Source organism: Bacillus rossius, assembly GCF_032445375.1.
Source record: "Bacillus rossius redtenbacheri isolate Brsri chromosome 4 unlocalized genomic scaffold, Brsri_v3 Brsri_v3_scf4_1, whole genome shotgun sequence".
NCBI classification, from domain to species: domain Eukaryota; kingdom Metazoa; phylum Arthropoda; class Insecta; order Phasmatodea; family Bacillidae; genus Bacillus; species Bacillus rossius.
Window position 1 is genome coordinate 9,585,314 of NW_026962010.1, and position 227,254 is coordinate 9,812,567.

Here is a 227,254-nt window from a genome sequence, read left to right on the forward strand (position 1 = left end):
GATCGCTGAAGCAGCCTTGAGCGGGCTCCACGTGGCTTAGTGCGGCTCAGGTTGAACCCCGCCATGCTGCAGGGATAGGGACCCGCCTGCGCCTGACGCCGCCCGTCTTTAGGGAGTTTTGGGCAGAGGGAAACACAACGAGGTTTGAGCTTATTGTTGTGCACCGCGCCACTGTCTATATTTGGGAGAAAATATTTTTCTTTCATGTACGAATTAGTATTTTTAATTACTTGTGTATATTAGAGTTGTTAAAAATTGTTATGAGAGCTTTGTTTTAGCTGTGTGACTAAATATTTTTGTTGGAATAATGCTTTTCGCACTTCAGTTTGACAGTAGTATATGAATGGGGCTCTTGTGCCAGGCTTCAAGGCTTTGAGCCGGAGCAGCTGACTATCAACTTGGATTGTGACGTCAAGTGTCCATCTTGGATGACATTGACGACCTTCAAAGTTTTACAATATTTGCACAATTTTTCCAAATTTACTGTTGTTTTTTTGGAAAAATTTCTTCAAAAAATCTTTAAAAAATCCCTACTTCATAGGAAAAATTCCCGTTTTGAGGGATAATTTCCCGTTTAAGTCCTTAAAAATTCAAAAATTCGGACTTAGAAAACCTCAAAAGACTTTTGCTTTAGAAAGTACACAAATTCTTAAAAATTGCTTAAGACTCCTAAACGCCAGCCGCCCCTAGGTCACGAAGTCAGGACCTTGACTTTGACCATAAAATTCAAATTCTTTAATTTTCGACTAATAAATCCAGTCAGATCCTGTCCCCACTAGGTAGGGAGTGAGTGGCAAGTGGTGTCGATGAAAGCGCAGGTGCGCGCGGAGCAGACGTGCGACTACGCGCGCTACGGGGTGGTGCCAGATGTGGTGGCCACAGCGCCTTCAGTGCAACTCGACGTGACGTTCTCCTCCGGCGAGGCGGCGCACTGCGGCAACGAGCTGTCCCCGGAGAGCACGCTCTCCCCGCCGAAGGTGCAAGCCCCCGTCGACCCAGCGCCCTTCTACACACTGCTCCACGTCAACCCCGACGCGCCGCTCGTGGCGCCCTACCTGCACTGGCGAGTACCCGCGCCTCTGTAGCGCCGTTATATCATTGTAGTTTATTTATCTTCAATATAACTATCGTCTACATGTTTCACAAATTTTATAAATAATTATTTAATGGTTTTTAAAAACTGAAAAGCTATTTTTTTATGTCAAACCTAACATTAACTAAGAACATATAATCCTGCTGTGTGCAGTTTAAAATTAATCATTTGTGTTAATCCTTTGTCATGTATTACTTACTTTTTTGTATATTATTCATAAATCAAAAAAATTTGGATTTCCCAAACACTTTTAATCTTAGGTTTCTATGATAACTAGGGTCTGCACAGGGTTGTACTCAGACTGAAATTGGAATCGGTAGAAGAGGGGATGAAAGAAGATAATTTTGGTAGTATAGAATACCTCTCAGTGAAATTGGTCGTTCGTAATTTTTTATTAAAAATAATACCTCTTTAATAGGGTTTTTCATCGCATTGTCAAAACTGTGGAGTATTTTTTTGTTCGTTCAACAGTTTATTTAGTTACAATTGGTTTTTACGGGGGGAGGGGGGTTATTACCGCCATCGCCCTTCCAATTCGACACAATAGCGCGACAGTTGAATATTGAATCAATGTGAAAATGCGATTGTAAAATGTGTGACAAACAGAAACAAACAACTAGATGTAAAATATTTATTGTCATTACAATAGCACTACGTATTCGAATATACGACCATCAGCAATGTTTCCTTAATAAATTTTTTGTTTTGTTTCAGTGAACCATTTTAGGAATAAAATTTGTAGATTCCACATTAAACATTCTTTTTGAAAAAAAAATTAATGATATCATAATTTAAACACTTCAAAACACATATAGTAAAGTAAATATGAAAAAAAAACAGCAATGAAGTGTTTTTTTTAATGATTCTTCAAATAGAGAAAATGGTTTTAAAACCTTATTATGGACGTACCCAATTGCTAGATTAATCTGCGTGTCGTAGAGAAAACTACAAGAACGGACAAACAGGAAATGACTGCACAAACACACACAGAAACCCAGTCAAAATTAGTCAATGTTAAATGCACAAGCAGCACAGAGAATTCCATGAAAGGATTAGTCATAACAATAACACAGCTCAGACGAACCCACCCGGCTAACAACGATGTGACAGTTGCGACAAGAACAGCAAGCAAATACAAACAACAACCTTGGACAAAACAGCGACAAGCAGATGAACCCGACGACGATTCAAGACAAATGACCTGGACAGCATGCGTGAACCCCCCAATGATGAAATCAAGCAAGTATTCTGTCATTGCGACGATGGCAACACGGACGAACAAAGTGGCTTCTGTGCAGCACGGTGTGAAATAGCAATGGTGTTAAGTCCAGCATGGCGAATGTGCAGGCTGGAGGTGGACATCCCCGGTAGCGGCCTGCGCCAGGGCGACATCTCCGCGGGCTCCACGGAGGCGACCTACCGGCCCCCGCAGCCCTTTCCCGGCGCGGGCCCCCAGCGCTACGTCTACCTGGTGTACCGGCAGCCCGCGCGCTCCGCCGGGGACTCCCTCGCCACTGACGAAGAGACGGAGCTCCGATACTTCTTCAACGTCACCGGCTACGCCGCGAGTCGCCGCCTGGAGGGGCCCGTCGCCGGCAACTTCTTCCTGGAGCAGCTCGGCTAGTAGTGCTGCTTTGTCAGAATTCACATTTCAAACTGTAGTTTTTGAATAATAGGATTTTGTGTTTCTATGTAGAAAAAGTGTGAAATTAAACTAGTTATTCTTCGCTATTTTATTGTTAAGTGCTGAGTCCTACACCATTTTTGATATCAAAGTAAAAAAAAAATATTTTGCAAACATGTTCTAACAACAAATGTTTTATACAACATTTTTTCGGTAACAATTCGCGTAGATGACGGCCAAACACCTTATGTTAAAAACAATTTGTCGTATGGAACTATGAAGGCGTGCAATTCCTATTTTTCTCTTATATTATAGCATTAAAAGCACCATGTAGGCCCCCCGAAAATCGAGATAAGTACCCATAATCGTGCTCTATGACATGACTGCCGAAATTAGCGAATTCCCACAGAGCTTTCTTTTCAATTTGTACTTGTATCCATTCGCACATTACTATCGCACATCAAATTGCAATGATTTTGCTAACAGTTGTTCTGATGTGGGTCTAGGTATAATTAATGATATCTTAACTTGGTTAGTGTGATTATAATTTAATATATCAAATGTACAAAAAGGGGACGGGGACGAACTGGGTCTGTTATGCATTTGCATGATTGCCAATTAAGAATACATTTATTAAAAACCCATTAATCATAATTAGTGCCTCCATCTGTCACTTATCAGTTAAGAACCCATAAAAACAAACTCATTTTATTACTTAAGGCCATATTTCACAGATTTTTTTATTTTTCTATGTAAAAGAGTTGTGCATGGATACTTTAAAACTGTAGTCGTTTTTTGTTTAAGAACCATAATTTTCAATATATTTCACTTCTAATTTGATAATTTAGGGTTTTTGTGTACCGTTTTTTTAATTGACTATCCATTTTTCCCTACTAAATTGTATTTGATGTGATCCGTACCATCTGCACAACAAAATAACATATTATGAAAGCGATAAAGCAAGTTGCCGAATGTGTGTTGTTGTCTTAAGTGATGCTTAAATAAGCGCAAATATTTTGGTAAAAATCACCATTTATCTCTCATCGGAAAATTTTCAGATTTTGTTAATCGATAGTTTGAAACTTAATCTGTGAAATAAAATCTGTTTCGAATTTCTTAGTAATTTGTAGCTCCCAAAATACATCCAGTTTTGCAACACTGAATTTGTTATAAGTCAGTTGTCTCCAACACTCTTCTCTTGGACTGTACAGTAGTTGAGCCTCGCGGAACTGTCTGCCCCCCTCGGGCAGCAGTAGGCTGGACTTTGACCTTGAAGATTAGTCACACAAACAAAGACACTTTCCAAGATTCAACTGGCAGAGTGAGCATCAGCTGGAAGAACGTAAAGTGATGTGAACTTTGTGGAAATAAATACTATTTTAGCTTTATGTATTAAACTTGCTCATCGAGTTTTTTTTAATGCTAATATTGATGGGCAAACAAATCCCGGGAAAACCTCGGGCTTCTCGTCCACGTAAACGAAATAAACACGCGAAAGCTGCGAACGAGATATGGAGGAAAAGAAGAAAAGCAAGTAACATTGATAATGAGGAAGAGGGGCAAGCAAATATATATTAATAATCTGAGTTTAAACGGAATAGAATAACAATTACTTTAACATGAAACAATATAGTTACATATTTGAAGTAATAAATATATTTATATTGAATTGAGTTGTGTCGAAGTTTAGAATTTGAAATATATTAAAGTTAATGTCAGCCCCATAGCGAATTTATTTTAAAATGTAAAATTAAGCGCATATTTTTGCAAATTGAGTATTGCAATATGTTGCTTCAAACTTAAAGGTGGAAACCTATTTTCCCATACGGATTTTAAAAAGTGTTCAATTCTAATTTTTAATTGGTATTTTACTTTGTTTTTTGTGGTAGTTATGTATGTTCAGTTCTACATTTAATAAACGCAATTTTTTAAACATAGGTACTGAAAATAGCTATCATTGCGTACTCAGTAGATTGCCAGCTAATGGTGCAAGAGGTTGCGGGTTTGAATAACGGCCAGGTTTAGTTCTTTGTGGTCATAAATTTAAGTTACTTTAGCCGTTCCCATTAGTAATGCAGCTTATAAACTCAAGTATTATAGTTAGATAATGTAAAGGTCAGGTGAATCTTGATTTCAGTTATGCTTAAACAATCTGGCTATTTATGTTAGTACATATCGCAGGAAATTTTCTATACTGTTTTTATAGCTTTTGAGCAGTACATTTAACTTAGTTAATTATTTATTTCTCTCAATCACAGCGTGAGTAAAATTATAAATCATAAAACTGGGACTGTATTTAGAAGTATAGAAATACTATAGCATCAAGTTCCTGCTCTGAATACATTCATAGTGTCAAGCCTTATTGCAAAGTGCTTTTTACAACGAGTCTCCAAAAAACTCAACGCACAAAGTTTCACAACATAATAAAGTATTTTCTCAAAATAAACAAAGATTGCCTTAAATTGTATAATAATATTTCAAATATATATTTTTAAGTCATTATTTAACATTTGTCCATATTACTTAGTATGACATTGTATCATTGATATTACCCGCCTGCCATGATCAGGTAGATTTCGAATAAAGGCTGTCTATTGTAGCCGTTCTCACGGTGCGACTTCCGGAAAATATTTACATAGTTTTTCGTTTTATGGTCCACAGACCCCAAAACCATAGTCAACTTAAAAGTTTATATATATACATCAAATTTTTATGGACACGATAACAACCACAATTGTTTACATATAACTTCCAAAATGATACATAAAATATAGTTAATGGGTAAAATCCGACCCAATGGGTAGAAATGGGGAAGTGTTTCCGAAAAACAGAAAAACCGCAATAACTCCCATAATATGATGAATATCACATCCGCTAGAGCGTCTAATGAATTGTAGTGAAAATACGATTTTTTTTTGTTTGGTCGAAACTAATATTTTATACAGCCAATTCAGTAGAGAAAATGTGTTTTCTCTTCAATTTATATAGGAAATTTTCTTCATATTAGATACAACATGTACGAGATGATTATTACAGAGGTTTAATAAAGTATGCTTGATCTGTCTTAGTACGACTATGACGGCAATTGTTTCGGTTTGGGATTTTAGCACTGGAAGTAGTAAACATTTAAATTATTTAATTTTTTTATCTGAATTTGCAAAACATTTTTGTAAGTGTTGGAATCTTGGTACTTAAGGCACGTGCCATTTAAATTTCTAATAAATATATGAGTAATTTGTAAGGAATCGTTACTGTTTATTTCGAGGATTCAGAAATTCAGATGTTTATATTCCGAGTGTTTATATATTGTATGCACACTCACAGTAAAAATCTATGTAGAAACCTATGATAGATTTTACATTACAATTCTACAAAATAAATATGTTACTGGAAAGGAAATGTTTTGCGATCTTGGAAAATAGAAATCTCACAAATAAGTTTAAAATGAACCAAATTATGCTTATGTACTGTAAAAAAATGTTTGGCATCTTAGTAGTTCCCAAAATAAAATGCTGCATATAAAATACTTTAAGTGTGTGTTCTCGCAATTTCAAATTCTTGCGCATTCTAAAATATTCAAAAGCCTAAGAGTCATTATATAGTATGGAAACAATTTGACCATTTTTTTTGTATTAGGTTTTTAGTTACATGCAAATACGTTAAACTTACTATTAAAAAATGCAGGAGACATTATATTTTTTTATTAAATATATATGGGCTATAAATAAATTAATTCATATACAAAGTTACAAGCCAGCTAATGGTTCTCTATCATTCTTTTGCGGAAATTACCGTTGCAGTTAATCAGTTTTCTGTGCCTGTACAAAATATGCTGTATGTTATAGTTATACTTGAACTAAGTTAGAAATTATACCTCTTTCTTCTGCATTTCTCTTTCTTACCGTCAAGCTTTAATCACGAAGTGTTTTTTTTGTTTTTTCTAATGCTTCTTCAAAAGCCGCCCCCAAGCATTATCAGAGTAAAAAAATATTTTTTCAGAAATTGCTTATCTAAGGCAGTTTAGAATGCACACGTATATCCTAAGTTTTTCTTTCAAATGTCGGTTTTGTTTATATATTATTTTGGTTCATATTTGCTGAAACTCAATATGCAGGGTTACATAATTTGATTGTGTAAATTTCCTATGCTTTTTTTCTTCAAACCCATGATTCAGTTGCCCTGCACAATATTCGTTCATATCTGAACGAGATTTTGTGAAAATTTGCCGCATATTCATGATTGAACAGTTAATAACGTTTACTGAATTGTTGGTCTGGCGAACTCAAAGTACTCGTTTTCTCTGAATCTCTCTTTCGTGTGACCACGATCCTTTTCGGTGTTAATGAGTGCTATTTTTTCATGCTAGTTAACTGTTATTCTATATTTGAAAATACCTGAATTTTTAGTGTTGTTCATTGGAATTTCATACAGAGGTGATGGGGCTGCCTTGCGCGGTGCTGTGTTTCAGCCAAAGATTATCCACCTGTTTCAGCTAACGCCAATGGAGCTAAGGGACTCCTTGTCAAGTGATCGCGTGCCATATTTTCTGTCCTCTTCGCTTTGGCGTTTTGGTTGTCCCTCAGTTCCTAGAAACTCTGCAGGTAATCTTGGAGGAGGGTGTGAGCGGATGATGGTTGTAAGGGTTGCAGGGAGGAGGGTTGCGGGGTGGAAGAGGACGGCATTAGGGAGAGTACAGTCGCGCCTAGAACATTGTGGCCGGGCATATACCAGACTTACGGGCAGGTCGACAGGCCGGAGACGGAAGGAGGAAATGACAAAATCGAGGAGGAGAGCCATGGAGTTCACCGAATAGCCTTGCAAACAGTTCTGGAATATCGTCATAGAGGGCACTGTCGTAGCTGGGTAGCTGCTGTCAATCAAGCAGGATTAGCTGCCGCCACTGTGTCTGGCTACAGCGGTTGGGGTTGGGTTGGGCCGTTTTGAAGAACAAAACATGATGTTGTGAGAGGGAGGGGGTGGGGGAGCGATCTCGTCCTGTGACGTTGCTGGGATGCGTAGGCGCAAGGAGTGTGTATGCGCGTCCGCTATTTGTGATTATCAGTTGCTAGCGCGTGCAGTACATCTAATCACAGTACAGTAATCTGTCAAACTCAACTCGCCATAAATCAAAAACCATTTAGTCCAACGACATCCAAATTTGTCAGTATAATTGTGAACTGTTTTGCCAACAATAATATCCGTTGATCTTCTTAAGGTAAATAATTTCATTTAAATATATATATTAAACCTAGGAGGCCTTAAAAAACCTAACCGTGACGTGTATCTGATTTTTCATTGCGAAGTATTTTAAAGAAAGAAAATAAAATTTTTTCTGCATGCATAATATTGCTAAATTTATAGAAAAAAAAATTGTATAAGTTTCAACATCTGTTCCAAAATGCTTTAATTTAAAACAAAAATATTGTTGAACACTTTTTTATAGTTAGGTCTTTTTTGCAGCCGATTTGGATAGAATGTCAAAGAAAATATACACGTTATATAGAAGTCAGTAGTATATGAATGGGGCTCCGGAAACAGGCTTTAAGGCTGTGGATTGTGATTGTCGGTCCGCCATCTTGGATTGTGACATCACGGCGGCCATCTTGGATGACCTTGACCTTGACCTTTGACCTTGACCTTGACCCCGGCGACCATTTTGGATCCGCCATCTTGGATCCGCCATCTTGAATCCGCCATCTTGGATGCAGCATAATAGGACACGCCATAATGGGACGCAATGTAACGGGACACGGCATAACAGGACAAGTAGATACCGGCAGCCATCTTGGATCCGCCATATTGGATGACGTCATTTTGTTTTCTCGACCTTTCCGCCATTTTGTTTTCCGCCATTTTGAATTATGACGTCACCGTTGCAATTTCCGTTACGCCCGCCTAACGGTACATAGTGTAACGGGACAAGAAGATCACGGCAGCCATCTTGGATCCGCCATCTTGGATCCCCCATTTTGGATGACGCCATTTTGTTTTCTAGAAAATTACGGCATTGTGTTGTCCGCCATATTGGATGATGACGTCACCATTGCAATTATCGTAATGGTCGCCATCTTAAGATTTAGACGCCATCTTGAAAATCTGTAATTTTAATGCTAGAGATACGGGAAAAAATTTAAAAATCATTAAAATAATTAACTAATCGAATTAAATAATAAAAAATCCTTAAAACCACCGTTGCACTTTTTGGTGATGGCCGCCATCTTGAAATCACCCGCTGGAGGTCACCATCTTGTTTTCGTCTGCTAGAGTGTGTTGATACCATGTTGGTATAATTATCTGGTCACCATACCTTTGTCCTCAACTGTTGACATTGAACTTAGACCTTGACCTTGAACTTTTGACCTTGACCTTGAACTTTGACCTTGACCTTGAAATTTGACCTTGACCGTGAACTTTGACCTTGACCTTGAAATTTGACTTTGACCTTGAACTTTGACCTTGACATTTGACTTTGAACTTGAAATTTGACCTTCACCTTGAAATTTGACCTTGCCCTTTAACTTTTATCTTGAAATTTGACCTTGACCTTGAACTTTGATCTTGAAATTTAACCTTGACCTTGAAATTTGACCTTGTCCTTAAAATTTGACCTTGACATTGAAATTTGACTTTGTCCTTGACATTTGACTTTGTCCTTGTCGACCATCATGGATCCGACATTTTATGTTCAGTACATGCTACCAGGAGCTACCACCTGCTGGAGTACACCATCTTGTGTGTGTACTCGTATTATAGAGTACTTTTCCATCTTGATGACTTTATTCTTACCCGCTACAGTGCAGTAATCATTTATTACCGAGGTGCTCCCGCCATCTTGAAATGGGACCACCATCTTGAAATCATGTAATAATGTAGCTAGAAAAGCGGGGAAAAAATCCAAAAATCATTAAATATCACTCATTAACTTACATATTGATTCGATACGCTCCAGTCCTTGGTTCGATCCCTGTATGATGCAAAACATTTAATTTTATAAAAAAAATAATAATTTCAATAAACCATGTTCAAAATTCTTAAAGAGACTTTAAATACTCTACTACCATCATCCTATCAGACATCAAGACCACCATATTGGTAATTCGTAATTGTAATGCTAGAGATATGGGAAAAAGTTCAAAATTCATTAAATAAATTTGTAATCTATATACTTATTGATTAGATCGACTAAGGTCCTTGGTTCGATTCCTGGCTGATACAAATCAACTTTAATTTTAAAAAAGTATCAGAAAAGTGTAAGGTTCGAGAAATAAAACACCTCAAAGTCTTTTACAAACATAATATTTATTACACAATTTCTATCCTGCTACAGAATCACTTGCGAAAGCCAGCAATCTTATAAACATTTAGCCCTGCATAGACGTGCAACGACTACTTCTTAGCTCCAAATGGCTCCAAATGCTCCAAACGGCCTTCAAATGGCTCCAACAGCTCCAGCAACCTCCAAATGCTTGACAGCTCCAAATGGCTCCAAATGCTCCAACAGCTCCAAAAAAAGGCTCCAAATGCTCCAAATGGCTCCAAATGCTCCAAACGGGCTCCAAATGGCTCCAAACGGGCTCCTAATGCTTGACAGCTCCAAATGGCTCCAAATGCTCCAAACGGCTTCAAATGCTCCAAATGCTCCAAACGGCTCCAAATGCTCCAAATGTCTCCAAAAGGCTCCAAATGCTTCAAAAGGCTCCAAATGCTCCAACAGCTCCAAAAAAAGGCTCCAAATGCTTGACAGCTCCAAATGGCTCCAAATGCTCCAAACGGCTCCAAATGCTCCAAATGTCTCCAAAAGGCTCCAAATGCTTCAAAAGGCTCCAAATGCTCCAAACGGCCTCCGAATGCTTGACAGCTCCAAATGCTCCAAATGGCTCCAAATGCTCCAAATGGCTCCAACAGCTCCAAAAGGCTCCAAATGCTTCAAAAGGCTGCAATTGTTCCAAGAGCTCCATCCTCAATTGGTTCCAACTGATTCCAATTACTTTTCTTATCGAACTTGGCATGATTACTAACATGTCTTTATTAGTATACATTTTGACTGGCAGTGGTAACGTATTTTGCACCTTTAAGTTATAAGTTTTATTTAGAAATCAGATTTCGATAAATGGTAGATACCATTTGGAAAGAAAATATATTAATTTATCTTCAAGTTTATACACATACATTTAATTTAAGCCATTATTGTATGTAGCAAGCTTCCCTCAGTTCTTTGAGTATGAAGGATATTTCTTTAATGTTCGAATAGTTTCCTGCACAAAGCGATCCATGTAGTAGTCGTAGCCTGTCAACCAATATGTTAGGATCTTCCCATGAGGTATAATCAATCTCTTCTGCTGCGTTCATCATCCTTGTATGTTTATAATAAATATAATTATCTTTGGTGTCTTTCGTTTTAACACCAACCTCAAGGTCACTTTCGTCATCGTGCCAGTGATTATCACAAGCTTGATCAGGATAATTTATTTTATTACGACGTTTCCATCGTTTTGGTCTCAAACCACAATCACAGTCTTCGCTCTTGCATGATTTTGGTGCTTCAGCACAGTACTCAATCATGTCAGCCTTAGATGTGTCAGCACAGTCTTCGTTCATGCCAGCTTCTGTTGTGTCACCACAGTCTTCAATCATGTCAGCACCACAAACTTGATCAGGATAATTTATTTTATTACGTCGTTTCCATAGTTTTGGTCTCAGACCGCCACCACAGTCTTCGATCTTGCCTGCTTTAGGTGCTTCAGTACAGTACTCAATCATGTCAGCCTCAGATGTGTCACCACAATCTTCAATCATGCCCGCTTCAGATGATTCATCAAAGTCTTCGACCTTGTAAGCTTCAGATGGTTCTCCATCTTTCTCATTTTCATGGAGACGACTAGATATTGGAGTAAATATATTTTCATTTCTAATGTGGTTACAACTTCCTTCGTTTGTTTTAAATTTTAAATTATTATCTTGATCTAGATCAGTAATTTTATCATTAGCTTTTTCGCCTTCGTTCCTCTTCCGCGATGTTGTAGCCCAGTCTTCGTTATCTTTATTCATCTTAATTGTACAGGTCTTGTAATGTCTATCCAAGTAATATCTTCTACCAAAGGATTTCTGACACTGACTGCAATGAAATGGTTTTTGACAAGGACCCAAATTACACTCGCTTCTCTCATGTCGTTTAGCATTCTTTCTCAAGGTAAACACCTTGCTACAGTATCTACAGTGATGACGTTTCGATACAGCAACAAATCCCGAATCAGGATTCATATTAGATACTGAGACTAATGCCAGATGCAAACTAAGAGTTTTAAATTAGATATATTACTTAAATAGAATTTTTTAATTATTTCATCAGCGAGAATTAATTTATCTCATTCAAAGGTACTTGTTGCAAGTAGTTCTGCTTTTCAACAACAGATGTCGCCACATGTTACTTGCAGGTAAATAATATTTAGTTATTTTATGCGGGATGCGGGATGCTCAATAACGATCGCAATAGAACGATGGCTTCGCTAGACTCCAAGGAGAAGGAAGTTCGTCCATCCTGTTAGTGCTTCTTAGATTTCTCAGAGATAATTTGACTGAGTAATGATATATGTATATTTTTTTTAAATTTCCACCTGATAAAAATATTACAAGTGATGATTAAGTAGCAGAAGTTCACTAATTATATGCAACCTTGAATAAAAAATGGCATGCTTCATTAAGTAAAAAAATCATTCATGCAGAGATAAATTCCTCATCAGTAACCAGAAGCACTCGGAGAAAACCATCAGATGTCTAGTCAGGAATAATCAGAAGCACCCAGAGAAAACCATCAAAATATTGTCAAGAATAATCAGGAGCACACGGAGAAATCCACCATAATACTGTCAAGAATAAACGGGAGCACACGGAGAAAACCGCCATAATATTGACAAGAATAATCGGAAGCACACGGAGAAAACCGCCACAAGTTTTCTTTGATATCATAAAATACAGGAAATAATAATAATAATAATAATAAAAATAAATTAATAAAAAATTAAAAAAAAAAATTTAAAAAATACATAAACAGATTCTGCTAGCTTGTGAACTTCTCATTGTTGAACAAAGATATAGTTCTAGTACAAGCCAGAATTTTATGTATTTTTTTTATTTTATTTTTTTAAATTTTTTATTAATTTATTTTTATTTTTTATTATTATTTTTTCCTGAAATTTTATGATATCAAAGAAAACTTGTGGCGGTTTTCTCCGTGTGCTCCCGTTTATTCTTGACAGTATTATGGTGGATTTCTCCGTGTGCTCCTGATTATTCTTGACAATATATTGATGGTTTTCTCTGGGTGCTTCTGATTATTCCTGACTAGACATCTGATGGTTTTCTCCGAGTGCTTCTGGTTACTGATGAGGAATTTATCTCTGCATGAATGATTTTTTTACTTAATGAAGCAGGTCATTTTTTATTCAAGGTTGCATATAATTAGTGAACTTCTGCTACTTAATTATCACTTGTAATATTTTTATCAGGTGGAAATTTAAAATATATATATATATATATATATATATATATCATTACTCAGTCAAATTATCTCTGAGAAATCTAAGAAGCACTAACAGGATGGACGAACTTCCTTCTCCTTGGAGTCTAGCGAAGCCATCTATATATTGCGATCGTTAGTGAGCATCCCGCATCCCGCATAAAAGAACTAAATATTATTTACCTGCAAGTAACATGTGGCGACATCTGTTGTTGAAAAGCAGAACTACTTGCAACAAGTACCTTTGAATGAGATAAATTAATTCTCGCTGATGAAATAATTAAAAAATTCTATTTAAGTAATATATCTAATTTAAATCTCTTAGTTTGCATCTGGCATTAGTCTCAGTAACTAATATGAATCCTGATTCGGGATTTGTTGCTGTATCGAAACGTCATCACTGTAGATACTGTAGCAAGGTGTTTACCTTGAGAAAGAATGCTAAACGACATGAGAGAAGCAAGCGTAATTTGGGTCCTTGTCAAAAACCATTTCATTGCAGTCAGTGTCAGAAATCCTTTGGTAGAAGATATTACTTGGATAGACATTACAAGACCTATACAATTAAGATGAATAAAGATAACGAAGACTGGCCTACAACATCGCGGAAGAGGAACGAAGGCGAAAAAGCTAATGCTAAAATTACTGATCTATATCAAGATAATAATTTAAAATTTAAAACAAACGAAGGAAGTTGTAACCACATTAGAAATGAAAATATATTTACTCCAATATCTAGTCGTCTCCATGAAAATGAGAAAGATGGAGAACCATCTGAAGCTTACAAGGTCAAAGACTTTGATGAATCATCTGAAGCGGGCATGATTGAAGATTGTGGTGACACATCTGAGGCTGACATGATTGAATACTGTACTAAAGCACCTAAAGCAAGCAATATCGAAGACTGTGATGGCGGTCTGAGACCAAAACGATGGAAACGACGTAATAAAATAAATTATCCTGATCAAGTTTGTGGTGCTGACATGATTGAAGACTGTGGTGACACAACAGAAGCTGGCATGAACGAAGACTGTGCTGACACATCTAAGGCTGACATGATTGAGTACTGTGCTGAAGCACCAAAATCATGCAAGAGCGAAGACTGTGATGGTGGTTTGAGACCAAAACGATGGAAACGTCGTAATAAAATAAATTATCCTGATCAAGCTTGTGATAATCACTGGCACGATGACGAAAGTGACCTTGAGGTTGGTGTTAAAACGAAAGACACCAGAGATAATAATATTTATTATAAACATACAAGGATGATGAACGCAGCAGAAGAGATTGATTATACCTCATGGGAAGATCCTAACATATTGGTTGACAGGCTACGACTACTACATGGATCGCTTTGTGCAGGAAACTATTCGAACATTAAAGAAATATCCTTCATACTCAAAGAACTGAGGGAAGCTGGCTACATACAATAATGGCTTAAATTAAATATATGTGTATAAACTTGAAGATAAATTAATATATTTTCTTTCCAAATGGTATCTACCATTTATCGAAATCTGATTTCTAAATAAAACTTATAACTTAAAGGTGCAAAATACGTTACCACTGCCATTCAAAATGTATACTAATAAAGACATTTTAGTAATCATGCCAAGTTCGATAAGAAAAGTAATTGGAATCAATTGGAACCAATTGAGGATGGAGCTCTTGGAACAATTGGAGCCTTTTGAAGCATTTGGAGCCTTTTGGAGACATTTGGAGCATTTGGAGCCGTTTGGAGCATTTGGAGCATTTGAAGCCGTTTGGAGTATTTGGAGCCATTTGGAGCTGTCAAGCATTTGGAGGCTGTTTGGAGCCATTTGGAGCATTTGGAGCCTTTTTTAGGAGCTGTTGGAGCATTTGGAGCCTTTTGAAGCATTTGGAGCCATTTGGAGCTGTCAAGCAGTTGGAGGTTGTTGGAGTTGTTGGAGCCATTTGAAGGCCGTTTGGAGCATTTGGAGCCATTTGGAGCTAAGAAGTAGTCGTTGCACGTCTATGCAGGGCTAAATGTTTATAAGATTGCTGGCCATCGCAAGTGATTCTGTAGTAGGATAGAAATTGTGTAAAAAATATTATGTTTGTAAAAGACTTTGAGGTGTTTTATTTCTCGAATCTTACACTTTTCTGGTACTTTTTTAAAATTAAAGTTGATTTGTATCAGCCAGGAATGAACCAAGGACCTTAGTCGATCTAATCAATCAGTATATAGATTACAAATTTATTTAATGAATTTTTAACTTTTTCCCGAATCTCTAGCATTACAATTACGAATTACCAATATGGTGGTCTTGATGTCTGATAGGATGATGGTAGTAGAGGATTTAAAGTCTCTTTAAGAATTTTGAAAATGGTTATTTAAATTATTATTTTTTATATAAAATTAAATGTTTTGCATCATTCAGGGATCGAACCAAGGTCTGGAGCGAATCGAATCAATATATAAGTTAATGAGTGATTTATTTAATGAAATTTGGATTTTTTTTCTCGCTTTTCTAGCTACATTATTACATGATTTCAAGATGGCGGTCCAATTTCCAGATGGCGGGAGCACCTCGGTAATAAATGATTACTGCACTGTAGCGGGTTAGAATAAAATCATCCAGTTGGAAATGTACTCTATAATATGAGTACACACCAGATGGTGTACTCCAGAAGGTGGTAGCTTCTGGTAGCATGTACTGAACATAAAATGTTTTATCTATGATGGTCGACAAGGACAAAGTCAAATTTCAATTTCAAAGTTAAAGGTCAAGGTCAAATTTCAAGTTCAAGGTCAAATTTCAAGGTCAGTGCCAAATTTAAAGGTCAAGGTCAAAGACCAAGGTCAAATTTCAAGTTCAAGGTCAAAGTTCAATGTCAACAGTTGAGGACAAAGGTATGGTGACCAGATAATTGTACCAACATGGTATCAACACACTCTAGTGGACGAAAACAAGATGGTGACCTCCAGCGGGTGATTTCAAGATGGCGGCCATCACGAAAAAGTGCAACGGTGGTTTTAAGGATTTTTTATTATTTAATTCGATTAGTTAATTTTTTAATGATTTTTAAATTTTTTCCCGAATCTCTAGCATTAAAATTACGGATTTTCAAGATGGCGTCTAAATTTTAAGACGGCGACCATACTGATAATTGCAATGGTGACGTCATCATCCAATATGGCGGACAACACAATGCCGTAATTTTCTAGAAAACAAAATGACGTCATCCAAAATGGGGGATCCAAGATGGCGGATCCAAGATGGCTGCCGTGATCTACTTGTCCCGTTACGCTGTGTCCCGTTAGGCGGGCGTAACGGAAATTGCAACGGTGACGTCATAATTCAAAATGGCGGAAAACAAAATGGCGGAAAGTTCGAGAAAACAAAATGACGTCATCCAATATGGCGGATCCAAGATGGCTGCCGTGATCTACTTGTCCCGTTACGCCGTGTCCCGTCATGGTATTAGGAAGAAAGGAGGTAAGGGCATGCGCATCTTCCCTCCCTCCACTCCCAGGCCTCTGACGTCACCTGGCGGCCAGGCCATGTGCCTGGAGGGGCGGGCGCTGCACGTGTTTACCAGGAAGTTGTTTGCCACTCTTGGTACGCCATTGTCTGTGATTGACCTCGTGAATTGTTTAGGAGACAGCAGCGGTTTTAAATATACTTATATATAATATTATTTGTATTAGTTTATTATAAGTTATAATTCAACTCACATATATGCAAGACTTTATTTAGAAACCATGTCATACTGCTCTGTCTTTGGGTGCAACAATAGCAGTAGGCGAAATAAAAGTGTGAAATACTTTCGTTTTCCTACTTGCTCTGAAATTCAGAAGTTATGGATAAACTGCTGTCGAAGGGCAGATGTAATTAATGTCAAAACCGGTAAGTCATATTATAATACACCACTTTTAATATTGTTTACACGAGAATTAAATCGTTTCTATGTTGTCAATAATCTATGTACGTGTTTTGTTCATTTTCAGCACGAGTATGTTCCGCTCATTTTAGCGAAGAGTGCTTCTACAAAAGCTTACGAGAGAAACTGCTAAATTACTCACCGGTGAAAACTCGAAAATTAAAGAAGGACGCAGTGCCTAACTTGAAGCTTCCAAACGTTACCTGCACTGTACAGTTAAATAGAACTGAAAGACAGAATATCAGAACAAGGAAGAACTTAGTAAGGGAAATTCTACTACATGCAAACAGAACAACAGAGTGAGTAGTAATTAAAATCTGTATACTAGCATTAATTTGTCGTAGTAGTAACATTAATTCAACATGCAGAGCGATTTTTAATGATGAAGAACACATTTTATATATCTGTCTAAAACATGTTTATGGGTATTTTTTGCTGGCTTGCGTTCTGTTTTTATTTAACAAATAATATTTCCGAGAATATTAATTTTTATTTTATTTTTTACATGCTTTTATATCATCGTGATAATTTAATTATTTAATTTTTTTTCTGGTATTAATTCTGTGAAACCCACAAATGAATTACTCTGCTAAATTTAACCGCATATAATTACGTATTTATTTATCGTTGCTGTAAATTTTATTCTCGTGAAAATTCCCTTACAAAGTGAATTAACTTTTGAATTAGGCTTATATATGACCTTAAAATTCTGAAGTATAAATGTTTAGAATTGTCCCATATTGTATTGTAGGTCTATATACTGTTGAGATAATGTTAGTCCTATTTCAATTACTGCAAAGTGATTATTAAAGTATAATATAAGTTTTGAAAACTAATACATATAATATAGCATTAATGAATTTCAATAGCTCTTATATGTTTGTAAATAAAATTCAATACAATGAAATTTCATTTGTCAACGCTTGGTTTTTACAGGCTGAGTCCGAACACCGAAGAGCATGAATCACTGCCGCCTGTCTCTACTGCCTGCCAAGACTCGCCTCCTGTTGGTTCCGAGGATGATGTTCGAAAACTTCACGATAGGATTCGAGAACTGGAATCACAGGTAAAAGAAACTTTGATTAAAAATGAAGAATTAGAAAAAGAGAAGACATCTCTGAAGGAAAAAATAGAAGCAATTAAAACACTGCACACTGATTCTAATATTAAAGTGCAGGAAGTGTTAGGGAGATTTTTCACTCCGGGACAGATTCGTTTGATTTTACAGAATAAGAAACGAAGGATTTGTTGGTCTGCAGACGATATTGCTGCTGCCATTTCTTTGAAGAGTGTAAGTGCGAAAGCATATCGATACCTTAGAAACAAGCTTAATTTTCCATTACCTGATTTAAGTACTCTACGGAAGTGGGCTTCGCAGTTAGATTGTAACACGGGCATTTTATACGATGTTGTGGCTTTGATGAAATGCAAGAGCAGGGAACTTGGAGATTTTGATAAAGTCACTGTCATTTCTTTCGATGAGATGAAAATTAGTAATCAGATATGTATGGACAGGAAAGAGCAACAGATTCTAGGTCCTTACAATTACGTACAAGTTGTAATGGCTCGTGGCCTCTTGAGTAACTGGAAACAACCTATTTACTATAATTTTGACGAACCCATGTCTGAAACAACACTGAAGAAAGTGATCGTGTGTTTAGAAGAAAGCGGTTACAAAGTTTGCGCGGCAGTAAGCGACATGGGAGGAGGTAATCTAGCTGTTTGGAAGCAACTCGGCATATCTCCTATCAACACATCATTTAAAAACCCTCATGATAGCACCAGGCTAGTTTATGTTTTTCATGATGCGCCACATTTATTAAAACTAGCACGAAATCATTTCATTGATAAAGGCTACGTCCTTCAGTCAGAAGTTATTGATAAAACATCTATTGAAAAGCTACTGTGCAAATCAACACATGATCTCAAATTAGCACCGAAACTGACCCAAAATCATCTTGATGTCCAAGGGAGTGGAAGGCAGAAAGTCAAAATTGCTGCACAATTATTTTCAAACACGGTTTCGTATTCACTGAAGTATGCATATGCTAATAACCTTATTGAACCTGACGCTAGTGTGATCTCAACATCAAATTTTCTCAAATTATTTAATGACTGGTTTGACATTTTTAATTCTTCTGTTCCACAAACTGCATACGGGAAAGGTTTGGTTCATCAGGATAAGATTTTATGTGAAATGACAAACACAATCGAACTGCTGAGAGTTAAAGGCGGGAAACATAAATTGCCTTTTCAGAAGGGAATTCAGATAAACAATCAATCTTTGAAAGATTTATTCGCCTACTTAAATAAGTCACTGAACGTTCGGTACATCACGACTGTTAAACTTAATCAAGATGTATTAGAATGCTTTTTTTCATATATCACCAGTAGAGTTTAAATACAGGCTAAGAAACTATGTATTTGGTAAGCATTCTGCTGCAGTTTTTTCTGAGAAACAAAATACCAACGAGAGACCTGAAGAATCGTGCTTGCTTGAGGTCGCATCTCATGTTTGCGAAGGAGAAAAATATGTGGGTGAACGTAACAACTTATTACTTCAAAGAGAATTTGACGTAGCATCAAAGCTGCAAATGGAAACTTTAGCTGCAAGTGACGGTGTAGAGGAATTTCCTTTCGAACACAATGAACATTCTGAATTGACGGAACATTCGATAAGGAACGAAGGGTTAAAATACATTGCAGGCTATGTTGCTCACCGCTTCAGAAATGCACATCCTGAGCTCAGCTCTGTGAAATTGACAACGGGAAATTCTTTTATTGCTACACAATCTGCGGGAGGCTTAGTGAATCCCGAAAATGAATTTCTTGAAAAAATTTCTGTCGCAGAAAAATGTTTCAACGCTTTTCATGGTCCACTATTTTCCACTGATAAAAATATATTTGAACTTTTGACAGGTGTAATTATGAAAGAAATAGGGAATACCTTACCTTTTAAAGTTGTTCACTGCTTCGTAAGGACAAGGACGTATATACGCATCAAGCATTTGAATATAAAAAACAAAAATGAAAAGGACAAGAAGAGGAAAGAAATAATCAAAATGAAAAAAATTATTAACTAATTTTGTTGAAAACGGTACACTACTGTCACATAGGCTGTCAAGGTTTCTACGGAGTTTAACATAAACTTTATGTTTTGTGTAGTAAAATTTTTTGAATGCATTATCTTGTTCCGTGAGTATGCACATGTCGAAAATAATAAATATTTTTGTTAATTTTTTATGTTTCCCAGGTATTGTTGTGTTCAAATAAAAAAAATTGTGTTTCGTAAATGTATACTTCTTTCATATTTTTTTTTTTGTTTACTATAAAGTTCTACTTTGGTAAGTAATTTTTGTAACACGTTTGACTTGGCCTACATGTTAATGCAAGTTCTAACTACTTCAGAAACACTCATATATATAATTGCATTAATTAAGTAAAAAATGTATTTGTGATCGTTCGCAACGTTGTCGGCCGGTTCAACATTGTACATACCGCTGTCACCAATGAGGTAAAATAAACCACAGTAGCTGGCTGAATAGGGGCCGAGCGTGTTAGCCGAGCGGAGAGACAAGCCAGGTGGCCGCCAGATGACGTCATGCGCAGTAGCCGTCGAAACTCGTCGGCCGCTTGCCTGCCCCCTGGTGTCCCGTTACATTGTGTCCCGTTATGGCGTGTCCCATTATGCTGCATCCAAGATGGCGGATTCAAGATGGCGGATCCAAGATGGCGTTTCCAAAATGGCTGCTGGGGTCAAGGTCAAAGGTCAAGGTCATCCAAGATGGCCGCCGTGACATCACAATCCAAGATGGCGGACCGACAATCACAATCCACAGCCTTAAAGCCTGTTCCGGAGCCCCATTCATATACTACTGAAGTCATCTGCAAAACGAAAATGCAAATTTTGAAATTTGGTCTCATTTTGTATAATATTTATATATGTCTTCCAGGTCATGTAAAACACCTAACAATACTTATTTGAATCGTTAAATGCAGAATGTAAGTAAGCCACTTTATGCATTAACATTTCAAAGTGAATTTACTAATTTTCCAATTAAATTTGTTTTTAGTGTGTTTATCACTATGCATTAAGAAACATATATTTAAAAAAAGTCAAAAGATAGGTAATATATTAAAAGTTTGTATTGATATTACCTTTTGAAACATATTAATTTGGAATTAGTAACTTGTTGACACTGGATGATTCATTTTTCTAACTATCTCGTGTACATCTGTAAATAGATATAAAAAATCCATTTCAGCAAAGCCTACAGGCGTACGTATATTTCAAAGTGGAAGTGATTTGAAGATTTTTTCCAAACTCCTGGAACATTTTAAAAACTTAAAGTACATAACATCCTACTATAGATATGTTACCCAATATTAAAATATGTCTGACTAAACATTTTCTTGCATTCCAGACAGCGAAACTATTATTAATGTTTTTTCTCAACTCAATGCATTCAGCATTTAATGTCTAAACGAATTTAATATTGTACCTACTAAGTACAGTAGTTATGTAATTGTTTTCAACCTTCAAACACTACTTTTCATCCTTGCCACTAACACGTGGTCGTACAAAAATATCCTTTGGACAAAGGTTTAAATATTTTAAAAAAAGGTAATAAAAATAATATTCGATTAAATTGATACTTATTAAGATTATTGTTTTTTATAATCCCAACTTTGGTTTTTAATTGTTCTTTTTATCAACAATTATTTCAGGTTAACGTTTAGGAAAAGTTTGTAAAGTTTTATAAAAATATTTGTTAAAAAAGTAATAACATTTATAGACTTCTATCGTTTTTATTCCCACCCCATGCAGTAATGGTTTGTAACATAAAATGTACTTAGGAAAATATTTGCAACACTAAAAATGTAAACAAAAACAAAAAATAACTCCATAGAGTACATGATAATAAGCTTAAAATTATTCTCATATTCCCAGAGATTAGAGAAAGTTACAGATGGTGCATAAACACAGTTTGTAGGTATCTCTGCTGAAGCCAGGGGACGTAAGGGGGAAGCAGGTCGCCGCCATATTGTTCCGCGAAGAAAATCGCATTTTCTCATAAGTGATGTATGTATGGTGTTGGAAAAGTGCATGAATATTAAACAAATAAAGACTGTTGACTCGAGAAAAATGATTGTGTACAAGAATATGTAGTAAACTACATTTCTATATACTAAGTGGAAACTTTTAGCGCCAAATTGGTAGTGTTTTACTGAAATTAGGACAGCTGTGTTAACGTTGGATCGTGTTGGATGGGAATTCGAGCTCTTGAAGTGTGTATTTACGTGAAATGTCGTCTTGTTCAGCATATGGGTGCACGAACAGGTGTGCAAGGAAGGGGGCTGAACAGCTGGAAGTAGAAAAACAGAAGAAAATAACTTTTCACAAGTAAGTTTAATCATTGTCCTCGAGTGTTCAGGTTAGGTTAAAACATGCCTCTTGTTTGGGCCTAGTATAAATATTTTTTAATACTGGATACAGAATATATACATACACATTTTTGGCAAAATAGAAGTATGCCTACTTATAAAATCATGGTCATGTAGTTTTGCATTTCTATTTTTGTCGTTTTGCAACGCAATCTTGATAATTAACGAGATACAGAAGTATGTAGGCCTAGTTTATGTTTCATTAGAAGTGTACTATAGATGACAGTCTTATTGTTATTACATTTATATAAACCAAACAAATTAATTTAACATATTTTACAGACCTAATCAGCAATTTTTTTTAATTCTGTATTGAGTTGTAACATTTGTTAAAAAAAATAAAAAGCTACAGTTTGGAATAGTATATGAATGGGGCTCCGAGCCCTGGGTTCTGGGAGTGGTGCCTGGTGCCGAGCCACATCTCTGATTCTGACGTCACGGCGGCCATCTTGGATAAGTGTAACGGGACACAACATAACGGGACACCTTGTAACGAGACACAACGTAACGGGACAAGTAGATTTCGGTGGCCATCTTGGATCAACTATCTTTAAATCGAGCCCCCCACTCATGAAATTTTCTTCTCTATCGCCATATTGATTTTACCTGTTCCGCTGGAGGCTGCCATCTCGGATACCGTCGACTTTGTTTCTGTTGTTTGTTCCTAGACAGTGCCAGCGTCGCTCTTGATTTTTTTCTGTTTCACTGGAGGCCGCCATCTTGGATACCGTCGACTTTGTTTCTGCTGTTTGTTCATAGATAGCGCCAGCGTCGCTCTTGATTTTTATCTGTTCTACTGGAGGCCGCCATATTGGATACCGTCGAGTTTGTTTCTGCTGTTTGTTCATAGAGAGCGCCAGCATCGCTCTGTCTCGTCACATAAGGTCGATGTTCCATTACCTACCATACCTATTATGGTCCTTATCGACATATTAATTTTAATTTTTTATGCAAAATACATTGGCAGCGCTGTGATTCGAACCAGCTCTGCTCTGATCTTTAGGTTGGAAAACATACGCCTTTAACCGCTCGGCCATCGAGACATTTACCGGACTGAGAATTAAATAAGGTATATAAAAAAATAACATGCATATCGGGACTTGAATTTTTTTTTAATTTTAAATAATAATAGCACTACCTGTTCGAGACAGAACCACCATCTTGTATTAAGACGTAACTGTTGCAATTATTGTTATGGTCGCCATCTTGAAAATCTGTAATTTTTATGTTAGAAAATCGGGAAAAAATTAAAAAATAATTAATAAAATTATTATATCGAATTAAATAATAAAAATCATAAAAACAACTGTTGGACTTAACGTTACGGTCGCCATCTTGGATTAAATAATTATGCATGTTACATTACACCCGTCATCTTGGTTGAGAACAATGCCATCGTTACACTTTATGTTATGACCGTCACATTGAATCCAATTAATGTTGCATGTTTAGTTACAGCCGCCATCTTGAAAATCTTTATTTATCATCCGATTTTAATGAAAAAAAGTTCAAAATTCATCAAAAAATTAACTTATTAGAATTCTGATTGAAAATATCGATTCCCGTCCTTGGTTCGAAACCAGTGAAGGCAAAAAAAAACATCAGATCCTTCCTCAACAGAAGCCACCTACAGACTGATCTACCAAGGTACATATCATAGCTAATATGACGTCATGTCCGCCATCTTGTCTTCATTCGCTGGAGACCACCATCTTGTTTTCGTCCGGTAGAGTGTGCCGATACCATGTTAGTATAATTTTCTGGTCACCATACCCTTGTCCTCAACTGCTGGCAATGAACTATGACATTGACCTTGAAATTTGACCTTGACCTTGAACTTTGACCTTGACATTGAACTTTGACCATGACCTTGAACTTTGATCTTGACCTTGAAATTGGACCTTGAACTTGAAATTTGACCTTGACCATTAAATTTGACCATGACCTTGAACTTTGGCCATGATCTTGAAATTTGACTTTGTCCTTGTCGACCATCATGGATCCAACATTTTATGTTCAGTACATGCTACCAGGAGCTACCACTTGCTGGAGTACGCCATCTTGTGTGTGTGTGTACTCGTCTTATAGAGTACATTTCTATCTGGATAATTTAATTCCAACCCGCTACAGTGCATTAAACATTTATTACCGAGGTGCCCCCGCCATCTTAAAATTTGGACTCCATCTTGAAATCGTGTAATTATTTAGCTAGAAATTCGGGAAAAAATCCAAAAAACATCAAAAAAATCACTCATTAATTTACATTATAAATCGCCGGATTCCTGCCCTCGATTCGATACTTGAACAGTGACAAGTGTAACTAAATATAAAATAAATTTAATATTCTGTTTTTCCATTACCTTTCGCGGAGTTTATAAATCATCCTCTCTTCAAAAATAAAACACAATTCAATGTACGACACTGTTCGACGAATTAAATACGTTGCCGATAAGCCTAACATAAAAGTCTAGTTTTTCGATAATCTGAATAACCTCTAAACCGTTCATGTACAAAGCCATACGTACATATAGACCAGGCGTCTTCGGACCGACAGACCGGTCATAATCAATGTCAGACGTATGGACCAGTTATTTCCGAACATCACGACCTTCGTCATCGTCAGCTAATTATATTCAACTAAACCAACGGATCATGATTTTTACGCTTACAAGAGGACCAAGAATCCAATCAAAAAGGCAGCACTATTAACAAAAAGGAAGCACATTTTGGAAGCAAAATCAAAAATAAAGGAAGCACATTTGGAAGAACCATCAACGAAAAGGCAGCACATTTGGAAGCACAGTCAACGAAAAGGCAGCACATTTGGAAGCACAGACAACGAAAAGGCAGCACATTTGGAAGCACCGACATAGAAAAGGCAGCACATTTGGAAGCACCGTCAACGAAAAGGCAGCACATTTGGAAGCACCGTCAACGAAAAGGCAGCACATTTGGAAGCACCGACAACGAAAAGGCAGCACCATCATCGAAAATGCAGCACATTTGGAAGTACCATCAAAAAAGGAAGCACATTTGGAAGCACCATCAACAAAAAACGGTAGCACATTTGGAAGCACCATAATCAAAAAGGCAGCACATTTTGGATGCACCATCATAAAGGCAGCACATTTTGGAAGCACCATCAAAAAAGGAAACACATTTGGAAGCTCCATCAACAAAAAAGCAAATAGGAAGCACAAGTTACGAGAACTAAGTCTTAGTTAGAAATCAGAATACAAGAAAAAAAAACATTAAATTTTTATAATATAAATTATTTATTTCTTTACATTATACAAATGACAGTAAAACAAGCCATTATTGTATGTAGCCAGCTTTCCTCAGTTCTTTGAGTATGAAGGATATTTATTTGATGCACGAATAGTTTCCTGCACAAAGCGAACCATGTATAAGTCTTAGCCGGTCAACCAATATGTTTGGATCTTTCCATGATGTGTAATCATTCTCTTCTACCACCCTCTTCCTTGCACGTTTATAATAAATATTATGATCTCTGGTGGCTTCCGTTTTACCTCCAACCTCAGGGTAACTTCCATTTTTGAGACAGTGATCATCACAAGCTTGATCATATTTATTTAATATATCACGTCGTTTCCTTCGTTTCGGTCTCAGGACACCGCCACATTCTTCGATCTTGTCAGCTTTAGGTGCATCATCACAGTCTATTTCTTTGTCAACAGCCTCAGAGTCACTGTAACAATCACCGTAGAAGGCATCGTCTTCACCCAGATTACCGTAAGAATTCGATGTTGATGATGTCGAAGTATCTTCATCGTCTTCATGCTTCCTTTTTAGGAGTCCATCATTTTTACAAAGTAGGAAAGATCTACTTGAATTCGGCTGGAATATATTCTCATTTTTCACGTTAAGGATTCGTCCATTTTCTTCAGTCTTCCATAAATCATCAACCTCCTTCAATTTAAGTTGTTTGTCAAGATCGGAAGAGCCAGGAAAATTATTGTAATGCAGATACCTCTTCCTTAGTCTAGTAGATTCTTCGTTGTCCTCTAGCTTGTAGGCAGGCTTGGCGTTACAAGTTCTGTCATTTATTTTTAAGCTCTCTCCACGTAAACGACTTGCTACATCGAACACAACTTATCATATTGCGTAGAGGATTTTTTTAACACCGACATTCTTCTCGTGTTGTCTTTTATTCTTTCTCAAGACAAACTCTTTGCTGCAAAACTTACACCTATGTTCTTTCGATACAGCGTCAGATCCCAAATCGGAATTCATATTAGTTACTGAGACTAATGCAAGATACCAATTGAGTGTTTTAAATTAGATCCATTACTTAAATAGAATTTTTTTCATATTTCATCTGCTAGAATTAATAGATCTCATGCAAAGGTACTTGATGCATGGAGTTCTGCTTTTCAACAACAGATGTCGTCACATTTTGCTTGCAGGTAAATAATATTTAGTTCTTTTATGCGGGATGCGGGATGTTCACTAACGATCGCAAAAGAAGGGTGGCTTCGCTAGACTCCAAGGAGAAGGAAGTTCATCCCTCCTGTTAGTGCTTTATAGATTTCTCAGAGATTATTATTTGACTGAGTAATGATATTTTTTTTAATTTCCACATGATAAAAATATTACAAATGTTGATTTAGTAGCAGAAATTCACTAATTAAATGTAACCTTAAATAAATTAACATGACTAATTAAGTAAAAAAATCCTTCATGCAGAGATCAATTGCTCATCTGTAACCAGAATCACTTGCAGAAAACCATCAAAAGATTGACAAGAATATTCAGGAGCACACGGAGAAAACCACCATAATATTGTCAATAATAATCGGGAGCACACGGAGAAAACCACCATAATATTTGACAAGAATAATCAGGTGTACCCCGGAAAACCACCATAATATTTAAAAGAATAATCGGAAGCACACGGAGAAAACCGCCACAAGTTTTCTTTGTTAATATAAAATTTAGAAAAAAAAAAATTAAAAATAAAAAAATCACAAAAAATTGAAAAACTGAATCTAGCTTGGACTAGAACTCTATCTTTGCTCAACAATGAGAAGTTCACAAGCTAACACGAGAAGAATGACGGTGTTAAAAAAATCCTCTACGCAATATGATAAGTTGTGTTCGATGTAGCAAGTCGTTTACGTGGAGAGAGAGCTTAAAAAGACATGACATAACTTGTAACGCCAAGCCTGCCTATAAGCTAGAGGACAACGATGAATCTATTAGACTAAGGAAGAGGTATCTGCATTACGACAATAATTTTCCTGGCTCTTCCGACCTCGACAAAGAACTTAAATTGAAGGAGGTTCATGATTTATGGAAGACTGAAGAAAATGGACGAATCCTTAACGTGAAAAATGAGAATATATTCCAGCCGAATTCAAGTAGATCTTTCCTACTTTGTAAAAATGATGGACTCCTAAAAAGGAAGCATGAAGACGATGGAGACACTTCGACATCATCAACATCGAATTCTTACGGTAATCTGGGTGAAGACGATGCCTTCTACGGTGATTGTTACAGTGACTCTGAGGCTGTTTACAAAGACATAGACTGTGTTGATGCACCTAAAGCTGACAAGATCGAAGAATGTGGCGGTGTCCTGAGACCGAAACGAAGGAAACGACGTGATATATTAAATAAATATGATCAAGCTTGTGATGATCACTGTCTCAAAAATGGAAGTTACCCTGAGGTTGGTGTTAAAACGGAAGACACCAGAGATCATAATATTTATTATAAACGTGCAAGGAAGAGGGTGGTAGAAGAGAATGATTACACATCATGGAAAGATCCAAACATATTGGTTGACCGGCTAAGACTTCTACATGGTTCGCTTTGTGTAGGAAACTATTCGTGCATCAAAGAAATATCCTTCATACTCAAAGAACTGATGAAAGCTGGCTACATACAATAATGGCTTGTTTTACTGTCATTTGTATAATGTAAAGAAATAAATAATTTATATTATAAAAATTTAATGTTTTTTTTCTTGTATTCTGATTTCTAACTAAGACTTAGTTCTCGTAACTTGTGCTTCCTATTTGCCTTTTTGTTGATGGATCTTCCAAATGTGCTTCCTTTTTCGATGGTGCTTCCAAAATGTGCTGCCTTTATGATGGTGCATCCAAAATGTGCTGTCTTTTTGATTATGGAGCTTCCAAATGTGCTACCGTTTTTTGTTGATGGTGCTTCCAAATGTGTTTCCTTTTTTGATGGTACTCCCAAATGTCCTGCCTTTTCGATGATGGTGCTGCCTTTTCGTTGTCGGTGCTTCCAAATGTGCTGCCTTTTCTTTGTCGGTGCTTCCAAATGTGCTGCCTTTTTGTTGTCGGTGCTTCCAAATGTGCTGCCTTTTCGTTGACTGTGCTTCCAAATGTGCTGCCTTTTCGTTGATAGTGCTTCCAAATGTGCTTCCTTTATTTTTGATGTTGCTTCCAAAATGTGCTTCCTTTTTGTTAATGGTGCTGCCTTTTTGATTGGATTCTTGGTCCTCTTGTAAGCGTAAAAAACATGATCCGTTGGTTCAGTGTAATATAATTAGCTGACGATGAGGAAGGTCGTGAGGTTCGGAAATAACTGGTCCATACGTCTGACATTGATTATGACCCGGTCTGTCGGTCCGAAGACGCTTGGTCTATATGTACGTATGGCTTTGTATATGAACGGTTTAGAGGTTATTCAGTTTATCGAAAAACTAGACTTTTATGTTAGGCTTATCGGCAACGTATTTAATTCGTCGAACGGTGTCGTACATTGACTTGTGTTTTATTTTTGAAATGAGGCTGATTTATAAACTCCGCGAAAGGTAATGGAAAAACAAAATATTAAATTTATTTTATATTTAGTTACACTTGTCACTGTTCAAGTATCAAATCGAGGGCAGGGATCCGGCGATTCAATATGTAAATTAATGAGTGATTTTTTGATGAATTTTGGATTTTTTCCCGAATTTCTAGCTAAATAATTACACGATTTCAAGATGGAGTCCAAATTTCAAGATGGCGGGGCACCTCGGTAATAAATGTTTACTGCACTGTAGCGGGTTGGAATTAAATTATCCAGATGGAAATGTACTCTATAAGACGAGTACACACACACAAGATGGTGTACTCCAGCAAGTGGTAGCTCCTGGTAGCATGTACTGAACATAAAATGTTGGATCCATGATGGTCGACAAGGACAAAGTCAAATTTCAAGGTCATGGTCAAAGTTCAAGGCCAAGGTCAAATTTCAAGGTCAAGGACTAATTTCAAGGTCAGGGTCAAAGTTCATTGCCAGCAGTTGAGGACAAGGGTATGGTGACCAGAAAATTATACTAACATGGTATCGGCACAATCTACCGGACGAAAACAAGATGGTGGTCTCCAGCGAATGAAGACAAGATGGCGGACATGACGTCATATCAGCTGATGATATATGTACCTTGGTAGATCAGTCTGTAGGTGGCTTCTGTGGAGGAAGGATCTGATGGGTTTTTTTTTGCCTTCACCGGTTTCGAACCAAGGACGGGAATCGATATTTTTAATCAGAATTCTAATAAGTTAATTTTTTCATTAATTTTGAACTATTTTTCATTAAATCGGATGATAAATAAAGATTTTCAAGATGACGGCCGTAACGAAACAATGTGACAGTCGTAACATAAAGTGTAACGTTGACATCGTCCTCAACCAAGATGACGGGTGTAACGTAACATGCAACATTTATATAATCCAAGATGGTGACCGTAACGATAAGTGCAACAGCTGTTTTTAGGATTTTTTATTTAATTTGATTAAAAAAATTTATTAATGATTTTTAAAATTTTTCCCGATTTTCTAACATAAAAATTACAGATTTTCAAGATAACGACCGTAACGATAATTGCAACAGTTACGTCATAATACAAGATGGTGGTTCTGTCTCGAACAGGTAGTGCTATTATTATTTAAAATTAAAAAAAAATTCAAGTCCCGATATGCATGTTTTTTTTTATATACCTTATTTAATTCTCAGTCTGGTAAATGTCTCGATGGTCGAGTGTTTAAAGGCGTATGTTTTCCAACCTAAAGATCAGAGCTGAGCTGGTTTAAATCACAGCGCTTCCAATGTATTTTGCATAAAATTTAAAATTAATATGTCGATAAGGACCATAATAGGTATGGTAGGTAATGAAACATCGACCTTATGTGACGAGACAGAGCGATGCTGGCGCTCTCTATGAACAAACAGCAGAAACAAACTCGACGGTATCCAAGATGGCGGCCTCCAGTATAACAGAAAAAATCAAGAGCTACGCTGGCGCTATCTATGAACAAACAGCAGAATCAAAGTCGACGGTATCCAAGATGGCGGCCTCCAGTGAAACAGAAAAAATCAAGAGCGACGCTGGCGCTGTCTAGGAACAAACAACAGAAACAAAGTCGACGGTATCCGAGATGGCAGCCTCCAGCGGAACAGAAAAATTCAATATGGCGACAGAGACGAAAATTTCATAATGAGTGGGGCGCTCTATTTAAAGATGGCGGATCCAAGATGGCCGTCGTGATCTACTTGTCCCGTTACGTTGTGTCCCTTTACGCTGTATCCCGTTACGCTGTGTCCCGTTACGCTTATCCAAGATGGCCGCCGTGACGTCAGAATCAGAGATGTGGCTCGGCACCAGGCACCACACCCAGAACCCAGGGCTCGGAGCCCCATTCATATACTACACTTCCCTGCAGTACTCCTGACGTACATAATATGAGACACTCAGGTCTGTAACTGCCAGGCCTCCCTTTATCCTCATTCCATTATGTTCCCTAAATAATCATGTTTTGCCTGCTTTATTTTACTTTCTAGCTCCCTTCCCATCTGCTTCATACATTCCCAGGCTGTTGTCCTACCACTACTTTTCCACTTTGCATACTTTTTTCTACATTTCCTATACAATCTATACATAATTGCTTTCATAGTCTTCCACCATACTCTTAATCAGTGCATCAATTGTACTTACACCCTTTCTAAGACAAAACCGTTCAGCAAAGATATAATTTTTGGTTTGAAAATAATTGTATAGGCTTCCCCTTTGTCTATGATAGTTTTCAACAGTTTTAGAGAAAATAGGAAATAGATAACTTTGGTAGGTCTGCTAGCATGTTTTGAAAGAGTTGAAACTACCAGTATGACCAATATAATTTTTTTTTTCTTTCAAGAAAACAAATTTTCTCCCTTTAATTTTTAAATGCACATTTTATCGTGAAATCTCGATATTCTTTGTGTAAAGATGTTTGGTGGCCCTTACATAATGTTGCTAACAAGTGCAATGGTATCTTTTCAGGTTTCCGAAAGACTTGGAGAAGCGACAGCAGTGGATACAAGCTGTGCGAAGGGGAAAACTGGGAACCGTCAGCTACGAGTGTTTTATGCTCTTCTTACTTTGCTGACGAGTGTTTCGACAGGAAATCTCTGTGCTATGTGAGACTATGGGAGAATACTCTTCCAACTATATTTCCTGCTTTTCCTGTACCTATGTGTTGTTGAAAGTGCTTCTTTTACAATTTTGCTTCAGCAGTTCTGACAACTTAAATGAATATTTTGCTTGTATGACCGTACTTATCGATACAACAAATTATTTCAAGCAACAAATTTTTTTGATTGTAATGATGGGATCATAATTTAATGAGCAGTTTCGATGTTTTGGGGTTTAGGTAACTAACTTAAGTAAATGTATTTTTGGTGACTACACCAGTTGTCGTAATGATGAAGTAAATATTAAAAACGTACATAGATTATACCACGTTATATCACGTTTCCCTAGTGAACTATTTCGACATTTTAACAAATTCAATTATACATTTTCACACGCTAGAGTTACCAAGACTAGTAGTCCTGAGAGTACCGTTTCGTTGAAATACCTTACCGAACTACGCCGGAGCAGTTTAAGAAAAACATTCCCTGAGATTTTTAGAACATTATAAATGTAAATGAACTTTTGAAATAATTGTGTGCACCGTAACGGCAACTAGCTTTGAACATTATTTCTTCCTTTGTCATCATACGGATTGTCATTTTTATAGTGTGCTGTAGTGACCCAGTTGCTATTTCTTTTTATTTTTGAATAAATATCAATTAATAATCGCAGTAATTTTATATGTATGAATCTAATCCTTACCATAGATAATGTATGTATTGTGCTAGCTGTTAAATGTCGTTCCACGCATATACTAGAGGGCCGCAGTAACCGTCATGTCAAGCCACTTTGTGGGGCCTTAGAGGTTATATACAGAGTTTAAAGTCTCTTGGCCATAAAGAGCTATTTCTGATGAGTAATTTCACAGGAGTTCCTTTCACAATTTAGGTGAACACTAATTAAGGATGTTTTAAGTTTAATTTTTTTTTTGGGGGGGGGGGGGGGGGGGGTGTTTGTACGTGAGTTTGCATGTGAAGAACGTAATGTTTTGGAAACAAGAAATTAGGCAATCAAGTTTGAAAGTCAATGTCGAATGAAAAATTTTTTTATGACTTGTATTATAATTTATCAAAAGGGAAATTTCACTGATCAACCAGAAAATTAAAGTAAGAAAAGTGCATAGAGACTGACAGGTATGAAAGAGATCCCGATATAATGTTGAAATTCCACTTTAGCATTAGGCCACAGCTAGTATCAAATAATTGTGACCTATTTTAAAGGTATCTAAAACAGTATTTAGTATAGTAGCCTTCTGTAGTTTTTAATTCTCTGCAACATCAGAATTTTTAATAAGTAAATGAGTGTATGTATATGCAAATAATTACTTTTAAGAGAACATGTATAGTAAACAATTCAGAAATAATGCTATATTTGTAAAGTATATGCTAATATGTTTATCTATGTTATAGTAGTGAGTAAAAGTTGGCTTAGGCCTACTACATGTTTTTATTCAGTTCAATGACTGCAAGTAATATCATAGATTGTGTAACTTCTGTAATTATATGAGTACTATGGTAAATTTTTAACATCTGTAATTGTACGAGTTCTTGTATTTACTGGGGAAAAAAAGAAAAAAAATTGTGTACATTTGTGTACCTACTATAATGTCATAGCAGATTTGTATGTCTGGATGCTCAAAAATTATAAATTAAATTTATGTGGAAAGTTGTCAATGTACTGTCTGTCATTAGATATGGTTTATGGTATGAGCTGTAAGTGACAATTTTAGAGAGAGAAAAATTCTGTGTAATATCAATATTGTTTGTAGAAGAATTTGTACTGCATTATTTTACTGAATATGAAGCTGTTTTATCTATTTTCATTTTGAGCAATTCTCTGTAAATGAGTAACTTCATAAATTTGCACAACTTATATGCACATTTGTAATATTTGTTTGTTGCCACAGTATATCAGTCTAGATGTTATTACAATACAAATTTTGTACTACAGGATTCACTGGCATTAAAATACATATGTCTTGTCATTAGGTACTCGTACATCAAGTACAAATACAGATTATCATCAACTTTCATCTTGAGTATATTAAGCACTTTTTTAATGCACGCTAGTTTCAGGACTCACCACTGAGAGTTTTAATTTTCTATTAATTGTAATGGAACGTTGTCCCAGAAATTTGAAACTACTGTATACAATCGTTTCACGTAGACAATCCAAGTAGGCATCCTCAACTTTCTCAGGAACTTGTACTGAACATTACTTGTGGTACACTGCTTTAATGTATGTATCACACAATTGCATTGGCAAAACATTGTTATAGAATCAGTCGAATTAGTACTTAGAAGTATTTGTTTCATTTAAATTCTTTAGTTTTATTGTTAACTTAATGAAATTGTAATTGTGCATTGTGGTCCTGTGAAAATCTAGGAATAGCTTTTTGTTTCTGCTTGTATCAAATTTTCTAAATTAATAAATTTATAATGAAAACATTTATGAAATTGTGGTAGTTATTTTTATTTTGCTATTTCTAATAAGAACAATGATTTTTAAAAGTTAGTTGGACCTCTTCCCCCCCCCCCCCACCCCCTCATCTTATAACAGGGATGGCGAATAGCCGTATTGAATACGCATGCCAAACACAGTTTTGCCTCTGCGCAGACATGTAACCTAGCGATAAGCGGACAGTATTTTTAATTGATAGCAACATAGTTTGTGTGTGTCTTCTTTCCATAGATAAAACCATTGGAAATATGTTTAATAATTAGGAATTAAAAAAAATTCTCGTACCGCACTACAGTACAGTTTATGCACCAGGTTAAGCCAACTCAACAAACAACCTTAGGAGCATATGTAGGGTTTTCATAAATGACAGAAAAGGAGAAATACTGTATTTTGAAAAAATTGAATCTAAGTTATATTCTCGATTCTCCAATTTTCTGAGGACCAACATTGTCAATCCATGAAATGTTATAGCTTGAGACCAGGGTAGAGTAAAAGGTAAGGTATCTATGACAATTTTTGCCCAGAAATAGTGCAGAAACAATAACTTACACAAATATACAATTATGGTGATAGTCTACTCTCCACTCTTTCATACCCTTCCCAAAAAATTGTGTTGTAGGAAATCTAACGTAACATTTTCCTTAGATTGTATTTCTTGTTTTAATGTAGGTAACCCAAAAGTTTTCCGATGCTGGAGTATGCAGCTGCAGTATGGGATCCCTTCAATTAAGGAGAGAAGGTTCAGAGGAGGGCGGTTAGGTGGGTGAAAGGATGAGAATGAAGGTAACTACAGACCATCAGTGATGATGAAGGAAATGGGGTGGAGTACATTGAAGGACAGGCGAAGGGTAGAGAGGCTGTTCAGGGTGGTGAAGGGGGAGGGAGGATAGAAAAGTTTAGGTTCCCAATTAGTCAGAGGTGACTACAGAGGGAGAGGGAACAACAGTGAGAAGATCCGAAGGGTTTGGAGGAGGACGGAGAGGGGTAGACAGTCGATGGTGGTGAGGGAGTGGAATGTACTGAGGGGGTAGCTGGTGAAGGTTGGGGGTGTTGGATTGTTTAGGGCACCCAGGTCTGGAAAGGGAGTGATGTATAAAACTTTCCACCGGGTGAAAGCCCAATTGCAAGCCATAGTTATTATTATTGTAAACAAAACTCAAGGGCGAAGGTGAGTCCAAGGCCTAATTCTGCACCCTTCACAAAGGATCACGACTAATGTGCAATGGAATAAAAAAACCGGGGTCACTTTGATAAAGTAAAAAGCTGAGAAAAAAATTTGGACTCTACACGTGGTGATGGCAATCATTTGCGATTCAAATTTAGTGCGAAAATCCACTTAATGATTGACATAATAAACCTTATCATCAGAAACTAAGGCTTTATTAAGCACAAAACATGACTTAGATTGTTACATGAATTAATACATAGATTTGAATAAGAGGTAATATTGAAGGTTAAACAATGTTCATGCAAAGAGGTTGCTAAGAGGTTAAAACCAATATCACCACAATGATATGTTCGGCAAGTCAGTAAATCAGTTAACCTCAATGCAATTTCTGTCGGAAAGACCAATTATGTTACAAAAAAGGGGAATGACATTACATTTCGAATCTATATATGGCTATATGTTTGTCAAACGTAGCTGCGGTCGGGATTAGTCTATAATGTAGTCAAGGTCACATGAACTTTTAAGCTGGTTGATAAATATATGGGTTCATTCTCCTTTATTATAGCATTTTGGGGTTACCAGATACAATAATTTAAAATTTTCTCACGGAAAAATACGCTGACATACATACGATGTCTTGACGTTGTATTTATTTTGCTTTCCGTCACATTATGACATCTTACGCACATACCAGCTGTTCGCGAATGTAAACAAATGGCCGCCATCTTCTTACGTGAACAAACTGGCCTCACTTTTCAGAGCTTATGCTCCATCTGTAACTTTCTCTAATCCCTTGCAGCAATGGTTTGTATTATCAAGAATGTTCTCAGACAAAATGTTTTGGATGAATATTATAAGATTTAAACACAGTTTGAACGGATTTTATGGTATGCCTAAGAAGGGAACTGTAACTTTTTTTTAATTATACCACTCTTATTTCAGTCCCTTGCAGCAATTGCAGCAATTGTTTGTGTAATCCAAAAAATTTTTACACTTCAGTTTAAGATTAGAATTATTAAATTAATAGAAAAATCGTACGGATCCGAAGTTGTGCCCTTGCTATGATTTTTTTTTCTCGTTCTCCAACTCTTTTTTTCAACCCTTTGCAATATTTGCTCGGATCGTTAAAAAATAATTTTTGACAAAAGTTTTAGATAAAAATTATAAGTTTTACAAAAAAATTGAACTGATTTTATAGTGTTTATTCTAAGGGAGTAATGGTTTTTTATAACTAACCCCTATTTATATAACCCCTTTAAAAACATTTCGTCTAATATAAAAATGTTTTGGACTAAATATTTAGATCAAAATTAAAATATTAACAAAAAAATGTGAACGGATTTGGTAGTGCTTCTACTAAGGGCGTTATGAATTATTTTTAATAATTCGCCCCTATTTTTTGACCCCTTTCAGAAAACGTTTGTCTAATCCAAAAATGTTTTAGACAAAAGTTTTAGATAAAGATCATAAAAATAATACAAAAATCGCATAGATCCGAAGTTGTGCCTACATTGGGAGCTATGATTTTTTATTGTCCTCAAACCGTTGTTTTATCAACCCCCTGCAGTTATGGTTGGTCGTATAAAAAATAGCTAAGAAAAAAAATATTGCATTACTTGTACAAATTTTAATAAGTTCAAACGAATATGATATTTCTCATTTTATAGGAGTTACAGCGATATTTCGGGTTTTCGAAAAACCTTGCCCAATTTTACCACTTTGGTTTGATATTGCCTATTAACGAACTTGATCGAGATTTTCCACTTTCAGAATTTATTTATCATTTTAGAAGTGATTGGTAAAAAATTTCTGCAGTTATCGTGTCCACAAATTGTATTTGATGTCTATGGACCATGAAACGAAAAACTATATAAAAATTTCCCATAATTCGCACCGTGGGTTCGGCTACAAAATGTAGTATTTACTTGAAATTTACCTAAAAACAATCAGTGTAAATCGTGTCAGTAGTAATAAATGTGCTGTAAAAGAAATTTCGTGAAAAGTTGCGTATAGAATTAGGATTAAAACAACATTGTTTACATCCTATTTTAAGTAATAATATTACTCAAAATAAATTATTAATATTTTACGTTTGTTTCGTTTTCCATGAAATCTTAAAACATCGACAAATGTGCATTTGGAAAAAGAAGGGCAGCAAAGTGTTTTCAGTTAATAGTTGTAAGTTTGTATTGTAAAAGTAAATACGCAAGGAAAACATTTTAAATGAATCTGTTTGTAAACACCAAATTGAATTTTCCTTATGTGGGGTTGGCCTGAAATTGGTAAAAAGTATGTTAAGCAAAAATGTAACTCGTTGGATCACATATTGTAGAACCAAATGTATTGTTATCATTAGTTTTGCATGGATTTAACACAAAATTACATAAATTAAATATGACGTATTTGTTAAGTAACATAACAAGTATGCTGACAATATTTTAGTGTTCTCGTCGTATTGTTTTAAATGGAAAATTACCATGTTAGGTTTAGCCATTGTTTTCATTTAAAATCGTAATTTTTCAGAGTACACCATCGTGCCAGTTATCAATTGTAATATGTTGACATATTTTGACATTGTCTGCAGTCTTGTTGTAAACGAAATACGTTAAACAAATTTTCATAAAATTTCATAAACTGAAATTCAATTTCTGTGTTATAACAAGCACATGATAAATATAAAATAAATGAAAAGGTCTCGTTGCGACCTCAACTTATCATCCTTAATTAAAGTATTAAATTAACATACCAAAATTCGGTGTGTAAATAAATGCATTTTTGTTGTCAATTCCATTTGATTTTTTTCTAGTGTTTTAGTTGCAGAGCAAATCGAAAACAAAATATTATTATTTCAATTCAGTCTGCTAGCAAAAACCTCCCAATTGTAAATATTTGTGGTAAAATTATGATATTGTATTAACACAAATAATACAAATAATTCGTAACAAAATGTAGAATTAATGAAGTGGTAGTTAAATTGCTGGAATGAGCCTATGGTGAACCTAGCATCCAACCAAATAGTGGTCAGTACACACTTCGAACTTTCTTGTGCGAAAATATGTACCCGTAAATATTTTGAATGCATATTTAGAAGTTTTGTTTGAACCAGTTGGAGTTTATTCGCTCAATATTAATTGTTTAGGCATAAGGGAAAATAATGAAGGCCAAAATAGAAATATAGTTGTTAAGAAGACTACGTCATTATTTTAGCGACATGATGCAAAACAGGCAATATTTCTTCGAAAGGCGATTCGAGATTTTTTGCATTTGTGGACGTTGCCGGGGATCTCCCGTTTCCCCCTCCCTTCTCAATCTGTCGCTTCTGCATCCTTCAGGGCATGCAGATGACAACGGGCGCCCAGTTACAAGTCTGCCCTCGGGGTATGAGACTCTGTACCCTACTGTGTTCGTTAGTACTGCCGTCGTTGTGTTGTTCATATTTATTTATTTATTTTTTCCTTGTTGGTTCAGACTGTGTTCGAATACATCTGACTCGGTCTTGTTTTTCTTTGGAAATTATTTTTTTCTGTTTTTAATATTTGATTTATTTATTTGGTTTTCGAAAAGTTTTTCATGACTAACAGTTCAAAACAGAAATGGCGTATGAGTAGTATATAATAGGGGCGCCGAGCGCACGGCTTCTGGCTGTGGAGCCGAGAGCCGGCTCCGCCATCTTGGATTGTGACGTCACGGCGGCCATCTTTGATGAGTGTAACGGGACACAGCGTAACGGGACAAGTTTTACCTTGACCTTTGACCCTCAAAATCCGCCAAAAATGGGCAAAAATTGCCCAAAATTCCTCAAAATTCGTCAAAATTTACATTTCTGTGAAAAAAATTCCGCCAAAAATTCTCAAAAAATTCCACAATTTAAAAATCAGGATTTCGAAAATCCTCAAAAGTCGTTTTGTCCTAGAAAGAACCCAAATTCCTAAAAGCGGCTTAAAACTCCTAAGAGCTAGCCGCTCTAAGCCGCAGAGGTCATGACCTTGAAAATTAGGATGCCATGACAGCCATTTTGAATGATGACGTCACCGTTGCAATTTCCGTTACGGCCGCCATCTTTAACTTTTTTATTTATTATCCGATTTTAATGAAATTTTTTTTTAAAAATTAATAAAAAAATTAAATTAATAAAATTTTAATATATTTTTTATAAAAAATATACTTTTTAGACACGGAGCTCGGAGTCCTCGGTTCGAACCCGACGAGGTCAAAAAAACTAAAAATGGCGACAGACTCCTTCCCTCATGGTGGGTGCTGGCAGACTGACTCCCACCACTTTTTATCATCATCTAGTATGACGTCATGGCCGCCATCTTGTCTTCGATGCTGGAAGCCATCATCATTGTATCGTCGGCTAGAGTGCGCTGACGCCATGTTAGTTTAGTTCTTATCCGCTAGAGTGCAGTAATCATTTAGTACTGTGACACCCACCATCTTGAAATTTGGCCGCCATCTTGGAATCGTGTAATTATTTAGCTAGAAATTCGGGAAAAGTTCCAAAATTCATTAAATAAATCACTCATTAACTTACATATTGATTCGATCGATTCCTGTCCTCGGTTCGATACCCGATCGATGCAATAATGTTTAATTTTATGTAAAAAATAATAATTTCAATAAACCATGTTCAACATTCGTAAAGAGACTTTAAATCATCTACTACCATCATCCTATCAGACAACAAGACCACCATATTGGAAATTCGTAATTGTAATGCTAGAGATTCGGGAAAAGTTCAAAATTCATTAAATAAATTTGTAATCCATATAATGATTGATTGGATCGACTTAGGTCCTTGGTTCGATCCCTGGCCGATACAAAACAACTTTAATTTAAAAAAATACTAAAAAAGTGTTAGGTTTAAGAAAATAAAAACACCACAAGTTCTTTTAAAAAAATTTTATTACATAAATTCAATACACTACTACAAGTACAAAAAAAAAACACTGACAAATTACTAAAGCCTTTTGGATTCCTCGATTCAAACAGTCTTCTTATTGTACGGACTAAGCCTTTTACATGACTTTAAATGTCTATCCGATCCGGTCATCACCGCAGCCAGAGACGGACTGAAGTTCATATCACTTATATAGTCTCATTAGCCGGTACAACACATGAGTCAAATCAATAACCATGTTCATTATACGTCTCGGAGCATTTTTTATAATGACGATGTAAGCTATCGAGACGTGAAATTAGTTTATTGCACTTATTGCACTGAAATTGTATTCTTTGAACATTATAAGAACAACCGCTTCTTTCATGTCTGCGAGCATTTGAGGTGATAGTAAATGATACACCACAGTATTTGCACAGATGCGAAGTACGCTCTTCATTAATTGAAGTATTCAATGCTGATGAAACTTCAGCTAATGGTGGATCAGCACATATCGAAGTCTCCTCCAGTGTTGTCAGAGGCGTTGTCAACGGGATCTGCTCCAACATCGTCGGCGCCGACGTCATGGTTCCCGTAGTCGATGGTACATCCTCCATCGAGTACGACGTTAAAGTCGGCAAAGATGCCATCGAAGTCTCAAGAACAAGCAATTACACGTCTTATGCACCAGAAGAAACAAACTAGGTGATCCGTACACCGTCGACGTCAGTAACAAAACTGAGCGTCCTGCTGTCTAGGACTCGCTTATATACATGCACCGTATGGAATAATACGCTAGTCAAACCAAGAACATTTTACTAAAATACTAGAGTCAAAACAACATTAAAAAAATAGAAGCACCATCAAAAAAAAAAGGAAGCACACTTGGAAGCACCTTCAAAAAAGGAAAAAAAAAATTGGAAGCACCATCAAAAAAAGGAAGCACACTTGGAAGCACCTTCAAAAAAGGGGAAAAAAAAATTGGAAGCACCGACTACGAAAAGGCAGCACATTTGGAAGCACCGACTACTTAAAGGCAGCACATTTGGCAGCACCGACAACGAAAAGGCAGCACATTTGGCAGCACCGACAACGAAAAGGCAGCACATTTGGAAGCACCGACAACGCAAAGGCAGCACATTTGGAAGCACCGACTACGAAAAGGCAGCACATTTGGAAGCACCGCCTACGAAAAGGCAGCACATTTGGAAGCACCGACAACGAAAAGGCAGCACATTTGGAAGCACCGACAACGAAAAGGCAGCACATTTGGAAGCACCGACTACGAAAAGGCAGCACATTTGGAAGCACCGTCATCGAAAAGGCAGCACATTTGGCAGCACCGACAACGAAAAGGCAGCACATTTGGCAGCACCGACAACGAAAAGGCAGCACATTTGGAAGCACCGACAACGCAAAGGCAGCACATTTGGAAGCACCGACAACGCAAAGGCAGCACATTTGGAAGCACCGCCTACGAAAAGGCAGCACATTTGGAAGCACCGACAACGAAAAGGCAGCACATTTGGAAGCACCATCATCGAAAAGGCAGCACATTTGGAAGCTCCATCAACAAAAAAAAAAAGGCAACAAGGAAGCACAAGTCACGAGATCTAAGTCTTAGAAATCAGAATACAAGAAATAAAAACATTAAATTCTTATAATTTAAATTGTTTATTTTATTGCTTTACATTATACAAATGCAAGTAAAACAAGCCATTATTGTATGTAGCCAGCATTCCTCAGTTCCTTGAGTATGAAGGATATTTCTTTGATGCACGAATAGTTTCCTGCACAAAGCGAACCATGTAGAAGTCTTAGCCGGTCAACCAATATGTTTGGATCTTTCCATGATGTGTAATCAATCTCTTCTACCACCATCTTCCTTGCACCTTTATAAATATTATGATCTCTGGTGTCTTCCGTTTTACCACCAACCTCAGGGTAACTTTCATGTTTGAGACGGTGATCATCACAAGCTTGATCAGATTTATTTAATATATCACGTCGTTTCCACCGTTTCGGTCTCAGGACACCGCCACATTCTTCGATCTTGACAGCTTTAGGTGCTTCATCATAGTCTATGTCTTTGTCAACAGCCTCAGAGTCACTGTAACAATCACCGTAGAAGGAATCGTCTTCTCCCAATTTTCCGTAATATTTCGATGTTGTTGATGTTGAAGCGTCTTCATCGTCTTCATGCTTCCTTTTTAGGAGTCCATCATTTTTACAAAGTAGGAAAGATCTACTTGAATTCGGCTGGAATATATTCTCACTTTTCACGTTAAGGATTCTTCCATTGTCTTCATTATTCCGTAAATCATCAACATCCTTCAATTTAAGTTCTTTGTCGAGATCGGAAGAGCCAAGAAAATTATTGTCGTAATGCAGATCACTCTTCCTTAGGCTAGTATATTCATCGTTGTCCTCTAGCTTGTACGCAGGCTTGGCGCTACAAGTTCTTCCATGTCTTTTTAGGCTCTCTCTCCGCGTAAACGACTTGCTACATCGAACACAACTTATCATATTGCGCAGTGGATTTTTAACACAGTCATTCTTCTCGTGCTGTCTTTTATTCTTTCTCAAGATAAAATCTTTACTGCAAAACTTACACCTATGTTCTTTCGATACAGCGTCAGATCCCAAATCAGAATTCATATTAGTTACTGAGACTAATGCCAGATACCAATTGAGTGTTTTAAATTAGATTCAATACTTAAATAGAAATTTTTTCATATTTCATCAGCGAGAATTAATATATCTCCTGCAAAAGTACTTTATGCATGTAGTTCTGCTTTTCAACAACAGATGTCGCCACATGTTGCTTGCAGGTAAATAATATTTAGTTATTTTATGCGCGATGCGGGATGCTCACTATCGATCGCAAAAGAAGGATGGCTTCGCTAGACTCCAAGGAAAAGGAAGTTCGTCTTGCATGTTGGTGATCCACAGATGTCTCATGGCATAATATTAATTTGACTGAGTAATGATATGTGTTAATTCCACCTTATAAAAATATTGCAAGTTTTGATTTAGTAGCAGAAATTATCGAATTAAATGTAACTCCAAATAAAATGACATGTCTCATTAGACAAAAAAAAATCCATGCAGAGAGCGGTTTCTCAGAATAGTCAGAAACACTTGAAGAAACCACAGGAATGATTGCAAGAACACGAGAAAACCGTCAAAATATTGACAAGAATATTCAGGAGCACACGGAGAAAACCACCATAATATTGACAAGAATAATCGGAAGCACACGGAGAAAACCGCCACAAGTTTTCTTTGTTATCATAAAATTACAGAAAAAAATCAAAAATAAAAAAACACAACAAATTCAAAAACTGATTATGCTAGCTTGTGAACTTCTCATTGTTGAGCAAAGATAGAGTTCTAGTCCAAGCCAGAATCAGTTTTTGAATTTGTTGTGTTTTTTTATTTTTGATTTTTTTCTGTAATTTTATGATAACAAAGAAAACTTGTGGCGGTTTTCTCCGTGTGCTTCCGATTATTCTTGTCAATATTATGGTGGTTTTCTCCGTGTGCTCCTGAATATTCTTGTCAATATTTTGACGGTTTTCTCGTGTTCTTGCAATCATTCCTGTGGTTTCTTCAAGTGTTTCTGACTATTCTGAGAAACCGCTCTCTGCATGGATTTTTTTTTGTCTAATGAGACATGTCATTTTATTTGGAGTTACATTTAATTCGATAATTTCTGCTACTAAATCAAAACTTGCAATATTTTTATAAGGTGGAATTAACACATATCATTACTCAGTCAAATTAATATTATGCCATGAGACATCTGTGGATCACCAACATGCAAGACGAACTTCCTTTTCCTTGGAGTCTAGCGAAGCCATCCTTCTTTTGCGATCGATAGTGAGCATCCCGCATCGCGCATAAAATAACTAAATATTATTTACCTGCAAGCAACATGTGGCGACATCTGTTGTTGAAAAGCAGAACTACATGCATAAAGTACTTTTGCAGGAGATATATTAATTCTCGCTGATGAAATATGAAAAAATTTCTATTTAAGTATTGAATCTAATTTAAAACACTCAATTGGTATCTGGCATTAGTCTCAGTAACTAATATGAATTCTGATTTGGGATCTGACGCTGTATCGAAAGAACATAGGTGTAAGTTTTGCAGTAAAGATTTTATCTTGAGAAAGAATAAAAGACAGCACGAGAAGAATGACTGTGTTAAAAATCCACTGCGCAATATGATAAGTTGTGTTCGATGTAGCAAGTCGTTTACGCGGAGAGAGAGCCTAAAAAGACATGGAAGAACTTGTAGCGCCAAGCCTGCGTACAAGCTAGAGGACAACGATGAATATACTAGCCTAAGGAAGAGTGATCTGCATTACGACAATAATTTTCTTGGCTCTTCCGATCTCGACAAAGAACTTAAATTGAAGGATGTTGATGATTTACGGAATAATGAAGACAATGGAAGAATCCTTAACGTGAAAAGTGAGAATATATTCCAGCCGAATTCAAGTAGATCTTTCCTACTTTGTAAAAATGATGGACTCCTAAAAAGGAAGCATGAAGACGATGAAGACGCTTCAACATCAACAACATCGAAATATTACGGAAAATTGGGAGAAGACGATTCCTTCTACGGTGATTGTTACAGTGACTCTGAGGCTGTTGACAAAGACATAGACTATGATGAAGCACCTAAAGCTGTCAAGATCGAAGAATGTGGCGGTGTCCTGAGACCGAAACGGTGGAAACGACGTGATATATTAAATAAATCTGATCAAGCTTGTGATGATCACCGTCTCAAACATGAAAGTTACCCTGAGGTTGGTGGTAAAACGGAAGACACCAGAGATCATAATATTTATAAAGGTGCAAGGAAGATGGTGGTAGAAGAGATTGATTACACATCATGGAAAGATCCAAACATATTGGTTGACCGGCTAAGACTTCTACATGGTTCGCTTTGTGCAGGAAACTATTCGTGCATCAAAGAAATATCCTTCATACTCAAGGAACTGAGGAATGCTGGCTACATACAATAATGGCTTGTTTTACTTGCATTTGTATAATGTAAAGCAATAAAATAAACAATTTAAATTATAAGAATTTAATGTTTTTATTTCTTGTATTCTGATTTCTAAGACTTAGATCTCGTAACTTGTGCTTCCTTGTTGCCTTTTTTTTTTGTTGATGGAGCTTCCAAATGTGCTGCCTTTTCGATGATGGTGCTTCCAAATGTGCTGCCTTTTCGTTGTCGGTGCTTCCAAATGTGCTGCCTTTTCGTTGTCGGTGCTTCCAAATGTGCTGTCTTTTCGTAGTCGGTGCTTCCAAATGTGCTGCCTTTTCGTAGTCGGTGCTTCCAAATGTGCTGCCTTTTCGTAGTCGGTGCTTCCAAATGTGCTGCCTTTTCGTTGTCGGTGCTTCCAAATGTGCTGCCTTTTCGTTGTCGGTGCTTCCAAATGTGCTGTCTTTTCGATATAGGTGCTTCCAAATGTGCTGCCTTTTCGTAGTCGGTGCTTCCAAATGTGCTGCCTTTTCGTTGTCGGTGCTTCCAAATGTGCTGCCTTTTCGTTGTCGGTGCTTCCAAATGTGCTGCCTTTTCGTAGGCGGTGCTTCGAAATGTGCTGCCTTTGCGTTGTCGGTGCTTCCAAATGTGCTGCCTTTGCGTTGTCGGTGCTTCCAAATGTGCTGCCTTTTCGTTGTCGGTGCTGCCAAATGTGCTGCCTTTTCGTTGTCGGTGCTGCCAAATGTGCTGCCTTTTCGATGACGGTGCTTCCAAATGTGCTGCCTTTTCGTAGTCGGTGCTTCCAAATGTGCTGCCTTTTCGTTGTCGGTGCTTCCAAATGTGCTGCCTTTTCGTTGTCGGTGCTTCCAAATGTGCTGCCTTTTCGTAGGCGGTGCTTCCAAATGTGCTGCCTTTTCGTAGTCGGTGCTTCCAAATGTGCTGCCTTTGCGTTGTCGGTGCTTCCAAATGTGCTGCCTTTTCGTTGTCGGTGCTGCCAAATGTGCTGCCTTTTCGTTGTCGGTGCTGCCAAATGTGCTGCCTTTAAGTAGTCGGTGCTTCCAAATGTGCTGCCTTTTCGTAGTCGGTGCTTCCAATTTTTTTTTTCCCTTTTTTGAAGGTGCTTCCAAGTGTGCTTCCTTTTTTTGATGGTGCTTCCAATTTTTTTTTTTCCTTTTTTGAAGGTGCTTCCAAGTGTGCTTCCTTTTTTTTTTGATGGTGCTTCTATTTTTTTAATGTTGTTTTGACTCTAGTATTTTAGTAAAATGTTCTTGGTTTGACTAGCGTATTATTCCATACGGTGCATGTATATAAGCGAGTCCTAGACAGCAGGACGCTCAGTTTTGTTACTGACGTCGACGGTGTATGGATCACCTAGTTTGTTTCTTCTGGTGCATAAGACGTGTAATTGCTTGTTCTTGAGACTTCGATGGCATCTTTGCCGACTTTAACGTCGTACTCGATGGAGGATGTACCATCGACTACTGGAACCATGACGTCGGCGCCGACGATGTTGGAGCAGATCCCGTTGACAACGCCTCTGACAACACTGGAGGAGACTTCGATATGTGCTGATCCACCATTAGCTGAAGTTTCATCAGCATTGAATACTTCAATTAATGAAGAGCGTACTTCGCATCAGTGCAAATACTGTGGTGTATCATTTACTATCACCTCAAATGCTCGCAGACATGAAAGAAGCGGTTGTTCTTATAATGTTCAAAGAATACAATTTCAGTGCAATAAGTGCAATAAACTAATTTCACGTCTCGATAGCTTACATCGTCATTATAAAAAATGCTCCGAGACGTATAATGAACATGGTTATTGATTTGACTCATGTGTTGTACCGGCTAATGAGACTATATAAGTGATATGAACTTCAGTCCGTCTCTGGCTGCGGTGATGACCGGATCGGATAGACATTTAAAGTCATGTAAAAGGCTTAGTCCGTACAATAAGAAGACTGTTTGAATCGAGGAATCCAAAAGGCTTTAGTAATTTGTCAGTGTTTTTTTTTGTACTTGTAGTAGTGTATTGAATTTATGTAATAAAATTTTTTTAAAAGAACTTGTGGTGTTTTTATTTTCTCAAACCTAACACTTTTTTAGTATTTTTTCAAATTAAAGTTGTTTTGTATCGGCCAGGGATCGAACCAAGGACCTAAGTCGATCCAATCAATCATTATATGGATTACAAATTTATTTAATGAATTTTGAACTTTTCCCGAATCTCTAGCATTACAATTACGAATTTCCAATATGGTGGTCTTGTTGTCTGATAGGATGATGGTAGTAGATGATTTAAAGTCTCTTTACGAATGTTGAACATGGTTTATTGAAATTATTATTTTTTACATAAAATTAAACATTATTGCATCGATCGGGTATCGAACCGAGGACAGGAATCGATCGAATCAATATGTAAGTTAATGAGTGATTTATTTAATGAATTTTGGAACTTTTCCCGAATTTCTAGCTAAATAATTACACGATTCCAAGATGGCGGCCAAATTTCAAGATGGTGGGTGTCACAGTACTAAATGATTACTGCACTCTAGCGGATAAGAACTAAACTAACATGGCGTCAGCGCACTCTAGCCGACGATACAATGATGATGGCTTCCAGCATCGAAGACAAGATGGCGGCCATGACGTCATACTAGATGATGATAAAAAGTGGTGGGAGTCAGTCTGCCAGCACCCACCATGAGGGAAGAAGTCTGTCGCCATTTTTAGTTTTTTTGACCTCGTCGGGTTCGAACCGAGGACTCCGAGCTCCGTGTCTAAAAAGTATATTTTTTATAAAAAATATATTAAAATTTTATTAATTTAATTTTTTTATTAATTTTTAAAAAAAAATTTCATTAAAATCGGATAATAAATAAAAAAGTTAAAGATGGCGGCCGTAACGGAAATTGCAACGGTGACGTCATCATTCAAAATGGCTGTCATGGCATCCTAATTTTCAAGGTCATGACCTCTGCGGCTTAGAGCGGCTAGCTCTTAGGAGTTTTAAGCCGCTTTTAGGAATTTGGGTTCTTTTTAGGACAAAACGACTTTTGAGGATTTTCGAAATCCTGATTTTTAAATTGTGGAATTTTTTGAGAATTTTTGGCGGAATTTTTTTCACAGAAATGTAAATTTTGACGAATTTTGAGGAATTTTGGGCAATTTTTGCCCATTTTTGGCGGATTTTGAGGGTCAAAGGTCAAGGTAAAACTTGTCCCGTTACGCTGTGTCCCGTTACACTCATCAAAGATGGCCGCCGTGACGTCACAATCCAAGATGGCGGAGCCGGCTCTCGGCTCCACAGCCAGAAGCCGTGCGCTCGGCGCCCCTATTATATACTACTCGTATGTCCAAAATAATTCACTAAATCATGGTTGTTATAGTAGTATTACAACCAGGCACTATAACACACATCCGCGCTTATTGTATATTGTATTTTTTATGCTATTGTAAAAAAGCTTTTTTATTTTGTGCATTTTATGCTAATTCTGTTAAATATTTTCGTTTTGGTGCTTACTGTTCATTTGTTCTGGGGTATGTGTAGTTAGCAGTGTTTAGATTAAAATAGAGAAAGTGTTTTGTGGTTCGAATCTTCATAGAGACGCGGTTTCTTTAAAGTTAACTAGGGTCTATTTTCTTTAAAATTCAATTAACGTATTTTTAATAAATAACCAGATGTATAAAAAAAGTTTTAATTGTAATTTTATATAATTTAAATTGTTGTAGTGTTATTTGAAAGCAGTGTACTTCGCCAGTGTTCAGTCCATATGCACTTATTTCAGATGAAAACCAAGATAATTTTTTTTTCTTCAAATAAATGAAAAACTGTCGTTGAAATTAATATTGTAGTTAGGATGATTATATAAAACAATAGAGACTTCAGTAACACGTGCATTACAACTATGCCATAATAACAACTTCCGTGACATCACGTGTGTGGTATTAATTTTACGAAAATACAGCAGTACGCATTCAGAAATGTTAATAAATTTAACTAAAATACACGTAGTATACTAAAATAGTTGCAGCAAAGACTTAGCATCGCTAACGAAGTGCCTATTTAGTTACGAGTAGTTTTCTGGGCACAGGAGTTGTACATTTAATTTTAAATACTTATTTATGAAACAGCTATGCAAGTAATGATTAGGCCCGTTTGACCGTGACACACAACCGTATAAGTATCGCAAAAAGGGAAACGTATGACACTCTAAGTTCGTTTTACATTCACACGTAAGTGTACTCATATTCGCATCCGCAAGCGTAAGAGAGATGGAGAAATGGGCAAAGCCAAACTCTTGTGCGTGCGTTCTTCCATGCAGCTAATAGCAATGCACTATTTTATCACTACGTATACCATGTACATGTCCATTTTATTCTTGTTTTTGAATAGTCATGTTAGGGTCCGCGGCGGTCGAGGGGTCAGACCCCTCGCCTCCCACCAAAGTGATCTGGGTTCGATCTCAGCGGGGCAGAAGCCCGGAATTTCGCATATAGGAATCATTTCGATTTCGTGGTTGGCGGGGTTTCTCGGGGATCTCCCGTTTCCGCCGCCCCGCTCATTCAAGCGCTTCGCCATTGCAGGGCTTCATTGCTTATCATCCCTTAGGGCACGCAGATGCCTACAGGCGCCCAATAACAAGTCTGCACGCGGGGTACGATACCCTACCCTCAGGCACCTTCCCCATACGATATTTATGTATTTGCTAGTTGTTTCGGCTTTATTATTTAAGACGTCATTTCTTCTGTCTGGAATATCAAAAAAAGTCTAGTTTGGTGTACACCTCTCTTTCGGGAATACCAGTTTTGAACGGCCAAAAAAGGCTGAGTAACGACGATGGCTCAAGTAGAAAAAAAAAGAAGTCAATAAACAAACAGAAGTATATTTGCGGCACACTTTTAACGAATGGAAATATTTAGTTTTAAAGCTAGATTAAGCGCGAAATTCCAACAAGTAATGCCTTCGGCATGTCGGTTAATCTACATACATCGTGACTTTAAAACCGGTGGATGTAGCAATTATTTTATGAAATCTAGGTTGTTTACCTTGTTTGTTATGTGCTAATGCACAAAATTTTATGTTTTGATACAGTGTGATATATAAAACATATTTCTTTGAAACCAAAAGTGACATTTCAGTAGGGCAAGGTTGCCTTAAGGTCTCTTTACACACACCAGTGCTGTGACAGTGCCGTGACAGGCCCGCGAGTGCACCAGCGAGGTGAAAAAATTTCTTCCAGGAATTGGAAGGGTGTTGTTCAAACCCAACCGTGGCGTGACCGAGGCAGTGCAGACAGTGCTCTCGCCGACGCCGCGCCGTGGTCGTCGTATTTCTTGCCACCGATATATTCTCGTTTCACGGCCGCGCCACTGGCAGATTTGTGAGTGTCTTGTAGTGTTTTAAACATGAATGACGAACAACTCATTGAATTAGTTCGTGGCAATACCGTTTTGTATGATCTGTCAAATCCTAAATACATGGACACAGAATTCAAGAATACCCTGTGGACAAAAATAGGAGCGGAAATGAATACAACTGGTAAGTAAATACATGTATATATAGTAATATTTCATAGTATTGGCAATGCAACTGCACTTAGGAATATTTTCGTCACTGTACATACTGAAAATATGGAAAATGAATAAATTAATAATATGTAATCAAATGGTACACAATTGGTATAAGTAAGCATAGTATCAAAATTGTAAGTAGTGACATATATGATCATATGTTTTGCACAGTGTACTTTAGTTGTGACTATAAGTTTAGAGTATAGGCTATCTAGGTATTTCTTTGCCAAGGCAGAGACCCTGGCTCGGAAGAGAAATAGTTTGTGAACAGTTCTCTGATACGAAATGCACCTGTCGTAGCATTGCCTCCTTGCAAATGTAAATTACGTAGTGTGTGACCTCCTCCCCCCCTGCGCAAATCCACTTCCTGAGTAACGTAATTAAACGTATTTCTATCGTATTTCTTAATGAAGTTATGCAGTAAGCAAGTGGCCAGAATTATGTCATCTACGTACTTTGGTACGGCTTGAATCCGCCTATTATAAATTCTAAACTTTTGAGACAATATTCCAAACGCGTTTTCTGATGTCCTCCTGGCGCGACTCAAACGACTGTTGAAGCTACGCTTACTGTCATTCAACTCATCTCCTGGATAAGGTCGCATCAGATAGGTTTTGAGAGGAAAAGCCTCATCAGCTACAAAAACGTATGGGACGTGAGTATCAGTGTTTGGTATGGTAGAATCTGCTGGTACATTCAAAGACCCTTGCTGAAGTGCTTTACCTAAATTTGATGCTGCAAATATTCCCCCATCACTATTCTTGCCATATGCCCCTACATCGACAGCAATGAAGTTACAGTAAGCGTCTACAAGTGCCAACAAAACTATAGAGAATGTCTTTTTGTAATTAAAGAAAAGTGATCCAGTGTTTGGAGGAGCCTGAATAGTGACGTGCTTCCCATCCAACGCTCCTATGCAGTTTGGAAAATTCCAAATCTCACTAAAGTCCTTAGCGATGTTCTTCCACATGTCCTCTGTGGGCGTAGGCATCAATTCGTCCATTAAAGTTTCTGTAATTATTTTGCATGTTTCTCGTACGATCTTGTGGACTGTACTATGACCCATGCGATAGCTAAACGAAATCGTGTTTAGCGCATCACCAGTAGTCAAATACCTGAAACAAAAATAAAATGTATGTATCCACTTCATGGGAAACCATTAACATCATGCATACGTTTGTGTACATTGAGTTCAAATGTCAAAAAGTCCAAAAATTCACTAAATAATATAAAAGTAATTTAAAAAATGTAGAATAGTTAAAACCTTTTAAAAGTTTTTAAAATAAAAATTGTAAAGTTTGCCACAGTCCACAAAAAATGAGCTAAATAAAACATTTTTCCAATACAAACCACAATATGTAACAATTGTTCAAGTTGTCACAAGATATTCCTCCATGTAAACAAATGTATTAATATGTTACTACATTGCCCGCTATATATCAAAATCTGAACATTCTTAAAAATGTTCTAATATGTTCGTAATAGCTTAACCCCCACACTTCCTGAAACAGTATAAACTATATTTTAAATCCTTTAAAATAATTGCAAAGAATTTAATAATTTAAGCACAAATTTCTGAAATTAAAACAAATATTTCAACAGACCACAAATTGTTCCCAGATTAATGAAAATAGTTCACCACAAAGGTTTTTAAAAGGTTTAAAACTTTTCCGACATTTTTGAACCGTTTTAACATAGCGTTTTAACATTTCTTGTAACGCAACAATTTGCGCCGATTTTGGAATGACGTTCTGCAAATAAACATATCGCTATTAGAAACATAGTACGACTAAACTTATTATTTGTTAGGTAAATTAATAACACAGAAATGTTATCTAACTTAATTTATTTGCTGTGTGTTTCAGGCCCGTTATGTAAAACTAGATGGGGAAACATCAGGGATAACTTCAGAAAGTCGTTGAAGAAAAATAAAACTGTGAGTGGTCAAAACTCCAAAAATGTGAAGCTTTACAAGTATTCTGAGCAATTGAGCTTTTTGAAGGACTATTTCCAGGAGAGGGAGACAAGGAGTAATATTTATGCAGCAGCAAGTAACGAGGACCTCAGAGGCGAGGTTGACGTAGATGAGTCTATATCTTGTCACCACGACGAAGGTGCTGAAGACCAAACAATGGAAGCCAATACGTCTGTAATTGTACAGTCACAAAGTCACACTTGGACCAATCCAAAACCAACAGGTTCAATTCAAAGTGTAATACCACGGAAGAAAACAAAACAGTCATTACCAAATACTGCAACCCCAAAAACTGCCGCTGCTACAGTGATGGAATATCTCATAAAAAAGAATGAAAGTGGGAACTGCTCTTCACCGCCACTACAACATCCCATTGATGCTTTTCTTTGTGGAATAGCTCCAGCTTTGAAGAAATTGCCGCCTCATTATTGGCATTATGCTAAATCAGATATTTTTGCTGCCATTCAAAAGTATGAGTTCAAACTACTTCTAGACCAGCAGCAAGTTCCGCAGTCGTCTGGCTCATCCCACGGATCCAACCCTACGTTTCCGGAACAACCTTCCCCTGCAGGAAGCTCTCATCACTCTTCTTTAGCGAGTGCATATCAAACATCAACACCATCTACTGATGAAGCCCAGCCAGCCACTCCAGTCAACTTTTCATTGCAAGAGTATTACCAGAGTTATTCAGAATGAAAATAAGCACAGTTTGTGACATTTTCATCTTTTCTTCTCACAGTCGTAAATTTAAAATATTTAAATGTAAATTGTTTTCATGTATTTGTTTTCGAAGAATATTGCACATACTTATACTAACATACATATTAGGTTTTCATTTATAATGTAGTGATAGATTCCTAATACAGAGGATGGTCCTTAACTACAGGTACAAACTTAGTAAGAAGATTATTTATAAAAATTTAAGTAGGTTGATACATTCAACCATTCCAAAATTAACAGGGGTAACCACCCTCTAATAGGATGTAACTTATGTGTCATCGGGATAGTGGAAGATTTGACGATGTTTTATTGAGTAATAATGTGAAGTTCACAACAATGGTTCTCTTACTGCAACTGTGTAAGATGCATAATTTATGCAAAAAAAAGCACGCAAAGCTTTGGATGCAGTGAGTGTGTCAGGAAAGTACAGGTAATGCTGCATATCAACCAACATTTGCTGTGATTTGAACAGCAATGTTAGAGTACTGCCGTTTTACCAAATTCATTTACGGGTATTTTCATTAAATACGTACTTCTACCACCATATTTAAAGGGTCATTACTCCCTACATTCGTCATAAGGAATCACCTCTGCGTTTGTACCTGTGGGCTATAGTTCATGACCACCGTGTACATAACATATCATATATATTACACATGTTATATTTAATCACATATAATATGGGTATAGTTGCAATTAATGATGGTGGACGAATACTGATTTTAGATATTTAATTCTACTAAACTTACTGTTATTCATGTGTGTTAGTCATATACACCAGCTTACCTCAGGCATACGGCGAGCCGTTCTCTTGCTGTGATGGCTTTCCTCCAGTGAGTGTCCCGCTTTTGCAGATAATCTTCCAATTTCTTCAACAGTAAGTTGAAGGTATTTTCTGACATTCTAAAATATTCATAAAACTTTGCTCCATCGTCTGTCAATTTACTGTACAAAGTAGCAAATTCCCCTTCTCTTCCTCTATTTTGCCACGCCTGATGGACCCACTTCCGTTTTTTCACTTGCTCTTCCACTTCTTCATCCAAAATCACAGCAATAGCCAAGAGGTCATCCTCCGAGTATGTAGCCATCTCGCTCTCTCAATTTACTGCTACGCGCCGCGCCGGGTGAAACACTGACCATTGTGACTAAACAGCACTGTGACATCACGGCCGGTGGATTCACGAGCCGGTCACGGCACTGTCACGTCACTGTCACGGCACTGGTGTGTGTAAAGAGGCCTTTATTCCGTGATATCCCTAACTCCGTAATAATTTTTGTTTTCCTACTCTGGGTCGAGTGGGTAGTAGCACGTAGTTCCGTGAACAAGCAACAGATAGCGCGGGATGTTTTCTTTGGAAGATATGCGATGGCACTGCGTTCGCGCGGTTTTTTGCTCAGACAGTGCACAGTTGTTTTGAGAGTGAGTGTTTTACAGTTGTTTTTTTCATCTTTCGCACACCAGCTGAGTTATCGGTTTTTTTAATAAGGTAAGTCCATTGGCATTTACATTATTCTTACACTGCTATTTTCTGCAATGTGAAAGTGTATTTTATGTCAGTCAGTTTTTACAAATGAGCTGGTCTAAAAAAGTGTATGTGCTTTCCCGTTTCACGTTTTTTTTTTTCGTTTTGTGTGCACTTCACTTGATGGCAACAACCAACATCAAGGGTTCGTGTATTAATATTTTTGTTGAAAACTTCTTAATGAAGGCTGTATTTTATTCTTGACCATGTGTAGCTGATCCCTATTAAGATAAAAAATATTTTCATAGGATATTCACAAATTAAATAGGCTTGGAACTGTAAGTTGAAGGTCCATTACAGGCATGTTTAGGGACATCAAAATGAGTGTTTGATTTTTTTACTTATTTAAATTAGTAGATAACGTTTGTTTGTTGGTTGATTTGTTTATTTCAGTGGTTCCGTTGAAAATGGGCAAAGAGAAAAATAAAACTTGTTCCGGTGGAAGAAGGCCTAATAAGCACTACGACAAACAAGCCATGGAACAAGCTGTAAGGAAAGTTCTTCATGAAGAGTGGACTGTCTACAAGGCGGCCAAACATTTTAAAGTGCCGTGGTCAATTTTGAAAGAAAATGTTGTGAGCTAGTGAACATTTTAATGAAGTTGGTGATTTTAATTACGAAGTTGCGAAAGTTGGTAGACCCATTGCACTTGGACTTGACATAGAATGCAAACTTGCCAAATATGTGATACAGATGCAGGAACTAGGATTTGGATTGACTGTTCTACAAGTCAGGAAACTAGCATACGACCTAGCCAAAAAATATGGGTCAGCAGATAGATTTAATGTAGAGAAAGGAGCTGCAGGGAAAAAATGGTACCGAGGGTTTCGTGAAAGATTCAATTTAACTCTCAGGCGACCTGAAAACTTGTCCCGGTATCGTGCATCATATGCCAATCCTGTTTTACTACAGGAGTTTTATAGCTGTTTAGAAAAATTGCTGCTTGAACATGACCTTTTAGATTCCCCTCACAGAATTTGGAACTGTGATGAAACTGGACTCATGTTTGTAATTTCTGGCTCAAATGTCGTAACTAGTGTTGGAAAGAAATATATTTACAGACGTGTCTATGCTGAGAGAGGCACAATTACCACAATTTTGTGTTGTGCTAGTGCAGCAGGTAAAAATGGTCCATTTATGGTCATATTCAAAGGTGTCCAGAACATTCCATGGTGCTCATATTGATGCTACAGTTGCAGTTTTTCCCAAAGGCTGGATCACCAGCGAGCTCTTCCTGCAATGGTTGAAAGTCTTCATCTTATCTGTGCCTCCACCTAGACCTGTCCTTTTACTCATGGACTCTCATGCATCGCACATATCACCAGAGGTTCTCCTAGTGGCTAAAGAGAATCAGATAATCATACTCACATTCCATCCCACACTACACATTTACTGCAACCATTGGATGTCGCTGTCTTTGGTTCCTTAAAAGCAGAATGGAGGGATAAACTCGATAAATGTATGCGAAGAAATCCAGGTAAATCTCCCAGTCGGTATGACTTCCATTCTCTATTGAATCCATCATACGAAAAGAGTTTTACGCCACAAATTATTCAAGGTGGTTTCCGTAAAACCGGGGTATTCCCATTTAACAGAGACGCCATTGCTCCTGAGGCAACAGCTCCTGCTATTGTTTCCAACAGAAATTGTGGTGAAGAAGTAGGACAGCTTGTTTCAGATGAGTCTCTATTGACCTTCCCAACCTACGAGACACCAAGTTTGCGCACACCTTCCAGGAAATCGAAGTCTGCCAAAGTTCACACAGTTTCACCAACATTGAAATCTGATGCTGGTCCATCACGCAGCCATGACACCAGTCCATCATGTAGTAAAGTTGCCAGAAGAAGCCTTCGCAAGAAGAATCAGTACCCCAAAAATAAATCCACAATGCTATCTGTTGACAGTGACGATAATTCATTGTGTTCTATCTGTGGACATAGTTATGAATACGATGTAAAAAACAACACAGGTTCTAAGTGGATTCAGTGTTGTTTTTGTCTGCAATGGTACCACTATGAGTGCGATGGTATTGATGATGAATTTGATGACGATGTTTTCATGTGTTCTCGGTGTTGAGAATAATTAGCCTCCAGGGAAAAGTTGTGAAAAGGTCTACTGAAGACATAAAATGTTTATAACTATCATTTCCTTTGCAAAAAGTTTCCATTTTTGGTTGTTAATACATTACTAATGATATAATTGCAAAAGCAACATAAATGTTTGGTTATTTTTGTCTATTAGAGAGTATCACGGAATTAGGATACCACTATCACGGAATAAGGCACTTGTCACGGAATAAGGAGCCTATGCTCTTATTGATTTGAAAATTTATTCTGTTGCAATGTGTACTCAGAAACGAGTGAAAGTACACTGAACTTATTGATAATATAGTAAGTTTCACTTTAAAAATTGGTACATTTAAAAAGTCTCTCAGTAAGTTCACTAAACTGTAGTAAAATTTATTTATCACGGAATAAGGCAACCTTACCCTACATTGATAAATTTACCGTGAAATACACCGACAAGCTAATTGTTTAAGTTTTATCAAAACGAAGCCGAATGTGTTGCGTATAAATGCATTCCGAGATGTACAAATTACAGTAACTGATTATTCATACTGCCGTCGTCCGGGGTCTCGGGTTCGAGTCCCGGTGCGGATCCTAGCGGGGATGGCTGTGGCGAAGGTAGTTTGTCCGGGTGGGCGCCAGGCTAGCTCGGTGTCTAACCAATAGGTGGGTCGTGGGGTCGGTTGCCCTGCGTGGCCCACTAGGACCGTCGGCGATGTTGCGTGGGTGTAAGGAATTCCCTACTCGGCGGTGGTTGGGAATCGTAGGGTCAAGTAATCGTACGCTGAAATGAGGCAAAAGATGACGTGCGTCATTTATTCAGGCGACTGTGGTTCGGGTGTAGCGCCGTTGGTTACACGCCACGTCGTACAACAGGTGACGTCACAAGATACAAAATTACACAGAAATGAGTCTGAAAGTTACTTAATAAAACGTTGCACAAGTTTACAAAAGAAATGTTACACGAGGGTGCGTTACACAGTTTTGCGAAAGAAATGTTACACGAGGGTGCGTTGCACAAGTTTACAAAGGAAATGTTACACGAGGGTGCGTTGCACAAGTTTATAAAAGAAATGTTACACGAGGGTGCGTGGCACTAGGCGTTTCTGAGCCTGGTCACTCACACGATGGGTGAGGGTGATTGGAGGCGGCCAATCCCGTAAGTTTACATATTAAGGCGGTGCTCGCGTCCACGGTAATGGAGCACGGACCGCAGCTAAATTCGTTCAAAAGTTCCCCTTGCGGGTGGTGTCAGCGCCGGAGCGACTGATTAACTAAAGTTCTGTCCCTCGGGAGACGGCCCGTGCCGGATGCTGAACCTACCCCGTGGACCAAGTGTGGTGCAGGAGGGGGTTTTAAATTTATGCGGCCGGATTAGGTCCTGGACCGAAAACTGGACCGGGTACGCACGGAGAGGTTAGTAGAAAAGAGGTTTTGAGAAGTGACTATATTTACCAGAAGTGAACTCGGTGTGGACAAAGGATGATGCCTCTCCGTGGGACGTGCGTCCGCCCCGGTCCACGAGTCGCGCTGTACTGGCGTCATGTCATGGCGCCCGGCCGAGGCTCGGTGGCCCTCGCGCCAGGGTTGACCTCATTAGGTTAGTTTCTGTGTGACATGTTAAATAAAAGAATTTAATGACGTTAAATTCTTATATTAATTATTAAAATTGAACTAAGGTCATTTGTCCCTTCTACAAATTGAAGTTATTGTTTTTAGGAATTATTTCATTTAAATTATATGTCACACCAGCGACTGTTCGTTTCTTGCCGGATTGCTCTGGTGGGGGTAAAAAACGTAACATGAGGGATGAATAATTATGTCACATGGTCTAATTGACTAAGTTAGGCAGAAGGCCGCCAGGGGGACACTCACACACGTCTTGACGTATTAACACACGTGAGTGCCCGGGCACTCCTACGTCGCACTTTTGTTAATCGACTGTTAATGTATACATAATACTGTTTAATAATCCATGTTTGTTTTTGTACGAGGTTGGGGTGTCATGACGGTCTGTTTATTTGCGGAGGGGCCGGGTTCTACCTTGGTTGCTGGTGGCTCCCCATACAGCACAAAATGTTACAGATATGTTTCAGAAATATAACTTTTGAAACATTGTAACATGTTTGAAACATTTCGCAACCTACCTGAAACATCTCGGATATATTTCAGAAACGTCCAAATGTCCGCCCTGTGAAATATTTCAATGAAACCTCCCTGCAACATCAAATGGTAATGTTTCTGAAATGTTTCAATGAAACCTCCCTGCAACATCAAATGGTAATGTTTCTGAAATGTTTCCACTAATGTCCCATCAATATTTCTGAAACATTTAACCGAAATATTTCCATAAATGTTCTGAAATACATATAAAATGTATCATGTGACCCAAAATACCTCTGGAAATTAGGATGACTGAGGGTATATTTATAATTTAAAAGAGTATTGCACTTTAACAGATACCATAATGTTACAGCTGCATTGGTCAGCTAGTTGCAGTGAAGTGCAGTGACTGTGTTCCAATTCATCACAGCATTCCCTCGTACATTTCCTCTTGATCACTTTTTGCATAATGCCCCTTGACCACACCCTTAGAAAGTGTTAATCGGTGGATTGATATGATCTTGTTCGTATCTTCTTGTTATCGTCAAGTTTTGCTTGTCCATAGTAATGTGTCATTTTTTGATTATATAAAAAAATAGATATTGTAATATTATTTTGTTTGAAATTATTTTAAAGATGTGCTCTGGTAGGGCATAGAATGTAAATTTTTGTCGTTTTTAATGTAATGATAATTGATTATATTACTTAATAATTTGGCTTGTACAATAATTAAAAATTTACTTATAATTTCTAATGTAAGATTAAAAAGGCCTGCCGACAAAATCCAACAATTCAGGTAAATTAATGAAACCATATTCTCCACCCTACTGAGCTTAATTTATATATATATATATATATATATATATATATATATATATATATATATATATATATATGAACCAAGTTAAAGAAATAATTTAATTAATAAAGACATCAGATGTTTTCCCAGGTCAGCGTACCAGACTTGCCTAACATTAATTTTACAAACTATTTTATTATTCTAAAAACAAATTATGGTTATAAAAGTAAAATTTAAATAAGTCTTCAGTATGCTTGCAAAGTGAATGAAACTTACATGAATGTAATAGGTAGCCCAGCATTGGTGTCCATGGTTCCTGTCCATTGCATTTTATTTTAATGGGGAATTTGAATGTGATATAGTGGCAGGCAGGCATGCATCTACATCAGTACATGGGGAAAAAGGGACAAGCTAATGCACAAAGGTTCCATTATTAAATACAATGACAATGTCATCTTGTAATGAATAAATTAAATTGAGGCTCCCCAAGATATCTGGATGTGATCTCCTTATGCTCAGCACAGAAAGTATGCTAATATTTACTTAATCCATAACAACCAAACCCCACTTGCATAGGAGACATGATTACTGAGAATTTTAAAATATAATTTTCACAACCCAATGTGTTATGGCCACTTCAAGTTTGTTTTTGAGTATCATAAATGAGCACTTGTCCATCGATGTCTTTATCTGTATTTGAACAATGTCTTGAGAATTTGGGTATGGTTTTCTATTGCATTCCAGATGTTGACATTCTCAAAAATCACGACACTGTTATTGTGTACTGTATCAGTGGTCTAGATAATCATGTGGTATTACATTAACTTAAAATACTTGATACACACAAGAAAAAAAATCGCATTCAACCTCAAACAAATGTTATAGAAATAAAAAAATAATATACCTATATACAATACACTAACATATTATAATAGAAAATTCCTACTTGTATGTTGCACAGGAAACCGGTATTAACATAATGAACAGCCATGAGACTTGACCTGTGCTCGTATTGTGATGTACTTTTCTCCTTATTTAATGCTATAGTAAGTATATATGGCTGGTGCTTGTTTTTTGGACATTTGCAAGAAAAAAATGTGCGCTTGAAAACCCTAAAAGACATGTAACAATTTTATGTTATAATTAATGTCTTTTTCTTCTTAAACACACATATACTAATTTACAGAGGGTCTAAATATGAAACAATGCAGTCTTAATACAATTTCATCATATAGCTTTATAATCGACATATTGTTTTCCATTTCACACAAGCTCAACATAAATGAGACTGGACTAGAATCGGCTGTCCTCACTAAACAAAAAACTTGTCTGACCAGCCTAAATGAAGTGAGATTATTGTATCAGACAAGAGCTCAAATTGATCCAGCTTCCCTAACATTGAGTGGCCAGTGACTTGCTGAAGATAAATAGTGGCAGTCCATAAAAAATCTGGTTTCCTTAATTTTTTCTATAGATAGCATGTTAATCTACCTAAAGTTCGTGGATTAAGCTAGGTTTTATATTTGTATTTTAATACTACCAAATTGACTAAATAGCCTAAGGATAAAACAACAAATACAATATGGCAATAGTATATAGGGTCTCTAAAATCCAAATTTTCAAAGTAAATACACAAAATAATATTAACACAACAGTACTTCCACACAAACTATATTCAAATGAGATCACAAATTTATTGTAAACAAATAATATAAATAATTTTATAATATGCAGTACAAAATTTTAAAATAATATGAATGGCGAGTTATACTTTGTACAAAATAGAAGGTAGCTAGTTTGGCCTAACTCGTCAACAATGAAGTCATTAGAGATAGAGAAACTTATTCAAACAGACAATGGGGTTTTGGATTGTAACTTCTATGATCTATGTTATGAAACCAGCCAAGAATGCACCTGAAGTAAGTTAAGAACCATGTATAACCATAATCAGAAAGCCACACCAGGTCAAACCAGGTTCTTTCCATTTGAATACTTAACAATAGAGGCAAAGATGCAAAGGGGTATTTTCAATAACAAATAACAACGTAGTCTGAGAAGTAGACTTTAATAAAAAAAACTATATATATATATATAAATAAATATATATATATATATATATATATATATATATAAATAAATAATATATACAATACATGAAACTTTTAACTGACTCTCTATGCAGATGTTCTTGGAGATTTTTGCTGGAAAAAAAAAGAAGAAAAAACAATTATTTTTAACTTGTTTCAGGTCAATTATGACATGTATGTGAGATTTTTAAACATGTAGACACTAAGTTGTTACATTATTTATTTTTAAATTACCATGCAAACAGAAAAAAAAAGTTTCTGATGCCAATGATAAATTTCAAAACTGAAAGCATCTTAAAATTGACAAATTGGTATTGCAACCTATGCATTTTTTTTTTCAAACTTATTAAGCAGGAATACTTCTTCACTGGGAATTTCTTAACATGCTATTTACATTCCTAATAATCAATTTAATGGTGTCTGGTTAATGCAAAGAGGCCCATGACATTGTATAATAACACATTTTAAGCAAAGTTTTAAAAGAAAACTTAAATTTAAATCCTAATGATTTCCTAATAAGTGTCTGTGTGAACAGTGCCTGTGATGTTACATCATTACAATTCAGCCCATGTTTTTGTGCAATAATACTCTAAAATTTCTAGTAATTTTTTGAGCAGATTCTCAATATTATCCTTTGTAGTGCACATTTAATGTTTATTTTCATTATTTAAATTGCTACCACTACATAACTATACACATGTAATCTAATAAATCATCATTTAATGTGTTTCCTTTATTGTCATATAATGGATGGAATTAGGTTTTGTCAAACTCTCCAAATCAAACATAATTTGTTACTACAGTAAACTCCCGGTATACCGCGCCCCGATAGATCGCGGAATCGGGTATATCGCGGGTCAAACCATGTCCCCCAATCATAAATGAATAATAATAATAATAATAACAACAACAGTAGAACCTCGTTAATTCGTGATGGTCGGGACCGAGATAATCACGGATTACCGAATTTCACGGACTAGCGATTAAAAGCCCGGAAGGTCTTGTCAAGCTTCTCAGACACCGGCGTGCAGCTGGGTTAAGGCCAAGGTCATGTGACGTAACATCTACCGAGGCTTACTGCGCCTTGGCAGCAGATGGATAAAAAATAGTAAACTCTCCATTATTCGTGTTAATTGGGACCCGCCGATGCCCGGATAATTAAAATCCTGTAAAAAAAAAAGTAATAAACACGGATAATCCGTTCACGGTAAGGGCCGTCTTCGAATTAGTCTCGGCTTAAAAAAATACGGCACTGCCTAGCCATTAGTTCACGGTCATTTACAACAGCCGAAGAGAGAAAGATAAGATCGTGCTGAACTTGCACACATAAATTTTGGGTAGCCCCCCCCCCCCCCTTCCCCCCTCATCAAAACTTCGTCCAGCCGAATGCCAGCCAGACACGTCACTCGCCAGGCGCCTGCCGTGCGTTGGCGGGTGGAAACAAACAAAGGGAGATGGGAAGCAGAAGTCAGGACATCCCCCTCAAGTTTAAAGAGTGACAAATGTGACAGCTGAAAGGGGGGCGACACAAAGAGTCGGTACAAACTTCGTTGCAGAGTTTGGTGGCCCATGCGAAGGCTTGCAGTGTTTGCCGGCCGCCGGCCCGCGTGACGTTAATTTTAGGCGCTGACAATATTTACTTCTCTTTTTTTTTTCTGCACTTTTAAATCGTCCCGGATTATCCGATTCCCGAATTAGCGCGTCACGGATTAACGAGGTTCTACTGTAATAATAATGCAATAAATGGTTGACAGCCGATTAGGATAATTTTGCGTTGTCACTAACAAACTAAGCAACGGGCAGAAAAAAGCCTAGGCGTAGAAAATGTCCGCAGTGAAATTCTTAACAAGATATCTCCGTAAATTATTCCTCTATCTTGTAGTGTTTTCAAATTATGGTCCAATCCAGCCCAGTGTTATTTTCTGAAACACTAGTTCTTAACATTTTTTTTAACCCACAAATAAAGCATCGGACAGGGGACCCGATTAAGCCCACCGTCCAGCGACATTATCCAGCGTGACTCGGCTGGGGATTGATTTTGGATAGGTTTGGTTGACGGCAAGCGCTGGGAGGGGAGAGGCGAGCCGAGAATATGCGACCAAGACACCCGGGTAGACGGGAGGAGTGGAATATAAGCGCCAGAGATGAGAGGGGCGATTAAGCCGAAAGGGGGGAAGTCTGGTGACCTTGAGTAGTTCACTCATTTCCGTCGGCACACTTCTCGTGGTCACGTGTGTTGACAAGCGGAGACATATAAATGTTTTGTTCAGGGTGGCCACATATTTTTGAAAATGAAATTCCCTGCAATTTCCCTGTTTTCCAGAAAATTCTAAGTTTTTTCCCTGAAGGAGATAATTGTGCTACAAGTTAAATTTCATTTAAAAAAATTACATATTATGCAATGGTGTAATCATTAACATAATTAAAACTTACTATGACTGATTAAATATCCTAAATAATAATAAACTAAATTTTTATCAAATATTTTCTTACCTATTATCAGATCTGCAACCACAATATTCTAGTAATTAAAAACAAAGTTTATGGATGGAAAAGAATGAGTTACTTGTTTACAGCCTATCTTAAGTAAGTTAAATAATGCTTGTTGAAAAACATGTCCACAAAACTTTCATGGGAAATTGATTAAACATACACTCTAAAATAAGTGTCCTACTTTAAAAAAAGACATCCTGACAAACAAACTTTTAAAGCAAAACTAAAAACATGAGGCATAAAACATATTTTTTTTAAACATTGAAATTAAATAAGAAATGTTGAATGAGATGGAACACTGAATAAATGATGACTAATAAAAGGCGGAGTTCGGCGCACAAACTAGTGTCTTATTTTGAAATTGCTTTTATCTCCTCTTCAATAAGAGCAGACTGTTTCATGGCATCTTCCATCAATTTTCTCCGCTTCTCTTCTAACTCTCTAACAAGGGAAACTGACCTTCTCTTCTCTACTTCTGCATGATGTAGAGCTTCTTTTTTTTCTTTTGCATCTTTGAGGGCGTCTGAGTATCGCAAACGAGCACAGCGATATGACTTTACCAGATCTTTTGTTAAGGTCATATTTTGAATGCCTCCTAGCGCTGAAACTGCATCATAAACTTGTCTCTGTGACACTATTGAAGATTCATGTAGGTTTTCCACTAAGCATTCTTTGTTAATAGAGAATCCTCTCTCAACACTAGAGTTCCCATGAGACAAACAGAAAACCATCTTCAAAAAGTTGACTAATGCCTGATAGTCTCCATTCTCTGGAATATGGCTTAGCCACAACTCAGCAAGAGAAGTGCTTTCAGATGAAAAAGTTTTCATTTTCTCACAAAATTCTGATGATTTACACACACTCTTGAATTGCCTGTCAACATTATCAGCAACTGTTCCTGACAACCATTTACTTTCAACAAGCAGTTTTAATGTTGTGGAAAGACGAGCATCACAGACTTTAGGAATAACAGCAACAGACGGATCCAGACATGAAATTCCCTTTGCCAAAGAATATTTCAAGGGTGACCTAATCATTATCTTCTGACAAAGAACCTGAAAACATTTCATGCAGTCATCCTTAAAAAGCAGTAATTCTTTCTCTGTTGAACCTTTTACCTTCTGCAAAGCACTTCTTGTAGCATACCCAACATCTACATACTTTGGATTAACTAAACTTTCTTTATCATTGAGTGGAACATCTTTGATGGATTTAGATTTCTCTAAAACATGCTTTACCACAAACCTCAACATGAACTTTTCCAACAAGTTACTTAAAGACTCGTAAAGGAGGGGAGCAAGTGGAGCATCAGACTGGAATTTCTGCAAAAATGGCTCCATTTCCAAAGCTATAGCTTGAAAGAAAACTAACTCTGGAATCAGAAATTTGTCCCCAATAGTTTTTGAAACAACACAAAAACTCTGGCAAGATGGAACACGTTTCATTGCTGTAGCCTTCTCCACAAACACTTTCAAATGAGGAACCATTAAAACAGCACGTTCTGCAACACCAGAATTTTCCAGCCATCGTATGGCACAAAACTTTTTTGAAAAATTTGAAGACCCTGAAAATTGAACATAATCTGCTCTTCTTGCTGGAACATTCTTAAATAAATTATACAGAGCACGAAGGAACTCAACAATTTTCCAGTCTGTGGCTTTTATGGCAGCTTTGAAGGCACAATGCAATGTGTGTAAGCCACAACTACCTATGTCAAGGAATGATGGATCATTTTCACTTGTAACTATTTCTTCTTTCAAATCCCGGAGGAACTTAAAATTTACATGAGGTCCATCCATGGATATCTGTAGTATTTTTTTCATGTCGACTTCTGAAAGTGCTTCCACAAAAGCCTTGACAAGATCACTTGCTGAAGAATGTTCTAAAAAAGCAGATCCAAAATAATGGGTGCGCAAATTGTTTTCACTCCAAAACCTAACCGTTATGTCCATTTGACCTTTTTGAGCAACTTTATTAAGACTCTCATCAAAACCGACAACACAGTATTTACATTCCTTCAACTTCCGAATCAACTCTTTATGAAAATGTGGGGCAAGACCATGCACTATTGAGTATGCCAATTTTGTTCTTTGTAGCTGCATTTTGCAAGCAATTTGAGAGTCTGGAAACATTATAGGGAAAAGATTAACACTGCTAGCAGCATTTCGCATTGAGTTGTGAGATAATATCATATTGAGACACCAAATAATTTCTGCATGTACAACAGAATCATTCAATAAAAAATGGCTTATGTTTTTGGATGTAGTTTCTTGAGAATGAATATCAGGTTTTGAATCTTGTGAAGAAGTGCCAGCAACTACTTTTTCTGAATTAACATTAATCATTTCAGAATCTGTCCCAGGTAAGTCTTTTGGTTTAAGAAACACTCCCATCAGCAGCAATCTCTTCTTAGCATTAACAAATTTAATGTGTTTTTTACTAGTCATGTGGCTAGTAACTGCTCTCTTGCCCATGTTACTCAAGCTGAACACATTCTGGCAAAAACTACACCTTGCTGCATACTGATTGTGCACAACTGGCCTCAACCATTCTGAAAAATCTTCATTCTGCAGCCATGTTTCTTTAAATGCAGATTTAGTATATTTTGAGTGTGACATCTTGGCTCTAAATAAAGAAAAATTATAATTAGTTTCCTATTACTCTCAAAAATCCTAAAAGTATTATACTTAATTCAATGTAAGTCTAACTTGCCTAACCTTTAAAGAAAATTAAAAATGTTTAAACATAACTGAATACCGGCGACCACACAGTTTGACGCAATTTTTTCCCCAGTGTTATTGTGAAGAAAAAAAACACTCGTGCGGCACTCTTAACCTAATCTACCAAGACGCACGGTGATATAATTATGTGCTATTGAGATTTCAGCTTGACTTACTACCTATATGAAAATTTTTAACTAGGAACGCTTTGTAATTGTTGAATAAACTGACAAGTTGTAAAATTGACAAACCAAATAAAACAAAAGCTTACCTTATCAATGTTTCCACAAAAAATTCAAATTTTCACACAAACGCATCAACCACAACATAACTAGGCCTATAATACATTCACGGCCCGCGCTCCCGCCATTTAATCCAGGTTATGCACCCGTATTTTCACATACGATGGACTACAAATTACCGTCAAAATGGTTATAGTTTCAATTCACCACAAAATACACTTCGGAATTTGTGAAAAATTGCTGTTCAATGGTTTATTACGCAAAACAAACAACAACCACTAAGCAAATAAACCATGCACAATCCGGTCATGATATTCATGCCCTTGCCACAAAAACAAATGGCACGGCAATGTTCCGCTATTTCGGCAAATACACGAAAAATACGACATTCAGTAGACCAGAATATGGTACACTGGCCAGAAATACAGTACGTTAATTTTATTGTCTGCTTACTTACGCACGTTGTATGGTGCTATTATCAGCAATATGGTACAAATACTATATTAATGGAATGTTGGTACCGTACCAAATTCCATGTAGCCGATGCGCGGTACGGCGTGGAATATTCTGCATTTTAATAAGATAGTATACATTAAATAGCGTGTTTTATAAAATTTAATTAGCACTAATAAAAACGCTGAGATTTGCACGTTGCCCTTAAATGGTTCTATAATGTACATATTCACAGTTGACGAAATAATTACTACCAGCAAAAAAAATTCCAGGGCCAAATCACTAATTCCCTGTATTTTTCCCGGTTTTCCATTGCAAAATGATATTCCCTGTAATTTCCCGGTTTTCCAAGATTTCCCGGTGTGTGGCCACCCTGTTTGTTATAACTTGAACCTACATACGTAATATTATTCGTTGTATTATACACGTTCATCTTTTTACTTTGGTATGATGTTTTAACATTAAATAGTAAAGTAAATCAGCTAGCGTATTTTTAATCTTTGCCGAGGAATTCCCAGTGGTCCAATACTTACGTGAACCATACTGTACCACTTTTGCCGTGAGGTAGTAAACAAGCCCCGGATATGTTTATGTGTAGCGGCCTCCCGACCTTTAACCAGAGGCTAGGGAATATAACACTTGCCGATCCGAGCCACACACACTCAGCAACTCGACACAGCGTTTGATGGAATAAGTAAAGACAACGTTTAACAGACTTTTTAATACGGCGCCACTTATTGCGCTAAAATTATTTTGGCGCAATTTTTGTATCCCACATGTGACCATTTATAATTTAATGTAAGCATGGATAACAAAGATTAGCCACTTTACACGATAGACGATTCTTTATTTTATATTGTACGAATGCTAGAATCGTTTTTCACGTATCTGCTGCATACTTCTGCAAAAGACACGCTATCTGTAAAATCTAGAATTTTTATTTTGTCAATCAAACTCGGTACTTTGCGATTCATATTCGGTTTGAAGTATTACTATGGCCTTTCTATTTAGAAGACTTTGACCACAGAATCGTGTGTAACCGCACACACTGCCCTTACTTTGTTACGGACACTCAGACGAAGCAGATACTGTGGCTGACACCACGAGACTGGCAGCAGCTTGTGTGCCGCACGTGTGTATGGCGGCGTGTGGCGCGCTCGTAGGCCGTGCGACAAACTGTGCGCGGCATGCGGAAAAAAAAAATCAACATTTAATATTTATCTTTAAAATTTATTATTTTTATTTTTTCACCCGCGTTTAGTGAAAACTGCGGATGCAAAGTCCTCACAAAGGCGGGCCGTCTATACTGTGCGTGCTTGCCGACCTATTAGAACACAGGCGGTGTTTTATGACTTTTGACCTTGGTCACATCGAAACATCGCGGTTATGCAACAACGCGGGTAAAAGTTATGTCCCCCGACAACCGCGTTAAATAGGGAGTGTACTGTACTATAATTTAGCATAAGAAAAACTAATTTAAATAGAAATACCAATGATGCTTATGCTTAGTACAACACAACTCGAAGACTTGTACCTTCTCTGCGGGAAAGGATAAAATTTATTTCAATTATTTTGCGCTGTAATCCCAGCCCACCAATAACATGAAGGCCAGATTGCAGAAATAACTTTGTTAAAACGAAATGGCAATTAATGAAACCGCTGTCTAATTATATGTGTAGGCCTAGTGCATTCACTTACAATAAATTACATTTATGACAAGCCAGATATAATAGAAGGCTTTATTAAATTTCCATTAATAGTAATACGTACGCCTACAACATACAATAAGTACTACTACATAGTGCAGAAAATAATAAAAATAATTACTTAACCAGCAGAATTGTAAATTATTTAAAATGAAACACTTCAATATTTATATTAAAATAAACACAACATAATTAATTTATGTGTTGTGCACAGTAAATAAACATTAATTACCCTTAACTACATATTATAGGTTATGAAATATATTTACTTAAGTATATTATAAAAGCCCGAAGGTGATAACTGAATAAAATAAATTGGTTTAATCAAATGCTATTAAAACCAAAATATTTAGGAACCTATAATTAAGCCTATATTTGTGTGATTTTTAACTAAAGATAATAAATAACCCATACATTAGCATTCGTGTTCTACAGTCAACGACCATATATAGCTACAGTAAGTAGAAAACTTGTTAGATGCTTTCGCAATTTTATTAAATCGCGAATATCCTGTTAATGCATCACATAAATTAAAAAATCAGACTGAAAACAGCGCACATATAAATATGGCACGGGAATGTTAAGCATACCGACAAAAAAAGACATTCCTTAACCTACAGCTTTACACATTTCGAAAACGCATAAAAGAATGTTTCTATACCGGTACTTGCTTAAGTGCGAAAGTAAAAACAAAAAAAAAGTAAACTAACATGAAATAAACAATGTTAAAACTTACAATTTATTCACCACATATAAAAATCCAAGTACCAAAATACTGCGCCAAAACAAGAAATAATACACAAAGACAAAGATTTCTAAACTTCAGTGCCAACAAGCATGATGGGAAGTTTCAATATAATGTCTCAGATACATTTCAGAATCAACCACAATGTAATATTGCCAAACGAATCTTGCTGAAATGTATCTGAAACTTCATTTATAGACATGAGTACTATGTTTCCAATGAAATGTTTATGAAATATTCCAGAAACATGACAGATGAAATGTAATCTATTCGAAACATAGTAATGTTACTGCAATATCACAGACATGTTACTGAAACATTGTGTGCTGTATGGGTCGCCTGACTCGGGTGGGCCATGGCTAGGGGCACGTTCCGTTAGCGGGATTGAATACTGGCAGTTGCAGGTCGGGCTTTAGGGTGGCCTTCGGTCGGACGACGTCAATACATTAGCGTACGTGTGGTACGATATTGACATATATTTTTTAAGTGCCCAGACGCGCGAGAGTAACAAGCACCCAATCAGTTACGTGAATACGAGATGCAGTGATATGCAATACAACCAGTCACGAAATCTATTCGCGGAATTCAGGCGTCTCTAATTATAAGCCGTTTGACTAGTGAAATGCATCAAACAGAAGTCATCATCCACAATTCAACGTAAACTAAACATAAAAACCGATGCATGTTTAAAGTTTCACGTTTGAGCTTGTTTACAATGATGTTGCGTGACGTCAGTATTTTTTACGCTTATTGGCGCAAGTTTTGTAATGTTTCCATGAAATCCATACACTGTAGAACGAGATGACGGAGTACCGTAAATGGTCGTCTTGCGTTTACAAGATGCGTTACTGTTTGATTACGTTTCTGTGTCACTACATAACAGGCCTAATGATAACAAGGTGTACTGTCACTGGCCATGAAGGCGTACTGAGAGTAGGGAGGCAGATGTGTGAGATAAACCAAATTATAAGTGAACAGGGAAAAATATGGTAACGTTAATAAAAATTAATGTTAAAGAATTCAATATGATTACTAATTAGCTCTTTGAACATAGAAGCTGTTAATGTAAGTTTCTTTCGGCTGGCACAAGGAACTTGAACGACAGCACTGATACACTCTGCACTTTCCATGGTTCAGTGGTCAGAAAGAGGCAGGTAACAATACACTGCCCCCTTTCCTGATCTTGAAGAGAGATAAGCGGCAGCGCGGTCTCGCCAGTCCCCACTGCGAGCAGGTAGTACCTGGTTCAGGGAAGTTCCCGCTGCTCAGTCCTTAGCAGCACTGTTCAGCGCTCTTCAGCGCGTATTATTTTTAAACGGCTGCGAGTAAAATTCCAAAAACAACGTGAATTTGGACTTTCAACTAACCTTAGATTAGAGTTTCCAGGCAGTGCACAGACATATGTTAGGTATCAAACGATATAGTATTCTTTCTACTGTATAATAGTTTAATTTCCATTTTGATTCGTCGAATACGAACTTAGGTGGAAATAGTTTCACAGACGTCTGCACTCGCTACGTGTGAAAAATTGGTAATATTATCTGATCTTCGTTTGGTTTTCCTAGATAAAGCTCTGAAATATTTTAGCCTTAACAAAAATATCCATGGTGCTTTGTCTCTATAAGGGCTTCATCCCATCTCTATACAATATGTTAGTAACGTGTAAGAGGCGATTTCATAAAAGACTGCACTTCTACATTATGCAGAGATTTATAATTTAATTATTTTATGATAGAATTATTGCACCTATTAAAACGAAATTTTATTTTAGTAAACAAGAAGGTTACATGCATATATAGTTAACGCGTCAGACACGAGACTTTTTAAAATTCTGTATAAAAATGCTTTAAATTATTAAAACTTAAGGTTTAATATCTCAATTAAAATTTTATGAAAAATTTCGAAACTACGTACAGACAACAGCAGTATCTAAATAAAACCTTTGACAAAATTTCATTCCAATCTGCAGCAAAAAAATTTTACTAACACTCACTCTTAATCGATTTATAGCCCACCTTTAATATTAACACTCTTAATCGATTTATAGCCCACCTTTAATATTAACATTGGAAACCTTTTCCAACAAGAATGTATGTAATAGTTTTCCTAGATTACTTTGGTATGTTTACTTTCGGTATGTTACTAACCATCTTAGATTGTACCACTGTACAAATTTTTCCAAGGTTGAAACCTTTTTTTCATGGGCTGTTTACCGCGAGGTCGGAGGAATATAAAAGGTGCTCTTATAAACAACAAAGATGGCTACAGTTTTGCCACGGTATGTTCAAAAACAAAATAATTATTGGGCACAGTTCCTTCATGTATACCTGTCAAAGATTGACACGTTGAGTGTGTCAGTTCTCGGGACATTAACAAAAAAAAATAGAGGGAATACCGTTACAACACTGCCATGTGGTCTCTCACACGCATGCACGCACATGCACCCTTTCTCTTGCTTCCTCTCTGGTTGAATATTTTAAGAATTTCTTTTCTCCTCGCCCACGCAGAGCAGCCATACGTATTGATAGACACATCACACGTACAATAACTGCGCTATTCACGTAACTTCACGCGACTGCCGAGATATTTTGATTAAGCAATTTTTACTTACTCGTGGAGTAATGTTCATTTAAAAAATAAAAAAAACCAACATAGGTTAGTAATTTACGCACATATTCAACCACACAGTACAATATTTTTTTAACCCAAAATTCGCATACGGATAGCAGTACATACACTAAAAATCGGCATAAAATATGTGACACACACAGGTAAATACGGTATTTTGGACTACAGGGGTTTGTTTCATGAATTTCCATCGCGCTTAGCAAGAATGTTGTGTATGAAATAAATACAATAATTTAACAAAATTGATGTTGCTTAATTTGTTTTGACATGAATTCGATACTTGACGGTCGGGCGGCCACGCCAGAAAAATTGTGACCCCAAACCGCGACAAACTCGGCCCATGGTTCACAACCACTGGCTCTACTGACTCCAAATAAACCATAAGAGAGCACATTCACGTCCATTACCAAACCATTTCCTGCATTCACAGTCGCTTCTCGCGAGGCAGACGGCTGGGGCTCGCTCGAGCGCGAATTTCGCGCCTCGTTCCACCCCACTGGCTCATTTTTTTCGGCTACTTTTTGCCTCATTCCATAACTACGACACTTTTCTGCATTTTTAATTGCTCCTGATCGAGAAATTTCGCTTGTTATCCTTCTCTTCTCCAACATAACCCGTTTTCACTTGGGCATTTTGCGATTAATGGCTTCAAAACCAAAGTCATTAACTTTATAATTATTTCACTAGCACCAATCGGTGCTCAATCACGAGCAAATTAAAGTTTAAATCACGCAAATAGGGCATTACTAACGGAGTTACAGTTCTCGCTGACTTCAATTCGACTCTCCCCACCAACGCTCATTACGTCATCACTGCAAGTGTTAACCGGGTGTCTCATATGTAGCGACCACGAGCAAAGTCTGCTCTACTAAGATACATTTACTTCAACTCTGTAGCTTTCATAGTTTACGAGTTTTAAAACGGTGTCGAATCCTCAGCCGAAGTGACACCCAACTCGAGATTTAAGACATTAACATTAGTTTCGGAAATCTATGTAAAAAAAAATTTCAGAGTTAAAATTTCGTGCTCTAGGCCTATACAGTTTTTCAAATGCAACTATAAATTATAATTTATTGAATAATGGTTTACTTTTAAATGTATTTAAAAATATATATTTCTGCCAAGTAGGCTATGTGGTGTAACTGCATTTTAACATTAATTCAGATTGCCACACCAAATTCATTAACTTAAAATACGTAAATAACATTTTAACATTTAATTACTCGGGTTTCAATTCATTATGACGGATTCGTAAGTGTATATTATGTAATATGATGCTTTAAAACACATTTGTACGCTATATAAGAACCATTAAGCATTTTTTTAAACCTAAAATTCTTAAATAAAAAGGGCCACCTATAAAAGGTGGATCATTATCCTTACAATACCACTGCTTATGATTATGTTCCAATGTGACTATCAAGAGAAGGCTACTACTCTATAATTTGTATACTTAGTGGCTACAAATTGAGTCATACATGAGTCATTTTAAGATGGTTAATAAGTTGCTTTAAAGGGGTCCATAGCCTTTCCCTGCCCTGCCTGACTGTGCCCTTGTCTACATTATTTTATTTTTTTTTAACAATTGCATCTTTATATGAAACGTTGATTATATGTATCATACTTGTTTTCTTACATATTAGGTGATTAGTAGTTATTCTTAGTATTAATAAAAAAAAATTCTCAAAATTTTTACCCATCTCCTCTTTTCCCATAAGGTTGCCTATCTGAAAATTCAGAACTACAGGTTTAGTAAAAATGGTGATAGCCACAAACCAAATAAAACCAAACTCAACCTGTTTTTACTACCACTAGTGTGAAATACAAACCATTTAAATTGAATTAAAGATTTTGTTTCCAAATGTACTATATAGTACTGATTTAGCGGATTCCATAATTTTTTCTTTTTGAAATAATATTTACCTTTATAGAATTAGAAATTAAGAGGTGGTTTTTTGGAAAATGATAAGAGAAATTGTTTAAGGTATGTTAATTAATCATTGTCAATATCTTAAAATAAGTTTGGTTGACGTGATAAATACTTTTTAAGTAATTAAATATTTCCAACCTTAAAAGATAGAATTTCATCAAGTAGTAGAAATGTGTTGGTTGATTATGTATGTTTATGAATCATACTGGATACACCTCACCTTCCCTTGGATAAGCTTCAGAGTATGATTTTTTTTTTTTGTAAAACAAGACTTGCATAGTTTTCACCCTCTTTGCAGTTGAATATCAAAAATTGATAATAAAAACATGCTACGAAATAACATAATATAGGTCTTTCCTGCTCTATTTCTAAATATTCTGACATTTAATTAAATGAAAAGTGATAGTGGGTTATAATTATTGTGAACAATATACTTTCTTGAAGAGAATATTATCTATATTTGTAAAAATATGGAAAAAAAACCTGAAATAAGGGCTTTAAATGTTGTTTCTTTCGTTAAATAGAGAAACACAATTATGTCTTTGTTTCATTTTACCAATTAACCAAGAGTGAAATATTATATATATATATATATATATATATATATATATATATATATATATATATATATATATATATATATATATATATATATAAGTCAAATTTTTAAAAAAAGAAAAACCCTACGTAATTAATATTCATGCTTAGTTTCTTACCTCACACTTGATTTTGTTTGGTGTTAAGATTTTTTACCACAAGAACTTACATACACCCTTTGCATTTGAATTGGAGAACATATATAAAACATACAGTATGTCCAAATAGGATGTCCCAGTTTCCATAGTATAACAGAACAGTTTAATTTAGATTACTTACAAAAAATCATACATCAAATTGAAGATAAACTAATATAGTTTATCACACATCCAACCTAAAGTCCAATTATTCCTACACTTTGGTTAACACGTCCGAAGTAATAGAAGCAATAGCCTCTTCAATTCTGTGACTGAAATCTGGCAAATCATTAGGTAGTGGTGGAAAACGTAGACATAATCTTTTATAAACCCCCAAAGGAAAAAAATCGCATGGCGTTATGTCAGGTGAACATGGCGGCCAGCAAAAAAGAGCTCTGTCGTCTCAACCACTAAGAACAATCGAAAGGTCAGAGACTTCGACGTTCAACCACTCTCGTTCAAAGAGATTCCAATGGGGAACACACAATAATTGAAAGTACAATCCATTCTTAGCAAATAGCAGGAAACAAAACATTTTAAGCCCAGGAGTGACCATTTTATGTAAGTGGCACTGCAAGCGTGAAAACAACAGATCAGTACTAGTGAAAGTGCTTACCTAAAATTGTTTCAGTAACTCTTTAATTGTGACCTTGAACCAACACTCTACAATGCTTACAGTTGATATTATTAAAATTTATAACTGGGAAATTCTTTTATGGACATACTGTATAATAAAGATGGCAGGCTTTCGGGGACACTTCCGAAGTTTCCCCGCTAGTGGGATTAAGCTTTGTCAAGGCTATAGGTTTCACCAATTTATGGTTGGCATTGCTGTCGCCATCATTCAGGTAGCATCCTACAGTGTCTCCTCCCCTCTTCCCTTCTGCCACCCTTTTCATTTGCGAAGAAGGCGGTCCCACACTGCCAAAGTGATTGTGGGTTCCACTAACCAATGGAATTGATCCCAAGGGGACGATCTTAGCATTTCGTAATAAAGTAATTTATTTCTTCCAACGATGCGAAGTACGACAAACTTCGTACCAGACTCACCATGCCACGCCCTGCGGGAACAAGGCTTAAGACTGCTCCGTTCCCAGGATTAATTTTAAACATACGCCCCTGTAATTCCAGACATGCTTTCAAGCTTGTAGTGAACGAGAACTACCTTGAGATACTACTGTTCTCTCTCGCCAGACAACTGCTAATATTGCCAAGTGCAACGATGATGATGCAAGTCATAGAAGTTCACACAAATCACAAACTACACTAGTCATGAATAGTTCCTACATATGACCAGAACAATTGCAAATACATCGCAAGGTCCAAGTTGTGTCTATAACACCCATAATTATAATAGAAACCAGCAAAATTATTATTGATTGATTAATAAAAAATTAATAACCAATTATACTTTGTTACATATATTTCTCAGATTCAAACATAACATTCATAATGTTACGAGCACATGTCTCAAGAGAGGAGGTAGTATAGAAAATTGGGCCTCTCTTTTAAATACATTTTTGCATTACATACATTACAGCTCTTTTATAACCAATCTATTTACTTCATTAACACAGGTCCCATTACAAGCTTGATCTGCTGTTATATTCAGCTGACAAACTGACAATATTTGTTCAGTTCTTGAACATGTTCTTAAAGAAAAATTGCCAATTAATTGTACTATAAAATAATAAAGAAAAGAGGTTGAATTTAAAAGTACATCCACACTTTAAAATGAACTTTTATTATACTCCATCATTTAATAAGACATGATAAAATACAGTAACTGTATTATTAGTTTCCAAGGCATTTATAGGAGAACAATTTTTCTAAATGCATTAAATATTAAATTTAAGTAAAAGTGGAACCACCAACCAGATAATAAATTATCTTTCTAGAATATGGTTAAAAAAATTATATAACAATATAAAAATTAAAGGCTTAACAAAGTAACATATTTATCAGGAGTTAACATTCAGTCGGTATGAGCATTATAGACATAATGTGTCTTAAAATGCACAATTCAGGACTGTGCTGGAATGGAATTATAATTTCAGAAACATTCTGGGCATTGAATTCATTATTTTCCATGGGAATCATGATGGGAAAGATAAAATATTTTGTTAACAGTGGTTACTAATTCCATAGAATATGGATATTTACTGAAATGTCATTCGAAAATCTAAAAACATATTTCTTAGGGCTTTTGGGGTAGGTGAAAGGCCATTAACATAGTCTTCAAGTTTTTTTTTTTTTTAAAGCTTAATATGCTGTTGGGATGAATAATTACATTTTTAAACATAGTTTAAAGTTTTGATACACTTTAGAGGTAGACATAAGCTAGAATATTTGAAGCAAATAAATACATAACATCTGTACAGTTTGGCATTTGGCTGCATTTCCTTTCCGCATATTACTTGAAAATAGTAAAACTTTTGGCGGATGTACACTGAGAAGCTGTTGGCTGTAGTTTAAAATGATTCAGGACCCAGAAGATTAACATTGTTTGTTCTTTTGTTTATTTCCATTATGTGAAAATCAATTCTGTTTATAATATATAAAATTCATCAAACTTTATTGGATAATATTTCATGTTATTATTTTTTTTTAAACTCAACTGTAGGAGAACAGTAGAAGCTTCACACGTTCCTTTCTTTTCTGTCGACTTTATGAATGTGTTGCCCCTTGCAACGTGTAGTGACCCTTTGTTCTTGACGTGAACTTCCGATTGGAATATGGTAGAAATGTCTTTAATGTTGGGTCGGGTGTCACTTCAGCTGAGGATTCGACACAACTTGACACTCATAAAACTATGAAAGCTACAGAGTAGAGCAGTCTTTGCTCGTGGTTCTTACGTATGACTCACCCGGTCAACATTTGCAGTGACAATGTAATGAGCTGCGTGATTTAAACTTAAAGTTGCTCATAAGTGAGCACTGAGTGGTTCTAGCTGAGTGGAACAACTATAAAGTTACTAACTTTTGTTTTGGAGCCATTAATCGCTAAATGCCTAAGCGAAAACAGGTTATGTTGGAGAAAAGAAAACAAGCGAAATCGCCCGAGCAGAAGTAATTAAAAATGCACAGAAGTGTCGTAGGTATTGAATGATGCAAACAGTAACCGAGAGAATTGAACCAGTGGGGCGAAATGAGCCAGTGGGGCGAAATGAGCCAGTGGGGCAAAACGAGCCCCCGGGAGACATGAAATTTGCACTTGAGCGAACCTCAGCCATCTACCTTGTGAAGCATCAAAGAAGGCTCCAAGTGTATGATGAACATAAATTATTATTTATTTATATATCAATAATATGAAGTGTATATTAATTGTTGGCTTCCATAATGATTGATATAATGCAATTTTATTTGCCTACCATTTTTATAGTTTCTGAATCATATCTGCTGCAAAGTATATATTTTTTTGTCACAATTATTTTTTTTTTGGTGTGGCTACCCAACTGTCAAGCAAGACGTTCATCGAATTCACGTAAAAAAAAATTAAAGCAACATCCATTGTGTTAAATTATTTTATTTAGTTCAAACACAACATTAGGGTGGAAATTCATGAAACAAATCCCTGGTAGCTGTTGTTCAAAATACAGCCTACCCAGAATTTTTTTCTCACTTCTCTAGAAAAGTTAACCTCCCAAGCTGTTATATTAAATAACCTCTCTCCCAACCCTGTATCTATATATGGTCGGTCACTGTATTTCATCTACCAGAAACCCTGTTATAGCATTTTCCACTAGATGTTTACAAATTTATTTCTCTTCACCACAGTTTGAAGGAAACTAATTGCTGGGTGTTTGGTATTGAATAAATGTAAAAAAGATAATCTAAATCATATCAACTTTGAATGCCACTAATATATGTATCATACACTATTTTATTTCCTAACAACTTACATTGAAATGAGCCTAAATTTTTTTTTTACTTTCACACTGATGTTGTAAGCTGTTTTACATTAAGGTGTTTATTCTTCTTGGTGTGCTGACAGTTTTGATCTATTTTAATGACTTGACTGGTTCTTTTCTTTGCTAAACTGTACAACCATTTTACATTGGACTTTTTCTGTATGAAGTGGATGAAGTGTCTAATAAAATCCCAATTTTTTTAAAACCCGCGCAGTTCATTGGCAGTTAAGGATAAAATAGATATATTTATATTTATTAAAAAAAAATCCCTTTAAATTTAGTCTACAGGCATATGTAGATTTTAGAGTTTATTTTTCTTTTACAAAATTCTGGAAACTTTAAGGACAACGCTCACTATATTTTTTCCAAAATATTCCAAAATAACTGATCAACAATTTTATGCATATTCCATGCAGCAAAAATGTATTGAATGTTTTCTATTCAATGCATTCCACATTTTCTTAGAATTTCTAGAATATTCTGAGAAAATTGACATCATCATTAGCATGACTTTGGCCCAGCGCAGGTCGGTAGGTTTTGTGCTGTATCACTAGTGAAAATTCTCATAAAAATAACATACCGTTTACTCCATAAGCAAAGTACTAAACCAATTTATTCACCCCTTGCGCTAAGTATTCCAGCTATAAAAATTGTCAAGACAAAAGATTTGTTAGTATATATTTAGATGATTTAAAACAATTGTCTACTACTACTGAATTAATTAATTTTTTGCTTAGAAACCTCAATTTGGTCACCCCTTGCAATAAGAATTGATCCCAACAAATTTTTTTTTTTTTAGACAATAGTTTTGGATAATATTTAGAAGGTTTACAATAACTTTGGATAAATTTTATATTGTTCTTACTAACAAACTAATGCACATGTCCTCCACCCCTATATTTATCTACCCCTTGGAGCCATAGTTCATTATCAAAATTTGTTTCACACAAAAGTTTAAAATAGTATTTTAATGATTTACGATAATTAAAAAAAAAATCTATATTGTACATACTACAAGCTTTATTAATTTTTTGTCCTGCATCTATTTTTAAGGCTTTTATAGCTAATGGTTGGTGTTTCCAAGAAGCCTTTTTAATTAAGATTTCTGGTACTACTCTTAGGTAGCATAATAACTCTAAATGGATGCATAATTTTTTCATATTAAGGAAATTATACTGATTTTTCAGTTTTCCAAATACCTTCCACATGTTTACCCCCTTAGTACGATTTTGCCCAATAAATAACTTTAGAAATGTTCCATCTCTATATTTTATGTTATCAATTTGAAAGTAATTTGTGCTAAATTATGGCAGTTATTGTGACCATAAAAAAGCTTTACAGTTATTTAAACACTTTTGAGTACAAAAAAATAGGTAGAAATTTTCCAGAAGTTGCAACATGCAAACAACTGAAAAAAGTATTTTTATTTTTTTTTATAAATCTACCTAACTTCCACTGCCGATACAAACATGTTAAAATAACTGAAGCATAATTTAAACTCAGTATTTTTGATGGTGGTATAAAACCAGTGACTGCGTAAATATAAATTTCAACAAAAAATTTAATATTTAAAAGCATCAAATAAAACTTTTCTTTTATCAGATGAGATAAATTAACTGCTATCCACCATTACACAAGTCACACTGAAAACCTAAACTCAAAACATTCTGATAAAAATCTAATTTTATGACAAATCAAGGAAATGGAAAGTTAACCTTAAACTATCACCATAACTGTGAAGTGACAGCTATTTATTACTGGAATATGATAATTTGATCTACTACCTCCAGTTCTTCTAAAAAAATATGTGAATGCCTTGGAAAAAATTCACATCTGTATTCTACTTATTAATGGCAGGGGCAGATCCATGCGGAGGGGAAGGGGGGGGGTGCATAAGGGCATGCCCCTTCCCCTTCCAGAGACAATACTGGATCTGCTGCTGAGTAGAGGTATGGCCTGTATTATCTTAGCAGTTTAAAGGCTACACATGTACAAAATAACTACATTAAAAACAACTTTTGTACTACATTTACAGGAAAACCAATCATATTTTAACTTAACGAAACTGTTTAAATGGCATGATCTCATGTAGCTCAAAACAATGAAGAAATTGTCTAATTAAAAAATATATAGTTCTCAGAGCATTAACATGAAAAATACTTGGATAATCTTATAGTCTGAGTTCCAATTATCTTATTATTGTACAAAATAAATTCATAGTTAAATTTTCAGCCTAGTTTGAAGAATAATATGTACTAACACTACAAATTTATACTAAAAATTTTAATTTTTACAATCATTTAACCATTCTTAACAGTTTCTTTGTGATGAGCTTACTCACAAAAAATTCTGAAGTAAAATGTTTTCCTCAAACTCTGAATGAGCGACAATTTAACAACTTACTGTTAGTCAAGTGGTGACAATTTAACAAACATAATATATTATTTATATTTTAATTCAAATACCTAAACAAAAGACCAAAAATGTTAAAACTATAATATTGCTATGCAAATGAAAGAATTCATACACTAATCTTCAAAAATAGGGATATTTCTAAGAAATTAATACTAGCTGATGTCATGGAAATAATTACAGACATGGCTTTTTAATATTACTTTAGGTATGAATATAACTCCATTTTTTCACCTGGCATACTTCTTGGAAAAAACATTCCATAGCATTTTTGCACAATGTCAATATACAGTACCACATATGTTCCAGCCATAGTGCTATGAACAACACAACTAAATAGAAATGCACAAAGCAAACATGTAGACTTCTTTCGCTATTTTACATGCAAAAGAGCTATGGTAACAGGTTCACAAAAGTTACAGGCATGTAAATATGGCAGTATGCATTTTTCTTGGTAAAAAAAGTTTGAAATATCCCTATTCGCTACAAATTACAAAGCTAGTTAAAACAATTAATCTTTAACAAAACTTACAAACTGTCAAATCCCTTTTAAATCATGAGAAATACAATGTGCATTAAATACACCAATCGCTGAAACTAAGGTAAAAAAAATTAAAGTTAAAATTGTCAAAAGTACCTACTAAGGTATATAACAAAAAGATTGGAATGCTGTAACCAACTCCAAAATAAAAATCTACCATATTCGCCTTACAATGACCAATTTGACAAAAAACATTTAGATACAGTGAAACTAGTAATTATAACATTCATTTATATTCTATATTTATTACAAATTGTAACATTAGTACAGGTTACTTTGCTTTACGTCAACATCTCATTCATGTATTCTCCTCTAGGAAAATAAGCGTTAGACCGCAGGTACACAGAAGTACATATTCAATATCATTTCTTCACAAAAATCTATCCTAATGATCATAATATTACAGTAGTGCCACACATACTACTAAAACACCAGACTGCAACATTAGGTTATCCAGTACAAATAATTTGTCATGTTCATACAACTATGGCAAACTCTGTTAAATAAGACATGTTTACACTGTAGTGGAAAAGGAAACATTTCAATATTAAATGCGCAAAAATAAATTAACATCAACAAAATACATTTAAAATTTTTATATCAGTTATTAGTCAACCCTCAAATTTTGTAATAACATTTTAATACATACAAAAATATTACACATTAACAGATAAATGATAGGGGAAGAAAAAACATTACTTTCTAACAAAACATGAACATTAGAGATAGGAAAGTTTTGCATAGTACAGTACACTCCCTATTTAACGCGGTTGTCGGGGGACATAACTTTTACCCGCGTTGTTGCATAACCGCGATGTTTCGATGTGACCAAGGTCAAAAGGCATAAAACACCGCCTGTGTTCTAATAGGTCGGCAAGCACGCACAGTATAGACGGCCCGCCTTTGTGCGGACTTTACATCCGCAGTTTTCACTAAACTAAAAAATAAAAATAATAAATTTTAAAGATAAATATTAAATGTTAATTTTTTCTTTCCGCATGCCGCGCACAGTTTGTCGCACGGCCTACGAGCGCGCCACACGCCGCCATACACACGTGCGGCACACAAGCTGCTGCCAGTCTCGGGGTGTCAGCCACAGTATCTGCTTCGTCTGAGTGTCCGTAACAAAGTGCAGTGTGTGCGGTTACACACGATTCTGTGGTCAAAGTCTTCTAAATAGAAAGGCCATAGTAAGTAATACTTCAAACCGAATATGAATCGCAAAGTACCGAGTTTGATTGACAAAATAAAAATTCTAGATTTACGTACTTACAGATAGCGTGTCTTTTGCAAAAGTATGCAGCAGATACGTGAAAAACGATTCTAGCATTCGTACAATATAAAATAAAGGATCGTCTATCGTGTAAAGTGGTTAAACTTTGTTATCCATGCTTACAGTAAATTATAAATGGTCACATGTGGGTTACAAAAATTGCGCCAAAATAATTTAAGCGCAATCAGTGGCGCCGTATTAAAAAGTCTGTTAAACGTTGTCTTTACTTATTCCATCAAACGCTGTGTCGAGTTGCTGAGTGTGTGTGGCTCGGATCGGCAAGTGTTATATTCCCCAGCCTCTGGTTAAAGGTCGGGAGGCCGCTACACATAAACATTTCCGGGGCTTGTTTACTACCTCACGGCAAAAGTGGTACAGTATGGTTCACGTAAGTATTGGACCACTGGGAATTCCTCGGCAAAGATTAAAGATTAAAAATACGCTAGCTGATTTACTTTACTATTTAATGTTAAAACATTATACCAAAGTAAAAAGATGAACGTGTATAATACAACGAATAATATTACGTCTGTAGGTTCAAGTTGTAACAAAACATTTATATGTCTCCGCTTGTCAACACACGTGACCACGAGAAGTGTGCAGACGGAAATGAGTGAACTACTCAAGGTCACCAGACTTCCCCCCCCCTTTCGGCTTAATCGCTCGCCCCTCTCATCACTGGCGCTTATATTCCACTCCTCCCGTCTACCCGGGTGTCTTGGTCGCATATTCTCGGCTCGCCTCTCCCCTCCCAGCGCTTGCCGTCAACCAAACCTATCCAAAATCAATCCCCAGCCGAGTCACGCTGGATAATGTCGCTGGACGGTGGGCTTTATCGGGTCCCCTGTCCGATGCTTTATTTGTGGGTTAAAAAAAAGTTAAGAACTAGTGTTTCAGAAAATAACACTGGGCTGGATTGGACCATAATTTGAAAACACTACAAGATAGAGGAATAATGTACGGAGATATCTTTTTTAGAATTTCACTGCGGAAATTTTCTACGCCTAGGCTTTTTTCTGCCCGATGCTTAGTTTGTGAGTTACAACGCAAAATTATCCTAATCGGCTGTCAACCATTTATTCCATTATTATTACAGTAGAACCTCGTTAATCCGTGACGCGCTAATTCGGGAATCGGATAATCCGGGACGATTTAAAAGTGCAGAAAAAAAAAGAGAAGTAAAAATTGTCAGCGCTTAAAATTAACGTCACGCGGGCCGTCCGCCGGCAAACACTGCAAGCCTTCGCATGGGCCGCCAAACTCTGCAACGCTGTTTGTACCGACCCTTTGTGTCGTCCACCTTTCAGCTGTCACATTTGTCACTCTTTAAACTTGAGGGGGATGTCCTGACTTCTGCTTCCCGTCTCCCTTTGTTTGTTTCCACCCGCCAACGCACGGCAGGCGCCTGGCGAGTGACGTGTCTGGCTGGCATTCGGCTGGACGAAGTGGGATAGGTGGGGGGAGGGGGGGGGGGGGTAACCCAAAATTTATGTGTGCAAGTTCAGCACAATCTTATCTTTCTCTCTTCGGCTGTTGTAAATGACCCTGAACTAATGGCTAGGCAGTGCCGTATTATTTTAAGCCGAGACTAATTCGAAGACGGCCCTTACCGTGAACAGATTATCCGGGTTTATTACTTTTTTTTTTACAGGATTTTAATTATCCGGGCATCGGCGGGTCCCAATTAACACGAATAATGGAGAGTTTACTATTTTTTATCCATCTGCTGCCAAGGCGCAGTAAGCCTCGGTAGATGATACGTCACATGACCTTGGCCGTAACCCAGCTGCACGCCGGTGTCTGAGAAGCTTGACAAGACCTTCCGGGCTTTTAATCGTTAGTCCGTGAAATTCGGTAATCCGTGATTATCTCGGTCCCGACCATCACGAATTAACGAGGTTCTACTGTGTTATTATTATTACTATTCATTTCTGATTGGGGGACATGGTTTGACCCGCGATATACCCGATTCCGCGATCCATCGGGGCGCGGTATACCGGGAGTTTACTGTATCATGCTGTATCAAGCTAAGATTAGCAATAAAATTATGTCAAGCCAATCATAAGTTTTAGAGTAATTTTCAGGTGCTGCCTAAAGAAAAAGAAAATAAATCATTAATACAGAAACATACATCAAAAGACTACAGAACATTTTCAATACAAGTCACATAAGAAGTACTACGTAATCATTGGCAGGTTTTCCACTGACATGCACTTCTGGGAAGCAGCACAGCTAATGCAACTTGTTTGCACTTACTGCACTTGCTACAGAATACTCATGCAAGTCCAGCCCGGAGTGCAAGCCAGTGCAGTCATTTTCATGTTTCACTTCCAAACAAATCAAAATTGTTACAGATATATGCAGTACAATCTAATGAAGAGCACCGGCTGCTAAATTATTCAAGCGACTCAGTTGTTGGGGCTGATAAAGCTGCGCAATTTGTTGAGATCAATTATTTCTAGCAAGTTCAACAGTTCAAGCTCCACATGGCTTGAATTAAAAAAAATGCATTTCCAACTATATATAACTATATATACTACAACACAAATCAAGCTGGATTGGAGGGGTTAACAGGGAAGTAGAGTCTTTACAAAGTGAGGGGGGGGGGGGGGGGGGAAGTGAGCACACACAGAAATTGTGAACAGACTACTTAAAAAGTACTTTTAATAAAATTTAAATTATTAAATTATTGTGTGTGAATGATAAGACCAGAATAAGAAATAGAAATGGCCCTGACTGTTCTTGCTAAGCATGCCACCGTTGTCACAAAGATGAGAGCTGTTCTAGACTGTCACTACTGCAAGCAAGATTTTCAAACTGGAAATTTTTGAGGTGTAACAGTTCCGCCTGCCTCGACACAAACTCATCTTACAAGAGAATCATTATAAATGTATTTCCCTTTCTTCTATCGCTAAGGAAATAAAATTCGTTTCAGACAATGCTGGACCTCATCGTTCAAAACATCGTGAAAATTAAACCTAATTTTTGAGACCCTCAACATAACAAAAAAAAAAAAAAAACAGTATTTGCAGACATCTGCAACTGAAAACACATCCACTGAACAAACACAAAGCTTGCATCAGAGCGTGCTGCAGACTTTCCACCAGGAGAGCAAAGTGTAAACTTATGGAAATTCCAGAGGAGTACACGCTAACACTGCACATCAGTTTGAGCCATAAACAAACCTCCCGGCAGACAATACAAAAACTAGTAAATTGCAAAGCAGGAAGTAGAAGTGGCATTGTGTGCTCGCCTCCCACCAAGCCGATCATGATTCAATCACCAAGGATATCACATTTGAAATATTTAAGTGGTTGAAATGGTAGTTAAGTGTCCTGGTCAGTAAGTGGCAGAGTTTCATTCGCCACCACCCTTCAATGGAGGGCAGTTGCTCACGAGCCCCCAAACTTGAAGCCTGCAGCTTTGTGAGCGCTGCCCCACCCCCTGACTCAACCTCCACCCCACGTTCTTTTATTATTGTTATTGGTGGGTACAGAAGAATCGAACAGTGCAACTGCGCTAATCTGAGCAAATAAAAAGTAATCTTTATAACATCAGTGGTAACCACGTACTGCAAAACTTCAATCATCAGAACTTGATTACCTGAAACCTGAGTCGTCACAAAGGCAGTTGGATGACTATTAAAAATACATTAGGAAAAAATTATTTTGGCTGCTGCATAAAATTAAATCAGTAAGAGTACTGTTGCGAGATTTAATTTTACTAGCATTTTGTCAGGTACTGTAATAACATGCCTTTTTATAAAACATATCAATACAGGATGTCAACAAAACAGAAACTAGAGATGATATTAGAAGGAAAACTGGAGTTACAAAACTGAACCCCTCACTCGGACAGGGCCACCACGATTATAACGGTCAGCCGACAATTCGGGAACAGATTCGCTCGAGAAGCGAGCACTGCGAGGGGGTTTGGGACAAACTCAGTGCCCTCGCCCTGCGAGTGTGGTTCCTCGGTAGCCACAACACTCTAACCTACCCTACAACTGTGTCAAGTGCTGTGTCGGGATGAATGAGTACGTACTCCGGTTGTGGACAGACGTGCTCGATCAACAGTCTGGAATTGTCTCTGTCTGTTGGCCAGCAGGCTGCAAGACTTGAACACTGCCCCATGCATTTAGGAGTTCCAGATGTAAGATGTTTGAAGTCACGGTTTTCTCTGAAGAGAAGCAAAGATACAAAAAGTATATTGGTAAAAATGTCACCTTTTTAAGTCCTGCAATGTTAATCTGGAAGTCATCAATAAACTGCAATGTTAGAGTGAAAAATGAGACATTTTAGATATGTAGCTGATTTGAAGTGAGGATGCTAACATCTACTAGCGAGGATAAACAATTCAATTTTTAAAGAATATTTAAAATGAGAAGCTTGTTTCTTGAACTAAAGACAGAAAGAATGCACAGCTGTCTGGACACTAGGTATTTGACTGAAAAACTCGTATAACACATGCGTAGTAGAAGACAAAAATGAGACAGCAAAATCATAAATAAATGACTAAATAATAGGAAAAGCACAATGATGGAGAAATGATACAAAACGAAACCAAACGGTGCCACTAAACATTTTCACCCACAGTCTGAAAGCAAACTAAAACATAAAAATTTAATATTTTGCAAGAAAACTACATCACTTGCTTTATAGTATAAAATATCCATGGAGAAGATTACATTAACAGTACGACTATTTATGACATACACGTTAATGTAAATGACAATATGTGAAGCAGTTCCAAACAATTTTTGGAAAAAAATAAACTTACTTATGTCTTTTATAATAAAATAAAATATAATGAATGAAAGACAGTTGCCGCTAAGCATAAATGTCTCAATAGCTACACTCTAGTCTTGTGGTAGGCATGCACACACACACATCTCTGTGAACAATCCAGTGTGTTTCACTTGCACAATGTCTAGGGACAAGATCATATAGGAAATTGTGATTAAATCGAAATAACGAAAAGCATATCTATACACCATGTAACATTGAGATGCCAGTTAATACACCATGAAGCACCAAAACATAACTAAAATTATCAAATTAATCAGCATTTTTATTAAAAACTTAATTAAAATCACAAAAACCTAAAGTTTTAATATAGCAATTTCAATGAATTGAATTTATTAGCACAAAGTTTGTACCAAAATTTATTACTAAACTGAATGGGAAAAATGTTACTTTTATTGATTTTGGAACCATGATCAGTAAGTAATATTTAAAGCATGGATAAAATGTTTAAACACAAAATTGCCGATTCAAGTATTTGGTCATGCTTATTACAAATTATTATATTTTAAGTGCAATATCAGTCAAAATAAAACTGTTTTAGTCAGATAAGTCTCATTAAACCTTTAAGTGTCATACTGGTTTGATAATAGGCTATCTTATGAATAAACAGGATTCATAAAAAATAAAAAAAACCACAACACCAAAATCCCTGTTTTAAAAATTAAACTGGCCTAAAAATAAAACCATAAAATCATGTCTCTAGCAATGTTGCATCAACTAAACACAGGTACCGTGCATGTACTGTGATTAGGTGATACTTTCAGAGTGCATAAGCATGTCTCCCCTCTGCCCGCCCCTAGCCCTGTCCCGCCCACTGACAGCACCGCAGGCGAGAGGGAGGAACACCGTCGCAGACCCTTAAATGAATCCACACCTCTTAATCTTCAAAGGCATTCAAAGCTTCGGTTGCTGAAATAATCCATGGCTGAGGGGGAGGTGGGAGGGGGGGGGGGGGTGACACTTACTGCAGTCTCGGAAATGGTGCCCCTTCCCAGATTTCGGGCCAAAAATGAAGGAAAAAACTACCAACTTCTGCTCTTGGGCCCTTAAATTAACTCTGGTTAAGTTTAATGCCATTCAAGTGGACGGTATCTAGAAGAATGAGTGCTGGATATATGCAGAATAGGAATATTTTATGACCGCCATTACCCACTACACAGACAGAATACGAAAATATTTTAAATACCTACTTACGACAGCTAACAATTATTAAAACATGTAAGAAAAAACTTTTTCTTGCCTCTTGTGGTACAATGGATCATCATTCCAGAGAGCTTAATCTAATTTTCATCCTAACCTAGCGACATTGGCGTGAAGTGTGTCTCCTGTAGCCGATGACATCTCATAAAACTGTAATTAAAAGTTTCAATCAATTACGACTACGAAGACATGCTCACGTGGTATTGATTATTTACAGCAAGAACGAGTTTTCCAATTTAGCTAGCAGTATCCTATTAATTTTTTTGCATGTATGACAACTTACCATTTAAATGTAATTAGTTAGAATTTGATCAAAATTAAAAGGAGAAGGGGAAAAAAAAGAGGATATCATGGTATCTCCTCGCTTTCTTGATTAACAATGCTTCAACCAAGTATAAGATGTCATGACATTGCTTTAAATTTGTACTGACACTGAGTGTACGTATTTCAGATGATACAGTACTACTAAAATAAAATTCTCAGAGCTTTCAGATGATAGTCTCATAGCGGTTCCTTCTATTCAGCAGTACTTTTATAAATATGGCAACAACTTGACGGGAATAAGCAGATAAGAGCAAAGGAGCAAATGTGTTGAGTAAAGAAAGGTAAATGAAGGTCATTTTATGACTGAGAAGTAAAAATCACAATGCTACAAGTGAATAAAAACTTGGCATCATGTACATACATACATTAATTAATTAATAACACTACATGAATGTTTGCATTGAGAGATGTTGCGTTCTCCAATGATAACCCCCTCTAACGCACCAGTTAGAAGACGCTCAACGGCAATTCCCATAGTGAACCGATGAGTCAGTCACCATGCAACACCAAAGTTCTAAATAATGCATATTCTTCTGAAAGTTCTGTAATGAGGAAGTTATGCTGCTGCAAGGACGAAAAGTGAACTTTCAGAAGTAAAGCTAAAAAAATTGAGTACGCAACAGCCTTCATATTATTACAAATTTGCTACAGTTTTGCAGAACACCTATACACTGCACAGTTTAAATGCACTATATGTTACTTACAACATATCTAAAGGTGAAAAATAAATCTGATTTCATTAGAACAATCATCTGCAGTTCTCTCATTAAAAACTTCCACTAGCTAAGGGTAAATACACACATTTTAAATCAATAACTTACCAAACAATTACTTTCAATTTATCTATGACAGACATGTATTATAGTATATTTGAGAAACATCACTAAATATTAACTAAAAGTAGCTACTGCCTGTTTTCAAATGATACATATAACTTATTCAACAGGACATGTTAGAATAAGAGTTATCTTCAACACAATTATTTTATTATGCTGATATATATATTTTTTTCTTAAGTGAAAAAATATATAGTAATTTTCATAGAAACTTTTGATAAATTCTCTCTATAAATTAGACACTTTTTTTCTTTTTTTAAAACTTTATATCTATGATAAAAGAATATAAAACAGTTAATAACCTGTTTTCTTTAATATATCTTATGCAATGGTAAGAACAGTATAACTGTGTCACTCACTGTATGTAATACATTCTTGACACATGTTTCTGCAAGAAAGCTTTCCCTTCTCAATTTACACAGAACAGGAAATATGGATACTAATCACAACACACTACAATACACTTTTACAACGATTTCTCTCACACTGAAACCTTTCATGCTATCATTTTCACACATTACCATAAATGCATAACTAAATTACATTTTAAAAATTATTTCATTCAACTATCAATTTACAAAAATAAAATTTATACTATCTGAAGAAACATGCGAGTTTTGAATAATTACTTAGTTTCTATAAAAATCTATGACAAGTAGTAATTTACATTAGTTACCATTTTTTATGCCCTACAACACTTAAATTAGCAGAAATTCCATATTTTTGGAAAATAAAATTATCAATCCAAAAGTCAGTGAAATACTATATACATAATTACTTCTTAAACAGCATTGCTGTAAATATTAAATAATGACATACAACCAGTATTAAGTTTTATAAATGCTGCGAAATTACCATGTATTATCACAGCATTTAATAAAAAAAAATTATTATTTTTTTTTTGATCACAGATACTACATACAATGACATTTTAGTTATGAAATCACATTATAAAATATATCACAAAATATTATAGTTCAGCAACAACAAATAAAATCAGGAAAATCAAACGTTTTAACGTAAAAAGACAATGTTAAAAGTTAGGTACATCAAGGCTTGAAAAAGTTAGGTTCTTATCACAATTGGACTCTCATTAATGGTACAAATCAACAAATGAAACTATAAATATAAAAAAAATAAAAGCAACACTAAAAACTGCACGGGAGTTCAAAAACTTTATCAAGACTGAAATATATCAACATTTTACCAAACTGCTTTCATGTCAAATAGTATTTCAGTGTTCTATAAAAAATAAAATCACATTTAATTTTAACGACCAATATATGGTACAGATATATAAAAATTTATATCTTACCCATTTAAATATAATCTAAGAAAGCATTACAAAAATTTTCAAACATTTCTTCTATAGTTGTACAATTCTTCCTGTATTACATACTAATGGAAGGGATATTGCATTATTTTTTTTTTATTTCATACTGATATTTACTTCCAAAAAGATAGATGAAGCTTATTAGTAATTAAATCTCTTTACAGTAATAATATCTGCATATAAATAAAACATAGGAAAGATTATTAAATAGTGTACTAGAACAGTTCATTAGCATTACATACTGACATTATCTTGATAAGTTGGAAAGTGACTACATTACCTGCACCCTTCACACAACACCTGTTGAAAATGGAAATATTTTCTGTAAAACACACCAAAAAAAAGTATAATGCTACTAGAATCCGGACAGTATGGAAAAAAATTACAAGGAACAAGTAGGCTGTGGGATTCACTAAAATAAAAAAGTAAAATTTTAAATATACATTAATTAAAAGACCAAACTGTGAAACAGTAAGATTACCATCAGCCATGCATCTTCATGTATTTTAAGAATCTTCAACCAATTCATCTATTTTGTTATCTTTAACAATATGCATCACATATGCTAAGAAAATTATTGTAAAAATTTGGGAACTTATAAAAATGTGTTTAGAATTGTTTGATTCATATTCATATATACAGGGACGCAACAACTAAATTTCCAAAGGGGGGGAGGCAATATACCTTTTTATAAAGAATCATCGATCCCCCCTATTGAAGTGGGGGGTCCGGGGGTCCTCCTCCGGGAAAATTTGTATTTCAAGGTGGAAAATGGTGCTATTTAAGCAGTTTTAATATCTAAAAATTGATTACACAGCACTTTCTTTGCCCCCGTTTGCCCCCACTTCAAGGTTTCAGGGGGAGGGGGGGGGGGGGGCAAAATACCCTTGCGCCCCCCCTGTTGTTGCGCCCCTGCATATATATATATATATATATATATATATATATATATATATATATATATATATACACATACACACACACACACACTAAACAACTAACTAAAGCATAAATGTAAAAACATTGCTTACAAAACACAATTGAAAGTAATTTTTTTAAAGACATTTAAAATGCACAAAACTAGAGCTGGGCGGGATTGAGGATTGTGCATGCGGAAATGATGGGAAAAAAATTACTGCGAGAAACAGGACGGGATCGGAAATTGTTCAAAGTTTAAAATTTCCAAAACTTTTTAAAATTTTACAAAAAAAACTGTCAGTTTTATTACATGGGCCTAAATTTATAAATGGATACGGGCAGGTAATTTTCATGAACTGCCAAATACCACAAAATAAAACCAAATCCATCCAAATTTATGACTGACACAAACTAAAAAAAAAAAAAAGCATCATTTGTTAAATAATCATTAAATCACTCATATTTACGTATTTAACTTATTTTTCACCAGTTTGTTATTTACGACAGACATGTACCTACTTTGGCAATATAACAAACATATTTGCAACGTATTTCCACTTTAATCTGTCAGTTTTATTCATGTAGAATAGTTTATTTTGTTTTCGAATCCCAACATTTGTAGTGTCACAGATTAATAAAGTAAGTAAGCTACTATTTATTGTGTAAACAAGGTGGCAGATTGATCGTGAAAGGTCCATAGCTAACAGTTCCATAATTTGTTGTAGTCCATGGTCATAGACAATTTTATTTTACAGATCTCACTTCGAATCAAAAAAAATACTTTTAACATTTACAACCTCAAAAAGTTTTTGCATGTGCAATGGTGGACAAAATTCATTCCAATATAGTTTCATGACAGTCGTGAAATAACTTTAATTATTTATGGTATGTTTAAAATGCTGAATAAAGTACTTGTTTTCGATCATGCTTGTGTATGTATATTTTAAGTAAACTTCTACGGTTGGTAGGGTACGTCGAGATCAGAGCAATGTTAAACAAAAAGTGCAACACTCAGGAATAGGGTATTTGGGAGAAAGAGTGGGAGGGGAATAAGAGATCAAATACAGTCAGACAACCATAAGGCTCTTTGTAGGTTTTTGTCCTCATGTTTGTTCCAATTGCGAACCTCTGTTGTGTATTTCATTGAAGGCAAATTTATGTATCATAATGTAGCTATCAAATTACAGTAAATACATGTTAAGGAGATTCTAAAGACACTTAGAAATGTAGACTTATTAAGAGAGAAAACTTATTAGAAGGGAAAAATTGGATGAATTAATTGGTCAATTGCTAAATTTTTTTAACTTATGCAAGAAATTTTCTTTTGTGGGATTTTGTTAAGAGGGTTTTATATACTTGTTTAATACACAGATAGCAGCAGCAGCACTTTAAAGCATATTTTTACTATTGCACACTTGCATGATGGCATTCTTGTGCACTCACATACTCATGCACTCACTTCTTCTGCACTCTGATGCTTCCGCTCACTTGTATGTTGTATACTCACACACCTGTACATAGTTGCCAACTTATACAATTTATCCGCAAATATATAGAAAATGGCATACTGTATGATTGTGTGGCCATATCTGTTATTTTACCTGTTTTCAAACATTTTTACATAATTAAAATAAATTTGGAACAGTTTGTATCTGTGATGTGATATCACGGTCAAACAAAAAAAAATTATATTGTGTCATCTGTTTCTAAATTATTGGCTGCTATAAGACAATCATTGTGTAGTTTCATTGTTTTGTTTATCTTTTGGGCTCAGACTGTTGGGCATCTGTGTTTGTCTGAAGTCTGAGTGAATTAGTGTGCAAAATGCAGTGCTGTTGTTTGGGTAAAAAATTTTTAAGTTATATAATTCACTGTTTTATTTAGCTTGCATAAAACTTAATGCTCAAAGCTAGGTGAATAATTATTTAGAGATCCGTGTGTTGTAATTACATTCGTGGCATCAGTACAAAAATATTAATGTTTACTATATGAGCGGGAAAACCAAGCGGTACTTTCATTCAGAGGTAAGTATGCTTTCTTACGATTTGTCGTTGTGATATAAGGGCGTGCCTCCCATTTCAGGTCAAGATTTTATATTTACAGTAATTACAGATAAACTTGTAGACTTTTTCAATTGTTTAACTTTCATGAAATGAAAAATATATACAGTGCATACTTTTTGCATAATTAGCTTCCAAAGTTACATTTTTAACAGTTTTGGGTTGTACAAATAAGAAGAATTTAATTTATTAAAAAAATTGAAACTTTTTAGGTTTAACTGCAGTGCCACTGGCTACTTCAAGAAATGGTTTGAATTTCTTCCAGAAAATATTAATTAATTTTACCTGGCATTTCAAAATTCTCAAATTTGTTAAGATTTTGACAGCCAAGAAACATGAAATGAGTTTATGTGATAGAAATGCAAACCATATCATGAAGTAGCCAGTGGCACTGCAGTTAAAGCTAAAAAGTTTCAGTTCTGCATTAAATTAAATTCTCCTTTTTGTACAACCCAAAAACGTTAAAAATGTAACTTTGGCAGCTAATTATGCAAAAAATATGCGCTGTATATATTTTTCATTTCGTGTAAGTTAAACAATTGAAAAAGCATAAAAGTTGATCAGTGATTAATATAAAAATAAAATCAGGACCTGAAATGGGAGGCACGCCCATAAACATTGCACATGGGAAAAAAAAAAAAATTCATGAAAAATCATGGCAAAACTACAAAAAGGACAACAGTAATATATATATAAAAAAGAAAATTTAGAATATTTTGTGAAAACTAAAAATGTGGATAGCACCATCATTAGAAATCAGTGTTCACACATTTTATTGTCAAATATAACCTGATAAGAAAGCAACTGCATCATCACTCAAGCATTTTCCTTAAGAAAAAATAGTTAGTACACAAGTGTTGTAAATAAGTTTATATATATTAGTACACACCTGGATATGAACAGATGAATTGAGTGCAGCTGATAATGGGTGCAATATTGTGTAAAGTACTATTAGAAGATGTGTGTGAACTATTAAATTTACAAACCAGATTTTTCAGGTCATTTAAAAGCTTTTTTTTTTTTCTGAAAATATTTTGACTTCGGTAGATAGTATAAAACATTTAATAGTCATTTGTCAAGTTTAATCATAGAGTAACCAAATTGCCTTGTTTGATTTATGCTAAAATCAACCATTTAATCCAAATATTTGTGTACCTTACAAAATTCCTAACCCTTTATCTATGAAGTCTCATTTCTTACGTATGTGGTGGCCTCACAACCATTTCTTTTATGTCTCCATTAATAATTTTGAGCTTCAACTGCTGAAAATCATCCTTTCATATCACATCCACAAGTGTTTTCTTTGAAAATAATCTGAAATTTTTTTTGGTATATTGACATGTGTATTCTTGCAATGAAACTGGGACATAAAAAAAACAAATTCCCGCTCAAGTTTTTTTGGGGAAAATACAGTCCTGTTTGTTTCCGAAAAATAGGGATCTCGCCCCGCTCTACTCAAAACACATAGCACTAAAACGAAAATATGTTGAAAATACATAGCTGAAAATAATATAAATAATAAATCGCCACAAATATTATTTTTGACTAAAATTACTGTCTCAAACAGGAGGTATGTACTGGCTAAGTCAGAATCTTGTTGTTTTCATGAATTGGTATGCTATGCGACCAAAGCTGAAAATAACTTCTTCAGGACCATGTGCAAGTCCCTTCACTGAAAATAAATAATGTTGCAGGGTGCAAGAAACTATAAAATAAAAGGCTAGTGACTCACCTGTTCAATAAAATAAATAAATTCTTAAACAAGTATAAAATAAATGGAATCCCACGGCCAGCATAATGTGCAAGACAACAATGTCTGTTTTCATTCAACATAAATTTCCGTTTGTACTACAAATAAATTCTTAGTGACTTAAAAGAAATTGCATATTTTAACATTTTGTCAGGTACGTAATCACAATGCAACTTTCATTCCAACATGCAACACTGGTAAAAAAGTATTACATGCCCTTGTATCTATAATGTAAAACGTAAAAAAATTTATATTTAAAAAAAAAAAGAGGACATTTCTTGTAACAATAAAAGATCATCTACGCTGGGAGCCAATCTGCAAGTGCTACTTGCTGGACATATTTCTTTGCTTGTTCCAGTCCGGCCCCGGAGAATGTCACACACGTCTCCTTGGAGCAGTGAAAAACCAGGCATCGGAGCTGCGGGAACCGATACAGTCGACAGGCCTATGACGTGAGAAAAGTCGAATCGCTGGGGGAAAAGACCGGTGACGTGGTCTCTCTCAGAGACGGGATTGTGGGAGAGACGAGGTCTACTGGAAACAAAACAAAAGTTATAATTCAACCCAGTGATAGTGCTAGGCCTTTAACTTGTCAGATTACACTGTACTGCAATATCTGCATTGATGTAACACAATAAGCTGATAAAGATTGCTAACACAGTGCAAAAACAGACCCAACCCTACTTGCATTTTACTACGGTCTGTTTGCACTAATCCGAACACTTTTAAAACCAAAATTGAATAATATAATATTTTGCAACCACTTATGTATTGCATCCTGATTACGGACTTCACTTCTACCCCCATGCCTTGGGCTCCAGACAAATGTGGTTCATCAACCTTTCCTCCTCTGATGATGTACTAACATTACATGACAGTGAAACATGTGTCAGCGCAATGCATTCGAGTGCCTGTACGATGGGGGGAAAAGGGGGTTTGAGGATGGGGTGTTTGGTAGGTATTTAAACATAAATTAATTCTGTTACTTTCAGCAGGACTTAATTACCAAAATACGTAAGTTCGTTTGCAGTGGTTACAACACCACAGTCCAAATAGCGCACGCCAACCGCCCTCCCTCCTTCGGAATCCCCATCCCCTGTTACTAATGCCACCCTTACATTTACCCTCTGCTCCCTAGCGCTCACGCATGCACGTGAAGGGGTTGCAATACTACTTGAACTTGTGATCTTTGTTCCTCTGCCTCATTCAGGTCGCAAAATTAGTCTAGTTAGCTTCTCTTGTTAATATCTACTCTGTCTAGTTCGGAATTTTGCTCGTGATGTAACTTTGCGGTGCAACAGAAACACAGGTCAGTGATGGTTGGTTTTAACGTATTTTCTGGTGCAAGGCAGCTGCTCAGTTTAAAAATAAATGTCAGTTCACCTACCTTGCTTCATAATTTAGGCCTCTGTCTTTATAAATTTCCCAGTTGAAATGTGTGCTGGTGGCTGCGAGTCATGCTTGTAAGTAACGACCACGCCATCCCTGGTGCGTTCCGGGTGCCTCGATTCCTTTACTGTTTCAGTTTTTTTTTCTTTTCTTGTAGGTTCTTCCTGCATTGAAACCCCCTCTGGGTACGTTACCGTCTGTAAGAGTTAGTGTGTGTTCATATTTGTTGGCATCTGGCATTTGTGGCATTATGCCTGTCCTGTGTAGGTTTGCGATTATATCACTCTCTTTCGCGTTCCTTCTGCTGTATTTGTGACCATAAATTGGCTTGGGTAGTTTGAGCGTGATTGCGCCGTGTAACAAGGTCTGGTGGAGAGTCTAGCTTCAGGTTTGAGGTATGATCCACTTGACTGAAACATCATGTTTGTGGGTCTGACACACTGTACATGAAGGCATTACCTACTGAGTCATATACACGAGGGTAGTGTTGCACTCGTTCATAATATTGCTTAGTCTGTTAAAGACCTATTAAGGCTATTAGATATGTTCTCAGGATAAGTATGTTCCTGTAATTCCTGTAACTTAACCAGCTGTTTCCATCAGCCTTGCTAAACTTACATAATTGTCACGTTAGTCTTACCTAGTCAATTCTAAATGTACTAAAATTGTTTAGTAAAATTTGTGCCGGAAATTTGGTATTTAGTCACGTTTTTCTTTTATTGTTTATATTATTTTAAATTATTTTTGGAAATTTTATTTTTCTATATAATTTGGTTACTTTGGGTGATTTACTCTTTGTTAGGCTGGTGCACTCTCCTTAGTTAAACTTTGTGCCAGTAGACTGAAGCACCTTTCTCAGAGACCTATCTGATCTTTTGCAAATCTAAGACTTCGTTGGCAGCCCGTTTAACATTCCCCCCGCTTGCAGGCACGTCCCAGGCCTGTAACATTACTTCACTTCATGACTAAAACTGCATACAACAGCTCTGGACGAGTTGTTACCTTTTCTCAGAGACGAGCTGACCATAGCCTTTACCGTCACGCATACGTCTTAGGTTCACTCCCCGAAAGTCACGGCTAGGAGGCCCGTTCCCAGCTCGGTTGCATGGATCCACCCTTGTTTCATATCAACACGTGGATCCGTACAAAGCTTCCCAGATTGCCCAAGGCCTCCAGACTAGTGACTGGGTATTCCCGACATCCTGATTTGTATAAAGAGATTTTGTGTACCACCTCCTGACTAGATTCTTCTCGGAACTACTTCACGCACTGCTTTCCGACCCTGTGCAACTTGTTCATTGTTGCCTGAGAAAAAAACTACTTCCTGCGAAAATAGTACCACTCATCGACAGGGTCACGCATACGAGCATCATTGATGGAGCTGACAGTGAAGTTAAATAAATAAAAAATACGTAAATCAAGATACATAGAGCAAGAACTATCATCTTACTGAAATTTATAATGGCATTCTTTTTGACTAACAGTTGGGGGACTATGAAATTTGAACACCTCACGGTCATTTTAAGCAAGGTATTGTTTTGAATTGGGACTGGACAGCATTAGCTGAAAATACATTTTTCTAACCAGCTAAAATTATAGTAATTAGAAATTAAATAATATTTTACTAAAAAAAAACATTTCAAACTAGCATTTCAAAATGATAGTTTAAGTTAGTTGCTACTGACACTATTTTATACACTATGTGTTTTGTTTGAATAGGACTGGATGGCATTAGTCATCACCCTCCAATCCCCTTCTCTTTATACTCTCCTGGCTTACACTCAATCTCTACTTCTCTCTTAACTAATAGGTAGTTTTGTGCCATTTACACCTTATGTCAGAATTATCCTACACAAATAATCAAAAATTAAAAAAAATTGAGCAATGTCTTACCTCTACGTTGGGTCGGCTCCTTTTGCAGAACCATCAAAGAGCTGCTTTCGCTTTCATTGTCGGCCAACATCTGGACAACAACGGGCGTGGAGGACTTGGCTACTCCGCTGCGGATGACCAGGTTAGTGCTGCTGGCGGCTGCTTCGTCCGCCACTTTCCAGCAAGCAAACATGTTGGTCAGCACGTCCACGTCCATCCGGTTACCGCACGGCGCGGCCGGACACGTGTCTGAGGTTCTGGGGAGCGAGCCGGCACTACCACCCCCGTCTAGTTCCTGCCCTGCCTGAGCCCCGTCGCTTCGAGGCAGAGGCTGCGAAGTGCTCAACGCAGAACCGCTGGAGTCACGAACAATGCCGCTGCCCGCATCACGGTCCTCCTCTCCGCGCACATCACAGAGTTCACTCTGCTTCGCCAGAACTACGGCGGCAGAGTCTTTTGTTATGTTGAAGTTTTCATCTTCAGATTCAAAGCTACGACTGACCAGCGATAAGTCACGCTTATCACTGTTATTGTTTAAGGAGTCTGGTGACAGAATACCGAGGCAGGAACCACGAACTTCCTTCGCATCCGTAACTATCTTACTTTCCGAGCTATCTGAATCTTCGAGTGAGCCCGCATGACTAGATGTAATAGATACTACCTGGTTCATCCCAGTATGCGAAAAAGAAATTTTTTCTGCAGAGCTCGCACCCGTTTCGGAAGGTGACGAAACTTCTGATTTCACGCTGGAAGAACTGTCCACAATATCCATATTTTGAACAGGTGCAGTGGTTTCTCTGCTAGTGGCCGATTTCCCAAAAAAATTAGGCCGAAAAAGAGACAATAACTTTTCAATGTTGGAGGAGATTTTTGGTTCTTGTCCACCTTGTGGCTCAGACATAATCCACGAAAGCTTCTTCGCATTCTGCGACTGGCATCGGTGAGGTGGAAGAGTCGAGCTGGACCGGCAAGCCTGGTCGGTACTCTCGTGGTGGAAAGCGGAACCATTCGGAGTAGCAGAAGCACACGGGTCGCCTTCACAGGGCTGGTCGTCGAGAAGCCAGCCCGGGTCGGACTGAGATCCGCCGGCAGCCGAAGCCTTGTTCTTACCGCACACGTCCGAGGCGGCATTACTCAGGATCTGCCGCACCTCCAAGTCTGCCGTGTCTTCCGTACTGTCCTGAGACACGAGGCTCACCCGGTCACTCACCACCACTTTGTTTGTGGCTTTGTCCCGTAACACCGTCACGCACACATCGTTCGAGCTGTCGGAAACCTGCTCCTGAGACGCTGTTTCGACGGCGAGATCCTGAGGCGCGAGGAACACGGGCTTCGCTTGCTCCGGGCTCGGAGTGCTGTCCGTCTGGATGGATATCTCCGGGGCCACGCGCTGCATGACGGGGGGAGGGTCGACGACGGTGACCCGGAAGCGAGACACGGAGGAGGTGGGGAAGAAGCGGGTGGGCGACGAGGAGAGCGACGGCTGCACCGCGGGAGACGAGGCGTCGACGACGCGGGAGACGTGGAAGCGGCTGCGGGGGGACGAGGGAGGCACGGGGCTGGGGACGGGGCTGGGGCTGGGGCTGGGCTCGGGACTGCGCAGGCGGCCCCCGGAACGACGGGGCCCGCCGGGCGTGAGGTAGCCGGAGCTCGGCTGCTCCAGCTGTCGCAGCAGCGTCTCGCAGGTCAGGGAGATCTTGCGAGTGAAGGTGCTGGACAGACGGCCCCGCCTCTCCAGTGCATCGCACTCGTCTATCGTGTCCTCCTCCTCACGCATCAGCTCCTCGTTGCGCTTCGAGTACTGTCGTATTTCCTCCACTAGCGCACGATACTGCTCCAGAACTGCAGCAGTTTCCTGCAAACCACCACATCCTTAAACAACTGCTACCTTGTATTTACCTACAACATAAGCTTCACATCATAAATAAGGTGGTTCAGTATCTCTGCTCTTATCGTGATTTAAATTTCATTACAATGTTAACAAAATGTTACTATACTTCCCAATTCATTTTTTATTATAATCAAGAGTTCAGTACAACAATAGAGTCCACGGCCTCACCTTAACCAATTGAGTTTTTAAAAATAAACCTGAAAAAATAAGTAATAGGGACCTGGAAAATATACAATAGACCTAAAAAATTCACTACGAGCTTAGAACTTAAACCTTTCAACAATCATGCACTAACATTTTTTATAGCAGCTTAACTATTCTGATACGGAATTTTGACTATGCACATAATATTTTTTTCAGATTTATTTAAGGATTTATTTCATTTATATATTTTTTGTAATGTAATTTTTTACCTCCATTACTAACACTCATATTAATCTTTTCATAAAATTATTGATTCTTTGATCCTCAAAGCTCTTTTGGTTTCTGGTACTCAATGTCTTTTTGAACCGAAAAGGTTTGTTTCACAGATGGTGCACATGCACAAAATCAAACAAGAAGCTTGTGTTAATCCAGTTACTTGTGCAGTAAAGCTCCAAATATAAGAATGAAGGCATTAAGTTTTACACTAAAAACAATCAGCTTTGTCCTGGAAGCTATTTTTACATAATTTTTTTATATATGTTTTTTTTATTTTGTGATGATTAAATATTTTATACCATAAATGCTGCCCACTTAATTTAGTTTTTATTAATACACATGTCATTGTATATAACGTGCTTTTTAAAGTATTATTTAAAACTCCTTTCAATGAATTAGTCTGTGAAACTGACATTCAAATCATAAGTTCAATTTTTCCTAGGGATAAAATTATATAGTGAATTGCAATAAAAGAGAATTAACATAGCTAAGTTTGTCAATAGAACATGTATAAAATATAATGAAAGTTAATACACAATTTAGCACCAAAATATAAATAAAAACATGAAAACAATCACCAATTGCAGGGGTGTGCGAAAACAATTTTTTTTAAATTTGAATCAAAGTTGAAGACTAAAATCTAACTCTTCGCCGAAAACGATATGAACAGCAAAGATCACTCAAATATTTTGCTACATTAAGAAAAATTCATGGACATAACTTTTGAGTGTTTGTGTATGTGTTTTGTGGGCACATCCTTTGAGACCCCTGAAAATGTTCATAAAAATGACCAAATGTGGGGTTTAAATTAGGCAAAAATAATGCATAAATTCGGAAATAAAACGTTAAATCAGTGCCCAAATGTTTATGCTTAAGAAATTTGGTATAAAATGTTAATTTTTGTCTTTCATTTCTTTTTAAATTTGTATTCTATATGCTAGGAATTGAAACTTAATTTTTTTTGGTATTTATGAAGAAAAAGCCTTTTTTGAAGAAAATATTTAAAACTTCTAAAATGCTTTTAATTAATGGACAGAGACCAACTTGCATTTGAGGCGTTCATAAATAATATTACATAATTAGCGCTGCAGTAGGAAATATACTAAGTTATTGTAATAATTTCTATGTTACAAATCTATGAATGACAGCATTACGTTTACAGAAATAGATTGATCAACTTGTGGAAATAGCTGTATTTCCATCCAAATTTCGAGTTTCTACAGGAATGTTTAAATTTATGAAATACTGTAAACACTAATGAATTTTTTAGTTTTTTTTTTACAAATTTCGCACTTCATCAAGTTTTAGGGTCCCTACGCATCCTGCATATATCACACTGGACAAGCAAAATGTCGGAAACATTTAGCACATTAACAAATTGTCACTTCTTGTAAAATATAAAGCAAACATTGCAAAATAAAAACTACTTTTATAATAGCAAAATTAACTTAAGTAACAACATTTGAAACCTCAACTAAATTACGATTACTGCCTCTAGCTAAGCATCTTTTCAAAAAATTTTAAGACCGGAGTATTGTGAAATTTCTGTAACACCATAACAGGAATATATTTTTACAGCACCCAATCAACATAAAAAGTCTTAAATACTGTTACAAAGAATCTTGCTGTCTCTTCCACTCATTTTGTATGTACAGCTTAAATGAATGAAACTTTTTTTTAGTTACATGCACTCAATAGAATCTTACTTTTCCAAACACAACCATGCAACTGCAATCTACTAATTTGAACAAACCCTTAATAAGATGACCAATACAGTTGCTGTGCAAGGATTGCCCTTAGTTAATAGCCCTTGTCAACAGTTACAATCCATTTATAACTACAACGGGACTGGTTCTCTTCACAGTAAAAACACAGTCAACCACCACGGATGTTATTTATGAACCCAAACAGGCATTATATCCTGTTTTTAACATAATCTGCTCAAAAAAAAATCTTACTAATCTTCAAAGTTTTTTTAACTTTCCTGAAGATGAAACAAATTAGTCTTTGATTCAATTTGTGACTCTCCAAAGCTTCGCACACCCCTAACAATTTGACAAAATCAAAACTGAAATTACAAAAATTTTATCTTTTACTACAGTAATTTCATTTAATATATGATTTACTTTGTTCCAAAATAAATGAAATAGATGGACCAGAAAATATTAATATTATGTTGTTTAAGCTTGCATCTTTTACTTAAAAAAATTAACAAGTTTTTACATGAATGATTTTGGCACATTTTCCAAACAAACAAAAATTTCCCAATATATTTTACTTTTTCTTTGTACTTAAGTTCTAGGCAAGCTTATTAGTAGTACTAAAATAATTTTATAAAAAAAAAAAAACCACTTAGAACTTAAAAGTTTTAAAAATTCAAACTTAAGAGGCCACTCCAGTGTTTCAAGGGGCACTACGCAACCCGCGTTAACCTCATAAGATTCAATGCTATTTTCATTTTGCTTATAACTAATTAACTAATATAGATTTCGAAATGATGCTTGCTTGATATGTAAGACAACAATGCTCTTATCAAAGCCCCTTTCTTCAAAAACGTGCATAAATTATGGTTTTATACTAATCTTTACTAATACGCATAAGTGTATTGTCTTGGTTTGAACCATAATTTATGCACATTTTTGAAGAAAGGGGCTTTGATTAGAGCATTGTTGTCTTACATATCAAGCAAGCATCATTTTGAAATCTATATTAGTTAATTAGTTATAAGCAAAATGAAAATAGCATTGAATCTTATGAGGTTAACGCGGGTTGCGTAGTGCCCCTGAAACACTGGAGTGGCCTCTTAAATTTGACCCCAAAAATGTGAACTTTAAAAGGAACTTAAAGTAAAAAGTAAGTATCTACAGTCTATTAAAAAAAATATAAGCTTAGTAATAATAGCTGTAACGGCTAAAAGAAACAACCGCCAAAAGTTATCAGTTGAGAAGGCATGCGACCTACCAGTTTTTTCTTGGGAGCGTCATCAAGGTCAAGCTGCGTGACACTATTGTTGACCTTCATGGAATGGCATAGAGCAAATAGTCCCGCCACTTTAATGTTGTTTTCTCTCAGGTCTATCCTCTGGAACCACATGGCAAAGAACAAATTTGAAAAACAATAACATGCTTCAAACATAACTTTAAATTGAGAATAATGCTCCAAATTCAATTACTAAAACTGTGTACTACAATGAGCTACACTAGAGTCCCGTTATAGCGAGGTGTCACGGTTCCGGGTTTGTTCCTCGCTATAACCGTGTCCTCGCTATAACCGAATTGGACAAATTTTGGCCCCCAAAAAATAAAAATTAACCGAAAATAGCATAAAAATTGTGTTTAAACCTGTATAATTGGAAAATAACAGGTTATATTAACGAAATCTTAATTTCTGTGAGCATATGTGTGAATTCTCTTTAAAACGATACCCCATAAGTATGGATGTGATCACCGATTGCGTCAAAATAACCAGATATAATAACCATGCCACGTAAGTACAGCATCTCAGCCCGCGGCCGACGCAGCATTGTCCTGCTATCTATCGTCGACGCGGGCTGTCTGCTGGCGGCCATGTTGGTTCAGGATGTTGCTAAGAGGTGGTGCTAGTGTAGCGCGACAATTTAATTCCTTACAAAAAAACAGGAGTGCGGCTGCGGCAACGCACGTACGCCTCAAACGAAATAGTCGCGGAAAACTATACTTTTTTTCATTTAAAGAAACCTGTCAACTTTTTTAGAAAATAAATTTGTAATTAAACTCAAACCATCACCATCCCTTTCCCGGACAGATACCACAACAACTGACCGAAACAAAAGTTACAAGAAAACTGTCCTACCGATTCGGAAATAAATACGGTAGTGCCTACTAGAGGTGTAAAAGTAACGAAAAAATGTGTACCCGTATGTATTCGTTACTATAACAATTAATACTCGTTACTATCGTTACGTTACTCGTTACTTCTGATACCGCATAACATGCTATGTTATGTTGCAGCAACGAATCCAGTCATATTGCGTACGCGTACAGTAATTTGTAAAAAATACTTTCTTACGTTGTTTCTGTTCCAATCTCAAACTTTGTCTACACACGGCACAGATAACTAACGGAAGTTTGATAAAAGAAAGAAAGGACGGGATTCTATTTTTAAAGCCACGCACTTAAGTGGTGACTGCAAGGCTGAAGAATGTGACAGGCGTCAACGGCAAGATGTCTAGTGGCGAGCGTCCGAGCGAGAGGGATGGAGATAAAGCAGACAAATAACAAAAGCGCGCTTCAAGCGATCACGCCGTAAATTCCTCAAAAATACCTCGTTATAGCCGTGTTCTCGCTATTACCGTGCTCGCTATAACGAGATTCTACTGTATTCCAAAATGGTTTGTACCACGTACACATACTTGAGGTGAGTCATGGGTAGCATGCAGTTAATTATTTGAGAAAGGAGAATAAAGTCAGGTCTCGGAAATAAGAGGTCAGAATGACGCTCAACTTAAAAGACTTTCCCAGTTTGTACGTATGTCCACTCTCTTTCTCTATTAGACATACAGTACATACAACAAAGTTACTGCTAAACATAAACTGACCAATACACAAAATTTCCCTTGTAATTATGCTTATTTGTACTATATATACAATCCATGTGCCAAGTGGTAAAGACACCCTACCACATTTGTTAGCCCACTTAGAGACCAAGAAAAATATTTCGTTGTCTGCTTCCGTAATGATGGGTGGTGCCTGTTGGGTGATGCCTGCATGGTGGTAGTGCTGGCCATAAATATGTGATTTATATATTTTGAAACAACTCAGATTATTACAGCCTTCCCCATGCAATCCAGTAATGATAATTTGTTATAAATTTTTTGTCATATTTCAGGTTAGGTTTTCAAATGATGTAAAGTTTTTTTTTTTTTTCGAAATTATTGTGAAAATATGTCACTAGGTTTATTGTTTATAATTTTAAAATTCATAAGTTTATTTTTTATAGTATTTTTTTTTTGCGGTCTCCTTTGTGTGGGAAGGCGTGCTGACGTAATTCTCCTTCGTTTTTCCACGACCGAGGCTTTGTTTCACACGCTAGGTGTGTGAGTCACGGTCACGGGAGTGTGAGAGCGAGAGAAAATCGCTGCGTCGTGGAAACAGAAGTAAGCATTTCGTGGAAGTTTCTGTTGCCATGCGCCGTGATTGGCTGAGAATTACGCCAGCGAGCCCAGGACACTGCCCGCACAAAGGGAAGGAAGTCATTTTGTCCGAGCATCGTGCCGAGCGGTCGTTGTTCGGGCACCGTGGTCGGGCGATCGCTCCGTGTTTTCTCCTTTCTTGTGTTCTGTAGTGTTTAATATATCGTGATTTTTTTACATGAATAAAAAGAAAAGCAGGTAATACATCAAACATTGCGTAAGAATTTCTTCGTGACATGCTACTAACCTGTATGTTCCACTCATCACCTAATTTTGAGCTAGCTGGAGGTGGTGAGTGGTAACAATTTAAGGACATTTTAAGGGGTCCAAAGAACAAGACTGTGTTATCGAGGTTCAGTAAATGAAATAAAAATGATGTAAATAATTCAAAGCATAAACTACTACTAACTAAAATACTAAAAGCCACTAAATGTTTTCAAGGAAATGATTAACATTAAAACAGTTGTGAACACAGCAATATGCAGACCATAAATGTACTAATAATGAAACAAAGAAATGCACATCGCACACGTATCTATATATTAATTATTACTTATTTCGGAAATGTGACTCAGACAAAACCGTAGATTAAATAAATATAATATTTATTCACTCTAAGGGCCAAAACAACTTTATGAAACAATAAAGTTAATAAAAAAACATGCCAAAATTATGCATTTTGTGTGTACATGTATGTTGATTTGAACACGGCACACAGTGTTAGGTAACAGATTTATTTTGGTGACAAAGAGAGGTTCTACATATTCTTATTTCTAGGGACACCTGTATTTTGGGAATACATTTTGTGTCCAGGTACATCGCAAAAAAACACCGTAGTTTTTTTTTCCTCGTAGTTATCGGCTGTGGTCGGCGAGAGGCGTTTTCCCCGCAATTGATGGGGCCAATGACGGGAATGTGGATACCGTACTGCTGCACGCACACGATTCGCCGTTACTCCAAGAAAAAGCTGCAGTGTTTTGTGACGTACCTTGAACGCGAAATACAGGCGTCCCTACTCTTATCTCCGAAGACATCCAACTATTAAAATAAATTAATATAAATCCAGTAGCACAGCATTTCTGATCTAGAGAAGTTTTGAAGATGGTCGTCACGTGTTGCGGGTGTCGGGTAGCAATGACAAACAGGAGAGCGGCGGAGGCGGGAGCTGACCTGTATGACGGGGTTGTCGGCTATGCACTCGGCCAGCGCGACGGCGCCCTCGCAGGAGAGGTGTGTCGCCTGCATGCCCAGCCGCAGCAGGCGACGGTTCTTCTGGAGGGCGTCCTTCATCACGTGCAGGCACTCGTTGGTCAGCATGTTCTGCCCCATGTTCAGCACCTCCAGGCTCTCGCTGCGCGCCTGCGAACCCACAGCCCGCGTGCTGGCAGCCCTGCGCGGCTCACAGGCTGCCACCCGTGTCCCGAGGCCCGGTTGCCCGGGCTAACACACACGGCGGGCACCACGTGACTGCAAAACTGCTCATCGAGGGCATCATTCCAGAAGGGCGTATCAACACTTTTTGCAATATCGAGATAATTGGCGTAAGGGTACGTATCTAATAATTAGATTAGGCGGTGGTGAACTATATTACATCATGGAATATAACAAGAAAAGGAAATCAGGTCATGCCATGTGGGCGCATGTGCATAATCCCCTGTAAACTTGCATTTTCGTTGATACGCCCTTCTGGTATGATGCCCTCGATTTATATGCGCGTGGTGTCTGCTCGCAAAATACAATAAGCTGAGGGCGGAGGAGCAGTTCTCACTGCGTATTTAATTTTCAAACTGTATTTTTGGAAGAGCGGATGATGACTGAACTGCGTTTGTCCGGGATAATTTTTTAGGCATGAAACATCGGGTACAAATTCTTTTAAGGCACTCAAGGGACTTGCATTATACTTTTATCTACATTTCTCCATCATATAATGTTATGGTCATTGCTCAAATCTCACAGTTGCTCTATGCATGACAAGAAGACTGCACGCGAGCTTAGAGACGACACCACGCTAGCAGCACCAGGGAGTGTCGCACTTATCATCTCGCCCAACACAGATACACCCCTGACTGGGCAGGCCCGTTAAAACACTCCTCTACACGTGCCTTGGACACCAAGCTACCAGAGTGACGCACAGATTAAAGACCATCCATTGCATAGATGTATTAACATGATAGCTTTCCTTTAAAGTAGTACAAAACATAAGCAGGGAAAATTTTTTTTCAAACATTTCTAACAATACTTAATAATTTTTCTAACTTAACAACCTCTAAAGTTCTATTTTCTATGTTGTAAAGTGCCACTGCAAAAGTAATAAGTACCCTGTCCTAGGTATTTCAGGATGGAGGGGGAAGAGAAAGCTGAGAAAGGGTATATTCCCATAATCCCCCTCCCCTCTTTTTCCTGCCTAAGCATCTGGATAAAATAATAAGTTTTAAAAAAAAAAACATCCAGAATGTATAGTTACATATTTTACTAGTTTACCACCCACAACTTTGGTAGCATATTATTTAGAAAAAATATGTGGTAAATTTCGAAAATCCTTAAGTAAAGTTGCATCATGACTAGCGGGACGGTTGCCTAGGACATTTCAAGACTCGTTGGAACACTCCTGGTCATGGCGCATCGTTTACCAATATCCTTGCTTCACTCCTGTTATCTACTACTGAAAATTGGAAGGGTAGAGAAGCAATATAGATAGCCTTTTCAAAGGGAACAATTGGCTGCCACTTGAGTGCATTCATACAATAGAGAGAGTTAGTAAAAAATAAAGTGGGGCTGCAGCCTTTTTCAATAGACCGATTCAATTTTTGGAAACAATAATGATAACCTAGTACACCAATCCCTCACTTAGCACAACTAATGCATTCCTAAAAATGTTCATGTTATCCGAAATCGCATATTCTGAAGCATTGATCTACATAAATAGCAAGGCTAATTTACTTAATGTGTTCCGAAATGTCTAAAGAAATATTCTTTATGTAATATAAATGTGTATAATAAAACTAAACGATAAATCTGTCACACCATTTATCTTTATAAGCCTACCTACCATCAAATACTTTGTGTGACAACACATAACAGGAGATAGTTACTGTCTGTCGGCTGGTTGACTTGCCCGCCCGGGTGTGACCTTCAACTCATGTCACGTACCTTTCCGCGAACTTTCCAAACCATCCTTTACTGACAGTGCAACCAATATTACTGTTCGGATATTTAAATTAAAATTTTTCAAATATTCAAGTGCTTATTAGTGTATCAACGCTTGGTTCACATCAATCCTGTCAGACCTGTGGTTTTTTTTTTTCATTGCGCCATTCATTTAACAACCTTTTCCATGTGAATCATCTGTTCATTTCTGTTCCGGTATATAATGTCAAATATATTCCAGCTAATACAGCCAACAGCATCCAACTTATAAGATGTTGCTTGTGTTTGTGCGAGTTCTCTGCCACTGCCTGGATTGAAGTTTATCACAGCCTGGTCTGTGGCTGGGCAACAACGGTACAGCATGGTGACATACGCACGGACTAAAAACATCTGGTCCTTTACACTACATAGCCGCAACTGAACTTGTAACAGCCGATAGTGTAGTCAAAGCTGCGCATACATATATTCCCCCCCTCGTTTAGCTAACTGTATGTCATGGTACATCTGTTCTTTACCAAGCTGAAGCAGACTTCATGGCGTCCTCCCCCCTTTTATTTGCCTGAGGCGATTTCGTGCTAACTGAAATTTTCATAAGTGATATTCAAGACTGGTGCAGTAAAATAATAATCTCGCACAATCTGAAGACATTCTAAGTGAAGCATTGGTGTAGTTTTAGTTCATTATTGTTTTCTATAATTCAAAAATTACCCCATTTATATCACCATTAACAGTCAAATCTCAATAAATTGAAATTATGAATATTATTCATGCTCAGTTTCTTATCTCCTGCTCTGAAAGATTTTAAGACATAAATTTATCTTCATAAAACCGAAACTACTCCTTTAATCCCCTTAGGATTGGAATCTCAGGAAGAAGTAAAAATGAATTTGATGTTTTTGTTTGTTTAATATTCATAATCAATAATCAATATTAACTTCTGCTTGATTAACTACAAATATATGATTTTAATTATAAAACCATATTTACACCTTTTCAACCCATTATGAGTGGAATTTTATAATGATTTATATTATAGCCTATGTAGATTTATAATGATTTGTGGTTTGAAAAAAAAGGGCAAGGGGGGGGGGGGGGGGGGTTAAAAAATACCAATTACTAACTTAACGAAACTTGTGTAACAAACTTAAAAAGTAAAACCTAACTAAACCAATAACTAGGTATAATCAAAATATTATGTAACAATCTTATAATAAATCTTAAAAAAAAATTGGTTGTCTGTAAAGTCGGTTTAAGGACGACAGTTTAACGTGACGTCATAACAAAACATTGATGAATTGATTGCATACTTTTATGAATAAAATTTAATCATTTTCATTTTAATAATAAAAGAATAAATACTTCAAATTATACTAGTAATCAGATTTTTAAAATGCAAGAATAATAATTAACCTTTATTGCCAAAAATTGTTGTTGTAATAAAATAAGCAATGAAAACCACATTAACTTTTTTCACTTCACTTCATAAACAGTCGACGAAACAGTTCACGTGTAGATGACTTGTAATTAATTTTAAAAATTGGCGTTTAGCTATGAAGTTTGAATATAAAATTATGAACAAGTTTTCATATAAATAAACTGCAATCAAAGATCTATCATCAATACGTAATTATATGAATCACCATAATTTATTTAGTAAATTGTAACACAACCTATTATTACCACACTCGCCGACAGTGTAACGGGACAATGTGCGCAACGGGACACTTTTTTGTGCGTGCAGCCGGCGTTCATCGATTTATCAGACGTAGTCACGTCAAAAAGCTGTCACACTGAAAGTAACAAGTTAGTACAATGATAAGACAACCAGGACCCGGAGCCACAGCCACAGGACAGCACAGCAGGGCCTACCACGGCGCGGGCGAAGTGCGTGGAGGAGTTGCGGGTGAGGTGGTTGTTCCAGAGCACCAGCACGCCCAGGCCGCCGCCCGCCTGCTCCGTCAGGCCGTCCAGGATGTGGCCCACGCCCGCGTCCTGCACGCAGTTGTTGCTGCAACACAAGCGCAACCTCGCCGGTCGTTTCAACCACCTTCGCAGACCACCCCATTGTAAGGATTCTTTAGCGTGGGGTTTTGAGAAGATAAAAAATCTATTTATTCTTGTGTTATGTTTCGTGTTGAAATATTTGTCTCTGCATTCCTCAAATGTTTTTCCAAAACTCCTTTGTTTCTGTTGGTGATTTCTGGCAGAGATGATTTATAAATTGAAGTTTAAGCCGGGTGTTGGGGAAGAAGGAGTAAGGAAGGGCCGCCCAGCTGGCGCCAAGAGGTGTTTGAAAGTGCTGTGGTGTGACCTAGTTAGATGTGATTGGCCAAGTGACGTTTCACTTTATTTGGGAGAAAATCGCTGTAGGCTGCCGCCATATTGTGCCGGAACTATTTCTTTATAGGTTGCCGGAAGTTATTGTAAGCTGTTAAATAATGGTAAAGTAAATGAATTTGTGGTTTATTTGTTAAACTTATGTTACTTTGAAGTGTATATTTGGTTGAAGTAAGTGCAAATATTGGCCGCGAAAGGATATGTAACTTTGTCTTGGGAGGGGGAGAGAGGCTTGTAATGGTGAATTGGAAGGAGCTGTGAAAAGGTGGTGAAAATAAAGCTTTTCCTTTGCAGTTGGGCATTATTAAATTTATTACTGGAGAGTGACCCACTACACTATGTAATAAATGATACCCCGCAAAATGTTCAGCAGTCATATTTTAAAGCAGGTACCTGTTCAACTTATAACTTTTTTGCATTTTGACTTGTGTTCTGAAAGTTCCGAAGTGATCCGAAAACTTTTAAAGATTCAGATATTATGTGTGTATAGAAGCCCACTGTTACACCTCGTTAATTGTTCACGATGATAATTTTCTTTGAAAAGGTCTGCACACAGTACGCTATCCCGTCATGTTGTATTGACACTAGATAGTATGCATGTACTTTAATCGCATGATCGTTGCCCGCACATGATATTCGCACCAATATTTTAGAGCATCAAAATTTGAATAAAAAAAACCTCTCGCGTAATTGTTGCATGATGTTTTTTGGTCCCGCTATTAGATTCCAAGTGCTTTGTGTAGGTATTTTTTCCGTATAAAATGATGTATTTTAAAGTATAAATCTAATATTTATTCTGACATTACCACTTACTTATTTAATTAAAGGATATACAAAGTTGTCTGATGTGTAAATTTTCTTTTAAAGACGTTTTTAAACGTTATAAGCTTTATCTGTTCGTCTGCATCGCCGTGGTGTACCGCTTACAAAAATGTAGCCAGTGCTAGTTGGCATCATTCATGTTTGGTTATGGTGCTTCCCGTATAGAGCGCGCACACGTAGTTGAATATCGTTATTGATATCTCGCCAATTGCATGCAACGCGTGCTCTCTGTCGAGTGCCGAGTTAAGTACATTTGATGGCCCGCACTTTTTTGTGGTAAGTGTGAACTACAACGAATGTTATTAGTTAGTTCAGGCTCGCATTCGGGTCTCAGATTTTGTTTTTCTATTTAAAGTTGAAGAAAGGTTTTTGTTGTTTGACTCATTAATTTAAATTGTTTGGCATGCATTTGTATACTATATTTTTTTAAATAAATGTATTTTCCATGAATGGGTTTTGTTTTTATGAACAACTTTACCTATTTTTTTTTAAAAATAAAAATTGCACTCCTACTTTTCAAACTTGATTTTAGTATAAAATGTGCGACGATTATGCGATAAAACACGGTATGTCGTGCCCACCACTGCTTAAGCTCTCGGCTGTTGGTGGGCATATGACAATTACATATTAATATAAATATAAATAAATACAAATATAACAAACGATACTGCCATGCATGTTACATTCTGTAGAGCATGGCCTGCTGCCAATCAACTAAACCGCTTTATCAAGTGCCTACTTGACACAGGTACTCTACGCTGCCATTCACATCCACACGTGGAGTACATACATCTATGGTTAACAGCTAAACTTAAAACTTTCACACAGCCACCTACATACATTCCCACATTTCACATTCTCTACTGTACTTCAACCAACTGTAAAAATAAATGCATTGACCAATATCTAAATAATTTCAGATTATTTCATTTTTTTTACCAATCAACTAAACTATAAGTCTGCTTAAAAATTTTTGAGTAACAAAATATTTCCCTTTTTTTTTTTTTGGTTATTTGAATGATATTATATTATATTTTAAACATAAATGATTAAAGATGTACCAGTGACATTTTAATATTTTAAACTTTTAAAATTGTTTAAAAATTAATTTCTTCCAAGTTTTAAAAAAATTTCTAAGGCTAACTATTACGTATTTGAATTAGAGTAGACAACAATAATTTACTCTAATTAATAATCACAATAACAAAATTGTTGTTGTTTACATGATATTTTTTCCCCCATTGTTTTTATATTTCAGAGGTATCAGGAGACAGTTCAGTGGTGACCCACGGTGCACGAGGCAGGCATGCTCTTGAGCTGACAGCGCCAAGGTACGCAATATGGAAACATTTTGCTTGCACTAACACTTCCAAGAAAGCTATGTACAAGAGTACGGATGCTAGTTAAAGTTGTCACTTCAAAAAAAAAATTATTTTTTTATTTTTTCAAGACAAAATAAAAGTAATTTTTTTTTATCGTATTTACTACTTTTTAATGGATTTAAGACAGAACAATAAAGAAAGTTTTAAAAACTACCTACAAAAAGACAAAACTCCATTTTGGAAGAATATGTAATTTCTAAGCTTTTTTTTCCAACCTACACTGAACCAAAACATTGGCATCAGTATTATTTAAGTTGAAATTTCACATTGTTTCTTTACATTATTCTAGGGTAATTTTACTAACTACCCTTTATTATATACAATTAACTGTTCATCCTTTGAACAAAAACCACTTTGTGTTACAAAATAACCATACTCTTTGAATCAAACAAATTACATAGCACTATAACATCTGAGTAATTTCTAGGAACTGTCAAAACCACTTTTTATTAATGATTTCACAACTTTATTATGTTTTCGTCTGGTGGTTTCGACTGCTCCTTGTCGTTGTTTTCGTCATCCTGTCTTCAAGTATGGCAGTTGGAAACATAGCGTGATAAAAAACACAGGGTCTGTATGATAACAAATCACTGACAAGTCGAGAGCGACTGGACCTCGCGTCCAACGCCGACCACGCCTTGTTCGCCACCGTCGGGCCGTTGCAAACACCTCGCCCTGAGAGAAGCAGGGTTGCCACATCGACTTCAAGTCGCAACATCCCGTCTTTTGAAATCTGTACTACTGGCTCGCTGTAGGAAAGGTTTTGACGGAGATTAAAAACTGACGAAAACTAGCTTCTACTGCGCAGCTTAGGTTCCCCCCCTTCCTTCTTTGCGACTGAGAGGGGAGTGATGGAAATTCTGTCGCAAAGAAGGGAGGGGGGAACCTGAGCTACGCAGTAGAAGCTAGTTTTCGTCAGTTTTTAATCTCCGTCAAAACCTTTCCTACAGCGAGCCAGTAGTACACCACTAGTCTCAGTTCCGCCGTGAAGCAGTAATGGAAGAGCGTAGGTCAGGCAGGCGGCCGTATCCAAGGAAACACTGCAGCCAAAAGCTACATCCACTGCACTTTCCATCACTTGACCACCCAGAATTTACCTCGCCGGGAATCAGAAATTCCCGACGACGAACGCACTGCACTGACCTTATGTCGAGCAGCTGCAGCGTGTTGTTGGAGCGAAGCAGAGCCCCCAGCTGCATGGCGTCGGACACACTCAGGTTGTTGTCCGCCAGGTACAGCTCGCGCAGGCCCGTGTTCAGCTTCAGCGCGGCAGCTGCAACCACACACCAGGGAGGAGTAGCCGTGCTGCGTCTCTCCCCCCCCCCCCCCCCCCCAACTCCACTTACCACCAGGGGCAGGCATTTTTCGCGAAAAGATCCGAACACTCATTAGTCTGCAACAAGGTACACCCGCACCTGTGGTTTCTCCCTCATGATTGGCGGCCGTCTGGCGAGAGAAGTCGTTGCCTTGTATGACCGAGCCACTCAGGACGTGTTTGCTTCCGCACTGAATCGCTGTGATTGGTGTTGTTACAATCGACATGTACCTGGGAGAAACTCACCCAATCACAAAACACAGATGGTGCTACAGCGTTATAACTTTCATCTAGTCGCGAAATCTTTTCGCGAAATCTGCATGCCCCTACTCATCACTTATCAAGTGATTTATTTGTTGTATTAGGTTTCTGATTCATTTTGGTATACGTGGATGTATTTTATTTCCATTTGTATCGGTTAAGATAATTTCGGTTATTTCACATTAATATGTTCAAGTAGATAACATTTCAACACATTTAATTTATTTCCTTTGATTTATTTCGTTACAATTCAAGCATTTAATCATTGAAATTTGATTCTATTAAAGTACTATATTTCGTTATAAATGGGGTTCTTTTGATGCTTTTTCATGTAATTTTACTTCATTTTATTTTTGTACCGTTTCAGATTAATTCAATTATTTCACATTAATATGTTCAAGTAGATAATATTTCCACACATTTCAGTCATTTCCTTTGATTTATTTCAATACAATTCAAGCATTTAATCATTAAAATTTGCTGTACTGACAAACTAAACACCCTCTGAATAATTACGTGTTTTCTGTTAATGATGAGAGTTATACCCCATTCCAACAAACAGCAAAGACAAACTAGGTGTTACCTGACTGTCCAGTAAGACTAGTTGACAACTGAAGACCTTGAGTAAAAAAGTGATAACCAATTAAATTAATTTTTTTAGGAAATCACAGAGAACAAATTTTTTTGAAGCTTTGTTCTTTACAATCTGTCATGAAAATCTATACCTTCAACTTAACTTAAGAATGAACTAATCTCACAATGAACACTTGAAACAGTAATTTCATTCTGTTCTTTAAATGATTCACGCAATGGGAAAATTTTGATTTAATACAATTTCTTGTATATGTACCATTGGATATTTTTTGACTAAGTTCATTTCACGAATATCTTGTGCTGTCTGGTATTTTAGTTTGAAAGTGTTCGTCTGTGCTTTCATCAATGTGTTGTCCATAATACCTGTTTAGGTACATAGTTTGGTTTATATGTTTGACATAGCTGATTTAAACTTATTTTCTGTAAATTAATGTTTTCATTTTTATTTCTTAATTCCATTCTTGAATTTTTTTTCCATGACAAAGTGCAAAACTGCAATGGCCTATGTCTAAGAAATTGTATTATATCAGGAATTTCATTCTTTTGAAGGTTATCACTATTTACAACCATGGTTTTCAATTCCGTACTGTTTTTCTAGCGTGTGAAGTGTGAAATGTAACACGCTAGAAAAAAGAAACACAGTACAGAAACTAAAAAGATAAAGTCAGAACTCAAAATGCTGGCAGTGCAGTGATGATACTGGGCAGCGAAGGCCAATGCTAAAATCTATCTGGAAAAATCTGAACGTGAGTGACTCAATTGGTGCCGGATTACAGAATGTGCAGAATCAGCAAAATGTTTGTTTATCGACTGGAGTAAGAATTGAAGACCATGGTTGTAAATAGTGATAACCTTCAAAAGAATGAAATTCCTGATTTAATACAATTTCTTCAAGAAAACCAATACTCATTTGTTTTTTTTTTTGTTTTTTCTTTCTATAGAGCAGCTTGAAATACTATTGAACTGAATTTGTATTTTTAGTTTGTATTGATGTCTGATAATCCAGCAAAATCTGCAATTCAGTTACGGCCAAGGTATCTAACGTGCCGGATTAACACTTTACACTGTACCAGATAAGTTTTTCTAGGTTTTACGTAATAATGATTGCCCTTAACACTAATTTTATCTGAGGATTACACAAAATGACTCAAATATACATATTCCATTTAGATAGAAAGAACAATTGGAGTTCACATACAATTATAATTCAATACATCAAACTGTCATAGAATGTTTGAAGAAATACACCTAACAAGAAATATGTCATAAGAAATTATGATTATGGTAAAACAATTTTGCATACACAAATAAAAACAGCAAAAAAAAACACAAGAGAAAACTATCACAACACCAAACAATACAACACAAACAAATCAAATAACTACAGAAAAGACACGACTAGACATGGTGGCATTTCAAGACCTGGGAGCCCATTTTTCAGGTGGGAACTGGATGCAACAACTGTATAATTAGTTTTAAATATATTTTTATTACAAACTTGTGTTGTTAAGTAAAGTTAGTATGAAATAAAATAGTTTGAATTTTACTATGTGAACTTTGTTAGAAAAGAACAGTATTTTTAAAGTGCAGCAACTTTGTTTTCGGAGTGAAGAATGCTTTCAGAGTGAACTGTGCTTGTAGCGGAACTGCAATTTTTTTTAACGATGCTATACAGGAAGTTACATATTTCTGATGTGGTGCTGAGCAAGGAGGTTTTGGAACCGTTTTAGATAAGGGGCTTAGGGATTGAAAATAAACAGTGAAGAAATCCAGGGGTATGATCTCTGGGATACCGTTCCTTCATGGCTACAAAACCTTGAGCATTTTATTTTTGACAGTCAAAAGTTATAAGATGAGAGATTGAAAATAAACAGTGAAGAAATCCAGGGGTATGATCTCTGGGTTACCGTTCCTTCATGGTTGAAAACCCTTGAGCAGTGGAAGTTACAAGACGAAGCGAGAGAGCAGCAGCTCACCCAGGATGATGAGCAGGCGGCCCGACAGGTTGCAGTTGTCCAGCCGCAGCACCTCAAGGTTGGAGCTGAGGCGCAGCGAGCGGCTGAGGACGGGCATGTACTGCTCCGTGAAGAGCACGCCCCGGGCCTCCAGCTCCGACAGACACCGCATCTGCCGGCACACACACGCATGCACACAGCTGCCGGGCGCTCGGTCTGGAGGGGCGGACCCCGCTTTCACCTTCAGGAGGGGCGATTTGGCGGTGGGTGTACCCAGGGGTGCAACAACTACATTTCCAAAGGGGGGGCAATATACCTTTTTATAAATAATCATCTATCCCCCCCTATTGAAGTGGGGGCTCCGGGGGTCCTCCCCCGGGAAAATCTGTATTTCAAGGTGGAAAATGGTGCTATTTAAGCAGTTTTATCATCTAAAAATTGAATACACAGCACTTTCTTTGCCCCCGTTTGCCCCCACTTCACGGTTTCAGAGGGGGGGCATAATGCCCTTGCCATACGCCCCCCCCCCCCCCTGTTGTTGCACCCCTGGGTGGAGGGAAGATACTAGATGACCGGAGGGTTTAGGGTAGTAGATGTGAAAGTTAAATAGTTTGTCAAAAATTTAGAAAATAATTGCCCCTCAGGCTATTTCAATGGATTTCTGACATCTTGAAATTTTATTTTTTTTCTATATCTCCAGTTATTTTTAGTTCTGTGAGTTTGGAGACGAGGGGCGGACGATTGTCCCCTCGTCCCTCCCGTAGGACCACCACTGAAACTGTTATGGCACTGGAAATACAAAAGTTTGCCGCAAAGCTAAACCTTACGGAACATAAACAAAAATTAATTTTTTTTTTGTAAATCACCAAATTCAAACAAATAACTTTCTATAAGCAATTATACTTTTTTTGATATTACTGCTAATCAATATATCTGAGTTTAAGGATGATGTTTTTTTTTTTTTAAAAAAAAAGTGTTCCGATAGGCCTTAATTGACTGTAGCGGTTGGAATACTTGAGGATTCAAGTAACAAAAACATTGACTTGATGTAAGTTTTTGGACATACGCCATTGCTAAGAACTTTTTCTGTTGAAGAAAAACTAATAAATAAAATAAATAAATAAAAATAAAAATACTCAAAAAAAGATACAAAAAACACACAAAATTAAGCAAACAATTGCTGTTGTCAACAAGGATATGAACACCACAAAATATTCCGAACCAGGAATATGGTCAGCAAACAAAGAAAAAACAAAGAAAAATGTACTAAGAGAACGAAAAAATCCCCACAAATGATGACAACACAAAAATATTGAAACCCAAAATAATTCAGCACAACAGCACAAAATATCTCCTGAAAATTGTTGAGCCACTAGCAGGACAGACAGATACATTTGTCAAAGATTCTAATCATTTTATTTCTATAGTCAAAACACTGAAAATAGAAAACAATGATACCCTGGTGAGTTTTGATGTCCAAAGCCTCTTCACTAATGTGCCAGTAGCCGAAACACTCAGCATTGTCAAGGCGAAATTGGAAGCTGATCCAACCCTAAAGAACAGAACTATAATACCAATCCCATCCATCATGGAAATGATTACCCTCTGTGTCACCACAACATATTTCCAGTTCAAGGATATTTTCTACAAACAGACCGATGGCATGGCAATGGGCTCTTCTCTTTCACCATTTATGGCCAATATATTTATGGAAAACTTTGAGCAAGAAGCACTTAGCAAAAGTAATAGCCCTCCAAAAATCTGGCTCCGTTATGTGGATGATACCTTCACTGTCTGGCAACATGGACCTGAAACTTTGGAGGAATTTGTGAACCACCTCAACTCTCTGAGGCCATCAATAAAATTCACATATGAAAAAGAAACCAAAGGTAGCATTCCTTTCCTGGATGTACTAGTCAGCAGAAAAAACAACAGCCTGGAAACAAAAGTATACAGGAAACCTACGCACACAGGCCAATACCTTAATTTTGCATCCAACCATCCCAAAACAACAAAAACTGGCATAATTCACACACTAACCAACCGAGCTGAGATTATTTGTTCTGATGAGAAATCTATTGCGGTTGAACACAATCATATAAAAAAAGAACTCATAGCCAATGGTTACCCTGTCAACACCATCAAACAGCATTTGAAATCCAACAAAACACTCAAATCCACAGAAACTGAGAAACCTGCAGGAACCCTAGTTATTCCATATGTTCAAGGGCTTTCAGAAAAAATAAGACGCCTAGGAAATAAATATGGACTTCAAACAGCATTCCGTTCTAAATCTACTATTAAAAGTATTGTTACCAAGGTGAAACCAGCCACAGAAAAATTACAAACTCACAACTGTGTGTATCAAATCCCCTGTGAATGTGGCCACATGTACATAGGTGAAACTGGCAGAGCTCTATCCACCCGAATCAAAGAACACAAAAACAACTGCAAGAAGGGTGAAACCCTAAAATCCAGACTTGCTGAACATACATGGGAAAATAGCCACAAAATTCTCTGGGAAGACTCCACACCACTCATACAGGAATCCGATAAAATAAAAAGGAAAATCAAAGAATCAGCCTTCATTATTAGCAATAAAAATATTTTCAGCCAGCAGAGCATTGAATTAAAAAATATGTGGATCCCTTTGATAAAGAGAGAAACATCCCTGCAGCACAAAACAATAGCCAATACTCAACCCACCATAACCAATCCGCTTTAACTACATGGTGCACAGCCAATGGGGAGACAGCTCGTCTGTCATTGGCTGAGCAAGATGTAGCCCTTTCTCTGATAAATACCCTCATTTTCCAGCCCCTTCTCAGTCGCACCTGTGTTTCCGTACCATGTGCGTCTCTGCCTGAGGACGGGAGCAGATAGCAGTTCCCGAAACGTCGCTTGTTTCTGTTTAGGTAAAACTATTGTATTTGTTTGTTTTTTCGTTTTGTCATGTTTTTTGTCTCGCTTCAACTGTTGTGCTGAATTATTTTGGGTTTCAATATTTTTGTGTTGTCATCATTTGTGGGGATTTTTTCGTTCTCTTAGTACATTTTTCTTTGTTTTTTCTTTGTTTGCTGACCATATTCCTGGTTCGGAATATTTTGTGGTGTTCATATCCTTGTTGACAACAGCAATTGTTTGCTTAATTTTGTGTGTTTTTTGTATCTTTTTTTGAGTATTTTTATTTTTATTTATTTATTTTATTTATTAGTTTTTCTTCAACAGAAAAAGTTCTTAGCAATGGCGTATGTCCAAAAACTTACATCAAGTCATGCACTCCCATTGCACAAATCTTTTAAAGATAACATCAATGCCCGGTATGGACCCGGTATGCATATTTCTCTGAGGAAGTTGGAAAAGAAATTAATTGATTTATCACAATGTTCGAATAACTTGACTTTTCTCTGTAAATGTCGCAGTAAGGGAGTCATTCCTAGAGGACTCACAATCAAATCCCCGGTCAACAGCAAACAGGCTCAACAAATAACCTTGAAAGCCAGCCAAAAGCTTCTGAGTGAAAGAATTGCCGCATATCACTGCCAAAAATCACATTTGAACAATGAAATTTCGGCACTACAGCTTGAAATTCAGTCTACCCTCAATACTAAAGATTTCAATCGCATCTATCAGTCCATCACGAATCTGGTCCAAAAGAGGTCTCTACAGTGCAAAGAGAAGCAAAAAGATAAATTAGCCAAACTGACGAGTAAGATGAATACAAAAACACATCCCACAACACAGAGCATCAACACTGTCGTTAATTCATCTTCAAGAAAGCTGTCCAAAAGCGAGGAAAATGTTTTACAAAAAGGCCTCAATTTCAGCATTGCTCCACGACACATTCCTGCACTTGACATAGTTTCATCTGTTGAGAGTGCAATATACAAACTTCCTGCCGCCAAACAAGATGAATTTCGTTGGAATGTGCGTACAGCAATCACTTCAGCTGGTCCACCTAAACCGAATCTGCCGCCTGATGAACTAAAGGCCATCAAAACTCTGAAATCCGACCATACCATTGTAATCCTCCCAGCCGATAAGGGTCGTGCTACAGTCATACTTGACAAACCAGACTATGAGCAAAAAATTACTGATTTGATCACCACAGATCAATATACAAAACTGGTAAAAGACCCCACAGCCAGCATTGAAAGAAAAGTGTACCAAACTCTAAAAAAACATCAGAATCACATCCCAGAAAAAACTAGATCAGAACTGACACCACACAGCAGTAAAGCACCCCACATTTACGGTCTTCCAAAGATTCATAAACCCGACATGCCTCTGCGCCCGATCATCAGTTGTTGTAATTCCCCATGCCAGAAACTATCAAAATATCTCCTGAAAATTGTTGAGCCACTAGCAGGACAGACAGATACATTTGTCAAAGATTCTAATCATTTTATTTCTATAGTCAAAACACTGAAAATAGAAAACAATGATACCCTGGTGAGTTTTGATGTCCAAAGCCTCTTCACTAATGTGCCAGTAGCCGAAACACTCAGCATTGTCAAGGCGAAATTGGAAGCTGATCCAACCCTAAAGAACAGAACTATAATACCAATCCCATCCATCATGGAAATGATTACCCTCTGTGTCACCACAACATATTTCCAGTTCAAGGATATTTTCTACAAACAGACCGATGGCATGGCAATGGGCTCTTCTCTTTCACCATTTATGGCCAATATATTTATGGAAAACTTTGAGCAAGAAGCACTTAGCAAAAGTAATAGCCCTCCAAAAATCTGGCTCCGTTATGTGGATGATACCTTCACTGTCTGGCAACATGGACCTGAAACTTTGGAGGAATTTGTGAACCACCTCAACTCTCTGAGGCCATCAATAAAATTCACATATGAAAAAGAAACCAAAGGTAGCATTCCTTTCCTGGATGTACTAGTCAGCAGAAAAAACAACAGCCTGGAAACAAAAGTATACAGGAAACCTACGCACACAGGCCAATACCTTAATTTTGCATCCAACCATCCCAAAACAACAAAAACTGGCATAATTCACACACTAACCAACCGAGCTGAGATTATTTGTTCTGATGAGAAATCTATTGCGGTTGAACACAATCATATAAAAAAAGAACTCATAGCCAATGGTTACCCTGTCAACACCATCAAACAGCATTTGAAATCCAACAAAACACTCAAATCCACAGAAACTGAGAAACCTGCAGGAACCCTAGTTATTCCATATGTTCAAGGGCTTTCAGAAAAAATAAGACGCCTAGGAAATAAATATGGACTTCAAACAGCATTCCGTTCTAAATCTACTATTAAAAGTATTGTTACCAAGGTGAAACCAGCCACAGAAAAATTACAAACTCACAACTGTGTGTATCAAATCCCCTGTGAATGTGGCCACATGTACATAGGTGAAACTGGCAGAGCTCTATCCACCCGAATCAAAGAACACAAAAACAACTGCAAGAAGGGTGAAACCCTAAAATCCAGACTTGCTGAACATACATGGGAAAATAGCCACAAAATTCTCTGGGAAGACTCCACACCACTCATACAGGAATCCGATAAAATAAAAAGGAAAATCAAAGAATCAGCCTTCATTATTAGCAATAAAAATATTTTCAGCCAGCAGAGCATTGAATTAAAAAATATGTGGATCCCTTTGATAAAGAGAGAAACATCCCTGCAGCACAAAACAATAGCCAATACTCAACCCACCATAACCAATCCGCTTTAACTACATGGTGCACAGCCAATGGGGAGACAGCTCGTCTGTCATTGGCTGAGCAAGATGTAGCCCTTTCTCTGATAAATACCCTCATTTTCCAGCCCCTTCTCAGTCGCACCTGTGTTTCCGTACCATGTGCGTCTCTGCCTGAGGACGGGAGCAGATAGCAGTTCCCGAAACGTCGCTTGTTTCTGTTTAGGTAAAACTATTGTATTTGTTTGTTTTTTCGTTTTGTCATGTTTTTTGTCTCGCTTCAACTGTTGTGCTGAATTATTTTGGGTTTCAATATTTTTGTGTTGTCATCATTTGTGGGGATTTTTTCGTTCTCTTAGTACATTTTTCTTTGTTTTTTCTTTGTTTGCTGACCATATTCCTGGTTCGGAATATTTTGTGGTGTTCATATCCTTGTTGACAACAGCAATTGTTTGCTTAATTTTGTGTGTTTTTTGTATCTTTTTTTGAGTATTTTTATTTTTATTTATTTATTTTATTTATTAGTTTTTCTTCAACAGAAAAAGTTCTTAGCAATGGCGTATGTCCAAAAACTTACATCAAGTCATGCACTCCCATTGCACAAATCTTTTAAAGATAACAACAAAAACATTTTTGCTGTGTCATAGGGGTCACTCGTGTTTCAGTAAAAAAAAAAAGTCTTCTCTCGAGGGCAGCAGCCAACGGACAAATCGATCAGGGCTGAAAAAATCACACCACCATAAATAATATCCAGCAAGCAAAATTTTTGGGTCATTAGGTGCAGTGCATCCAGCTAATCTCAGTATTTTAAAATCCCTGTGTTAGCAGTAGTCTCAATCACTAATAACAGAATTTGTAACCAATAAGAAAACCTATAGTGTGAAATAAAGGCAGTTACTATTGTAGGATATGGACAGGCCATACAAATGACACTGAAAAGGCTTAAAAACTGCATATCTGAGTCAGTGTGGAACGCAAGACAAATAAAAGTCATTTCATGAAACTATTTAGTGACATTCACTTTTTATAACCACACATATTAAAAAAATATGTTTTGTGGTAAGTTTTTACTGGGAATCCAAGGCAACAAGAAAGTAAAATGACAAAAAAAAGGCCAAATGAACTTACTTTTTTTATCATATTGGCGCACGCTTTCCATCCCATGCCAGCAATGTTGTGGTTATTGGAAATGTTGATGTGACTAGCTGCCTCGTAATACTCTATCATGTCGAAGATGGATGCTGCAGCCTGCAGAACACATCATACCACCACCTGCTGAGAGGCTACAGATCAATATAAACTCTCTAACATTCATACTTTATGGACTGTTTGAAACTGTCTCCAACTCAATAAGAAACATTTTTCTGACGGCATGTAATTAAAGTACAATGATGTTGATATTTTAAGATGAAAGTCTATAAAATATAAAAGACACAAAGATTTTAAGTAAATATATAATGTACATACATTACAGTTCAAGTTGAAACAATAATTTTTGATATAAACTTCTGACATGCACATAAAAAAGTAAAAAAATTTTTAACACTAAATACATGCCCATTTACAAGAGGCAGAATATGTCACGTACAACATACAAGCATAAATTATCAACAATTCTAAATTGTTGCTGACTCTTTCTTACACAAATGGCTCCTATATCCCAGTTGTAATCCATAAACTGGACTAGTAAAGTAAAGATTAATTCTTGCTGTACACCCTTTGAACAATATTAATATTATCAATAATGATATTATAATAATAAAATAATACTTTATTTATCAAAATATTTTCTTAAAATAAGAAAAGGATGCTTGTTTCCACAGATGCAACTTTTTTATTTTTTAAACATGAAATGTAATATACTGATGAAAGACTTGGCAAAGGTCAAACAAATTTTGACAGAAAAACTACAATATAATCCATGCACTGCTCTTACGGGTTTGTGTACAAATAGTTTCCTTAAAAGCGGATGGTCACAGATCACTTTTGGGTAGTAATGTGTGTGAGTGTGAGAGTTGGTGTGTGGGTGAGTGTGTGTGTGGGTGAGTGTGTGTGTGGGTGAGTGTGTGTGTGTGAGAGAGAGCAAGAGAGAGAGCACAAAATGCTCTTACATATATTGCATAGTGGAATGTTGGGGGGAAATCAGTGTTGGATGATTTAAACCACAGTGGTTTAAAACCAAGTGGTTTTGATAAAACCAAATGGTCTTTCAAATAATGTATTTTATAGAATATCTTAATTTATTTTTCAAAATAAAAAAAAAGTAAAACAAGATATACTGCTGCTATGCCAGCGCACCTAGCGACAGAATTTTTTTCCCTGCCAAACTCGCCCATTAGACAATTCGTTTTCTTCCTAACCTGTAGTAGAATTAACCTTAATTGCACGCAAGAAACGACAGATTAACATGCGTGAAATTCGTGAAATTAATTTTTAATTAAAATGAAATATTTTTTGTATTAATTTTTAGTGTTCATAATTATATGCAATCATTAAAGTACAGGTTTTTTACCACTGGAAAAAATAACATCGTTCGGCCTTATGAGGTTTTGGTAATAATGAAGTATGTACTGAACTTTAATTAAAAAAATATCTGTATAAAGTATAAATCTATAAATTATTACAATCGTAATCGGAATAAATTGGTCGTTTTCCGATTCTTTGAGAATCGGTGAATTACCTGAAACCGGCCGGTTCCGATCTCTTGCTGATGCATCGGTAACATCCCTAGCCCTTAGCACCCCCGCACTTTTAGAGCTTGTGCATCCAGCCAGGTGGCCACCTCAACTTAAAAATTATGTAAGATTTTAAAAAAAATTGTAAAAAATAATTAAGTGTTGATTTCAGGAAAAGAGGAGCGGAGGAGCCCACCTCGTCGTCGAGAGCGGTGCCGTCCAGGTCTACGACCTTGAACTGCACCCTCTTGAGGACCTCCTCCAAGCACTCGCAGTGCAGCGGCGACAAGGGCTCCCCCTTCAGGCTGAGCAGCTCGCAGCGCACCGCGTCCACGTCCAGGCCCTGCGAGCACGGCCGCACACACGCCCTCGCACCGCCGTCTCGGGGTCCCTCCTGGCGGCTCCCAGCCCACACCAGTGGCACGTGCCCCCCCTTGACCAGGGCAGCCCAGCACCAAGCATGGTTCTTGGCCGCCGATGTTATACAATACACATTCATACACTTACCTTTAACGACTTCATGTCTTGGAAACAGTTTGAATAAAGTTTTATTAAGCTTTGCATGTGACTAGAATCTTTAGTTTTTCTGTAGTGATTTTGACATTTGTATACTGCACAACTGGCCATTTTAACTACATATAGCACACAATTATGCACCAACAACAGCAGATATTCGGGCGAGACGTAAATGAAACGGATAGAGCTTGGAAAAAGATCTCTGGCTGCATCCTAGCAACCAAGGTGACGTAACAAGGGAGTGTGTGGAAAAGGTAGACCTGCGCCGCCCCCCCCCCCCCCCCCCCCCTTGAGATTTTTCTGTATCCGCCACTGGCCCACACCGGGGATCAAACACAAACCTTCATCTACGAACTGACGAGTCACATACGAACAAGTTACAGTGAAAGGTCTTCAATCCGGCAATTCTACGGTTCGGCACGTTCCGTGATCCGGCACCAACCGAGCCGATCGCGCACAAAAACGTTGGCCACCGGGTCACATTGAAAAAACCCACCACCATCACCTTCAAGAAAAATTTCATCAAAATCGTTTGTGATTACAAACTTGAAAATTATCCAACTTCACAAGTCACACTATGTTAAATATGTAAGAATTCCACTTTATTCAAAACTATACATATTTCCGTCTTCATGTAGAATCCCTTTTGTCTTACTCAGACAGAATTCTTGGTCTCGTCAAATATATTAAATTCAACGCTTCAAAATTTACATTCCACCTTGTCCCTCTACTCAGCAACTCGCTAGATCAAAACCTAAATGTGGTTCTATTATTTGGAATACGTAGTATCAAATGTTCTGATCTATTGAAAAACTGAATTATGTTCAAATCAAATTATCTAACTTCATAAGCCAAAAAATAAACAATGGTAAGAAAATAGATTTAAATTCCATATTATGTTTTCTTTCTGACAGAAGAAATATATTTGATTCTTTATTTATTTACAATTGTTATAACCACAACTCTAGATTTATTCAATAATTGCCACTGGAACCCCACTGTTTCCAACATTTTAAATTTAATGTGCATTTTTAATATACTTATTTTGTATATGTCTAAAAAAAATGTTTACAGGTAATTCACAATTGTATTGTAATAAATACTATGAACTCAACAAATATATCATAGTTCAGTTAGCAGAATTATTAATAAAATCTAATTTTAAATTAAATTAATCTAATTTGAGCTACAAACTAAGTTAGAAATAGTATTCAATCTTCAGCAAATTACTGTGGCAAATATAAATCCCATATGCCCCTTACAAAAATTAGAAATAAAGGTAATTTAATGAACAGTTTCATAAAAAAAACTTGAAGATAAACGTAATTTTTAAATACCTGCACAATTATAATTTTAATGTTGGTAATTCATCAGCAAATTTTTATGCAAAATGTGAAATTTTAATTTGTGAAATTTTGAAATAATTATGATTTTTTTAATACGTTTAGTGTGCAGAAGTTTACTGATAATCCTGATATTTAATTAAAACCATTTCTGAAGCATAAAATTTCAAATATTTCCTGTATCTCCTCGACTGGGGGGTATTACTAACCTCCCCGGTAGAAGGGGCACCGGAATATTGTTTGCTTGCACTAGAAATATGTCTACGACCTTGATAAATAATCTCTTGTATAATAAACATGAAAAAAATTCATCCCTGTTATAATTATATAGATTTATGTGTGTGTGTGTATATATATATATATCCTCGTAATACTTTTCCTTGCCATAGAAACATTTTTTAAGTAGTATCATTTTGCTCTGTTAGGTCAATTGTCTTTGGCTCTTCTAGTATGTTGATTCATGTACTTGGTTATACCTGTTTTATTAATGTGTGATTATTTATACATTGCTTACCATGGAACTATTCTTCCATGGCTTCAATTCAGTTAAAGGTTTCATAACATAAATACTGTTTTCATGTTTTCATTTTAAATATTTTATAATACTTAAAAATAAAGAGAGATTATCTGCAATCTAACTTCCAGACTAGTTATTAACTATATTTCATTAAAGTAAACACTGTGTTTCTGAGTATTAACGGCAAACATTTAACTTTGCCAGTATGGTATTCTGTTCATATAATTATAAAATACCAAAGGCTTACTTCTCAAAACTAACAAGTAAAAACCAATTTAAACTTGGTAGAGAGAAATGTGATGAAAGATGAATCCCATTATCCAACTATTAAAAAATATATATATTTATGTACTTTTTGGTATCTACTAAAATCTAAACAGCTCTGTTGTTAATACCACAATGTAAAAGGAAGGTGGTTTCAGAAGTGTGATAACCACACAACATATCTAACAAATTACAGGGCAAATTGGCACAATTTTATGATGTTGGGACTCCCATTTGGTATGACCCAAGTTTGAATTTTGGTCCAACTATCTTGAAATCAGTTTTCCATGGTTTCCTGAAATTAGGCAAGACAAATTCTTGGATGATACCATATTATACACTCTGATTTTCCTGACTTGCAAAAGGTTTGTCTAACTCTAATGACATCATTGACAACAGGTAAAAAAAAAAAAGGACAAATTGGTTAACGGTTTTGACTTGCAGAAATCATACAAACCAGTAACACTAATTTCTAACCAACTTATGAATCTGTGCACATGTAACATTATGTTGCTATGCTCGCCACTACTATACAACTGTCATTCAATTGCCATATTATTAAACAGTGATCAATATCAGCAAAAGATAAGGGCTGAGTGGTTATCCCCACTGTAGGACGCATCAAGATTACGAAGATCACAACTCCGGCTCTTGTCTGGAAATGCAGCCTGCGTGGCGACATATCACACCCGTGCTGAATATCATGTGGCATTATCTCACCTGTCACAAAAGTACTTGGAGATTAAGGAAGTCAATATTTTTATGTTATCACTGAAAATTTTAATAATATTAATTATTTTACACTCTTTGTTTCAAATTTTTTCCTCTGTTTGTACATACATAATCTATAATACCATTTTTTCCCATAAAAAATTTAACATGTGAATTAATTGAATAGTTTACTTATAACATAAAACTTAATCTCACAATAATGGAGAAGAGAATTTTAAAAATTCTAACTTTTTTCTCTTTTTATTTAGCAATTACCAGGGTATGATAATAAATCTAAGTAATTAAAAAAGTAACAGACAGTTTAAAAAAATAGACAGTTGTGTGCTGCTGCAGTAGCAAACACACACACTAACAAGGAACACAGAATTTCTTTGGAGCACTAGCAAACAATTCATGTTAATTGCTATCTTGGCGCACACAACATACTTCATGATTCTGTCAATTTGGCTATTAATTAAGTCCACAAAAATGATAAACTCATGTGCAAACACACTTCACAATTATCTGTAAGAATGATATCATCTGAACCAGTCATTTATAAAAAAAAAATTATAAACAAATTACAAGCTTAGTACGGTTTCCATGCTTGAGAGAGTTCCAGCGGACAATAATTTGCTTTAATTTAAGTGGAAGATCACAACTTAAAAAGTTTCAAAAATTGTAATTAAGTAATGGAAATTATGAACCTGAATATAAATCTGATGACGATATTAAAAATATTTACATAAAACAGCCATCGAGTTGGGTATTAAGAAAGTTCATTCAGTAGGTTTGAATTAGTAGCAAATTTGGAAAATCTTTTGGGAAAACATATACATAAAATTCTTCTTAATTGTCCCAACCCCCGAGAAAATTTGAGAAACAATACAAGGATCTTCCACTGACAGGACGTAAATTGAGTGCAACCAACACTGAAAGAAAGTGGAACACAAACTCACCTCCAGTTGCTTGAGCAGCTGTGGCAGAGCCTGTGCCCCGTGCTTCTCGCACGAAGCCTTGTACATGGAGACGAGGTCATCGCGACTCACGTTCTCCGCTGGAAGCACACGACAACCACCCCGCCTCAGTCACCCGGTCACAACAGACAACGACAGGGTTGCCACAAGCTTGGAATCACAAAGTTCCCTCACTTTTAACAGGTTACCTAGACATGGGTTGTCATGATTCTCTGATCTTCCAGACAAGAATAGTTCAAGCAGTGCCACTAACCACTTTGGATTGATGCACGTGTTTGTAAACCTATGATGTTAAGTCGCCTAAAACTATCAAATGTTGGCTCCTGAACCTATATGTAAACATGCTGAAATTCCTATTTTTATTTGTTAAAATCCAGGCTTACAGTAATAAAAAAAATCCCACGATTCTGCAAATCGAGGTATGTGATATTTCATGTTTTTACAATTTCGTGAGGTGTCCAGAAAAAATTCCACAGATATATTTGTGATAATCCAGACTTCTCTCAGTATTCTCTGACAATTATTATTTCCCTAAAATTTCCCCAGTTTTCACTACCTGTAACAACCATGACTGATGGTGGTGACTTGATGATGAAGCCAGAGGCCATGGTGAGATAGAGTGAGGTGGACTAGGCTAGATAATTCTGCACTTTTTAGCAATGTATTTATAGTCCATGTCAAGTAACCTTGTCTCACACTTGACAACTCTCAAATGTAGTAGCAGTGATCTACCTGAACTTTCTGTCACTGTTTTTTTTCCATCAACAGCGTTTGCCAACAACTTCATGTGATCGTCAAAAAACATAGTGTTTCCGCCCGCAACGTAATACAGATTGTAATAATGTTTTGTGAGTTAGCCCCTGGATGTGACACCACCGGCCGCACAGCGAGGTACTTCTGGTTGCCTACCCCTCAAGCATGCTTCATACACAGCGGCTCCAAGGCGCGTCCGACTAGTCACCTGACTTTACACACCCCCCCCTCCCCTCCCCTCAGGAGGCGGAGAAGTAACTCCATGTTTGTGGAGGGTTCTCCCACAAAGTCGATACCAGCCGAGGGAGTATATAAGGACCAGGTTTGGCCTACAGTCTTCGGAGAGCTGAGGAGGAAGATCTCACCAACTCCATCATCCTGCCGTCACCACGTCATCAAGCAACGTCACTCTGCCCAACAACATAACGACCTGAGCATTGAACTTAGTTTCAGAAGTGTAAGTTGGACTTAAAACTTTTTCAAGTGAGTTCGGCCCTTTCAGCGCCGAGCAGCCAGCAGGAGATAGCCGCAGAAGAGGTAACTCGTCCAGTTACTCGTCGACGCCACTCACGGAGCGAGTGGGTACTCGCTGAGCGAGTACATTCTGAAAAATCACTCAGCTGATTTACGATCTTCGGGTAAGGGGCAAGTCGCCACCAAGGCATAAAAATACTCGCCGACGACTTGGTTTTGATTACTCGTCAAGCGAGTGCGAGTGGAAAAGAATATTACTGCTAGGACACATGTCGTCGGAGGCTATAAATAAGACTTGATGTATGTGACCGGGCCAGTGACTGACATATTAAGGCAGAGCAATAATCACCCGACTTTGACATACAAACACTGGACTTTGGTGTTCGACGAAGTGGGAAGTACTGGAATATAACGAGTCTTAGGGCTGCTTGCAGAGTCAGGTGAGTCCGAGAAAAAGCTTGGCAGGTTAATCAAATGGAAGAATACTCCACTTCGTCTCAAGTCACGACTGTGCAAGCCGGCCTAAGTCACTGACAACATCGCAACGGAAACAACATGGAGAAGTTGGCTGGATAGTAATTCTCCATTTCGAGTGTGACAGATCACGAGAGCCGACGAGACGAAAGAGCGAGGTGTGGCTGCTCTTTCGCCCAGCTGTAGAGGTCATCCTCGGAGCCTGGTGTCCAGCACCCGGTCCATGCCAGCGGAGCACTCGAGTGTCGTTGGGGAGCAGAGCGCCACGTGGTAGGCAACACGACCAAGAGGTGACTCGCCTTACTCCGGCCCTGGAGCGGACCCTCGCTAACAGCCATCTCTGAGACGAGTGTCATAATAGTGAGAAGCCGAAGATGTACATCAAGTTCTGTCCCTTCCCGATTACACCCGAACAAATTCATCTTCGGCCAACTTCAGGATTTGTTTTATTTTTGCGCAGGAAAAATGAATTCAAATATTAAAAGTGGTCGGTTAGGTTAGCTACGTTAAAACACTTTTAAACACTATGGACGGTTAGTTAGGTTAGTATAGCTACATTAAAATAAATAGAGAAATATAAACATATATATAAATAAACCCGAGGTTGGCCGAAGGTGAATTGTTCGGGTGTAATCGGGCAGGGACAGAACTTTATGTACATCTTAGGCTTCCTCATTAAAGTCATCACCTGAATAATCGAGGGGCTTAACTTCAATGCCACTATCGTCTATAACTTAACACCCTCAATAGCACAGTTTGACAAAAGCTAGATACGAACTGCAACGAGTTGCATTATTTTAATGTCCAAGGGCTATTATTTTACAGTTAAGTTAATATTAATTGTCTTGTTATATATTCTTATAGTAAAAATACGTTGTTTCTGAGCCATATCTAACGAGTTGCATTGAGAATATAATAAGACCATTTGCAGTCATTTTTATTCTTGTAAACAGTATTTTAATTAAATATTTTTACTTTGCTAATAATTGTTTCATAATTACGATGAGAATAGCTTTGGTATTTGGTTCGTGTTAATGGTTGCCTTTTGATAACTGGACCTTTATTTGTTTTTAGTTACGCTTAATAGAGTACTCCCAGTAACCAGGCACTGCTGTAAATGTCTTCAAGCATATATGAGTGTCAGTTTGTTCGACGTTGCAATAATTTCAATAAAAATTTCCTGTGTTTCTCACAACACTGTGTTAGTGTTCGCTCTAATCAACCCTTCCTCTTGTTTCCCCTCTCGGTGGGGGGGGGGGGGCAACAATAGTGTGATGCTGTGCAAGCAATATTTTGGGAAATTGGTACCATAGTAATAATACTTCTGAGAAAAGTTAATTTGAGACACAATTACATGACGCAGTCTATATAAATAATACATTAAAAATAATATCGCAATTGCAAATAGAAATACAAAATTTCATAAAATTAAAATTGTAATATCGACCTTAAAAATGGCTGCAACAGGAGACGCCAAAACGTCTGCCTCAACCCAGAAGCTAACAAACAACTAGTCTGACCACAAAAGTCTACAATCTAGATTTAACACACACTAAATCAATCTAACTCTAGATAAGGTTGTCATGTGCAGAGTCAAGATTACAAATCCGGCATAATACACATTTTCATAACGTATACAGACTTGTCACAATCTTTTGGTCATAAATTGCCATTTATGTCTTCCATTACTTATACTGATTCAGATAATCAGGAAATAAAACAGATGGAACTATATCTAGAGATCCACTCTACACCAAAAGAACACCAGCTACGTGTAAATGGACTGTAAGGACAATGCATTTTTTCTCTTCTTGTATTTATACTTGTTTTTGCCTTTCATATTTTTCCTAATTTATCACAAATTCTGGCATGGCTGGGCACCAACAATATCTTTCCATACCTTCTGAAGAATGTTAAATAGTATTCTTTAGCCTGTAACTGGCAGGAAGAAACAGTTTATTTTTATGTGTAGGGGGCAGAAAAAGTAATAACTTACATTTAAACAGGATGTATACAGAATCAACTATAAAAAATTTTCACGAATTTTCCCTATTTTCCAGACTAGCAGCAGCAAAGCTTTATAAGAAACAATCCGATTTCAAAACTGCTCAAAATGCGTGGAGTGTGGATGGGTGGTTCCGTTTCCGTATTTTGTTTTTGAAGTGTATTCACTTATTTTGGCTAACCAATAAAGCATGATAAAAATAAACATAAATGCCAGATAAAGCATTACCTAAGATCTCTACCAGTCTCTTTGTTACACAAAAAGTTGTTTCTTATTTACTTGTATACTTTTTAGGTTAAAGCAACAGCCTAGATATTGTAAAATATTGTCAGCTATTAATACAAAATATATAAATATGAAAACCCTTTTTTATTTGTAACAGCATAAGTCAGTTTTTGAGACCACTTGGCTACAAAACTACCAGTCGATTCAATGCACATTATCATAAATGTATATCTGTTTAAATATGGCCAAACTACTAATCACATTTTCCCCAAATTTTAATATATAACTAGGTTAATAAACGAATGCTTAAAAAATATGTCAAGCCATGTTTTCCACGCTCTGTCAAATGTATTCATGTGGACAGCAGAAATCAGCCTCTTCATTTGTTCAACACATCGACCAAAGATAAAAACATTGGCCACTAGCACACGCAACCCAACAAACCCCATACTACGATCCCCCCCCCCCCCCCCCCCTTTTTCATTTGCTTGTGGACGAATAAATTTTAAGTCGGACAAACTAAATCTCTGGTGCTCATGTTTAGGAACTAATTTAACAATTCTTATCGCAAAGAGTTTTCCCTGACTTATGGGCAGTGGGACTTCAATTGCCTGACTTTTCCCTGTTTTCTCGAGCTGACGACACCCTGCTAGAGCATTAGTGTTGACTTCAAGATATTCCCAAGCTGCGCTCATGGCCTGTCACTTGTCAAGCCATAAGATATAATACAAAAACAGTAATGCCAGCTATGGCTAAATATTCCAAAAAATTCAAAATGTCATGGTATTAGTAGCTTTTAAGAGATTGGACGTTCAAAGCAGCCGTCACCTGAACATTGGCAACGTCCCCTAAGTTTCCCGCGAACGAAGACCCAATTCTGATACGTAGGGAGGAACACCAGTTGAAGAGAAGAGACCACGCCACTGAAGCTAGGACCGCCTTCCGTTAAGAGCGGGTACAACATGATTACATGTTGCGCAGAATTCAACTGCTGGCGACCACCGACGTAATAGCTCACACGAAACCGCCAAGGAAGGTCAACATAGTTGGCGAGGATCGAGCTGACGCCACGTCACACTGTTCTCCGAGAAGTCTGTCGTGAATGCGGAACAAGCAGACCAATCCTGACATCACCGACTCAAATTCACTTATTTTGTAATGCTGCAAAATAGTACACAAGTCTCTGGAAGAATGTTGTCTGGATGAAATATCTTCATTTTATAACTATCTGAATAAAATCAACTTGTCGGTAAAAAGTTAGTAATAAAACATCCCACTCGGCACAGCCTATACATGCGTAGGTAGATTTCGGAGTACAATATTTCTTCTGGAAATGTTTTGGAAACTTTATTAACTTATGGAACATTCCAAGAACTCAGTGTACATACAATTCTATAAGTTCTCCTATATGCCAAAACGATTGATGAAACATTTTCTCATATTTCATGCAGCGAAAATATGTTGAATGTTTTTAACTCAATGCATCCAATATTAAAAAACTTAGAACGAATTTCATATTACGCCTATTAAGAAGTTATGCTATTGTTTTACCTTCAAACACTAACTGTTATCCCTTGCACTAATACGTAGTCGTATAAAGTTTTTTTTATAAAGGTTTAAGGTAATATTAAGATGTTTAAAAATAAATTCCAACAAATTTCATACAAAGGATTTTTTTTTAAATTTAAATCCATTTTTTTCCGGAAATAGTTTCATTAAAAATTGTTTAGCCAAAGATTTTAGATAAAGTTAGGTGGTTTTACAATAAATTATAACTAATTTGATAGTATATCTATTAAAAAAGTAACGACTCTGTCTTTATAGCCTTGTTATTTCCACCTCTTACAGTAATTGTTTAAAAATTTTTACACAAAAGTTTTCAAAAACATTTAAAAAGTTAAACAAAAATAAACATTATTTTTATAGAGCTGTATTTATTTTCTTATTTCAACCCCAGGTTTTTTCAACCCTTTGCAGTAATGGTTTGTATTAGATAAAAATTTCAAGAGATACAACATGTGAACGGTTTTGAAGGTATGCCTACTAAAGATTAATTATTAATTTATTTTTGTATTTTCAAACCTCTTTATCCACTCTTTGCAGCAATGGTTGGTTGTTTCAAAAATTATTTCAGACAAAAGTTTTCATAATATATATAAGGTTTACAAACAATTTGAACGGATTTGATAGTGTGCCTACTAAGGGAGTAATGACTTTTTTTTTTTTGCCATTCAACCCCTGTTTATTCCACCCCTTGCAGTAATGTTTGGTCGTATAAAAAAAATTCAAGACGAATGTTGTATACAATAATTTAAGTTTTTACAATAAAACAGAATGGATTTAACAGTGTACATGGTATTTAAATTTTTTATTTTTATTTTTACCCCTTTATTTTTTCAAACCCCTTCAACAATGGTTTGTCTTACCAAAAACTGTTTCAGACAAAAGTTTTAGATACAAATTATAAGATTACAAAGATTTTCAAACAATCTGAACGTATTGAATAGTGTACAAAGTAAGGGAGTTATGATTTTTTTTAATTCTACCCTCATTTTTTCAATCCCTTGCAGCAATGGATAGTCTAATAAAAAATTGTTTCAGTCAAAAGTTTTAGATAAAAATTATAAGATTGACAAACAATCTGTAGGAATTCGATGTTATATCTACGAAGGGAGTTATGATTTTTATTGTACTCCAACCATTGTTTATTCCACCCCTTGCATCAATGGTTGGTCGTATAAAAAATTATTTCAAACAAATGTTGTAGATAATAATTTAAGGTTTTACAATAAAACAGAACATATTTTTTTTGTGTGTACATGGTACAGAAATAATGAATTTTAAAAAATTCATACTTCAGTTTCACGCCGCTAGGATCACAAAATGGGTGGAATTTAATAGGCTATAATACACACATTCCCAGACAGTTTAGATTGTTATCAAGGTGCAAATAAGGTATACATACACGAACCTATACAATTTTCTTTTGATTTTTTAGTTAATTTTTTAATTTATTTACCACTGAAGATAGTATGGACTCAGTAGTGAATTGGTAACAAGAGACAACTGAGATAGCAACACATGGTACCTCACACCAATTTCACGAGTTAAAAAACTATGTGATCCTATGCTTTGAGTCTTTAGCTAAAGTTATTTATAAGAAGCAGTGACAATCAATTAAGGAGAGATTCCAAAAAGTCTTTAAGAAATTATAAAATTATATTTTAAGTATAGCTATACAACTACTTAGTATATAAAACCACATTTACTCTCACTGCATTATCCTACGGTGAAAAAATATATGAAAAACAGGTCTAACAGTAAGTGATCTACCATAATTAGAGTTACAAGTGTTTACAAAAAATAACAAACTTATTAATTTTTTGTAATGCAAAACAAATATAGGGGGCAAAAACTAGGGTGGTGCAAGTGAAAAGCAAATTAAACACAGCTGTCTAAAATGTAATTCCAAAATTATTATCTTGTGCATAATTACATTTGGAATACATATTTAATTCTTTTCTCATAATGTCCCTTTCAATTTATTTCCTTTCCCCAAACATAAACTGATATTATACATTATAAAAATAGTTGCTAAACAATCGAATAAACTTATTACAAAACAATTAAAAAATGTGGTTTGTCCGATTAATATTTCATGATTGGTTATAATTCAATAAACCCATATTTTTTTCCTCTGTGAAGTAGGTAAGGTCAAAACGGACATGGTTACATCTGTAACAGTTTAATGAGTCAAATTTGGTAGCGTTAGAAATATTGTCACGTCTTAACGTATTGCCACGACTGGGGGAAAAACGGGTTCGTATGGATAGCCCAATTAATTTTATATACTAGTTTTATTTGCTACTAATAGTAACATTACTAATCAAATCACCACACTTAATGTCTGTTCACAAATCACTAAGTATCTGTCAGTCCGCAGTTCGCACTCCTCACTGGAGCTAGGCTCGACAGTGGTTCGCCCCTCACCTCGCGCCTGTCCACACACACAGTCTCGCGCCACTCAGTCGCACTCTCTCGATCCCGTCGCTCCGCATCTGCGCCACTCGCCAAACTCGCACTTCACTCAACTCGCCTGTTGGAATTCCCCTGGAGACCAGCGTCGCCGCTTTTATACCCGTTGACAGTCTTTCTGGAACTGACTGGAGGGGTTTGTGACGTGTCGCGTCATCCCGGGCCGACCCGACGCTCGAAGCATCCAGAAGAGTGGGGCGCTACACTCATACTCACGCCACTCCACGCGGCGGCCTCAGCAAGCCCGCGGGATTCTAAAGCCGCTAAGGGATAGATAACAGCGCTGAGGAAGCAGGAAGGCCAGGCCGCTGTAATCCACGAATGTATGCGCTTGTGACGTCAGTGGCCGTGCGGGGACCCCAGGCCGATCAGGTACCTGGCGCGCGTCGCAACCTTGCCTCCAAAGTTCGTAACAGTAATTTTTAAATATTACGTCCATGTGGAATAATGTAGCTTTATTATAGTGAAAGAATTTTTGAAATCACTGCAGTAGTTTTAGAGTTTATTTCTCACAAACAAACAACCCCACACTATCTCTTTATAATATCAGTATAGATAAATGGTATAAGTTTTGTAGCAATTTATTATATAAATATATTCGCACAACTTAAAAATGTTTTTATTTTTTGTTCAATTTAAATATTCTTTAGATGGATTAATAAATAACATTTTTTCCACTCAAATTTTCCAACATTTTTTACAACTTAACGCCTACTAAATGGTTGTTAACAATTTTAATTTATCCTTTTGATGGTAAATTAAAATCACATGGGTGAAGGTTATGTGTTTTGGAGATTGGTGTACTGACTGTACTAATCAACACTGCTAGTTACCCTTTGTTAGTAAATTTTGTTGTACAATTAATTTATTTTAAAAAAATGTAACTTTGATTTTCGAAGCAATACATATTTTTTTTTTGTGAACTGTGCGAAAGCTTTGATGGTACTAAAACTTGGGTCTTGTTTTCGAGGAGCTATTAAGTTTCCGAGATATATGGATCCTACGTTACTCTAGAACATGGAACATCTCTCTCTGTACGAAATAAGTGGTTCAGCTGTTGAACATGACGCGGTTAATGTATATTCAAACATTATATGTCTCAACATTTGCATTTATAGTAGTATAGACCAGTAGCCTGCAGGTCATTTTTTACCCACCAAGACAGTGGCCTGCTACACTTAAGAACCCCGCATACTGGGGCATACATAGGTGTGTAGAGCTTCATAAAAAAAAACCACTCAATTTAAAAACTGCTCAAGATATTAGAGTGGTGTGCGCCTGTTTACGAAAGCATTAATAAATGCGCTAAGGGCGGATGAGTAATTGTTGCTGGATTTTGTTTTTAAAATGAACTTCTTGAACGCACTCGAGGGACTTGCGTTAAACATTTGTCTTCATTTATACGCCATATAAAGATATGGTTACAGATCAAATATCATAGTAAAGACAAAAAGGTTTGCACGGGAAACCTAAGATGTACATCAAGCTCTGTCCCTGCCCGAATATTCACCTTCGGCCAACCTCGGGACTTGTTTTATTTTTGCGCAGGAAAAAATGAATTCAAATATTAAAAGTGGTCGGCTAGGTTACGGTTAGTTAGGTTAGTATAGCTACACTAAAATAAACAGAGAAATATAAATATGAATATATAAATAACCCCGAGGTTGGCCGAAGGTGAATATTCGGGCGTGTTCGGGCAGGGACAGAACTTGATGTACATCTTAGGCTTCCCGTTTGCACGCCCGTCCACAGCCTTACTCTTGGTGGCGATACCGCGCTAGAAGCACCAGCGAGCGTCGCACTTATGATTCATCCTCACTAACACAAATACATCCATTACTCTCTCTTTATACATACACACACACACACACACATGTTTGTACACTTGCAACTGAACTTTCGTTCGGCCGTAAGGAGTCTTCCCCTCCCTTCAACCCTTTCACCCAATTCTTGAAGTCCTTCCTTTCTCTCACATCTCAAGTGTTCCCCTCAAGCCCATTCCACTCCCGCCTCGTCCTACCAGGAATACTTGCTTCCCTCTTTCTATTCCTCTTCACTCCCTCTGAATCTTCCATTCGTGATCCCTCCTCCCTCTATAATCCCATCTCTTCAACCTATCTTCCAGTTCCCCCCCCCCCCCTTAATCGCCTTAAACCGTTTCACCAGTCTTTCTACTTTCTTCTTCATTTGCAGTGTGTCAAACAAATGTCTGGAGCATATTCCGACATCGGCCTGACCGATGTGGAAACGACCTAGGCGGGCCCCTTAACAGGAAATAACTACTTCACTGCTAAATCAAATGAAATCAAACAACATTATAACACGTAATAAAAATTTCATTTTCCGTTGCTCTTACATTTTGTACTGCAAGTACATAAAGCCATCCAGGCAAAGCTGACAGCTCAGTCCACTAGGATGGACTTTCTGTTTACGTGCAATCAGTAGAGGATCCAAGCGGGGCACATGGGGCAAGTGCCCCCCCCCCCCCCCCCCTTTTAAATAATATTGCCGACAAAATAGATTGTTTCTGAAACCAATAAAATATTTTAATATAATTAATGAATTTCTTGTAGAATCATAAAATCTGGTGGTTGGATGTTATGTGTAGTGTGAGTAGATTAAATACAAATTAAGTAGTTTTAAGACATTTTTTCTTCTCTGGCTACTCTGGAATCCTAGAGTGCCCCCCTCCGAGGTGAACCTCTGGATCCGCCACTGCGTGCAATAATAACCCCAAAAGGAAACGGAACGGTAATCAGTTGTTGACGCAGAGTACAGGCCGGGACTGCTAAAGAGGCTGGCCACCCCTGGCGGAGAGATAACGCAGCGCCAGTGTGTCTGGCCCACGCTCGACGTCTGTGTGCGCCGCTGTACCCCGGCTCGGACGTTAGTCACCGCGCGCGCGCGCCGACCGAGTGGCGATGACGAGCGGCCGACGCGCGGGAAGAGACCGCGTGCCGACCCGGGAGACAGGAGGGGGGTGGGGTGGCGGTGTCGCAACGAGGAGAGACGCCTCCCCTTCCCCCCTCCCCCTGGGCCAGGAATACTGCAGCCGGCGAGTCTGAGGCGGACCGGCGCGGCGCGGCGTGGCGCAACGACCGCTTGCTTCCACAGCGCCAGCGCTGCTGTGCCGCCGCCGTACAGTTAGTTACTAGGCGAGAAGCACGCAACACGAGGACACTTACAAGCAGCGCACGCACAATTTAATTTACACTTTGCCCGCTCTTTGCTTTCTATTTCTTCCTTTGTGCGCGTGTGTTAGTTCAAAATCCCAAATCTCAGAAAGTTCTTCACCAATTACTTTGAAATTTTGACACAACGTTTTATTCGAATACGCGCGTTATTGTATATACATGCCACATTAGTGACATGCATAAAGATGGATAAAAAAAATATAGATAGGTACAAACATATATATATTTTTTAAATTTTTCGTTGCTATAGTGGGATATATATATATATATATATATATATATATATATATCATATGATCATATATATATATATATATGATCATATGAGAGAGAGAGAGAGAGAGAGACATGCTCTGTATAGGCGTACCTACATCAAAAAATTACAAAAAAAAAAATATCTGAGGCATTTGTAACGCATGATTGGCATTAGCTAGTACACACACGTACACACACATACACACATACACACACATATATATAAAAAATTTAGGACCTCGGAGAGGGGCGGGGGACACCGGAAAAAATACTGAACAGTCATAGCCTATTATTTATTCAGAGCAGGGGCGCAACAACTAAATTTCCAAAGGGGGGGCAATATACCTTTTTATAAAGAATCATCGATCCCCCCTATTGAAGCGGGGGGTCCAGGGGTCCTCCTCCGGGAAAATTTGTATTTCAAGGTGGAAAATGGGTGCTATTTAAGCAGTTTTATTATCTAAAAATTGATTACACAGCACTTTCTTTGCCCCCGTTTGCCCCCACTTCAAGGTTTCAGAGGGGAAGGGGGGCAAAATACCCTTGCCCCCCCCCCCCCTTGTTGTTGCGCCCCTGATTCAGAGTGTACAGTGCAGGACATTTGAATAAATATTGAATATAAATAAATAGCTCTAAGAATACAAACCAAATGGCATGCAAACATTAATAAGGTACTCATATTCTTAATCAACAGACATTTAAATGAAGATGACTTAAGTCTATCACAGTTAAACGCTCTTACGAAATATGTTTTGGGCACGTATTACACGGGGCTAAGTGGGAAAAAAAAAGGGGGGGGGGGGGTGTTATTTGAAAAAAAAAAAAAAAAACTAGGACAGTTGCTGGTTTTCTTATCAAACCTGTCCGACTGGTAACAAGGCCACAAAAAAAAAAACATGCCCGGGTAAAAGAATGGCAACCCTATGCTACCATATCGACATGATCCCACTTGACTTTAGTTATAAATTCACTAGATACAAAAATTTTGGCAGGGACACGCCAACTATTTTGAGAGTGGTAGAGCGAAAACAAATTTTGATATCTTTGAATAATGTTTAAAGTAATTAATTTCAAATTTAAAAATAAGTTAAAAATTGGCCTTGCTATATTAATTACAAACAATCTCTCGTCAATTTGTGTTGTGCTTTGATAGCACAATTGGCAAAGCGCGCGCCTCCGAATTACAAAGTGTTATTTGATTTGGTTCAAATTCCGTCATAGGAAAAAAAAACTTTTTATATAAATGGATATTACAGTATACAAATTTCACTTTAAAAAAATATAATTTAATTTTTTTTGTGTACCTAATTTCATTCCTTTATATTTTACCATAAGCTTCAGAATGATAAAGCTTGTTAAAAAGGTTTTCTTCTTTACATGAAACCTCTAGCAAGGAAGTTATTATGCAACCAAAGCCGAAGTGAGAAAAAGTGTTTTTTTATTGTTCATACTTTTTTTCCTTGTTAAATTTGACGTATACTGGCCGTATATCCAGGTAGAAACTACTGTCAATTTAACCAAATACTGAAAATACACAAAACATGTACAACATATATTCTAAAAGAATTTTAGCACGGAACTGATTTTTTATCATTTTCTTCTGTACGTCACTTTCAAAATATAATGCAACTTAAGTGTCATCGATTAAAAAAAAATTTGTGTTCAGCTCTGGACTAAATTAGATTAATTTTTCCTTCTTGATGGGCTAATCTAGATATGTATTCGTCTAATATTATTTTAAGAAGTTTACAAGAGAATTTGTGTTTGATTTAAAGTATAAAACGTGTGAAATATACCTAATCGTAAAATAATATGCATTTAATTCATAGTGATAGACCACATCCACATTAATAAATGTGCTCATCTTAACAGTTCAAATAACCAACGCGTCATACCTTTTTTAATACGTTATTTTGTGTTAGTTTATTACTATGTTGTATAAATTATCAAACTTTGAGAAATTGTAATAAACCAACATTTTTTAAGGAATAACATAGAAATAAGCAAAGCAAAGAATAAGTTAAGTCCACATCATGAACTGAATTCCTACGTGAATGAAAACCACCTCCCATTCCTATCGTTTGTTTAAACATCAATAACATATGGACATACACTTCCTTGTAAATTTATTTCAGTTACAAAGCTAATATAAAGTTATAATATTTAATTGCTTTTTAATTTTTTAAATTTTCTTAAGACCTGACTATTATAAGAGTACAGAAAAAAACTATTAAATATCACATAATAAACACACGCGCGCGCGCGCGCGCACCTACACACACACACACACACACACACACATAAAGCTAGTTTAGTCATATAACTTTAAGTTTTGTTTATTTCATAATGAGATTAATTTTTTTAAGTTTACGAAATATTATTCCAAGGTAGTTTCACTGTGACAAAGTTTATTTTGACACACCTATATTGTTGGTGCGTTTACCGATGTCCAGTTAATCAAACATATAATATTTAGTGTTTTTGCACAAGATTTAAAAATATATATATATATAATTGGCGGACGTAGGCCAAATAATTTTACAGTAATATTTTATTCAAAGTGTAATATTCTTATTTCATAAAATATACTAAATAAAATGTTATCTTAGAAATTGACCAATTGTGCCTGAGAGGGTTCTAAGGTTTATTTTAAACGCATTTAGATTAGTTAAAATGCGCTTTAAGCACATTAATTCTGTTGCTATGGTGATTAAAGTATGGCGTAACAATTTTCCACGTCATGGAAGTTCCGCTGGAGTATTGTTCTCCAGATACTGTGGTGTGTGTGTTTGTGTGTCACGTGGCATCACCGTAATTTGGGTGTGTTGTTCCTTCGGGGCGTCGTTCCTTGAGCAGCAATTGCAACTTCGGGAAAGTAACGAACACACGGCGAGTGGATGGGCGAGAAATAATAAGGCTGATGAAGTTCGTAGGATTAAAAAAAAAATGGTTGTCTGTAAAGACGGTTTAAGGACGATAGTTTAACGTGACAACGTCATAACAAAACATTGATGAAATGTATGCATACTTTTACGAATAAAATTTAATCATTTTTATTGAATTATCACTATTTTGTATGGATACATAGGAGTGAAATGAAATCTACAATATAATTGATAAATTTACTTTTATTTGCACTCATTAATTCAAATATGTTTATTACTTTAACGAAGAGATTATTTTAACTATAACTTTTATACATGTTTGCTATTTAACTCCTTCCAATCTGTGTTATTCTGTTAAGGATAGGTCGATGATAGGAAAAGTAGGAAACGAATGGGAGTGTTTCAAGTTTATTGTGCCTCGAAAAAGTCAAATTGATGGTTGTTCCAATCGAGTGGAAGAGAGATAGATGCGGCGCAAGCGTACAATGAGCGTAACGGGACACAGCGAAACGGGGCACTTTTTCGTGCGTGCAGCCGGCGTTCATCGATTTATTAGACGTTGTCACGTCAATAATGGTTTTGAGGGACAAAAACACGTGGGCGGGTGCTTCGTCATCGTGGAGTGATAAACGTGCACGAGTCACATCCTACCGAGTGGCCAGTTGCGGTTGCGCCAAAGCTACTATCTTTTCCGCCTCACATCTGCTCCCGACGGCAAGGGAAAGCAGGAACCAACTCACTGCGAGGTTATACACCCACGTCGCAGACGAAACAAGAATTGAACTTGCTCGTTTGTGGTCTTGGCGAGAGCGGCTGCTCTCTTGCACCGCGAAGAACATTGATTTGTTTATTGATCGTAAAACTGTAACTCCAAGTTTCATCGCCCATTGTGACCCAAGAGTTGAAAGTCGGTTGAGCCCCTTTACGAAGCACCTTCAAGTTTTAATCGTCTGTCAAGTTAGAGTCTGAGAACACTCTTCGCAGTAATGCGATGTCAGTTCGAATCCTCCTGCCAAAGATCTCTTGAGAAACTTCAAAAATGATACCAACGGCGTTTTATTTTTAATTTTTTTTTTTAAATGATCTTTGGGATTTTTAGGTGATGGTGTTTGCGAACGAGTCCCGAAAGTTTTCAACATTTACGACCGTATCGCCGGTGCTTGGTCGTAATCTTCAAAAGCAGGCTACCTACCGTGAAACGTCGGTGAAACATATAGACATATATATCTTTGGCCGAAAAAAAGTTTGCCCACGTGCCAAGAGTTTCGCCGAGCTCTTCAAGCACTGCGCTTTGTTCGTAAACAGACCCGGATTATTACAAGCTTCTGGGGCCTTGCTCACATTGTTACAAAAAAAAACTTTAATTCAGCACGAAAACATTTAAAAGGCACATTCGGTGCTTTTTTATGTGATTTTTGATTCATTACTTGTGTGTTTCAGAGTGGCCACACAAAATCTCAAATGAAATTCCCTGACTTTTCCAGGTTTTCCCTGGCCATATTATAATTTTCCCTGACCCTTATTTCGCACTGATACGCTACATCACATTAAGAAAATTAATCAGCATTCTTTCTCCAAATTGCAAGTATTCAACAGATAAATGAGTAAACAAAGATTGAACTTAATTTTATTGGAAGTAGGACAATATAAACGTGATAGATAATACGTATTTCTAGTTGTTTATTATCATGTACAAAAATCATCGAGAGTAAAAACCTATGAGATTAAGTAACCCAAATGAATTGTAGCAGACAATTAAGTTACCAAAATAAGATGCAGCAAAAATTATAATAAAAATTCCATAATTCTTCTTTACTTCCTGACATATTTTCCAATTGTTATCTGAGAGGGCATTGTGATACTACAGGAAGTTTACCAGTAATTGACCTTTTTAGAGTGGTATGTTAGGTACATTAAATAAGAGTAAAATTGTGAGAATGGATGGTTAATGGTTAGGTTAAGCTTAATTAAAAACACTTAATAGTGTGGATCTACTTTTAAATTATGTCAGCTTTTGGTTATCTTCATTAAAACACTATAAAACAGTAAAGATGTTTGGTTAGTTTAAGTAAGCTACATTATATTGGTAATTCCTAACCAATAGTTCAAATAATATTTCAAGATTTTTAATGTAGTTGAACTAAGTGATCATTTTCACAATAACACAGTATTTGTAATATATAACCTAACCTTACCACTTGTATCACAACCCCTCTTAAAGAATGATTGTAAAACATGTAAAGAAGTAATTTTTTTTACGGAAAAGTGGCTCTTCTTTAGAATTACTCGATTAAGCCAAGCACCCCTGATATTTAGACCATAACCAAAAATATTTTGTTAGAATAAGCATCATACCAAACCTAAACTTAGACCTTAGAATCATATTTCAAATCTATATTTTTTTTTTATTCCGTGCTCGCATGATAATTCCAAATTATAACATGTAGTATAGTATAACATTCTCGGTACCGTTGTAGACGTCTACCAGTTATTTTTTCACACTATATTCTTGCCGCAAGAATACTTTTCAAAGTTTCAATACTTCCATTAAAATTCTTGAAGTAAATTGTTAATACACGTCTCTACAGATATTAGGTAGAAAATATTTTATTTGCGTATCAACTGTGAATGATATGTTTAACTTGAAGAGAGGGGGAAAGACATGGTCATGAATGAAAAATGAGTAACTCGCCGACCGACGATGTTTTGTTTACTGCAGTGAAGCACCATTAAAAGATCGGCCACAAACTTTTTTTTTCTTTTCCTTCCAGTCACGTATACGCCGGCTTTCTTTCCATAACATGATTTCCCATTTCCTAATTAATGTTGATCATTTAAGGGGTTTTCAGCCGCCGTAGATAATCGCACCCGCAAACCTTCGGTAATCACAGCAACTATTTTTTTCCACAAATACATGCACATTCAAACCAGGGAAGCCTAAGATGTCCATTAAGTTCTGTCCCTGCCCGAACACACCCGAATATTCACCTTCGGCCAACCTTGGGATTTGTTTTATTTTTGCGCAGAAAAAATGAATTCAAATATTAAAAATGGTCTGTTAGGTTAGCTACATTAAAACACTTTAAAACACTATGGACGGTTAGTTAGGCTAGTATAGCTACATTAAAATAAACAGAGAAATATAAATATATATAAATAAACCCGAGGTTGGCCTAAGGTGAATATTCGGGCGTGTTCGGGCAGGGACAGAACTTTATGTAGGCCTACATCTTAGGCTTGCCTTCAAACCATTTGCAAGATGTCTGTTGTCATTTAACTAACAGCAGGTTAACCAACATTGGAGTTCGAAGAAACGTTTGCTATGCAGCGATGCCTTGTAACGTTGTCAAGTTTTGAATAAGTCGCGCACAATGCGTTCAAACATACATTTAAAAAAAATTATGCACAGATTATTGGATGAATAGGGTAATACGCACACACAGTTTCGAAAATGATACCGCTATCTCACGTTTTTTTATAACTAATGGTCATTGAAGAAACCATTAGAATGATGAAACAAGCTTATCTCAAAAAATTCCCGGATCCATAAAAAAAATGGGTGGGTGTACTTATGTACGCGCGTGAGAAGTTATACTTCTTTGGCATCATTAAAAAATAGTTTTTAATTGCATGCAAATAATTAATTACAATAAAATAATAAAAGGGCTGGAAAATGATAGTCAACACAGTCAATAAAGTTCAGTTTAAATTTGAAAAATTAAAAAAATTAAATAAAAAATCCAAAAATTTAATTTAAGTTTATTCATTTTTTAAAATATTTATTTTCTTAATTTAATATTCACTTTTCATTTTTAACAAAAAGTTTTCATTAAATTTGTTCATTTATTTTTATAAATATTTATTATTTATTCAATTTAATAATTAATATTAAAAATTAATATTTTAATTTTAAGTTCGATTTTAATTTTTATCACAAATTTTTTATTAAATGTATTTCTTTATTTTGTAAATATTAAATAACCAATAATAAATATTTAACATTAATAATTTAATAATACTTAGTATTAATTATATTAAATAATAATATTTTAATTTATATCAATAAATAATACATACGAATAGTTAACCTCAATTATATTGGAGCACTTGAAAAAGTATAAAGGCACAATTTTTTTAATAATATTTATGAATAGTAAATAATATTAATCAAAATATTCAATTTAAATCATTACTGAATATAATTTACTAGCACATATATAATTCGCACTTGTATGAAACTAAAACACGTGTTGTGAATGTAGAAACTAGAAACATGTGGATAAATATTATAAATATGAAAACAGTGATCAGAGGCGACGAGCGTGCCAACCTGCGCGACTAATAGAGGTTCTATTTCTATTTTGTTGGTAGCTTTTTTTCGAGACTTAATGAGCGGTTTAGCGGGCAGCTTCAACCTGTTAATTTTGTGTTACCGTGACGCGCGCGCATCTTAAAATTTCACTCTCATCATTTTTTCATAACGCGCCTAAAGAAGTATAACTTAATAATATCCCTGACATTTCCAGGTTTTCCCTGACTTGTTTCAAATTCCCTGACTTTTCCCGATCATTAGCCACGCTGCACATACGTCTTGCAGTATCAATCTTGCGTCGTCCTCGTTCTATAAGCTTCTCCTTTCTCAATCCATGCCACGGTAAGACTAATTTTGTACAGTGTACATTTTTTTTATAAATGGAACATGAATATTTATGTCAAATTAGATATTTGTAAATTTGTACATTTACATGAAAGAAGCTGTATCACTACAAAATAGTGTTCACAGTAATACTGTGTTCGGATTCTTACCCTGACATTTATGATCTGTGTTTATCCCCTTACCTCTAATAGTTGAAGTTAATTGTAAACCCATCTCTGAAAATGTTTCCGGTATTAAAAAAATTAAATACAATTTTTTTAATGTTCGATTACCTCTATTCACGGTTTAAAAACATTATGTTTGAATGAAACATAAATTAAAATATAAAATTATGGGCCATTTTCGTGAGAAATTCTCAGTATTATCTAGAAAAACGTATTTCATATATGCAAAATAACTACAGTCATGTGTGTACAAATTTACAATATCTTTCTTGTAGTATTACAAACTATTTCTCGGGAACTGGTTTTCAAAAGAAATTTTTTGTAAAAGTACAGATAACATTTTTTTCTGTGTACTGATGTCGGTTGAATCGGCCAATAAAAACTAACCGAAATGAAATTTGCTCGGTGGATATCCGACGTCGGTGTAGACGACAAATGCATTCTGAGACACAGAACAAGTTGACGGGGGGGGGGGGGGGGGTGATATGGAAGGAAGCGTAACCCTCACAGAGGAAACTGAATCAATGTTTCGCGCGACATGTGACGCTAATGTTGGGTGGGCCCATAACTACTAGCAAAAAAAGAAACTCGGGCTAAAGGTTCAAATCTAAAGTTTTATGTTAATAATGTTAATTTAACTATTGGACGACTAACTGCTTAGTAAAAGTGATTTAAAAAGTGCTAAACACACTTCATGCTGTTTTGTAATAATAATAAAAAAAGACATCTTCTATATAAATGAGTATGAGATGCAAACATTTCTGGTGTGCCACACTACAAGATATGTAGCTGCCAAAATGAAGTGAATTAATTTGCACTGGTTTGTCTGCCTGATAATAGCTTATGCATTACTTTCTCCCATTCAATGTAGCTCATGTTAGCAATATATCATGAAAGTTACTATCCAGCGGATGGGCTCAAAACTACTTCAAATAAGTAGGTCCGAGTCTCGGCAATTTAAGAGTTTCTTCCCCATGACTGAGACCACCTGTATTAATTAAAACATTGTTGGAAATGATCGGGCGAGCTCGGACGAATCGGCGGATCTCGCGGTTCCACAGCGACCATTACCTAACCCTTACATATTATCTTTGAAAGATTTTTGCAATGGGAGTGCATGACTTGATGTAAGCTTTTGGACATACGCCATTGCTAAACACATGTATGTCTGTAAAAGAAAACTACAAAAAACCAAAAGACAAAAAACACAAATTAAGCAAAAAATTGCTGTTGTCAACAGGATATAAACACCACATAATATTCCATAACAGGAATATGGTCAACAAACAAAGAAAAACTAAGAAAATTGAACTAAGAGAACGAAAAAAACAAACCAAAAATGATGAATTGAACCCCAAAAAATTGAGCACAACAGTTGAAACGAAACAAAACAAAAAAAAACGAAAAGACGAAACAAACACAATAGTTTTCCAAAACAGAAACAAGCGACGTTTCGGGAACTGCTATCTGTTCCCGTCCTCATGCAGAGACGCACATGGTAAGAAAACACAGGTGCGACTCATATTATGTGGTGTACATATACTGTTGACAACAGCAATTTTTTGCTTAATTTGTGTTTTTTTGTCTTTTGGTTTTTTGTAGTTTTCTTTTACAGACATACGTGTTTAGTAATGGCAAAAAAGCCTACATCAAGTAACCCTTACATAGTTAACGGATAAATATGAAAGGCCCTACCGACAGAATTGGTTTACTGCAGTGGAACAGTCTGATCGTGGGTCGCGGTCGAAAAACCGGCGAGCGCAATACAAATGGTTGCGTTACGCGGCCCACCTGCCGGAACAAGCCCCCCGCCACAAGGCGTGCAGTGTTTCACAAGAAACCACGTGATTGTAAAACTGCTCAGGATATCAGAACGGTGTCTGATCGGGTGAAGCATTTTAAGAATGCGGTGAGGGCCGATGAGCAATTCTGTTTCCGAATTTAGTTAGCAAAAAAAAATTTTATGACGTGCAACATCTAATAAATCGATGAACGCCGGCTGCACGCACGAAAGTGTCCCGTTACGAACAATGTCCCGTTACGCTGTGCCGTGCTGGCACTCTAGTCGTGCTGGCACTCTAGTCGTGCTGGCACTCTAGTCGTGCGGGCACTCTAGTCGTGCGGGCACTCTAGTCGTGCTGGCACTCTAGTCGTGCTGGCACTCTAGTCGTGCTGGCACTCTAGTCGTGCTGGCACTCTAGTCGTGCTGGCACTCTAGTCGTGCGGGCACTCTAGTCGTGCGGGCACTCTAGTCGTGCGGGCACTCTAGTCGTGCTGGCACTCTAGTCGTGCTGGCACTCTAGTCGTGCGGGCACTCTAGTCGTGCTGGCACTCTAGTCGTGCTGGCACTCTAGTCGTGCTGGCACTCTAGTCGTGCTGGCACTCTAGTCGTGCGGGCACTCTAGTCGTGCTGGCACTCTAGTCGTGCTGGCACTCTAGTCGTGCTGGCACTCTAGTCGTGCTGGCACTCTAGTCGTGCTGGCACTCTAGTCGTGCTGGCACTCTAGTCGTGCTGGCACTCTAGTCGTGCTGGCACTCTAGTCGTGCTGGCACTCTAGTCGTGCTGGCACTCTAGTCGTGCGGGCACTCTAGTCGTGCGGGCACTCTAGTCGTGCGGGCACTCTAGTCGTGCGGGCACTCTAGTCGTGCGGGCACTCTAGTCGTGCGGGCACTCTAGTCGTGCTGGCACTCTAGTCGTGCTGGCACTCTAGTCGTGCTGGCACTCTAGTCGTGCGGGCACTCTAGTCGTGCGGGCACTCTAGTCGTGCGGGCACTCTAGTCGTGCGGGCACTCTAGTCGTGCTGGCACTCTAGTCGTGCTGGCACTCTAGTCGTGCTGGCACTCTAGTCGTGCGGGCACTCTAGTCGTGCTGGCACTCTAGTCGTGCTGGCACTCTAGTCGTGCTGGCACTCTAGTCGTGCGGGCACTCTAGTCGTGCGGGCACTCTAGTCGTGCGGGCACTCTAGTCGTGCGGGCACTCTAGTCGTGCGGGCACTCTAGTCGTGCGGGCACTCTAGTCGTGCTGGCACTCTAGTCGTGCTGGCACTCTAGTCGTGCTGGCACTCTAGTCGTGCTGGCACTCTAGTCGTGCTGGCACTCTAGTCGTGCTGGCACTCTAGTCGTGCTGGCACTCTAGTCGTGCGGGCACTCTAGTCGTGCGGGCACTCTAGTCGTGCTGGCACTCTAGTCGTGCTGGCACTCTAGTCGTGCTGGCACTCTAGTCGTGCGGGCACTCTAGTCGTGCTGGCACTCTAGTCGTGCTGGCACTCTAGTCGTGCTGGCACTCTAGTCGTGCTGGCACTCTAGTCGTGCTGGCACTCTAGTCGTGCTGGCACTCTAGTCGTGCGGGCACTCTAGTCGTGCGGGCACTCTAGTCGTGCGGGCACTCTAGTCGTGCGGGCACTCTAGTCGTGCGGGCACTCTAGTCGTGCTGGCACTCTAGTCGTGCTGGCACTCTAGTCGTGCGGGCACTCTAGTCGTGCGGGCACTCTAGTCGTGCTGGCACTCTAGTCGTGCTGGCACTCTAGTCGTTCTGGCACTCTAGTCGTTCTGGCACTCTAGTCGTGCTGGCACTCTAGTCGTGCTGGCACTCTAGTCGTGCTGGCACTCTAGTCGTGCTGGCACTCTAGTCGTGCTGGCACTCTAGTCGTGCTGGCACTCTAGTCGTGCTGGCACTCTAGTCGTGCTGGTACTCTAGTCGTGCTGGTACTCTAGTCGTGCTGGTACTCTAGTCGTGCTGGTACTCTAGTCGTGCTGGCACTCTAGTCGTGCTGGCACTCTAGTCGTGCGGGCACTCTAGTCGTGCGGGCACTCTAGTCGTGCGGGCACTCTAGTCGTGCTGGCACTCTAGTCGTGCTGGCACTCTAGTCGTGCTGGCACTCTAGTCGTGCGGGCACTCTAGTCGTGCTGGCACTCTAGTCGTGCTGGCACTCTAGTCGTGCGGGCACTCTAGTCGTGCTGGCACTCTAGTCGTGCTGGCACTCTAGTCGTGCTGGCACTCTAGTCGTGCGGGCACTCTAGTCGTGCTGGCACTCTAGTCGTGCTGGCACTCTAGTCGTGCTGGCACTCTAGTCGTGCGGGCACTCTAGTCGTGCTGGCACTCTAGTCGTGCTGGCACTCTAGTCGTGCTGGCACTCTAGTCGTGCGGGCACTCTAGTCGTGCGGGCACTCTAGTCGTGCTGGCACTCTAGTCGTGCTGGCACTCTAGTCGTGCTGGCACTCTAGTCGTGCTGGCACTCTAGTCGTGCTGGCACTCTAGTCGTGCTGGCACTCTAGTCGTGCGGGCACTCTAGTGGTGCTGGTACTCTAGTCGTGCTGGCACTCTAGTCGTGCTGGCACTCTAGTCGTGCTGGTACTCTAGTCGTGCTGGTACTCTAGTCGTGCTGGCACTCTAGTCGTGCTGGCACTCTAGTCGTGCTGGCACTCTAGTCGTGCTGGCACTCTAGTCGTGCTGGTACTCTAGTCGTGCTGGTACTCTAGTCGTGCTGGTACTCTAGTCGTGCTGGCACTCTAGTCGTGCTGGCACTCTAGTCGTGCTGGCACTCTAGTCGTGCTGGCACTCTAGTCGTGCGGGCACTCTAGTCGTGCGGGCACTCTAGTCGTGCTGGCACTCTAGTCGTGCTGGCACTCTAGTCGTGCTGGCACTCTAGTCGTGCGGGCACTCTAGTCGTGCTGGCACTCTAGTCGTGCGGGCACTCTAGTCGTGCTGGCACTCTAGTCGTGCTGGCACTCTAGTCGTGCGGGCACTCTAGTCGTGCTGGTACTCTAGTCGTGCTGGCACTCTAGTCGTGCTGGCACTCTAGTCGTGCGGGCACTCTAGTCGTGCGGGCACTCTAGTCGTGCTGGCACTCTAGTCGTGCTGGCACTCTAGTCGTGCTGGCACTCTAGTCGTGCTGGCACTCTAGTCGTGCGGGCACTCTAGTCGTGCGGGCACTCTAGTCGTGCGGGCACTCTAGTCGTGCTGGCACTCTAGTCGTGCGGGCACTCTAGTCGTGCTGGCACTCTAGTCGTGCTGGCACTCTAGTCGTGCTGGCACTCTAGTCGTGCTGGCACTCTAGTCGTGCGGGCACTCTAGTCGTGCTGGTACTCTAGTCGTGCGGGCACTCTAGTCGTGCTGGTACTCTAGTCGTGCTGGTACTCTAGTCGTGCTGGCACTCTAGTCGTGCTGGCACTCTAGTCGTGCTGGCACTCTAGTCGTGCTGGCACTCTAGTCGTGCGGGCACTCTAGTCGTGCGGGCACTCTAGTCGTGCTGGCACTCTAGTCGTGCTGGTACTCTAGTCGTGCTGGCACTCTAGTCGTGCGGGCACTCTAGTCGTGCGGGCACTCTAGTCGTGCTGGCACTCTAGTCGTGCTGGCACTCTAGTCGTGCTGGCACTCTAGTCGTGCTGGCACTCTAGTCGTGCTGGCACTCTAGTCGTGCTGGCACTCTAGTCGTGCGGGCACTCTAGTCGTGCGGGCACTCTAGTCGTGCGGGCACTCTAGTCGTGCGGGCACTCTAGTCGTGCGGGCACTCTAGTCGTGCGGGCACTCTAGTCGTGCGGGCACTCTAGTCGTGCTGGCACTCTAGTCGTGCGGGCACTCTAGTCGTGCTGGCACTCTAGTCGTGCGGGCACTCTAGTCGTGCGGGCACTCTAGTCGTGCTGGCACTCTAGTCGTGCTGGCACTCTAGTCGTGCTGGTACTCTAGTCGTTCTGGCACTCTAGTCGTTCTGGCACTCTAGTCGTTCTGGCACTCTAGTCGTGCTGGCACTCTAGTCGTGCTGGCACTCTAGTCGTGCTGGCACTCTAGTCGTGCTGGCACTCTAGTCGTGCTGGCACTCTAGTCGTGCGGGCACTCTAGTCGTGCTGGCACTCTAGTCGTGCTGGCACTCTAGTCGTGCTGGTACTCTAGTCGTGCTGGTACTCTAGTCGTGCTGGTACTCTAGTCGTGCTGGTACTCTAGTCGTGCTGGTACTCTAGTCGTGCTGGTACTCTAGTCGTGCTGGCACTCTAGTCGTGCTGGCACTCTAGTCGTGCTGGCACTCTAGTCGTGCGGGCACTCTAGTCGTGCTGGCACTCTAGTCGTGCTGGCACTCTAGTCGTGCGGGCACTCTAGTCGTGCTGGCACTCTAGTCGTGCTGGCACTCTAGTCGTGCTGGCACTCTAGTCGTGCTGGCACTCTAGTCGTGCTGGCACTCTAGTCGTGCGGGCACTCTAGTCGTGCTGGCACTCTAGTCGTGCTGGCACTCTAGTGGTGCTGGTACTCTAGTCGTGCTGGCACTCTAGTCGTGCTGGCACTCTAGTCGTGCTGGCACTCTAGTCGTGCTGGCACTCTAGTCGTGCGGGCACTCTAGTCGTGCTGGCACTCTAGTGGTGCTGGTACTCTAGTCGTGCTGGCACTCTAGTCGTGCTGGTACTCTAGTCGTGCTGGTACTCTAGTCGTGCTGGTACTCTAGTCGTGCGGGCACTCTAGTCGTGCTGGCACTCTAGTCGTGCGGGCACTCTAGTCGTGCTGGCACTCTAGTCGTGCGGGCACTCTAGTCGTGCTGGCACTCTAGTCGTGCTGGTACTCTAGTCGTGCGGGCACTCTAGTCGTGCTGGCACTCTAGTCGTGCTGGCACTCTAGTCGTGCGGGCACTCTAGTCGTGCTGGCACTCTAGTGGTGCTGGTACTCTAGTCGTGCTGGCACTCTAGTCGTGCTGGTACTCTAGTCGTGCTGGTACTCTAGTCGTGCTGGCACTCTAGTCGTGCTGGTACTCTAGTCCGCCGGCACTCTAGCAGTACGGCAGGCTGCAACGAGAGGGGGCGGGTGTGCTGGGCGGTGGAGCGGAGAGATTGCGCACGCTCCTGGTTCGAGCGGTGACCCGCCTGACCGGCCGGCGTCCGCGACCTTGACATCTTTCCCACCTGCAGCTCTGCATCCGCGCGAAAACAACCAGCGTCTGTCTGTCCGCTGCTGCTCCGTGCTTCAGGCTGCCCAATTCCCTGCCCTCCGTCACGGGTCGGCTACTTCCTTCCTTCCTTGCACTTACCGACAGATCGTGCAGCAAGCGAGAAAAGTATTTTGGAAGCTGGGGGGAAAAAAATGGGTTGTGGCTGTCTCATGGACACGGCCGTGTGTTGTACATTGTACGTGAATACGTGTACGTAACTGGTATTATTTTCTAAATAAAATATAAAATACGATATTTTTTATTTATTTTAACACCATATATATTCACTGTAACTATTATAGGCCTACACTAATGTTTTATAAGTGCAATCGAAAGATTTTGTCAAGAGCTGACGATTGAAACTCAAACAAACGCCGTAGTTCCCCCGAGTCAAAAGTTATACTAAATGGAAATCTGTAAACGCAGCAAAATGACCTCAAAATGGCGGCGCTTCCCTCTCCACCGCCCGCGATACGTTACAGTCCTCACTGAGCGTAACGAATTCTTTGATCATTTAGCTATTCAGTGGTGTAATTAAATTTTGGATGGAGATGATAGATATGTAGCTGCAACACCAAACTGTGTCCCCCGATTTTGTTATCACGTTTTTATAATTGCCTCCCACTATGGAAGCAATTCAAACCACGTATATAAGTTTAAAAAAAATTATTCTCAAAAGACTGTTTTCACAAGTATAGGCTATGGAAACTATTAATCACAAATATTTATATAAATAATATATAGACACATCATGGAACATGACTCTTGAAACACCGTTAAATTTAAAGAGTTCATTCTGCATCATGAAATTGCATTAGGCGTGTACTTGATTAACATAAAAAAATTAACCAATTTAAAAAATATATGTGTAAGCGAGTCTTTCAACACTCGCCAGTGAAGTGTTAGAATCTATCCTTGGTAACCAGCAAATTCATGTGTTCGGATGCTGCAAATAAACTTATAATATGAAACTCGGACACGAAATTTCAACGTAGAATAATTAAAATAATGCCGAGCGTGATCGGTATACGAAAAGTATTGATTTTTGGGAAAAGTTAAGAAATTTTCCCCATTTTAAAACCTAACCATAATAATTATGTTTAACAACCGAGGTTAAGTTAGGCTAATGTTTATTTATTTCCAACAATCACCACATAGATAACATAATCAGTAAAAATTAAAATAATAAGACATCAACACTGGAGCGCATTGTCCTGGAACGAGGAAATCTTAATTTAAAAATTGATGGATAAATTTCTCTAATGTCTAAAAAACATTTCTACCTATAGGGGACACGTTGAGCTACGTTAGCTTAGATAAACAAAGTCTTGCGTATTGAAAGAATAAACTTCATTATCTTTTCAGATTATCGCTTACTCTGGAAGTGTGTTACATGACATACTGTAATACCAACCTCAACCCTCAACACTCAATTATTTAATTACTTTGGTGCATATGATACGCTTCGGAAAGTTTCGGACGAGTTACTATGCAGTTTGTGCGCACGGTGTAGGCATTTTAGGTTAAAAGAACATGAAGAAAATATGGTGCATTTGATGAGCTTCTACTAGTTTCGAAACAACTATGATGCAGTTCGTTCTCACGGTGTGAGCAAGTGTGTAGGCAATAAGTATAGTTTTCATTATGGTATTCAATTTCATGCGACAATCTACTCACACATACCACCATGATCGAAACATAAAAATCGTTAAAAGTAGCGAAAATATCAAAAGCACAGAAGTTTTAATGCAAACAACTGACCAGTAAGTAAGAAATAAGTAATAAATACATGCAAATTAACGTCAAAAGTCGAAAAGAAATAAAGAAAGAAAATTGACTAATGGCAACAATAGAATAAAGGAAGGATATGTTTAAATGTAGGTTACCTTGTAAAATCTTGGAAATATACACAAAACATCATCGTTGGTAACAACATACGCGCTAAAAACACTTCCAACGCGCAATAATTATAAATAATAAATTAATCGCGCGACACACGAAAACAATAAACACGCACTTTCCCAATAGCTGGGGGGAATACACATACGGATGAATCACGTGGTCCGTCATCATTTGAAGATTTCCGAGACTTTCCCGCAGACGCACCACTGTGGTTGCGCATTTCCGTTCATTATTCTTCCGTTCCATTGACGAAATTCCTCCTACCAAATACCGTAAACCGAGAGCTAAGATGCTTAAAAATCCAATAAAGATATTTAAAAAAAATCAAATTATAAAGTTACTATATGGCGTGTGATTATTGATCTAGCAAATATGTAATCTTAAAATATATAAATCCAGTGTCCTGATGTTTGTTTCCAGTGAACTCTTCACCAAGTCAACCGATTTCGATGAAAATTTGCATTTATGTGTAATTTTTTTCTAACTTGAGAGATATGATAGTTTTTATTTCGATTAATGGTCTTAATAATTTATAATTAATAATAAACTGATTATCAATGTTGATTGGTGTTTAAGCCCGGGAAACAGTGGGTACTTCGTCTCCATGACAACGTTGCGTGCTCCAGAGTCGGGAAACCATCGGTGCTATTCGTTTTTTCTTCGGTACATTACAAAGCATTGTATTAAGTTTTTGTCCAAATTAATTAATTTTCATTTTATTTCATTTATTATAACTGTAAATAAGAGATTTGGTCTCATTTTTCCCCCCATTAATACAACCGTGCGAAGCCGGGTCGGGCAGCTAGTCTTTATATATATATATTTCTTGTGTGCGTGTGTATGTCACTGAACTCCTCCTAGACGGCTGGACCGATTTTGATGAAATTTTGTGTGTGAGTTCACGGGGATTCGAGGATGGTTTAGATTCACAATTGGATATTTTATCTCGATTCTGAGTTAAGAAAAACTAAAAAAAAACACGCTTTAAAAGCAAAAATTGCAACGCATTATTAGAAGCCATTAAGTTTTGCTATTGTAAGGAACTAAGTAGAGTAAGAAAAAAATCAAGATCCTGACAGTTTATAGCGTCGCCATATTTGTTTCAATTTTCAATACCCTTTTTGTATATTACAATTTAAATTGCAGAAAAAAAATCATGTTTCATAGCCACACAAATAGTGAGGATGGTTTAGATTCACAATTGGATATTTTATCTCGATTCTGAGTTAATAAAAACTAAAAAAACACGCTTTAAAAGCAAAAATTGCAACGCATTATTAGAAGCCATTAAGTTTTGCTATTGTAAGGAACTAAGTAGAGAGTAAGAAAAAAATAAAGATCCTGACAGTTTATAGTGTCGCCATATTTGTTTCAATTTTCAATACCCTTTTTGTATATTACAATTTAAATTGCAGAAAAAAATCATGTTTCATAGCCACACAAATAGTGAGTGTGTGTCATTTCTCTATGTCCACGAGGTCTCGCCGCGTCAATTTTCTCCTTGGAGCGAACCCGTCCGCTTAATTAAATAAACAGCTTTTATCGTTGAATGATTTCATGATTTATTTAATGAAAATATGCTCTCATAAAAAAATTAGTTAGATAGACATTCAATAGGTGTCTTTCTCTCACTCTCTCTCTCTCTCTCTGAAATGTATGTAGCTTGCTCGCGGGTCAGTAATGCAGACAATCTTTACATTCTAGCTCGAGACGGAAAAAACAGTAAATGTGGTTTACAAGGACATTTTATGAAGTGTCTTCCCGTCATTACATTTGAAAGTAGAAACATATTTACTCAAAATTTAGGTAGTAACATATTTTTATTGCAAAGACTGAAATAGAGGTGAGAAAAATTATCATTTGTGAACATAAGAAAACCACTACAACTGTATCAACTGTTATGTTATAATGTTTAAATTTCTAAATGGTGCAAGATAATACAAAATTCCATGCGGAAAAAGTCGTGGGCAACAGATACGTATAGTTATAGGTGTGGGGCTATGCATGCTGATTTTTCATATACTGCATGGATGCGAACATGTAAGAATAATCTATCTATCTTACTATAATCAAACAGTACTTTTTCTGTCTGTCTGTACGCGATTTTGATGAAATTTTGTGTGTGAGTTCACGGGGATTCGAGGATGGTTTAGATTCACAATTGGATATTTTATCTCGATTCTGAGTTAAGAAAAACTAAAAATACACGCTTTAAAAGCAAAAAAACTAAGCATTGTTGATAATTAGCCTCCATGGCAACGGGCTTTTGCATTGTTGTTGCCTTCTGCGTAACCATGGGAAAGGTTTTTGGTAACGGCAGTGGCGTGTCCAAGAGGAGGGGTATGTATAATGAGAAGATACAAAATGTCCAGCGTAGAAATACTTACCGCCATATCCATATCTCACAAAAAGTACATTTGGGCAGGACAATGTCTGTCGGGTTCGCTAGAAAGATATATAGAGAGATAGAGATATAAATAGAAAGATAGAGAGAGTTATAGAGATATACATAGAGAGATAGAGAATTAGAGAGATAAAGAGAGATGCTTAGTATATGTTTAAAAAATTACAAAAAAAAAAATTGATTGAGGCATTGCAACGCATGCCGGGCATTATCTAGTATAATATAATTTTGTAACATAAGGTAAGAAAAGGCTGATAATGAATGAGAGCATGTTAAGAACCAAATAAATAAGTCTAGTATGATTAAATATTAGTTTAATTAATATTCTACTAGACGTGTAAAACTGATGAATAATATTTACTGTCATTCAGCAAGGGTGAGCGAATTACAAAACTAACCGAGAAACACACACTCTCTCTTGGCAATGAACAAACGCAGCCGAGCTATTTTTAAACGGGGGTGAGTCATTCAGTAAATTTTCAGTGCCGTTTCCATTCCGTCCCCCTCCCCCGATGACCACGCGATGCCACCCACGCGCGGCCGCCTGTTTGCCAAGTCACGTGCCGCGCCATCCATCTTCGCTGCAGCCCGGGCAAGGTCGCTCCAGGGGGGACAACATCTTCCTCAAACACCCGGAGGCCTCGCAGGCACCGGCCCAGTGTCGGCGACTACCGCTCATCTGAGCACCGCGAGCTGTTCACGAGCTATGCTCGCAGTCAGCAAGTTATATCACTTAAAAAAAAAAATTGGTTGTCTGTATAGTCGGTTTACGGACGATAGTTTGACGTGACAACGTCATAACAAAACATTGATGAAATGATTCCATACTTTTATAAATAAAAGTGAATCATTTTTATTTTAATAATAAAAGAATAAATACTTGAAATTATACTAGTAATCAGGTTTTTAAAATGCAAGAATAATTAACCTTTATTGCCGAAATTGTTGTTGTAATAAGCAATGAAAAAAAAAACATTAAATTTTCACTTCACTTTATAAACAGTCGACGAAACAGTTCACGTGTCTAGATGACTTGTAATTAATTTTAAAAACTGGCGTTCAGCTATAAAGTTTAAATATAATTATGAACACGTTTTCAAATACATAAACTGTAATCAAATATCTATCATCAATTATATGAATCACCATAATTTTTTAGTCAATTGTAACATAACCTATTATTACTGCACTCGCCGACAGCGTAACGGAACAATGAGCGTAACGGGACACAGCGTAACGGAACAATGAGCGCAACGGGACACAGCGTAACGGAACAATGTGCGTAACGGGACGCTTTTTCGTTGTGCAACCGGCGTTTATCGATTTATTAGACGTGGTCACGTCAAAAAAAAAAAAAAAAAAAAAAACGACCAGGATTGTAGGTATAATTTCCTTTAGGGGAAGGTGAGTGGTTGGGGGGGGGGGGGGGGGGGAGAACAACTTTTCCCACTTTTTTTGCTATCAAACAAAATCTTTCCATTTGTCGGTAGGAATGACCGATATTTTTTAGGATTTCCGAAAGAAAGAAAAAAGGAGGGGGAGAATATTGAAACACCCCCCCCCCAAATCACACCCGACCACGTACGCCCCTGAATTGAGCGAGGATAAAAGTAAAATACGTTTAATACAACGGTTCCTACAGTAAACTAGTTTCATTTTTTTTTCAACTAACTCGTGAACTTTGCTACTCAAGAATTGAAAGTACGTATTAAACACCTCGGAGTGCGAGTTACGCAACCCAATTCAGCGAGGCATGCATTCACTGACTGTTGCATTTGTTGATGATGGTCTAGATACTGACTTGGTGGGAAAAAAATTTACTGCACCCAGCCACAGTGCGTTAATATTAATTTTACAACATGTATCTGAATTTTAATGGAGCTTTACTTATTTACTCACTTAACTAATAGTTTGTTCAGTGATGAATTTTAGCACACACAAATTCGAATGATATAGCTACTTCTTACATTACACATATTTTACCCAACTAGGACTAGTTTTAATTATATATTTATTAGTCCTCATTTTATTTTGTTTTATTAAAGCTTTTAACATGTATAATGGCTCTGCTTGCCTTATTATCCTGAGATTTTGCTCTTGCATAACTTTGCTTCTTACTCTAGCCTTTTTGACAATACCACGACTGTTATTACAACGTGAACACTTAATTCCAGTTGCGGTGAGCGGTATCTTGAAGTAAGAAAACATTTTAAAGAGTTGATTACATTATGGTTTATGTCCGTCATAAAATCTAAAACAATCCAAAAGATTTACTACAATAGCTGCCTAAACAAATTCTAACCTTATGTCAACTTTTTAACAGTCTTCATAATGCTGCTTATGTGAATAGACTCCACATGCCTAAAAAAAAAATTCACGTATGCACAGGTTTTAATTTAACAATAAATATCCAATATATTATTTTTGCATATGTACTAAAGTTAAAGTTTGTTATTACATAAAATAAAGTCAGCAAAAAAATATGTGCAAGATCTACAGGATTTGTTTAATTAAACCACATCATTGAAATTTACACAGAAAAAAATTTTCATCTAGAAGTAGTGCATTTTGTCTTAACAATCTAGTTTACATTTATTTTTTTTTTCTTTCTTTCAATGTCAACAGTATTGTGAAAGGACAACTAACTCAAACTAAAAAAAAAAAATCCACATGTACATTGTACTTGATCAAATAAAATGAGTTAATCCTGGGTACTGTATTTAACATGTTAAAACTGTAGGTAGGCTACTTGAAAACTATTCAAAAATTTTTATTCAAACACATTAATGAAAGGAGTAAGCCTGGCTGTGACCTCAGCGTAGTGTGCAGTTGCTAAGAAGTTCAAGCCTGTGAGACATTATCAGCAAAGTGAATAACATTTCGTCTGCACCGAGCCCAGATAAGAACCGCTCAGCAACAAGCCAAGTGCTCCCGCCACGAGCTGTTAGCTCATCAGCATTATTCGATATACACACACAACAACCTCCAAGAATTAACAGTGAAGTCTTTTACTGAATACATTTCAACTGTTAACAAACATTTCGTAGGATGTGCTAATGTATGACAATACATAAAAAATTGTTATATCGAGAACTATGCTAGTTTGCAGAAATTAACTATTTCTGAAATTTAATGTACCTGGGAGTAATTAAACATTTGATTCCCTTTTAAATAAGTCAATTTCAAAGACATATAGTATTGAAGCATCATACTATCAAGTAAGTACGTATGTACTAACAAGGGGAGGGTCCGAGTCGGGGCTCAATGATTTGGCTTTAACTGTGTGAGTAGAAGCAGGTAGGTGCTCCTTTTAACGTTCTAAAATATCTCACCTGAGTGGGCCGTAGGAAGTGAGGAAAAACTCTTTAAAACTCCCTATTATCGGCACATGTTACGAAAAAATACAGCACATATGTAAATCTGTATTTTATTACACGTGAGCAAATTTGAACTCTACTGACGAGTGTATTGTATGCAGTATACAGTAAAACGCCACAGGCCTTCTCGGAACTCACGCAGTAGGCTGGCATGCATTGCTATTTTTGTCTCTGTCACACTTTGTTTCTAGTCGTATGGTTGAGCACTTTTATTTTTTACATTACTGAAATGTATTGTATGTTAATTATTCAGTAAAATACTAAAATTTTAGCATCATTTAAAATTTTTTACTGTTAATTGTAACTTTTACTGTACATCAATGTTTGGTTTTTTAAGATGAAGTTAAAGTTTCCTTTTTTGTTTCCCATTTTTGGCTCTTTTGCGGATTATCCGCGATTTTCAATATCCGCGATGGCCCTGCCATTTAATTTCGCGGATAATCGGGAGTGTACTGTACACTATTTTTTATTTCAAGAAATATTAAACTATCAATTACAGAATTTAACTATATTTACAAACAGTTAAATTATATAATTGGGTGATGTCACACATCTCTTAGTTCACCCAATGAAAGACCCAGACATTCTGAACTAGCCTACATAAGATACAAGACAACATGGCACAAGAATTTGACAAGACCTTGGCTGACACCGACTCCAAAAATAACAATAATTGTAACTACATTATATTATCGTAATAATTTGATTGACTTTTAAGTAGTCTAATATTTTTCATTTCATTTTACTTAGGAGAACTCTATAAAACATTTTGATCATTGTTTGTTATTCATAGGTATGTGTTGAGTTATATTTGAAGTGGGTTGGTACCTACCTACCTTCTTGCGTGGTAAACACATAGATCGTACATACATATTGATGAGTAGAAAAAGTAATTTGATTATTAAGTTGTAGAAGAATACACAATTATTTTTTTACTTTTTAGTGCATATTATTTTGTGTTGGAATTGTTTATTTTGAAGTCGGTTTTTTTTGTTAAAATGTTTGTTTATTTTTTTCATTTTTTAGGGACTCTGAAGCATTATTTATTTTATACTTTTTAATTTAAGTTCGTAAATATAAATACAGGTATGAAATGTTTTTTTAAACTACCTCTTGAAGTCACGTTTAACCAAATTAAATGAAATTAAAATAACAAACTTAAAAAAAATGTTGCTATTGCTAATTAGCGCCATGGCAGGCTCCTAAGAATTTAAGAGTTTCGTTACTTTGTCATGGATTCCATGATCAGAACCTAACCAAACTCTCATTAAAATACCCCTGAAGTACGTCTTTTCCAATAAAAAAAAATTATCGAAATCGGTTGGCGTGATATTGAGTTATTCGTCCTTTTGTTGCGCACACATTTAATGAAAATTTAATACTTATATGGTTTTCTCATGGATGCCATTGTCAGAACTGGACCAAATTTAAATGGGACCACACGGGAAGCACCAGCTTTCAAATGAAAAAAGAATCATCAAAATCGGTTCACCCAGTTGAACGTACTGAGGTAACAAACATAAAAAAAACAAAAAAAAACATACAATCGAATTGATAACCTCTTTTTTTTGAAGTCGGTTAAAAATGAACTAAGGAAGTCTTAAAAAAACTATATGAAGCAGGTATTACAATAAGTTTGGGATAAAAAGTGAGCACACAGTTCTTCGAGGCATCTTCCCTTTGCTGCAAAATTTAAAAAAAAAAATTAAAAAAAAACTTAAGTAGACAAAGTTGAAGTATCAAAACTAGATGAAGACCGAACAACAAATTAAATGCTTTTTTTTTTTTTCACTATTAATAATCACACTGCTAGATCCATATCAAATATAATGCAAACACTTCATCCCTATTTCAACTCGTAAAATACATCATTCTTAGAAGAAGAAAAAGTTAATGCAGGAAGTTATTCATGATTATGTGTTAATACTCACCCATAGAGCATCTCTATGTTCAAATATAGATGCCTCAGTACATGTCAAGTATAATTTTTATAACTGTATTCTAACAGCTAAAAAAAATAATTTCAATAAAATTAATTTACCCTAATTTTTATTTCTAAATTTTCACCATGCCACTACTTGTGGGAACTGAAGTATATTTTGATCAATAATTATAAACATTTATTATTAAAATTAATCTCATTATTCAAAGATAGGCTCTGATTTTGTCAGGGTAATGACATTCAGCTAGAGATGTAAACTTTAAACTCAAAAAACTTCAAGCTAGCTCATTAACTTGCAACTACGGGTTACCGAACATATATGAGTAAATATGCACTGGTAGATTTTGAATAAAGACTAACTATTGTATCTGTTACCATGGTGCCAGTTTCGGAAAATTTTTATAAAATTTTTTGTCATGGTTCATAGACCTCAAAGCCATCATCCACTCAAAAGTGTAAGTATGTGTGTGTGTATGATATATATGTGTGTGTGTGTGTGTGGCAGAAGGAGGTGATGCAACTGGAAAATGTTGGACTCTTTAAGGAGGATCCGAGTTAAAATCTTGGAGTAGCCATCCTGATCTAGATAATCCGTTGGTTTCCGAGATCTTTCTAGATGTAAATGCTCGGACGATTTACTATAGACCATGGCAGATTCCTTTCCTATTTTCCTCAACTTTTTAATAGTGTTTGTCCAGTGTCGTTGAGATGTAAGACCAAAATAACCAAATAATTTATCATTAAGAGTTTTTGTTTGTAGATGGTTAGTGTTTTGTCACATCATTTTCTTGTTCCAACCAAAGCTACATTCAATCCAGCATCTTAAGTCCACACAATGTCAGTTCACTACTTTTCCCCCCATTTGTTATTTTCTGACTTGTATAAACATTGTGTAAACTATAAAAAAAATATAAATTTTTGTACAGTACATTCACCTTAATGAAGCATCATCTTTAAAATCCGTGAAGGCTTATCTTTATTAACACTTCAGAATTTATAAATGATAATTATATTAAAATTATTAATATCAGTAATATTATGAACAAAATTACATTAATATATTTTGAATGATAAAAAAAACACCCTGCTAGGAAATAGTTGAGTATTTACTTATGAGAATATATAAAATTTATTGAATGACTATAAATGTTACTAAGTATCATCAGTAATTATCTCAGCCATAAGTCATAGTACCATACAAACTAAGTAATTATTTGATGAAAATTATCTAGCACTTTCACCTGCTTCTTATTACACAAGCACTGTATGCCTTGCTGGCCTTAAGCAAGTCTCGCCGTATCATATGAAAAAAAAAGTGGCCAAAGATATTGACTTATCTCTATATTGTAGAAATTCAATGTATGGCCTTGATGACTCAACACCCGTGAACTTGAAATAAAGCACTTGATGTATGTGCTAAGACTGCTGTAGATGCAAATATACAATTTAGGTAGATTTTAAAGAAAGAATAACTATTGTATCTGTGTTAGTGTGAGAGAGAGAGATAGAGAGAGAGAAACACACATGCACACACACACACACACACACAGATATATATATTTAATAATAAACAGTTTACATACAAATATTGTAGACCAGTTGCCCTCAAAGTGTGTGTCAGGGCACACTGGCATGCCCTAATTTTGTGGACACACTCTATGGTATTCCAGAGAAATATGTGTCTGGATATTAAAAAAAATATATAGTTACTATATTATACCTTTTAATCATAGATATACATCTCTTTTCATTAACACATCAATATTATGTGTTATTTCAATGACTACAGGTTTTGCTCAAAATGTGATATAGTTTAGTACGGAACTGTAGTCATTCTTTTAAAGTTGTAAATAAGGCTTGAGTAGACCATCAGTATATATCTGTGAGGCATTAATTATTATAACATATTTCTCAGAAATTTGTATATAGTGAGCCTACAATTAAGTTTGAGAGCCTACAAATAAGTTTGAGAAACACTGCTGGACACTGCCTTAAGTCTCCTAATAAAGTCTAGTACTATATCATTTGTGGGATGGAAATAACAGCATGAATTACCCTACAATGGAACAACCACCAACATAGCCACGTGTTATTAGACGGGTGCTTTGCAAACTGCTAGTCTTCAGTTCCTGCGACTGCCTTTGTTTACGGCTGTTTATCCGTGCCACATGCCGAACATGCTAACGCGTTCATCAACAGCTTGCTAGTAATTACTTCTCTTAACACCAGATGACGATCCCAGCAAAGACTGCTAAAAATAAGCCATGAAAGTCAAGGTCACTCAATGTGCACTTCCAATCGGAGGATTTATTATTTTAATATTTACATGTTGATAAATAAAATATGATGTTCATAAAATTAATTTTACTAACAAGCTCAGTGAATGACCTTCATAAAGAACAAAACACCACTGTAATTTCAAGGCCCTACATAAATGGCACTTTTTTCAGCTTGATTGTCATTTCTTGTTTTGCTATTTTACTACAACAATAAAAAAAATTCCACTGTGTATAGGCTTTTGAAATGAAAATAAGTTTTGAAGTTCATAAAAACAATTAATATTTTCATCTGTTAAGTTTATCTACCTTCATATTCACCACTGAAAAATGTACAAATTAACCTGATTATTCCCCAATATATTTACAATGTAATTTTTATATATATGCCTCCACTAAGTGTTTTCTTTCAGATAGCTGTTCATTTCACCACATTTTTATGTGAAAGAAGTTTCATATTTATGTACGACCTAACAAGAAAGTAAATATGAAAAACATTATTTAAGGAAATGAACATTTCATACCAAAACAACGTGATAAAACTTCTGTAAAAAGAAAATTGTTTGAAACATCTGTAAACTTCAACAATAAATACAGTTTTAAATTAATTAGTTACAACTATGTTATGTTCAAAACCAAATTAATGCAATGTTTCCATACAAGTATCTAAATCTCAGACCAGAAACTTAAAAATATTATCTACAGTAGAAATTTATATAACTTTTTAACACCTTCAGAATTTATAGAAATGTCATTTCTAACTGAAACAGACATTCATAATTATGTTCATTAATAATAATGAACATAAAAATATGTGTGGGTAATTAGTGGCTGGAAGCAAATTATTTTCCTGAAAAATGTTGCTCATGAATGAGCCGGTCGAAAAAGATTTTAAGTGGTGGCTATTTACTCAGCAGTAAAATAAGTTAGCTGCTTCACTATACTTAGAAAGTATTTATAGTTTATATACAAGTCTAGTCGATCAAAGGCTGACCTCAAGAAACATCACTTAAACAACAATTCAAAGCTGAATTGTTTATTTAATCTCAACACATTGATCTAGTCTCTAGTTAGTGTACAACTGTACTGTAGTAATGAACCAAGTGACATTACCTCAAAGTTCAGACTCCCTTTCAAAATGCTTTCAAAACCTGTCAAATAAAAAAACTATTCCTTAATGAAAAATAAGCCAATTGGTGTAACATTATGATGAAAGTAAAATACCAAGTAAAAGAATACAAATCAGAGTTTAGAACTGATTTTAAACATAGGCTCAGCTTTCATAACCGTTTATACCACCTTATTTGGCCATCGTTGTACAAGTTTCTTTAAGGTGAGATACCTATTATTAGGAACTAGATTCAGGGCCGGATTTAGAGGTCTGGAGGCCTCAGGGCAACAGTGAAGCGGAGGCCCCCTGGCCCCAAATTATTTTCCAAATAAAATGAACAATTTTTTTTTGTCGATTTTTCCAATAAATCATTTATTGTGAAATCAAGTAGATTCTTTTAGTATTTAAAAAACATACATAAATATAATCGGAGACAAGAATTATATGAAATTAAATTTTAATGTTAATGAACATTTATGTTAATATTTAACAATAATATAATCATGTATGTACAAAGTACTGTAGGTAAAGGTAAAACAGCGAAAATAGAATATCAAAGGAAAAGATGTTTACTAGTGTTTACTTGTCGGAATTTGAAAGATTTTTTTTCCGTTTGTGGAGGCCCCGGCGCTTTCGCCCCGGTTGCCCTCCCTCTAAATCCGGCCCTGACTAGGCAAAAAATATTTTTTTTTCCCCCAATAATATGCTATCTTTGTTAATAAACATATTTCATAAAAAAAATAAAACCATTAACAACATAATCTCATGTTTTAAAATGAAATTGGCCTGAAAATAAAATCATAAAATCTTGTCTCTATCTATACTCTATAGTGTGTCTGATGCACACTCCCGATGCAGAGCACTGCTACAATAGAACGAATATGGAACTGTTGTTTCCCATAAGAGCCACACTTGAACATATTCGAAGGAAAGGTACTATTCACAGAGAGGGAAGATAAAAAATTGGTGGATGATTTCAAAATTCCCTTGCATCTAGAATGTTTCTTACCTGCTACCAGAACCAAACAGTTAAGGGCAATGCTTGGAGATAAATAGAAGCATCTTGGAGAGATCAGATTTTGAAAAGTACAATATTTTCTCAGTTTAATAATATTATCATTTGTTAGTTTATTTTTAGCTGCTTTGTCACTTGTTATTGCCTATAATTATTATTATAAAAACACATACACAAGTGAATTCATAAACTGATAAACAGCAAAGGGCAGATTTTCAAGGAATCAATCTAAAAAAAAATCACTATAATTTTACATAATAAGAATTATTTAAGATCACGAATCTATTTAATAAGAATAAGTATTTAAGAAGTGTGTACAAAAAACTATTACTCAGAATTCAATCATTGTGAGTTGTTAGCTACCTTCCTATTTATGTTCTTCTCAAATGTTTTTAGGAACAAACTTATTTTTCCCTAAAGTAAGTTAAACAATTTTTAACTTTTCAATGTGTTTACCATTAAAATAAAATGCTACGTGAGAAGAACAGGAAAAGAAGCTGTTTAAATCACCAAATAAAATCAAAAAAATAATTGAAATAGCAAAAAATTTATTTATTGTAGCAACATCACAAACAGTGAAAATTATTAACGTGTGTGTGTAAGTGTGCATGTGCATGTGCATGTGCATGTGCATGTGTGTGTAAACCTTGCCAGGGTGTTTGCTGTCCTTGCACCTGCACAGCTGTTGATGTATCCTGTGGATGAATCTGTCAGATAAACCCCATCTGCATGTGCACAACCACCACAGTTGGCAGGGTTTCATTTCTGTTCATTTCATATTGAGGCTCAATTTTCTCTACAATTGCATCTCTAAGTAACTGTATAAACAGCAAGCAACAATAAACTTATCAGCAGTTTCTGACTTAAAAGCTGATCGCAGGATAAAATATGCCAACTTTTTGACCTAACACAAAACCTGAGAAATTTCCAGAAACTCTACAAACTCAAGAAAAACGGTAACATAAAAATAGGAACCTGTGGTATATGTTGCTTGCTGTTTTAATTTAGTACATCGAAATATCGCGGCTAAACAAAAATATCACAATAATACCGTAGAGTTCCGCTAATCCGAACTCGATGGGAGCAGACCCTATAAGAAACACCGAAAGTCTAAACTAAACAGAAATCATCTTAAAAAATGCACATAATAAAAGTTGTAGATGGTTGAAATTATAAAAATCTATGTTTATTTTGCATACATAGGCTATGACTTTTCCTACAGCTTAATTTTGGTTTTAATACTACTGTATACGTAGTCCTAAGATTTAACCTACGGAAATAAGTAAATCCCGCTTATTTTAAATCCTTTTCAGATTAATCAGATGTCAGGAAGATCCGTGTCCGGATTAGTGGAACTCAAATGCTCTAATGTACAAACAAATTATGTCAGGTCTTGTAAAAAAATTTTTCTTTCGTATTTAACTAAAAATAATAATTTATTAATTGTTTTATCACAAGTTTATGTAATGTCCACAATATTTTGGCATATTAAATTAAAACAGCAAAGCATCATGTACCGCACATCAGCCATACTGCGTCAGATGCTCTATAGGAATCACACCTTTATTCTGAATGCACAACCTAGAATAACTACTACTAACACATGTTGAAATATACTTTTATATATTGAAACATAAGGCATTTGTTTTTAAGTGTACTTAAATATATTGTAAATAAATATTAAAACTTTTTGAGTGTTGACACTTTGGGCTTGCATAGATGTTACTATTTTATGTTAAATGTACTAAAATTTTGTTTGTGCAAAAACAAAAACCAAATTAAAAGAGGGTTAATATTAAGATTTTATGTATACTAAAGGTAAGTAAAGAATTATTTATATATACATATATATAAATAACATATGCAAATGTTTATTGTATACATATGAATTGAACAAGTATATTTATCTTTTAGTTGGCTTGAGTGTTGCTATTATGCTAAAGTTTCATTTTTTGTGCTTAAAAAATTAGAGCATTATTTTATTAATTTCACTAGTTCTTGAACTAAAATAAAACATCTAATTAAAATTCTACTTAAAAAATGTTTTATATATATAATATCTTTAAAAATTTAGATCTTGACCTATAAATATATACAATTTTACCTTTTTAATAAGTTTTATCTGATAATAAGTTAAAATATTTAAGTACCTTGCGACACTTCTTAATACAGTTTAACCATAAATTGTTTTTTTTTTTTTTTGCTATGAATCTCCGATATCCACTTATGTGTTGTTTGTTCACACTTCACATTTCATGTTTAAATGAATCTCCGAAGAGATAACCCAAACAGTTAAGATTGACACACAAAAGTATGAAACAGCCACATGGCGGAAGAAACATCACACATGGCAACAGAGAGATTTGTGATTCTGTCAGACCAGAATTTCAAGCAAAACATACAACTTGATGGCCACAGCTAAAGATTGTCTAAAGCTGTACAGAAAAAAGTAATACCTAGAGTTTTAAGTATTTAATTCAAGGCTCTTTCAACACTAAGCTGAAAACAACACAGCAACTGATAAAAAAAAAGAATCATCACTTAGCAGCCTCGTATCAATAATATGTTTGTTTATAGAAAGAGATAGCCATTTTTGTGGTTGATAAAGATGTTTGCATCTTATGACACACAAACTTTAGTCTCATTATGGAAATAAACATTTCAATGGCCTACAAGGGACTTCGTTATTTTTTTTTTAATTTCTCTGCCATATAATGTTATGAATACCGCTCAAATATCAGTTGCCCTATACACGACGAGAAGACTGCGCCAGTCCACATCCTTGTGCTTAAGAGGCGATACAATGCTACAAGCAACAGCGAGCATCGTACATACTTATTATTCCTACTCACTAACTTAATTACTACACCCCTGATTAGGCGGGCATCTCAAGTCCTACATAAAATACAGTTTAGGCATTGAATAAAAAGAAAGCCCCCATATCCTAGATTTAACAAATTGAAAAGTAAAAAAATTGTGCTTCCTTCATAAGTTTCTCAACATGCAGGGCAAGCATTATTTTACCACATTATTGCATTATGTACATCTTTCAAGCCTAAAGAGTTGAAGAGGTCTACATATTTTTTATATATATATAGAGCAGATGTCACACTGACACGCTATGAACAAGTAATTTGCGTTAGCCCACAATCATTCATGTGTTACATTCATTCAAACATCTGCAGGGAGGAACAACTGAGCATCTCAACAGAGATGCTACAATGACAAGAGTAGAAAAAAAATGTTCGTATCTAACGGCTGAAAATGTGACTGTTCACCTTCACCCCTTCCACGACTACAAGCAGAGTATTTAGTAATAGCTCAAATCCAAATTTTCCTGTATTTCAATCACAGAGTACCTCAAATCTGAACCTAGGTCTCCAAATAGTGTATGGTGTTAAAATATTCAGCTCTTTAAATGTTTGTTTCACAGACTAAGTTCCCAGAAACAACAACTATCGTAATTTCATTTACATAACAACATTTTTAAAAGTAAAATTCCTTGGGGAACAGTAATAGAATTGGTAAAAATAAAAACACACACACACTCACAAACATAATCAATAAACTTCAGAGTTGTCAGTGTTGAGTTTTTGAATTTGCTACATTTCCTCCAATACGAATGAACCATTCAAATTCTGAAATACCATCAAATCCTTAGTATTTGAAGGATTCAATACTTGAAGAAAAATATTTGAGGAAATAAAGTAAATAAAAAAATTAAATGCTGATAAACTCCTAAGTTTACCAGGTCAATTATTTTCTTAATACCTATCCTGTTACCATTCCCCAGATATTGTATTTTTAACGTGTAATTAAATAAATAAAATTACAATATGTATTGGTTCTTGAAAATAACTTTCTTTATAAAATATTTAAAACATAAATGTTTTAACACCATAGTTAATAATTTTCATTTCCTGTACATTATTTTATTTTGGACCTTGTAACTTAGGTTTGGGTTTGAGAGGTATATTCAAAATACTCTTTGGGATTTGACCCATCACTTCTTTCTAATATTAATGACTCAATGGTATCCGACCAGCCAATACCTAATTATCTCACATTCAGTGCTGTAGGGCAAGGGAGGGGGATGGAGAGAGAAAATTTCAGATGGCCCGGGCTCTAGGCAGGCCCCGGTTAATTTCCAAAATGTTTTCTCCAATGCTTTGGTTTACTATGATAGGACGAAAATTACAAGGCAACCTTACAAGTTATGCAATATGCACATGCACAGATCACTTTTACAGTCTTATGTATGTTTTAACTTAGTTGTAAATACTTGATTATCTGCTTGTGTTTGCCTGTTACAACACCAGCCTTAATTAATTCAATTTTTGTTAGTTTTTTTTTGTTGTCTGGTGTTTATGTTAGTGTTTGTTTATTATGTGTTGTTATTGTCTTTATTTATTACTTATGTCGTCTTTTTAACCATTTATGGTAGAAAGTTTTATATTGGGTCTGTGTGTTTATTCTATTGTATGGTTTGTAATTTTTTTTATGTAGTTCTGTGTGCACACTCATAGTCTTACGACTGTTTGTGTGCATGTGTGTCACAATTTATAAGTCAATAAATAAAAAATAAATTAAATAAATACCAGTGGAGGGGGAAGGGTCAAAGGTCCTAAGATAGATTCCAGGCTGCGTCTGGGATTTTTCTCTTTTGGAAAATTTTCTTCTCTGGTGCAGGACTGGGAAATGTGTAATTAGTCCATACTAAGTTTTAAAGAAGGAAATGGTAAACCACAGCATAAACACCCTACTATGATAACTTAATATGAATTTGCACAACCACTTTAATTATTACACTTCACCAACAAAACCAACTGCTAAGTTTATCACAAATGCTACCAGATAAGTATCTTGGCTTGGCCATCCATGAATAAATTATGATCAGCAGCTTTAACATATAATTTCTAAAACAAGAAGAAATACTGTTTTGTATAGTCTGCTTCGAGAGCCACAGAATAAATTGGTAAATATATTCTCCACACCTATGCCTATTTTAAGATATTTGCTGCAAAGAAATTAACTGTAACATGAGCGTTAAATTTATACTGACAAAACCTCCAATTACACCTTATAATGTGCAATGTCTTTTTTTTTTTTTTACATAGCCAACGTGATTTTTATACACACAAACTTACATACCGACGTCAATAAAATTAACCTAATCAGTCAGGAAGCATGTTATGAAAAATTTTGGCATCTACAGGAAATCAAACTCACATCTTTCTAGTCGCCTGGCAAACTACAACAGGATTTGGTAAGTCTTATCAAAGGGCTTGAACATAGAGCTGAGATGCTCATTTGTTGCATTAATCTAAAAATCCAAAACAAGGTCTTAATAAAGCTGCTGCCACACATTCCACGGGAATCAATAAGTCACATCTGTTTTCTGCATTTCAACGTAATTATCTACCCCATCACATCGCTTTAATCCTCTCCGAGAAACTGACCCCATACCTCATTATCTTTGTAATTATTGCACACTATCTCCTATACATTTTCCATTGCTTAGCATGAATAAATGAAAACAACTAATGACGACATAAAATACACCCAGATATTACCAGAGAACTCACCACATAATTTTCAATGTTGTCAAAACAGCAGATACAAAAACAAACAAAAAAGTCGATTCACAGAAGATAGAAAAGGACAATAAACTCTTTACTGTAAAAAAAAAAGGATGGTAAATATCAACCCAACACTGATGACTGATCAAAAACTTGGATAAATACAATACAAAACAAAGAACAGCAACAGTAACACAAATTATTTTTAAAAAAATGAGATAAAACAAAACTAAACAAAGCTTTAATGAACTAGTAAGTACGGAAAGGAATAATAGCACAGACACAGATATAAAGTATGTTCAGTTACAATAAAGACTGTAACAAATTCTCCAGCCTTACAGTTGGTGGCTGAATGAAAGAGAAACACACACAAAATAACCAGGTCTATCGTGTGCCTGTATATCCTGTAAATGAAAACTTATGATAACATAAAAGACAACTTTGAATGTTATCTTCACGTTGCAGAGCTGCCAACCTCAAATCACACCCATCAGTAATGGCAATTAGGTATATGAAAAAAGTACGCGTAAATCATGCACGATAAATTTTTCCTGGGGCATTATAACACACTCACAAGATAAAACAACGACAATAATATGCAAAAGAAAAAGAAAAATATGAATACAATGCAAATTAATACATAAAAAAATCTATTTGAACAATACAATCATCTGAATATGTAAGAAATATTAATAATTTTACTGGATATTTTGAATCTTCAATTCAATGTATTCAAAGTTAAACTTTAAAACAACTGTCTTTTTATTTGCTTCTTTTATCCTGGTTCGATAAGAAATGTCATGTAAACAAACAAGACAAACACAAGGACTTGTAAACAATAACTGCGTTCGTTACTTTCGTTTCTTCAGATGTAGCGAAAAAACGAAAATATAGATTTATTGCTAGTCACGGCTTTAAAATGTTCTGCATGTTTCTTTGATTCAATATGCCGTGTACAGTCTTCCCTTTCACCATGTGCAATCGAAAAGTCACACGCGCATACATTACAAAACCGTGGCGTTCCAAACATTTAAAAACGACAATCATGGCCATTCTTTTGAATATTTAAGTGGAAAGTTCTGAAGTCTTGCGTGTTTTTTCCCACAGATGCACATTATTCTGTCTCACGCTTCATTTCTACAACCGGCACTGAAGAACACAACACTATCGAAAAAAATAAAAACATTTTCACGTCTGTAGACACGACAAAAACCGGACAAAAACACTATGATGAAAAAAATGGCTTTCAAGAAATAAATTAATACAACACAGGTTAGCCAAAGTACCGTACAAAAATTATCGTGATGTAAGTAGCCTTCAAACGATAAGTCCGAGGATATGTACTAGTTGTATCGTACAACGGACGTAATACCATCCCATTATTATTTGAAAACACGAGAATTAATTTACTTATTTCGACAGTACATCGTACATGCGCACACTTACTAGTTCCGTTATTTGAGCAACCAACCGAAGTATTCAAACAGCGTTCACGAAACACGCACAGCAGAAACGTAAATTTTTCCGTTACCATGCAGCACAAAGCCTCGTTTCCGTAATAAACTAGCGATGTTCCGTAATTCCGTAATTCGGGGTTAAAATCCGTAATAATTACGGAAAATCCGTAATGGTTGGCAGCTCTGACGTTGTGACATGTTGCAAATAGCTATGGCAAACAGACTATAGCAGAGTTTGTACACAAAGACATTTTAAACAATCAACACTCACCTTGACCTAAAAACTTACTTCATAATTACAGTTAAAAAGTGTGAGTAAAAAATAACCACTACCAGGAACGGATATTGTATTGTGGCAGCACAATCGAGGGTATACGTAAAAAATTGGTTGTTTGTAAAGTCGGTTTACGGACGATAGTTTAACGTGACGTCATAACAAAACATTAATGAAATGATTGCATACTTTTATGAATAAAATTGAATAATTTTTCTTGAATTATCACTATTTTGTATGGATACAAGGGAGTAAAATGAAATCTACAATTAAATTGATAAATTTACTTTTATTTGCACTCATTAATTCAAATATGTTTATTACTTTAATGAACAGATTATTTTAACTATAATGTTTATACATATTTGCTATTTAACTTCTTCCAATCTGTGTTATTCTGTTAAGGATAGGACGATGATAGGAAAAGTAGGAAACGAATGGGAGTGTTTCAAGTTTAATGTGCCTCGAAAAAGTCAAATCGATAATGGTTCCAATCGAGTGGAAGAGAGATAGATGCGGCACAAGCGTACAATGAGCGTGATGGGGCAAAGCGTAACGGGACAATGTGCATAACGGGATAATGAGTCATCCTTTTTCGTGCGTGCAGCCAGCGTTCATCGATTTATTAGACGTCACGTAAAAAGTAAACGTAAGGAAATAATTTCAAAGCAAACAGATGCTAATCCTCCCTCCCCCACCCAACACCACCCACATTCGGGCCTGACCAATGTCTTCTGCTCATCCCTTCAGGATCCTCCCTAGCTGTTCCCGCGCCCCACTTACCTTCTTCACCACCTCTTCACTTGTTCCCCCTCTCCCCCAAAGATGCTTCAGAAGCAATACATAACTATACATAATCAGTTATGTTGAGTGCTATAAAATAACCTACGTAGCAGCAAGATGTATTAATTACAATATTTATTTATAAATAAATGGTTTGATGAGAATTTTTTTTTTTGCGGGTGACAGTAAAAATTTTCCACTTCTATTAAGAAATTTGAAGAACTGAAGGTTTATTTTTAACATAAATTTGTGTTACAATATTCTTACTGTAGCTAACCTAACTTAACAAACTAGTCTCACGATATCACAGTATTTTAATATGTACACCTACCCTAACAACTCAAAATAAAAGGAACTAGGCTACTGTGATTTTAATCTATATAATTAGGTACTTACTGCAATTTACAATCTGTCATTTCTCTTTAATTGAAAAATTCCATCTTAAGACATAAAAGTTTTTAATTTATGTAGGTATGTAGCATAATATTTTTATTAAAAAACTAAATAAAGTTTTCTCATTTTATTTTTCTATTTAAATTTGTTTTAAGTATCATTTTATTCTAAATATTATAGCCAATACATTATTGTTTATGAATCAGATATTCTGTTCTGCACTATTTAAGTTGAAATTTCAATTTCAAAAACCTGGTAGGTATTCAAATTTTTTATTCTCATCTTCTACAACGGAGAGGACCCAAGTTATAATTTTGAGAGGGATGATTTGGTGAGGGGGGGGGGGGGGGGGGGGGGCTGATGACCGGAGGGTTTAGGGTGGTAGGTATGGAATACCTCCCAGTTAAATATGGTCAGAAATTTTGAAAAGTAATAGCCCATTGCGCTATTTTAAACACATTTCTGACATCCATAAAAGTATTTTATATCTCTTAATAGACAATACTGCCACTTCTTTTACACCACCTCCTCAAACAGGTGCAGTAGAACAATTTAGCTGGAGTAACATGGTACTACTTCTGGTAACAAGAACGTTTTGCTGCAGAAGTTGTAGAACCAAGAGAACAAAGCTATCTTCTGCCATCTAATAGACTGGGATGAAAAAAATGCCTGGTTTGTGCACAAAAATCTTGAAGGTGACCAGTATCATTCTCTGGTTTATTTGGTGAGATACATTAAAAGTAAAAATAGAGAGCATAACATACAGAAAAAGTTCATGGCCAGATGGAAAAAATGGCACATAAGGTACATTTAAGCTTACATAAAAATGATACATACTACGTATACGGGTAGCGGGCAAAAGGCTTGTTACTGAGCAATAGTTAAACTGTGGGTAATTGCCTACAGCAGATGCTGTTCTGAAAAAGCAAAAGAAAACTAAAAATTGTATTTTTGAGTACTACTTGTACTTAAAAACACTATCTTAAGTATTTTTGATGTTGTTTACCTAACTCAACATACCATTCACATGATTTTAGATAAGAGTGATACGCTTGCAATTGGGCTTTTGCCCTATGGCAAGGATTTCCCCCCCCCCCCCCCCATAAACCTTATTCACCAATTCCTGAAGTTTTTTTCTCAAGTGCTTGCCTCCTCTCACAACTTGTGTCTTCCTCTTTCCGTTCATCTCCACTCCCTCTGGATCTTCCACTTATGATCCCTTGTTCCTCTATACCCCCATCTTTTCAACCTATCTTCCAGTTTTCCCCAGCCCCCCTCACAATTAAACAACTTAAACAGTTTCACCAGTTTTTTTTTACTTTCCTCCTCCTTTGCAGTGTGTCTTACCCCAGCTCTTTCAATATATTAGGTGGTCTGTGAGTTTCCCCCATTTTCCCTTCCCTTTTCCTCCACATCTAGTTGCCCTGCATTGTACCCTTTCCAGTTCTTTAATTTCCTTCCCTAGGTACGGGTCTCAGATTGCTGCAGCATATTCCATCAACAGCCTCACCAATACCCCACAAATACACTTTTTCTTTTACTCTCCATCCTGTCCCCTTTAGTGCCCTACCAATCAGCTGCAGCATCCTCCTCCCTTCTTTACTACACATTGCAACTGCTTCCTGCGTAATGCTTGCAATTATTTAATCCCACATGAATGAGCCCAGGGTTTTCCCTGTGTCTTACTTAACTAGTTATAGTCTAGAGTTTAAGATAGAGGAGGTAGTCATGGCATCAATTGCTGCCATGGCTGGCCAATCCCCGAGCAAAGCACACGATGCATGCTACCCTTACTGCAAGGCTGAAACCCAGCATGATCAGGCGTTAAGGCTTCGGCAAGGGACGCACCTAGATTCTTCCCTAACCCAGACCCCTCCCGAACAAATACACTTTGTTTTAGTTACCTAAGTTAGTGAAAAAAAAAATCGCTTTCCGGAACCCAGGTCACCCTATGGGGTTACTCCCAGGTATTTGTAGTTCTCTACCTCCTTTATCTCCAGCCTCTTCAAAAATATAGGTACTTGTTTTGCTAGGTACCTTTCTTCTCCTTGTGAATCTAATGACCTTAACAGTATTTAAAATGTAGCTGACCTAACTTAGCAGACTAGTTATTACCAACCTGTTCAAAATGGTAAACTAATGGTAAACATATGAAAATATTGTAATGTCATTTAACAGAATCATAAAAAATAATGAAAGGAACTAAGAAAAATAAAATTTTTAGAATTGGTTAAAGTTACATATTATGCGTCAAAGTTAATCCCTTGATCCCGATGGCATGATCCTGTATACTTTGTTCCTTTTGTACATAATACTTGCTGTTTTAATTAATTACGTTGAAAGATCCCAGACATAGCAAGAAACTTGTGATATAACAATTATTTTTGATTGTAATTTGAGTAAAAAAATTAAATTCCACAAGACCTGACATACTTACTTAATGTTTGTATTGTGATATTTTTGTTATGTTCACGATCTTTCAACGTACAAAATTAAATCAGCAATCATCATGTATCACATGATAAATTACACAGGATCATAACATCAGGATCAAGGGATAAACTTGGATACGTGATATGAAACAATTACCTCAGAATTTTATTTCAATTTTTCAGAACACCTTCTCAGAAAATTACTGAGTTATAGGATAGGAAGTGTTTTTTACAATTTGAGTTTGCATAGTCCTATACATGATAGCCTATAGTTAAGTACGTGTTGTCATGTTGTTCTACTATTAATGATTTATATTAACATTTATAACTTGAATGGCATGAGCTAAATAGTACAAATGGCACAACTGTTATTTTAGCTTATTAAAAAATTTAATAAAGTATTTTAAAAATTTAATCAACTTATGTCCAAAAAATTAAACCACATGTTTAGAAAGAGCAAATAAGAGTTACTCCCCTACCTTTTCATCAATTAAAACACAAAAATTTATCGCCTGAATAAATGTTTTTTACAAGCTGGACCAACGTTATAACAAACCAGGTCACTGGAAAGCGAATGACTTCATTCTTCCGCGATGACAGCTTAACCTAAAATAAACACTGCGCTAAACAACAAAAGTAGGCTACTTACAATACTCCCAGGGATTTGCTGGTTCCAAGTAGCCTGTCACCAATTCGTCATCTGATGGAAACGAAACTCCCCGTGATTGTTTATTCTCTGCTTTCTCTGTTTTCTTCTTCAAGCAAGGCGATAACGCATTCAAGGTCGGTGGTGCATCGGTAGCTTCGTGTTTTGATTCTTCACTCATATTTTAAGATTAGCGTGTTCCGGCACGTAATACTGTGGTATTCGTCATGTGAAAACAATGAAATCATTTATATCGCGAGCCCGTCATGTGCCTCACGTACATTCTTAGCACGAACAAACCAGCGCCATGTTCCAACCAGATGTTTTGCACTCGAGTCCTGCTGAGACAAAAAAAAACAGATGGACTCAACAATCTCGTCTCAGCTGGGCTCAGCTGTGTGCTTCCTTCGCGATCGCGATTGCGGGAGTTTTGTTTTTGTTCTGTAACGCTGTTTAGGTTAGCGGCCATTCTGAGAACTATAAAGATCTACTTTAAACATTAAGTAATATAAAAAAAATGCTTTCTCGTCTCAATTTTCTTCTTATAATTCATGTACAAGAAAAATGTAACAAAAAGTAATGTAATTAAATTAGTTAAATTTTAATTTTATGATGGCACTTCGGCGAAATGCCAGTGTCCACAACTTATTTTGTATCATCATATTTACTTTCTGGTTTGAGTTTTGTATGATATTTCAAACACATTTGTCCAAGATTATTTTTATTTATTGACAAAAATTTATAACTTGTACTATGGTTATTATAATATTGTTTATTTCATGCTTAACATATATTTTTTTTTAAATCTTAAAACAAAATAAAACATTTATAATGAAAATGTTGGTGCCCTTGTTTAGCACGTGTGCTTGTGAAGAAAATGAGTTTCTTGGTTATGTGAGGTTATGTTATTATCGTAAATCATATACGACCATGACGTAAATAGTTTACAAAATGGATTTATTTGTAATTAACAGATACTTAGGGGAAAGAAATGAAGGAATTCAAGAAGAGGGAGAACAACTAGATAGACTTCTTCAGAAAATAGAAGAAAGGAAAAAGAAGAAATTTGAAAACCAGGAACCGGACAAAATTCTTTTGAGTAGTCCACAACATAGCAGTGAGCTAAATAATGATTTTTCACAAGAAAACAATACAATTACTGACAGCTCCATTCAGCCTACAGATGATGATAACGTGGAAAATTTTCAGGGAAAAGAGAATGTAGATCTTAAAAGTTTTACTGTCATAGAAGCAAAGAAATTTAAAAATAACCAGAGATTTAAAAGCGTATTACCGCATTGGCTTGCAAATCCTGAAATAATCCCAACAAATTTAAAGGAACTGTCGACTCCGGTAGATGCTATGTCAGGACTTGATGAGGACTTGGTGGAGAAACTAAGGAAGGAAAACATTACTCATTTCTTTCCTGTACAATGTAAAGTAATTCCTTTCTTGCTGTCAGAACTCCGCAAAACTTCATTGTTTTGGCCATGTGATGTATGTGTGTCATCCCCAACTGGTAGCGGGAAAACTCTTGCCTTTGTACTTCCAATTGTACAGACCCTGAAAACACGAGTGGATCGTAAAATTAGAGCACTGGTGGTTCTACCTGTTCAAGATCTAGCTGCACAAGTGTATGAAGTTTTCAAATATTACTGCTCAGGCACAGACTTAAGGGTAGAGTTGACAACAACCAGAACTCCATTCCATCTAGAACAGAAGAAGCTTGTTAAGGAGAGTGTAGTGAATGGATTTTATAGCTGGGTAGATATTTTGGTGACCACGCCAGGGCGATTAGTTGGACACCTTCAAACCACGGCTGGATTTTCTTTGAAAAACTTGCAGTTCTTGGTAATAGACGAAGCAGACAGGGTGACTGATAAAGTCCAAAGTAACTGGTTGCATTACCTTAGACAGCACATTGATGAGGTCCACAAGGAACTGCCTCTGAGTGTCGCAACACTCCGGATGATTCCTCGGCCACCCCAGAAGTTGCTTTTTTCTGCAACCCTATCTCAGGATCCAGAAAAGTTGCATCAGCTCTCTCTGTTTCAACCAAAGCTGTTCACGTCCAGCACTGGAAGCGCTGGTGATGATCATCCAACAGAAGAAATTGGAGGTGCTTTGTCAGGAAAGTACGCAACACCACAAGAGCTTACAGAATATTATTGCATCACTAGTCCTGAAAAAAAGCCAGTTCTCTTGTACCACCTAATGCAAACAAAGAATTGGAAGCATGTAATCTGCTTCACGTACTCCCAAAAGATAAGCCACCGCCTGTATCGGCTGCTCCATCATATAAGTCAAGGAGAAATTGTGGTTATGGAAATATCGGCAGCCCTGAAACAAGCAGAGAGAGACTTGGTTCTCAGGCGGTTTGAGATGGGGGAAATTCACGTTCTAGTGAGCACAGATGCACTTGCCCGTGGCATGGATCTACCCAACGTGGACTGCGTTGTTTCGTACAGCATGCCAAAGTTCATGAGGAACTACATTCACAGAGTGGGTCGGACCGGGAGAGCAGGCAAGAGTGGTTCTGCAGTGACCTTTGTCACGCAGGGCGAGCAACGGCATTTCGTTGACATGCTCAAAAACGCTGGGAAGGAAATCGGAGAGTTGCCGGTGTCTGAGCAAGATCTGGGTTACCTATCTGAATGTTACCAGGCAGCGTGCAAGAAGTTGGGACAGGAAGTTCAAGGTGAAAAGGTCAAGGTCAACAGAAATGCTAAACTACAGAAAAGAGGTCTATCCACTAGAAACAACATAAGGAAGAAATCTAAAAAAAATCTTTTGGTCAGTTCTGCAAATAAGCTAGTATCTGAGAAAATTTCAATTTTAAATGCTCATGTAGACAATGAAAAACCAAAGGTACACAAAATGAAAACAGAAAAGCAGAACTCAATAATCACTAAGTCTGAAAAAGTGAAAAATATTAAAAGGAAGAAGGAAGTGGAAGTGACTAATGTTAAGAAGATAAAACTTTCTACGTAAAACATTTTCATAGCTGAGTAAGTTAGTAACCATTCAGAATTACCATTATCAATTGCCCCTCAGTTGTTTCAGTAAGATGTGTATCTCCCTTGCAAGTGTATACGAGGCTATAGTATCTCTTTCATACCGCAACTGAATTCTCTAGCCACGAAGACCACTTGTGATTTTAGCCCTTGTGCTTTGTGGCAGACATAAATGAGTTTTAAGAATGAAGGATTCCACTGTAATTTGATACTGATGTGGCTCTATTGCAACTTCGTAAACTTGACTTTAACTGTGGAGCCATGGCAGGTACCAAGCACAGGCATTGCCTACGACCACTTTACATGGCTTTCTGCTTTAATTTGGCCACTCATAATCCAACATCTTGAAGTAAACTTTTTAAAAATTTTGTTGCAATTTTGAGGAAATATTGAATGTTTATCATGGCAGCATGTTTTAGTATTGGAAATTTGGTGGAATAGTAGGTAACTGGAGTGAAATAGTTTGGTTAAAAGAAAGAGTGAATGATACCCAATATCCTATTTTTGTAGCTCTCCATCATTAATATTTTTAATGATTGATTATATATTCATAATTAAATGCACATCTTAACACACTTAATCAAGTTTTCAGCAAAAATGAAAGAAACTTTGTAGGTACTTGTTTCTCATCAGTGTTAAACTTTGTATATTAAATCAATTGAATATTTACATTTTCTGAAGCCTTGTATATGAGGTTATTTTCCTTAAGTTTTATGATACATAGTAATGGTTAAGGACATGATTATATGGTGTGTTGTGATGAAACCGAAATAACACTGCTAAGCTTGTCAATACACCATGTAATGCAAGTTAGTCCACCATTTATCACTGAAATGATATTATAAAAAAAAATGAAATCAATTAGCAGTTTTACAAAACTAGCTCAAATTACAAAAATTGTATTTAATGGTTAATAGTTTTAAGTGTACCTAATTTATTTACCATGACTTTTGTACCATGGTGTGTGAACTAAATGAATAGGAAAAGAAATATATTACGTTGTTTGATCTTGCATATTATATTAGTAACACATGTTTACACAAACTTATACATTTTTCAAACGGGCAACAATTTGCTGATTTATATTTATTTTTTCTGAGAATTTTTGTTGAAGATATGCTGATTACTAATAATTTGATTGTATAAAAGTATCACATGTCAGTCAAAATGAGAACTTTGAGGTTAAATAATAAATATTTTGTTTCATATTTGTTGAATAATACACCATTTTTATGAATAAAGAAATTAAGGCAATCTATAAAAATAAAAACTAAACACCAATATCTCCTGTTTTAAAAAAGAAATTTACTAAAAAATTTAAATAAAAAATTATTTAAATGCTTTATCACTTTAAAGGTCAAAAAGGAGTTGTTATTAAAACGCCAATGTTTTTGTAACAAAAACTTTACTAATAATATAAATTAATGCAAAAATGTTATGATAAATTATTTTACATTAGGTATTTACAGTTGTCATAATTCAGGTTTCTGAAATGTCAATGTTACATAATATAACATTTTGTATTGTTTACTAAGCATTACCTACTAACATCGGCCATCAGCGTCACCTTGAATGTTGGAGACTTTTCTGTGCATTTACACTAAATGGAGAATATATTGAAACTTCATTTTTTGTGATACTGGTAGATGTTTGGATCAGAGCAATACCTCTTTCAACACAGTTATTTACTATTTTAATTTGGCATACTTTCTCTTTATGATTTATGAAGTTGAGATCAGAAGGAAATAAGCACCTTTTTCTTTTCCATTTGTATGGAAGATGTCAAAGAATTCTGTTGTTCGCCAGTGAAGTACGTTGCTAGAACGATTTACTTTCTACTTTCTCAAGGGCCTTAGCCTTTGGTGAGCGCTATAGGTTTTTAACCATCTCACTTTTGGTGGTGTCACTGACACGGGAATCAAAGAGAGCCAGCCCAACCAAATGTTCAGAAAAGAATCACAAGTGACGTGAAATGCTTCAAAAGCAGCCTTCTTAACATTGCAATTGGGATAAGGTTCGATTTGCTTTGAAATAATGACATCATTCATAAAAGCCTTCCCAGCCATGGATGCCTCATTCCAATGCCAACCTTAGATGAGGGCTACGAATAAGCTTACTTCAGTTATTTCCTTTTCTTCTCCAGATGTAAGGGAGTGAATAGTTTTTCAGAGAATAAATAGCCTTTGCCATCCAACATGCGTTTGCAAACCACCTGGGGCTCAGAACTTTACTTTACCTGGGCTTGTACCTCCAAGAAAGACATTGCACAACTGCTAAAGCTGTATGTAGTCATCTCGAGGCTGCTTTGACAGCTGAGGATCCTCTCAAATGGCAGTAAAGTAGCTCACCATTTCTTACCTAAGCTTTTTCCTTTGGTCATTAGAGTTGAAATGGATCATTTCTGCCTTGGGAATGTATTTCCTTGTATATCTGAGACCAGTCTTTCTTTGAAATGCTTAAATATAGCAACATATGGACCCCCACTTGCTCCAAAAGCTGTGCTGAAAACAGATGAGAGAACAATTTCAAGTACATGGTTGCCTACATGGAGTCCACACAAGACGTCTTTAAACTCTCTTCAAGAATATCACATGCCCCACTCTTCGAGCCTGTATTGCCAGCTGTTGTGTCAAATACCAGAGCTCGCACATTTTTTTTCTCAGGTACCAATTATCCAGAGCGTTTAGGCAGCTTGGTCCTGTTCAGTCCCATGGTGAATCTTGCAGACTCCTAGTAATTTCTCGACCCCATCTCCGGTGACAAGTATCACCACTGTCAACCTTTTCAGTTCTCGAATTTCAGTACATAGGGACCACTAAACTTTCTCCAATTGATCCATATTTTGGTTTGATGACTTACTTTGCATAGTGGAACAAGGGCAGCAATGTGGAGATAAAATATTTTTAATTCTAATTTTTCTCGTGTCATTATGGACCACCCTAGTGTACGTGCACATTGTTTTCCTCAGGGACGTGTGCTGTGGAGGGCGGGAAGGCCTCGCAGACAGATGCCGGTGGACGTCACTGCTAACCAGCTGCGGACAGGGAGACCTGACAACACAGCACCTCCCACCACTGCAGCGTCGGGGGGTCATCGCGAGCAGCCCCCGTCGTCAGTTCCCGCTTGTCTGAGCGCTGGTGTCTCCTTCCTGATTGCATCGCATCCCGCATTCTCTTCTGCAGAGTTCCGAAGATGCTGGACGTGTATCATGCCGCTTTGTGAGTTGGCATTGCGTTGCGACAGGTTTCTTTGTGCGTTACGTGTTGGCACACTCTGCAAGGGTTTTCTATTTATTCATCAAGAAATATGTTTGGTTTTTTTTTTATCCAATATGGAAATTTTTTTATATAGAAAATGTTAAATAGCTGTATCATCAAGTTCAAATGCATTTTAAGGAAATACAGCTTTAAATATTGATTTGGAAAATGTGTTCAGAAAACTTGTGAAGTAAGTTACTGTGACAGGGTGAAAAAATTAATTAATATGCCATAATTTGTACCTAAGGAGGTAGGCTTTCACCATTAAGCATAATCTTGTTTAATTTCTTGTTGGCTCAGAGATAATGTTGATTTCAGATCGCTGCAGTGGTGGAATTATGGTAGGCTCCTTTATAAAGCATATTTTATAACACGGTAAGAGATCATTTTCAGCTTATCTTCAAATTAAGCAATTGATTTCAATTAATAATATAAGTAGGGATGTGCGAATCCTTGATTTTCAGTTCGGTTCGAATCCGATTCGAATCCCTGGCTATATTTGAGATATGAATCCAATTCGGAATATTAAGCACTGAATAATTAAAAATAACTGATTAATTTAAAAATAATGTGTGTTCTCTTTTTTCTAACTGTAACTACTGGCAATTATTTATTACACTGAGATTAAAATGTTTATAATTATGTAAACTTAATTAATAATAAACATTTTAAATATGAAAACCAAAACATATTCGATTCTCCAACTCAATCGTAATAAACTGCACTCCGCAGGGAAATCTCAGTTTTATAAACGTTTCAGCAAACGAAACCATTTTTTCTCCAATTAATAGCCAAGACGTTTTTTTCTTGTAGATATGTAATTGTTTTTAGTTTATTGTTTGCTATACGACAAAATTCGTAATTATAGTTTAAGCTCTCGAAATCTCGAAATTCTTTTAATGTTGTGTTAATTATTTAATTTAAATATCTTTCTTTGTTACAACATATTATAAATACTTACGTAATAGTAGCCTAATTTTATTTTTCACTTCTAGTATTTTTGAGCCGTATTAAATTAATTTATAACTTTTGTGAATATTCGTAATACTGTTTGAATCCATGTACGTACAATGATTCTGGGTTTGGGTAATTGAATTGGTCCATGCAAAAAGGGCTTCAGTCCATTTTTTCCGCAATTCCAGTTTGAATATGCAACATTACCTAAGAAGGTAGATACACATTTCTACGCCAAAAAGACTTCAGTCCAATGCACTGTTACCGTAGTAACAGACTGTTAATTTCACTGTTCCATGCAGCAAGGGCTTCAGTCCTGGACTGAAGCCCCTTTTGCATGGAATAAAGTTTGGGAATTTTTGTTGTAGCGGCGCACTATTGAAATATTCTGTGACATTATGTTTCCTAATCTGTTATTCAAAATGTTTATAACAAAAGAATGTTGAATATGCAGTTTGTTTGTTAAATGATGGTAAATTAGTAAGTTTTATACAAAGATATTGTTAAATAATGTCATCAGAAAGTGAAGGCACAGACAATGTAGAAGAAAGAGGTATAAAGAGGAAAAGTACACCATCTTTTGGAAAAGAAATATAAGAAAAACTGCAAGATGTAAAGGGGAGGAATACCTAACCTCCAAAGGCAATTTGATTCCAGCCAGAACAACAGGACCTCCATGCAGGTAGGTCTATAACTACCAATGTTATCTAAAGCTTGTATTTGTTATATACATTACAATATTAGGCACTTACTTATGTATTTCTGATATCAAGAGAATTAGTTTTAGTAGGCCTAAATCTCTCAATGCACTATATATATTTCCTTTATTTTCCAACAATCACAAAAATATTTATCGTTTTGTTTTCAGATGTCAGAGAATGAAGTGTTTTGAGAAGATCTCAGATGATGAAGCTATTGATGTGCTAAGACGTTTGCATGATTTGCCTACAAAAAATCAACAAGACACATTTATTCAATCTCTGATTGATATACATGATGTTGATCGCCGTCGACCTCGGAAGAAAGAGGGGGCAAGAATTGTTGACAAAGTTTACAAATACTATGTTATTATAGGCCATGTAAAGAGAGAGGTATGTTACAAAGCTTTCTTATCATTGTTTGCTATTACTGATAAACGAGTGAAGAGGATTAGAAAACTTGCTTTATTGGGCAAAAGTCCCGTTGATGAAAGAGGGAAAACATCAAGTGCTAACACACTTCCACCTGAAGTTCGGGAAAAAATCAGAAACCACATTCTTAGCTTTCCAGTTAAATGCACAAAATACACTGGTAAAACAAAATCATATCTCGATGCCAGACTGTCTGTAAAGTCCATGTATAATCTATTCAAAGATAAAAATCCTGACATTAACTGCAGTTATCAGTTTTTCATTAAGTTTTTCAATGAAAACTTTTCTCTATCATTTGGCAGACCCCAGGTTGATTGCTGCTGTACTTGTGAGGAGTTAAAACTTAAAATTAAAAGCCCTCACATAAATGAAGCAGCCAAGAGGTGTGCGGCAGCGGAACTAATGATTCACAGAAGGAGGGCAAAGAAGTTTTATAATGAACTTAAAAAAGAACGAGACTGCAAAACTGAACCACACGTTCTGTCCATCTGTATGGATTATATGCAAAATATTCAATTGCCACGAATCCCAGTTCAAGAGACTTTCTATATGAGGCAGTTAACAGTCAATGTTTGCTGCATACATAACATAAAGGAACATAGTGCTATGTTATACCTTTATCATGAGGGTACTGCCAACAAAGACCCAAATGAAGTGTGCTCACTTTTAACGGATTATTTGAACACGGTTCCTCCAGAAATTAAGGAGATAAGGATTTTCTCTGACAACTGTTCTGGCCAAAACAAAAACCACTCACTGGCACGTTTGTTATTGGCTTTAACACAAACTGGTCGATTTAATAAAATAGAACAGTTCTTCCCCATCAGGGGTCATTCGTTTCTCCCCTGTGACCGAGATTTTTCAATGATTAAAAGACAGCTGAGGAAACATGACCGTTTATATTCCTTAAGAGAAATCACTGAATTAGTAATCAAGAGCAGTAATAATAATAAGTTTATGGTGACACATGTGAAATCGGAACACATATTCGATTACAAAAATTGGTGGCCTCAATATTACAAAAAGTCTGTCGTTTCAGAAGAAACGCGCCCGAGATCAGTTCCGAAAGATGATAAGCAACAGTTTGGCATAAGTTCCTTCATGCATTTTTCTTTTAGTCAAGAAATGCCTGGAACAATTGTTGCACGAAAATTTATCAATGGTATGGTACTACATACTTTTTTGTTTGCGGCAAGCAATGACGAACCCCGAATTTCCACCATGCATTGCTTATCCAGAAGGGAAGGTCCCCATTAAAAAAAAGAAACTAGATGACATACGAAAACTTCTGCCCTATATTCCCGAGGAGCATAAACAATTTTACATTGATATTTCTAACTGGCCAACAGCTGAAAACATTGATTTGGAAGTACAAGATGATTAACTGGAGAACATTGATTTGTAGGTACAAGATGATTAACTGGAGAACATTGATTTGTAGGTACAAGATGATTAACTAACTGTATATAATTTAATTTTTGACACACTGTACATGAGTAAATAAACTAATATGTAGTAAAATATAACATATTGTATCTTCTTTTCTACCATTTTGTTGGATAAGAAACAATTAAAATAATATATATACTAAAATAACAATAAAATATAAAAGAGTGTTTAATAAAATACTTTTCCATGCAAAAATGGCTTCAGTCCAACATATTTTATAATTTTTTTTCGACAAACTATATACAAGAACAGTAATATAGATAATTCATATGAGTGGTGAAATTGTTAGGTACCATATTAAAAAAAGGTGTTATTATATTATTAAAATCTTCTGGCGCAGACAGTTTTTTGTGTTTTTCTCAAAAACACTTATTTAGGACTAAAGACCTTTTTGCATGGATCGATTCAATTGTGGATTCGAACTGTACCCGAAAATATCCGGTACTCGCACATCCCTAAATATAAGTTGTTTGTTCTGTAGTTTGTTAAGACTTCACAATGCTGTTATCAAAGATTCATGAATTAAATTAAGTGCTAGTGTTAGCCAACAGCATTTTAGTAAAAAAATTTCTCTTAAAATTTTATATATATATATATTTTAAAGTGGAAGATGCTATATCTAATTTGAATCGCTGTGAGGTAATTGGAAATTTCCTCGTAATCTGTATCCTGTGTTGTTTTTAATGTTAAAAATTAATCTGAACCATAAACAGGATATCTATACTTTAAATTAAATTTCACCATGTTGTTATTTTCATTTTATAATATTATCAATTGTGTGTTTATTTACCTTGATATCTAGTTTGTTAACAAAGTTTGTTTTACATGTGAACTACAGTAGAACTCTTGTTATAATGTTCTTGCTTATAATGTTTTCCTGTTTATAACATCATACTTTTTAAGTCCCAACATTTTCCCCATAAGGACAATGTATTTATTTACTGCATATAACGTTTTACAAATGATGCATTTCCTGCTTATTACATTTGCTTTCTAACATCCAACACTTATCCCATCTGTGAAGCTAAACATGCTGGAAGGTTTACTTTATTTTAACGTGTGTTTTTGTTATATCATAGATGTAGATTGTTCAAATAGGGACTGTATGCAAAAACAAAACAAAAAATGTAAGTGCGCCAGAACACTAGTGGTACACATTGGTGCTGATTAATGCTGTGTATTCAATATATCGACAGTACATAACGTTTGTAGTTATGTATCTGTTGGTACCCTTGTCTTGGGGGGGGGGGGGGGGGGGAATAAATCCTTTCGTTCCTTAGCATTCTAGTGTGTTTTCAAATATACTTCCTAGTCCTACAATATTTTAGTTGCTAACCATTCCATGATGGAAAAACAAAAAGTGTTTTGCATTGCTGATAAAAAGTTTAATTTATTTCATTCGTAAGTAGCAATTTCAAAATTACACATTTTCAAGTGGCGAAGGAATTGGAGATAAGTGTTCCCATTCTAAACGTCGTCATCTTGAATTGTGAGACAGTTTTGCGGAAATGTGTCAGTGTGTCTTTAAAGACAAATAAAATATAAGCTGGAAGCACAATGAAGTTGAAAAATTGTTGGCATAAAGCAATTTCAAGCCTCAAGTTTACATAACTTGTTAAGGGCCGATATTATGACCTCCGGCTAAATCCTCAGGTTAGCTAGCCCCCCCGGTTAGGCTAGCCTCCGGTTAACGAACGAGGGGTGTATTATGACCCATACTTAGCCTGCGGTTGGCTAACCGGAACCTGACGAAGCGTGTGGTGTAATAATGGGTGTGTTGGTAATGAAATAAACCAGAATTTGGTAACTTTTGTTGCAAGACAGTTTTTTTTTCTGGTAGAATGTTAGTCAGCTGTTTGTTTGTATTGTGATTCGGAATGTTTACAGCTGCAGTAAAGAAATATGCCGCGAACGTTATCTTGCAACAGATATAATTAAATTAACCAAAAACTACTTCGACGTCAAACCTGCTTTGTATTAAACCATAAAATTACAATTTACAATTCAAAACCGTGTGTTTTCAACTTTACTCTTGTATTGAAACTCATGATTTTGTTAGGTTATATATTAGGCCAAAACTAACGAAGTAATTCTATACAAACATGTAAATAGGGATGACATTTTTGCTAGAGAACACTTATTTCTTTCATAAATTTATTTCATAATCAAATAATATAGACCCTGTTTCGGGAAAATACCTACTTGTAGATTTTCATTTCACTGGTGTAGGTTTCATTTTTGTACTAATTGTTTCGTATCACGTATCCAAATTAATCCAATCCTGATGGAATTAGTTTGTGGTATAGGATGCTTGCTGTTTTAATTTAGTAGGTCGAGAGATCCTAGACATATTCACAGGAAATAATTATGATTGTAAAATGTATACGAAAGAAATACATTTTTACAAGACCTGACATAATTTGTTTGCATCGTGATATGTTAGGTATTTTGTGTTATGTACAGGATTTTTCAACATTCTAAATTAAAACAGCAAGTATAATGTAAAACAAGACCAACATATAAAGGGTCATGCCGATAGGATCAAGGGATAAACTTGGATACGGGAAACAGAATAATTCCAGTGCTGTTTTCGTTTTGCACTTGCGTGGCAGGTTGATAATAAGTACCTAAAGGTTTGTAAGATAGGGAAGGGATAATTGGGTAACATTTATTTTCACATTCAATTGTATTCATTGAATTAGAACCACGTCTGAAGTCATATGAAGTTCATTTCATTCCCGGCATATGTCCACTGTATTACGAATAAAAATTCACAGATACAACTTCCACGAAAACCCTAGTTTTGCAATTTTAAAATTCACTTATTTACACATATTCTTAAGCAGGAACATTTAAGTTTATATACATTGCATACGTTTATGTACTTCATGATCAATTAAAGTCAAATAATAATACACGACTCGACGAGAATAGAAAAGCGTGACTACACTTTCATGCCATGTAATTTTTAATAAAACTTTGACGAATACGGCGAAGCATATTATATTTAGTAATAAATTATTCCATCGCATCCTGCAAATATTCAATAGAATCCCTCAAATAGTCATCATCACTATCAACAACTAATCTCGCCTGATAAATCGCCATTTTATTTTCTGTTGCTTAGCCTCCGGTTAAGCAGCTAGCGGCCGGTTCATCCACCCGCTAGGTTAGCCGGAACTTTAACTGTAAGGTAGACGTTAACAGGGAGTCATAAAACCAAAATAAGAGCTAGCCTGCGGTTAAATTTTAGCCGGAACTTTAGCCGGGGGTCATAAAACTGGCCCTAAGTCTATTGGTAAAATGTTCGAACACTGACAAGTGCTAAATTGTTATTTCCTGCTTAATTTTTTGTTCCATAATGCCCCCCTCAAAAACCTTATAACAGGGTTCTACTGTATTTGCAAAATAATGTAAAAAAATTTCAGTGTTTCATTAGGTCTTCATTATGACTGACATATTGATACATAGAGAATTATCAACAGTAAAATTAAATTTTCTATATCAATATTTTGAATAATGATTATATGTAATATTTATTATTTAATTTTATAATAATATTTAATATATATAAAATTCAATTAATAATTAAATAATTTGGAATCAATGTCATCATGTTGTAATCAAAATTATCAGAATATTCAATTTATTTTGGCTAATCATTGTATCTTTCTAAGATTCTTAGGCAGCATAGTCATTTTATTCTACAATCCTTCCATATTTTTTACATCAGTCATGACATGATGTGATAAGAATACTATAAAAAAACATTGATTAAGTATATATCTTCACTAATTGAAATTAATGATACAGATATCACCGGTTTACACTGTAATAACAAATGTTTTATGTTTGTGTATAAGCAATAGATAAAGTTATATTGATAACACTTTTATATAAATAATTTAATAGAAATAAAAAGAAAACAATATGTATTTAAATTTAAAATATAGAAAATATTTGAGTAGTTTAAAAATTATAATGGGTTTTAAATTATTTATTATTTATATTATAGTTATTCAATAATATTATTTTTATCAACATTAGAGATAAGATCAGTATTTCAAACTTACTGAGAGTAGTTTTTGTAATTAATTGTCAATGTCAAAATTCTTGATGTCAGTGGCTGTCGTTTTATTAGAAGCTTCGGCCTGCTTCAAAATGCGTGATGCGAGCCGTGGGGTTTAACAAACCACAAGTGGATCTCTTTTGTGACAATCCTTAAAGGCTGATGACACAGTAAAAATTTCTACCCTCCAACATTTAAAACTGGAGTCAGCTCTGTGCGCAAACATCAAAATGTTTTTGCTCAGAAGGCTCACTTCTGCTGAGAGGGGCAGAAATGTAACATTTTTGTTTTGTATGAGTGCTAACGTCTGTTTCGTGTTGCCGTGGGTGGACTCAAGAAGCATGTGCAGACATTTCTGAATGTGCAAATGCCTCCATATGCGATTGATGCAGGATGTTTTGAAGATGTTCCGGTGCTTGGGGTTGGATGTTCAGTCCCTCCGATACTGGGTGCCAACTTGAGTGATCAAAGTTAATTTCAAGTTTACAAATTAACTTTGTGCAGAAGTTAGATTCTTGATCATTTATTTGGAGTTTAAACTTTGTTGACTTAACTAAGTCATAAATAAAGTTACATTTCTCGAAGAAGTTATTATTTTATTTTCTGGAAACCTTAGGTGTCTACCACTGGGGGGACTTCCCCCAGTAGATTACCACTCTGACTCCTTAAGTGAATTCCAAGCGTGTGCTACAGCTAGGTACAGAGGACGCTTGAGAACATGCTCTGAAGCGATAATAGCTATTAACAAAGATAAGTTGCTCTTGGAATGAGTACCTATATTGTAGGAGTTAATGAAGTGAAATCTTATAGCTAGGTACGATGGGGGAATTTGAATGAATAACGTTTTTCAAGATAAGTAGGCTTTGTAGTTTTTGTCTATAATGTAGTCTTAGCCATGTTTGATTATGATATAAATTTATAACAGTTTTAAAATTTTGAAAATTCACACAAAGCATATCAAGTTCAAAAATTCCATCCAGCACTTTGATGCATTATTTAATTTCAAAATTACATTAAAATTGAAAAGTTTAAGATATCTCAGACCAGAAATAAACTTTGATAGTGTGAAATGATTTAAAAGATATTTGAGGTGATCTGTCCAATATATTTCATGGAGAAAAGTGTAAGCTATTTGTCCAAATGATTCCTCCAACTCTATTGTCTAATACCTGTAGACTGAGACAAAAATTTTCCATTTTGACAGGGTTTTAGGACGCAGTAGGATTCAAAATTTGTATTTGATGCTCCAACATTACGTTCAAGATCTTTCTTGTATTCCCGGAAAGCAGTGCCCTGTAGAACCACCAGGGACGAGATACAAGGATGATTCAGGATACGTAGAACATCTCACAGGCAGGGTTATCAACAGAGTGTGCGAATCAAGGAAACTTACCAATACATATCTCATTTAAGAGCTGAACTTAATGGTATACTGTGTGCCTTGGATATATTTCGTGCCGAGGAAACTGAACTGCTTTGTCTAGCAAATCAGTTTTATTAATATTTTGGATAATCCTATGTGTAGATCCAAGATTTTATGGTGTTATAAAAAACACATTTTGTCATTAAAAATAGAGGATTTCATCTTTATCATCACTCAAAATTAAAACATGTGAAATAAGTGAAAATCAAGTACAATTAAGTTTACTACTTCATCAATTTGTGGTCTTTTAAATAGTCTACGTAAAGCATTACTACTTAATTATATTGATGAGAGTACGTTAAACAAAAAACTGCAACATAAATGTTAAATATCTTTATGCAATGTTCCTTATAGCAGAGAAAGTTATAAATATGCATATACAAAAGTACAGCTAATCAAATTTTTTGAAATGCAATGTTTAGAGCAAAAATTTTATGGTTTTACATTTTTACATTTTTCCTGTTATAGTTTTTATTTGTAAATAATCGTTTATTAATATATAACAAGATAAAAATAATAAATATTGTTATTGAAACTAATAAACCTTAATATATATTTTGTGTTTATGTGTTTAAGCTATTTCTAGTGACAACAAATTTTAAAAAATCTAATTTTAGTCATTATCTTATTATTTAAAAATGTTAACATGAAGTAAAAAATCAATATGCAATGTTAAATATCCAAAATAATTATACTTATACATTTCTTTGTGATGTTTCTGTGTAGGCCTTTAGCCACGTCTGTTCGGTATCTGAAATTTACTTTCTAAAAAATATATTTTTTATTTTTATGTAATATTTAGTTTTTTTAAAATAAAAACTAAATAATTATGAAATGTGTTGTATATATTATAAGACAAGTTAAGATAATTAGGGTGAATTTTGCTGCATTTTGTGTTTTACCCTGAATCATTGTTATGCGGTGCATTGACTTCCATTTTGGTGTTTTGTAGTGTATTAACTTCAATTTTCAGTTTTATTGCTATTTAGATTTTAATTTTTGTCTCTAGCTATATGCAATTGTTTTAACTAGAAACTTAGGTGTGCAATAGAAAGGCCAGATAAAGGAGCTAGATCATGACGTGATAGACCGGGGGGGGGGGGGGGGGGGGGGGGGGGAACTGCCCGTGGCAGACATCTTTGTTGGTGTTGGAGGGAATTAGTATGTACGTCAAACAACATACTTGACTTTGCAGTGGAGTGTGTCACGTTGAGAGGACAAAGTCTCCGATTACACGAAGAAATAAAATCAGTATGTTTTGAAGCATGATAATCAATTTTACTTAAGTCAGTGTTGAAGTCTCCCATGTTTATTGTAAACTGGTAATTACTGCAATGTGTAATCAACTCAGTTTAACTCTTTAAAGTGACCGATTTTTGCGGTTTTTAACAACTAGCATAGTTTTTGTTGTGTTATACCAAGGTGAACCAATAAATACTACTTAGCAGGTCCACGGCACATACTATTTGACGAGAACAATATATTTTCTTTTAAGATCTCAAATAAACATATATAGTTACAGGCTTTTTTTCATGAAGAAAAAAATCAAAACGCCAATTAAACTGCAATATAGTTATTCCCACAGTGATTTCTGCCTTGTGATTGGCGGCCGTCAGCAAGAGAAGCCATTGCTTTATTTTACCGGGCCATATAGGATGTGTTTGCTTCCGCACAGAGCTACTGTGATATGTCTGTCTACAGTAGACATGCAGCTGAAAGAAACTCGTCCAGTCATGAATAACTAGAGGTGTAAAAGTAACGAAAAAATGTGTACCCGTATGTATTCGTTACTATAACAATTAGTACTCGTTACTTTCGTATCGTTACTCGTTACTTCTGATACCGCATGACATGGCACATGCTATGTTATGTAACAGCATCGAATCGAGTCGTATTTCGTACGCGTACAGTATGACGTCGCGTAAATAAAAATAAATCGAATATAAACAATTAAAAATATTTGATAATTAACAGCTTTTGTTAACCAAGAAACAATTAACTCTTATTAGAGCGGCTTTATTATAATATATCTTTTAAGATAAGAACATAAAACGTGAAAATACGCGATTATAAAAACAAAAACATACATATTTATAATTTGTAAAAAATACTTTCTTACGTTGTTTCTGTTCGAATCTAAAACTTTGTCTACACACACAATACCTTTAATAAACAGTAAAAAACTTGGACGACGAATTTCCAAATCATACTTTTATTAATAAACAAACATCGTTCTTTGTAACGAATACGCGCGCGCATGCGTGAAACGTACGAAAGATGCGAGTAACGAAATGCATTCGTGTGTAACGTTTTGTTACTCGTTACTAGATGCCGCACCCGTTACTCAGTAACGAATACATACGGTTTGCTACAGCTCTATGAATAACAGACTATGCTACAGTGTTTTAACTACTAGCTAGTCTCAAAATCTTTCTGCAAAAAAATGCATACCCCTAATTATGATTTCAAACTACCTAATGAGGATAATATTTACGTTATAACTGTAGATTTTTAATTTTTGATGCTCAATCATTGAGTTTTTCATATATTAAATAACGATAACCATATATTTTTATTAATTTGCTTATATTTGTGGTTATTCCATTTGCTCTGACTCTTTTTGTTGGTAGGAACTTGCACATCTCACCTGCTATTGTTTATTGCATCTAGCCGGAATAAAATATTTTGGTCGTGTGTTATTATAGTCGTTACAATTAACTTATGCAGTGTTACACAAGAGTTTTTATATATATTTTAATGTAGCACCTCATTGATTTTGGTGAAAAGTTTGCTAGTAAAAGAATATACTATCAACAACATTGAGAAAAAAAATAATTAGTGTAATTGTATTATAACCATAGGAAAAAAATATATTGATTTTTTTTTTTAAAGTGAAACTTCAATACTGAGGGGTAACAATTTTAGAGCGTTATGAAAATTCTGATCGCACGAGGGGAACAGGTAGGTACGTCATGGGGGGAACCGGCAGAGGAGAGGAGAGAATGTTAGCGGCGAAGCCACTCCAACGCATGCGCTAGCAATCGAATGGGAAGAAGTCAAAAGGAGGGGGGGGGGGGGGTAGATACGTAGCAGAATATGCTATATGCTAGTGACGGCGGAAAGGGAGATTGCAGGGGAGAGGTAGAAATGATGCAGCAGTGATACTAAGGAATTCTCGTAATGCTGCTTGTGTTTGTCTACACAGGTATACAGCATTTCAAATGCTTACAATAGTATTTTTTGTTCTTGTGCTTCAGGCTTCACACCCCCCCCCCCCCCCCCCCCCCCCCCCCCGCTCCGGCAACAACTATCCCTCACTCACCTCGCACGCAGGCATGCGTTACTGGTGTTGACATGGAATAAGCCCTTTAGGTTTTAAATATCCCAGCATCCTTGCTTGTAAATGTTTTTGTTTCGTACCCACCTTGTTCCTGGGGTTCAAGGTCAGTAGGCAGGGCTGAAGACGCGCAGGGGGGAAGAAGGGGAGAGAGAGAGAGAGGCTGCTGCAGCCCCTAGCCCCTCTCATCGGGGCAATTAGAGAGTGCGTCTGTGCTCCGGTGGTGTGGAGGGGGCGGCCCCCGAGACAGCTGTCCACTTCTCCGCCGTGGGAAAGTCTCCGAGTATTAACTCCCCATTCTCGACCTGCATCACCTTGTTCCTTTCCTGCGCTGCCTCCCCTCTCCCTTCTCCCAGGCCTTCTTTCCGGCGCTGCGCGAGTCTTCCGGATGTGACGTCATCTGCGCTCGGCCGGGCCAGGACGCCATCTTTCCATTTTTTTTGACGTGACAACGTCTAATAAATCGATGAACGCCGGCTGCACGCACGAAAAAGTGTCCCCGTTACGCACATCGTTCCGTTACGCTGTGTCCCGTCACGCTCATTGTAGGCTTGCGCCGCATCTATATCTCTCTTCCGCTCGACTGTTTATGAAGTGAAGTGAAAAGTTAATGTGGTTTTCATTGCTTATTACAACAAAACAATTTCGGCACTAAAGATTAATTATTCTTGCATTTTAAAAATCTGATTACTAGTATTTTTTCAAGTATTTATTCTTTTCTCATTAAAATAAAAATGATTCAATTTTATTCATAAAGGTATGCAATCATTTAATCAATGTTTTGTTATGACGTTGTCACGTTAAACTATCGTCCGTAAACCGGGTGTTGGACGGGGGGGAAGGGGGTTGTTTCCCGCTCGGCTGCTCGCAGTTGGCGAGTGAGGAGGGATGCTCCATCCATATCCGGTAGTGAGAACTGAGAGCTCTCCCACTTCCGGTCAACGCCTCAGCCGGCCTTCCAAGACGAGGCCAGTCCAAGGGACTTGATGTAAGCTTTGGACATACGCCATTGCTAAGCACATGTATGTCTGTAGAAGAAAACTAAAAAAAACACAAAAGACAAAAACACAAATTAAGCAAATAATTGCTGTTGTCAACAGGATATAAACACCACATAATATTCCATAACAGAAATATGGTCAACAAACAAAGAAAAACAAAGAAAAATGGACTATCAGAACGACAAAATCCCTACAAATTATGGCAGCACAAAAATATTGAACCCAAAAAAATCCAGCACAACATTTGAAACGAAACAAAAACACGACAAAACGAAAAGACGAAACAAACACAATAGTTTTCCAAAAAACAGAAGAGAACAAAAAAAACCCACAAATGATGACAGCACAAAAATATTGAACCCAAAAAATTGGTTGTCTGTAAAGTCGGTTTACGGACGATAGTTTAACGTGTCAACGTCATAACAAAACATTGATGAAATGATTGATCCAGAAGAAAAGGAAATATCATATTCGGCCTGAGACTGAGCCGTAATAGGTTTTTGAAACCAAAACAGTTAGGCATTAAAAATATTATATTCTTTGAGGAAGAATTTTATTTTTAATTTTTCTATCTTTTGTATGATAAAATCTACCTCTGCATACTTTTATGAATAAAATTGAATCATTTTTATTGAATTATCACTATTTTGTATAGATACAAAGGAGTGAAATTAAATGTAAAATTTAATTAATAAATTCACTTTTATTTGCATTTATTCATTAATTCAAATATATTTATTAATTTTGAAATGTTGCGTGCGCCGTATTTATTTTTACAAGTACAAAAAAAATTTCGCAGCTGCCGGGATTCGACCCGACAACCTTTCGATTGGTGGTTAGCTGTGCTGCCCGCCAGGCCACGAGGCCTTTCTTTAAATTGAATAGTTTCAGATGGTATAGACATTTTATAAAAATTTTGTTCACGGTAGGGGTATAATATTATTTCGTTTTTATAACACGATTTTATAACAAATACGCATCCCAAATACACCAAACTTATTTATAATGCGTTACAATATTTTTTAAAATATTGTGCAAAAGATCCCGGGTATAATTTGAATTATTATGTGTAACTGTAAAACACCATTGTTGGTTCAAAACGTATTTGAATATTCAACATTACTTTTAAATAACCGTACTGATTGTGCTGAAAATCGGTGGACAAACGTTAAATTACATAATATTAATAATTCAAACGACGAAAATATGATTGAAAAGTCAAATCGATGGTTGTTCCAATCGAGTGGAAGAGAGATGCCACGCATGCGTACAATGAGCGAACAGGACACATCCGTAGTGGGACACTTTTTCGTGCGTGCAGCCGGCGTTCATCGATTTATTAGACGTTGTCACGTCAAAAAATTCAGCACAACAGTTACGAGAAAAAAAACACGACAAAACGAAAAGACGAAACAAACACAATAGTTTTCTAAAACAGAAACAAGCGACGTTTCGGGAACTGCTATCTGCTCCCGTCCTCAGGCAGACGCACATGGTACGAAAACACAGGTGCGACTGAGTAGGGGCTTACATCAAGTCATGCACTCCCATTGCACAAATCTTTCAAAGATAATAGTCCAAGGGAATTTGTAATATTGTTGACATATTATAAAAGTAATTACATGAACACAAATTAAGATTCACTTAACAATAATGTTACATTAGGTAACATCAAACTATAAGTGAATTAAAAAATTTACAATGTAAAATAATAATTTACTTTGAATGTGTTATAAAAATAATTGCAACTCACACTAATACAATCAATGAACATGTCTTTGGAATTCACCGCAGGTTTCTCCAAGGTAGCTTGCTTGCTCTTTAGTTCCAGTACAGTATTCACGATCCACTTTAACTATTCAAGATGCAATAGCCTGGTCAAGTTAGCCCAAAAAATAGGCGTAAGATTACAAAAATTAGCAAGGGCTGAAAATTGATACGAATGTTCGGAACACCATTATAAATGAAACGTGAAAATTCCCCATCGATCCTACATTTGCAAAAAGATTTATTCAAGGTCAAAGTTCACAAATATGTTGTGATTTTTTATTTTTTTTTTTTGGCGTTTTTCAGCCAAACTGTAAGTTTTGTCATACAAATATATTATACTAAAAATGTATGTAATGCAATCTTATATAAAATATTTCTTTATACTTTTTCTCCTTAGTCACCGTTTCTGAGATAGAACGATTCAAAAAGTTGAAAAAGTTGTGTTTCTCATAATATGCTTAAGGGTTGGAAGTTAATCGACAATACATTGGAACCAATCCAGACTTGACTCCCACCTACACCGGAAAAAACTATTCAACACAAATTTTTCAACTGTAAAAAGGGATGTAATGCTAAATGTGGCTGCAGAAAAAGTTGGATTGTTTTGTTCATTAGCATGTACCAGTCGTCAAGGCCAGTCAAGCTCCAATGTTGATTCGCCATCAGGAGAGTGTTCATACGATATCAGCGAGGAGACATCTGATTCATCGCTGTTAGGACAATTTACTTGCACCCAGCAGGAAGAAGAAGAACAAAAACAAGAACAAGAACATGAGGAAGCAGAAGTATTAGATGATTACGAATAATTTTCCCCAATTTCTTAACATTCACACAGCTTTCATCATTTCCAATAGTGCCATTTTTTAATTATTAAATTGTATTGAATTAAACAGGATAACAATAGATCGTGGAATAGGCCTACCGGGGAAACCACGCCAAAAAAAAACGCGCCAAGTAAACCACCTCATAGGTGGCGTGGAAACGTGTGCATATTATGAAGAATACAACTTTTTCAACTTTTTTTTATCGTTATAACTCAGAAACGGCGACTCTTAGGAGAAAAAGTGTAAACACAATTTTTATGTAAAATTGCATGATATGCAATTTTAGTTTGAACTATTTTTATGATAAAACTTACCGTTTGGCTGAAAAACGCCAAACCCCCTCATATTTGCGAACTTTGACCTTGAATAATTTTTTTGCAAATGTCGGATCGATGGGGAATTATACACATTTCATTTATAATGGGGTTCCGAACATTCGTACAAATTTTCAGCTCTATGCGAATTTTTGTAACCTTGCATGCCTAGCTTGATCGGGCTACAACTAAAATCTTCCAGAACGCAAAATATAACATTCTCCCGCACCACAACTGTCTGCATACGCGTTGCTTCACCTCTACTTCGATCCTTAAAGGAAGCGTATTCCGCATTTGATCGCAATCCATTGGGTTTTACATCACATTATTCGCCTACATGACGTATCCAAGAGGCTTAATGTTTACGGTTAAGGCAGGGCCGGTGCAAGGTAAATTGGCGCCCTAGGCGAAAAACCTTAATCCCCCCCCCCCGGGCCGGACACCGCAAAAAAAATTGTCCTTGCCTCAAAATAAATCACGTAAGCCTAATTGTCAACAATCAAATGTAAGCAGGCTTGTGTTTTTTTTCTTTTTTACTTATTACAAATCATAAACAGGTCACCGTGGACTTTAAATAATTACTTATATCAATATAAACATTCCAAACTGTTACAAAAATCCATTTTCATCTAGTTTCAATAATCGTTAAACATATTATATCAGCTGTTATGTGTCGTACTGCGCCGCCCCCAGCTACTTGGCGCCCTAGGCGGTTGCCCTAGTTCGCCTATATGGACGGGCCGGCCCTAGGTTAAGGCACCTTTTATTCCTGCGATTTCATGCGTGAACGCTGTTGACAGGTGACAGCTGCGGTAGCGTTTTTTCCAACGCAGTTATGCCAACCACTGCTGCTTCTTAAATGCCTTGTTTTTTTTTTTTATAGTCCTCATTGGCTCCATTCCAAATTCACGGCCTCAGTTGTATGTCGTAAAAAAAATATTTAACAACAAATGCACTGGTTTTACAGCGATTCACTTCTCTGTACAAGTCCACACCAACATCGAGCAGAATGAAACTGCGATAGTGACCTTGGAAAGAGTGACAGTGTTGGCAGTCTTGCGTGAGCCCCGTGCATCGCACCGCTATGAATAAAAGGTACCCGACAACATACAGTTATTAGTAGAGACCGGAAAAAATCGCGAATTCATTTCGCGATAGGCTAAAATACAAATAGTTATACCTCAGTGCTGCCTCTGCTATTGGCTCACAACTCACCTGGATGACGCTGGGCCAATGAGAAACACCCAACCAAAGCTGTATCGAATCTCAGGCTGCTACGTTGGGACGTCTCACAAGACAGCATCCAATGAGTGGGTGACATTTGACCGAGTGTAGGTAGAACTATGGAGTTCATCCTACAGGTCATTGAACCCGCGAATTTTTCCGGTCCCTAGTTATTGGGAAACGCTCAAACGCTGCGTGTCGTAACTCCCATGGTGGCTGAGTTAAGGAAGATATCCCTGCTCATACGTTGTACGAAAATGCCTTCCCTGGTGAAAGCTTCAGAAGCTTCAGTTGGGTTAACAGTCTCTCCAGCAATGACATAGACACATCAGGCCGGTTTTCGCGCGGTAATGTCACTTCGAAACCGTGTGGGCGTAACTTTACTCACTTTGACTGCGCATAAGTTGAACACGAAATGGTACCTTTACTTTGTTCCAGTATCAAGAAATAACCGCACGGTATTTTGAATAAAAAGAAATTGCTAAAGTTACGGAAGAAGACGTTCTCGTTGCAACTTTATTACATGCAAGATAGAATAGGGACTTGTATAACTATCGAATTTTGTAAGAAAATATGTTGACAGTAGAATCTCAAGTACTATTTACTAAACGCCATAATTTTATATTTCGTTTGGATGTATCGGTATGTATCCAGCAACCAGTTTCACGAATATAAGAACGGCTTAATAAAGATTTTCTTCAACTGAATATATGTACTATCTATAAACTGCATTGTTAATAAAATATTTGCTTCTTTTTGGGAGTAAGAAGATCTGTGATGTATCGAAATTACTCTTTTAAGAGGTGAAAGTATATCATTAGAACGCCAAACAAAATTTCTGCAAACAATTAAAATGCCAAAACTAAAATTCTGCACCGTTGATGCCCGAGCAATATACTTCTGTGGAGCTCGGGACGGCTGTTTGGACGAGAGGAATAATAGTTCTCGTCGTGGGTCGGGGCGCCCAGAAGCGAGAGGTAGTTTCGGATGCGGGTGCCCGTTTCATGATCCGAGTACCAAGAACTTTTTTTTTGTCGTCTCCTTATCCTGTCGGTCTCGACAATCAGCCGGGGGGCCCCCTGCCCTCCCTCTACCCGCGGAGTCGTGCGCGGGAGGGTGCGCAGCCCCCAGAAGGAGCAGAGCCAGTCTTCTCTTTGTCCTTGGGAGGAGCCGATGTTTTGGTCGAGGTGGTCCCGAGGACTGCGCGGGGAGGGGGAAGACGGGAAGCACGGGAGGAAGCAGGCGGGGCGGAGGCCCTGGGTAGGCTCCCAACACCTGTCTCGCCCGGGTCCTGAGAACTGCCGGTAACTGGAGACACCCCCGGGGCAGCCTGCCGCCGCCACGCCCACGCCCCGGGACGACAACCGGCTAGGCGACGATCCGGCGGCGGCCAGTGCCAGCCGAACAAGACTCGCACGCAGACCAACGCGTACCGCAACACCCAAGCTTTCCGACCCCAGCGTGGTTGGAACTTCCTGCCCTGACCAACTCTTCTTCCTGGACCAGCCTTCTGTTTTGAACCTGCTTGCTTGATGCTTGCACTATTTAATCCCGCATGAATGAGCCCAGGGTTTTCCCTGTGTATTACTTAACTAGATATAGTCTATAGTTTAAGATAGAGGAGTTAGTCATGGCATCAATCGCTGCCGTGGCTGGCCAATACCCCGAACAAAGCACAAGATGCATGCTACCCTTACTGCATGGCTGAAACCCAGCATGTATTTTTCGCGAAAAAATCTGAATGCCCTTTGGACTGCAATAAGGTATACCCACACCAAATGTTTCTCCCTTTTGATTGGCGGCCGTCTGCAAGAGAAGCCTTTGCCTTATTCGACAGAGCCATTCAGGACGCGTTTGCTCCCGCACTGAATTTCTTTGATTGGTGTGCTGATAGTAGACATGTACCTGGAAGAAACTCGACCAATCACGAAACACAGACGATGCTACACTGTTTTAACTTCCAGCTATTCTCCAAATCTTTTCGCGAAAATTGCATTCCCCTAATGATCAGGCGTAAAGGCTTCGGCCTGGGACCCACCTAGAGTCCTCCCTAACACAGACCCCTTTTGAACAAATACACTTAGTTTTAGTTAGGTTAGAAAAAAATATTGCCGCGTAACTTGACTCTACGTATGGTCTACCATACTTCTTCACGCGGATGTCCGTGTTAGTGATCAAACATCACTTGATGCTTTGCAAGTGACGGTGGTGAAAGAAGTACCATGGCACTACTGTTGAGAACTGTCAAATTTGAGGTAATTTACACTACACAGATTATATGCGCTGATTTACTTATGAGCCTTCTCTGTTTGAGTGTATATGTTACGGGTAATGCTACAAGAAGTGTAAACATATGTTTACACGGGTTAACTTAGCATTATTCAAGTTTGTTGGGTTAAGTCCGAATAATCACTCAAATAAATTTGAATATGGCGTTCACCCGTGTAGGTACAACTAGGTCTATCCAATGCTGACTGGGTAATGTTAGAAAAACCAAATGACTGATAACTTTAGTTAATTGATTCCTTAACTAACTTAAGCTAACGTACTCAAAAATGACGCAACAACTAACATTTCCCAGTCAGCCATGGGCAGACCAGGGTGTACACGGGTAAACGCCGAATTCAAATTTATGTTCGTGATATTTAGAACTTTACCCAACAAACTTGGATAATGCTCGGGCAAACATAGGTTTAATTGGTATTTTAGCATTGCCCGTAGCATATATACCCAGGTATTTAGCCAGTTAGCAGATATTCAGTAAGACACCAATTGAAAATTTAAGACTACAAATGAACTGTTATCCATAAATAATATTACATTCGTGTAACACTATCTTAAGAGCAGTGGCGGATTTACCAGCAGGCTGAGTAGGCTTGAGCCTAGGGCGGCAGATTTTTGGGGCGGCAAATTTTGGGACAGAATTTAATTTTTTTTTTGCTACCTCATAGAAATCAAAAAGATTTCTGCATGATGGTTTTCTGTTTTCTGATGTTTTACAGATATGTCTGCAACAAATTTGCCGATGACTTTCCCCTCTCACTTGTCATTGTACGTTCCGTGAATCCGTGTAACAAACTTTCATATTCTAGAGTAAAACAGCTAGTTCGCCACCCCTTAGCCAGTAATCGGCCAAAAATTATTTTAGGTGCAATTTCAATGAAATTGCTGGATTTTAAAAATAATCTAGGACATGAAAATTGTAGAGGCAAGGGCGGCAAAATCTTTACAGCCTATACCTTGAAAATTTGTAAATCCGCCACTGCTTAAGAGACGCTAATTTCTGGACGTGAAAAACGACAGTTTGCTTTTTAAATTCACTGTATCCGTTAAGTAAATATGGGCTGAATCTACAATGCCTACACAAATGATCACATATAATGCATTCAGTTTAAGCTTATATTGTAAAAACAAAGTAGGTAACATAACACGTTATACATTCAGGGTAACACATTAGAAGGATAACTACAGCGCCTGAAGATAGACTAGCTTGATTATTCAACCTCCATACAACACCCAACATGACCCAACTTCTGATGGATTAAGGAGATACTCAACTGTATGCCTTCGTCATCATCATCATCACTATCATAAACTTCAACACGGCACAGAGAACGTCCTCATGTGTTTCTTACACTGTTGCAGGCTACGACAGTAAGTTGTAACTGAGAGAACTGAATATGTTTTCCATTGTTATTTACGACTGTATTTTAATAATTGAAGTAAACAAAACTTATTATGGAATAGTAGTTAATTATACCAAATATATCGCTACAGTGTCATAGAATTTACACATATTAAATATTTTCTAACCTCAAAAAAAATTATTATCCAGACTTACGAAGCACCACTGTCCTAATTAAGTTTTGACACGTTCTCTTACACGTGGTTCAATCGTAAGTACGTAGTTTAGCTTAATCTAAAGCCATAGATATGCGCTACAACGTTTTGCTGTCAGTTTATCGTTTACAGACGAAACTTTTTAAATATTCGCATCATTAAATTAATATAAGTAAAGCAAATATGAATTAACATCTTTCTCTCTTGCTAATTATTTATAGGTGGTCTCGTTAAATACCTATAAAGCTATTATACCTCGATTAGTTTCGCTATTTAGGCGGACACAGTGCTTATCTGCTTATCCTAGAATTGAGATGTCTAAATTATATTACAAAATCTATGTACTTAAAAACAAGACGATCAGAAAGTTTAGCCGCCATGTTCGAACGCAAAGTTGAGACAGAAAGTTGCCGATTTCGATAGTCGCGTTGTGATGTTCGTTTTCAGCGGTATCGTATTAACGAAACTATAAGTTCCAAGTGAGCCCATTGTCCTCAAAACTAGGGACTGTCTGTCTCACTCATGAAAATGTCCTAATTCGTCTGATAAAATCACGTTTTGCGTTACTAAAATAATGTGTAATTTTAGTATTTAACCCTGTATAGACCTGGTCAACACAGTATCAGATTATTATATAATTATTTTTTTCCTTTTGTTACTTTATTTGCATAAATACATTATTTTTTACATGAAATAAATAACTCACTCAAAAAATCTAGCGTGTATGTAAATCCTATTAGACTCATTTGTGACTAATTGCAATATTTTTAATATATAATACAATTTTAAAAACATAACAAAACTTACATGATAAAGCAATTATTGTATATACGTACTATGTAGTAACACAATGATTGAAATTCTTAAAAACCAAAAAATTAAAGAAAACATAATCTTTATAAATACTATAGAAAATTAAATCCTTCTCAATTTTAGAGAAACCTCATTTCCAGTTTTTTCTTCTTCATTTTTATTTTATTTTAGAAAGAATGACCACAATTCTTTAAAACAAAAATTATAATATTTCTGTAAAATGTTTGTAAAGTTAAGGAATGGGTAAATTTAAATAATGTTTATGCCTTATTTTGATACCTAATTATGAGCTATACATGTTGTTTAACTGATATTTTACTTATAAACATAGTGGTAAGTGTAGCTCTAAACAACAATTTCCTAATATCATATAAATGCTTTACAGAATTATATAAAGTTCCTTAGATGAATATGTTAAGTTTTTTTACTAAACGTAAAATAAGTTTAATCGACGTTTTGTTCATTCCTCCAGAGATAAACAAAAAAAATCTTACTCCAGAACAGTTTGAATAAAAGCTAAGTAAATCAAATATACCTATTGTATTTAATACCGATTTTAAATTAATAAATTTAAAAACCTTTATCGTTTTTATATTAAAATATGAGTACCATTATATAAATACAGGAGCACAATATAACTTATTCCATAACATAAACGAATGTTAAGTATGTGCTCGTTAGTCTTCCTCAGTGGTTTCACGGAATGTAACATAATTCGTTCGATACAGCCTATGTCTACAGACCTGCAAAATTCGCGGTTTCGATGGCCTTCAGGATAGACTGCACATACATTTGGGCAAATAACGCAAGTTCATTGGCTGCCGACTTGTAAGTCGTCTCAGCTGATTTGTCTGTGATTCGATCCTTCTTTGGTTGAGGGTTTATAACTGGTTGAGATTCGTCCAGATGAACAGTAAGCCAATAGCAAAATTATCTAAGAGGTATATGTGTTTGAATTCTAGCATATCACCGAATGAATCCGCGAATTTTGCAGGTCTCTACGCTATGTCTTAAGAAGAAAATGATCATATAATAATAGCAACGTAAATAAGGTTATTGTCAGCAGTATTGCATCACAGTAGAACTCTGCTAAGTACGTTCATCCGGCGAGCCGGCAATTCGAGCACACCAGAAGTGAGAGAGCGCGCACGTAATCACAGATGTCTGAAGAAGTCCAGAGGTCCCCTCACTAACTTATCTTGTGGGTTTTACGGACTATAATGGCACGTATAATGTCGAGGTAATGAGCTGATTTATTTCCAGCCCTGCTTTCGCAGTAGGCGCGAGGAGGAGGGACAGCGGACAATTTATTGTAATTTCATGCGCACTGCCCACACGCCCTCTTCTCTTTCTTTCTTTCATCGTTGTCTCTTTTTTTTTTTTTTTTTTTTTTTTTTTTGGAGTGGCGAGGCTTTACAAAAAGGGGCAGGTGTTCCCTTCCGTGTATTCTCTGGGTTTCCTTTCCACCCCCGTCCGCACCATGCGATGTTTCTTTTCGTCCTTCCTTAGCCCGATCCTCCGGGTCTCGGCTGTCGCAGCTTCGCCGCTTCCAAAACTGGAAGGTACAAGCAGATTTCTCGGAGCGCTGCTGAACAACAATTAAATGCCACAAAATATAACAAACTATAATGTATATATTTTTGAACTTAAGCAAGTTTTTATAAGAACCAGGGGTTGACCAAGTCTGAATGATTAATTGATAACCGGGTGAAGCTTTTTTTTTTTTTTTTTTTTTTTTTAACCCGTTAATGGTCTTCTCCATGTTGGTTAGACGCCCAAAACATTGTTGGCCAAAGAGTAGTGTTTGCCTTGTGGAACAGTTTTAAATTGATTATACTTTATGGAAGTGACTGTGTTAAACGACGGAGATTATAATTCGTACCTACTAATACGTCAGATGTGGTAAAACACCATTTAAGCAATGTTTTGAACGGAACGCTATGGTAACGGCGAGGTTAAATAACTGACTTCAACTACGTAACAGCATGCCGTCTCCTGACAATTCATAACTACGTGATTAGAACACCCTTTCTATTACATAAAGGCATTTTTAACACGCTTTTATTAGCTTCATACGTATGTAACGGAAACATTGAACATGATTTTGACCCCCTTCAAAACGTTGGATTAACTCGAAATTTGGCATACTTATCAAGGACCGATGGCAATTCAATATTTTAAACAGTTAGACCCGTTATCCTTACTAGGATAATCAGGATTAGCGATTTTTTGTTTTCCTAAAACTGGTACCAGTGTCTTTGCGCCAAGACCAAGAAGGGAAACTACCAGGCGCGCCGATCACCTATTTCTCTGATAAGTTACCGACTTTGAATAAACATCAATGACTTCCCGATTTTATTGAAAATCATTGATTTTCATAGTATGATATTGAAAATATTGTGTATTTTAGTTCTTCATCACGCTATATAGAATAAATATTTTAAAAGCAGCCAATATCTAGTCAAACTCACTTTAATAGTAAATTGATGCAATAAATAAATAATAGTTTAAAAAACTTAAAAAAACACGCTTTTATAGAAAATCCAACTAAAAAAATAAATAATAGTTTTAAAAACTACAAATCACGCCTTTATAGACAATCCAAATAAAAAATAGAAAATAAATTTAAAACATTTAAATTAAGAATAGTGTAAAAAAATTTTGAATAAATATAAATTAAGAATAGTGTAAATAAGAAAAAAAATATTTTATTGTAAAAAACGCGCAGGGTGATTTTTAAGATATCATTATGATAATACTTCTACTCATATCTGTCCATAAAATATTTATAACTATTGACACCGTGCACCCCACGCTTTTTTTACAGTAAAATATATTTTTTTCTTATTTACACTATTTTTAATTTATATTTATTAAAAAAAATTCAATATTCTTAATACAAATTTATTAAAATATATTCCCTATTTTTAAGTTGGATTTTCTATAAAAGCGTGTTTTGTGGTTTTTAAAACTATTATTTATTTTAAATTCAAAACTATAGGAGATATAGGAATATAACTGTGTTTAAATTGTCCCGTGGTCAATTATTGCAGCTATTTTTAATGTACTAAATGATACATTATAATAATGTGACGAAGTATAAATTCACAGATATCATTATTATGTACACAATTAACAGGTATATGTATTTGGAAAATTGTACTTAGTATTATATTTTAATAAGGTAGAAAACTTTGAAAACTTTGGTAAATGTAAAAGTTTTGTAGCTCGGAGTGTCCGACTCCGTGTATTAGACCAAATAAATAAATTAATAGATAAATAAAGACGTTGCACTCGAAGACAAAATTATAAACATGTCGCTGTAGTATTTTAACGGCGAACAATACTTTACATGGGCACCTTCAGTAAAAAGGTACGGATGTTGTGAATTCGTCTTCAAGTTTACCTCTCCATAATTTTCAAGGCTATTGAAATGAAGCATGGTGCAATCATTGTACGTTTGCAAAGCATCAATAAACATTATTAAGTAGTATTGTTTGTATTTTGTTAAAATAATCTCACACAGACGTCAAAGGTTAACGTTTCTGTAATGTTGCAGAAAAATTACGTGTAAATGAGATAACATTGAAATGTACCTGATACATTATTGTCCTTGATAAAACTACTGACAAGTTGTTAGGGACCTAAGTATTTGACACTGCGCCGCACTTACTTCGTACTCAGAGAAGCAATTGATACTAATTAATTTATACTATATAATTGTTTGGAGAATCCATAATTATATACCTAGGTAGTTTACGGCTGGTATTTGGAGTATAAGAGGTCTTATTATATTAGTTGTATTAGGAAGGGGGATCATTTCGGATTCTATATATTCGAGTGCAGTGGCGTAGTCAGGATTTGCGTATGGGGGGTGTTAAGAAGCGTGCCCACCCCCGCCCCACCGTATTAAAGCGGGGGGTCCGGGGGTCCTCTCCCGGGAAAAATTTGGATTTCAAGGTGTAAAATAGTGCTGTTTTAGCAGTTTTCGGTACTTAAATTTAAATATTGTAATGGTAAAATTTTTATTATTTTTAATATGAAATTTGTTTGAGCGATGAATAAGAAATTAATTAAAGATTTGTTGCTAAGGGGGGGGGGGTTGAACCCCTAACCCCCCCCCCTGGCTACGCCGCTGTTCCAGTGCTTCTCTGAGCTCATGACACGTGACAGCGCCAGCCAAATTACGAGTATTACCATCGTGCCTCTTGCGGAAAAAAAAGCGGCCGTTTGCAAATAACTTCCGGTGCCTCAAAATTCATTTTTTCACATTACTTGCAGTGTAATTTTATTTTACAGTTCGCGTACGGTTGAGGGACGTTTCCTAAAACGGACGACTGCGTCAGAGCTAATGTATGCATACCGTGTATGATACAGGCATGAGTGAGCCTTTTTTTTTTCCCAGGTTGCTAGATGCAAATGAAACCTTGAAAAAGCAAGTAATAATTTACACGCCACACTACATTACTTATATTTTGACATTAAATATTTTTTTAGTATATTAAGTAATGTTTAACTAAATGGCAAATCTCGACTTTTTTGAACTACTATTAAAGTTTGTAAATAGCGCGTCAAGGGTGTATGTGTGACAGTGAGGCGGGATGATAAGTGCGACGCTCGCCGGTGCTTCTAGCGCGGTATCGCCTCTAAGCGCAATGCTCTGAACTGATGCGCAGTCTTCTCGCCGTCACAGGATAACTGTGAAGTTTGAGCAGTGACCGTAACAATATATGGCAGTGCAATGAAGATAAAAGTGTAATGCCAGTCCCTTAAGTGCTTTCAAGAATCTATACCGGTTGTTTTATGCCTAAAATAAACTCTGGAAAAAATGCGTTTTAACAATTTTAACTCTTCTAAAAATACAGTTTAAAAACTTAATTCGAAATCAAAAGTACTTTTCTGCCCTCAGCGAACTCTTATATGTTTTTGGTAAGCAGGCCCCACTCGGATATCTCGAGTAGTTTTGAAATCGCGTTGTTTTTCCTGGAGCTCTGCGCGCCGTGTGTGTGCCCGGGTAGCACTCGTGAGTTCTGCACGCTGTCTGCGCGCCAGTATTTATTCCTTACTGACGCCACAATCTGGCAGTCACGAGTCCAGGCGGTGGCGACTGCGGTTTCTGTAGCTTTCTGAGATAGTGTACAGTCGCGAGCAGCCTGCCTCGTGCCTGACAATTCACAGGCTGCCGATGCACGTGTGTGTTCACCAAGTTCATCCGAATACCTGCGGGATCAAAATGTATTGTGGTGTATGTATGCAAGGGCGGACCCAGGATTTTTTCTGGGGGAAGGGGGGGAGGACAAAAGGGTTTTTTTTTTTTTTCTTGGGAGGGCACAAGGATCGTAAAGAACGTAATTTTAGCGGAACCGTATTAAACTCCTTGTAAATTTTTAAGTGTCAGCAGCGAGGGGGAGGGGGGGGGGGGTGAGCGTGTCCCTCTGTCCGCCCTAAATCCGCCTATGTATGTATATATGTATGAGTGTACGTCTTTACAAAAACAAAGGTAACTTTGCAAAATATTAGATCTGATTGAGTACACATACGTGCATGTCTGTTATGTATTTAGTTATGCGATTTAAAACATTCGTAGTCTATGCGATATACATGTATGACTATATTATGTAACACGTCTCAACTATTACATGGTCCAGTGTTATGTATCTAACAGTGAGGATATGCTGGAAATGGGAGCGTACGCAGAATTTCATATTGTCGCTCGCGGGGGGGGGGGGGGGGGGGGGGGATAGAAACACTTTGCCCACTGTTTGCTTTCAAATTCGTTTCTTTTGTTTGTGGAAATGATAATTTTTTCAGCCCTGGGATGCAACAGAAGGTATTATAAAAAATTACGTCCATGTAGCATTTTACATGATAAGTGTTACTACTTTTATGTCATATGAATTACGATGATTTGTCGGTTGAAATTAACGGGGAAAAGAAAAAATTAATTTTTTAAAGAGAATAATACGTACCGCTCTGTTGAAAGGTCGCCACGTGCTGTTTGCAAGCGCCACATTCACCTTCTCTTGCAGTCAGAGGCTGGCGTACACAAAATTTACCCTTAAAAGATGGAGTCTTCTATATGACAACCTTGGATATTTTTAGATAACGTTTCAAAAAAAAAAAAATCTGCTGAAATTATGGTAAGGCTTTTTATATTTCCATAACAAAGATCACTCGTATATAACTAGGTAGGGTATGTTGTTTCGACTATTTTCGGGATGATTTGGTTTAGTATTTCTAATTGTAGCGGTTATGTTTAAGACTGTCAATAAATATGATGAAGCGACCTGGGGCAATGCGAGGTTGGATAGCTAAGGGGCGAGAGTTGGGCGGTTGTCGCGCGCAAGAGGGGGCGAGCCGCCACGCGAACAGCGCACCACGTGACCAGGTGCGGCACGCGTCCCCCTCTCCCCTGGCCGACCTGCCCCCACCCCCCTCCCTCATGGCCTGCTTCCTCGAGAGACGGTCTCCCTCCGTTCCCACGGCGCAGCTCGGCACGGCCCGGCCTTTCTGGGCGCGCGCAGCTGGCTAGCCGGGCCGTGCCGCTTCCGGCTGCCGCCCTGCCTCAAGGTGGCCCTGCCTCGCCTTTATCCTCCGTGACCCTGCTTCCGTGCGGCCCGCCTCGCGAGCCATCTCACACAGTTGCCGAGAAACTATCAACAATACTCAGGGCCATGCATAGTTCGCGAAAAGATTCCGAGACTAGTTATAAATAGAGCCACGGAATTTTCTCGCATTCATTTAGTCGCAAGCTAGAATGCAAACCTCCATACTGTCTCACTGTGTTCATGATTGGACCGCAGTTATCTGGACACGCCTCTCTACGACCGTGAGCCAACGATGCCCAGCTAGGAGAGAAGTAAGCGAATCAGGTAGTGCCAAATAACAAGGATAAAAATGTTCTCTCTAAGAAATCAACCAATGGGAAAGTAAACATGGGTCGAGCACACCTATAACTTTGAATTCTATCCTGAGGCCAGAGGAATCCGCGAAATTTCCGGGACTCTAGTTATAAGTTAAAACACTGTAGCACCGACTGTGTTTCGTGATTGGGTGAATTTCTTGTAGGTACATGTCGATTGATACAACACCAATCACAGTAGTTCGGCGCGAAAGCAAACGCGTCCTGAGTGGCTCAGTCAAAAAAAAAAAAGGCAACGACTTCTCTCGCAGACGGTCCGTCAATCACAAGGAAGAAACCGCTAATGCGGATATTCCTTGTTGCAGTCTAATAGGCGTTCAGATTTATTCGCGAAAAATGCCCGCCTTTAACAATACTGCAAGAAAGATATTGTAATAATGTTCGCAGGCTTTCTCGGCCATTGTCTGAAGTAGTGTGGCTTCTGGGTTGTAGCCGTGTCCTTGGCAAATAATTTCACCGACGTTTCGGTCGACATTGCAGTCGCCATCATCAGGGAGCAGTTACCTACGTACCTACTGTAGTTAACTGCTCCCTGATGGCGATTGCAATGTCGACCGAAACGTCGGTGAATTATTCGCCAAGGACACGGCTACAACCCAGAAGCCAAGCTACTTCAAAGATATTGTAACTTTGTACAACACATGGCTACGATTAATTTTGCATGTATGAAATACGTTTTTTTTTCTCGTGATAGTAACGAGAATTTCTTACGAAAATTGACGCATAATTTTATATTTTAACTGACGTATCATTCAAGCAATTTTTTTTAAACCACGGTAAAGATAATTGAATATTAAATAAATAGACTTTATTTGGTTTCATTGTGTTTATTCTTTGCGCCGTTAACACTGGAAAAGTTATTTATTCAGATAACAGTTTACAGTTAACTTTGACTATAGGAGGTACTGGGACAACACAAAGTATACATTCCCGGGTAAGAATCCGTACCCAGAATCACTGCGAACACTATGTAAGTGTACAAATTTACAAATGTCTGTTCCATTTACAAAAAAAAAAAAAATTGGTTGTCTGTAAAGTCGGTTTACGGACGATAGTTTAACGTGACAACGTCATAACAAAACATTGATGAAATGATTGCATACTTTTATAAATAAAATTGAATCATTTTTATTGAATTATCACTATTTTGTATGGATACAAAGAAGGAGTGAAATGAAATCTACAATTTAATTGATTAATTTACTTTTATTTGCACTCATTAATTCAAATATGTTTATTACTTTAACGAAGAGATTATTAACTATAACTTTTATACATGTTTGCTATTTAACTTCTTCCAATCTATGTTATACTGTTAAGGATAGGACGATGATAGGAAAAGTAGGAAACGAATGGGAGTGTTTCAAGTTTGATGATGTCTCGAAAAAGTCAAATCGATGGTTGTTCCAATCGAGTGGAAGAGAAATAGATGCGGGGCAAGAGTACAATGAGCGTAACGGGACAAAGCCTAACGGGACATGTGCGTTACGGGACACTTTTTCGTGCGTGCAGCCGGCGTTCATCGATTATTAGACACTGTCACGTCAAAAATACAGTGTGGCATGAGTTCATCAGCCTAAGTAGGTATACCTCCTCAAGGCCGTGACTCGCTCTTGTGTTCAGCAGCCTGGAGGGGAAAGGAAACAACAACCCCATCTGAACCCGGTAAACAAATGAACAATTTTCAACTCCAGCTGGGAATCTAACTCTGAACATTTTGCTCAATAACCAGGTCATGAGAAGGCTGTGGACGTAGGAGTCAATGTCTCACTCCGGTTCGTGAACACCAGGATTTTATTTATTTATTTTTTGAGTTGGAGTACATGTCATCTCTCAGTGTTGTTCGAGCCCTGGCCAGGGAACTGCCAAATCAGAGTCGTTTTAAACTGTGATTTGACTTTATTTGTTGCCAACAATGATCGGAAGCCAGCCGACCGTTGGCCTGATTGCACAGTACGTCCATAAAAGAAAGTCGCAGTTTTAAATTTTATTAATATAAATATTAAGAGTAACTCGAACAGTTTCAGTAAGCGCGTGCGCGATTGCTGCTTTGTTGTATTTTCTCGCTTGCAGCGCCACATCAACACAAAATGGCGACTCCTGAGCATGTTCTTCAATTTGCTAAGAGTGAATCTGTAAGTTCAGTTCAACGTGCCTCTCGTTTTAAGTTTAGTTGTGATCCCTTATGTGGCAAAAACATCCGCCGATGGTACAGGTAATTCAGGCTGTTCACCGTGTCAGAGCAAGTTACCTGCGTAGTCCTGATAAATCTGTTAAGGCCGATCCACACGCAACGTTTTCAGCAACGATTTACTTGCGCAGGTCACATCGTTGTAGACAAGACGTAGCGTGTAGACAGGAAAACTGCGCAGTTTTGTGAACTGCGCGGAGACGGAACACGGAAAAGGAAAACTGTGGCCAAGAGTATTTATGTCCGCGCAGTTTAGTCGACCTGCACAGACTTGTAGCGTGTGGACACTTCCTCCGTCTTCTCCGTACACGGGGCTCAGTTCTCCCTCCGTATTTGTGCCGGAACAGTGTAAGTTTTTCAACGATGACCGATTTTCGACAGTGTTCACTTGAATTTCTAAAAGAGTTCATTGATTTGTACAAGTCCTTTCCGTGTTTGTGGCGGGTCAAATCAAAAGAATATAGCGATAGGGACAAAAAAAAGTCAAGAGTATGAAGCACTTGTGCAAAAATACAAAGAGGTTGACATCGCGGCTAACAGATATAAAATCACAAAAAAAAAAAACACATTAATTATTTGAGGTCGGTATACCGGAAAGAATTGGCCAAAGTAAGGAATTCTCGCAACTGATAGGATAAAACTTGGCTGCAAACTTGGACACGGCTAAACTGCAACCTTTTGTTTGCACAGTTTTACCTGCGTAGTCAAAACTGTGTACAAAACGTTGTGTGTGGACCGGCCTTTTAGGAAAGCAAGTGTTGAACTTCAGGTGCTAAAGGCGATCGTGTGGAAGGTTTTAAGAACACGTTTATACATGCGTCCAAACCGGTTACAGTTGCTACATGCTTCAAAGCGTGTACGTTGTTAACTTTGCACTTCAAGTGTTTGAGCAGGAAGTTGACTTTCTTGATCGTGCGATATTCAGCGATGACGTAGGGGCATGCATATTTCGCGAAAAGATTCCAAGACAAGATGAATGTTAAAACACTGTAGCATCGTCTGTGTTTCGTGATTGGGTGAGTTTCTTTCAGGTACGTGTCGATTTTTACAACACAAATCACAGTAACTCATTGCGGATGCAAACGCGCTCCGAGTGGCTCGGTCAAACAAGGCAACGCCTTCTCTCGCAGACGGCTGCCAATAGCAAGGAAGATACCGCTGGCGCGGGTACACCTTGTTGCAGTCTAAACGACGATCAGAATTTTTCGCGAAATATGCCTGCCCCTAGCGATGAGTCAACTTTTTATCTAAGTGAGAAGGTTAATACCCATAATGTTCGTATCTGGGGATGTGTGCCGTATAACTAAAGGAGCATATATTGAACATTTGTAAGGAAAACTAGATTAGTTTACCTTCAATATAATGTATGATTTGTTGTAAATTGTATAAATTAAACTGTTATAATTATAGACCGGAAAAATTCACGAATTCATTTCGCGATAGGCTAAAATACAAATATGTAGTTATACTCCAATGCTGCCTCTGCTATTGGCTCATAACTCACCTGGATGACGCTGGGCCAACGAGAAACACCCGACCAAAGCTTTATCGAATCACAGGCTGCTACTTTGGGACGTCTCACAAGACAGCAGCCAATGAGTGGGTGGCATTTGACCGAGTGTACGTAGAACTATGGAGTTCATCCTACAGGTCATTGAACCCGCGAATTTTTCCGGTCCCTACTCATAGGTAGATTATAAGGTCACATCTAGAGGTACAGAAACTTCGTGGATTCATTTGGTCGCAAGCAAGAATGCAAATCTTCATACTCTTGCAATGTATTCATGATTGCTAGGGGCATGCAGATTTCGCGAAAAGATTTCGAGACTAGCTGAAAGTTAAAACACTGTAGCATTGTCTGTGTTTCGTGATTGGGTGATTTTCTTTCAGTTACATGTCGATTGTTACAACACCAATCACAGTAATTCAGTACGGAAGCAAACACGTCCTGAATGGCTCGGTCAAATATGGCAACGACTTCTCTCGCAGACGGCCACCAATCACAAGGAAGAAATCACAGTTGCGGGTATACCTTGTTGCAGTCTAATAGGCGTAGTAAGCGTAGTAGGTAGTGCCGATTAATGAGAGAGGAAAAAAAAAGATTTCTCAATTAGAAATCAGCGAATGGAAAAGCAAATGTTGGTAGGAAAAACATAAGGCATTGAGTTTAGCTTGACGCCAAACGAATTCGCGAAATTTCCGGGTCTCTAATCACATCCTTTGGGGGGTTAAACTTGATTGAGTGACCACTTCTTCTCCCCGGTAATAACTGGTTCAAACTCAACAAAGGCGTGCCAAAAAAAAAAATGTAGTCCTAACATAAACGTGAAGCCAATTTTTTATGTGCTTCAAGTCTACTTTGCTACCCAATGAATCCGCGAAATATTGGTGGCTTTACTGATTGCATGAACACCACATATATACACAAGAAAAAAAAATCACTGAAGCAATAAATTATCATTTTATTTTGAAATTACTGTACGTTGGAAAAAAACTAGTAATCACTATAGCATGTCTCACTATTAGATTGCAGTTACAGAGAATATGGCGACCACTGTTGCCAGATTGATATTGCACAGATTGTTAACATTAAAAATTTGAATTTTTTTATTCATTGTTAACTATAGTAAGTTTTAATTTTTTTATAATTTTACTTATTGAGTATTTTTAAGACCACAAATTAGTGACTACTGATAGTATTATCACAATTGTCATTCTGACAAATAAAAGTAATACTAAAAACAAGTTATTTCACAGGACAACAAGACATTCCATTAAATAATATGCTATGTTCAAAAGAACAATTTTTTTTAATATTAAATTATTTTAAAAATGCCACAAAAACCGTTGATGAATAGATAACGTCTATCAATCAATACTCTTTAGAAAAAATGATATTAACAGTAAATGTACTTGATGAAATACAACACAGAAATATATTTCCAAAATTACCATTAAAAAAATTCATTTCATTACAAAGTTGTCTCTAAAACTCGTCTGCTTTATGGTGTGTATCTGGCAACAGGGCACACCGAAACAACCGCAGCGCTAATGTAGAAATCGTGCATAGGAAGGAGTGTGATTGTTAAGGACACCTGTATTTCACGAATACATCTCGTGTCAGGCTATTTCACACATAACTGTAGCTTTTTTCTTAGAGGTTTGGCGAATTGCGGGCGTGCAGCAGTACGGTAACTACGTCCTCATTGGCCCCGTCAAGTGCGGGAAAACAGCCTTCACCGACTACAGCCAATAATTACAAGAAAAATCTACAGTGTTTTGTAAAATACCTTGACACAAAATTTATTCGCGAAATACAGGAGTCCCTAGTGATTGTCCCTTTAAATTCACAATGCAATCAAGGATGAGACTCGCTATAGAGCAAAATATCTATACTAACTAGGAGCAGGCATTTTTCGCAAAAAAAAAAAAATCTGAACGCTCATTAGACTGAAACACTGTATGCGTGCCGTCAGCGTTTTCTTTCCTGTAATTGGCAGCCGTCTGCAATAGAAGCAATTGTTATTTGACCGAGCCACACAAGTCGCGTTTGCTTCCGCACTGAGTTACTGTGATTGGTGTTCTAACAGTGCACATACACATGTACCTGAAAGAAAACTCAATCACGAAGCACAGACGATGCTACAGTGTTTTATCTCTCAGCTAGTCTCCACATATTTTCGCAAAAAAATGCATGCCACTAATACTCTCCTATTATATTTGTTTTGTAACTTGGCTGTAGGTATGGTTATTAACTTGTAGACATTTTTTTGTCATTTTGGATTTTAAAAATTTATCAATAAATTATATCACTAAATAGCTGGTTTTATACGAGGGAAAATTGATTAATATGCTTTAATTATTTCTCATAGCCACTTTCAGGCGTTTATTAATTATAAAAATATTTGACACATATCACTTTGCACAAATAATTAGACGATTATGTCAGTCAATGTCTCAGGAACTTGCCAGTATCACATAGTAGACTCGCTGAGAACTTCACTACTTAAGGAACTTGATCAGGCGAGCTGTGTGTGCAGTTGAAACACTACTGGTCTTTCCTCGCCGAACTGTCGACATTATTTATAATTCTACGGTAATATTTCACTCTTGTGACTGTTGATCGGATTATCAGTTCACTTCACGTCCACAAATACAAAAATCAGATTTGGTTAAGGCTTTGTAATTGTTACCATACCAGAAACATTTATAGAGGTGTTGTAAAAAAGAAATATTAATATCATTTAAAAACCACTATTAGTCTTGAATTTGACGACAAGAAACATTTTTTTTTTCACACAGTCGCTTTTAACGTATTTTTAACGGAAATAAAAAAAACTAAATAATATAACACGATCGCAAGCACTGTCACTGCCAATAAAAAAAACGAAGCTGTTTTATTCAAAATGTTGATTTATAAAAATGCTGCACACGGGTAATTTTTGCACGCGCTTGACTCAAGGCAAAAATATTACTCACCCATAACGATTGTTTGAGAATGGTCAACATATTTTCAGTCAATTCGCTATAAATTGAAACTTTAAACCGACCACATCAACTTAAGCGGAATAGGATCCACCAACAGTTTTTTTTACGCAAATTTATTTTTAATTTCTAGACAAATCTAAATTATATTATGATTAAAAATGTAATCACTTTTTAAAAACTGTTCCAGGACATTACAATATGCAATTCATTCAATTATTTATTTTTACTACATGAATTCATTCAAAATATTACTATACTAGCCTGGCCATGTATTAAACATGCCCTTGAGACATACACAAAAAAAAAACCTATGAATAGAGACCGGAAACATTCGCGTATTCATTTCGCGATATGCTAGAATGCAAATAATTGTATTTTTATGCAACTTCTGCTATTGGTTCGCTGTTAACCTGGAGGACTGTGGGCCAATTATAGACCCTCAGTCAAAGCAGTATCGAATCACGAGTCTCCCAATTGAGACGCCTCACAAATCAACAGCCAATGAACAGGCGACGTTTGCCCGAGTGTGCACAGGATCGTGGAGTCTAGCCTGGAGGTCATTGAACCCGCGAATTTTTCCAGTCCCTACCTATGAAGAATAATAGAAAATCCAGATAAAAGGTAACGCCTTGTAGCCACAAAGAAACTTCCAGAGGTCACACCATTTAACGCAATGTGGTCAGCGTAACTTACTAAAAACTTATGAGTAGTGTGTTGAAGTCTAGGATATTGTGTTTTTTTTGTATAAAAAGTGGAAAACCGCTCCCTCTTCACAAATAAGCTTATCAGTTTAAGACGGAGACGAATGATATAAATGAATGAAATGCGTTATTTACAAATGTTATTACTTTATAAAAAAATATTTAGTAACAAATTGTTTATGTATTAACATGCGTGACTTTTAACTGCTTAAAATACTTTGTTGACCATCAAACGCACAGCGATTCGACTAGCTAGATAGCAAGTAATCTTTATCGTCAGTTGCTGGAG

The 227,254-nt window shown here is 36.8% G+C and overlaps 4 protein-coding genes across 6 annotated transcripts in view; 2 read left to right on the plus strand and 2 right to left on the minus strand.

Annotated features, from left to right (window-relative positions):
* LOC134541607 (26 kDa secreted antigen-like) overlaps nt 1–2,824 on the plus strand; it is a 3,084-nt gene extending 260 nt beyond the window's left edge. Inside the window, exons 2-3 of the mRNA XM_063385158.1 lie at nt 819–1,063; nt 2,441–2,824. Of these exons, the coding sequence (XP_063241228.1) occupies nt 819–1,063; nt 2,441–2,717 (522 nt within the window). The 3' untranslated portion in view covers nt 2,718–2,824. The remainder of the gene's footprint in view (nt 1–818; nt 1,064–2,440) is intronic.
* A 62,006-nt stretch (nt 2,825–64,830) lies between these two features.
* Nucleotides 64,831–70,706, minus strand: LOC134541567 (uncharacterized). Its single transcript, XM_063385082.1, has 2 exons — nt 67,856–70,706; nt 64,831–67,489 (listed from the first exon to the last, which is right to left on the minus strand). The coding sequence occupies exon 2, from the start codon at nt 67,480–67,482 to the stop codon at nt 65,215–65,217; it is 2,268 nt and encodes a 755-aa protein (XP_063241152.1). The 5' UTR covers nt 67,483–67,489; nt 67,856–70,706; the 3' UTR covers nt 64,831–65,214.
* A 6,721-nt stretch (nt 70,707–77,427) lies between these two features.
* On the minus strand, nt 77,428–184,680 carry LOC134541641 (protein phosphatase 1 regulatory subunit 37). Of its 3 annotated transcripts, none has more exons than XM_063385218.1 (11): nt 184,248–184,680; nt 132,604–132,701; nt 128,490–128,636; nt 126,747–126,866; nt 119,961–120,111; nt 116,958–117,087; nt 113,143–113,281; nt 109,297–109,485; nt 105,918–106,037; nt 100,667–102,500; nt 77,428–97,915 (listed from the first exon to the last, which is right to left on the minus strand). In XM_063385218.1, exons 1-11 carry the CDS (start codon nt 184,423–184,425, stop codon nt 97,830–97,832), a joined length of 3,192 nt encoding a protein of 1,063 aa, XP_063241288.1. In that variant the 5' UTR covers nt 184,426–184,680; the 3' UTR covers nt 77,428–97,829. The 3 variants fall into 3 exon arrangements, with proteins under 3 accessions (XP_063241288.1, XP_063241287.1, XP_063241289.1); XM_063385217.1 differs by having other exon boundaries at nt 77,428–97,918; XM_063385219.1 differs by lacking the exon at nt 77,428–97,915 and adding an exon at nt 97,936–99,183.
* A 315-nt stretch (nt 184,681–184,995) lies between these two features.
* LOC134541643 (probable ATP-dependent RNA helicase Dbp73D) lies at nt 184,996–190,444 on the plus strand. Its single transcript, XM_063385220.1, has 2 exons — nt 184,996–187,252; nt 190,227–190,444. The coding sequence occupies exon 1, from the start codon at nt 185,196–185,198 to the stop codon at nt 187,233–187,235; it is 2,040 nt and encodes a 679-aa protein (XP_063241290.1). The 5' UTR covers nt 184,996–185,195; the 3' UTR covers nt 187,236–187,252; nt 190,227–190,444.
* Nucleotides 190,445–227,254: the final 36,810 nt, after the last annotated feature.

What these genes read in the sequence shown, in the direction of transcription:
- LOC134541643 (XM_063385220.1), top strand. Translation starts at nt 185,196, where the DNA reads ATGGATTTATTTGTAATTAACAGATACTTAGGGGAAAGAAATGAAGGA.
- LOC134541641 (XM_063385217.1), bottom strand. Translation starts at nt 184,425, where the DNA reads ATGAGTGAAGAATCAAAACACGAAGCTACCGATGCACCACCGACCTTG. An exon ending in AGCTGCTCAAGCAACTGGAG is followed by an intron (nt 128,637 to 132,603) that starts GTGAGTTTGTGT and finishes CCGTGCTCGCAG; the next exon opens with GGCCTGGACGTGGACGCGGT. An exon ending in GGAGCCGACCCAACGTAGAG is followed by an intron (nt 97,919 to 100,666) that starts GTAAGACATTGC and finishes TTTTGTTTCCAG; the next exon opens with TAGACCTCGTCTCTCCCACA.
- LOC134541567 (XM_063385082.1), bottom strand. Translation starts at nt 67,482, where the DNA reads ATGTCACACTCAAAATATACTAAATCTGCATTTAAAGAAACATGGCTG.